Genomic DNA, 288,358 nt, shown 5'->3' with positions numbered 1-288,358 from the left:
GGAAGGGGGCTCCTACCCAAAGTGTGTGGCACAGGGTCTGGGCTGCGCTCACAAGGGGGGGCAATCAGTGGAAGACTACTTCACAGCCACTAGAGGGCTCCTGTCCACGGGCGATAATCCGGCCACGAGTAACGCAGTGCACACTGGCCATAGCGTTACTATGGAAAGTAATGATTGGTTCTCAAGTGCCGCAGCTCAGCCAATCAGAGACATGGCTTTCTGGAGGTGGGACTTACAAACCCAGTTACCAGGAAGCGAAGTGCCGTCAGCTGCTGAGAACTGCAAGCAAGCTCCGTGAGGGATCCGGACTGCTTTTTTTAACGTAGTGTAGCTAGGGCTTATTTTGGGGGGAAAATGGTAGTAATAATAGTGGTGGTAGGAGTACTAGTAGTAGGCGCAGTGGTGGCAGTAATAGTACTAGCAGTGCAGTATTGGTGGTAGTAAGTAGGATTACTAGTAGTAACCATTGAAGTAGTGGTGGTAGTAGTAACAGTAGGAGTACTAAGAGTAGGGGGTAGTAATAGTAGGAGTAGTGGCGGTAGTACTAGTAAGGGTCCTAGGAGTAGCGGTGGTACTAGAAAGCCGTCTAGGAGTAGCGGTGGTACTACTAGTAGGAAGACTAGGAGCATCGGTGGTAGTAATAGGAGGAGTACTAGTAGTGCAGGATTGATGGTGGCAAGTAGGAGTACTAGTAATAACAGTAGGAGTACTAGGAGTAATGGTGGTAGTAGTAATAGGACAACTAGTGGTGGTAGTACTAGTAGGAGGACTAGGAGTAGTGGTGATAGAAATAGTAGTACTGGTGGTAGTAATAGTAGGAGTACTAGTGGTGGTAGTAATAGTAGGAGTACTAGTAGAAGCTGTGGAAGTAGTAGGAGTACTAGTGGTAGTAATAGTAAGTACTAGGAGTTGTAGTGGTAGTAATAGGAGTACAAGTAGTACTGGTGGTAGTAAAAGGAGTACTAGTGGTAGAAGTACTAGGAGTAGTAGTGGTGTTAGTAGTAATAGGAGTACAAGGAGTAGTGGTGGTAGTAATAGAAGTAGCAGTGATAGCAATAGTAGGAGTAGTAGTAATAGTAGGAGCACTAGGAGTAGTGGTGGTAGTAATAGAAGTAGTAGTGATAGCAATAGGAGTACAAGGAGTAGTGGTGGTAGTAATAGAAGTAGTAGTGATAGCAATAGTAGAAGTAGTAGTAATAGTAGGAGCACTAGGAGTAGTGGTGGTAGTGATAGAAGTACTACTGATAGGAATGGTAGGAGTACTAGGAGTAGTAGTGGTGGTGGTAGTAGTAGACGTACTAGTGGTAGTAAAAGTAGGAGTACTAGTAGTAGTAATATGAGTAGTAGAGGTAGGAGTAATAGTAGAAGTACTAGGAGTAGTGGTGGTAGCAATAGAAGTACAAGGAGTAGTGGTGGTAGTGATAGAAGTACTACTGATAGGAATGGTAGGAGTACTAGGAGTAGTAGTGGTGGTGGTAGTAGTAGACGTACTAGTGGTAGTAAAAGTAGGAGTACTAGTAGTAGTAATATGAGTAGTAGAGGTAGGAGTAATAGTAGAAGTACTAGGAGTAGTGGTGGTAGCAATAGAAGTACTAGTGATAGCAATAGTAGGAGTACTAGTAGTAGTAGTAGTGGTGGTGGTAGTAGACGTACTAGTGGTAGTAAAAGTAGGAGTACTAGGAATAGTAGAGGTAGTAGTACTAGGAGTAATAGTAGGAGTGCTAGTGGTGATGGTAGTAATAGAAATACTAGTAGTGGTGGTAGTAGTAATAGTAGAAGTACTAGTAGTGGTAGTAGTAATAGGAGTACTAGTGGTGGTGGTACTAATAGTAGAAGTACTAGTAGTGGTGGTAGTAGTAATAGTAGAAGTACTAGTAGTGGTAGTAGTAGGCGTACTAGTGGTGGTGGTAGTAGTAGTAATAGTAGAAGTACTAGTAGTGGTAGTAGTAATAGGAGTACTAGTGGTAGAAGTACTAGTGGTGGTGGTGGTGGTAGTAGTAGTAGGCGTACTAGTAGTGGAGGTAGTAATAGAAGTACTAGTGGTAGTAATAGTAGAAGTACTAGTAGTGGTGGTAGTAATAGGAGTACTAGTGGTAGTAGTGGTGGTAATAGGAGTAGTAGTAGGTGTACTAGTAGTGGTGGTAGTAATAGAAGTACTAGGAGTACTAGTGGTAGAAGTACTAGTGGTGGTAGTAGTAATAGGAGTAGTAGTGGTAGAAGTACTAGTAGTAGTGGTGGTAGTAGTAATAGGAGTAGTAGTAGGTGTACTAGTAGTGGTTGTAGTAATAGTAGAAGTACTAGTAGTGGTAGTAATAGTAGAAGTACTAGTAGTGGTAGTAATAGTAATAGTATAAGTACTAGTAGTGGTAGTAGTAATAGGAGTACTAGTGGTAGAAGTACTAGTAGTAGTGGTGGTAGTAGTAGTAATAGGAGTAGTAGTAGGCGTACTAGTAGTGGTGGTAGTAATAGAAGTACTAGTGGTAGTAACAGTAGAAGTACTAGTAGTGGTAGTAGTAATAGTAGAAGTACTAGTGGTAGAAGTACTAGTAGTAGGCGTACTAGTAGTGGTGGTAGTAATAGAAGTACTAGTGGTAGTAATAGTAGAAGTACTAGTAGTAGTAATAGGAGTACTAGTGGTAGAAGTACTAGTAGTAGTGGTGGTAGTAGTAGTAATAGGAGTAGTAGTAGGCGTACTAGTAGTGGTGGTAGTAATAGAAGTACTAGTGGTAGTAATACTAGACGTACTAGTAGTAGTAATAGGAGTACTAGTGGTAGAAGTACTTGTAGTAGTGGTGGTAGTAGTAATAGGAGTAGTAGTAGGCGTACTAGTAGTGGTGTTAGTAATAGAAGTACTAGTAGAAGTACTAGTGGTAGTAATAGTAGACGTACTAGTAGTAGTAATAGGAGTACTAGTGGTAGAAGTACTAGTAGTAGGCGTACTAGTAGTGGTGGTAGTAATAGAAGTACTAGTAGAAGTACTAGTAATAGGAGTACTAGTGGTAGGCGTACTAGTAGAAGTACTAGGAGTACTAGTGGTAGTAATAGTAGAAGTACTAGTAGTAGTGGTGGTGGTAGTAGTAGTAATAGGAGGAGTAGTAGGCGTACTAGTAGTGGTGGTAGTAATAGAAGTACTAGTGGTAGTAATACTAGACGTACTAGTAGTAGTAATAGGAGTACTAGTGGTAGAAGTACTTGTAGTAGTAGTGGTGGTAGTAGTAATAGGAGTAGTAGTAGGCGTACTAGTAGTGGTGGTAGTAATAGAAGTACTAGTAGAAGTACTAGTGGTAGTAATAGTAGACGTACTAGTAGTAGTAATAGGAGTACTAGTGGTAGAAGTACTAGTAGTAGGCGTACTAGTAGTGGTGGTAGTAATAGAAGTACTAGTAGAAGTACTAGTAATAGGAGTACTAGTGGTAGGCGTACTAGTGGTAGGCGTACTAGTAGAAGTACTAGGAGTACTAGTGGTAGTAATAGTAGAAGTACTAGAAGTACTAGTAGTAGTGGTGGTAGTAGTAGTAATAGGAGTAGTAGTAGGCGTACTAGTAGTGGTGGTAGTAATAGAAGTACTAGTGGTAGTAATAGTAGAAGTACTAGTAGTAGTAATAGGAGTACTAGTGGTAGAAGTACTAGTAGTAGTGGTGGTAGTAGTAGTAGGCGTACTAGTAGTGGTGGTAGTAATAGAAGTACTAGTAGAAGTAATAGGAGTACTAGTGGTAGAAGTACTAGTAGTAGTGGTGGTAGTAGTAGTAATAGGCGTACTAGTAGTGGTGGTAGTAATAGTAGAAGTACTAGTGGTAGTAATAGTAGCAGCTGGCCGGCACGCAGGCCTCGCTAACACCATACGGTACAGTAACCTTTGGGAGGTGGGTGGTCGCAGCCTGACGGCACTGGGAGCTGCCCGCTGACGTGTACATACCGGAGCCGCAGCACACGGTCGGGGGGCTTCCTACCGTCATGGGGCGCCGGCAGCATCCGGCCGGTCAGTTGTGCAGGCGGAGGCCTCTCCCTCACAGATACAGCTGTTTGCCTGCACCCACTGGGGGCGCCCTACAGGGGGCCACACAGAGTACTGGTACCCGCCTGCTCCCGCTAGTACCACCGCCGTGCCCCCCCAGTGCACTCACCAGCACCCTCGGTACCCCCGAGTCCCCTCTTGCCCGCCGTGCCCCTCGGCCCCCCTCAATAACCCCGGCTGCCCTCTTACCCGCTGCTCTTTCTCGGAGGAGAAACTTGGGATGTGAGCGTGGGGCGGAGCCTCCACCCGAGGGGGCACCTGATTGGCCGCAATCCAGGGAGAGTCGGCAAACTTCCAATCTCGTCATACTGCAGAGCGCTCATAGCCTTCATAGGGAGCGTCTACAAACATGCAGAGATTAGGGACCGTGTGCAAGTGATCGCCAGCTGTAGTCAGCGCACACAACTGCTAAGGGGACGTCTAAAAGTTCCCTCCGCGCGGCTCGGCGTGTATTGTAGCACTACCAGAGTGAGGGGTCGTGTGACAACTGCAGGACTGTGTGGAAAGTGGCGGAGGCACTACGGGACGTGTGCGGGGACAATGTCAGGAAGGAAAACATCTAGAAGGCGTGAGGAGACTTACCCATGATCCTCTGAGAAATATATGCAAATAAGGGAGCTGGAACAATAGCTCTGCAGCGCCATCTATTGGAAGGCAGCATTCCTGCAAGCCAAAGTCAGACTTTTAGACAAGCTTTAGGCCTCCTTCCCACGAACGGATTTACACCGCGTAATTCGCGGCAAAAATCTGCTGCGTTGCCCCCTGCTATTAGGTTCTATTGAACCTAATAGCACAATGCTCACGGTGCGGAATTCCACCGCGGAATTCCGTACCGTGAAATCTCCCGTCCTCACCCGCGGGTGTACGCGCTGACGGCTTCCATTGCAGTCAATGGAAGCCGTCCGTTCACGCTATCTCCCGCTGCAACCAGCTGCGCTGATCTGTCCAAGCATCATAGATATTTCTAGCGACTCTGCTCGCATTACATGGCAAAAATGCATGAGCCCGAGCCCGGCCACCTTGCCCTCCGGTGAGCCCGAGCCCGGTCACCTTGCCCTCCGGTGAGCCCGAGCCCGGCCACCTTGCCCTCCGGTGAGCCCGAGCCCGGCCACCTTGCCCTCCGGTGAGCCCGAGCCCGGCCACCTTGCCCTCTGGTGAGCCCAAGCCCGGTCACCTTGCCCTCTGGTGAGCCCGAGCCCGGCCACCTTGCCCTCCGGTGAGCCCGAGCCCGGTCACCTTGCCCTCCGGTGAGCCCGAGTCCGGTCACCTTGCCCTCCAGTGAGCCCGAGTCCGGTGACATGCATGTAGCAGAGCTGCGTGTGTGTGAGACGTGCATGTAGCAGAGCTGTGTGTGACACGCATATAGCAGAGCTGTGTGTGTATGGCGTGCATGTAACAGAGCTGTGAGTCTGTGACGTGCATGTAGCAGAGCTGTGTGTGACGTGCATGTAGTAAAGCTGTGTGTGTGACATGCATGTAGCAGAGCTGTGTGGCACCTTGCACCACTAGAAACACTGGTACTACAATTTCCTAATAATTATGTTGCGGCTGTTCTGAGATCTTCGCCTTGCTTTCAGGCCGGACCAGGTTTTAGCAATATCACTGTCTTTCCTGGGGCTGAGGTGCGTGGTGTCAGGTGAGTGATGTCAGTTCTCACCTGTTTCTAGTTGCCCGGCTCTATTTAGTCCAACTTAGAATTGATGTTAGTGCGGGTCAATTCAGTTTACTCCTGGATTACTGGTGAGGAGCATCGCCAGTCTCTGGAGCTCCATTCCCTTGCTACAGACTACTACACCTAAGTACCACAGTTCGTTACCGTGTACTGTTCTTTGTGTGTTTAGAGCTCCCTTGGCCAAAGCACGAGTGTGGGCCCGCACCTATCAGAGCGGTTGGCCTGCCGATTAGGCAGCGGTCTCTCCCACGGTAGGGGTTTTCAGGGAAAGGTTTTCCCTCAGTTTCATTTTGCCTTTACGTGGCACGGTCATGCACAGTTGGGCCTATTCTTTTGTTTGTGTTCGCCGCACGTCCAGTTAGGACGCAACAAATTACTAGTCTTACATATCAGCTGCTTCAGACCGGCTTCTGTTTCTGCAAGCAGAGTTGTTTCATCTACATAACAGAGATTGTTGATGTTTCTGCCATCAGTTTTCATCCCGACTTCCAATTTGTCTAGATCCATTTTCTGCAAAATCAGGTTAGACAAGAAGGTTGAGAGGGTGCAGCCTGTCAGACACCTTTACTGATCCCAAACCGATCTGTGTCCCCATACTGTGTTCTCACAGGCGCTTCTTGTTTGGTATAAAGTGATTTTATTAGCTTGACTAGATGTGCCAATATGCCCGGCTCTTGTAGGGGGCGCCAAGCTTGTCATGGTCGACGCAGTCAAAGGCCTTGATGTAGTTAAAGGGGTTGTCCCGTGAAACAAAGTGGGGGTATACACTTCTGTATGGCCATATTAATGCACTTTGTAATGTACATTGTGCATTAATTATGAGCCATACAGAAGTTATTCACTTACCTGTTCCGTTGCTGGCGTCCCCGTCTCCATGGTGCCGTCTAATTTTCAGCGGCTAATCGCCCGATTAGACGCGCTTGCGCAGTCCGGTCTTCTTCTTTTCTGAATGGGGCCGCTCGTGCCGGAGAGCGGCTCCTCGTAGCTCCGCCCCGTCACGTGTGCCGATTCCAGCCAATCAGGAGGCTGGAATCGGCAATGGACCGCACAGAAGAGCTGCGGTCCACCGAGGGTGAAGATCCCGGCGGCCATATTCACAAGGTAAGTAAGAAGTCACCGGAGCGCGGGGATTCAGGTAAGCACTATCCGTTTTTTTTTTTAACCCCTGCATCGGGTTTGTCTCGCGCCGAACGGGGGGGGCTATTGAAAAAAAAAAAAACCCGTTTCGGCGCGGGACAACCCCTTTAATGAAACACCTGTAATTATTCCACAGAATCCCTCCACAGACAGCTGTTTGGGGGTTTTTGCTCCTCATCAGGCTGCAGTAAGTAGATGCGGGTCAGAAAGGATATTGTTTCTCTCTAGGGAGAGCACCTAGAAGGTGAGAGACTAATAAGGTCATGCAAGCTCCTTTTGGGAAATATGCAGATAGGAAGATGGAACAATACTTCTGCAGCACCACCTATTGGATGACAGCATTCCTGCAAGTCTTGACCCACGTCACAAGCCTCTCACCAGCCAAGCCAGATACCTACTGTATCCTGATAAAGGGCAAAACGCCCGAAACAGCTGTCTGTGCATGGTTATTCCGGCTTAGCTTAGAACTGCTAGCAATTGTTAGAAGGCACTTTTTAAGTCTGACATTGACTTGCAGGAATGCTGCCCACCACTAGTTTGTGCTGAAGAGGCATTGTTCCATCTTCACTTTGCATATTTCCTAGAGAAGCATGCATGGCCTTATAAATCTCCTCACTCACCTTCTAGTTGCTGTCCTTAAGGGGGCTGTCACACTTGCGATTGCGATATCGCTGCGTTTTTTTGGGGTTTTTTTACGCAAATGTCATTAGGACTTTTGCAATGTTAAAACCGCATCGCACAAAAATTGCAAGTTTGTGCTTTGCGATTTTTGTGTGATGCGTTTTTATAGTAGGGAGCAGCGAGCACGCACGGATAAAGCAGTTACTCGAATGAGCATCGCTCTTCTCAAGTAATTGCTTACTGGTCCGAGCATGCTCGGGGGTGGCGGGGGTGAGCCGTGGGGGGAGAGAGAGATCTCTCTCACTCTCCCCCCCCTGCCGCCCGCCCCTGCCCCCCCCCCCCCCCGGACCAGTAAGCAGTTACTCAAAAAGAGCGATGCTCGCTCATCTCTAGTTTTTTTTTTTGATGATATTTTGTATTTATAATGTGATGGTATTCTTTTAGGCCTCATGTCAACGGGGAAAATCAGGCCCGCTATGGATTCTCCATGGAGAATCCGTAGCGGGTCCCTCCTGCCCCGCGGACATGATCCTAAAAAATCAGAATAAACTTACCCGCAGCAGTCCGTGCGTGTCTTCCTTCCATCGCGGCCGGATCTTGTTTCTTCGGCCCGGCGGATGCGCCGGGCACATCCGCCGGGCCGAAGAAAGAAGTTTCCGGCTGCGAAGGAAGAAAGACCTGCATCGCCTGGAGCAGGTGAGTTTAATTCAGGCACGGGTCTCCCGCGGATCCGGACAGCTTTCATAGGCTTCAATAGAAGCCTGCGGGAGCCGTCCCCGCGGGAGACCCGTGCCTGAATGGAGCATGCTCTGATTTTTTCCTGCACGCGGGACCTGCGCCTGCAGGGAAAAATGACATCCGCAGGTATTTAACTACCTGCGGGTGTCCAATACATCCCTATGGGGCGCGGATCCGCGTGCGGGAAAAACCCTGCGGATTTAAAATCCGAATTTGCCCGTGGACATGAGGCCTTAGAGTGTTGAGTTTATCGTGTGAGAATTGACAAATGGGTTTTAAAAAGGTGTATTTTTATAATATTTGATGATCTTTTGAGGGGTTTTAATATTTTGAATTTAGAATGTCATTGGTGAGTCAAGTATTCCGAGGAAAAGTATAAGGTATTTATTATATTATCATATATGTTTTTTTTCAGTAGGTGTTTTGATTTGTGGTAACCTTTGGGTCACATTCTGTAAAATATTAGCAGTGGCACAGTAAAAATAAATTTTTTTTATCCCTAAGGCCTCATGTCCACGGGCAAAATAAGAATTAAAATCCGCAGCGGATTTTAACTCTTCTCCTGCCCGCGGATCCGCACCCCATAGGGATGCATTGACCACCCGCGGGGTAGATAAATACCCACGGATGGTCAATAAAAGGGATTTTAAAAAAAATGGAGCATGAAAAAATCTGGACCATGCTCCATTTTCGTGCGGGTGTCCCGCTGGGACGGCTCCCGCGGGCGTCTATTGAAGCCTATGGAAGCCGTCCGGATCCGCGGGAGACCTAAAATAGGAATTTAAAAGAATTTACCCATCCGGAGCGGACCGGGAAGGTCTTCTCTTCCTCATGGCCGCATCTTTCTTGCTTCGGCTCGGCGGATGTGCCCGGCGCATGCGCGCGGCACGTCAGCGACGTGCCGGCGACGTGCCGCAGCCGTGACGAGTTCATCCGCCGGCCGAAAAAGAAGATCCCGCCGTGAGGAAGAGAAGACTTTCCCCGCCCGCTACGGATGGGTAAATTCTTTTAAATTCCTATTTTCAGCGCTCATGTCCGCGGGGCAGGAGGGACCCGCTGCAGATTCTCCATGTAGAATCCGTAGCGGGCCTGATTTTCCCCGTGGACATGAGGCCTAAGGGCTGGAACGCCTCTCAGGATTTCAATAAAGATTGTTGAAATGACAGGCGCACCGCGTCATCACGCTGCCACGTGATGTGCTCCTCGCTTTACAGGAGCGCACCTCATAGGAATCTCACTAGACGCCAATAGACTACGTCATCGTGTCATTACGGGGTACGTAGTGTGGAACGCTACGTGCGTTCCAGACGGCACTGGTTGATGCTATGAGGGGACAGACGTCATCAATCGGTGTCGAAATGGGCATTTCAGACTGGCGGAACATGGAAGATCTCCCTCTCTGATTTGGACACATGGTATGCTATGTATAGCAACTATTGTAATGTATATGTATGCTTGATAAAGGCGTATTTATATGCCGAAACGCGTGGCATATTTTTTTTTTTCTCTTTTAAAATGTTGTTTTAACTAAAGAGGTTACATTAGCTCTGTGTTTCTTATGGGATTAAAGGGGTTGTCCCGCGCCGAAACGGGTTTTTTTTTTTTCAACCCCCCCCCCCCCCCCGTTCGGCGCGAGACAAACCCAATGCACTGGTTAAAAATAAAAACCGCACAGTGCTTACCTGAATCCCCGCGCTCCGGTGACTTCTTACTTACCTGCTGAAGATGGCCGCCGGGATCTTCTCCCTCGGTGGACCGCAGCTCTTCTGTGCGGTCCATTGCCGATTCCAGCCTCCTGATTGGCTGGAATCGGCACGTGACGGGGCGGAGCTACACGGAGCCGCTCTCTGGCACGAGCGGCCCCATTGAGAAAAGCAGAAGACCTGGACTGCGCAAGCGCGTCTAATCTGGAGATTAGACGCCGAAAATTAGACGGCACCATGGAGACGAGGACGCTAGCAACGGAGCAGGTAAGTGAATAACTTCTGTATGGCTCATAATTAATGCACAATGTACATTACAAAGTGCATTAATATGGCCATACAGAAGTGTATACCCCACTTGCTTTCCCGGGACAACCCCTTTAACTTCTTTGCGGATCAAACCAAATGGTGGCCACTTTTTGAGGTTACTCCACCATAAGCGCAGCAAAGGATTTTTTTTCTCTCTATTTTGCTTGTGATCCGTTTTCTTTTTGAAAAACCGGAGAAATCCTGGACTGCAGCTTTCCAGACATCTGGATCTTGGGGGAACCTCTATAAAGATACCACTATAGGAGCGCCTGGATCTTTGGTGCAGGCATGTGACCACGGTGCCACGCCTAGCACCCGGTGAGTTAAACTTCACCTCTCCTTTCCTTATTCAAAAAGTGCGCAAGGCGCTCCCCCGGATTTCTGCATCTTTACCTTTTTTAGGAACTATAACGTTTTTTATTTTTCCAATGACATACCCGGATGAGGATTGTTCTTTGCGGGCTGAGTTGTAGTTTTTGATACTACCACTTTGGTTGGCTTCAGACAGGCATACTTGTGTGCATATTTGCACACACAATATGCGATAATACAGCTTATTGATTGAATGGTAGATCATTGGCATAATGAAACATCTGGATGGGATATATATATATATATATATATATATATATATATATATATATATATATATACTAGCGTACCCGTCGCGCGTTGCTGCGAAGACAGACATACATACATACTACGTTTTTATATATCTAGATGACGGCAGCAGCGACCACTGAGGTTTTGTAGGCCGCTGCTTCCCCCTTGCAGGCTGAATAAAATAGCCGTTGTGTGGAACATCCAATTTATCCGGCTGCTGTGGCTTCTTGGGAAGATAGCCTAGTACATGTTTGCCCACTTCCAACTCCAATGGAGACTGACTGTAAATGGCTGGCGTGCTCTAGTATTTATGGTTTCAAGCTGTACGTGTCATTGCATACAGTCTATCTATCTATCTATCTATCAGGGTTATTGCATACAGTCTATCTATCTATCTATCTATGACATCAGGAAATGAGAGAATTAGATTCCGTACGTAAAATTTGAACGCTAATTCTTTGGCGCTTTGAATTGAATAATCGAGTTGGGACCCATTAACTTTTCCTATTTATGACATAATCAATGCTCGTGCCAAATTTTAAGTTTCTATGACATTGGGAAGTGAGAGAATTAAGTTGGGATGAGACATAAGGCCTTGCCCATAAGCATTCCCCAACCTCCAAGAACTGAACCTACCTACCTGAATGAGATTTTGTAGGCCGCTGCTTCCCCCTTGCGGGCTGAATAAAATAGCCGTTGGGTGGAACATACAATTTATCCGGCTGCTGTGGCTTCTTGGGAAGATAGCCTAGTACATGTTTGCCCACTTCCAACTCCAATGGAGACTGACTGTAAATGGCTGGCGTGCTCTAGTATTTATGGTTTCAAGCTGTACGTGTCATTGCATACAGTCTATCTATCAATCAATCTATCTATCTATCTATCTGGGTTATTGCATACAGTCTATCTATCTATCTATCTATCTATCTGGGTTATTGCATACAGTCTATCTATCTATCTATCTATCTATCTATCTATCTATCTATCTATCTATCTATCTATCTATCTATCTATCAGGGTTATTGCATACAGTCTATCTATCTATCTATCTATCTATCAGGGTTATTGCATACAGTCTATCTATCTATCTATCTATCTATCTATCTATCTATCTATCTATCTATCTGGGTTATTGCATACAGTCTATCTATCTATCTATCTGGGTTATTGCATACAGTCTATCTATCTATCTATCTGGGTTATTGCATACAGTCTATCTATCTATCTATCTATCTATCTATCTATCTATCTATCTATCTATCTATCTATCTATCTATCTATCAGGGTTATTGCATACAGTCTATCTATCTATGACATCAGGAAATGAGAGAATTAGATTTTGTAGGCCGCTGCTTCCCCCTTGCGGGCTGAATAAAATAGCCGTTGGGTGGAACATACAATTTATCCGGCTGCTGTGGCTTCTTAGGAAGATATCCTAGTACTTGTTTACCCACTTCCAACTCCAATGGTAATTGGCTGGCGTGCTCTAGTGGTTCCAAGCTGTACGTGTCATAATACAGCCTTAATGACATCACAATGCAGCTTATGAGAACATGTTGGGGCATGTTCGCGCGTTGCTGCGAAGACAGACATACATACATACTACGTTTTTATATATCTAGATGACGGCAGCAGCGACCACTGAGGTTTACCGCTGGGGTATGTCACTCTTATTACTAATGGGGGGAGTGTCACTATTATTACTGCTGTGGGATGTCACTATTATCGCTGGGGTGAAGGTGTCACTATTACCGCTGGGGTATGTGTACATGTGGCAGAAATGGGCAGGGCTCTTTCAGAATAGACCGGGTGCAGATTTTGACTGCTTTTTAGATGCGGAAATGCTGCAGAATTCTCCACAGAAATCTCCGCTGAGGACATTCTGCAGTATTTCCGCGTCCAAAAAGCAGTCAGAATCTGCACCCGGTCTATTCTGAAACAGCCTTGTCCTTTTTAGATCGACGGGGGTAAAATCATACGTTGTGATAAGCCCCGCCCCCTGACGTGTTGGCACTTTGCGATACATAAGTGGGTTTTGGGTTGTAGTTTGGGCACTCGGTCCCTAAAAGGTTCGCCATCACTGGCCTAGTACATGTTTGCCCACTTCCAACTTCAATGGAGACTGACTGTAAATGGCTGGCGTGCTCTAGTATTTATGGTTTCAAGCTGTACGTGTCATTGCATACAGTCTATCTATCTATCTATCTATCTATCTATCAGGGTCATTGCATACAGTCTATCTATCTATCTATCTATCTATCTATCTATCTATCTATCTATCTATCTATCTATCTATCTATCTATGACATCAGGAAATGAGAGAATTAGATTTTGTAGGCCGCTGCTTCCCCCTTGCGGGCTGAATAAAATAGCCGTTGGGTGGAACATACAATTTATCCGGCTGCTGTGGCTTCTTAGGAAGATATCCTAGTACTTGTTTACCCACTTCCAACTCCAATGGTAATTGGCTGGCGTGCTCTAGTGGTTCCAAGCTGTACGTGTCATAATAGAGCCTTAATGACATCACAATGCAGCTTTATAGAACATGTTGGGGCATGTTCAAGGGCGTCCGATGTTGATGACATCAGTGATGACATCACAATAGCAGGTGGCTTACTTATTCGATCTACGTGGGGGGGGGGGCGTAACTTTCGACGAAGCTCGCGCGCCATTTATCGTAGGATATTTGTACTATGCCTATAATCTTCCCAGGAGTGTACTCAACAACTTCCCAAAGTTTCATGGCGATCGGATGAATGGTGTAGTAGCGCATAAAGGACAAACACGCACGCACGCACACACGCACGCACGCACGCACGCAGACAGACATACATTCAATTTTATATATATAGATATATATATATATATATACACATATATATATACACATATATATATATATACACATATATATATACACACACACACACACACACACAAATGTACACACATGAAAAGACACAGATATTGGAGACTGATTTATACTTAAAACAATGCCAGAAAAGATAGGCAGAGAAGTAAATACTTAATCAGTCCACTGGCAAGAAATGTGACACTTTTATGATCTGTACATTGGTGCTAGGATGTGACAAACCTGTGTTATCTTTACTTCAGATTTGCACATAAGGAAGAAGAAACAATACCTCTGCAGCGCCACCTATTCAATGGCAGCATTCATCCAATGTATGAATTTTTGTGAAGTCTTCAAAACCAATGATTGGGAGAAGCACCCCTTATGGTTCTTCCCCCCCCCTGGGGAAGAGATGATGCCATCACCAACCCAACCATCCCCCCAGGCGTCCCCACACTCTCCCAGGCGCCCTCCCCAAGGACACCCCTCTTGACCTCCTTCAACCTTTGATATTCTCCACTGATGCAAGAACCCCGCTCCAAGGTTTATTCCATTCTTGAGGGTATCAAAAGTTTATGACCATTTCCTCATAGGACATGATTTGCAGACCGCTCACCATCTTGGTAACGCTCCTCTGAACTTGCTCCAGTTTGTCTATGCCTTTTTTTTTTCAAAATAATTTTTATTTGCTTTTTACCAGACATAAACATAAGCAATACATTGTTGTATACTTCTTATAATCACAAAATAAAGGATGACCAGACATTAATCATAAAATCACATAAAGAAAGATTTGGTTGAACCAAACAATGTACCAAAATCACATAAATGATATTCCATATTGATCTTAACACTTATAACGGACTATATTAAACTGTTTCTGAGTTATATCTATTATTGCATAGATTATGAATTTATCTAGACTCTATGCTTCTCTTAATACATCCCAGAAGTGTGTTTGCCTTTTTGGCTGCTGCATCACATTGTTGACTCATGTTCAGTCTATGATCTATTAGTATACCCAAGTCTTTGTCACATGTGCTGCTGCTTAGCCCCATTCCTCCCATTCTGTATGTGCTTTTTTTATTTTTCTTGCCCAGATGAAGGACTTTGTGCTTTTCTCCTTGTTAAATACCATTCTGTTAGTCGTTGCTCACTGTTCAAGCTTTTCTAGATCTTTTTGAATACTCTCTCTCTCTCTCTTTCCTAGTGTTAGCTATCCCTCCTAGCTTTGTATCGTCAGATAGTTTCCTATCAATTCCCTCCTCCATATCATTTATGAAAATGTTAAACAACAATGGGCCTAGGACAGAGCTTTGTGGTTCCCTACTTGATACATTCTTCCATTTGGATATGCAGCCATTTTTGACCACTCCTGGAGTACGATCACTCAGCCAGTTGTGAATCCACCTAACAGTTGCCTTGGCAATCCCATATTTGGTCATTTTTTCAATAAGTATCATATGAGATACTTTGTCAAATGCTTTACTACAATCAAGATATACTATATCCACCGCATTTTCCTGATCAACCCAGTCGGTAATTCTGTCATAGAAGGAAATTAGTTTCGTCTAGCATGACTAGTTTGTTACAAACACTTGCTGGTTCTGGTTAATTACTCCATTTTCATCCAAGTACTTGCATACATGCTGTTTAACCCCTTAACGACGGCCCCATCGGGAAACTACGTCCTCAGAAAGTGGGCCTTAATCCTAGAGGACGTAGTTTTATGCATCCTCTTTGGATTGATGCCCACTGGCCTGAGGACGTGACAGCTCCATGCTGTCGGTGCCCGCAGGTAGCCGACAGCATGGAGCTGTCATCCCAGGATGCGGGCAGTCCCCCCCGGCTTTGCGATCGGCGCTATAAAATGAATAGCGCCGATCGCAAAAAAGTAAACAAAACAGTGTAAAAAAGTAGTAATTCAGCTGCTATGATGGATCGGATCCATCACGGCAGCTGAAAATACTCACACGGCTTGTCGGCGGTGTCCCCCGGAGATCTGGTCCTCCCGGACCCGCCGGCGGCCTTCTGCGCATGCGCGCCTGACGATGACGTCACGCGCACGCGCAGAAGCCCGGGTGTCCCCGGCAGATTTAAAATCTCCTGGCTCCCGGCTCCTGAAGGTAGCCGGGAACCAGGAGGTGTTACCGGGGACCACTGTGAGCGGTCCCCGGGCCCGCGATCACCGCTATCCATTGCGATAGCGGTGATCGCGAAAAAGTTTAAAAAGTAAAACAAAAGTAAAGTTTCACCTCCCCTCATGGATCGGATCCATGAGGGGAGGTGAAGATACTCACCCCCGGTCCTCTGCGATGTCCCGGGACCCGAAATCCCCGTCTGCGCATGCGCGCCCGATGATTGACATCGGGCGCGTGCACAGAGGGGCTCGAGCCCCGGGAAATTCAAAATTGCTCTGCTCCTGGCTGCCATGTGTAGCCAAGAGCAGAGGGATGTCGCTGGGGACATGATCACTGTCATCCAATGGATGACAGTGATCATGTAAAGTAAAAAAAAAGTGCAAAAAGTAAAAAAAAAAAAAAAAAAAAGGGGTAAAAGGTAAAAAAAAAAAAAGTGCAAAAAGTAAAAAAAAAAGTTTTAAGAAGTTAAAAAAAGCTTGCGTTTCATCTCCCCCCACGGATCATATCCGTGAGGGAGGATGAAATGACGTACCTAAGGCCTGCGGATTTATCCGCGGACCTCAACCCAGCTTCTGCGCACGCGCCCGTCGCCAAAGTGGCAGGCGCATGCGCAAAAGCCGTGGTTTTTTAAAATCTCCCTGCTCCTGGCTACAAAACTTAGCCGAGAGCCTGGAGATTTCACGGAGAGCCGCGGTGAGCGGTTCCTGATCACGTGTTCGCCGTTATCCAAAGAATAATGGCGATCACGTAAAAGTTAAAAAAAGGTGAAGCTTCATCTCCCCTCACTGATGCGATCGGTGAGAGGAGATAAAATTTTTTACCGGAGGCCTCCATATTTGCACCCCGACGCGATCTTCTTCCGTGAACTTTCCCGTATTCTGCGCATGCGACCGCCGGCAAAACACCGGACACATGCGCAGGAGTCGGGGAGCCCAGGAAACTTAATATCTCCTTGCTCTCGGCGACCGTTGGTCGCCGAGAGCCTGGAGCAGTGACGGGTGGCCTCGTTGAGCGGTCCCCGGTCACGTGAAAAAATGGTAGCGATCTACCTTTGGCCGGTCTCACATGACCGGATAGGAATTACGGATTCCGCATGCGTTTGATTAGCGGTAATACGCAGATCAATCGCATTGGATTACACAATTCCGCTCACAGTAGCGGGTTGGAATTGCGTAATCCACTCGCAGAAAAGAGAACGCAGCAGGTTCTATTTTACCGCGGATATCCGCAACATAGAGCCCATTGTGCTCCATGGTCGTGGATATACCCGCTGCCCATACGCTACTACGTTGTATACGGGCTGCGGGTACCCGCGTCATCGCTAAGCGACGGTGCGGGAAATACAAACAACAAAAAAAAAAGTGTACTGCGCATGACCGCCCGTGTAAGTACGCAGTTATGCGCAGTACATTACGCGGCCGTACGCAGGGTCACAGCCGGGCTCACAGCTGGGATCCACCTACGGCTGTGTGAGCCCGGCGTTATTCAGACCGCTACCTGTAATACGCAATTTACAAGAAGCCCCGGGAATGCTCGCCTTCCTGGAGTTCCAGGAGCAGCTTGTTGAGCGCCTTCTGTGTGAGACCGCCGCACCTCATCAAGCTTACGGAGACTCACAGAGCGCCACTTTTTACACCCCATCCCCGCCACTGAGGTCAAAAAATGACTCCCAAAAAGCATGAGAGGAGGGGGGATACCCGATTTTATTGCCCTATGTGCCCATCCCAACCAGCCTCCATAATTACCCGTCTTTGGAAATACTACACAGTTCACATTATTACTTTTATCTAAGATTTGGGGAACGCCGAAAAGGGCGTGGAGGGGGGGGGGGATTTTAGGGAGTCAATTTTTATTCCGTACAAATGAGCAATGGGGCCTGGAATTTATTCAGTTATGCCCTGCAATCCAACTGGTGTTCCCTCCATTACAGGCCTTGCCATGTTTCCTGTAAGTAGATTAGGGCCACAATGGGTATGTTTTTGAACACGGGACAAACGGGGGTATCCATTTGGGGGTGAACGTCTTCATTCCTATGTAAACTGTACAAAAAAAAAAGTTTTTAAATTGACAAAATTGCCAAAAAAATGAAAATTGTAATTTTTTTCTTCTGCTTTGCTGAAATTTATTCAAATACTGTGTGGTCAAAATACGCAGTACACCCCTAGATGAATTCCTTACGGGGTCTAGTTTTTAAAATGGGGATATTTGTGGGGGTCTTTATAGTTTTGGACGCTCAATGACTCTATAAGTGGGCAATGGGGCCTGGAATTTATTCCGTTGTACCCTAAAATCCAACGGGTGCTCCTTCCATTATAGGCCTAGCCATGCGTCCTTTAAGTAGATTAGGGTCACAAGGGGTATGGTTCTGAACACGGGACAAACAGGGGTATCCATTTTGGGGTGAAAGTCTTCATCCCTATGTGTGCTGTACAAAAAAAACAGTTTTTAAATTGATACAACTGCCAAAAAAATGAAAATTGTAATTTTTTTCCTACTGCTTTGCTTAGATTTATTCAAACATTGTAGGGTAAAAATACACAGTACACCCCGAGATGAATTCGTTAGGGGGTCTAGTTTTCAAAATGGGATCATTTGTGGGGGTTCTATGTTGTTTTGGCCGCTCAAGGGCTCTACAAGTGGGCAATGGGGCCTAAATCACCTTCATGCTAAATTTCTGTTCTGAAAGCCACCGACTACTCCTTTCATTTTGGGCCCCGTTGTGCATCCAGACAAAAGATTAGGGCCACAATGGGTATGTCTCTGAACACGGGACAAACAGGGGTATCCACTTTGGGGTGCAAGTCTTCATTCATGTGTGTGCTGTACCAAAAAAGCAGTTTTTAAAACGACAGAATTGCCAAAAAAACGAAAATCACAATTGTTTCCTTTTGTTTTGCTTCAATTCATTCAAAAACTGTGGGATCAAAATGGGCAGTACACCCCTAGATAAATTCATTAAGGGGTCTAGTTTTCAAAATGGGGTCACTTGTGGGGGTTCTCTTTGATTTTGGCCGCTCAAGAGCTCTACAAAAGTGCTATGGGCCTAAAACTCCTTCAAGGAAAATCTATGTTCTTAAAGCCACCGACTACTCCTTTCGTTTTGGGCCCCATTGTGCATCCAGACATAAGATTAGGGCCACAATGGGTATGTCTCTGAACACGGGAGAAACAGGGGTATCCATTTTGGGATGAAAGGCTTCATTCATGCGTGTGCTGTACAAAAAAAGCTGTTTTTAAAATGACAGAATTGACAAAAAAATGAAAATCACAATTTTTTCCTTTTGCTTGGCTTGAATTCATTCAAAAACTGTGGGGTCAAAATGGTCAGTACACGCCTAGATAAATTCGTTAAGGGGTCTAGTTTTCAAAATGGGGTCACTTGTGGGGGTTCTCTTTGGTTTTGGCCACTCAAGAGCTCTACAAATGTGCTATGGGGCCTAAAACGCCTTCAAGCAAAATTTATGTTCTGAAAGACACCGACTACTCCTTTCATTTTGGCTCCCGTTATGCATCCAGACATAAGATTAGGGCCACAATGGGTATGTTTCTGAACACGGGAGAAACGGGGGTATCCATTTTGGTGTGTAAATCCTCATTTTCATGGGCTCTATAGGAAAAAAATATGTCTTTAAAATGACATATTTGCAAAAATATGAAATTTTATTTTTTGTCCCCTAAATTGAACTAATTCCTGAAAAAAACTGGTGGGGTCAAAATACTCATGACACCCCTCAGTGAATACACTAAGGGGTGTAGTTTTTAAAATGGGGTCATTTGTGGGTGTATCTATTATTCTGACACTTATGAGCCTCTGCAAACTTGGCTTGGTGCAGGAAAACAAAGTGCTCCTCAAAATGCTAAAAAGTAATGTTAAATTTGTACGTCCTCTAAATGGTTAAAAAAAACACAAAAGTTTTTCAATTGTGCATTCAGAATAAAGTAAACAGATGGAAATACATATCTTATCAAAAATTTGTACAGTATGTTTGGACATATTTGAGATATTACGGTTGAAAATGTGAAAAAATGACAATTTTTTCAAAATTTTTCCAATATTGGTACTTTTAATAAATATACACAAATTATATCGGTCTCTTTTTACAATCTAAATGAAGTACAACATGTGGCGAAAAAACAATGTCAGAATCACTGGGATATGTAAAGCCTTTACGGAGTTATGCCACGTTGAACGACGCATGTCAGATTTCCAAAATTTGGCTCCGTCACTAAGGCGCAAACAGGCTTCGTCACTAAGGGGTTAATAATTGTATTCAAAGATATTTCCCGGTATAGAAGTCAGGCTCACAGGCCTGTAGTTTCCTGGATCCACCTTCTTCCCTTTTTTGAAGATGGGGACATCATTTGCCCTTTTCCAATCTTCTGGCACTTCTGTTCTCCAGGAATTTTCAAAGATTATGGCAAGTGGTTCAGCAATTACCTCCACTGCTTCCTTTAGTATCCTAGGATGTAATTCATCTGGACCTTGAGACTTGAATTCATGTAAGTTAGCTAAGTGTTCCCTCACCGTCCCTCTGCTTATAGATAGCCTGCATTCTTTTATTCCCCCAATAGCACAGGGAAGATCAGTTGATGTGACATCTATTTGTTTGAGAGAAAATAGATATAAAATAGGAATTTAAAAGCTCGACCTTCTCAACAACATTCTTAACCAATTCACCATTTTCTTCTTGTAAGCATCGAATAGCATTTTTGACTTTTCTTTTGCTTTTGACCCCCCAAAATCCTTTTTATTGCTTTTGGCCTCTGTTGCAAGCCTCAATTCATAATCAGCTTTAGCTTTTCTGACACTTGCCCTACAGTTTCTGCAGACCGCATTACATTCTTCTTTAGATATTCCCCGTTCTTTCCATTTGATAAACATATTTTTCTTTGTTTTTAACATGTGTACAAGTTCTGTGTTCATCCATCCTGGTCTCTTTAAATGCTTCCTATTCTTCCTTCTTTTCGGGATTGGTAATAGAGATGAGCGAACGTACTCGTCCGAGCTTGATGCTCGTTCGAGTATTAACGTGTTCGAGATGCTCGTTACTAGAGGCGAGCACCACGCGATGTTCGAGTTACTTTCACTTTCATCTCTGAGACGTTAGCGCGCTTTTCTGGCCAATAGAAAGACAGGGAAGGCATTACAACCTCCCCCTGCGACGTTCAAGCCCTATACCACCCCCCTGCAGTGAGTGGCTGGCGAGATCAGGTGTCACCCGAGTATATAAATCGGCCCCTCCCGCGGCTCGCCACAGATGCATTCTGACAGAGATCAGGGAAAGTGCTGCTGATGCCAGAGCTGCTATAGGGAGAGCGTTAGGAGTGATTTTAGGCTTCAAGAGCCCCAACGGTCCTTCTTAGGGCCACATCTGACCGTGTGCAGTACTGTTGAGGCTGCTTTTAGCAGTGTTGCACAATTTTTTTTTTTTGTATATCGGGCATGCAGAGCATTGCGTCCGCAGTCTGCAGTCATTGTACAGAGTATAGGGCCAGTACTGGTGAGGCAGGGAAAGAGATATCCAGGCTATATAGGCAGTGGGCTTTTTCAAAAAAATTGGGGAAAAATACTATTTTTGGGCTGCCTGTGACCGTCTTCAGTTTACTGCGTGTCTGCTGGGGGTAGTAGTCCTAATTAATACGCAGCTAAGTGCTACAGCAGGCTTGCGCAAAATTGTTTCCTGGGTCTGCTGTCTCTGTTACATCACCGCCGTCATCCCGCCAGAGGGAAACAGTATACATAATATTATACGCTGCGTACAGTATCTGCTGGGGGTAGTAGTCCTAGTTAATACGCAGCCAAGCGTTACAGCAGGCTTGCGCAAAATTGTTTCCTGGGTCTGCTGTCTCTGTTACATCACCGCCGTCATCCCGCCAGAGGGAAACAGTATACATAATATTATACGCTGCCTAAAGTATCTGTCTGCTGGGGGTAGTAGTCCTAATTAATACGCAGCTAAGCGTTTCAGCAGGCTTGCGCAAAATTGTTTCCTGGGTCTGCTGTCTCTGTTACATCACCGCCGTCATCCCGCCAGAGGGAAACAGTATACATAATATTATACGCTGCCTACAGTATCTGTCTGCTGGGGGTAGTAGTCCTAATTAATACGCAGCTAAGCGTTACAGCAGGCTTGCGCAAAATTGTTTCCTGGGTCTGCTGTCTCTGTTACATCACCGCCGTCATCCCGCAAGAGGGAAACAGTATACATAATATTATACGCTGCCTACAGTATCTGTCTGCTGTATCAGCTCAGCATTTTAAAAAAATAGAAGCAAAATACTGAAGGCCTACTACTGGCCTTTGGCCACTTGACTGCTTCTGCGCTGTGAATTCCACTAGCTCAGTCATACGCACCTACGTCTCACTACAGACGTGCGCAAAATTGTTTCCTGGCTCTGCTGTGCGTTCTGTAAGGGAAGTCAGCCTCCAACCACAGGCCAATAAGCGGCACATTTAATTACAGCGTTCTGTTTCTGCACTACTGGTAATACAGCATGCTGAGGGGTAGGGGTAGGCCTAGAGGACGTGGACGCGGGCGAGGACGCGGAGGCCCAAGTCAGGGTGTGGGCACAGGCCGAGCTCCTGATCCAGGTGTATCGCAGCCGACTGCTGCGGGATTAGGAGAGAGGCACGTTTCTGGCATCCCCACATTCATCTCACAATTAATGGGTCCACGCGGTAGACCTTTATTAGAAAATGAGCAGTGTGAGCAGGTCCTGTCGTGGATGGCAGAAAGTGCATCCAGCAATCTATCGACCACCCAGAATTCTGCGCCGTCCACTGCTGCAACTCTGAATCCTCTGGCTGCTGCTCCTCCTTCCTCCCAGCCTCCTCACTCCATTACAATGACACATTCTGAGGAGCAGGCAGACTCCCAGGAACTGTTCCCGGGCCCCTGCCCAGAATGGGCAGCAATGGTTCCTCTCCCACCGGAGGAGTTTGTCGTGACCAATGCCGAACCTTTGGAAAGTTCCCGGGGTCTGGGGGATGAGGCTGGGGACTTCCAGCAACTGTCTCAAGAGCTTTCAGTGGGTGAGGAGGATGATGACGATGAGACACAGTTGTCTATCACTCAGGTAGCAGTAATTGGAGTAAGTCCGAGGGAGGAGCGCACAGAGGATTCGGAGGAAGAGCACCAGGACGATGAGGTGACTGACCCCACCTGGTTTGCTACGCCTACTGAGGACAGGTCTTCAGAGGGGGAGGCAAGTACAGCAGTAGGGCAGGTTGGAAGAGGCAGTGTGGTGGCCAGGGGTAGAGGCAGGGCCAGACCGAATAATCCAACAACTGTTTCCCAAAGCGCCCCCTCGCGCCATGCCACCCTGCAGAGGCCGAGGTGCTCAAAAGTCCGGCAGTTTTTCACTGAGAGTGCAGACGACCGACGAGCAGTGGTGTGCAACCTTTGTCGCGCCAAGATCAGCCGGGGAGCCACCACCACCAGCATGCGCAGACATATGATGGCCAAGCACCCCACAAGGTGGGACGAAGGCCGTTCAACACCTCCGGTTTGCACCGCTGCCTCTCCCCCTGTCCCCCAACCTGCCACTGAGATCCAATCCCCCTCTCAGGACACAGGCACTACCGTCTCCTGGCCTGCACCCACACCGTCAACTCCGCTGACCTCGGCCCCATCCACCAATCTCTCTCAGCGCACCGTCCAGCCGTCGCTAGCGCAAGTGTTGGAGTGCAAGCGCAAGTACGCCGTCACGCACCCGCACGCTCAAGCGTTAAACGTGCACATAGCCAAATTTATCAGCCTGGAGATGCTACCGTATAGGGTTGTGGAAACAGAGGCTTTCAAACGTATGATGGCGGCCGCGGCCCCACGCTACTCAGTTCCCAGTCGCCACTACTTTTCCCGATGTGCCGTCCCAGCCCTGCACGACCACGTCTCCCGCAACATTGTACGCGCCCTCATCAACGTGGTTACTGCCAAGGTCCACTTAACAACGGACACGTGGACAAGCACAGGTGGGCAGGGCCACTAAATCTCCCTGACGGCACATTGGGTGAATTTAGTGGAGGCTGGGACAGAGTCAGAGCCTGGGACCGCTCACGTCCTACCCACCCCCAGAATTGCGGGCCCCAGCTCGGGGGTGGTATCTGCGGCGTTGTATGCTTCCTCCACTAAACCACCCTTCTTCTCCTCCTACGCAACCTCTGTCTCGCAATCAAGATGTGTCAGCAGCAGCACGTCGCCAGCAGTCGGTGTCGCGCGGCACGGCAGCCCAGCGGTGGGCAAGCGTCAGCAGGCCGTGCTGAAACTACTCAGCTTAGGAGAGAAGAGGCACATGGTCCACGAACTGCTGCAGGGTCTGACAGAGCAGACCGACCGCTGGCTTGCGCCACTGAGCCTCCAACCGGGCATGGTCGTGTGTGACAACGGCCGTAAGCTATGCAGCCTCACGCACGTGCCATGCCTGGTCCACGTCTTTAATTTGGTGGTTCAGCGCTTTCTGAAAAGCTACCCACGCTTGTCAGACCTGCTCGGAAAGGTGCGCCGACCCTGCGCAAATTTCCGCAAGTCCCACACGGACGCTGCCACCCTGCGCACCCCGCAACATCGGTTTAATCTGCCAGTGCACCGACTGCTGTGCGACGTGCCCACACGGTGGAACTCTACGCTCCACATGTTGGCCAGGCTCTATGAGCAGCGTAGAGCTATAGTGGAATACCAACTCCAACATGGGCGGCGCAGTGGGAGTCAGCCTCCTCAATTCTTTACAGAAGAGTGGGCCTGGTTGGTAGACATCTGCCAGGTCCTTGGAAACTTTGAGGAGTCTACCCAGATGGTGAGCGGCGATGCTGCAATCATTAGCGTCACCATTCCTCTGCTATGCCTCTTGAGAAGTTCCCTGCAAAGCATAAAGGCAGACGCTTTGCGCTCGGAAACAGAGGCGGGGGAAGACAGTATGTCGCTGGATAGTCAGAGCACCCTCCTGTCTATATCTCAGCGCGTTGAGGAGGAGGAGGAGGATGAGGAGGAGGGGGAAGAGACAGCTTGGCCCACTGCTGAGGGTACCCATGCTGCTTGCCTGTCATCCTTTCAGCGTGTATGGCCTGAGGAGGAGGAGGATCCTGAAAGTGGTCTTCCTAGTGAGGACAGCCATGTGTTGCGTACAGGTACCCTGGCACACATGGCTGACTTCATGTTAGGATGCCTTTCTCGTGACCCTCGCGTTACACGCATTCTGGCCACTACAGATTACTGGGTGTACACACTGCTCGACCCACGGTATAAGGAAAACCTTTCCACTCTCATACCCGAAGAGGAAAGGGGTTCGAGAGTGATGCTATACCACTGGACCCTGGCGGACAAGCTGATGGTAAAATTCCCATCCGACAGCGCTAGTGGCAGAAGGCGCATTTCCGAGGTCCAGGTAGCAGGGGAGGCGCGGAGATCAGGCAGCATGTACAGCACAGGCAGGGGAACACTCTCTAAGGCCTTTGACAGCTTTCTGGCTCCCCAGCAGGACTATGTCACTGCTCCCCAGTCAAGGCTGAGTCGGCGGGAGCACTGTAAAAGGATGGTGAGGGAGTACGTAGCCGATCGCATGACCGTCCTCCGTTACGCCTCTGCCCCCTACAACTACTGGGTGTCGAAGCTGGACACGTGGCCTGAACTCGCGCTGTATGCCCTGGAGGTGCTTGCTTGTCCTGCGGCTAGCGTCTTGTCAGAGAGGGTGTTTAGTGCGGCTGGGGGAATCATCACAGATAAGCGTACCCGCCTGTCAACCGACAGTGCCGACAGGCTTACACTCATCAAGATGAACAAAGCCTGGATTTCCTCAGACTTTTCTTCTCCACCAGCGGACAGCCGCGATACCTAAACAATACGTAGGCTGCACCAGCGGACAGCAGCGGTACCTAAACAATACGTAGGCTGCACCCGCGGATGGAAGCATCGTTCTCTATCACCATCAAGAACGGGGACCTTTTAGCTTCATCAATCTGTGTATTATATTCATCCTCCTCCTCCTGCTCCTCCTCCTGAAACCTCACGTAATAACGCCGAACGGGCAATTTTTCTTAGGCCCACAAGGCTCAGTCATATAATTTTTGTAAACAATTTTTATATGTTTCAATGCTCATTAAAGCGTTGAAACTTGCGCCTGAACCAATTTTTATTTTAACTGGGCCGCCTACAGGCCTAGTTACAAATTAAGCCACATTAACCGAAGCGATTAATGGGTTTCACCTGCCCTCTTGGTTGGGCATGGGCAATTTTTTTGAGGTACATTAGTACTGTTGGTACACCAATTTTTTGGGGCCCTCACCTACAGTGTAATCTAATTAATTTTTTGTCCACCTGCATTAAAGCTGACGTTACATCAGCTGTGCTGGGCACTGCAATGGGATATATTTATGTACCGCCGGTGGGTTCCAGGGAGCCACCCATGCTGTGGGTCCACAGGGAGTTGTAACTGCATGTGTCTACTTCTAAAGAACCCCAGTCTGACTGGGGCATGCAGTGTGGGCCGAAGCCCACCTGAATTAAACATGACACTACCTCAGCTGTGCTGGGCACTGCAATGGGATATATTTATGTACCGCTGGTGGCTTCCTGGCACCCACCCATGCTGTCGGTCCACACGGAGTTGTAACTGCATGTGTCCACTTCTAAAGAACCCCAGTCTGACTGGGGCATGCAGTGTGGGCCGAAGCCCACCTGCATTAAACATGACATTACCTCAGCTGTGATGGGCAATGCAATGGGATATATTTATGTACCGCCGGTGCCTTCCTGGCACCCACCCATGCTGTCGGTCCACAGGGACTTCACAATAGGGAGTTGTACCTGCCTGTGTCTATGAATTAAAAACCCCGGTCTGGTTGGGGCATGCAGTGTGGGCCGAAGCCCACCTGCATTTAATCGGACGTTAGCTCTGCTGTCCAGGGCACTGCAATGGGATACATTTATGTACAGCCGGTGGGTTCCAGGGAGCCACCCATGCTGTAGGTGCACACGGAATTCCCATTGCGGAGTTGTACCTGCCTGTGACTATTTATAAAAAAACCGCGGTCTGACTGGGGCATGCGGACACCTTGACAGAATGAATAGTGTGTGGCACATGGGTTCCCCATTGCTATGCCCACGTGTGCAGCTCCTGATGGAGGTGACACAGGATTGGATTTCTCATTGCTTCTGTACAGCATTGTGGGCTATCGCCCCGCCCCTTTTAAAGAGGGTCGCTGCCTAGCCGTGCCAACCCTCTGCAGTGTGTGCCTGCGGTTCCTCCTCATGGCAGACGCACTTATAAATAGACATGAGGGTGGTGTGGCATGAGGGCAGCTGAAGGCTGAGCAGGGACACTTTGGTGTGCGCTGTGGACACTGGGTCGTGCGTGGGGGGGGGGGGGTTGGGCAGCATGTAACCCAGAAGAAGTGGCAGCGGAGTGTCATGCAGGCAGTGATTGTGCTTTGTTGGAGGTAGTGTGGTGCTTAGCTAAGGTATGCATTGCTAATGAGGGCTTTTCAGATGTAAAAATTGTTGGGAGGGGGGGGCCCACTCTTGCCGCTATTGTGGGTTAATAGTGGGACCTGGGAACTTGAGATGCAGCCCAACATGTAGCCCCTCGCCTGCCCTATCCGTTGCTGTGTCGTTCCCATCACTTTCTTGAATTGCCCAGATTTTCACAAATGGAAACCTTAGCGAGCATCGGCGATATACAAAAATGCTCGGGTCGCCCATTGACTTCAATGGGGTTCGTTACTCGAAACGAACCCTCGAGCATCGCGAAAATTTCATCCCGAGTAACAAACACCCGAGCATTTTGGTGCTCGCTCATCTCGAATTGGTAACGATTGTGCTTTGAGAATCTCCTTTCCCAATATTTCCCAACCTTCTTGTACATATTTCTCCTTCAGAACATCCAGTCATTGGATTCTTCCTCTTTCTGAGTTCATTAAAATCTGCATTTCTGAAATCCAACCTTGAGGTCTGAGGTCTCTCTGGTTTTCTTCCCCTGCGGTGCTGACAGCATGTGCCTGCTCCGTCGATTGGTCGTGGTCTTGAGCTCTGGACCCCGGACAATCAACTATTGATGACCTATCCTGATGACAGGTCATTAACAGTATTTCACTGGAAAACCCCTTTAAGTTTCAAAATCCTGCTTTATCAGGTTCTCCTCTCTCTCAGCCAGTAGAGTCGTATCATCAGCATATCTCAAGTTGTTTGTGAATTTTTTTTTTTTCGTTTTTCAATAAGTCAATGAAATACAAGAACATTTACATAGTAACAACAAATTGCATAATTTTACATATTGATCACACAGGATCATTTGCATGAAAAGTAACATCTTACTTGAACAAATGTCAATGATAATTCTTACAGTATCTTCCTGCCATAAACATTTTGTTTTTTACTTAGTTTCTACATTCTTTCTTGGAAATCGAGGCATTAGCATCTTATCCTCCTTATCGTGTGGTCGTTTCAGAACAATCTTGACTCATAATGCCCTTCACCCACTCCTGGGGTCCAGTGAGAGGGGAGGGTGGGTATGCATAAGGGAGGGTTGGGTAGAGGGTAAGTGACGTAAATATGACTACTACATACAGCAGACCAAGAGTCGTTTTGGTTGGGGTTCCCTGTCCCTTATTAGCTCTTCACTCACTGCTAGCCTGCCCAGCATTCTGCTTAATTCCTCCACTAAGTACCATTCTGTATATCTAAAGCCATTTATTATAGTGGATTTTTCAGCCTCTGAGAAGTGGGAAGTGAGAAATCCCTACCATTTTGAAGTGTTGTTTTGCACCCCTTTCCTTGTGCCTCTCTACTTCAATTCTTTCCATAGTCATTATGGGAGTGAGTTAGGCTACCACTTCTGCTACCTTGGGGAGTGTCAGAGCCAGTGTTTTAGGATTGTATGTTTGGCCACTAGGAGCAGTATATGTACAAAGGGTGGGATGGTTGGTTGTTCGGTCCTGTCTGTTGCGGCTCGGCATGGAAAAGTAAGGAGAGCCCGTTTACTCCCTGTGTGATGTGTAGCTGGGATTTCTTTATGTCTGTTAGGAGGGTTACATAAGCTGTATGCAGGCAAGCGACTATGTCCCAAGGTGCAGCTAAGTTGGACTCAATTTCTCTGCAGGAGTATGCGCCAGTCGTATTTATCCAATATACTATGTGGCAAGCCATGTTGTAGCTTCTTATTTTTAGAAAATGTATTCCTCCCTCCCCTTTGTCCAGGCATTAGCTGTTTGAGTGAGATGCAGGGTTTTCTACCTGCCCAAATAAATTTAGTGAATTCTGATTTTAAGAGGGTCACATCTCAGTGTTTGAGCAGAAGGGGGATCGTCTGCATTGGATATAATAGTTTTTAGAAGCTCATCATTTTTGTGAGTTGGCATTGCCCCAATAAGCATAGTGGCAAATGTAGCCATTGCTTTAGTTCTCTCTTTATTCTATCAAATAGCAGTGGGTAGTTTAGTGTGTACATTGAGCTTGGCGTCTTTCCTATCTTGATGCCTAAAAATGTGATAGAGTTTTACTATGGTGGTCGGCCAACCTAGTGACGTCCACAACTTAGTAGGACAAGATGAGCCTAGTTCTAGTATCTCACTTTTCAGGGGTTTTTATTTATAGCCCCGTATTCAGGTATTATTTTTAACAGTGATTTCAGATGCATTTCCGGGTGTTCTAGAAATATTAGAATGTCGTCCATGAATAAGGTAATCTTCAATTCGTGGGAACCTATATTTATGCCTTTGTACACCTCTGAATCAGTCAGTCTTTTGACTAGTGGCTCTAGTGCCAGGTCAAATAGTAGGAGTAATAGTGGATAGCCCTGTCTTATGTCTTTGAGGAGTTCAAATGGGGTTGACTAAAAGCCTGGCATATGTATTCTGGCTCTGGGGTTGTGGTATAGGCTGTCAATGTAAGTCCTAAAGGCTCCTTCAATGTTCCTTTGTTCAGCACCTTCTTCAGCCAGTCCCAGTTTACATTATCAAATGCTTTTTCTGCATCCAATGCTAATAGAATTGGGCTGTGCTTCTTAGATTGGGGCGAATGATTCAGGCGCACTTGTTGTATGGCATCGACTATTGCCAGGACTTTGGGGATGTTTGTGACTGCTGAGCTGCTTTTCCTAAACCCACCTGTACTGGGGCTGCCAGCAAGGTCATGTGTTTGCTGAGTTTGTCAGCCATGATTTTAGACAATAATTTGATATCCTGGTTGATACGTGATATTATTCTAGGAGTTGCATGTCTTTGGTTTAAGGATTCGTTTTATGTGTGCTAGGTTGGCTTGGTCAGACTGCTTTCCAGTTTGCAGTATTTGGTTGAAGAGGTTTGTTAGTGTGGGAGATATCATGGTTTTGAGGGACTTATAAAATTCCCCAGGGTATCCATCTGGGGCTGGTGCTTTACCATTGGATAATAATGTTATAGCCTGTTGGACCTCATCCTCTTTTTTTTTCAAAATAATTTTTATTTGCTTTTTACATTGTTGTATACTTCTTTACAACTATATGCAATCACAAAATAAAGGATGACCAGACAATCATAAATCACATAAAGAAAGATTTGGTTGAACCAAACAATGTACAAAAAAAAAACCAAAAAAAAAAAAAACCACATAAATGATATTCCGCATTTATCTTAAAGGGGTTGTCCCGCGAAAGCAAGTGGGGGTATACACTTCTGTATGGCCATATTAATGCACTTTGTAATGTACATTGTGCATTAATTATGAGCCATACAGAAGTTATTCACTTACCTGTTCCGTTGCTGGCGTCCCCGTCTCCATGGTGCCGTCTAATTTTCAGCGTCTAATCGCCCGATTAGACGCGCTTGCGCAGTCCGGTCTTCTTCGTGTTGAATGGGGCTGCTCGTGCTGGAGAGCTGCTCCTCGTAGCTCCGCCCCGTCACGTGTGCCGATTCCAGCCAATCAGGAGGCTGGAATCGGCAATGGACCGCACAGAAGACCTGCGGTCCACCGAGGGTGAAGATCCCGGCGGCCATCTTCGCAAGGTAGGTAAGAAGTCACCGGAGCGCGGGGATTCGGGTAAGCACTATCCGTTTTTTTTTTTTTCCAAACACATGCATCGGGTTTGTCTCGCACCGAACGGGGGGGGGGGGGGCTATTGAAAAAAAAAACCCGTTTCGGCGCGGGACAACCCCTTTAACCCTTATAACGGACTATATTAAACTGTTTCTGTTATATCTATTATTGCATAGATCAATTTTTTTTAAAGAACAAATTTAAATCAACATATAGCAGTATATCCAACTGATCCCTTATATTGCCACCAAGGATTCCACATGGAATTAAAACTTTTCAGGCTGTTGTTGGAACCTGCATATACTTTTTCATACGTGTAGTGGTCAGCCAACAACATGTCGAGTAAATCTTTAATATAGCGGGGAGAACATAATTTCCATTTTTTATATATAGTAAGCGTCGCCTTTAGTAGGAAATGGCATATCCATTTTCAATGTTGTCCAGGAGTGCAATCGCTTTCCAGCAACAAGAGTGCGAGCTGTGGGCTACTCCTCATGTAGACCCGGGTTATTTTTCGAATGTGACTAAACACATCTCTCCAGAGTATCTGAACTTGAGAGCATTTCCAGAAATTGTGGTATATTGTGCCTACTTGACTACACTTTTTCCAGCACTCTTTGCTCATTGTAGGGAAGTTTCTTGCTAGCTTGGCGGGAGTGTAATACCAACTCGTTAGAACTTTGTAGTGAGTCTGTAAAATACTCGCAGACAAAGTAGATTTATTAGCCCACTCAAAGGATTTCAGCCACTGTGATGAAAAAAATTTTTCTCTTCAGATCATTTCACCAAATGTACCTTTTTTGAGTCCCATGTCTCCCTAAAGAACATTATAGAGGGTCATTGTGAGGGAAATTTGTGTAGAGGAACATCTGGAGAAAAAGGACTTCAAACTCTCCAGAAAGGCGAAATCCTCTGTGCAAGATCCATCTATGAGGGATTTTATCTGGTAGGAGAAAAAAAAAAATTGTTAGCATTTACATTGAACTATTTCCTAAGCCTGCTGACTGGAAGTAATTTCTTCTCTTCCAGAAGATCAGATATAAATCGAATTCCCTGATTGCCGCAACTTCTAATACCCAAGTTTTGAATAAAATATGTAAGAGCCTCCAGAGGCAAATCAAAGGGTTGCTTTCCCAGGAGTCTTTAAGCTTGTATATGCATAAATTCCAGACTTGGAGGGTTGCAAGCATAGGAGGTGACAATTCTTGAACATTTAAGAGTGGGGGCATCCCTGGGTAAAGAATGCCAATCATTAAAGCTTTGAGGAGGGTGCTCAGCGACCTATTTTTATTGAGAACTTTCTCCACCAGGCCCCATGTTGATATCTGAGAGTCTTTCAACCAAGAAGTAGATTGGTTCAAATTAGTTGCCTGATAGTATGAGTGTAAATTTTGGAACTCCCAGCCCATCCTGTCTTTGATGCCGGTATAGAATTTGGGCTGCTACACTAGGTTTTTTATTATTCCAAATATAACACATTAGTTGTTTCTGAAAGCCTGCTATAATTGATTGTGGGATTGAATAGGTTAAGGTGCCGAAGAAGTATAGAATTTTTGGTAGATTTGCCATCTTATACAAAACAATTCTCCCAAACCAAGAGTGTGCCATTCTCTCCATATTCTCCATTTCTTTTCAAACAGCAGGAAGTAGGTCACCCAAGTTTACCGATATTATGCTTGATAGTGGATAGCATAATTTTATACCTAGATATGGGATTTAGTCTTGCCATTGGAAGGAAAACCCTCTCTGAATGTCTGCTTTGAACTGTACATCCACATTAATCCCTAATATTTGCGATTTAGCTACAAGTTATAATATGAGACCTTACTAAATAACAAGACATTCTCTTACTTTTTCAAGGAATTTAGTGGGCCAGTCATAGACAAAAGCACATCAGCAAAAAGTCGAATTTTGTGTTGTCTAAATCCAAAAGGGAGTCCTTTGATCTCTGGGGTAATTATAATTGATGCCACCAGAGGTTCCATAATCATTATAAACAATAATGTAGAAAGAGTGCACCCATGGCGAGTTCCGTTTGTTACGGTAAAGGGAGAAGATAAGACTCCATCCACTAAAACATTAGTGGATGGCAAAGAGCACAAGGCTCGAATCGCCTGGAGAAAATTATCCCCCATTCCAAATTTTTTTAGGGTGGCAAATGCAAACCCCCAATCGAGCCTATCGAACACCTGCTCTGCATCCATGGTAAGGAGGAGAGAAGGCTTTAATGCGTTTGTCTTGTGAGGTTTGCCATTAATTTTGAGGGTTTATCCATGTATGAGTGGTAATTAACCTGCAAATAGATGGTATTTTTGTTATAGTCATCTAGCAGAATTGATCTTGGGGTACCCCTTAGCGCCATTAAGTCTGAATAATGTTTGTTCAGAGGGGAATTTTGTACATCTTTTTCTTGTTTCTTAATTTTATCAAGAAGTTCATCTACGTGTTTTCTTTTGTTCTTATATTGTGCACTAAGTTTTATCAATACCCCTCTAATAACCACTTTATGTGCATTCCACAGGGCAAACTTATTTACCTCTGAGTCTGAGTTTATATCAAAGTATTCTTCTATAGATTCGTTAAATCACCGGAAAACCAAAAACTGATTAAGTAGGATTATATTGTTCCACCAGATTGTGGCTGCGTTATGAGGGGCTCTTAAATTAAAATTTTAATTATATGGGTGAATTATCAGACCATGTAGTTGAGCCTATATCCGTTGACTGGGTAATTGGTAAAGTCCATCTGTATACCAGGAAAAGGTCTATATGGGAAAATTTTGTGACGTGGAGAATACTATGTATATTCTTTGAAGAATTAAGAAACCTAAAAGTATCATATACGGTTTCTTTGTGGAGCCAGGGATTCAGTATGGGTGAAGTTCTAAGACTAGCTGTAGAGTCAATAGATTTGTCTAGGATAATGTTAAAATCTCCACATATAATCAACTCTCCTTTTTGAATTTTCCTGACTTTCTTTGTAATTTGGTTCAAAAGGAGATTTTTGCACTATTTTGCAACTTATGTTTACTAGGGTTACTAAGTTTTCATTAAAGGTGCCTACCAGGATGAGATATCTACCCTTCAAATCTATTAGTTACCCTGTTAGAACAAAACCTAGATTTTCTCTAAAAGCAATTAGGACTCCTGCTTTTTTTTTTTGCGCAGGACATGTACATTTGGGGATATTGTTTACTGGAGAACTTCACACTAGCTGTTGCTGCAAAATGTGTCTCCTGTAAACACATTACATCTACGCCAGGTTCCTTTGCACCCCTCCAGATCATCGGTCTCCTGAAAGGGAAGTTCAGCCCCTTAGTATTTAGTGATATCATTTTACTCAACATAATGTATGTTAAAAGAGAGTTGCATCAGTAAATGGAGATTTGGCGGCATATATATTAAACATAACAAACATCAAATACCAGATAAGAGGCCTCTTATTCATTGCCTTTCTAGCTGGAAAAATTTGGCAGTCCTGCCTGTAAACCTGAAACATAAAAAACAAGAACCAAACAGTTAGCAGATCAGGTATTAACTGAATACTCTTGGGGTGGGGGGGGGGGGGGGAGAGAAAAGTTCGCCTGAGAATTTTCAGCCTCCTTAATTAGCTGCAGTGAAAGAGCATCACCAGTCAAGCGGCATCTGCCCTGCGTACAGACGTTGGGCTGCCTTATTTCAAGTAGAAGGAACACAAGACCAGGATCCATGTCTACAAGCATCATTTGGGCTGAATGAACCAAGTATTGGCAATCCTGAAGCAATTCTACTAACAAAATGGCACCAAAAGATTCCCAGCTTCATCGCTTCCACCCAACCCAAACTTGTCTACAATCCCCGCATCTTCTCCTTCACCTACGTTTGCATTGAAATCACCTATAATGTACAGAAGGTCCTTTGGTATTTCATTCAGCTTGGACTTCGCTGTAAAATTGTTCAAACTCACTTTCACTTGCCTCTTAAATTGGTGCATAGACTTGTATTAAGGTAATGTTAAGTGGTTTGCTGCGTGTTTGGATGGATATTACCCAATCACTGTATGCTGTGATTTTTGATGCATCTACAATAAAAGCGACTCCCTTCCTTCGGATGTCATTTCCAGAAAAGTAAATCCCAAAATCAGATTGAAAGTGACCATTTGCAGTCCAGTGTAGTATGCTAATGCCAAGGATATCAGTGTCAGTTCTCATCATTCCCTTGACACTCCATGTTCCAACTCAGTGATACTTTGTGCAACGCAGGCTACTCCTTTAGTCATAGACCACCAGCCATTAGGCTTCCCATAATGGGGTTTCCCCAATTGTATCATACAATCCCTGACTATTAGGAAATCTCCCTTGCTCTTGCACAGTTGCTTGTAGGCTAGCGGCCCACCTGGAGGCTCCACTGTCTGTATCCATATTTGAAACACATTGAAGTTTTGCCATAAAGTTTTCTGGTGAGATTATTGAAGGGTAGTTCACCATTGCTTTCCCCAACCCTCCCCATTTGCCCAGGCTTCGGACAAGCATCTAGTTAATGAATCAACTACATGGCTGGGTTAATGTACTATATAGGGGAGCCAGCAATCAAAGTGTTGGATGCATGCACTGAAGCTGGGGCTTGCCCGTCAAGTTTATAATGTCCCAGCTACAAATTTGTTGAAAAAGTAAAAAAAAAAAAAGAAAAGTTAGTTTCATTTCCCCTCAGATTCAACTCGTGAGGGAAGATGAAACTACTTTCTTAAGGCCTCCGATGATGTCCCACAATCTTCATCCATGGACCTTTCCCTGGCTTCTGTGCATGCGCCCGCCTGCAAAGTTGCAAACGCATGTGCAGAAGCCAGGGAGGGCTTGGGAAATTTAAAGGGGTTGTCCCGCGCCGAAACGGGTTTTTTTTTTTTTCAACCCCCCCCCGTTCGGCGCGAGACAACCCCGATGCAGGGAAGTAAAGAAAGTTTACCGGAGCGCTTACCTTAATCCCCGCGCTCCGGTGACTTCAATACTTACCGCTGAAGATGGCCGCCGGGATCCTCTGTCTCCGTGGACCGCAGCTCTTCTGTGCGGTCCATTGCCGATTCCAGCCTCCTGATTGGCTGGAATCGGCACGTGACGGGGCGGAGCTACACGGAGCCGCTCTCTGGCACGAGCGGCTCCATAGAAGACTGCAGAAGACCCGGACTGCGCAAGCGCGGCTAATTTGGCCATCGGAGGGCGAAAATTAGTCGGCTCCATGGGAACGAGGACGCTAGCAACGGAGCAGGTAAGTAAAAAACTTTTTATAACTTCTGTATGGCTCATAATTAATGCACAATGTATATTACAAAGTGCATTATTATGGCCATACAGAAGTGTATAGACCCACTTGCTGCCGCGGGACAACCCCTTTAAAGTCTTGCTCCTGGCTACTAAAGGTTGCCTAGATCCTGGAGCAATGACCGGAGGCCCCATTGAGTGGACCTCAATCACATGATCTATTGTTTTGGCACCTTGATGGCTCTACAAGTGAACAATGGGGCCTGCAATTTATTCAGTTGTGCCCTGAAAGCCAAAGGGTGTTCCCTCCATTATAGGCCTATCCATGTTTCCTGTAAGTAGATTAGAGCCACAATGGGTATGTTTCTGAACATAGGAGAAACAGGGGGATCCATTTTGGGGTGCAATTCTTCATTCATATGTGTGTTGTACAAAAGAAAAATTTTTAAACTTCCAAAATTGCCAAAAAAAGGAAATTGTACGTTTTTCCCCATGCTTTGCTAAGATTTATTCAAAACCAGTGGGGTAAAAATATGCAGTACACCCCTAGATAAATTCATTAAGGGGGTCTAGCTTTCAAAATAGGGTCATTTGTGGGAGTTCTCCATCATTTTGGCAGCTCAAGGGCTCTACAGTTGTGCAAAGGGGCCTGAAACACCTTCAAGCAAAACTTGTTTTGAAAGCCACCAGCTGCTCCTTTCAGTTTGGACCCCGTTGTACATAGAGACATAATATTAGGGCCACAACGGGTATTTTTCTGAACACAGGTCTAACAAAGGTATCCATTTTGGGGTTCAAATCCTCATTTTCTTGTGCACAATAGAAGAAAAAAAAAAAACTGTCTTTAAAATCACATAACGTATATTTGCAAATATATGAGATTTGGTTTCCTCTAAATTGCAATAACCTCAGAAAAACTGTGGGGTCAAAATACTCATGACATTCTGACACCTATGAGCCTTTGCAATCTTGTCTTGGAAAACAAAATGTCCCCCAAAATAACTATAGCATTAAATAACTAATGCTAAATTTGTACGTCTCCTAAATGGTTAAAAAAAATTAAGTTTTTCAAATGTGCTTCCAGAATAAAGTAAAAAAATGAAAATCTCATCAAAAATTTGTTCAGGATGTTTGTCAAGTCAGCATTATTCAGATATGCAAAACCTTTATGGATTGATTCTATGTTAAAGTGACACGTCAGATTTCCAAAATTTGGCCTGGTCATTAGGTTGCAAACAGGCTGGTCACTGTAGATTGTCCAGTTTGCTGTATCAGTGAATAAGAATGACTGAATGATCGTTGTTTAAATCCAATAATTAGTAACTAGAGATGAGCGAGCACGCTCAGATAAGGCAGTTACTCGAGCGAGCATCGCTCTTCTCGAGTGACTGCACCCTCGTCGAGCAAGCTCAGGGGGGGGGGGGGGGTAATCTGCCCCTCAATCCTAACCTCTCACCCACTTACCTGCTCATTTCTTCTGCTAGGGCCTCCACTACAACCCCCATCATACCTACTCAAGGCTCTTCACCTCAGTTTAGTAACTCTATAACACCCCATGCTGGTGCTCCAGTGCTTATTTTCCTTTTCTTTGACACTGGTGGGACAGTTACCCCAACCGCTGCCTCTCTACTCCCGATCCTGCTTGCCATTGAACCACGTTTTCCTGGGGAAGGGGCCGGCAGCATTACCCACCAATGGTTGGAACCTTTTAGGACTTTAGGGGTCAGACTATTGCTCTAGCCACCCGCTTTGCTAGCCACACTTATAGGGGTGAGCTCATCGGCTCTCTTCAGCCAATTAGGGTGTCCTTGCAGGGGTGGGGGTGCTTTCTGGAGAATCCTCCAATCACTACTCTGGGTGCCCTTTTTCTGTGCTCCCATTGGTTCCAGTGCTTCCCAGGGCTAAAGGAGGGCCTCGGGTCCTTTTTTTCCTCAGGTCTTTTTATTCTTTCCTCCTGATCTCCGTATCCACGGTCTCCTCAGCTGAGACTTGTGGTACTTTTTGTCACAGCAGCGAGGACTGGGACTACCAGCACAGAATGGGGTAAGTTCTGACTGGCGGCTAGCTCCTTTTTTTTTTTTTTTTTTTTTTTTTTTTTATCTACGCCTCTACTGCATCCCCCATAGCAGCAAGCGAAAAAAGATGCAGGCACAATGACTGACCCCAGGGCAGAATGCTACAGCCAGGCTGCATCGCTCTGTGCTGATTGCCTCCTATTGAGTCAGGCTTTCAGCGATCTGCCTACTGGCCTGCTCCCAGATCCAGCCCTGTCGATCACTGAACCGTAATGGGCGCGTTCTCTGTCTTGAGCAGTCCTGCACCTTACTAAAGCATCTAAGATGACCGTTGACATGCCAGATAGGACATCCTGTCACCTGTTCTCAACCGTGTCTGTTAAAGACTCCTTTTTCCCTGCCCCCCCCCCCCCCCCCATGGAAGAACCAGGAAGTGATCTCGACTAGGGGTCCCCGACGCCATTCCTCAGGGACCACCAACAGGTCATGTTTTCAGCATATCCTTTGGTAGGAACACCTGTGGCAATGTCTGGGGCACCGACCATAATTACATCACCTGTGCAATACTGAGGAGATCCTGAAAACGAGACCTGTTGGCGGTCCCTGAGGACTGGAGTTGGGGGAACACTGATCTAGACCATCTCACTCAGGACAATCGTCTGAGTCACCAGCCTCATTGTGATTCCCAATCCCCACTGGGATGCGATCTGAGCTTTTCCCTAGAGACGACCCTTGCTCGGAAGGCAAGGTGTCAGAGACTACTTCTAATTCAGATCTGGATGAGGATCAATTGTGGAAGCTATCCTCTTTAGCTGATAGTTTGATAACTCCGGTGAAGATCTGCAGCCAAAAGCATCCGTAAGGGAAGTCTTTCAGACGTTCACCTAAATTCTTTCCTTCCCACAAGGAATTTGAAGACATCCTGACCAGGCAATGAAATGCCCCTGACAAGCGTTTTACTAAACCAAAGCAGACGAATCTTTAGAGACGAGCGGGCAGGTACTCAAATAAGGTACTACTCGCTCGAGTAGTTTGCCTTAGCGAGTATGCTCGCTCATCTCTAGTGCCCAATAAACAGTAGAACAGGGATAGTAGTTGTCATTGGTGACGTCACACACCGGAATGACCTTTGGCAGAATAAAGGAGCTGCAGACAGATATAATGTACCTCGGGTCCTTGGGAACGGTCAGGGCCTCACAAAACTACAAGGCAAAGTAGACAATATTCCAAGTGCAGGCATTTAGACAGACTTGATTAGGAGTACTTGATTAGGACGCTTGGGCGTGAACAATTGACTGGTACTTGAAGAATAACACTCACGTTTCACTAACGCTCTCTTTGGGGCTCACTCCTTTCTCATGCTTGAACAGTCAATCCAGGAAACCTTTCTTCCTCTTCCATCCTTCACTACATGAGGGTTAAAGGTACCCTCATAGAGCTGGCACTCTATCAGGAACCCAAAAGACATGGAACTCCTTTTCCGCTCTCAAGCACTCACATTTATAGCCTCACTCATACCATGTGACATTACATAGATTGATACATTTTCAGACAATCTTCAGGCTTTGCAAACACTTAACCCCCCACATGCTGCAGCTGTGCAATACACAACAGAATGACAAGACACTTTTGCACAGCGCATCTACATATGACATTATGGAGGAGGCCAAGAAAACATGTACTGGGCCACTACACAAGAACTGCTTACTTAAGTTCATGACTTAACATTTATTAGCCTCTGATAACATGGAGTATTTTTCTGTGGATTAGACATGGAATTTGTGGTAATTGCACATCAATTTCATGGCAAATCTGCTTTAAATAAACATCCTTTTTGAATGGGAATCTGCGCTGTAGTCTATACAAAGGGAATAAGGCCTCATGTCCACGGGGAAAATCAGGCCCGCTACGGATTCTCCATGTAGAATCTGCAGCGGGTCCCTCCTGCCCCGCGGACATGAGGGCTGAAAATAAGAATAAATCAGAATAAACTCACCTCCCATCCGCTCCGTTTCTTCTCTTCGCTGCGGCGTCATCTTCTCTCTTCGCGGCCGGATCTTCTTTCTTCGGCTCGGCGGATGTGCATGATGACGTCGGTGACGTGCCCCGCGCATGCGCCGTCCCGAAGAAAAAAGATCCGGCCGCGACGGAGAGAAGATGGCGCCGCCGCGAAGAGAAGAAATGGAGCGTGTGAGTAAATTCCGAATTTTGTCTCCCGCGGTTCCGGACGGCTTCCATAGGCTTCAATAGAAGCCCGCGGGAGCCGACCCCGCGGGAGACCCGCACGAAAATGGAGCATGGTCCAGATTTTTATATGCTCCATTTTTAAAAAAATCCCTTTTATTGACGATCCGTGGGTATTTATCTACCCGCGGGTGGTCAATGCATCCCTATGGGATGCGGATCCGCGGGCAGGAGAAGAGTTAAAATCCGCTGCGGATTTTAATTCTTATTTTCCCCGTGGACATGAGGCCTAAAAGTAGCAACCAGGAGTTAGCTACAACTGTCAATCAAGGCTATGTGACAGCTCAATGGACAAAGCAGAGAGAACTTGGGGAATATGACCCACCCGAAGAGCATTTGTGGTGGCAGTGCCCAGGCTGATCAATTATTTTTCTAAGGCTGGGTTCCCACTGGGCGGATTCCGGGTGGAAATCTCGTGGTTTGGCTGCAACGAAAAAAAGCGGGAGTTTTGAAGCAGCCTCACCGCATGCTTTTCTGTTGCGGCCGGCACTTCCATAGAGGAAAGAGCAGCGGAAAAAAAATGGACATGCTGCGGATTCGCTGTCCCATGTGGACGAGATTTCTGAGAAATCTCGTCCACATGGCTGGCGAAAGATGGGATTAGCGGCCGCAGGCGGATTTACTAAATATGGCTGGGAGGTAACAGGATGACTTGGGGGATATATGGCTGGGAGGTAACAGGATGACTTGGGGGATATATGGCTGGGAGGTAACAGGATGACTTGGGGGATATATGGCTGGGAGGTAACAGGATGACTTGGGGGATATATGGCTGGGAGGTAACAGGATGACTTGGGCTACTGCCCTGCCCGGCCATGCCTTATCACTTATACAGCGATCACAGGCTATGGCAATACAGGACACCAGTGTCTTGCATCCTGTTGCCATGGCAACAGGCCAGGCTCTCTGCAATTATATCGCGAGAGCCCGGCAGCTTCACAGAGGGAGCGCGCTCCCTTTGTGAACCCCTCCCATGCCGCGATCTACATAGATGGCGGCAGAGAAGGGGTTAACAGCCGGAGGCCGGCTGTTGCAGCGGGAGGCTGGCTATGACTGACAGCCGGCTCCCGCTGCGTCATAGCGTGAGATCATAAGTGATCTCGCTCTAACCCCAGGAGTAAGTTAGTGCCCTGTTGCAGGAAGTACCCCGCTGCCAGGATGTAAATTTACGCCCTGAAGCGGGAAACAGTTAAACACTTACTCCTTTAAATCCACAAACTGGTGACCTAATTGTATGGGCTTCCCTTTGATAGCCTTGTAATTGTGCCCAGGTATGGCTTTTGACTCCTGGTCTCTAATCAATCTACCTCCATGCAGGCACTGGTGGATCGTTAGGCCTTAATATAAATTTGGCGCCTCATTTCTCTTCATTATGAGGGGGCGCTGCTGAAGGGGCCTTCTGGGTTTTGGTGGGACTTATCCCTCTCCATACAGTGCAGTGGGAAGATGAAGGTGTAGCAAGTAACAGGAAAAGATTGTAGTGAAAGAATATAGGAAGGCAGCATAACGAAGGAGAATATAGAAAGAAGGATTGTATTAGGAAAACAAGGTTATAAAGACAAGGATTATATATGCAGAAGGTTAGAGAAAGATAAATAATGACAAGGACAGCAGTAAGAGGAGATCTACTCATACAAAGACAAAAAAATATATAAATGAAAGGTGAAGAGGACAGATGTGATACCTGTAATTACTCATCTCCGGATAGAATGCAGATGTGATACCCGTAATTACATCAGGATGAAATGCAGAAGTAGAGCCTGTCTGTGTTACTAAGGAAGTCCGAGAAGTGTCCACTGTATGAATTTGATAAATTGAAGACGTCGCTCAGAAATAAATTGTCTTATTGTTCAACCTGACTCCTGGAGTTTTCCTTCCCACCACTTTACCATCAGCACTGAAGCGTACTAGTAGACGTGTGGAGGAGGTGGCAGCATAAAATGATGCAGAAAATTAGGTCATACAAAAGGAACATGTTTATTGCGTCCAAGTTAAGATAGGCAACATGTCGACCTATAATCAGGTCTTTTTCAAGCCTACAAATAACAAAAAAGTACTTAAAAAAAAACAAAAAAAACACAAAACAAATATACGTCAAAGATGCAATATAAAACAATCAGTACAGAAAGTATAAAGAAAATATATGGTTGCAAATTACATTAAGCTTGCAGGTAGGTAGTTGTGAAATACAAAATACATACCAAGGTATGAAAGTCAGTAGATAGTTATCAACTACAACAAGCAAGCAAATAGATAGTTGCAAAAACCACAATACATACCGAATACCATAAGGATCAGGATATGCAGTCCATGTTCCACTGGCTCAAAAGGAGCTAATGATAGTCTTTATATAGTAATTGGCCACAGCCAATATTGATACAAGCCCGCCCCTTGCTAGGTCATATCCTGTGGGATGAGGCTAAAAGGTTGCTAAGCAACCATATAACATGTGGTATCACAGCTATGACATGTCCAAGACCCAAAGGTCACAGGTTCGATCCCCGCATGACTTCGGCTCAAGGCCGACCCATCCCTCCGAGGCCGGCAAAATGAGCACCCAGCCTGGTAGGGAGGTAACAAGCAATAGCTACCCGAGAACACTGCGCAACAAGCTGGCGCTACACAAACGCCAAGATTTATTTTTATTATTATTTAGGTAGCCTATGTAAATTGTGTGCCTAGCAGGCATATAGCAGCATAATAGGGTATAAACCACAGTATAGTTAAATAGATGCGGACAAGGAAAAGCACCAGCTGCTGGTAAAACCGGGGGTAAACAAGGCGCAGGCGTCATGACGTTGACGCACTGTGTATCAATATGGTAGAGCTATACACAGCAGAAGCTATGAGCGGTGATCATGTGGCAGCGTCCGATCACGCGAGAAAGACGGGGTTCACGTGACCGTGCGTGTGACGTCAACGCGTCGTGTAGTACCAGTGAGTGCATAGGAACAAGTGACGCGTGAACGTTACGCGTCATCTAGAGAAGTATATAGTAAAAACATACTAATAAGGAGTAATAGATGTAATGAAAACCAGCGATATAAGCAATATATAAGTGGAATAGACCAGAAACAGTGTCAGGTGAAAAACCATACAGAAATTAACACATACGTGAAAAATATATGGTGATGCTCATGATGGACTGTGGTAAAGATGTCCATAGAGCTGGAAGATGGACCACATGAAGATCCTAAAAAAAGACAAAGAAAAAACAAAGGCAAAGTCAAAAGTTACGTAAAAAATATCATACTTAAAAACATAAAAGCATACATAAAAAGTGATGAAATAGAAGTAACTCAAATAAATGGCATAAAGTGGTACTCAATGTTCAGACCTTTAGGGGTTAATGTGTCTAGGTCATGAATCCATTTTAGTTCCTTTTTTTTTTTCAGGAGATGTTCGCGGTCACCTCCCCTAACGAGGGGTGGGACATGATCTATGACTTGAAGGCGGAGCTGGCTGATAACATGTTTATGGTCAATAAAGTGTTTGGGAATAGGAAGATTGATATTTTTATTCCGAATTGTGCTTTTGTGGCTGGTGATCCTGTTCCTAACCTCCAGTATGGTTTCCCCGACATAACCAAAGCCACAAGGGCAAGTGATGAGATAAACCACAAATTTAGTGGTGCAGGTAAAGCGCTGTTTAATTCGAAATTTGCGTCCAGTATAGGGGTGTCGGAAGGTGCAGCCACGTAACATATTACCACAGCAGCAACAGTTGTGGCACGGAAAATTGCCATTTTTTGTTGGTGCCAGGGTACTTTGCATGCCAAGGGGTCTTGGGTTAAATAAGGGTCTAAGCAGCTTATCCCTCAAGTTAGGCATGCGTCTGTATGCCATCAGGGGCCTTTCCTTAAAGGCCGCTATTTTATCACAACCATTTGTTAGTAAATGCCAATGTTTATTCACAATGCCCGAGATCTTTTTAGCCTTAACCCCAAACGTAGAGACGAAAGGGATTCTCTCCATGCGGGATTTGGTTTTAGGTACCAATAGTGTGTCACATTCAATCATTTTGACTTTGGTCTAAGTAGCCTCCATTGTGTCAGGTGGGTAGCCCCTAGTTTTAAACCTATCGCGACATCTCTGTTAGCCTTGAGTCCAGATGTATGTCATCAGTTATGCGGGGTACACGCAACATCTGGCTTAGTGGTAAGGAAGCCAACATTCTAGTGGGATGGAAACTGTTGAAATGTAGGATACTATTTCGATCGGTCTCTTTTATGTAGAGATCCGTAGAGATTTTGTTGGAATTCTTCTCTACCATCACGTCAAGGAACTGCAGACGCTCAGTAGAAGACACGGCTGTGAATTGGAGCCTAGGGTATATTGAGTTCAAAAACCTTTGAAATTCAATGAGACGTGTAGCATTGTCATCCCAGACGAAGAAGACATTGTCAATATATCTTAACCAACACCTCACTTGAGGCCAAAATTGGGATGTATACACGGAAGCTTCCTCAAACCGTCGCATGTAGATGTTGGCGTAGGCCGTAGCGCTGAAGCGTACTACACTACCCTCCAGGGGAAGGGACTGCATCCCCCATTTTTTGTTTTATTTTTTCCCTTTTATTTATTTTTGCTCAAAACAGCTTTAGGCCTGGATACGGGCTGGCGTCATGAACAAATTAATAATTTTTACTACCATACCCTGCCCGACCAAACGGTAGCGCAAAAGAAATGCCAAACTAGAGACTTAATCTTATATTCTGTCAGTGGCTGCCGTTTGTGAGGAGAAAGCCGCAGAGCCACCACCGACTTCTCACATCCCTGGTGCACACCACACGATGACTTAGGCTTCTTTCCCATGAGCGTATATCAGCTGTCCGTTTTCACGGGCGGCCAATATGCGCTGTGATCTGATGCATTGGATTCAAATGCATCAGATCACATGGGCGTATTTCTGAGACGTAAAAACACCCGGGCATGCCAATATAGCACCGGGCGTTTTTACGTCGAGCCCAAAAGATAGCCCTGGAACTATTTTTTGGGCTGGGAATACGTCAGCCGCTACATGGGCTCCTATGGAAGCCCATGGCAGCGGCCGTAGGTGGGAGGGAGTTTAGCAGCTTGCCTGCTAAACTCCCTCCCTCTGTTCCCCCCCCCCCCGTGCAGGCTCATCTTTGGTTCCTCCCTGCTCGTTCTCTGCAGTGGGAGGGACGGGGGCAGAGCTAAGCACCTGTCCGCTCGCGCTCCTCCCATTGATGGCTATGGACAAGGGGTGGGACGTGGGCGAAGCTAAGTGCCCACCCTCTCCCCGCCCTTTGTCCATAGCCATCAATAGGAGGTGGTGGGGCGGACTGGCGCTTAGCTCCGCTCCCATCCTGCCCCCTCCCATTGCACAGAACGAGTGGGGAGGAACAAGAGGTGAGTCTGCGATGTGGAGGGAAGGAGGGGAAATGGGCGATGTCCTGGTGAGCTTGGTGCATTGGTGCCGGCCTCACCCAGCCATTTGAATGGTTGCACAAACATTTGAGTTCACCAGATTTTTCACTAGCAACATAGTATATTGGCCGGCTGTAAAAATGGCCGGCCGATATGCGCTCGTGTGAAGGAAGCCTTAGGGATATTTGGCTGTGAGGTGAAAGGATGACTTGGAAATTTTTGGCTTTAAGGTGACAGGATGACTTGGGGATATATGGATGTTAGGTGACAAGATGACTTGGGACAATCTGTCTGTGAGGTGACGGGATGACTTGGGGATATATGGATGTTAGGTGACGAGATGACTTGGGACAATCTGTCTGTGAGGTGACGGGATGACTTGGGGATATATGGATGTTAGGTGACGAGATGACTTGGGACAATCTGTCTGTGAGGTGACGGGATGACTTGGGGATATATGGATGTTAGGTGACGAGATGACTTGGGACAATCTGTCTGTGAGGTGACAGGATGACTTGGGGATATATGGATGTTAGGTGACGGGATGACTTGGGGAAGAGATTGCTTACCAGCATCACGCAATGAGACCCAATTTGGGTAGGACTGGAAATGTGCAGCAGCCACTAAGGAACTTGAACCTCTGCTCCCAAGTCAAATTCAAATGAAGCAGAGTGGCAGCATAAATAGGTGTAAGTAGTGAATAGCTTTATTCTCCCATGCCAAAACTACGTTTCGACCCTCTGGGTCTTTGTCAAGCTCAATAAACAGTGAGACAAGTGTGTTATAAATAGTAAAAAGCAATAGCCAACAGACCAATCATGTTAAAAAGGCACACCCTATTACCAACACCACTCATCAACTAAACAGGTACGACAGGTGTAATCGCTTAACAATTAGGACCTAATATAACATCATATACATACATGTCAGAAATGATCCCTTCAACTGCCATTCATACATTGTACCAGCCATCGTCCTGTGTCCACATTGCGCCTGTGTGGGATTTGCAGCTAGTATCACGATATTTTCTATGTGTAGTATCAGAGAACAGCAGCGCGCGTGCGCGTACATTCAATGTAGCATCGCGATAATTCACCGCAATGTATTCTACATCCAAATCACCATTTATAAATCGCGCAGGTGCGTTATATACATGCAGCCTCGCGATCCTGCTGCTGATTGGCCAGACAGTGCCATAGAGCATCCTCTGCTCCTAAACGTTACAAGATCGCGCAGGCGCATTAGATACACCTAGCTTCACGATCCTATTACTATTTGGTTGGGCATTACCATGGAGATTCGAGCAAACTGTGTTCTTAATAACAGTGTGGGAAATCTTCTAGTTCTCTATATACCACACACTAGTAGTATCATAAATTATGTTACCACCATAGTGATATTGATGTAATCACATGAGAATTACGGCCACCATTACATTAGAGAAAAATCTAAATAGAAAGAGGCATATTAATGAATTAAAAAATAATGTCAATACCTTCAGCCCTGCCATATTCCTGATGTTAGTAATCCCATGTATCTACCCTTCATCATATATATTAAAGGGGTTGTCCCGCGCCGAAACAGGTTTTTTTTTTTTCAACCCCCCCCCCGTTCGGCGCGAGACAAACCCGATGCAGGGACTTAAAAAAAAAAACCGCACAGCGCTTACCTGAATCCCCGCGCTCCGGTGACTTCTTACTTACCGGTTGAAGATGGCCGCCGGGATCTTCTCCCTCGGTGGACCGCAGGGCTTCTGTGCGGTCCATTGCCGATTCCAGCCTCCTGATTGGCTGGAATCGGCACGTGACGGGGCGGAGCTACACGGAGCCGGCATCCTGCACGAGCGGCCCCATTGAGAAAACAAGAAGACCCGGACTGCGCAAGCGTGGCTAATTTGGCCATTAGACGCCGAAAATTAGTCGGCTCCATGGAAACGAGGACGCCAGCAACGGAGCAGGTAAGTGAATAACTTCTGTATGGCTCATAATTAATGCACGATGTACATTACAAAGTGCATTAATATGGCCATACAGAAGTGTATAGACCCACTTGCTGCCGCGGGACAACCCCTTTAACCATTCAGTGCTAAAAAACACATAGTCCAATATACTATCCACAGTTAGGTCAATAGTTGAATTGTCCCCAAATGTGATTTAATTACAGCGGCCGAGGAGCAGGTCCTCTGCATAGGAGACAGCGGGGTAGAGTCTGGGCCTTCTCACAGGGCTCTACCATCTCCCACCCTGAGGGTAGCTCTGGGACCCATCCAAGTAGCTGAGGGATGGGCTACACACAGGGAACCCACAGTGCAATTTACCTGGGCTCTAGGTTGTCACAGGTGACGCCACCATTTCTTCCACCACAGTGAATCCGGGCACTGAAAGAACTGGTCAAAACTCACGAGCTACTTTAAATTAGCACAGCTGGGCATGGTCGGCAGTGCCACTTTACTTGAATAAACTTATTTACAGTACAAACAAGAAAACTATCCACACCAGCGGGATATTTAGTACAACTTCACAAAGTGGTGCAACAAGGAGGAAAATCACAGGTACACCAAGTAGTCTACAGTCTCAGTCATTTGTATGGCTCTGGGCGCGGCACAACTTCTTCTCTCTCAACAACTCTCTACCGGTCGGCACTCACATTAAGCACACACTCCACTCTACAATGGCGGGTCACTGTTTTCCCATTTTTTAGTACCTCAGTGGATAGAAACCACTGGCAACTCCAGTGTGTAAACGGGCCCAGGAAAAGCTAGGGTCACCTCTCTCTCTTTTCCATAACTGCTCCCCCACGGACTGAAGGTGTCTACGTGGGTCTCCCGCCACTCCACTCACTCCCACTTATATATCCAAAACATGTCAAAACAAGATACATTTTTCGACATAACCCAGACAGTTAACCAATTCAGTGCTGCAGCTATGCAATACACATCATATACAGGCAACATAAAAGACACTGACAACATGTAGGCACAAGACAATTTCATTCATGCATTATTGAGGGACCCTGTTGTTCTGGGCCAATACATAATATATAGAATGAAATGTATCAACCCTCAACGTTCATGATAGCATTAAATCACATCATACAACCAATGCTATATCCAACCAGCATATGTACTTTGACTAAATGTCAGAGTCCAAAATTTTCAATATGATGGAGCAGTTCCTATATATAGGTAAAGCTCCAAATCCCACCCATAAAAACACAACTGATCAGCCTAACCATCACGGCTGTAGGTCCCCGAGTCAACTAATCTAATACAATATATGTTATTAAATAGAGTTCAATCAATTCAATAATGACTCAATGAAGTATTAAAGGGGTTGTCCCGCGCCGAAACGTTTTTTTTTTTTCCAATAGCCCCCCCGTTTGGCGCGAGACAAACCCGATGCAGGGGTTAAAACAAAAAAACGGACAGCGCTTACCTGAATCCCCGCGCTCCGGTGACTTCTTACTTACCTTGAGAAGATGGCCGCCGGGATCCTCACCCTCGGTGGACCGCAGGTCTTCTGTGCGGTCCATTGCCGATTCCAGCCTCCTGATTGGCTGGAATCGGCACGTGACGGGGCGGAGCTACGAGGAGCCGCTCTCCGGTACGAGCGGCCCCATTCAGAAAAGAAGAAGACCGGACTGCGCAAGCGCGTCTAATCGGGTGATTAGACGCTGAAGATTACACGGCACCATGGAGACGAGGACGCCAGCAACGGAGCAGGTAAGTGAATAACTTCTGTATGGCTCATAATTAATGCACAATGTACATTACAAAGTGCATTAATATGGCCATACAGAAGTGTATACCCCCACTTTGTTTCGCGGGACAACCCCTTTAAGTACTATATAATATATGCTTGTCGATCAGGAAGGATGGCTGGGATCAGATCTGACATTACATAACCACATCCTAAAGAGAAGAAAAAAAGGGACAATATATATATTATATATATATATATATATATATACAGTATAGCATACAGAGCAAATCTCCTATATAGTATAACTGGCCTCAAGGTTATTGATCCTCTCAAAGATGGGGCATATAGTGATAATCTAAATGTATCTAGTTTGAAGATCCACTAAAGTGATAAGGGAAATTACCTTTTTTCACAGGGGCCAATGTAGATTGTATCAAACTTTTCTCATTGCTATATAGAGGACGTACAAGCCTGTCCCCAATGTTTGAACCCCTTTTGTACGCCATCATGGGAATATTTTGAAATTCTGGTACATTTTCACAACCATTGCTTAGCAATAGCCAATGTTTTATACTTACGGCTGAAACCTTATGGCTTACAGGTCCATAGGTGGAGACAAAAGGTATTCTCCCATCATTATTCTTTCGTGTCCTGCGTAGCAGCATTTCCCCCTGTGTCAATGCTCTTGCTTTATCAGTGACATTCTTCAACACATCAGGATATCTCCTTACTAGGAATTTTGCACAAATTTGTTAAAGCTTAATAGCAATATTATCATCATTTGTTATGCGTCTGACATGCAGAAGTTGACTCCAAGGGAGGGAATGTTTCATCGAAACTAGATGGTAACTATCGTATAGTAGAAAACTATTTCTGTCATTTGTTTTGTCATTTAAATCTGTTTTTATTGTTGACCCATTTTTAGATACCATAACATCTAACAATTGCGCTTTATTGCTGGAGTATGACAGGGGAACTGCACCTGTGGGTAGACATAATTCAGACTCAATTGAAATTCTAAGAGTTCTAAATCAGAACCATCCCATACTATAAAGATATCGTCTATATAGCGCCACCAACATTTGATTTTATTCTAGTAGGAAGAAGTATAGATAAAGTCCTTCACAAACTTAGGTATAAATATATGTGCGTAGGTTGGGGCTACGTTAGAACCCATCGCTGTACCCTGTCGGAAATGCATAATGTTGTTACTCAAAGACTTGTGTGTTCCAGTGGTAGTGATCTTCTTGTGGAGCAAGTCACCATGTTGTTGGCATCTCTTTTGTGTCCTTTCATGTTTCCTGCCTCCTCTCTGCTTCTTATATCTGGGTGACAGAATGACATGAGAATATCTGGCTTTGAGGTAACAGGATGACTTGGGGATATATGACTGTGAGGTGATAGGATGACTTGGGGATAAATGACTGTGAGGTGATAGGATGACTTAGGGATATATGGCTATGAGGCGACAGGATGACTTGGGTATATGACTATGAGGTGATAGAATGACTTGGGGATATATGGCTATGAGGTGACAGGATGACTTGGGGATATATGACTGTGAGGTGACAGGATGACTTGGGGATATATGGCTGTGAGGTGACGGGAGGACTTGGGGATATCTGGCTGTGAGGTGACAGGATGACTTGGGGATATCTGGCTGTGAGGTGACAGGATGACTTGGGGATATCTGGCTGTGAGTTGACAGGATGACTTGGGGATATATGACTGTGAGGTGACAGGATGACTTGGGGATATATGGCTGTGAGGTGACAGGATGACTTGGGGGTATATGGATGTGAGGTGACAGGATGACTTGGGGGTATATGGATGTGAGGTGACAGGATGACTTGGGTATATGACTGTGAGGTGATAGGATGACTTGGGGATATATGGCTATGAGGCGACAGGATGACTTGGGTATATGACTGTGAGGTGATAGGATGACTTGGGGATATCTGGCTATGAGGTGATAGGATTACTTTGGGATATCTGGCTGTGAGATGACAGGATAACTTGATGATATCTGGCTGTGAGGTAACAGAATGACTTGGGGATATATGGCTGTGAGGCGACAGGATGACTTGGGTATATGACTGTGAGGTGATAGGATGACTTGGGGATATATGGCTATGAGGTGATAGAATTACTTTCGGGTATATGGCTGTGAGGTGACAGGATGACTGCAGGATATATGACTGTGAGGTGATAGGATGACTTGGGGATATATGGCTATGAGGTGACAGGATGACTTGGGGATATATGACTGTGAGGTGACAGGATGACTTGGGGATATATGGCTGTGAGGTGACAGGATGACTTGGGGATATATGGCTGTGAGGTGACGGGATGACTTGGGGATATCTGGCTGTGAGGTGACAGGATGACTTGGGGATATCTGGCTGTGAGTTAACAGGATGGCTTGGGGATATATGACTGAGGTGACAGGATGACTTCGGGATATATGGCTGTGAGGTGACAGGATGACTTGGGGTATATGGATGTGAGGTGACAAGATGACTTGGGGATATATGGCTATGAGGCGACAGGATGACTTGGGTATATGACTGTGAGGTGATAGGATGACTTGGGGATATCTGGCCATGAGGTGATAGAATTATTTTCGGGTATATGGCTGTGAGGTGACAGGATGACTTGAGGATATATGACTGTGAGGTGATAGGATGACTTGGGGATATATGGCTATGAGGCGACAGGATGACTTGGGGATATGACTGTGAGGTGACAGGATGACCTGGGGATATATGGCTGTGAGGTGACAGGATGACTTGGGAATATCTGGCTGTGAGGTGACAGGATGACTTGGGGATATATGGCTATGAGGCGACTGGATGACTTGGTAATATGACTGTGAGGTGATAGGATGACTTGGGGATATCTGGCTATGAGGTGATAGAATTACTTTGGGGTATATGGCTGTGAGATCACAGGATAACTTGGGGATATCTGGCTGTGAGGTGACAGGATGACTTGGGGATATATGGCTGTGAGGTGACCGGATGGCGTAGGCATATATAGCTCTGAGGGGACAGGATGACTTGGGGACATCTGGCTATGAGATGACAGGATGACTTTGGGTATATGACTGTGAGGTGATAGAATGACTTGGGGGTATATGACTGTGAGGCAACAGGATGACTTGAGGATATATGACTGTGAGGTGATAGGATGACTTGGGGATATATGGCTATGAGGCGACAGGATGACTTGGGGATATGACTGTGAGGTGACAGGATGACTTGGGGATATCTGGCTGTGAGGTTACAGGATGACTTGAGGATATCTGGCTGTGGGGTAACAGGTGATGGGATGACTTAGAGATATATAGCTGTGAAGTGACAGGATGACTTGGAGATATATGGCTGTGAGGCGACGGGATGACCTGGGGATATATGGCTGTGAGGTGATAGGATGACTTAGGGATATCTGGCTGTGAGGTGACAGGATGACTTGGGGATATATGGCTGTGATGTGACAGCTATATATGAGGCCTTCAACACAGGCAACTCCTCCCTTTCTCGGAATCACAAACCTGGCCCTGTTCTGGGTCTCCTTTTATTTCAGTGGCTAAACATTTAGTGTCTCCCACACACAGTTCTCATCCAGGAATTGGTGGGCCATTCAGGGTATAGTCCATGTGCCTTCTTTTCCCGTAAATTCAGTAGCGCAGAGCGCAACTACAATGTTGGGAACAGTGAACTGTTGGCAATAAAACGGGCATTTGAGGAATGGCGTCATCTTCTGGAGGGGGCTTGACACCAGGTGACAGTCTTCATTGATCACAAGAACTTTGTGTATCTTGAGAATGCTAAGTGTCTTAATGCGCGGAAAGCCAGGTGGGCGCTTTTCTTCTCAAGATTCAATTTTACTGTCACGTACCTTCCGGGAGATAAAAATGTGAAAGCTGAAGCCCTCTCCCACAGTTTCGGGACTCTGGAGGTTAAGGACTCTTCTCCGGAAGGCATCCTCCCACCTGGTGTCGTGTTGGCAGCCCTGACACGGAACCTTCCGGATCAGCTTCAGGAATATCAACAAGAAGGCTTAGAGGGGGTTCCGGCAGGGAAGTTATTTGTACCAATGTCTCTGCGGTTGTTGGTTCTGGAAGAGTCTCATTCCTCCGTTTTTGCAGGGCACCCGGGGGTCCAGGGGCCTCTTGAACTATGTTCCCGATTCTACTGATGGCCCGGCATGGCACGGGAGGTCCGTGAATTCGTAAATCTGTGTTCAGCTTGTGCACATGGTAAGAGTCGCCAGAAGAACCCTGAGGGACCGTTAATGCCGCTGTCAGTACCTGGTAGTCCACGGTCGCACGTGTCCATGGATTTTGTCACTGACCTGCCTCTGTCACAAGGTTGTTCCACCATTTTGGTAGTTGTTGACAGGATCTTGAAAATGGCCCATTTTGTTGCTTTGGACAAATTACCGTCTGCCGCTGAATTAGTAAAGATTTTCATTAGAGAGATTATAAGATTGCACGGAATACCTGTCAATATAGTTTCGGATCGTGGGGTGCAATTCGTGGCCCAATATTGGAGGCCCTTCTGTAAAAACTTGGGAACATCTCTGTCTTTCTCATCAGCGTTTCATCCGCAGACGAATGGGCAAACGAAACTTAAAAATCAAGACCTAGTACAATACTTGCATCTTTTTGTGGGCGAGAGGGTCAGTCGGTGGGTAGAGTTTTTACCTTTGACCGAATTTGCCATAAATAATCGTATCAGTTCTGCGACGGGGTGTCACCTTTCTTCTGTGTGTTCGGTCGGCATCCCTGATTCCTGACTTCCATTCCAGTACCTACAGCTTGTCCCGCTGTTGATGTTGTTACTAGTGAGTTGCGGGAGGTCTGGAATGATGTGCACAAGAATCTGGAGGAAGCAAGTGGTCGTATGCAACTACGTAGTTGTAAAAGGTCCACTGTGCCTGAGCCATTTGAGGTCGGTCAGAAGGTCTATCTGTCCACGAAGAATTTAAAATTGAAGCTCCCCTCGGTAAAGCTTGCGCCGCGTTTTATCGGTCCCTTTGCCATAACGGGAGTCATTAATCCTCAAGCTTATGAGTAGGATTTACCGAGTTGTTGGAGGGTGCATGGGGTGTTTCATAAATCCCTTTTGAATATAGTCTGGCAGCTGCTGATAGCAGTTGCCAGTTATTGGTTCCGTTCCCTGTGTGTCTGACTTCGGTCCTGCTCCAGTGGAAGTTACCTTGTCTCGATCCAGCTCTGCCTGTGTTCTGTGGTTTTCCTGTCGTGTTGGTCTATTCTATCGGCCTAGCCTGTCGGTATTACTAAGTTGTCATCTGCATAGGTACAGCGGTTCCTTCCTGTCCTGCCACTAGGCAGCGTAGGGTTAGTGTTGGCGGCCTGGACCTGTACACCTTTGGGGCTACCTCCAGGAAGGGACATTGGCGTGGGTGAGGGTCAGAGAGTTCTGCGTACCTGTGCACCCTACTAGTACTGTAACAAATACCACTTGTTGATGACCCTTAAATCTACCCCTCATCACTCTTTCTCCATCTCATTCAACACCCCTATCAGACTTGCCAATAACAATCAGTGGATTCCTAACTAGTCCAACAAGTCTGCTGTCTCCTTGAAACCATCCAAGCCCAGCCAACTCCTGTTATCTCCAACTCAATACAATCTCTTAGATTTGATCTATCCTTAACCTCTAGTCAGCAAAATGCTAGTGCATGCCCTCATCATCTCCCATCTAGACTACTGCAACATCTTTCTCTGCAGTCTCCCGTCAAATGTTCTTGCTCCCCTCCAATCCATCCTCTACTCTGCTGCCCGGCTGCTTAACCTCTCCCCCTTTACTCTCCTGCCTGCCCCCATCCCAATCCCTTCACTAGCTCCAGAGAATCCAATTCAAGATATTATCAGTGACATACAAGGCCACCCGCAACCTGTCCCTTCCATACATCTCCAACCTAATCTCCTGATACCGCCTGATACAAGTAATCTCCGGCCTCACAAGACCTTCTCTGCTCTCTTCTGATTTGCTCCTCACATAACCATCCCCAGGATTTCACCTACACTTAGAACTCCCTACCCCAACACATCGGACTCTCCATCACCTTGGAATACTTCAAAAAGAACCTGCAGATTTACTTCTTCTGTAAGACCTAAAATCTACAGTATCCCTGCTGCGACCACTATATGAGCAGCTTCTCCCTCACCTACTGTCCCCTTACCCTCCCTTGCAGAGTGTAAGCCCTCACAAACTGGATTCTCTCTTCCCCTGGAATTAACAGAACTTTAAAGTAAATAGTAGTAATAATGCTAATTAAAAAATACAAATTGAACAACATATTGCAGAAGTCTGTTGCTTAGACATGTATGTACATCATTGATGATGACAGTAGAACAGCAGCTCCCTCAGCTGGATTTATATAGTACTGACTGTGACTTTGTGCTGCATAATAAAGTGGCTGGAGATTGGCAGCGCCACCTATTGGAAGAAAGCTACTCTATGAGTCAATAGCATTGTACCAGCTGACAGTTACATACCAAATTCCCAGAGCAGCATCACATAGCCTTCAAGTTTTATCTCTCTCCATTCATACTATATTAAAGGGGTTGTCCCGCGCCGAAACGTTATTTTTTTTTTTCAATAGCCCCCCCGTTCTGCGCGAGACAAACCCGATGCAGGGGTTAAAAAAAAAACAAATGGATAGTGCTTACCTGAATCCCCGCGCTCCGGTGACTTCTTACTTACCTTCTGAAGATGGCCGCCGGGATCTTCACCCTCGGTGGACCGCAGGTCTTCTGTGCGGTCCATTGCCGATTCCAGCCTCCTGATTGGCTGGAATCGGCACACGTGACGGGGCGGAGCTACGAGGAGCAGCTCTCCGGCACGAGCGGCCCCATTCAGAAAAGAAGAAGACCGGACTGCGCAAGCGCGTCTAATCGGGCGATTAGACGCTGAAAATTAGACGGCACCATGGAGACGAGGACGCCAGCAACGGAGCAGGTAAGTGAATAACTTCTGTATGGCTCATAATTAATGCACAATGTACATTACAAAGTGCATTAATATGGCCATACAGAAGTGTATAGACCCACTTTGTTTCGCGGGACAACCCCTTTAAGGCTGCCTGCACATTGGCATATTTGCATTGTGGAATCCGAAATGGGCACCCCCTTCGAAATTCCACAGCAAATATCACGCATAGCATGTTGTTTCCGGAAATCAGTTGCCATTTTCCGTTTGCGGAGGATAGAATTGCAGCATGCTCTATTTTCGTCAGTGTCTGCACGGACTGCTTCCATTGAAGTCAATTGTCATTGTTGACAGCCTGCGGATTCTGCGTCATCGCCTCGCGACGGTGCTGGTAAATCTGTACTGCACATATCCAACAGCGAGCTGTCCGGACCATCCACTGTACAGAAAAAGAAGACAGGTACGCTGGGTGAGCGGCTGGGCACAGGGTTGGATTCCGCTGCGGGATCCCACATAAAGAATCTGACCCAGTCATGTGCAGCCGGCCCAAATCGCTTGCAATACGAGAAGCAGGTTGGTGGATGTCCTTGGTAATAAATTTGATGGCAGCACCCTAAACAGTAGCGGTGTTATATGTTGCGTGGCTAAATGAAAGGTGTTTTCCGATATGGGACTTTTATGATGTTCTGCAGCAGCTTAGGTGTTTTTATGAGGTCAGTTTTGTGATTAATTGGGTATTCTGGGATTCTCCTAACTTTCTTTATTAACAACTGGCTGATCAGCTGATTCCTGATGCTGCTATGGCTATGGTCAGTGGAGGAAACCACATACACTGACCAGAGCACAGTAGTCTGGGTTAGGATTGCTGGAACAGCTGCAATACCAACCCGGACCACTGTGCTATACTCCGCGCATTCTGCTTCCTCTGCTGACCATAGTGACAGCGATACCGGGAATCAGTTGATTGGAGGGAAACCGAGTGGTTATCAATAGAAAAAGTTAGCAGAGTCCTGATGGGTTTTTCATCTTCAGACAAGAGGGAGGGGCTAATATGGGGTCATTGAAATAAAGGACACAACTTCAAAAAGTGACAGTTGGTAAGAAAACAAACATCTGTCAAAAAGAGGACTGCATAGGAGCTGAAATAAAGAGTGCGATAAACAAGGACATGGAATCTCACTAAACCTGAAATAACTCAGACCACTTCTGGGGATTTACCGACCGCGCCATTTATTTACAAACGGGTTTACCAATTAAATAACTCCATAAATTGTATAAACTGAATAGTTTTAGTCGTACGAACCCAGACTATCACCATCAAATATAAACTCAACAGCTGATGTCCACCAGCCAAAGGCAGGCGGCAATCCCCAACGGGCCATAGCTCTTACGACATGGCGTCCCCCAACCCTGCCAGAGCCAACTCTACTATACCTTGCAGTATCATATTAACCCCTTAATGACCAACCTATAGTGTTTTTACGTCCTGGCCTGCTGGGCTTAATTCCCAGAGGATGTAAAAACATGCTTCCTCTGGGAATGAAAGCCCTGCAGGCTCTGGACGTGACAGCTCCATGCTGCCAGGTACCAGAGGTAGCCGACAGCATGCAGCTGTCATCCCGGGCCGCGAGACCCCACTCCAGGTCACAGGATCACCGGTATGCACCGGATACCAGCGATCGCGTTAAACTCAATGGCCAGTAAAAAAAAAAAATAAAGTTACAGCTCCCCTTACTGATCGGATCTGTAAGGGGAGCTGAGAATACTCACCCCCCATCCTCCGCGATGTCTGGCGTCTTCCTAGTCATCGTCGGACCTGCTTTTGTGCACGCAGCCGTCGCCAAAATGGCGGACGCAGGCGCAAAAGCCGCAGATTGCCAGGGTAATTTAAAATCTCCCCGCACCTGGCTACTAAATGTAGCCAAGAGCCTGGAGATTTCATGGAGGGCCATAGTACGCGGTTCTGAGTCACGTGATCGCCATTATCCAATGGATAACGGCGACCATGTAAAGTTGAAAGAAAGCTAAAGTTTCACCCCCCGTTAGGGATCCGATCCATGAGGAGAGTTGAAATTGCTTGACCAAGGCCAACAACCATGCCCCCTGATGGAATCCTTATCTATGGACCTTTCGCCAGCTTTGGCACATGCGCCCATCGCCAAAATGGGGGACGCAAGCGCAGAAACTGAGGGGGGCATGAGGAAACTTAAAATCTCCTTGCTCCTGGCTACTAAAGGTAGCCAAGAGCTTGGGGATGTCACGGGGGGGGGGGGAGGTGGGAAGTGTTCCTCAGTCACATGATCGCCATTAGCCATGGATAATGGCGGTCACGTAAAAGTTAAAAAACAGTTAAAGTTTGATGCTTCATTCAGTTTGAGCCCCGTTGTGCATCCAGACTGAATATTAGGGCCACAATGGGTATGTTTCTGCACACGGGACAAACGGGGGTATCCATTTTGGGGTGAAAGTCTTCATTCATATGTCTGCTGTACAAAAAAAACCTATTTTTAAAATGACCCAATTACCAAAAAAACAAAAATCGTAATTTTTTCCTTCTGCTTTGCTTCGAATCATTCAAAAAACGTGGGGTTAAAATATGCAGTACACCCCTAGATGAATGCATTAAGGGGTCTAGTTTTCAAAATGGGGTCATTTGTGGGGGTTCTCCATAGTTTTGGCCGCTCAAGGGCTCTACAAGTGTCCAATGGGGCTTACAACACATTCAAGCTAAATGTCTGTTCTGAAAACCACCCGCTGCTCCAATCGGTTAGGGCCCCGTTGTGCATACGGACAGACAATTAGGGCCATGATGGGTATGTTTCTGAACACAAGGGTGGATCCATTTTAGGGTGCAAATCCAGATTTTCATATGCACTATAGAAAAAAATCCTGTCTTTAAAATTACATATTTGCAAAAATATGAAATTTTATTTTTCTCTAAATTGCATTAATTCCTGAAAAAGAAACAGTGGGGTCTAAATACCCCTGACCCCCCTCAGTGAATACATTAAGGGGTCATTTTTTGAGGTATCTATCATTCTGACACCCATGAGCCTTTGCAATTTTGGCTTGGTGCAGGAAAATAAAGTGTTCCTCAAAATGTTAATAGTTAATGTGAAATTTGTACGTCTCCTAAATAGTTAAAAAAAAACAAAAGTTTTTCCAATGTGCACCCAAAATAAAGTAAACAGATGGAAATATATATCTTATCAAAAATTTGTATATTATGTTTGCACATATTTGACATATTGCAGTTGGAAATGTGAAAAAATGATGACTTTTTTCAAAATTTTCCCAATTTCGGCGCTTTAAAAAAAATACACACATATTCTATCGGTCTATTTTTACCACCTAAATGAAGTACAACATGTGCCGAAAAAATAATGTCAGAATCACTTAAATATGCAAAACCTTTACGGTGTTTTTCCATGTTAAAGTGAGACATGTCAGATTTCCAAAATTTGGCCTGGTCATTAAAGCGCAACCAGGCTTGGTAACTAAGGGGTTAGGAATGTCCAGGCGCACTTCCGATAAATGGACTCTGTCTGGTCTATATAATCCCTTTGTAAAAACTTCTAAATCTACATGCCGTACTGACAACCCCCCTATAGACTGAGCCCATCTGACTATCGATCTATTTAGCCTCTTCCGGATTTTTTGCATAAAGAAAAACTTGGGAACAGACCAAATCAACCTTGGGATTATTTCAGAAATAACTATAAGTGTCCGGAAAACTCTCCCTTACCCACCACAACTCATTGTGAATGTCCCCCAAAAGGTCAAATGATCTCTTCTTTCCAATTCATTACCCCCACGGTGCATCAGAAGGATGAGAGGCTCCGGCAAAGACCTTTTTTTTCCTGCAATAGTGTTGACAGCGAAAGCCAGCGCATCCCCCTGATCCCGCACCAGAATACCTCAAAGCCGTCATTGTCCAACCCCAGATGAATAACATCTGTCCTTTGCTCTCTGTTGGGCCCAGAAGATAAAAGAATGGCCCACAATCCAAACCACCTTCCTCAGCGCATCTGTAAGAAAGCATCAGACAACAACATTAGCAGGTCCTATGTACAATTTAAAACGACCGAACGTCCATCTACCTAAGCTTTGATCCTATCCTCACTCATCCTTAACCTCGCCGCCCCCGTGGCGGCGCCGATATGGAAAGAGTGAGAAGTGATTTTCTGAGAACCACAATCAATCCTAATTAAACATCTCTTCAGTACCCCCCAAAATTGGAATCTGGATAATGACCAGCTGTTTGAATGACACAAAAGCAAACCCAACATATTTGGACATATCTCCAAGAACTCCTGTAATGCCTGAAGAGGGCATTACTGACAGTAATCTCCCTAGTAAACTGAATGAGATCTATGCCCTCTGGTCCTTAGCAAAACTTATAGATTTAAAGCCTGGCAACAGAAGTTTAACCCCTTTCCGCTCCATGACGTACCGGTACGTCATGGAGCAGCGGGGTATGTATGAAGAGAGGTTGCGTGGCAACATCTCTTTATACAGTGCGGGCGTCAGCTGTTTATAACAGCTGACACCCGCGGCTATTAACCATTTAAATGCCGCTGTCAATTCTGACAGCGGCATTTAAATCCCATGGCAGCCAGCGGCCTAATGAAAGGCCCCAGGGCTGCCTTACCAGACTGCCTATCAAGCCATCCTCGTGGGGTGGCTTGATAGACTGCCTGTTAAATTGCAGTATGACGTAATGCTATAGCATTGCATCATACTGCAGGAGCGATCAAAGCATCGCATGTTAAAGTCCCCCAGGGGGACTTTAAAGTAAAGTTAAAAAAAAAACAATAAAGTTTTTTTAATTGTAAAAAAAAAAAAGTTTCTAAAAGTTTAAATCACCCCCCTTTTGCCATATTTATTATTAAAAAATCTAAATTATAAAGTAAAAATATGTATTTGATATCGCCACGTCCGTAAAAGTCTGATCTATTTTTCCCGCACGGTGAGCGTCGTCCGAAAAAAAAAAAATAAATAAAGAACGCCAGAAATGCACTTTTTTAGTTACCCTGTCTCCCAGAAAAAAACGATCAAAAAGTCATATGTACTCCAAATTGATACTATCGGAAACTACAGGACATCCCGCAAAAAATGAGCCCTTGCTCAACTACGTCAACGGGAAAATAAAAAAGTTATTGTGCGCACAAAATGACCGCAGAAAATAATTGAAAAAAATGAAATGTCTTTGAAAAAAAAAGAGGAGTATAGTAAGAAAAAACCTCTACAAGTTTGGTATCGTAGTAATCGTACCGACCCATAGAATAAAGCTATCATGTCGTGTTTGTTGCCGTTTGTGCGCCGTAGAAACAAGACGCACTAAAAGATGGCGAAATGCCGCTTTTTTTTTCATTTTACTCCACTTAGAATTTTTAAAAAGTTTTTCAGTACATTATATGGTACTTTAAATAGCACTATTAAAAAATACAACTCGTCCCGCAAAAAACAAGCCCTCATACAGCGACGTCGATGGATAAATAAAGAAGTGATCCAAAACTCACCGCAAAGCTTGTGGCAGATGAATGCCAGCGCAGCTGCAAATCCTTGACATTACAAAACTGACTGCCACGCCGACTGATCGCTAAAATCCGATAAAAACTGTAACCAAACAGAAAAATCTCACAATCTCTCCGTGACTATTACCTGTGATGTGTGAGATACCAGGCCTCGCATTGCTGAGAAAATGCTTCTTAGAAAGATGTGCCCCACAGGGATAACCCTGCACGCAAACGCCAAGCGGGCAGCGCCTATTAAAAGGAAATCGTCTACATAGTGCAACATTCCGCTGCCTGTAAAACTTCTCTGAATTACCGAAAACGATGAAAACAATTCAAAATGATAACAGGATAATCTGAAACCCATTGGCAGTGCCATGGCGTAGAAAAAAACACCTATCAAATTGAAAGCCTAGTGAATTGAAACCACTAGGACAGACGGGCAATAATCTGAACGCAGCTTCGATATCCGTTTTTGCCATCAACGCATTCCTTCCGAATCGCCTCAAAAAGACAAAAGCAACATCAGAAGAGGCATACCTCACCGTCACTTCTCCCAAGGACACTTCATCATTTAATGAACTACCTGGGGGAAATGACAAGTGATGTATCATTCTGAAGGAATCAGTTTCTTTCTTGGCCACTAAGCCTAAAAGAGACAAACGAAAATTCCGGAATGGGGGAACACAAAAAGGCCCAGCGACTCGGCCTTCCTGTATCTCCTTCCAGATCTTGTCCCGTACAACCTCCTGATGCTGCATAGATGACCTCAAATTCTTCACCCATGAACACCCCGACCCTGTAAACGCCCGGATAAAAAACCCTTGAAACCTTTCTTAACGTGTTGGTCTGTGGTCTTGGCTCTTAGTATAAAAGTCTCTTGCACCAGCTTGAGGAGCAGACGCTGCCGCCTTACGAAAACACTTGCTAGCGGTGTGTAAGCCCCCGCAGAACGAGCATTCGTGCCTATATTTACAATTTTGCATCCAACAACATTGAGATTCATTGAATGCGAAATATTGACCCCTCCTCAAGCCAGTATCACTGCTAACAGCCGGCCTTGGACTATAATGCTGCCTAGCCGGGACCATCAGAGACAACCATAGACCCACGTCCTCACCCCGCATTTTAAATTGGGGTAAATCGCCATCTTTTGGCGGAACATCTTGTTATATTGGTACCAGGCACCACAGTTAAAACTGCGGTATGCCTCCAATACTATGTCAATGTGCTGCAAGATCCCCGCAGTGCTGACCTGTGAGCGTTCGGACAACACTGCGGCGAAAATTAAAAAACACTTGCAGCCAAGAGTAAAACTCCTAGGATGTTTCTTCTCCTCTTCCTCTGCTTTCGTAGACTCCTTGCCTAATGTAAGCAGTGGGAAGAGCTCTACAAACTTTCCCGGCCAGATCTTTTCCTTCGTGGCAGCTGACAGATGAAATCCCAGTGGGGAAAGTTCACATGTCAGCGCTTCCTTGCAGCATAGGTTACTCACACCGGCCCTGTTCTTAAGAACAAGAGGATGCTGCTGGGCTGTCATTAGATCCAGCTGCAGAGCCTGACCCTGTCCTCAGCTTCTGAGACCCCACTGACCCCTTGTCCAGCCTAAACCCAAAGGGTTAAAAGAACCCCTTCCAGCTCAGCCATAGGCACAGCTGGTGCTGCATAGTTGCCAGAGGGCAAGCAGCAAACCTGCCTTCCAGAAATCTCACCGCCGCTGGAACCTGGTACCGCCGGCTGCTCCATTGTGGACCCTCTCGCTAGCAGCTGCTTCTCCACAACGCACAGGTCTGCGTCGCAGTGGTCAAGTGGACGCCTGTTGTTCTTCCGTACTCGTTTTCCTCCCGGCCGGGTACTTGTCCCCTCCTCTTCCAGTCAAGTTTCCTCCTGGTCGCACATGCCCAGAACAGCTCTGTCCCGCCGGCCTGGCTCATGATCTTCCTTCTGCAGGGGGAATCCCAATAGCACCGCTCCATGACTGTCACCACCCTGGTGATGGATCACAGACCTTCTCCACCTCGCTTGCCTCAGAGTCCTCCATCTTTAATCCACCGCCGCCATGCAGGAAACTCTCTTCAGCCGATGCAACCCTGACAGGAAAAGCCATGCAGCTCCTAAGCCATTGTTCACCGCCGGCTCCCTCAGCCCTCAAGATCAATTGCCTCAACAAATCCTCCATGACCGACGACGGCAATGTGCTTCCTGACAACTTGGTTTTCTGCTCAGACTGAAGGTCCGGTCCAGCTGTCACCCCTTTATAATACCTCCTCTTCTTTTTATCACACACATCCCTGGCCAATACCGTCCTGTCTCCAGGACATCACTCAGCTTCCAGCTGTTCCTTCCGAAAATCCATTGTCCAATCAACGCTGGTCACCAGGGCTCAGTAAAACTTCACAAGCATTCTGGCACAAACCATAACTCCTGTAGTTAACCCTTTAGATACCATTAAAACCTGCCTAACCTAACTAACTACCTCTTCCAAATTCAATGCGGCCCTAGGACCTTTATGTCCTATGGTTGTACAGGAGCGGTATCGCCTTATTCCTTGATAAAAAGGTAGGATTCAAAAAAAGAGATCGGCCATATTTACAGGAACAGCTTGGATTCCGCATGCAGGAGCCAACAGTGGAATCCGGCCATGTGACCGGCCGGCGTCTGCGCGTATCTTTGAATATCTGTACTGCGAATAGCTGTGGTAAGCCACCATCTGACAGGCACTGTACAGATTTAAAGAAACATATTTCTTTTTCTGCTCCGTTGCTAGGAGATGATCTATCTGCAATGTCAATTGCGGATGGGCCGTAGGTCAGATGGCTTTCATTGCCATCTGTGCGGAATCTGCAGCGATTTTATTTCTGTGAGTGGACATGCGAATGTTCTACTGTTTGAAGGTCTGCGGATTATTCATGCGGGCGACGATCACTGATTCCACAATTCAAACCCCGTCGTGCGAGATCGGCCATAGCAGTAACTCCTGTGGCCGCGCTCTCCAGTAGTGAGTGCATCATAATCTTCTCCTGAGACTGAATTGAAAAACCTTTCCAGGAGACTAAAAGAAAAGGATTGTTCATCTTGTTTTATTAATTGTTCAAGAAACATTGCATATTCTAAAGAAGAAAAAAAAAAGATCTTTACTAGTATACAATCAGGGTTATATGCATTGCACAGTGAACTCTGTTTCTGCTGCCCCTGAGTTATGGAAATAGCGTAGATCACTTTGCTCCACTGTTTCTGTAATTCCCATTTACTTCTATGCAGCAGAAGACAAAAAATTCAGAAGGCAAGTAGAGGAGCAAGAGACCCCGATCACAAACTAAAATGCTTTTATACAAATGCACAGAGCATGGGAAACAAGCAAGGAGAATTGGAGCTCCTAACGCAGGAAGAGAAATATGATGTCATAGGCATCACGGAAACTTGGTGGGATGATAGACATAATTGGAATACCAGGGTTGAAGAATACTACTTAAGAAGCATACCTAATAAAAAAGGAGGAGGCATTGTGTTGTATGTTAGGAAAACATTAATTTCCACAGAGATTCAAGCTTAAGAGCTGGGAGTTCTGTAGAAACTGTTTGGGTAAGAATACATAAAGAGAACAACAGAAAGGACACCATTGTAGGCATTTACTATAGAGCGCCTGGACAAGCAGAAGATATGGATGAACTCTCTCTAGATCAGATGGCCAAGCTCTAAAAACAGCCCAACATAGTGATCATGGGAGATTTTACCCATTGTGAGACAGTGACTGGCAAAGTGCTGGAGGGCAGATATATTTCGCCTAGGATGTTCTCATATGAGGCTTTAGGGAGCACCTGGGCAGATACGTGCCACCGAGCAGCCTGGGGTCGGTGGATTAAGCCAGCATTTGTGTGTCAGTAACACTAAGTTACTGACACGTTGTAGTGTGTAAGTGGCTCCAAGCCGCATAATCCGGGCCGGCATTTCCTGGAGTGGTCAAAGTGAAGGGTGGGATGGCCACTCCCACATACCAGGTGAGGCTGGTACCAGGTGTTATAAAGCCTGGGCCTGCCGGTCCTAGGAGAGGTGTGCTGAGACCTCTGCAGGTCTGAGGACCAGACTGGCTGTGCGCAGCAAGCGGTGTTTTTAAGTGAGTAGTCAGGGCTGGTCTATGTATAGTGAGTGCTCAGACGAGCAGGAGTTACTTTCTGTTGGCCTGGAGTTAAGGCCTGTTTTGCTTTATTTGTGCTGAAATAAACCCAGACGAAGCCTGGACTAAGAACTTTATTCCGTGTGTCGCTGTCTCTGGCTGTTGATGCCCAGGTTGCTACCTATCCTAACGCTTAGCCCTCACACCATCCAGACATTTGTTGGGAATCTCTCAGGTAAAAGTAATGGATCCAACAAATTCTTATCCGCTCCTGCTGACAGCTTTATCTTCCAAAAGGTAGAAGAGAAAACAAGGGGATCTGCTATCTTGGACCTAATTCTTACCAACAGGGAGGAAATGGTTGAGGAATTAAAGGGGTGGTCTCGCGAAACAAAGTGGGGTTATACACTTCCGTATGGCCATATTAATGCACTTTGTAATATACATCGTGCATTAAATATGAGCCATACAGAAGTTATTCCACTTACCTGCTCCGTTGCTAGCGTCCTCGTCTCCATGGTTCCGTCTAAATTCGCTGGCAGCTTGCTTTTTTAGACGCGCTTGCGCAGTCCGGTCTTCTCCATTCAGCACGAGCAGCTTCAGTGTGCTCCCCGCTACAGCTCTTCTGCGCATGCGCAGACGAGCTGTCACTGCTCGGGAGCGCGCTGGAGCGGCCATTCTGTACCATCCTCTGTTAGAGGAAGGTGCAGAGCTGCCGAGCTGTCCGGAGAAGCCGCCCAGCTGTCCGGAGAAGCCGCCCAGCTGTCCGGAGAAGCCGCCCAGCTGTCCGGAGAAGCCGCCCAGCTGTCCGGAGAAGCCGCCCAGCTGTCCCGCCGTCCAGCTGTCCTGGTAAGTGATGGGCCGGGGGGGCTGCCGCTGCGCCGGGCTGCGCCGGGGGGGGGCTGCCGCTAGGCCGGGGGGGGCTGCCGCTGCGATGGGGGGGCTGTCGCTAGGCCGGGGGGCTGCCGCTGCGATGGGGGAGGCTGTCGCTAGGCCGGGGGGGCTGCCGCTAGGCCGGGGGGGCTGCTGCTGCGCCGGGGGAACTAGCGCTGGGCCGGGGGGGCTGCCGCTGTGATGGGGGAACTAGCGCTGGGGGGGGGGGGCTGTCGCTGGGCCGGGGGGGCTGTAATGGGGGGGGGGGACTGCGCCGGTTACCTTGTGCCTGGCGGTGGGTGACAGGTCGGCGGTGTTCACTCCAGGGGTCCGGTTGGCGGCTGCGGGGCGTCTGGTTGCCATGGAGACACAGCTGGTAGCGTCTCGGGAGCGCGCACGTCGGGCTACAGCAAGCGATGCGAAAAGAGCTGGCGGCCATCTTGGGAAAAAGTTTTATAAGTTGCTGAAACGCTGGAACGGTAAGTAGAAACCAGCTAGGAAAGTAATTTACAGGGGTAATTAGTAATGTATGTTTAATTAGGGGGACTGGGCAAAAAAAAAAATTCACTGCTTCCTCGAGACATCTCCTTTAAGGGTGGCTGGGACATTAGGAGGCAGTTATCATAATATCCTTGGATGTTGGATAAAAAGGGGAGGAAGACCTGAGAAAACTCAGACCTCAAAGTTGGATTTCATAAAGGCAGATTTTAATGAACTCAGAAAGAGGATAGGAAGGATCGAATATCTGGATGTTCTTAAGGAGACTATAGTGTTTTTATGTCCTGCCCAAGCAGGCTTTAATTCCCGAGGACATAAAAACATGCTTCCTGCAGGGATTAAAGCCACGTGGGCTATGGACATTTTTAAAAAGTTAAAGATTCAGTTTCCCCCTTAAGGATCAGATCTATGGGGGCAGCTGAGATTACTCACCTCGGTCCTCCATGCTGTCCCACGTGGTCTGGTCCTCCGGGAGCACGCGGCGGCCTTTTGCACATGCGCAGAAGGCCCGAAGCTGCGGCAAATTTAAAATCTCATAGCTCCCAGCTCCTGAAGGTAGGGGAGAGGCAGGAACTGTCACCAGGGACCGTGGTGACCAGTTCCTGAGCTCGTGATCGACGTTATCCAATGGATAACGGTGATCCTGGAAAGGTGAAAAAAAGTTAAAGCTTCGCATCCATGAGGGGAGGTGAAAACACTCCCTCCGGTCCTCCATGATCACCGCTGATGTGGCGCGCATTCACAGAAGGCCGGGGAGCCTGGGAAATTTAAAATTCCCCTGCACCCGGCTATCAAGGATAGCCGAGTGCAAGGAGACGTCAGCGGGAACCGCTGTATGTGGTTCCCGGTCACATGATCACCGTTATCCATCGGAGATGAAACTACATAACTAAGGTCCCCCGATTGGTCCTCCCTAGAATCTTTATCTGCGGATCTTACCTCGGCTTTGGCGCATGCGCCCTTCAGCATAATGGCAGATGCATGCGCAAAAGTCAAGGATTGCCCGGGAAATTTAAAGTCTTCCTGCTCCTGGCAACCAAAGGTAGATGAGAGTCTGGTAATGTCACGGGGGGCCGCGGTGAGCGGTTTCTGGTCACATGATCACCGTTATCCAATGGATAATGGCGATCGCATAAAAGTTTTAAAAAAAGGAAGTTTCATTTCTCTACACCGATGCAATCAGTGAGAAGAGATGAAATGTCTTACCAGAGGCCTCCGTATTTGAACCCTGACGCAATCATCCTATGTGGACTATTCCGGCTTCTGCGCATGCGCCCATCAGCAAAATGCCTCACACATGCGCATGAGCTGGGGAATCCAGGAAATGTAAAATCTCCTTGCTCCCGGCGACCAATGGTGAGCAAGAGCCTGGAGCAGGGATCTGTGGCCTCGTTGAGCGGTCCCTGGTCACATGATAAAAAGGCAGGGATCTACCATTAGGCCGGTCTCACATGACCGGAGAGAAATTGCAGAACCCGCATGTGTTTGAACAGCGGTAATACGCAGATCAATCAATCGCACTGGATTACACAATTCTGCTCACATTAGCGGGTTGGAATTATGTAATCACTCGCAGAAAACAGAACGCAGCAGGTTCTATTTTACCGCAGATATCCGTAACATAGAGCCCATTGTACTCTATAGTCATGGATATACCTGCAGCTTATATGCAACTACATCGTGTACGGGCTCATCGCTAAGATACGGCGGGGAAATATAAACAAGAAAAGGTGTACTGCGCATGACTGCCCGTGTGAGTACGCAGTTATGTGCAGTACAGTACACGGCCGTACGCAGCGCCACGGCCGGGCTCACAGCTGGGATCTGCTGTGGGACTCCACAAGTGGATTCCACATCCGGCCGTGTGAGCCCGGCGTTATTCAGACCGCTACCTGTAATCCGTAATTTACAAGAAGCCCCAGGAACACTCACCTTCCTGCAGTTCCAGGAGCAGCTTGTTGAGCGCCTTCTGTGTGAGACCGCCGCACCTCCGCAAGATTACAAAGCCTCACAGAGCGCCACTTTCTACACCCCATCCCTGCCGCTGGGATCAAGAAATACCCCCCAAAAAAGCTAGGGCGGAGGAGGGCTGCACTATTTTATTGCCCCATGTGCCCATCCCAACCAGCGCCCGTAATTACCCCTGTCTTCGGGCATACCACACAGTTTACATTATTACTTTAATGTAAGATAAAGGGAACGCCAAAAAGGGCGCGTAGGGGGGGAGGGATTATTTTTAGGGAGTCAATTTTTTTTTCTGGACAAGTCGGCAATGGGGCTGGGAATTTATTCAGTTGTGCCCTGAAATCCAAAGGGTGTTCCCTCCATTATACGACTAGCCATGTGTCCTGTAAGTAGATTAGGGCCACATTGCGTATGTTTCTGAACAGGGGACAAACAGGGAGATTTATTTTGGGGTGAACGTCTTCATTTCTATGTACACTGTACACAAAATGTGTTTTTAAAATGACACAATTGCCAAAAAAATTTGAATTGTAATTATTTCCTTCTGCTTTGCTTAGAGTCATTCGAAAACTGTGGGGTCAAAATAGGAAGTACACCCCAAGATGACTTCGTTAAGGGGTCTAGTTTTCAAAATGGGGTAATTTGAATGCATCGGTTATGCGCACAAATATTTGCGCCTAAAACGCTCTTGTGACTGAGCCCTCAAGCAGGAAAAACTGAGAAGCACTCCAAATTTTCTAGCACTACTTCTGTGTTCAGTAATACCCCATTGTAGCCCCAATCTACTTACAGGACACATGGCTAGGCCTATAATGGAGGGAACACCCATTGGCTATCAGGGCACAACTGTATAAATTTCAGGCCCATCCCAACCGGGCCTCCATAATTGCACCTCACACAGTTTACATTATTACTTTTATCTAAGAGGTAGGGAACGCCGAAAACGGAGTGATGGGGGAGAATATTTTTAGGGTGTCAACTTTTTCTGCAAAAGTGAGCAATGGGGCCTGGAATTTATTCAGTTGAGCCCAGAAATCCAATGGGTGTTCCCTCCATTACAGGCCTAGTCATGTGTCCTGTAAGTAGATTGGGGCTACAATGTGTATGTTTTTAAACACGGCAAAAACGGGTATTAATTTTAGGGTACAAGTCTTCATTGCTATGTATGTGTCATTTTAAAAACTATTTTTTTTGTACAATTACCAAAAAAAATGAAAATCCAATTTTTTCCTTCTGGTTTGCTTAAATTCGAAAACTGTGAGATCAAAATACGCAACACACCCCTAGATAAATTCGTTAAAGGGTCTAGTTTTCAAAATGGGGTCATTTGTGGGCATTCTCTGTCGTTTTGGCGGCTCCAGGGCTCTACAATTGTGCAATGGAACCTAAAACACCTTCAAGCTAAATTTCTGTGTAAGAAGCCACCGGCTGCTCCTTTCGGTTTGGGCCCCTTTACGGAGGTATTCTATGTTAAAGTGACACAGATTTCCAAAATTTGGCTCTGTCAGTAAGGCGCAAACAGACTTGGTCACTAAGCTGTTAAGGCAGTGCAGCATCCCGTAGGGTGACCCCAGACACATGGGGTCCAGCCACTGATTTTCACCATTTCCGGGAGCGGCCTGGCCGATTGTAGTCCTCTTACTCCCCTCCAATGCACAACAGCGTTCTTGAGTCCCAACTTTTCTCCTATAGGCCTCAGTTTCGCCCTCTTCTCTGCCCAGTAGATGTAAGAGTGGCCGATGATCCATACGTTCCAGGGCTGGATGACTGTGAAAAAATATAAAAACCACCAACAACATGTTCTCCTAATTTTGAAAAACACAAAACCCCCATACAATCTAAATTACACCACCCGCAGATCAGGGTGAACATATGCCTTATAGGCCTCCGATCTCCATCTGCCCAGCCGTTTTACCTCTTCTGCCAATATCCCGCATGTGTCTGCTGTTGTCGCTGCCCCGATACGAAACGAATGCGTTCCGAATTCCTTTGGGTCCAAACCCAACAGTTTTATGCACGCTCGCAAAACCGCAAAAAAACTGGTAGACTGTTACCGGGAGTCCAGAAGCATGTTGGAACAAGTGGCCTGTACCTAGGTGCAGGGCCATATACTGCCGCAAAACCCCAACTGGGCACCACTTCGAACCCAGAGCTGCTATGGATACCACTTCGCCCTGCCGTAAGAGTCCGTCTTCGATCTTCTTATACAAACCTTTACAGCCTCGTCCATTATTACCAGATCTCCGAATAACAGGCCACCCTTCTTAAATTTACTGGCTGGATCTACCTCCCCGACACGCAGGACCGCGAAAAAAGCCGTAGAAAAACATGCCCGGAAAAGTAAAGTATCAGACAAAGAAGAGAAAGAGTGATGGGACGCCGCTTATCTATTGGTCTCTTTTCTTTTTTCAACACTTTTAAAATCTGATGGAAAACAAAATCCTTTGTGACGTCAGGTTTGTCATGCAATCGCAGCAAGAACGCAATTCCTGTCAAATGGTGCTTGGCCACCCCTGCGGCGACTCCCCTCCTCCTAAGTGCCAGCATTGTATTAAAAGTCTGTGTTCTGGCCTGCTCCGAATCTGGGAAAACATTACCGGCACCCTCCAGCCATGAGGTCCAAATACCATTATAACTTCTCCACGTTGTAGCTGCTATCAAAGCCTACACCAACACTAACAAATCCCTTCTATTATGCTCTACAAGAAAGGAGGGCAACATACCCCTGCGACATCCGCTTCCTGGTGCAGTTCCCTGAAGGGCATCAGCCACACAATTTTGTCTCCGGGAACATACTTTGCTCTAAATGCCATAAGAAAGCAAGTACTGGTGGTGATGAAGCCGATTGCTTGTTGATCGCCGATCCACCAACTCGTTATCCGACCAAAAGCATATAGCTTGGTCCTGCATCTTCTCACTCCATAGCTCTACCGCCACAACGATAGGGACCAGTTCCAAAAGCACCACATTATTTGGCAATCAGGACTCCACCCAACACACCGGCCATGGTGCCCTGCACCACAGATTTTTTGAAAATCACACCAAAGCCGATTGCTCCAGCCGCATCCGAAAAAAGGCTCAACTCTACGCTTGATCTCTCCTCCTTCGGGCATATCACTTGCCCATTGAACGTCTGCAGGAATATTTTCCACACGTGCAAATCAGCCCTGATAGCCATGGTGATAAGTACGAAATTATGCGGCTTTTTTATTCCCACCGTAGCTAATGAAAGGCGCCCCGAAAAAATGCGTCCCATCGATATGACTTTACATGCGAAATTAAAGAGCCCAGGCAAAACCTAAATTTTATGCAGCGCCACTTTTCGACTCGCACCGACCGACTCCACCGACTGCATCAAACGCGCCACCTTGTCCGTCGGCAAACGAAAAACCATATCTATTCTGTCGATTTCTATACCTAAAAATGTAAACAGCTCATTGGGCCTTCTGTTTTATCTTCCGCCAGGGTAAATCCGATTTTTTGAGCTATTGTTCTGAAACCTGACAACAAAATCTGACAGACCATGGAATCTTTCAGACCTACAAACAGGAAGTCGTCCAGATAGTGGATGACCGATGTGAAACCCATCTCATAAACTACCACCCACTCCAAAAAAGGGCTGAATAGCTTGACGTAGTAGCATGAGATCGAGCAACCCATCGGCAAGCACATGTCCACAAAAAATTGCTCTTTTAACCTGCAGCCCAACAAATAAAAACAGTCAGAGTGGACGGGCAACAAACGGAAAGCGGACTGAATGTCCGCCTTGGCCAGCAGGGCTCCTCTGCCTGCATGCTGAACCAAGAGAACCGCCCTGTCAAACGACGTGTAGGACGCCGCCGCCTGTTCCCTGGAAATACCAGCATTTACCGAGGAACCAACTGAAAAAGATAGATGATGAATGAGACTGAATTTCCCCAAAGGACCAATCCCAAAGGAGAGACACGCAGGTATCGTATGGGGGCTCCGAAAAAGGGCCCGCCATATGGCCCGCCCCAACTTCCTTTAACAGTTTTTCTTCGACTAACCCAATATTGTCCTGCGCCGATTTTAAATTAGAAATTAATAACATAGCTGGCTGAGGCTGATAAGGGATATAAAAACCGTATTTGAACCCGCTCTCAAGCAAGCTGTGGTATTTGTCTAACCACGATCGCAGGATGCTGCTTTTCACCGGCTTTCGATTCTGCGTTACTTGCGCCTCCTGAGGCGTTCCCGCGTAGCTTTTTGAAACAGAGCACTGCAGCGTGGTTACCCCCGTACACCGTGCACTCATGCCGAAATTTGCACGTAGCGAGAAACCTGCAGTGCCGTTCAGTGCCCTTCATTGAAAAGCCAGCAGGTACCCTTAGGTTTTGGAGCCACAGCCGCTGACTGTAGTCCACCAGCTGTGGCTCCCCTTGAAAAGGGAGTCTTCTAAGACCACTGCGCCAAAATCAACTGCAGCCACACGTCCGTCGCCTTGCTAGCCCAGCTGATCGAACTGGAACCTGCAATCCAACGTCGAAAATCTTCATTATAGTGCCACCAAGCCGCACCTCTGTGCAGCTTGTAGGCAATAAAATTGTATTTATGTAGATCAACATCTCCTGACCCTTCTGAGGCTGATGTTGACACGTTATGTTTGCAAGCAATACAAGTGCTTGCAACCAATTACCAAACGTTTTTGCAACTTTTGGTTTTCTATCATTGCCCCGTTCGGAAACACGCTCCTTATCCACTACCGCGTGGTGGACCGCCAGCAGGGACCGTATGTCGATGTAACTTCCATTACGTATTTTCTCCACTGCTTGTCTGGCACCCTCGCTCCCGAAGGAGCTACACCACAAAACATTAAATCCACCAGATGGAAACTCTCCACCATGGGTTCCATGCCCACCACTATCGGAATTTGCACCGTACCACCATGCTCTAGCATATCACTGCCTTCGGAGGATATTATCGACCCTTGTTTTTTATTATAGTGAGATACCAGCGCCCTCAGTGCACCCACAAAATCATCATCACCTGGCTTATTAGCGCCTACCGTTTCCCAGGCCTTACGGCATGATCACTCATCAGTTCAGTCCTCTGGCTGTGGACCACCCGCTGTCTCGGCTCCATCACTGCCCCTTCGATATGTCAGATGCTGATTCGATCCAGCTGCGCCTGAAGCATCCTGACAATGATGTTTGGACATCTCGGACCTGCGAGGAAAATGCTCCGCGGCACTCCGATCACTCGGCCTGTGACTCCTGCTGCCTCCTGAAGAATCCGAAAGACGACCTGACGGCTCTCCGTGACACCCAGTGAATCGCATCCTACTCTCCTGCCTGTGGGACCATCACACTTGCGTGCCTCAGGGGGATCGCTCCTTGCTTGTAGTCTCCTGTCACGCTGGCGATAGCCTTCATCAGTGGAAACAGATGAAGAAGAACCAGCAAATCTGCTCACGTATCCCTACAGCCTCCCCTGCGCTCCCTCTAACTGACCCCCCTACGACCCTGCTTCACGAACCTAAACTACCTTGGTATTAGTGTACCTTGACGCCACCGGAAGCTAGGGGTTTTAGAGGGAAAACGCCCGTCACACCCCTAGCTCCCAATTGGCACCATAGGTAAAGGTCCCGCAACCAGCACAAATGGCTCAGTGGCTGAAGCGCCTTAGCATCTAAGTGAGGCGACGTCCATCTGTGTCTTACCCGGGTCCGTGTGACTGTCCCGCAGCTGTAGCCTTCCGTCGCTCCTGGACGCACTGTGCGTTTGGCAGTCCCTGAGTACGTTGGGTACATTGTGTGCACTGTCATTGCTGGTGTGCTCCTGGATGCTAGCTGTGAAGGGGTGGCCGCTTGGGGACCGGGTCAGCATTTGCTTCAGGACTGTGCGGCCGCCGACTCTCACTGTCTCTCCTGGCGGTCATGTGGCCTCTCTGCTGTGCCGCAGATGTGAAAGGTGGGGGAGTGGTCGGCGCTTCTCGGTCGGGGCAACCCTACGTACCTGTAGTGTGCGGCCGGCGGCCTCCACTGCGTCTGCTAGCGGCCTCTTGGGAGGCAGTGGCGGCGGGGCATGAGCAGCCGCTTCTTACTCAGGGGGGTTCCGACTTCTGGGTCCCTAGCGAGGAAGCCCCTTGCAGCTGTTGCTGCGGAGCCTGCAGTATGCGCGTTTCTGCCACTTTTAGTGGCCTTTTAGGACCTACAGCCCAGCTCTTCATCCAATCAGGTACAGGGGACGACACCCCCCAGTCAATCTTGACTCCACCAGGACTTCCTGTTGGTTTCAAGATAAACTAATACCAACTACCTCCTCTGTCCCTCACTAGCTCATAGCTGCCCCTATACCTATCTGGGCTCTCGCTACCCCTACCCCTTCTGCCTCCGTCCCTACCACCTGATCCTTTCTCTGCTCCTCGCCCCGCTCTGTTACTGACATACTCCCTCTGACCTGCAAATGAGCTCTCCCTTCTACTGTGACCCCTTGCACCTTGCTCTTGTCTTATCCCTTGCACACACCTGTGTCTCTGCCCACCTGTTGCTGCCCCTTTATCCCCCCTCACAACTACACTACCCCTTCTGCCGCCCACTTGCAATTCCCTCTGCCATAGACTAACCCTACCACCTTTGCCATCACCATAACTGTTCCCCCTACCCCTGCCTATCCGCTTGCCCTGGAATCGCTGCTCGTCTCCCCACTACCCAGCGAGCCCTCCGACGACTGCCTGCTGCTGCTAGACTGCCCAGCCATGCCCCCCTCCCCCCCTGCTACCTGTTGCCCATCACTGCCATGACCCCCTCCCCCTTCTCGACCGGCTGCCGGGGAACTCCCTCCTGTGCCAGGTGCCGTAAACCCCTCTCCCTCCTCGTGCTCTCCCCCTCCACTACTCTGACTCTTCTCCTGTCCTGCACCAGCCCCCTTCCCCCCGCTCCCTCCTCGTTGATCGCCCACATGCGCCGACTCCACCCAGCCACCGGCCGCATGGGGAAACCCTCCTGCACTGTGCGCCAACTCGCGTGCTCTTCCCCCTCCTCTCCTCATCTCCCTTGCCTAGAACGTGGCTCCTGTGTTCCCACTGCACTCTGCTTGCCGGAGCTGCCCAAGGCCTGGTCCTCTTCTGCCTGCCTCCACACCCCCGCCGCGGGCCTCCTCACCAGCTCCAGGGCCGCTTCTGCTGCTCCTTTTCTTTGCCACTGGACTCGGGCTCAACCTTGCTGGGGGATTTCCTCTCTTCTGTGGCCGACCACGATCCTTTCCCCCACTCGCCATTGCTGGAACCACTGCTGCCGCCGAGGACCTGCGCTCATCCAGGAACAGTTCCAACCAGGAATGACCGTCTGCTGCTACATCTGCCTTAGTAAATCCTCCATGTTCCTCACTACCCTCACTAACCTACATCCTCACTCTCCTATTTTCTCTCTGGAACTTTCTCCTGCTTCCCTACCCTTATATACTTTTATTACTTTTACTCCTCCCCAAACTATTCAAATTCCGGTCACCCAATCCTTTGCTAATACCCGCCCCCCAGTCCCTAGGCAGCCAAATTAACCCATTCGGTTGCCTAACAATGACTGGTTGTTTTACTTAACGTCACGGGACGTTAGGAGAAACCACAGCCACAGTAGGTCCTGGCCCGGTACCACACTTCTCACACTCTCTTAATCTCCACTGGTTCAGATTCACGGATGGAAAAACGCTGCAGAACTTCTGGGGAGTAGCAGTCCCCAACATTCACGAGACCATCCTCTCGGCCTCCTCCTTTCTGTGTCTGCGGTTTGAAGGTACCCACAGACAGCTGCCTTGCACTCCTCCCTCTGACTGAACTCGACAGAACTCAGAACGGACTCTCCTCTCTCACAGCTTGCAAACACATATATCAAGCATCATCAGGTGATAGACAAAAAGATACAAAACCAGACAGTCATCCACATACCAGACACTTAACCCTTTCAGTGCTGCAGCAATGTAATGCACACCATTCTTGCAACCTGAAAGGCACTCACAGAACAATACTGAGAATACACACCATTCTTGAGGGGCCCCATTCCCTCCATTATAGGCTTAGCCATGTGTCCTATAAGCAGATTGCGGCCACAATGGGTATGTTTCTGAGCAAAGGACAAACAGGGCGAAGCATTTTGGGGTGCAAATCTTCATTTTGGGGTGCTATACAAACATGTCTGTTTTTGAAATTACAGAATTGCCACAAAAAATGAAACTCAGAATTTTTTTTCTGTGGGACGTACCATCAATGCATTAAGAATACACATCGGACAGCATAGAAACAATATAACTAAGGGTTTTCTTAACCATAGCGTATCCCGGCATTTCCTCCAACACCATGACTGTGATTTCGCTGGTTTAAAAGTAACACCTATAGAAAAAATTCATTCAAAACCATTTTCTCTTCTTAAAAGAATAGAAATGTATTGGATCTACAAAATGAAGACTCTAGCCCCATTCGGGCTTAATTAAGCTTTGGAGAAAAATATTGAATCCATTGTTTTTATACTATTGTTTTTACTGTATTGTCTTTATCTGTACTTTAATAATTTAATACTCACCTGTCACTAACACCCTCCAGTGGATAGCATTATAATTCATTTATTCTAACTTTTACTATTTATTAGGTACTAGCTTACCCGTCGCGCGTTGCTGCGAAGACAGACAGACATACATTTATTCGTTTTTATATATCTAGATAACAACCAATCACAGCGCAGCTTTCATGTTACCTTAGCAGTATAAAATATAACAACCAATCACAGCGCAGCTTTCATGTTACCTCAGCAGTAAGAGAAATAACAACCAATCACAGCGCAACTTTTATTCTGCCTCAGAAATATAAAAAATAGCAACCAATCACAGCACAGCTTTCATGTTACCTCTGCGGTATTATATATAGCAACCAATCACAGTGCAGCTTTCATGTTACCTTAGTGGTATAATATATAACAACGAATCGCAGCACAGCTTTCATGCAACCTCAGTAGTATAAGAAGTAGCCACCAATCACAGCACAGCTTTCATGTTACCTCAGCAGTGTAAGAAATAGCAACCAATCACAGCACAGCTTTCATTTTACCTCAGCATTCTCAATATCCAGCAATTGTCTTGCAAAACGTTCGGCGGATGCATCATTTTCTGGTTGAACACGCATCCCGTTGCTCGTAATGCCTTTTGCTTTCGTGCTTGAGATGGAAATCAAACAATCTGTGTCTGGGGGGGCATAACTGGCGACGATGCTCGCACGCGCGCCACCTATCGTAGGATAGTTGTACTATGCCTATAATCTTCCCAGGAGTGTACTCAACAACTTCCCAAAGTTTCATGGTGATTGGATGAATAGTGTAGTAATGCATAAAGGACAGACAGACAGACATACATTTATATATATCAGGAAGTAAGAGAATTAGATTCCGTACGTAAAATTTGGACGCTAATTCTTTTGCGCATAGAATTGAATAATCGAGTTGAGACCCATTAGCTTTTCCTATTTATGACATATTCAATGCCTGTGCAAATTTCAAGTTTCTATGACATTGGGAAGCGGGAAAATTAGATTCCGTACGTAAAATTTGGACGCTAATTCTTTGGCGCTTAGAATTGAATAATCGAGTTGGGACCTATTAGCTTTTCCTATTTATGACATAATCAATGCTCCTGCCAAATTTCATGTTTCTACAACATCGGGAAGTGAGAGAATTAGTGGCAATGATGGAAATCGAACAATCTACGTGGGGGGGGGGTCGTAACTGTCGACGACGCTCGCACGCGCGCCATTTATCATAGAATATTTGTACTATGCCTATAATCTTCCCAGGAGTGTACTCAACAACTTCCCAAAGTTTCATGGCGATCGGATGAATGGTGTAGTAGCGCATAAAGGACAAACAGACAGACACACAGACAGACACACAGACAGACATACATTCAATTTTATATATATAGATAAAACCCATGATGCAAATTGTGAGGAAACATTGGATGGTTTAGTATGTGAGCCATGTCTTCTGCAACACTCTGTAAGTATTTGTAAGTGGACCGTATCACCGCCCACATTTACCAGATAGGAATCAGTCAAGAATAAGTGTGCATGGTAACAAATAATGTGAACACCACCGATGTACAATTTAACCCTTCCCTTTTCCGGGTGTCTTAAGAATGTTCCTCTCCTACGCTGGTTAGATGGAACATATCCGTTCCTACCTGATGCAGAGCGAGCAGCTCTGCACTGACATCCAGATGGATTGCAACTGTCTCACATCTCATTATCATATAATAACATAATCAGATGGATGAAGGATTCAAAATACCTTGAAAAACATGAATCACACATTGATTGAAACTGAGAAACAGACAATTATAACTTCAAGAGGTCTCATATCCATAGCAACAAAAACCCAGACCAACACTGGTCATCATTGGTATGACATTTTTACAGGATGGTCAACCTCGGTGAAGAAAATGCTGGATTGGCGATTGCACCCTATGATAATTGTACTTCTACTTTGTGTTCTTTTAACATTGTGGAATCGTTGTCCTACATACAGGATTTGTAAGACCCCATAAGTGAAAGAAAAGCCTCCGTTTTCATCTCCAAGGAGGAAGCGCCATGATGCATATAATACTCCATGGAACTGAATAAAGTAGGGCAGCAAGTGATGACTTACTAAAATGTGCATTCTGCAGAAATCCCTAAAGGACAGCTGATCAAAGATGGACTGCGCTTGAAAATGTGCTTTATAATGTCTTAAAGGGGTTGTCCCGCGAAACAAAGTGGGGTTATACACTTCTGTATGGCCATATTAATGCACTTTGTAATGTACATTGTGCATTAATTATGAGCCATACAGAAGTTATAAGAAGTTTTATACTTACCTGCTCCGTTGCTGGCGTCCTAGTCTCCATGGTGCCGACTAATTTTCGGCCTCTAATGGCCAAATTAGCCGCGCTTGCGCAGTCCGGGTCTTCTGCTGTCTTCAACGGGGCCGCTCGTGCAGAATGCCGACTCCGTGTAGCTCCGCCCCGTCACGTGCCGATTCCAGCCAATCAGGAGGCTGGAATCGGCAATGGACCGCACAGAAGCCCTGCGGTCCACAGAGAGAGAGGATCCCGGCGGCCATCTTCAGCAGGTGAGTATGAAGACGCCGGACCGCCGGGATTCGGGTAAGTACTACCCGGTTTGTTTTTTTAACCCCTGCATCGGGGTTGTCTTGCGCCGAACGGGGAGGGGGGGTTTAAAAAAAAAAAAAACCCGTTTCGGTGCAGGACAATCCCTTTAATATTGCCGCTTAATAGAATATGCACAAGGCTTTGCACCTCTATAAAGTATTGTGTTCTGTTACTTTTGGTCTCATTGTGAATCACGCACTCTCCTTTTTCCTAACCAGGGATAATGCAGTTGCCACAGGTTCCTGCGTCGGAATACCCTACGGAGTGTTAACATGTTATGGGGGGGAGAGATGGGAACTGCGGTAAAAATACCCGAGGAGCATTCACACCCTTCTCCCAGTGCTAGGTAAGGCAACCTGCCACTGTAGAACAGAGATAGCTATTGGGAGGAGAATAGGAAGTGTGAATAGGATAATGAGACAAAGCAGAAACAGTCACAAAACGGGGGAATATATATATATATATATATATGTAACAAGGGCAACTCCATTGTTATATTCCTTTATATGATTATATTCTTTGCTGTGATCAAAATTGTATCTGTAACCTTAAGAAAATAGATATTTTACATTAAGCGATTTTTAGCCATAGGGCGTAGTCTAGCATGGTTGCTTCAGATATTTATCCAGATGACACAGCCAGAATAAACTCCCTTGATAAGAAATAATTGACGTCACAGCACATGCTCTTACGCTAAAGACAAGATGACCAAGCAGAACTAATGTTCTACAAACAGCCACACTTGTTTCTTGGCTAGGGAAATAGGCAGAGCCTTTGGTCTTAAACTATAGTATTTGCTGTATGATAAAAAGCTAAGATCCCTCCAATTACATTAAACTGAGTGTGACAGGTCAGGTCGTGATTGAACAAATGTCACGCAGCAAGGTTCCTGCTTCACAGACTTATTGCGCAAACTACTTCAGCTTCTTTCTACCCATAAAAACCACAAATGCTTAAACCATAAATAAGGGTAAAATCACAGAAGTGAGGAAAAAGAAAAAAACACAGTATTCACTGAAAAAGCCAAAAATACAATACCTGAAGGTCTGCAAAGCAGTGTTTTTTTCTTTTTCCTCACTTCTGTGATTTTATGTAATTTATTGTGAGTTAGCGTAGGTACTGACGGAAGCGGTGTGACCTCGACGCGGTCCGTCAGCCTATGCGTTTTGGCCAAAATGCAGTACCAACACCCGCATTTCATTAGTATGCATTAGTATTTTTGTATGTAGTTTGCTAGTTGGTGGGGGAGCCCAAGATGTCAGCCAGTGTGGCCCACCTTGGAGATACAGGGCAACCCGCTGTCATATCAGCCAGGGTTGATATCCTGTATGGTGGGTCACCACCCATCTATGGCTGGCATCTTTGGTATCGTTCACATGTGCAGGCTATTAGTATATGCAGTCACTCCTCCCCAATCTGGGCTGGGTTGAGTGGGTGACTGCATATTAGCCTGCCAGGAACAAGCTGCTCCTCCACACATTATTGTCTGACTGACTACATATCTTCAGGGCTTAAGGCCATTGCGCCTGCCCTACGGCGATTGTGCCGGTGGCGATTGTGCCTGCCTTATGGCGATCGTGCCTATGGCGACCGTGTCTGCTTTGCAGACCTTCAGGTATTGTATTTTTGGCTTTTTCAGTGAATAAATAAGGGTAAAATGCTTGCGGCGGCCTGTAGACGAGGACCAGACACGTTCTAGTGGTACAGTCTTACTTCTCAGCATTCCAAGCTTCCAGAATCCAACTTAGTTGATTGTTCAAGTAGTTGTTTTTTTTTTTTTAAAGTTATAAGCCCAATAGTTTAATTCCAAAAGATAATATTTCTCTGTTGGTCTCTTGGAAATCCCACTGTGTTCCCCTCTTGAATGTCAGACAGGGTAATATCGGTATCCTGTCCTACCACCCCTTGCAATCCAGTTATAGCGTGCTCAGCTCATTGACAAGTCTTTAACTATTGACATGCCATCTCTGTTAGAAAGGCTCTTCATGAATTTAATATGGCCAATATTTTGGTAGATGCTTCCAAATGAAGTCTTTGATGTCTCCTCCATTCAGTCTACTAGGTGCCAGAGGAGACAAAATGCATCTCAGTATTGGCATTAGCAGTAGCCATCCCAGTGGTGCTCACTCGTTGCTTGGCAAAGGATGGAAAGACCTTGTTAAAGGCATTACGGAAGTTGGCACCCATAAAGGCGTACACAATTGGATTAATAGAAGAATTAGTGTAGGACATGCAATGCGCCCATATCTTTACTTTGTATGTGTAATAATCACGTTTGAAGGTAGGACTAAAGGATTGAAACAGGATATAGAGCTGGATAGGGCCCCAACAGATGGTGAACAGCAAGACGATGACCGCCACCATGCGTGTAATTTTAGTGCGCATAACTTCAGAACGCTCAGCCAGGAGCTGTATCTGGAAGAAGAACAGAAATCATAAGTGGAAACACCACAAATATAGAACATCGATGATCGAAAAGAAAAACTGTGATTATTCATAACTAGAGATGAGCGAACGTGCTCGGCCCCGCCCCTTTTTCGCCCGAATACCGCGATTTCCGAGTACTTCACTACTCGGGTGAAAAGTACTCGGGTGCGCCGGGGGGCGGGGAGAGGCGTGGCGGCGTGGGGGGTAGCAGCGGGGAACAGGGGGGAGCCCTCTCTCTCTCCCTCTCCCCCCCCACTCCCACGGCGACCCCCGAATTTTTTCGCCCGAGTACGGAAGTACTCGAAAATCGCGGTATTCGGGCGAAAAAGGGGCGTGGCCGAGCACGTTCGCTCATCTCTATTCATAACGCCTGCATGTTTTTAAAAAATAAATACCTGACTGCTTAGAACCAACGATCAATACTATGCAGAATGCACCCTGCTACGTTACGTGCCCAACAGCTTGTTGATACACTGAAGAACCGCATCCCTCTTCATGTATTAGGGGCATCTCCGTGTGCCTACACAGATACATGTGCCACATTTCGCCAGGACATCAACTTCTAGTATAAATTATGCATAAATCTGTCAGTCTGGGGCAGCCATACCCTCCCAAGCCCTATCCTCTTTCCAATGTGGTGTGGCCAGTGTAAACAGTCTAAATGCCGTAGATTTTTGTGCAAAAATTTGCAACTTTTTTACACTTTAAATGGGTGTAAAAAGCTTTGTGCATCACCTCCTGTGAACCAACAAGCGCATTCACATTCATGGTTTCCATTTACATTGGACACCGGCAGCCATATCCGTGCTCCACCAGTGAGTGGTACCTACTTTTCCATCCTAGCTCAGGAATAGAATTTCTTTCTCCTCTCACTGGATATAAAAGAAAATAATCTACTTCTTCCCCCCAGCGGGACTACTTTCCTGAACTCTGAAAAATATAGCTGGGCTCCTTACTGGATGCCAGGAAGAACTGTAATAGCGACGTCTTCCCCTTCCACCAAACTCTTTGTTATCTTCTATTTTGCATAATGCCTACAATGCTGGTTGTGTTTTATAATGTCGCGGTTACCTGGTAGCTGTTATCAGCCGGCTCCACAGAGGGCCGTCCGATCTGGTAGACCATGGCAGAATAACAGATACAGATGGTGAGCAGTGGGAGCAGGTAGACCGCCAGGAAGTTGTATACGATGAAAGTCTTTTCGTGGAGAACAGATGGAAAAGATTCGATGCAGTACATCTGCGGCCCAAACCAGTAGCCTTCGATGAGCTTGTTATAGATGGGCACTGGGATAGACACAATGAAGGAACCTGTGGATGACAAACAACATAATGCAGACGCCATGGCAGGGGGGGGGGGGTGGATTGGCGTTTTCTTTTTATATGAAAGAAATATTTTTGGTTTTAGAGTTTAACTCTTTCCAATCCACTGTCTGACGTCTGAAGACATTCTGATTGAAGACTGTATAGTTCCGATGTCGGAAGACGTCCGGCAGGGTATTCTTACTGTAGATTACTGGTCACACACTGCAGTACTGGCTCTAGCCAACAGATGGTGCTATTTTATAATGGCAGAAAGAGAAAGCCCCCTAGAAAACCCTGAATCCAAAATTGGATTTCAAAGGGTTAAATAGACGAATGTGTTTTAGTCTTGTTATGCGGTGGTGAAAATCATGGCTACATAATGCGCATATACGCTCGGCGATATTAGCGCACGAACCAGTGATTTTCTTTTGATTATTTAAATTCTTCATCTTTGTGCATGATTTAAAAAAAAAAAAAAAAAAAAAAAGCAGTCCTATCCTACCTTATCTCGCATATAGAAATCCTATCTTTTCTCACATTTAGTAATATCACGCAAGAATCCACCTAGGCAAAACACAACTATTGAAATCAACAGTTTTGTTTTGTCACTTTTTGCAGCCGTGATTTTAACAGCTGCTAAAAGCTGCCAGATCACGGACGTCTGAGGAAGCCCCAAAGGAGTATGTGCATGGAAATCATGTGTAATTCTCTGGTGACCAAACGGAAACGCTCCGCTTTTAGGCTACGTGTGAATGTAGAGTGCTTTCCACTGCGGAAAATATGCTGCAGATACTGGTGCCCAGCTGCATATCCATATATAACAGGCACGCTTTGACGCGGATCTTGGTGCGGATTTCACTGCCTCATACAAAGAAGTAAAATCCGCACTGTAAATCCACAGCACAAGGGCTTCTACAGATGGCCGTATTTTCGCGTGTTGTTCACACATAAAATATACATGCACAATGTGCAAAGAATAGAACCCATTAAGGTTGATGAGTTCGCTCTCGTTAACTCATTTATCGAGCGCATTCTCAGTGAGCGCAAAAAAAAAACATATTGCACATATTTCTACGTATTGCACAGCAAAACTCCCTATAAAAAGTCTATGGGAGGTCCGCAAATGTGTACTCAATGCAAGCACAAAAGCACAATATTAGAGATGAGCGAGCGTACTCGTCCGAGCTTGATACTCGTTCGAGTATTAGCGTGTTCGAGATGCTCGTTACTAGAGGCGAGCACCACGCGATGTTCGAGTTACTTTCACTTTCATCTCTGAGACGTTAGCGCGCTTTTCTGGCCAATAGAAAGACAGGGAAGGCATTACAACTTCCCCCTGCGACGTTCAAGCCCTATACCACCCCCCTGCAGTGAGTGGCTGGGGCGATCAGATGTCACCGGAGTATTTAAATCTGCCCCTCCCGCGGCTCGCCACAGATGCATTCTGACAGAGATCAGGGACAGTGCTGCTGCTGCTGCTATAGGGAGAGCGTTTTTCCTGCGATGCTAAATTGCGTTTTTTCTGAAGAGCAATTAGCAAAGAATGTGTTCTTGTACATTTGTTGTTTTTTTTTCGTTTTGTTGCAATTTTTCACATAGGAACTGTCAGTTGCATATGTCTCCTTATTTTTCTCTTAATGCACCCATGATTGTCAATGGAAATTAACGAAAAACGCACGAAAAACGCGCAAAAAAGGCACGGAAAATGCACGAAAAACGGCAACGCCAGTGGGTAGGCGCCCTAACTCTGCTGGTTTAACGCGTCTGTTTAGCAGTTTATTTACACCATATTGATGGTATCCTCTCTGTATATGTTTGAGCAATAATTTTAAGATTGTTCTGACCGCTGATGGTGGCGGTAGACCGCTCCAACATCCCTGACCTTCTACCCCTACTGGGCCGACGTCACCATTGTGCCGTCTGATCCTGACCCTAGGCTGGGATCCTACCCTGGAAGATTGGGCTTCTGTACCCCAATTGACAGAATCCTCTGTTTCTGTTTCTCACCCTCTTCTGCTATTCTGTTTGTCCTTTTCTTTTCTTCTTTGTCCTGTCTCATGCCTCGCCTACCCCGGTGCCTCACCCCGTGAATCTTTGGCATCCTCCATGACTAACCTGTCATTTTACACGTTCAATTCTAGAGCCCTATTCAATTCTACAGGCTTGTGAAGAGAGGCCAGATTCTGGCGCATTTACATAAAAAGCGTGTCCTGATCGCTATCTTTCAAGAGATGCATTACAAACGCGATCATCTCCCCAAGGGATCCAACAAATATTATTCCAAATGGTACCATAGTGTCCATCCCTCAAAAAAGACCTGCGGGTGTCTGTGGCTATACACAGGAGCCTCCCACGCAATTTAAAGGGGTTGTCCCGCGCCGAAACGGGTTTTTTTTTTTTTCAACCCCCCCCCCGTTCGGCGCGAGACAACCCCGATGCAGGGACGTACAGACAGCTTACCGGAGCGCTTACCTTGATCCCCGCGCTCCGGTGACTTCTATACTTACCTGTGAAGATGGCCGCCGGGAACCTCTTGCTTCGTGGACCGCAGCTCTTCTGTGCGGTCCACTGCCGATTCCAGCCTCCTGATTGGCTGGAATCGGCACGTGACGGGGCGGAGCTACACGGAGCCGCTCTCTGTCACGAGCGGCTCCATAGAAGAACACAGAAGACCCGGACTGCGCAAGCGCGGCTAATTTGGCCATCGGAGGCCAAAAATTAGTCGGCTCCATGGAGACGAGGACGCTAACAACGGAGCAGGTAAGTAAAAAACTTTTTATAACTTCTGTATGGCTCATAATTAATGCACAATGTATATTACAAAGTGCATTATTATGGCCATACAGAAGTGTATAGACCCACTTGCTGCCTCGGGACAACCCCTTTAATAGCTTCAAAAGTGGATCCTAAGGGTACATACTTATTCCTTAAAATAGAACTGGGGCATCGCACTTTGACCGTGGCTAACATTTACTCTCCCAATACAGGTCAGGCCAAATTCGCATATCACCTGTTGGGAGAACTGGCACAGTTTGCTACGGGATCCAGCATCGTACTCGGAGGGGACCTCAACCTTGCCTTGGACTCAGGCCTAGATACGTCTTCGGGTAAGTCCAGTGCCTCCCTCATGGCCCCACGTAGACTGCGTAGACGACTGACTGAGCTGCAACTCATTGACCTCTGGAGGACGCACCATCCAGGGGTCAGGGACTACAGCCATCACTCCACCGCACACAACAGTTATGGAAGGTTGGATTACATATTCATGTCATGCGTTCTTCTAAGTTTGAGCCCTAAAAGCTCTATAGGCCACTTTTTGTGGTCGGACCCCGCACCTGTTTATGGAGCCTTGCTGGGACACAACCCAGCGGGAGGGATCAATTTATGGAGACCTAATGACAATTTGCTGGGTGTTTCCTATTGTTTAGGAGAGTTTGTCAGACTGTTTTTTAGACTATCTGTCAAGTGTTTTCCCACTCAGCTCAATTTGTCAAGTGTTTTTCCACTCAGCTCAGTTCTAACTAAACACAACATCCAGTCCTCCAGCGGTAAGAATGTTTTTGTTTTGTAATTGGATTTTTCTTCTGTTGTTGTCATCTATAACAATGATATAATTTTGAGGCCCATGCCATGTGATACGTAAAGATGTCAAGTGCAAAGTCTGTAAAAAAAATAAATAATAAAAATAGAGAATTGGAAAATGAGAATACACCGGACAAAAAAACTGTGTGTATGCATATATATATATATGGAGAGAGAGAGAGATCTTCCTTCTTAGTGAATAGCTAGCATATAAATGGTTAACGTGTTTCTGTTATGCACTGGTATGTATTAGATACTTGCAGATACTCCCACATATGCTTTCCTGGCTCAGGAATGTCCTGAGATAGCGGGTTCTGACCCCCTCCCTTTGCAGAGGAGCTATTGGAACAGCAAATACTGAATGAGCCTATTCTCTTTCTTAAGCTTTGCTTCATATGAATTAGGTGTTTTAGTAGCAGCATACACCTTAAGGCGTTAAAGGGGTTGTCTCGCACCGAAACGGGTTTGTTTTTTTTTCAATAGGCCCCCCGTTCGGCGCGAGACAAACCCAAGGGATGGGTTAAAAAAAAAATATATATATATATATTACTTACCCGAATCCCCGCTCTGCGCCAACTTCTTTCTTCTTTCTCCAAGATGGCCACCGGGATCTTCACCCACGATGCACCGCGGGTCTTCTCCCATGGTGCACCGTGGGCTCTGTGCGGTCCATTGTGCCGATTCCAGCCTCCTGATCGGCTGGAATCGGCACACGTGACGGGGCGGAGCTACGATGATGACGCGGGACCAGCTCTCCGGCACGAGCGGCCCCATTCACCAGGCAGAAGACCGGACTGCGCAAGTGCGTCTAAAAACGCCAGAAGACAGCGAATTTAGTCGGATCCATGGCGACGGGGACGCTAGCAACGGAGCAGGTAAGTGAATTACTTCTGTATGGCTCATAATTAATGCACGATGTATATTACAAAGTGCATTAATATGGCCATACAGAAGTGTATGACCCCACTTGCTGCCGCGAGACAACCCCTTTAATATATGTTAATCATTAGTCATTACAAGCTAAGCCAATTGTGTAGATCATAACCACCCTAACTTTTGCTTATGTAAGTGGACATATACAGTATATACATGTGCCTGCCTTATAATAAAGCAGAAGAGCTTCATTGTCGTAGGATCCTGGCTAGTGTCATATGTTAGTGATTTGTGTACACAACTTCTCACATACAATTCGGAGCAGACAATGAAACACTATGAAATCCCTTTGATGATTCCCCTAACACTCACCTCTCCACTGTGCCCCATGCCGATGCTTCTATGCTTGTTTTCAGGCTGCATTCCTGCCCGCTTTACGGAACATCACAAGTGCTGTAGCCAATAACAGAGCTCAGTGATTGAGTGATGGGCTGTGTTCTTGGCTGCAGCTCCTGTGATATCCCATAAACAGGCTGAAGCAGCCTGTAAACATGATGTCAGAGGGAAGACATGGAGAGGAGGATGCATCTATATGCACTTCTCAGTCGGTAAGTAACGGCCATTTTTCTGTGATTGTTTTTAATTCTTGATTTCCCCTTCTGTGATGCATTTATATTAGTGTAGGGACCCACTACAACGTAAGGAACCGTGAAGTGCTTAGTGGGCTCATGTATCTTGGCCAACATCCAACCAATGCCTTGCATTTATTATCTATCATTCACATGCAGTGTGGCATTAAGACTCCAGGGGGAGCCCAGGGTGGCAGTACCAATGTGATTCACTGATGGAAATGCAGGGCAACCCGCCGAATTATCATGGCGTCATTAATAGGTTGCTGGTCTGCATGGTGAACTACATATATCAGAATGGTCTGGCACCCTGTATCCACTATGTGTGGGAGTTTACACCAAGCATCCACCCCCCTCATTATCAGGAGGCAGTGTGAGTGGTTATTATCGGTGTCCTCACAGGTGTTATTGGCTCCTCCATTTGGTAGTCAGCTACCTGCATGGTGAGAGGAGGATGCATCTATATGCACTCCCCAGTCAGTAAGTAATGGCCATTTTCTGTGATTGTTTTTAATTTTTTATTTCTCCTTCTGTGATCCCTCTAAGTAAACTATTGCATTATCTGCACAAACTCAGTAGGTCATTTACAGATGAGAAAAACTATAAAAGTAATTTATTTTGTCACATTAAAATTGGAGTGTTTTCACGGCTGGCCGACATACGCTACGCATTTCAGGCATTGGTTTCCACTGCTGGCAAAGATAATGTATGCGGTGCGCATTCCGGTCAGCCATTTTTACGCCTGTTGGAAAATATAGTTCTGGAATGATCTTCCAGACGGAATACGGTGGCCTATAGACTCCTATGGGAGTTGCCGAAAAAGGGAGGTGGGCGGAAATTCTACTAAACTCCCTCCCCAACTCTGCCCCTCGCTGTCTGTTGGCAAAGGGAGTGGGCATGACGGGAGTTTAGCACACTAGCTCCCGCCCCCATTCTACCCCCTTCCATTTCAGGCAGCCAGCAAGGGGTGGAGAGGGGGTGGGAGTTTAGAAAAATATCTACCACCCCCTCCCATTGCAGACAGCTGGCAAGGGGGCGGAGAGAGGAAGGGAAGGGGGTGAGAGTTTAGCAGAGCTAAACTCTCTCTCCCCACCCAACTGTATCCAGGGCTCAGCGTATGCTCGCCGGACTCGGGCCATCCGAACGGGCGCACAGATGGGAGATGACTTGGTCACAGCTGCTTCTCATTCATGTGATTTTTGGTTGCGCTGTGGCCATGACACTGCTGGCTAAAAACCGAAGCACCCATGTGAAAGAGCCCTGAGTAGTAATTTATCTGCTTTGGCAGCTTGAAATATTCTCAAGACATCTGCAGATGGTAATTATCTTCCACTTGACTAATAATACCTTCATTTGTAATGACTAGATTTCCCTTGTACTTCATTTTTCCATACTGGAGTGGACAATGACCGTTACATTCTTCTGATTGGAGATATTTGACGCTCATTAATATCTATCGCCTGGGCAATGCTCCCACACATCTCTCTTCCATGATTCATTATTTGGCTTAAAGAATCATTGAAATCCATGAAATTTCTTTGAAAGGCTTTGCAAAACAGGATAAGGAAATAACATCTGGGGCTAGAGATACATCAATTGTTGAGAACCCAAAACAATTCAGAATAATGGGCCCTTCATAACATTTCTTCCATACATCCCTCCTTTATTTACAGTATTTGTAGCAGACACGCTTATTCCCAGGTAGGTGAAAGTCATCTTCCATATGCTGATAACGTGAAGCAGGCTATATACAAGTGGATAAAACTTGTAGCTGCTTATTCAATGCCCAACTGAAGTGGTTTTAGGTGTTCGACAAATCCCCATTCATATCATTGTGTCATATACTCCTGGAGGTTAGAAGTTCTCACACAAGAGACTTTGACATATTCAGCAGGATACATTGTACACATATAGAACTGAGTCCAACTGAAAATGATACTAATTAAAGGCTTATTTTTATAATGGACATCTAAGGCACATCCACAGAATATGTCATAAATGTCTCCTCGATGCAGATTCCACCTCTAGGAGTCCTCTTACCTCATAAAAACAGCAGATGGAGGCATTAAAGTCACAACTGTAGTCACAAGAGATCATGGCTCCCAGGGTTGCTTCCAGAGCCGAAGTCCCACATTGCTGAGCCTAGGAATAGAATTGCTAAGTGCAGCGGATTAAGTTGGCGCTACACAAATAAAGATTATTATTAGAGATGAGCGAACGTGCTCGGCCACGCCCCTTTTTCGCCAGAGTACCGCGATTTCCGAGTACTTCCGTACTCGGGCGAAAAAATTCGGGGGGCGCCGTGGCGGCACGGGGGGTAGCAGTGGGGAGTGGGGGGGAGAGGGAGAGAGAGAGGGCTCCCCCCTGTTCCCCGCTGCTACCCCCCGCACCGCCACACCTCTCCCCGCCCCCCGGCGCCCCCCGAATCTTTTCACCCGAGTACTGAAGTACTCGAAAATGGCGGTACTCGGGTGCGTAAGTACTCGAAACGAGTACGTTCGCTCATCTCTAGTTATTATGCTTATTACATGGGCTCTATAAGCTCGCAGGAAATCAATTACATTGCCTTACGCAGATCCTCTTACATTAGCATGTCGGAATTCTGTAATAAGCGAGCGCAAAATAGAACGCAGCATGTTCTATTTTGCCACTTACATACTTGAAATAAAGCCCATTGTTCTCTATTGTTGCGTATATACCCGCAGCCTATGCACAATTATATTGCGTACGGGCTGTGGGTATAGGCGTCATCGCTAAGCAACAGTGTGGGAAATATAAACAAAACTGCCATGCATGAGTACGTGGTCATGCACAGTACAATTTCACCGCTATACTCGGCGGTATGTAGGGTCATGACCGGGTTCACAGCTGAAGAAAGCTATTGGAGCTCTGCAGCGCTTTACGCTTCTGGCTGTGTGAGCCAGACCTTACAGTGAACACTGACTTGTCTTCGTCAACTGCATGGTCATCTAAACCAAACAGTGATGTTGACACAATGGATGCATTTATATCGTTTTTAGTTACAAGCTGTGTATAACTATGCACTCGTTTTTTTCTTTAAGAAATGTGTTTTTAAGAATTTTTGTAATTGGTTATTAAAAATTCCCAATTGTTTTCAATGCATTGCAAACTGGAGTACCGACATATTAGCAAAACCCCTCAGTGAGAGTAAACACAAGCATTCCTAGCAAGAACCGAGGAAGGGGTGCAACAGCCTTGAGATGTGTTTATGGATGCTGGTCTTTTAGTGAGCTTACCATCACCACATCCTCAGACAGAAAGTTCCAATGTCTCCCTGCTCTTACAGTAAGGAACCCCCTTTTATGGTGCATAGAAACCTTTTTCCTCTGATATATCTATAAGTAGCTATTAGAGCACCCCCTTGTTACAGTCCTGGGTATAATAGATGATGGGGGAGATCTCTGCACTGACCCCTGATATATTATACATAGTTATTAGAGCACACCCTTGTTACAGTGGTGGGTATAATAGATGATGGGAGAGATCTCTGTACTGACCTCTGATATATCTATACATAGTTATTAGAGCGCCCCCTTGTTACAGTTCTGGGTATAATAGATGATGGGAGTGTAGTAGACATGATAATTAGTTAGCGTAAAATGTCTATTGATTTGTACTAAACTAGAAGTATTACGCAGCTGTAGTGATTTAACTCTATAGAGGCTAATGGCTGCATAATTTCATTATGGTAATTGCTGGACAATGGCATGGTGAAAGATGTGTGTTTTATAACTTCAGCCTAATATAAAGCTCTACTGCATAAGGAAAGAGTTAAGTCACATTCCAATACTGAAGAAGTGTATCCAGCCCCTCCACCACTCTCCAACTTCTCAGACAAAGAATTGGTTTAACTGACCACATGTTGATAGAACAAAGACTGCCATGTACACTGAGACCGCATGCTGAGAGGACAAAGTCCACACTACACTGGACTTGAGAGAAGGCGGGGAATTCTATATGACCCAGCGAATAAGAATATGTATATGTTACTGATGTAATCTGTTGCACGCCCATAAAGAGCAGGTATCATGTGTTTCAATAAAACCTGGGGCTCTGTGTATTATAACCCAGAGAGAGCTGGCTGAGATTCAAGGCTGATGACTTGTGTCCGATTGGTTTCTTTCATTATGTGTGCACACTATACAATTAGGAAGCTAAAGAATACCCTGAAACCTGCTGGAGAAAAATATGATCCAGTTGAGGAGAGATCTCTGTACTGAACCCTGATACATCTATACATAGTTATTAGGGCGCCCCTTTGTTACAGTCCTGGGTATAAATAGATGATGATGTAGTGGCCCAGTACAACGGGGCCCATTCTGAAAGATGTGTATGCTCAGTCTTGTGTTGTCAGTTTTGAGAGAGGAGTGCAAGGCAGCTGTGTGGGTATCTTCAACCCACAGACACAGAATGGAGGAGGCCGAGAGGACAGTCTAGTGAGTGTGGGGATTACTACTCCCCAGCAGTTCGGCTGCGTGTCCTAATCTGTGAATGTGAACTGGTAGAGTCACAGAGAAAGAGAGAAGAAAGTGTGGTACGGGGCCAGGACCTACAGATAACTGGCGGTGGTTTCTCCTGATGGCCCGTGAGTCCTCCCTGTCACATCACTTGTCAAGTTGCTGCTGAACTGTTCTGTTTATGAAGATGAATAAAATGACCAGTCACCCATCCGTTTTCGGAGGCTGCGACTTAAAATGTTACCTGTGTGGGTGAATTTACTCCATTATTTAGGAGGAGGTATTCCAGGATAGCACCCATAATGGAAGACAGTAGTTTCCAGTACAGTTGTACCGTAAGAAGTTGCAAGTGTGACTCTGCCCCTTAACTGCAGAGGCCCACAGGGCTCCTGACATACACAGGAATGCACTGCCGGTTGCCTGATTAGTGTGGCCAGGATGTGTAGTTGTGGGAGAAGGAGAGAGGGGGAAAAGGGGAGGACGACAGTAGGAGGAGGAGAAGGAGAGAGGGGGAGGAGAGAAGGAGAGAGGGGGAGGAAAGGAGAATGGAAAGCCGACAAAGTGTATGGGGCAAAGCTGGATGATGATGACGACATCATCCTTCTGCTCCTGTTCCTGGCATCTGCATGCCCCACTCTCACACTGCAGCTATCTGCTGGAAAAGTAGGCTGTGCTGTATATATAATGCTAGTTGATATACTCGGCTTTGCCTGAGTTAATTAGGTACAGTTGTACATGAGTTAAACAGGTACCTGTTGTTCACACGTTCACCGTGTTGTTCACCTGTTGTTCACATATGTATACACATACAGGAGCATTAGATTCTACTCAGCTGCATGTACTGATATCCCTATGCAGAATGTGCCACCCCTCCCACTCTACTTACTTTTTACCTTTAAAGGTAACACCCCTTTTTATTAAAATTTATCCCCAGACTAGAGGATACAGCTCCTTTCAGCCTTAAAGGCATGTTCCATCCCGTCAGTCCATGACCGACTGCTTATGTACTTTACAGCCTTTCAGTATATACACATAGAGGTGAGGTAGATTCTCCTCAGCATATACACATAGAGGGGAGGTAGATTCCCCTCAGTATATACACACAGAGGTGAGGTGGATTCTCCTCAGCATATACACAGTGAGATGAGGTAGATTCTCCTCAGTATATACACATAGAGGTGATGTAGATTCTCCTGGGTATAAACACATAGAGGTGAGGTAGATTCTCCTCAGTATATACACATAGAGGTGAGGTAGATTCTCCTCAGTAAATACACATAGAGGTGAGGTAGATTCTCCTCAGTACATACATATAGCGGTGAAGTAGATTCTCCTCAGTATATAAACACAAAGAGGTGAGGTAGATTCTCGTCAGTATAAATGCATAGAGCTGAGGTAGATTCTCCTCAGTATATACACATAGAGGTGAGGTACATTCTCCTCACGATATACACACATAGGTGAGGTAGATTCTCTTCAGTATATACACACAGAGGTAAGGTAGATTCTCCTCAGTATATACACATAGAGGTGAGATAGATTCTCCTTAGTATATATACACATAGAGTTGAGGTCGATTCTCCTCAGTATATACACATAGAGGTGAGGTAGATTCTCCTCAGTATATACACATAGAGGTGAGGTAGATTCTCCTCAGTATATACACATAGAGGTGAGGTAGATTCTCCTCAGTATATACACATAGAGGTGAGGTAGATTCTCCTCAGTATATACACATAGAGTTGCGGTAGATTCTCCTCAGTATATACACACAGAGGTGAAGTAGATTCTCCTCAGAATATAAACACAGAGAGGTGAGGTAGATTCTCCTAAGTATATATGCATAGAGGTGAGGTAGATTCTCCTCTGTATATACACATAGATGTGAGATAGATTCTCCTTAGTATATACATATAAAGATAAGGTAGATTCTCCTCAGTATATACACATAGCGGTGAGGTAGATTCTCGTCAGTATAAATGCATAGAGCTGAGGTAGATTCTCCTCAGTATATACACATAGAGGTGAGGTACATTCTCCTCACGATATACACACATAGGTGAGGTAGATTCTCTTCAGTATATACACACAGAGGTAAGGTAGATTCTCCTCAGTATATACACATAGAGGTGAGATAGATTCTCCTTAGTATATATACACATAGAGTTGAGGTCGATTCTCCTCAGTATATACACATAGAGGTGAGGTAGATTCTCCTCAGTATATACACATAGAGGTGAGGTAGATTCTCCTCAGTATATACACATAGAGGTGAGGTAGATTCTCCTCAGTATATACACATAGAGTTGCGGTAGATTCTCCTCAGTATATACACACAGAGGTGAAGTAGATTCTCCTCAGAATATAAACACAGAGAGGTGAGGTAGATTCTCCTAAGTATATATGCATAGAGGTGAGGTAGATTCTCCTCTGTATATACACATAGATGTGAGATAGATTCTCCTTAGTATATACATATAAAGATAAGGTAGATTCTCCTCAGTATATACACATAGAGGGTAGGTAGATTCTCCTCAGTATATACACATAGAGGTGAGGTAGATTCTCCTCTGTATATACACATAGATGTGAGATAGATTCTCCTTAGTATATACATATAAAGATAAGGTAGATTCTCCTCAGTATATACACACAGAGGTGAGGTAGATTCTCCTTAGTATGTACTCATAGAGGTGAGGGGGATTCTCCTCAGCATATACACATAGAGGTGAAGTAGATTCTCCTCAGTATATACACACAAAGGTGAGGTAGATTCTCCTCAGCATATACACATAGAGGTGAGGCAGAGTCTCCTCAGTATATACACATAGAGGTGAGGTAGATTCTCCTCAGTATATACACATAGAGGTGAGGTAGCTTCTCCTCAGTATATACACATAGAGGTGAGGTAGATTCTCCTCAGTATATACACAGAGGTGAGGTAGATTCTCCTCAGTATATACACAGAGGTGAGGTAGATTCTCCTCAGTATATACACAGAGGTGAGGTAGATTCTCCTCAGTATATACACATGAAGGTGAGATAGATTCTCCTTAGTATATACACATAAAGATGATGCAGATTCTCCTCAGTATATAGACACAGAGGTGAGGTAGATTCTCCTTAGTATATACACATAGATGTGAGGTGGATTCTCCTTAGTATATACATATAAAGATAAGGTAGATTCTCCTCAGTATATACACACAGAGGTGAGGTAGATTCTCCTTAGTATGTACACATAGAGGTGAGGGGGATTCTCCTCAGCATATACACATAGAGGTGAAGTAGATTCTCCTCAGTATATACACACAAAGGTGAGGTAGATTCTCCTCAGCATATACACATAGAGGTGAAGTAGATTCTCCTCAGTATATACACATAGAGGTGAAGTAGATTCTCCTCAGTATATACACACAAAAGGTGAGGTGGATTCTCCTCAGTATATACACATAGAGGTGAGGTAGATTCTCCTCAGCATATACATATAGAGGTGAGGTAGATTCTCCTCAGTATATACACATAGAGGTGAGGTAGATTCTCCTCAGTATATACACATGAAGGTGAGATAGATTCTCCTTCGTATATTCACATAAAGATGATGCAGATTCTCCTCAGTATATACACACAGAGGTGAGGTAGATTCTCCTTAGTATATACACATAGATGTGAGGTGGATTCTCCTCAGCATATACACATAGATGTGAGGTGGATTCTCCTCAGTATATACACATAGAGGTGAGGTAGATTATCCTCAATATATACACATAGAGTTGAGGTAGATTCTCCTCAGTATATACACATAGAGGTGAAGTAGATTCTCCTCAGTATATAAACACCGAGAGGTGAGGTAGATTCTCCTCAGTATATATGCATAGAGGTGAGGTAGATTCTCCTCAGTATATACACACAGAGGTGAGGTAGATTCTCTTCAGTATATACACATAGAGGTGAGATAGATTGTCCGTAGTATATACACACAGAGGTGACGTAGATTCTCCTCAGTATATACACAAAGAGGTGAGGTAGATTCTCCTCAGTATATACACAGAGAGGTGAGGTAGATTCTCCTCAGCATATACACACAAAGGTGAGGTCGATACTCCTCAGTATATACACACAAAGGTAAGGTTGATTCTTCTCAGTATATACACATGGAGGTGAGGTAGATTCTCCTTAGTATATACACATAGAGGTGAGGTGGATTCTCCTCAGCATATACACATAGACGTGAAGTAGATTCTCCTCAGTATATTGTGAGATACTGAGGGATATAGTGGTGGATGGTCGCTACGTCGCTCCTCGGTTTCGTTATTATGCATAAGGGGACTGGAGGAGTGTCATGTCTCGCTCTCAGAGACATAAGAAATCGGGAGCGTAATGTGGTCTCCAGCAAGTAGTTGCTGGAGATCTGTTGTTTAAAAATATCCGGGCCGGTTTTTTTTTGGAATGGATGGCAGGTTGGTAGTGGGGCTGTCCATTCCACCTCCTCCACTCCAGGGTCTGGGCGAGCTCAATTAGCCCAGGTGCTGAGGCTGAGCCAAACTAAAGGTGCACATAAATAGCAGGTGCACGGACACAGAGGGAGCTAAGATGGCTGCAGGACCCTGGCAGCCTGTGTGACCGGCTTGGAGGGAGAAGCCCTGCTGTGCGCTGCACCTGCTAAGTACTTCGGACTATTGCCTGTTTACCTGATATCTGGGTTATGGACTATTATTTTTTTGCCTGAAGTTAAGCTTGGACTTTTTATGTTGCTGGCATAAAAATAAACACAGGCCACGCCTGTATTTGGACTGCATCTGCTGGTGTTCCGTCTCTGTTTAAAAAGAAACTCGCACGCCTACCGAGCTATATCCCCACAATATACACACAGAGGTGAGGTAGATTCTCCTCAGTATATACAGATAGAGACAAGGTAGATTCTCCTCAGTATATACACAGAGGTGAGGTAGATTCTCCTCAGTATATACACATAGAGACAAGGTAGATTCTCCTCAGTATATACACACAGAGGTGCGGTAGATTTTCCTCAGCATATACACATAGAGGTGAGGTAGATTCTGCTCAGTATATACACATAGAGGTGAGGTAGATTCTCCTCAGTATATACACATCAAGGTGAGGTAGATTCTCCTCAGTATATACACATAGAGTTGAGGTAGATTCTCCTCAGTATATACACATAGAGTTGAGGTAGATTCTCCTCAGTATATACACATAGAGTTGAGGTAGATTCTCCTCAGTATATACACATAGAGGTGAGGTAGATTCTCCTCAGTATATACACATAGAGGTGAAGTAGTTTCTCCTCAGTATATAAACACAGAGAGGTGAGGTAGATTCTCCTCAGTATATACACACAGAGGTGAGGTAGATTCTCCTCAGTATATACACATCAAGGTGAGGTAGATTCTCCTCAGTATATACACATAGAGTTGAGGTAGATTCTCCTCAGTATATACACATAGAGTTGAGGTAGATTCTCCTCAGAATATACACATAGAGTTGAGGTAGATTCTCCTCAGTACATACATATAGAGGTGAAGTAGTTTCTCCTCAGTATATAAACACAGAGAGGTGAGGTAGATTCTCCTCAGTATATACACATAGAGGTAAGGTAGATTCCCCTCAGTATATACACATAGAGGTGAGGTAGATTCTCCTCACTATATACACACATAGTTTGGGTAGATTCTCCTCAGTATATACACACAGAGGTGAGGTAGATTCTCCTCAGTATATACATAGAGTTGAGATAGATTCTCCTTAGTATATACACACAGAGGTGACGTAGATTCTCCTCAGTATATACACATAGAGGTGAGGTAGATTCTCCTCAGTATATACTCAGAGAGGTGAGGTAGGTTTTCCTCAGTATATAAACACAAATGTGAGGTAGATACTCCTCAGTATATTCACCCAGAGGTGAGGTAGATTCTCCTTAGTATGTACACATAGAGGTGAGAGGGAATCTCCTCAGTATATATACATAGAGGCGTAGTAGATTCTCCTTAGTATATACACACAAAGGGAGGTAGATTCTACTCAGTATATACATATAGAGGTGAGGTAGATTCTCCCCAGTATATACACATAGAGGTCAGTTAGATTCTCCTCAGTATATGCACATAGAGGTGAGATAGATTCTCCTTTGTATATACACATAGAGGTGAGATAGATTCTCCTCAGTATATACACATAGAGATGAGGTAGATTCTCCTCAGTATATACACACAGAGGCAAGGTAGATTCTCCTTAGTATATACACACAAAGGTGAGGTAGATTCTTCTCAGTATATACACATGGAGGCGAGGTAGATTCTCCTTAGTATATAGACATAGAGGTGAGGTGGATTCTCCTCAGCATATACACATAGTGCTGAAGTAGATACTCCTGAGTATATTGTGAGGTACTGAGGGGTTGGTAGTGGGGCTGTCCATTCCACCTCCTCCACTCCAGGGTCTGGGCGAGCTCAATCAGCCCAGGTGCTATGGCTGTGCCAAACTAAAGGTGCACATAAATAGCAGGTGCACGGACACAGAGGGAGCTAAGATGGCTGCTGCACCCTGGCGGCCTGTGTGACCGGCTTGGAGGGAGAAGCCCTGCTGTGCACTGCACCGGCTAAGTGCTCTGGACTATTGCCTGTTTACCTGATATCTGGGTTATGGACTATTATTTGTTTGCCTGAAGTTAAAAGGGTTGTCCCGCGAAACAAATTTGGGGTATACACTTCTGTATGGCCATATTAATGCACTTTGTAATGTACATTGTGCATTAATTATGAGCCATACAGAAGTTATTCACCTACCTGCTCCGTTGCTGGCGTCCCCGTCTCCATGGTGCCGTCTAATTTTCAGCGTCTAATCACTCGATTAGACGCGCTTGCTCAGTCCGGTCTTCTCCGTTTTGAATGGGGCTGCTCGTGCTGGAGAGCTGCCCTCGTAGCTCCGCCCCGTCACGTGTGCCGATTCCAGCCAATCAGGAGGCTGGAATCGGCAATGGACCGCACAGAAGCCCTGCGGTCCACCGAGGGTGAAGATCCCGGCGGCCATCTTCACAAGGTAAGTAAGAAGTCACCGGAGCGCGGGGATTCGGGTAAGTACTGTGCGGTTTTTTTTTTAAGCCCCTGCATCGGGTTTGTCTCGCGCCGAACGGGGGGGCTATTGAAAAAAAAAAAAACCCCTTTCGGCGCGGGACAACCCCTTTAAGCTTGGACTTTTTATGTTACTGGTATAAAAATAAACACAGGCCACGCCTGTATTTGGACTGCATCCGCTGGTGTTCCGTCCCTGTGTATCAAGAAACTCGCACGACTACCGAGCTATATCCCCACATTCTCCTCAGTATATGCACACAGAAGTGAGGTAGATTCTCCTCAGTATATACACAGATAGGCGAGGTAGATTCCCCTCAGTATATACACACAGAGGCGAGGTAGATTCTCCTCAGTATATACACAGAGAGATGAGGTAGATTCTCCTCAGTATATACACAGAGAGGTGAGGTACATTCTCCTCAGTATATACACAGAGAGGTGAGGTAGATTCTCCCCAGTATATACACATAGAGGGCAGGTAGATTCTCCTCAGTATATACACACAAAGGTGAGGTAGATTCTCCTCAGTATATACACATAGAGGCGAGGTAGACTCTCCTCAGTATATACACTAAGAGGTGAGGTAGATTCTCCTCAGTATATACACATAGAGGCGAGGTAGATTATCCTCAGTATATACACATAGAGGGGAGGTAGATTCTCCTCAGTATATACACATGTAGGTGAGGTTGATTCTCATCAGTATATACACCCAAAGGTGAGGTAGATTCCCCTCAGTATATACACACAAAGGTGAGGTAGATTCCCCTCAGTATATACACATAGATGTGAGGTAGATTCTCCTAAGTATATACACATAGATGTGAGGTAGATTCTCCTCAGTAGATACACATAGAGGTGAGGTAGATTCTCCTCAGTATATACACATAGAGGGGAGGTAGATTCTCCTTAGTATATACACACAGAGGTGAAGCAGATTCTCCTCAGAATATAAACACAGAGATGTGAGGTAGATTCTCCTCAGTATATATGCATAGAGGTGAGGTAGATTCTCCTCAGTATATACACATAGAGGGGAGGTAGATTCTCCTCAGTATATACACATGGAGGTGAGGTAGATTCTCCTCAGTATATAGACATAGAGGGGAGGTAGATTCTCCTCAGTATATACACATAGAGGTAAGGGGGATTCTCCTCAGCATATAAACATAGAGGTGAAGTAGATTCTCCTCAGTATATACACATAGAGGTAAGGGGGATTCTCCTCAGCATATACACATAGAGGTGAAGTAGATTCTCCTCAGTATATACACATAGAGGTGAGTTAGATTCTCCTCAGTATATACACATAGAGGTGAGTTAGATTCTCCTCAGTATATACACATAAAGGTGAGGTAGATTCTCCTCAGTATATACACACAGAGGTGAGGTAGATTCTCCTCAGTATATACACATAGAGGTGAGGTAGATTCTCCTCAGTATATACACATAGAGGCGAGGTAGATTCTCCTCAGTATATACACATAGAGGTGAGGTAGATTCTCCTCAGTGTATACACATAGAGGTGAGGTAGATTCTCATCAGCATATGCACATAGAGGTGTGGTAGATTCTCCTCAGTATATACATATAGAGGTGAGGTAGATTCTCCTCAGTATATACACATAGAGGTGAGGTAGATTCTCATCAGCATATGCACATAGAGGTGTGGTAGATTCTCCTCAGTATATACATATAAAGGTGAGGTAGATTCTCCTCAGTATATACACACAGAGGTGAGGTAGATTCTGCTCAGTATATACACATAGAGGTGAGGTAGATTCTCCTCAGTATATACACATAGAGGTGAGGTAGATTCTTCTCAGTATATACATATAGAGGTGAGGTAGATTCTCCTCAGTATATACATACAGAGGTGTGGTAGATTCTCCTCAGTATATACATACAGAGGTGTGGTAGATTCTCCTCAGTATATACATATAGAGGTGTGGTAGATTCTCCTCAGTATATACATACAGAGGTGTGGTAGATTCTCCTCAGTATATACATATAGAGGTGAGGTAGATTCTCCTCAGTATATACATATAGAGGTGGGGTAGATTCTTCTCAGTATACAAATCATTTCCCTTGGCTTTATGGTTTCGAAGAAAAGAATTATGTAGTGTAGCACAGATTTTCACAGTTTTCAAGCTCAAAATTGAAAATTCAAGTTGCAACCTTACTTTCCCTGTGTAGGACCTAAGGAATGCATTTGCCAAATTTCAAGTTTTTATGACACCAGGAAGTTGCATATCATAGAGCTGCGCTAACTTTTGCACTTAGCATTGAATAATCAAGTTGTGAGCGCTTTACTTTTCCTATTCAGTACCCAACGAATGGTTGTGCCAAATTTCAATTGTGTACGACATCAAGAAGTTAAAGTATTAGGTACATTACATAGGGGAGCTCTGAACAGAGTGGGGGAAAAAAAAAAAATCACACTGCGCGTGCCCGTGACGCCATATTAATGGACATGTGCTGTGCATTCTCGGCCAATTTGCAGTCTCAATGTTTTCAATGGGAAACCTTACATCGCACCGCGTGCACTTAGCAAATCTCGCAAGTTTTCTTGGCCTAAGGGGCTACAAACATTTTTTCACGTATTCCAGGAAAGCTTATGCTAAGGAGCTAGATTATGTATATAAATTCATTTTGCGGGTGTATGCAGCATGGTTTAGGTATAGGTGCAGGTACAAATGGATGGGGCCCCAAGCTGAACTTTCCACCCCCGTCCCTCAGCCTCTAGATACGCCCCTGGTTTCCAGGTTTGCTTTTTTGACCCCTTTTTGAATATTGGCAGCAAATTGACTACGAACCAATCCAGTGAAACAGGCCCCATCACTATAGAGTCCTTCTTAAATATAAGAAACAAGGGTCTGTGTACTTAGTTCCCTTAAAACCCGGGGGTGTATGCCATCGGGACCCAGTGATTAGTCTAGTTTAATCTTTTTTATAATGGCTCTGCACTTCTTGCTGAGTTAGGCTGCTGACATTTAGAGGAGTTTATTTTATCACTTTGCATCTCATCTGAAATTTAATTTTTCTTTGTAGTACACTGGAGAAGAAAACAATTTAACAGATTTGTTTTCTCCTCATCACCCTTTCAGTATTAATCCTATTACTATTAGTATAATTAATGAACAGTTTAGGGTTAGTTTTACTCTGGTGCCAATGGATCTCAGTGTTTCCGACATGCGTATGGCGGCCGGGTTTTCACGACAGACCGATATATGCTGTCCCTCTCTGCAGGGGGAGGAGGCAGGCTGGGAGCAGTGCACTGAGCTCCCGCCCCCTCTATGCCCCTCGACACTTTTTGCAATAGGAGGGGCAGGGTGGAGATAAGTTCCGCCCCCCCGCCGCCCCCCCTCCCATTGCAACTAGTGGGGAGGGGCAGAGAGAGAGTGGAGGGGGGTGGATAGAGGGTGGAGAGGGGGTGGAAGCTCAGTGCACTGCTTCCGTCCCCCTCCTCCCCCTGTGGAGAGAGACAGCATATATCGGCCGGGTGTAAAAACCCGGCCGATATACGCATGTCGGAATAAGCCCTTATAAGCCACAAATTTAGATCCAGGATCTGGGCTTCCAATTGCGCAACCCGCTTACATCTTGTACAGCAGTATGCAGCGGCTGTTCAAGGACTGCATACATGGTCCAAGATGTACGCTGGACGGCATTGTCAGTCATGGAGCATATTCTAAATCGGAATCCTACAGATAGATTAGATAACAGCAATATATGTAAAAATTAAAATAGATAGTAACATAGTACGTTAGGCTAAAGGGAGACAATGTCCATCAAGTTCAGCCTGTTTCCACCCCCCCCCCCCCCTCATTAATCCAGAGGAAGGCAAAAAAAAAACAATGAGATAAACAGTAATTAAATACAAGTGACTCTTCCAAAATCCCTGAATCCAAAGTAACTAATCCCAATTAACACACTTAATGTGGCAGCTGGGGTTTGGATAGGAAGGGGCTAATGCAAGTAAGAAGGTGGGTGTTGTATGCCTATTTTACGGAAGGAGATAATACAGCAATTGTAGGGTTAAAGAGTAGAGATGAGCGAGCACCAAAATGCTCGGGTGCTCGTTACTCGAGTCGAACTTTTCACGATGCTCGAGGGTTCGTTTCGAGTAACGAACCCCATTGAAGTCAATGGGCGACCCGAGCATTTTTGTATATCGCTGATGCTCGCTAAGGTTTTCATTTGTGAAAATCTGGGCAATTCAAGAAAGTGATGGGAACGACACAGAAACGGATAGGGCAGGCGAGGGGCTACATGTTGGGCTGCATCTCAAGCTCCCAGGTCCCACTATTCAGCCACAATAGCGGCAAGAGTGCCCCCCCCTCCCAACAATTTTTACTTCTGAAAAACCCTCATTAGCAAGGCATACCTTAGCTAAGCAGCACACTACCTCCAACAAAGCACAATCACTGCCTGCATGACACTCCATTGCCACTTCTCCTGGGTTACATGCTGCCCAACCCCCCCGCACGACCCCGTGTCCACAGCGCACACAAAAGTGTCCCTGCGCAGCCTTCAGCTGCCCTCATGCCACACGCTGGCCTCATGGCCACACCACCCTCATGTCTATTTATAAGTGCGTCTGCCATGAGGAGGAACTGCAGGCACACACTGCAGAGGGTTGGCAGGGCCAGGCAGCGACCCTCTTTAAAAGGGGCGGGGCGATAGCCCACAATGCTGTACAGAAGCAATGAGAAATCCAATCCTGTGCCACATCCATCAGGAGCTGCACACGTGGGCATAGCAATGAGGAACCCATGTGCCACACACTATTCATTCTGTCAAGGTGTCGCATAGCTCAATCCACACTGCAAGGGGAAAGCCATCTGCGCTCTGCCCCCTACCCAAGTCAGTCAGTGTCTTTGTGCCAGACAGGTCAAACACCGCAATGGGAACTAAGTTTGCACCAACAGCATAGGTGAGTCCTAGGAAACCCAAGACATGAACCAAAATTGATCTGACCGGCCAAACATGGTAGACTTGCACCGCGGCCACGACATAGGCCTCGGCCCCCCAGCTTCAGCAATCCTAGGCAGGAAGCGGACTTTCACTGCAGCCAGGACATAGGCCTCTGTACAAACCCTCAGCAATCGCGGGCCTACAGCAGACTCGAATGCTAGCATAGCTGTGCACGTCTCATTAGCGCTGTATTGCTCCTGTAGTTTGTCCCAATGCAGTGCCCCGGATAGTAGAGCTAACGTCAGATTAAATACAGGTGGGCTTCGGCCCACACTGCATGCCCCAGTCAGGCCAGGGTTTTTTATAAATAGTCGCAGGCAGGTACAACTCCGCAATGGGAATTCCGTGTGCATCGACAGCATGGGTGGCTCCCTGGAACCCACCGGCGGTACATAAACAAATCCCATTGCAGTGCCCAGCACAGCTGAGGTAACGTCAGGTTTAATGCAGGTGGGCTTCGGCCCACACTGCATGCCCCAGTCAGACTGGGGTTCTTTATAAGTAGACACATGCAGTTACAACTCCGTGTGGACCGACAGCATAGGTGGGTCCCAGGAAGCCACCGACGGTACATAAATATATCCCATTGCAGTGCCCTGGACAGCAAAGCTAACGTCAGATTAAATGCAGGTGGGCTTCGCCCCACACTGCATGCCCCAGTCAGACTGGGTTTTTTTATAAATAGTCACAGGCAGGTACAACTCCGCAATGGGAATTCCGTGTGCACCGACAGCATGGGTAGCTCCCTGGAACCCACCAGCGGTACATAAACAAATCCCATTGCAGTGCCCAGCACAGCTGAGGTAACGTCAGGTTTAATGCAGGTGGGCTTCGGCCCACACTGCATGCCCCAGTCAGACTGGGGTTTTTTATAAGTAGACACAGGCAGGTACAACTCCCTATTGTGAAGTCCGTGTGGACCGACAGCATGGGTGGCTCCCTGGAACCCACCGGCGGTACATAAACAAATCCCATTGCAGTGCCCAGCACAGCTGAGGTAACGTCAGGTTTAATGCAGGTGGGCTTCTGCCCACACTGCATGCCCCAGTCAGACTGGGGTTCTTTATAAGTAGACACATGAAGTTACAACTCCGTGTGGACCGACAGCATGGGTGGGTCCCAGGAAGCCACCGGCGGTACATGAATATATCCCATTGCATTGCCCAGCACAGCTGAGGTAACGTCTGATTAAATGCAGGTGGTCTTCGGCCCACACTGCATGCCCCAGTCTGACCGGGGTTTTTAATACATAGACACTGGCAGGTACAAATCCCTAATGTGAAGTCCCTGTGGACCCACAGCATGGGTGGCTCCCTGGAACCCATCGGTGGTACATAAATGTATCCCATTGCAGTGCTCTGCTCAGCAGAGCTAACGTCACATACAATACAGGTGGGCTTCGGCCCACAGTGCATGCCCCAGTCAGAGTGGTAATATGTACCTTAACAGTAACCGCGTTGGTGGGAATGTGGTGGCGACTGCGGACCTAGTAGCGTGGTTTTATTTAGTTGGTTTTCAGAATGTGGCCAGGATTAAGTGGGCCGTGGCGGGGGGATGGTGGGGGGGGGGCTCTCTTGTTGTGTCGGTAAAGGTGAAATTCTTGGACTGCCACCAGACGGACCAATGCAATGGTATTTGGCAAGACTGTTTTCATTGTTGGAGGAGGAGGGGGATGTTTTTGAGGCACTACGTGTCCTCTCCACGTGTCCGTGGTTATATGCACCTTCACAGTAACCGCGTTGGTGGGAAATGGCCTCGCCACCATCATGTCTTTGGGAAGCCTCCGTTTCCACACCCCAGTGACATAGCATTAGCAGCGGTATAGGCAGAGCCCAGAATTAGTAACATTTCAGCGGTAGCATTAGGGACAGGCCCCAGTAACATATCACTAGCAGCATTATAGGGGGAGCACAGTATTAGTTCCATTTCAGTAGTAGTAGCAGTCCAGACAGGCCCCAGTAACAATTCCGAAGCAGCAGTATAGGGGGAGCACAGTCTTAGTTCCATTTCAGTAGTAGTAGCAGTCAAGACAGGCCCCAGTAACAATTCCGAAGCAGCAGTATAGGGGGAGCACAGTATTAGTTCCATTTCAGTAGTAGTAGCAGTCAAGACAGGCCACAGTAACAATTCCGAAGCAGCAGTATAGGGGGAGCACAGTATTAGTTCCATTTCAGTAGTAGTAGCAGTCAAGACAGGCCACAGTAACAATTCTGAAGCAGCAGTATAGGGGGAGCACAGTATTAGTTCCATTTCAGTAGTAGTAGCAGTCAAGCCAGGCCACAGTAACAATTCCGAAGCAGCAGTATAGGGGGAGCACAGTATTAGTTCCATTTCAGTATTAGTAGCAGTCAAGACAGGCCACAGTAACAATTCCGAAGCAGCAGTATAGGGGGAGCACAGTCTTAGTTCCATTTTAGTAATAGTAGCAGTCAAGACAGGCCCCAGTAATAATTCCGAAGCAGCAGTATAGGGGAAGCACAGTATTAGTTCCATTTCAGTAGTAGTAGCAGTCAAGACAGGCCCCAGTAACAATTCCGAAGCAGCAGTATAGGGGGAGCACAGTATTAGTTCCATTTCAGTAGTAGTAGCAGTCAAGACAGGCCACAGTAACATTCCCGTTGCAGCAGTTTAGGGAGATAACAGTCTCTTTCACATTTCAGTAGTTGCAGTATAGACAAGGCCCCAGTTACATTTATGTAGCAAAAGTGTGGGCCAACCCCACACACCTTGCTGTAGCATGAGTGCAGGCGAAGCCCATAAAAATTACTAGGATTACACTGTAGGCGAGGGCCCAAAAAAATTGGTGTACCAACAGTACTAATGTACCTCAGAAAAATTGCCCATGCCCAACCAAGAGGGCAGGTGAAACCCATTCATCGCTTTGGTTAATGTGGCTTAATTTGTAACTAGGCCTGGAGGCAGCCCAGTTAAAATAAAAATTGGTTCAGGTGCAAGTTTCAACGCTTTAATAAGAATTGAAACGTATAAACATTGTTTACAAAAGTCATATGACTGAGCCTTGTGGTCCTAAGAAAAATTGCCCGTTCGGCGTGATTACGTGAGGGTTCAGGAGGAGGAGGATGAATATAATACACAGATTGATGAAGCTAAAAGGTCCCCGTTTTTTATGGTGATAGAGAACGATGCTTCCATCCGCGGGTGCAGCCTACGTATTGTTTAGGTACCGCTGCTGTCCGCTGGTGGAGAAGAGAAGTCTGGGGAAATCCAGGCTTTGTTCATCTTGATGAGTGTAAGCCTGTTGGCAATGTCGGTTGACAGGCGGGTACGCTTATCCGTGATGATTCCCCCAGCCGCACTAAACACCCTCTTTGACAAGACGCTAGCCGCAGGACAAGCAAGCACCTCCAGGGCATACAGCGCGAGTTCAGGCCACGTGTCCAGCTTCGACACCCAGTAGTTGTAGGGGGCAGAGGCGTCACGGAGGACGGTCGTGCGATCGGCTACGTACTCCCTCACCATTCTTTTACAGTGCTCCCGCCAACTCAGCCTTGACTGGGGAGCGGTAACACAGTGTTGCTGGGGAGCCATAAAGCTGGCAAAGGCCTTGGAGAATGTTCCCCTGCCTGCGCTGCACATGCTGCCTGATCTCTGCGCCTCCCCTGCTACCTGGCCCTCGGAACTGCGTCTTCTGCCACTAGCGCTGTCGGATGGGAAGTTTACCATCAGTTTGTCCAGCAGCGCCCTGTGGTATAGCATCATTCTCGAACCCCTTTCCTCTTCGGGAATGAGAGTGGAAAGGTTCTCCTTGTACCGTGGGTCGAGCAGTGTGTACACCCAGTAATCCGTAGTGGCCAGAATGCGTGTAACGCGAGGGTCACGAGAAAGGCATCCTAACATGAAGTCAGCCATGTGTGCCAGGGTACCTGTACGCAACACATGGCTGTCCTCACTAGGAAGATCACTTTCAGGATCCTCCTCCTCCTCCGGCCATACACGCTGAAAAGATGACAGGCAAGCAGCATGGGTACCCTCAGCAGTGGGCCAAGCTGTCTCTTCCCCCTCCTCCTCATGCTCCTCCCCCTCCTCCTCAATGCGCTGAGATATAGACAGAAGGGTGCTCTGACTATCCAGCGACATACTGTCTTCCCACACCTCCGTTTCCGAGTGCAAAGCGCCGCCTTTATGCTTTGCAGGGAACTTCTCAAGAGGCATAGCAGAGGAATGGTGACGCTAATGATTGCAGCATCGCCGCTCACCATCTGGGTAGACTCCTCAAAGTTTCCAAGGACCTGGCAGATGTCTGCCAACCAGGCCTACTCTTCTGTAAAGAATTGAGGAGGCTGACTCCCACTACGCCGCCCATGTTGGAGTTGGTATTCCACTATAGCTCTACGCTGCTCATAGAGCCTGGCCAACATGTGGAGCGTAGAGTTCCACCGTGTGGGCACGTCGCACAGCAGTCGGTGCACTGGCAGATTAAACCGATGTTGCAGGGTCCGCAGGGTGGCAGCGTCCGTCTTGGAGTTGCGGAAATGTGCGCTGACCCGGCGCACCTTTCCGTGCAGGTATGACAAGTGTGGGTAGCTTTTCAGAAAGCGCTGAACCACCAAATTAAAGACGTGGGCCAGGCATGGCACGTGCGTGAGGCTGCCGAGCTGCAGAGCCGCCACCAGGTTACGGCCGTTGTCACACACGACCATGCCTGGTTGGAGGCTCAGCGGCGCAAGCCAACGGTCCGTTTGCTCTGTCAGACCCTGCAGCAGTTCGTGGGCCGTGTGCCTCTTCTCTCCTAAGCTGAGTAGTTTCAGCATGGCTGCTGACGCTTGCCCACCGCTGTGCTGCCATGCCGCGCGACACAGACTGCTGGCGACGTGCTGCTGCTGACACATCTTGATTGCGAGACAGAGGTTGCGTTGGAGGAGGAGGAGGGTGGTTTAGTGGAGGAAGCATACACCGCCGCAGATACCAGCACCGAGCTGGGGCCCGCAATTCTGGGGGTGGGTAGGACGTGAGCGGTCCCAGGCTCTGACTCTGTCCCAGCCTCCACTAAATTCACCCAATGTGCCGTCAGGGAGATATAGTGGCCCTGCCCGCCTGTGCTTGTCCACGTGTCCGTTGTTAAGTGGACCTTGGCAGTAACCGCGTTGGTGAGGGCGCGTACAATGTTGCGGGAGACGTGGTCGTGCAGGGCTGGGACGGCACATCGGGAAAAGTAGTGGCAACTGGGAACCGAGTAGCGCGGGGCCGCCGCCGCCATCATGCTTTTGAAAGCCTCCGTTTCTACAAGCCTATACGGCAGCATCTCCAGGCTGATCAATTTGGCAATGTGCACGTTTAACGCTTGAGCGTGCGGGTGCGTGGCGGCGTACTTGCGCTTGCGCTCAAACAGTGGCGCTAGCGACGTCTGGACGCTGCGCTGAGAGACATTGGTGGATGGGGCCAAGGACAGCGGAGGTGAGGGTGTGGGTGCAGGCCAGGAGACGGTAGTGCCTGTGTCCTCAGAGGGGGGTTGGATCTCAGTGGCAGGTTGGGGCACAGGGGGAGAGGCAGTGGTGCAAACCGGAGGCGGTGAACGGCCTTCGTCCCACCTTGTGGGGTGCTTGGCCATCATATGCCTGCGCATGCTGGTGGTGGTGGCTTCCCAGCTGATCTTGGCGCGACAAAGGTTGCACACCACTGTTCGGCGGTCGTCAGGCGTCTCTGTGAAAAACTGCCACACCGTAGAGCACCTTGAGCTCTGCAGGGTGGCATGGCGCGAGGGGGCGCTTTGGGAAACAGTTGGTGGATTATTTGGTCTGGCCCTGCTTCTACCCCTGGCCACCGCACTGGCTCGGCCTGTGCCCACACCCTGACTTGGGCCTCCACGTCCTCGCCCGCGTCCACGTCCTATAGGCCTATCCCTACCCCTCAGCATGGTGTATTACCAGTAGTGCAGAAACAGAACGCTGTAATTAAATGTGCCGCTTATTGGCCTGTGGTTGGAGGCTCACTTCGCTTACTGAACGCACAGCAGAGCCAGGAAATCATTTTGCGCAAGCCTGCTGTAACACTTAGCTGGCTGCGTATGAATTAGGAGGACAACTACACCCAGCACAGACCCAGAACACTGAGGACAGTCACAGGCAGCCCAAATAGATTTTTTTCCCAAATGTTTTTGGAAAGGCCCACTGCCTATATTCAATAAATATATGTCTTCTGTCCCTGCCTCACAATATATGTCTTCTGTCCCTGCCTCACCACCACTACTGGCCCTGGACTATGTATAATTACTGCAGGGCGCAATGCTCTGCACGGCCGATATACAAAAAAAAAAAATGTGCAACACTGCAAAAAGCAGCCTCCACACTACTGCACACGGTTAGATGTGGCCCTAAGAAGGACCGTCGGGGTTCTTGAAGCCTAAAATACTCCTAACGCTCTCTCGATAGCAGCTCCGGCACCAACAGCACTTTCCCTCCTCTATGTCAGAATGCATCTGTGGCGAGCCGCGGGAGGGGCCGATTTATATACTCGGGTGACACCTGATCTCGCCAGCCACTCACTGCAGGGGGGTGGTATAGGGCTTGAACGTCACAGGAGGAAGTTGTAATGCCTTCCCTGTCTTTCTATTGGCCAGAAAAACGCGCTAACGTCTCAGAGATGAAAGTGAAAGTAACCCGAACATTGCGTGGTACTCGTCACGAGTAACGAGCATCTCGAACACGCTAATACTCGGACGAGTACGTTCGCTCATCTCTATTAGCAACCCAAAGGGTGATGCATATTATATATTGTTCTGTTTATTACATATGTATCTAATCCTCTTCTGTGTGATACTGGCTGCTGAGCTGTAGCTGATATCCACTGTGGAATCTGATATTAGGAATGTAGCAGCTGAAATTCACCCACTACCCCCCCTCTCCTTTGTAAAGTAAAAATATACTTTGTTGTTTGATGTAAAGATAACGTCAATCCATAGTGTTAACATATAGTGAGACAGCCTCCTATGTATATAATTCTCTGTAACCCTTCTGTAAGGGGTACAGAGAATTTAACATATATGTTTATGCATGTCCCTCTGTCCATGTCGACAGTAAAATAAAGATTCACATCCTATATATCCTGGGTGTTGCATAAGATGTTACATCATTACTACTGAGGCCACTGTGGGGGTCACTATCACTACTACAGCTAATTCAGGGGTTACTTGTACTACGGAAGACACTGTGTGCGTTACTATTACTATTGGAGCTACTGTAGGGGACACTGTTACTACTTAGGCCACTGTGGGGATCAGTATTACTACAGAGGCCACTGTGGGGATCACTATTACTACAGAGGCCACTGTGGGGATCACTTACTACAGAGGCCAATATAGGGGTCATTATTACTACTGGAGCTACTGTAGTGAACATTATTACTGTGGAGGCCAATATAGGGGTCACTATTATTACTGAGGCCACTATGGGGGTCATTATTACTACTGGGGCCAATATACGGGTCACTATTACTACTGAATCTACTGTGGGGGACACTATTACTACTGAGCCCAATACAGAGGTCAGTATTACTACTGAAGGTACTGTGGGGGTCACTACTACTACTGAGGCTACTGTGGGGTAACTATTATTACTGGAGCTACTGTGGGGGTCACTATTACTACAGAGGCCACTGTGGAGATAACTTACTACAGAGGCCACTGTGAAGATAACTATTACTACAGAGGCCACTGTGGGGATTACTATTACTACAGAGGCCACTGTGGGGATTACTATTACTACAGAGGCCACTGTGGGGATTACTATTACTACAGAGGCCACTGTGGGGATTACTATTACTACAGAGGCCACTGTGGGGATTACTATTACTACTGAGGCCACTGTGGGGGTCACTATTACTACTGGGGCCAATATAGAGGTCACTATTACTACTGGAGCTACTGTGGGGGACACTATTACTGTGGGGGTCAATATAGGGGGTCACTATTATTACTGAGGCCACTGTGGGGGTCACTACTACTACTTGGGCCAATATAGAGGTCACTATTACTACTGGAGCTACTGTGGGGGGTCACTATTACTACAGAGATCACTGTGGGGGACACTATTACTACTGAGATCACTGTAGGGGACACTATTACTACTGGGGCAAATATAGGGTCACTATTATTACTGAGGCAACTGTGGGGGTCACTATTTCTACTGGGGCTACTGTGGGAGTCACTATTACCACTAGAGCTAATGTGGGGATCACTATTACAGCTCTAACAACTGCAGGGGTCACTATTACTTCTGCGGCTTCTGTGGGGGTCACTATTACTTCTGAGGCCACTGTGGGGGTTTCTATTACTACTGAGGCCACTGTGGGAGTCACTATTACTACTAGAGCTAATGTGGGGATCACTATTACAGCTCTAACTACTGTAGCGGTTACTATTACTTCTGCGGCTTCCGTGGGGGTCACTATTACTACTGAGGCCACTGTGGGGGTTTCTATTACTACTGAGGCCACTGTGGGAGGCACTATTACCACTGAGGCCACTGTGGGAGACACTATTACCACTGAGGCCAGTATAGGGGCACTATTATTACTGAGGCCAATATAGGGGTCACTATTACTAAGATCACTGTGGGGGACATTTACTACTGGGGCCAATATAGGGGGTCACTAGTAATACTGAGATAACTGTGAAAGTCACTATTTTACTGGGACCAATATAGGAGGTCACTATTACTACCTGAGCTACTGTGTGGGTCACTAATACTACTGAAGTTACTGTGTGAGACACTATTACTACTATAGCTACTGTGGGGGTTACTATTTCTACTGGGGCTACTGTGAGGTGTCACTATTACTACTGGAGTTACTGTGGGGATCACTATTACTACTGAGGCTACTGTGGGGGACAGTATTACTACTGAAGCCAATATAGGGGCACTATTATTACTGAGGCCACTGTGGGGGTCACTATCACTACTGGAGTTACTGTGGAGGTATCACTATTATTACTGAGGCCACTGTGGGGGTCGCTATTTCTACTGAGGCCAATGTAGGGGTTATTATGACTACTGGAGCTGCTGTGCGGTTACTTAATACTAAGGCTACTGTGGGGTTCACTATTACTATGGAAGACACTGTGGGGGTCACTACTCTTGCTGCTGTGGGGTTCACTATTACTACGTGGGACAATTTAAGGGTCACTATTGTTACTGGGGATACTATTACTACTCGGGCAAATATAGAGGTCACTATTAATACTGGGGCCAATATAGGGGTCACGATTACTACTGTTTACATGTGGCGGAAATGCTGCGAAATGTTCGCAGTGGAAATTTCCGCGGCATATTCCGCAACATTTCTACATCCAAAAACTATTTTGACTGGAAATGAGCCGTGTATCCGCAGCTGATTTCATAATATGCAGCACTCCCACTCATCTCCTCTGAAGGCTTCTTGCTGTCAGCGCTCCCCGACTTGGGCTCCCCAGCGGCCTGGTCAGGTGGAGTGCCGCTGGTCAGGTGAGGCCACTGTGTACTATTAACAGGCGAGAATCCCGATAGTGAAAACACAACCATTGAAAGCAATGGTTTCGTCCTGTTATGTGTCCGTGATGATCAAAACATGCCCATCTGAAGAAGCCCTCACCGCTATAATTATGTGAGTTTTTCTAGTTACCTCTGAGCTGGTGAAAATGGAAGGACATTGTTGGTTTGCACTGGGACCCAGAAGCCGTACATTATGATGGATGGTATAATGCCAATGTGTCCAACTGCACACACAAACATCTACAGTATCTCCAAATGTTCTCCAGTTCATGATTTCTTGGTTCTCCACTTCTACAATCTCTCCATCACATAGCTGAATGTGTCTCCAGCTAAGTTAGGCTTCTTTCCTATCTGCGCTGGAACCTCCAGAAACCGAACAGACCCCCTTATAGTCAACGGGATCTGTTCGATGCTGTTCGGTTCCGTACGGACCTGTTCAGTCGGGGGATTCCCCTGCTCTCCGAATGGAGCAAGAAACCACAAGGTGTGAAAGCTGCCTTAATATTTAGCTTTTTTATCTTTTCACCCCTGATTGTTAGTGGATTTAACTTCTGTTTTTCCATTTTCTGTAAACACCGGCATTGTTGTATATTGAGTTACCTATCCAGATTCCCAGGCTTACAGCTGCAGCCAGGCGTGGGGTTCTCTGACGCAGAGAGCGCAGCGGGAACACAGTCACGTACCAGCGATCCACACTCATAGCGGTCAGGGTCACGCAGGTAGCTTGCACCGCCACCTACAAGATAAAAGGCCATATATGAGAGCGACAACCTAAAGCAATTGGCCCCCCTTGTCACAGCAGATCAGTAGACAGTATATATCATCTACCGCCACACTTCTGGAGAGCTCTTGACGGAGAGCGGCGCCAACCAGAGAGTCACGTACGGACGACTGATTTTGATAATGAAACAAGAATATTGAGAGCCTAAGAAAATGTTACACTGTTGTATTTCCATGAGAGAAGATACTCCATCACATTGTATACTGTCCAGGAGGATGGAGGAAGAGACTCGAGGTCCTACAAGGGAGCCTTCAGACGGGGCAGAAAATTCCTCCTCAGACAAATCCGCACCAAAATCCATATTTCTTACATGCCAATTTTGACACAGATTTGTTGCAGATTTCCTAATATACGGTAAAATGCGGGCTGCGTGAGAGCGGCTTTAAGGACTTTTCGCACATGTGGAATATTTCCACAAGATGCCTTTAAGAGCGGCTTCACTAGAATATGTGTAAATAAACTCACTTTAGCGCAGCGTATTTGCACACTGAACGATGTTGATGAAGTTGATTTGTACACGTTTGCTCATTGAACTGTAGTTTTAGCGCACAACACCTACCACTCTGATTAAACCCTCTCCAATCCACTGTCTGACATCTAAAGACATTATGATTTAAGGCTGTACAGCTCCGATGTTGGAAGACGTCCGTCGGGGTTCTCTTACTGTATATTGCCAGCCTCTCTGCTGTCGGAGCCTATCCAACTTGTCACCTCATGCAGTACTGGCTTTAGCCAGCAGATAGCGCCATTGTATAACAGCAGAAAAAGAGTAAGCCCCTTAGGAAAACCAGGATACAAATTGGATTGGAAAGGATTAAAAGGCTATTTAGCACATAACATAAGATGAGGACTAACCCAATATAACCTACTATATGCGTGTGCAAACTTTGCATGCACAATTATGTCCGTGTAAGCCTAACTTCACACAGGTGGGCGCGATATAAGGGCGCCCACCCACTGGCGATTTTTTTTCCTTTGCGTTTTGCGTTTTTTCTCAAGAGCAATTAGTTTTGAATGTACTCCTGTCCACTGGCGTTTTTTTTTTCAGTCCATTGCAATTTTTAACATAGGAACTGTCAGTTGCATATGTGTCCTTATTTTTCTCTTAATGCACCCATGAATGTCAATGTAAATTAACGCAAAAAGCCGCGAAAATGCCGCGAAAACGCCGCGAAAAACGCGCCGAAAACGCTGCGTTTTTCACGCACGAAAATCGCAAACGCCAGTGGGTGGGCGCCCTTAGGCCGAGAATCAGGACCCGATATCGCGCGCGCCAACATGGAATTTCCCCGCGGATGTGAGGTGTTTTTATATTTAACCTGCCTCGCATCACTTTGCAGTGTCTCTCATTGTTTTCAATAGAGAGACCCCGCATCGCATGCACTCGGATGAGCCTAGCACGCGGTGCAATGTTTCGCCATCCTCATTAACAGCAATGAGCGATGCAATACAAGGGCACGCACAAAGATAGGACGTGCTGCGATGTGATTCTCACATAGCATTATATCGCGGTACCATGTGGGGAAAAGTCACAAATGTGTATGAACCCAATTACTCCTACTTATGGATTCATCCACACCACGTCACATGTACGTAAGATAGATACATTCAGCATGCAGCCAAGCTCACAGGCAATCATTTTAATGGAGTTAACCCTTCAGACGCTGCAGCTGTGCAACACACATACAGAAAATAGACATGACAGCTTTGCACAGTGCATCCCACATAAGACAAACATGTATGACAATATGGAGGGGTCCAGAATGATGTCTGGGACACTACACTCATTGCCAGTAACGAGCGACGTGATACAAGGGCACACACAAAGATAGAACATGCTGCGATTTGTTTCTCGCATAGCACCTTATCGCGGTACCATGTTGGGAAAAATCGCTAATGTGTATGAAGCCATTAAAAAGAATGAGGTTCATATTTGTGCATCTTGTAACGCACAAATCTCACCCGATTTTCACACCAGAGTGAAGGCAGCCCAAGGCCTCGTATCCACAGCACTGAGGATCATCCGCGTGGAAAAAATCCACAACCCCACCTCCCAGCCTTTTCCTCACCTCCCTAATTGCTTTTAACCTTCAAATCCGCAAATGTATTTAAATGTATTTGCGGATGCACTGCGGATCCTAAGCTCCCATAGAGATGAATGGAGCCACATGCGAGTGTGATCCGTGGCAAAATGGTGCATGCTGCGATTTAATATCCGCTCGTGGCATCCACAAATTATTTAAAATTACATCCACAGGATTTAAATGAAGTGCAGGTGCCAGATGCTTGTCTATGGGCGGCTAGAGCTGCGGATCTCGCGCGGATTCCATAAATAAAAAACGCCCTTGGACATTGGACCTTATTGAAGGCTCGCGCTGAGCTGCAGTCACATGGTGCAGACTGTCTATTTACACCCTCCTGCTTTCTATCCCTGATCTGAAGCGATGGAGAGCAGGATGAGCATATAAATTTGAATAAAAGCAATGGTTGCCTTCTAAATGGAGCATTGGACAGACGGGAAGCAGTCTATTTAATGGGAATTACTACTCTGAGAGACAATACTAGTTTATGGGGGCACAGATGGGTCACGCTTACTTTTTGGAGACGTGCAGCAAGCTGGAGTCGACAGATGTAACTAAAGTTGTTTGTTCTAACTCAGGACTAGTCAAGGTGGTGGCTACTCTGCGTGGAACGAAGGACCGTGCAGTAGGCGGATCACACAAGGGTGGCTAGAAACCACAGTAGTAAAAGTTCCATGTGACGCCAGTGCCTCAGAGAATCAAGTAACGAGGAAATAAAGAGACCAGACTCAATGAGCTTTGGTAAAACTGGAGGCACACGGTTTACTTGACACTTGAAAGATCAAGAAACAGTTCACACTTTACAGCTGGTACAGACAACAGCAACACCTAATAGATTTACTAGTAACATGCATAACAGGTTTTGACTCCTCAACTCTCTCTCTGTTAGGAAAACTAGGCCGCCAATCTGAGTTTTGGTGGCTGCTTCAGACAGTTATTCATAGAAAAATGGAGGGAAGCCAAAAGGTCACTTTTCTAGACACGCTGGCTTCTGACCTAGCTGGAATAATATCCACTCCCAATCTCTAGGCCTGTCCTCCTTTCTGGGTCTGCGGAGTCTGCCCTGGCTTGTATCCATGATTTGTTTTTCACCCTTCTCCTTGGAGGAATCTCAATCTAAACCCAGGCTGGGCTCTACTTGAGCTTGGCTCAGACTGGCTGGTCTGAGCCTAAGCTTGGCTCCTCATGTCCTTCTGTGGCTTCCCAGTGGAGGCAAGCCAGATGTGTGGGAGACCACAGGTAAAAACAAGATGGTGGTCATGGGTACCTCTGCCATCCCTTCTCTCAATGGCTGCAAAAATGGCCTTGCTGGATCACGTGCAGTGGAAAGAGGATTTTACTCTGGGTAGTCTAATGTCTAACAGTTTTGTCACGGGTGACACCAGTACCTTAGGGCTCTGAATTTTTACAGATAGTAAAGAAAGAATTGAGACAAGTCCACAGTAATCTTGTTGCAAACTGAAGGCACACAGTTTACTAATAGAGATGAGCGAACGTACTCGGTAAGGCCGATTTCGCAATCGAGCACCGCGATTTTCGAGTACTTCACTACTCGGGTGAAAAGATTCGGGGGTCGCCGGGGGGCGGGGTGGAGCTGGGGGTAGTAGCGCAGAACAGGGGGGGGAACTCTCTCTCTCTCCCTCTCCCCCCCCCCCACTCCCCTCTGCAACCCCCCGCTCACCCACGGCGCCCCCCGAATCTTTTCACCCGAGTAGTGAAGTACTCGAAAATCGCAGTGCTCGATTGCGAAATCGGCCTTACCGAGTACGTTCGCTCATCTCTATTTACTAACAGTCCTTTTGAACAACAACTGGCCCAATCCAAAGCAATGCAGACTTTCCAATAGACAATAACGCTGAATTCAGTACATTCAAGAACATGAAAGCAGCATTTTCTTCAAGGCACTCTCTCTCGCTCTGTGTTTTAAGATTTACTTTTAACAAGACTCCCATGAGTCTAAGTTATGAGGGTTTTACATTAGTGGCTCACAATGCAGACGGTGTTTGTAATGAAGACTTGGGTGAACTGTTCTTTTTCTGACTTCAGTTTAACCTGGGCTCGTAATACTCACTGCTATGTAGGAAGATCCCAATCTGTACTCCTCAAAACTGCCCTGGGAGTTAGAACTTTGTAAGCTTGTTTCCTTCCTGCATCTTGACTGTACACTTCTCCTCCTCACCACGACCCGTCCGCTCTCCTCCACCTTTTATCTACAACTCTCCTCCTAACTGCCTTTTCTCCCTGTCTAGTTCCAGCTCAGACTGTCTAACTTCTCCCCACTTCCTGTCTTGTCTACTATCCCTTTTCACAAGCTTGTGTGACAATTTTGAGTGACAGCAACCAATCAGGAGGATCATAAAGAATGTGGGAGCATATACGGTAAGGTGTAAAAAATTCCATGATCACAAAACAGACATAACTTCAATCTCCCCAGCTTTAATAAACTTATAATGTCATAGGCATACAGGCATATAAATAACAGACAACACATAACAAGCCACCAATCTGGATTAAATATACGCCCACTAAGTGAAATAAACAAACAACAAATACATTAACCCCTTAGTGACCAAGCCTGTTTGCACCTTAATGACCAGGCCGAATTTTGCAAATCTGACACGTGTCACTTTAACATGGAAAAACACCAGAAAGGTTTTGCATATCCAAGCGACTCTGACATTGTTTTTTCGCCACATGTTGTACTTCGTTTAGGCGGGAAAAAAAAGACTGATAGAATTTGTGTTTATTTATTAAAAGCGCCAAAATTGGGAAAATTTTGGAAAAAAAATCGTCATTTTTTTCACATTTCCAACTGCAATATCTCAAATATGTGCAAACATAATATAGAAATGTTTGCTAAGATATATATTTCCATCCGTTTACTTTATTTTGGGCGCACATCGGAAAAACTTTTGTGTTTTTTTTAACCATTTAGGAGACGTACAAATTTAACATTACTTTTCAGCATTTTGAAGAACACTTTGTTTTCCTACACCAAGCCAAGATTGGAAAGGCTCATCGGAGTCAAATGATAGATACCCCCACAAATGACCCAATTTTAAAAACTACACCCCTTAACGTATTCACTGAGGGGTGACATGAGTATTTTAACCCCATATTTTTTTTTTAGGAGTCAATGCAATTTAGAGGAGAAAAACTAAAATTTCATATTTTTGCAAATATATCATTTTAAAGACAGGACTTTTTTCTATAGTACACATGAAAATGAGGATTTGCACCCCAGAATGGATACCCCTGTTTGTCCCGTGCTCAGAAACATACCCATTGTGGCCCTAGTATTATGTCTGGATGCACAATGGGGCCCAAAATGAAAGGAGCAACCGGTGGCTTTCAGAACAGAAATTTTGCTTGAAGGAGATTTAGTCCCCATTGCACACTTGTAGAGCCATTGAGTGACCAAAACGATGGAGAACCCCCACAAGTGACCCCATTTTGAAAAGTAGACCCCTTAACGAATTTATCTAGGGGTACGATGACTTTTTTGACTTCACAGTTTTTGAATGTATCTAAGTCAAGCCGAAGGAAAAAAATTATGAATTTCATTTCTTTGGTAATTCTGTCATTTCAAAAGCAGCTTTTTTTTGTACAGCACATATATGAATGAAGAATTGCACCCCAAAATGGGTACCCCTGTTTGTCCTGTGCTCAGAAACTTACCCATTGTGGCCCTAGTATTATGTCTGGATGCACAATGGGGCCCAAAATGAAAGGAGCAACCGGTGGCTTTCGGAACAGAAACTTTGCTTGAAGGACATTTAGTCCCCATTGCCCACTTGTAGAGCCATTGAGTGACCAAAACGATGGAGAACCCCCACAAGTGACCCCATTTTGAAAAGTAGACCCCTTAACGAATTTATCTAGGGGTACCATGACTTTTTTGACTTCACAGTTTTTGAATGAATCTAAGCCAAGCAGAAGGAAAAAATTATGATTTTCATTTTTTTGGCAATTGTGTCAATTTAAAAACAGTTTTTTTTGTACAGTGTACATAGGAATGAAGACGTTCACCCCAAAATGGATACACCTGTTTGTCCCGTGTTCAGAAACATACCCATTGTGGCCCTAATCTACTTAAAGGAAACATGGCTAGGCCTATAATGGAAGGAGCACCTGTTGTATTTCAGTGTACAACAGAATAAATTCCAGGCCCCATTGCCCACTTGTAGAGCAATTGAGCGGCCAAAACGATAGAGAACTCCCACAAATGACCCCATTTTGAAAACTAGACCCCTTAACAAATTCATCTAGGGGTGTACTGCGTATTTTGACCCCACAGTATTTGAATGAATCTAAGCAAAGCAGAATGAAAAAATTACGATTTTCATTTTTTTGGCAATTTTGTCAATTTAAAAACTGTTTTTTTTGTACAGTGTACATAGGAATGAAGACGGTCACCCCAAAATGGATACCCCCGTTTGTCCCGTGTTCAGAAACATACCCAATGTGGCCCTAATCTACTTACAGAACACATGGCAAGGCCTGTAATGGAGGGAATGCCTGCTGGATTTCAGGGCAGAACTGAATAAATCCCAGGCCCCATTGCCCACTTATAAGGAAAAAAAATTGACTTCCTAAAAATAATCCCCCCCCCCTCCCGCCATCCCCATTTTTTGGCATTCCCTAATTATTAGATAAAGGTAATAATATAAACTGCGTTTTATGTCCGAAGACAGGGGAAATTACGGAGGCTGGTTGGGTTAGGCACATGGGGCAAGAAAACCGGGTATCTCTCCTCCTCTCATTTTGGGGGGTATTTCGTGACCTTAGCGGTGGGGATGGGGTGTAAAAAGTGGCGTTCCGTGAGTCATCGTAAGCTTGCTGAGGTGCGGGGGTCTCACACAGAAGACGCTCAACAAGCTGCTCCTGGAACTGCAGGAAGGCAAGCGTTCCCGGGGCTTCTTGTAAAATACGTATCACAGGTAGCGGTCTGAATATTGCCGGGCTCACACTGACGTAGGTGGAATCCGCTTGCGGAGGCCCGCAGCGGATCCCAGCTGTGAGCCCGGCTGTGACCTTGCGTATGGCCGCGTAATGTACTGGGCATAACTGCCTACTCACGCAGGCGGTCATTCGCAGTACACCTTTTTTTGTTTGTATTTCCCGCACCGTCGCTTAGCAATGACGCGGGTACCCGCAGCCCGTATACAACGTAGTTGCGTATGGGCTGCGGGTATATCCGCGACCACGGAGCACAATAGGCTCTATGCTGCGGATAGCCGCGGTAAAATAGAACCTGCTGCGTTCTCTTTTCTGCGAGTGGATTATGCAATTCCAACCCGCTAACGTGAGCGGAATTGTGTAATCCAATGCGATTGATCTGCGTATTACCGCGGATCAGACGCATGCGGAATCCGTAATTCCTATCCAGTCACGTGAGACCGACCTATGTTAGAGCGCTACTTTTCTATTACGTGACCGGGGACCGCTCAACGGGGCCACCCGTCACTGCTCCATGCTCTCGTGCCCGTTGGTCGCCGAGAGCAAGGAGATTTTAAGTTTCCTGGGCTCCCCGACTCCTGTGCATGTGTCCGGTATTTTGCCCGCGGTCACATGTGCAGAATCCGGGTAAGTTCACGGATGAGGATCGCGTTGGGGTGCAAATACGGAGGCCTCCGTTAAAGTTTAATTTCCTCTCATCGATCGCATCGGTGAGGGGAGATGAAACTAACTTTTTTTTTTTACTTTTACGTGATAGCCATTATTCATTGGATGACGGCGAACACGTGACCAGGAACCGCCCCCCGTGAAATTTCCAGGCTCTTGGCTCAGTTTTGTAGCCAGGAGCAGGGAGATTTTAAGTTATCCTGGCAATCCACAGCTTTTGCGCATGCGTCCGCCGCTTTGGCGACGGCCGCGTGCGCAGAAGCTGTGGTAAGGTTCGCGGATAAATCCGGGGGCCTTAGGTACGTAATTTCATCCTCCCTCACGGATTTGATCTGTGAGGGGAGATGAAATGTAAGCGTTTTAAACTTTTTTTTACTTTTTAAATTTTTTTTTACTTTTTTACACTTTTTTTTAATTACTTTTTTACACTTTTTTTTTACTTTAAATGATCACTGCTATCCATTGGATAACAGTGATCATCTCCGCAGGGACATCACTCTGCTCCTGGTTACACATGGCAGCCAGGAGCAGAGGGATTTTAAATTTCCCGGGTCCTGAGCCTCTCTGTGCACGCGCCCGATATCAATCATCGGGCGCGCATGCGCAGAAGGGGACTCAGGTCCCGGAAGACCGGGACACCGCTGAGGACTGAGTATTTTCACCTCCCCTCATGGATCCGATCCATGAGGGGAGGTGAAATTAACCTTATTTTTACTTTTTTTAAAACTTTTTCGCGATCGCCGCTCTCCACTGGACAGCGGCGATCGCGGGCCTGGGGACCGCTCGCCGCGGTCCCCAGGGACATCCCCTGGTTCCCGGCTACCTTCAGGAGCCGGGAACCAGGAGATTGTAAACTCCCCGGGGCTCCCATTCTTCTGCGCATGCGTGTGATGTCATTCGTCTGGCACGCGTGCGCAGAAGAGCCACGCCAGGTCCCGGAGGACCCATTCTCCACGGCAGACATCGGGGATCCATCAGGGCACCTGAATCTTTAACTTTTTAATTTTTTTTTACACTTTATTGCGATCGGCGCTGTCCCCGCAGCCCAGGATGACAGCTCCATGCTGTCGGCTACCTGTGGGCACCGACAGCATGGAGCTGTCACGTCCAGAGCCCACGGGGCTTTATTCTCTGCAGTTGTTACGTCCTCAGAGAATAAAGCCCACTTGAGCAGGACGTAAAAAGACTATGGGCTGGTTGTTAAGGGGTTAAAAACAATACAATATTAATGTGGTACAATACATACCACTATATCTCCATTGTAATGGCGGGTCCATGCCCTGGGTGCCTTCACAGGTAAGAATGGATTCACTGGCATCATCTCCACTGAATGCGCATGCGTGAGGAAGTGTTTTGGTGCAACGTATACTTACAAGTGACATATGTCACACAGGGGTATTCACACATGTGCGAAAGCCCACCCGAAGACGTCATTAGGTCCATCACATGACCCCAAACATCCAAAATCACACAGGGGCATCAGCGCATGTGCAAACAACTGACGCTCTCGCAGTAACCATGACTGCAAAGCAAACAGTCTCGCAATAATATGGACGTAATAACTTCAGTGTTCCCCTCCTATGTGATGTGCGCCCCATCAATCCCAAGGCAGTGAGTGTGTATGAATACCACACGAGAATGTATCCGAACACCATTCGGTTTTAATTGTATTTTATTGTGTTTCTTAGGTGGTGCTGGAGTCCACATGCCGGATATGCCTTCTTCACTTATGTCTCTTCAGCTACTTGATGTACAATTTTTTCTTCTCCTCTGCAGTGTCCGAGGAGCCTAGGAGACAGTTGGAATTAGAGTAGGGCCTTGTCACTGTGTCACTACCGTCTCCCACCCTGAGGGTAAATGGAGAACGAGTCCCAGGGGCCGAGGGCAGGCTATTAAAGGGGGTTAGTTGCTTACTTGATCTTGCGATTGACGCCCATGACGTAATAAAGTCCACACACGGGGAGTAGTGAAAACATGCAATTGCCAGGAACGGTCGGCAAAGGGAACTTTACTTGAAAATACTTGCATCATTTACGAGACTTCAGGTGAAAATAACTGTAGAACACACACCAGTGCAGGTAGAAAACGGTGATGAGGACAGGGAGGCAGACACAGGATGACACTGGGCTTACAATCTAAGTTATCTGGGTAGCACCTGGACAAAATACTCTGTATACTCTCTACAGGTCGCTCACACAACTTGTAGTACTGGAACTCTGCATGGCTGACTTCACATTCAGGCACACTTTAGGGTAGGGGTACTAGGGAAAGACCTGTAGGCCATCTCTCCTCTTCTTCCATCTTCATCACATGTAGGTTGAAGGTAGCTGCATCCGGGCCACATTCCCATGGAATATTCCAAGCAGACTACTGCATAGAACTCCAAAAAGCTAAAAAACTGAAAAAGCTGACGGCACCCAGAGCATGGACTCGCCATTACAATGGAGATATGGTGGTATGTATTGTAGCACATTAATATTTTATTGTTTTAATGTATACGTTGTTTGTTTAATTCACTAAGGCCGCTTGTCCATGGCCACGACAGAATATCGCTAGTGATATTCGGCTGCGAGGGAGGAGAGGGAAGCAGTAAAAGGTCTCCGCGATGAGCCTATATTAATGATAGGCTCACTGCGGAGAATTGTGGCATGCCACGATTTCAATCAGTCCTTCCAACTCTACCATTCTATGACTCAAAAGAGAAATCCGTAAAATGCATGTAAGATTGCAAGTAGAGGTTCCATCCAAGGAAGCATCATCTGAGCCCCTTACATAAACATGGGCAATGACTGAACAATGGACAATAATTCGTTATTTTATCATTCATCATTCATTTTATGCAGGCATGAGAATCCTAGTTTACTTATTACCTAGCCATCATGTGTAAAAAGCGATTGCTCATTCCTTCCCATTCCCCTGCAATACCAATGATCAAGTGAATGAATACATGATGAAAACATGTAAATGACTATCTGCATGTGCAAAGAGACAGCATTTTAATACAAGGGACTCGGCCATCGTTCGCTTGTTCTACGGATTACTTGCTCCATATAAAAATACCCTAATGATATAAGCAGAGCCAGAAGAACAGACACCCGTCCGCAGACAGACGGCCCCTGTCAGTACAGAGCAGGACACTGGTTGGTTGGGTGAGAGGCATTTAACTTGGGTCTGAGGGGGTTAAAATTTCTCCCCAAGTTTGTGTAGGGAGACCTGTATAGACTGTGCAATGCTTCCTGGGAAAAAGCATATACAAATGGGGAATGGAAAAGTAGCTTTGTTAAATGGCACTGGTCCCCGGTCATCATCGATCTTGGACTGCGGCTACACGGATTAACAGGTAGGGGTCAGCAGTTAGAGCAAAACATGCAGAGTAATCCATCCGAAGTCGTAAAGAGCCTCGCTCGCCAACGCGTCTCCTAAAATGCATCGATTTACTGTATTTCATGCATAACAGCACATACAGGGAGGCGGGCGCAGTGCGGCAGAGCTACGGCAGGTATGTGTTTCTTGACGCTCTCTTAAAGGGGTTGTCCCGCGAAAGCAAGTGGGGGTATACACCTCTGTATGGCCATATTAATGCACTTTGTAATATACATCGTGCATTAATTATGAGCCATACAGAAGTTATTCACTTACCTGTTCCGTTGCTAGCGTCCCCGTCTCCATGGTGCCGTCTAATTTTCAGCGTCTAATCGCCAGATTAGACGCGCTTGCGCAGTCCGGTCTTCTTTTCTGAATGGGGCCGCTCGTGCCGGAGAGCGGCTCCTCGTAGCTCCGCCCCGTCACGTGCCGATTCCAGCCAATCAGGAGGCTGGAATCGGCAATGGACCGCACAGAAGAGCTGCGGTCCACCGAGGGAGAAGATCCCGGCGGCCATCTTCACCAGGTAAGTAAGAAGTCACCAGAGCGCGGGGATTCAGGTAAGCACTGTGCGTTTTTCTTGTTTAACCCCTGCATCGGGGTTGTCTCGCGCCGAACGGGGGGGCTATTGAAAAAAAACAAAAAACCGTTTCGGCGCGGGACAACCCCTTTAAGCCTCACACACGGTATCTACATTCTGATGTCTGCTAAATCCAGGCGCCCGACCGTCACCATGGTGACTATACAACAGCGCTACAAACATGGCAAATATTTAAGAACATCCTAGTGTCATTCGTTTCTATTCTTTAAAGTTCAGGCTCCAAGCCCGCTTGTCTTCAGAATCCATTAGCCACTTTTCTGAATAGCACTGTACATTCCACATATTCAATATCTGCACACCATAACACCTTACCATCACCTCCATGCTTATCCCTGACGCGCTCCATCCGCTGTCTGGAGCCTTCTCCGCAATTCATTTATAAAGGCAACAAATAGTTTGACCAACATAAAAAGAACCAAATAATCTAAACCACTGACTGAATGCGTTTCACCTCCTAACTAGAGATGAGCGACCGTGCTCGGCCCCGCCCCTTTTTCGCCCAAATACCGCGATTTTCGAGTACTTCACTACTCGGGTGAAAAGTACTCGGGTGCGCCGGGGGGGCGGGGAGAGGCGTGGCGGCGTGGGGGGGGGTAGCAGCGGGGAACAGGGGGGAGCCCTCTCTCTCTCTCCCCCCTCCCCCCACTCCCTGCTGCAACCCCCCGCGCCACCACGGCGACCCCCGGATTTTTTCGCCCGAGTACGGAAGTACTCGAAAATCGCGGTAGTCGGGCGAAAAAGGGGCGGGGCCGAGCACGTTCGCTCATCTCTACTCCTAACCTAATTATTTTTAATTGTGCATTTAGCATAAGTCCAACATTTAGGCCTCATTCACACCAGTGTGGTTTTAGCGCGTTATAGGCACGTGAAAACATTGCGTCTATTAGAACCAATGGTTTCCTATGGAAGCGTTCGCATGAAGGAACTTTAGACGCACAAAATACTCGCACCTAACAAAGATAGGACATGCGGGGCTACAATGCTCACATCTAAGGTCCGTGCTGTGAAAAAGGATGGACCTGACCCATCTTTGGTGCGCTGCGCAGGATTTTCCATAGACTCCTATGGGAGCTGGACAACACGCACCACGCACCTCCGATCGTGTGAACGGGCAATATTACAGCTAATTAAGCTCAAGACTTAACAACTGGAAATCACCCATCCGCACGATCTGTAGTGCAGTATAGCCTATACTGCGCAAAAACCAGGCTGGTCTGAACGAGGCCTTAAAGTTACCGAGTGGCTCTGAGTTCCTTCTACAAACCTACTCTTGTCTTTCAAGTTAATGTCACGTCTGAGTGAGACGCATGACTGCTTATTAGAAGAAAGCTGATATTTTTCAACTAACTACCAAGTGCCAATTCGGTAAAATACTACATTTTATCAGAGACGCAAGAGGACTGCATCTAAAAGAAGGTGCGCTGCTTCTGTACTCAGACCCATCTTTTCCTTCGCTGTAACAGATGCCAACGCACCAGTTACTATGTTCCTATGTTCTCACCAGCCTTTTGCCACATTTTCTGGACAACCTCTATTCAGTAAATCATTCACTCACTGGAGACATTTTTCTCATCGATAAAGTGACCATAAGGCCTCATGTCCATGGGGAAAATACGATTTAAAATCCGTAGCGTTTTCCCCGCAGCGTGATCCGCGCCCCATAGGAATGCATTGGACACCCGCAGGTAATTAAATACCTGCGGATGTCATTTTCCCTTGAGGCGCGGATTGCGTGTGCGGGAAAACACCCGCAGCATGCTCTATTTTAGTGCGGGTCTCCCGCGGGGACGGCTCCTGCAGGCTTCTATTGAAGCCTATGGAAGCCGTCCGGATCCGCGGAACACCCGTACCTGAATTTCTGCTCTCCTGCATGGTAGCGCGGGAGAGCAGGAGTTAAAAAAAAAAAAAATGGAGTGCCCGCCGCGTGCGTGCAGCACACTGCCAGCGTGCCGAGCACATCAGCCCGGCCAAGAAAGAAGATCCGGCCACAACGGAGGGAAGATCCGCAGTGTCCGGACAGGTGAGATTAATCTGGTTTTTAGCCTCATGTCCGCGGGAAAGGAGGGACCCGCTGCGGGATTCTGCATGGAGAATCCGCAGCGGGCCTGATTTTCCCCGTGGACATGAGGCCTTAGAGACAGCTTCTTCATCATCTGACTGGATGGTGTTTTCATGTGTTGCGATGCAACATGGAGGAAGGCTCCATAGGGAAACATGGACTACAAACCCTCATGGGCATATCGCCGGACCCATGATGGTTTTGTATAGCGTTGTTGCATGCTACTAAACATCGAAGAAAAGCAATGTGGAGTAAAGGGACGTATCACAGATGTATGCTTTTACTGCTTTATTCCAATAACTGTGCTTAGTGAAACAGCAAGGAAGACGCATGTCATCATTTCCTGTTCCTTTAAATAGTACACCTTACTAAAACCAATTAAACATGTTTCATTAACTCCTTATAATCATAACAAAAATGTGGATCCATCCCAAGGAAGAGATACACACATATATAAATATGTAGAAAAAAATGTAGAAAATTGCTGCAATATTATCACAAACTATTAAAGGGGTTGTCCCGCGCCGAAACGGGGTTTTTTTTGTTTTTTTTAACACCCCCCCCCCCCCCCCCGTTCAGCGCGAGACAACCCCGATGCAGGGGTTAAAAAAACAACCCGCACAGCGCTTACCTGAATCCCGGCGGTCCGGCGTCTTCATACTTACCTGCTGAAGATGGCCGCCGGGATCCTCTGTCTCCGTGGACCGCAGGGCTTCTGTGCGGTCCATTGCCGATTCCAGCCTCCTGATTGGCTGGAATCGGCACGTGACGGGGCGGAGCTACACGGAGCCAGCATTCTACAGGAGCGGCCCCATAGAAGACTGCAGAAGACCCGGACTGCGCAGGCGCGGCTAATTTGGCCATCGGAGGGCGAAAATTAGTCGGCTCCATGGGAACGAGGACGCCAGCAACGGAGCAGATAAGTATAAAACTTTTTATAACTTCTGTATGGCTCATAATTAATGCACAATGTACATTACAAAGTGCATTAATATGGCCATACAGAAGTGTATAGACCCACTTGCTGCCGCGGGACAACCCCTTTAACAATATTATTTAAATAAATAAATAACCTGTTGCAGCCGTTCTGAGGTTCCCACCTTGCTTTCAGGCCAGACCAGGGTTTAGCAGTATTCCTACCTCTCCTGGAGCTGAGGGGTGTGGTGGTTGCAAGTGAAGTCATTCCTCGCCTGGTGATGAGTAGCTCTGCTCCTATTTAAGCAGTGCTAGTATTGACCCCTGTGCTGGTCAATGCTTCAGTTGCCGCTGGACAGCTACTGAGGAACACATCCTGGCTGAAACTCCTCCGTGCTATCTAAGTTCCTATTTCTGTTTTGTTTGGTTTTCTGTTTGCCTTTCTTTTTGTTCTAGGGCTCCCTGATAGGGACTTGTTAGTGGCCCAGGCACGCGTGTGGGTCCGCACCTGTCAGAGCGATCGGCCCGCCGAGTAGGCAGGGCCCCCTCCCAGGTTAGGGGTTTATAGGGAGAGGATTTCCCGTAGTTTTATGTTTTCTTTGCACAGTTGTGCCTTTTCGTTTGTTTTGGATATTGCATGTCCGGTTGGACGCAACATAACCTATGTTGTTATTATATTAAACAGAACGCTCGGCATTAATATGGTATATATTTAATAGGAAGAAATGTATATGGATTATAGATTGTGCTACATCAAATTAAACATACAGTTATGAACATGACCAAAAATATATAACTTAACCAATGAAAATAAAACTAACATGATTAAACTTGATCATAGATATATCATAATAATACGTAATATATGTCTGAAAATAAAATATTTCTCAAAAATTTTATTACCATTAATTTTCGTTAGCGTCAAAGAATATTATAGCAATAGAAAAATTAAATAAACATAAAGCAAATCATTTTTCATGTTCATTCCTTTTGGAACTCATGTGTGTAGCGTTACAATTAGAGATGAGCGAGCACCAAAATGCTCGGGTGCTCGTTACTCGGTATGAAATTATCGCGATGCTCGAGGGTTCGTTTCGAATAACGAACCCCATTGAAGTCAATGGGCGACCCGAGCATTTTTGTATATCGCCGATGCTCGCTAAGGTTTCCATTTGTGAAAATCTGGGCAATTCAAGAAAGTGATGGGAACGACACAGCAACGGATAGGGCAGGCGAGGGGCTACATGTTGGGCTGCATCTCAAGTTCCCAGGTCCCACTATTCAGCCACAATAGCGGCAAGAGTGGCCCCCCTCCCAACAACTTTTACTGCTGAAAAGCCCTCATTAGCAATGCATACTTTAGCTAAGCACCACACTACCTCCAACAAAGCACAATCACTGCCTGCATGACACTCCGCTGCCACTTCTCCTGGGTTACATGCTGCCCAACCCCCCCCCCCCCCCCCGCACGACCCAGTATCCACAGCGCACACCAAATTGTCCCTGCGCAGTCTTCAGCTGCACTCATGCCACACCACCCTCATGTCTATTTATAAGTGCGTCTGCCATGAGGAGGAACCGCAGGCACACACTGCAGAGGGTTGGCACGGCTAGGCAGCGACCCTCTTTAAAAGTGGTGGGGCGATAGCCCACAATGCTGTACAGAAGCAATGAGAAATATAATCCTGTGCCACCGCCATCAGGAGCTGCACACATGGGCATAGCAATGGGGAACCTATGTGCCACACACTATTCATTCTGTCAAGGTGTCTGCATGCCCCAGTCAGACCGTGGTTTTTTATAAATAGTCACAGGCAGCTACTACTCCGCAATGGGAATTCCGTGTGCACCCACAGCATGGGTGGCTCCCTGGAACCCACCGGCTGTACATTAATGTATCCCATTGCATTGCCCATCACAGCTGAGGTAATGTCGTGCTTAATGCAGGTGGGCTTTGGCCCACACTGCATGCCCCAGTCAGACTGGGCTTCTTTAGAAGTGGACACATGCAGTTACAACTCCGTGTGGACCGACAGCATGGGTGGGTGCCAGGAAGCCACCGGCGGTACATAAATATATCCCATTGCAGTGCCCAGCACAGCTGATGTAACGTCAGCTGTAATGCAGGTGGGCAAAAAATTAATTGGATTACACTGTAGGCGAGGGCCCCAAAAAATTGGTGTATCAACAGTACTAATGTACGTCAGAAAAATTGCCCATGCCCAACCAAGAGGGCAGGTGAAACCCATTAATCGCTTTGGTTAATGTGGCTTAATTGGTAACTAGGCCTGGAGGCAGCCCAGTTAAAATAAAAATTGGTTCAGGTGAAAGTTTCAACGCTTTAATGAGCATTGAAACGTATAAAAATTGTTCACAAAAATTATATGACTGAGCCTTGTGGGCCTAAGAAAAATTGCCCGTTCGGCGTGATTACGTCAGGTTTCAGGAGGAGGAGGATGAATATAATACAGATTGATGAAGCTAAAAGGTCCCCGTTTTTGATGGTGATAGAGAACGATGCTTCCATCCATGGGTGCTGCCTACGTATTGCTTAGGTATCGCTGCTGTCCGCTGGTGGAGAAGAGAAGTCTGGGGAAATCCAGGCTTTGTTCATCTTGATGAGTGTAAGCCTGTCGGCACTGTCGGTTGACAGGCGGGTACGCTTATCTGTGATGAATCCCCAAGCCGCACTAAACACCCTCTCTGACAAGACGCTAGCCGCAGGACAAGCAAGCACCTCCAGGGCATACAGCGCGAGTTCAGGCCACGTGTCCAGCTTCGACACCCAGTAGTTGTAGGGGGCAGAGGCGTCACGGAGGACAGTCGTGCGATCGGCTATGTACTCCCTCACCATCCTTTTACAGTGCTCCCGCCGACTCAGCCTTGACTGGGGAGCTGTGACACAGTCTTGCTGGGGAGCCAGAAAGCTGTCAAAGGCCTTAGAGATTGTTTCCCTGCCTGTACTGTACATGCTGCCTGATATCTGCGCCTCCCCTGCTACCTGGCCCTCGGAACTGCGCCTTCGGCCACTAGCGCTGTCGGATGGGAATTTTACCATCAGTTTGTCCGCCAGGGTCCTATGGTATAGCATCACTCTCGAACCCCTTTCCTCTTTCGGTATGAGAGTGGAAAAGTTCTCCTTATAGCGTGGGTCGAGCAGTGTGTACACCCAGTAATCCGTAGTGGCCAGAATGCGTGTAACGCGAGGGTCACGAGAAAGGCATCCTAACATGAAGTCAGCCATGTGTGCCAGGGTACCTGTACGCAACACATGGCTGTCCTCACTAGGAAAATCACTTTCAGGATCCTCCTCCTCCTCAGGCCATACACGCTGAAAGGATGACAGGCAAGCAGCATGTGTACCCTCAGCAGTGGGCCAAGCTGTCTCTTCCCCCTCTTCCCCCTCCTCCTCATCCTCCTCATGCTCCTCCTCCTCCGAGGACAGCGGAGGTGAGGGTGTGGGTGCAGGCCAGGAGACGGTAGTGCCTGTGTCCTAAGAGGGGGGGTTGGATCTCAGTGGCAGGTTGGGGCACAGGGGGAGAGGCAGTGGTGCAAACCAGAGGCGGTGAACGGCCTTCGTCCCACCTTGTGGGGTGCTTGGCCATCATATGTCTGCGCATGCTGGTGGTGGTGAGGCTGGTGGTGGTGGTTTCCTGGCTAATCTTGGCGCGACAAAGGTTGCACACCACTGTTCGTCGGTCGTCTGCACTCTCAGTGAAAAACTGCCAGACCTTTGAGCACCTCGGCCTCAGCAGGGTGGCATGGCGCGAGGGGGCGCTTTGGGAAACAGCTGGTGGATTCTTCGGTCTGGCCCTGCCTCTACCCCTGGACACCGCACTGCCTCTTGCAACCTGCCCTGCTGCTGCCCTTGCCTCCCCCTCTGAAGACCTGTCCTCAGTAGGCGTAGCAAACCAGGTGGGGTCAGTCACCTCATTGTCCTGCTGCTCTTCCTCCGAATCCTCTGTGCGCTGCTCCCTCGGACTTACTGCCCTTACTACTACCTCACTGATAGACCACTGTGTCTTATCGTCATCGGCCTCCTCACCCACTGAAAGCTCTTGAGACAGTTGCCGGAAGTCCCCAGCCTCATCCCCCGGACCCCGGGAACTTTCCAAAGGTTGGGCATCAGTCACGATAAACTTCTCTGGTGGGAGAGGAACCATTGCTGCCCAATCTGAGCAGGGGCCCGAGAACAGTTCCTGGGAGTCTGCCTGCTCCTCAGAATGTGTCATTGTAATGGAGTGAGGACGCTGGGAGGAAGGAGGAGCAGCAGCCAGAGGATTCAGAGTTGCAGCAGTGGACAGCGCAGAACTCTGGGTGAACGATAGATTGCTGGATGCACTTTCTGCCATCCACGACAGGACCTGCTCACACTGCTCATTTTCTAATAAAGGTTTACCGCGTGGACCCATTATTTGTGAGATGAATGTGGGGATGCCAGAAACATGCCTGTCTCCTAATCCCGCAGCAGTCTGCTGCGATACACCTGGATCAGGAGCTCGGCCTGTGCCCACACCCTGACTTGCGCCTCCGCGTCCTCGCCCGCGTCCACGTCCTCTAGGCCTACCCCTACCCCTCAGCATGCTGTATTACCAGTAATGCAGAAACAGAACGCTGTAATTAAATGTGCCGCTTATTGGCCTGTGGTTGGAGGCTGACTTCGCTTGCGGAACGCGAGGAAATAATTTTGCGCAAGCCTGCTGTAACACTTAGCTGGCTGCGTATGAATTAGGAGGACTACTACACCCAGCACAGACCCAGAACACTGAGGACAGTCACAGGCAGCCCAAATAGTTTTTTTTCCCCAAATGTTTTTGCAAAGGCCCACTGCCTATATTCAATAATATGTCTTCTGTCCCTGCCTAACCACCACTTCTGTCCCTGGAGTATTACTGCAGGGCGCAATGCTCTGCACGGCCGATATACCAAAAAAAAAAAATGTGCAACACTGCAAAAAGCAGCCTCCACACTACTGCACACGGTTAGATGTGGCCCTAAGAAGGACCGTTGGGTTCTTGAAGCCAAAAATACTCCAAACACTCTCCCTATAGCAGCTCCGGCACCAACAGCACTTTCCCTCCTCTATGTCAGAACAAATCTGTGGCGAGCCGCGGGAGGGGCCGATTTTTATACTCGGGTGACACCTGATCTCGCCAGCCACTCACTGCAGGGGGGTGGTATAGGGCTTGAACGTCGCAGGGGGAAGTTGTAATGCCTACCCTGTCTTTCTATTGGCCAGAAAAGCGCGCTAACGTCTCAGAGATGAAAGTGAAAGTAACTCGAACATCGCGTGGTACTCGTTACGAGTAACGAGCATCCCGAACACGCTAATACGCGAACGAGTATCAAGCTCGCACGAGTACGTTCGCTCATCTCTAGTTACAATCCAATAACCCTCTCTTTTTAGAAGTTCTACCCGATCTACCTGTAATTTACGTTTATTATGAATTATGTCTATTCCATAATACACTAATTTATCTATTTTACCTTCATGTCTCTCTAAAAAATGCTTTGTGACTCCAGAATGATTCATATTTTTATTTCTTATGTTTCTCAAATGCTCTGCGATCCGGATTCTCAATTTGCGGACGGTACATCCAACGTAGTGTATATCGCATATATAAATTACATTTACAGAGTTGCAATTAATGTGTTCTTTTATATTAAATGTTCTTGTATTGCAGCTACCACTAAATTGTGTGCATTTTCTAGCATATGGACATGTGCTACATTTACTATTCCCGCATCTTGCAAATCCCTTATAAGGGTGACTACCCACTACAGTTTTTTTTCACTACGAAATTCGCAGCGTTTTTTTTTTTCTGCAGGGGTCTATGGGACTTGTAATGTTAAAATCGTGATCCCGCAAAATCGCGATTTACCACGAAATCGCGATTTTAGCTTTACAAGTCACATAGACCCCTGCAGAAAAAAAAACCAGCGAATTTCGCAATGAAAAAAACTGTAGTGGGTAGTCACCCTAAGAGAGCCATTTTTTATTCTCCTTCCTGTTGGTATCAAATAAACTAGGTGACAACATGTCCCGAAGATTCTTATTTCTCCTGGCTACTACTGTAACTAAACATCGCATGTTTGATGTAACCCGTAGGAAAGCATGGGCTTCACGTAAATGCGATGTGTAGCATTGCAGCAACGCAACAAAATTGCGCAACTTTGTCGCCTGTGTGAATAAGGCCTTAATCTGTCACATATGTGAGTGTCGTAGTACCAATCCTAATCTTGAAGGAAAAGAACTCTGCAGTGTTTCAGGCGGTCTGGCATGCCCTTCCTCAGGTTTTTAAGTAAAAAGTAGAAGCACTAAGATGCCCATGAATCATAGGAAGCTACCAAGTGTAAACAGTACACCTATTTGAGTTCCTCATTAGTTTTGAATGCATTTCCTTGACCACAATTGTTTATTTACCCATGTAAGTCAAGTCTGGGTCTCCAATTAACAAATAAAAATTTAACCCTGTAATGCCACAGGAAGTCAGTTTACATCCTGGCTGGGTGCAACTTAATGCAACAGGAAGTAAACTTACGTCCTGCTGATGGTAAGGGCTTAGAAGTGCATTACCTGTTAATCCCTTGCATGCAACGTTCAATGTAGATCGCAAAATATATAAAAGGATTCGTCAACCCTCTGCTATGTAAATTTCGAGGGCCGAAGGGTTGCATGGCAACCAGATGCCAGATAATGGCATCCAGGCTTGCCATGACTTGTGATCGCCATTGTAAGCAATAATGTATTGCAAATAGAAGTACTGCAATGCATTATCATACCAATCATAGCTTTTCTAAGTCAAGTCCTCTACAGGGACATAAAAGATGTGAAAAAAATAAAATAGTAAAAATGAAAATGTAAAAAAGTAACAAAAAACATTTTTGCGCACTTCCCCTCTTTATATGAATAAAAAAATAACAAAAACACATATTTGTTAACAAAGTATCCATTATGACCCGTACAATAAACTGAACACAGAATTTATCCCGCATGGCAAAAACTGTAAAAAAAAGTAGACTAAAAAATGTAGCCAAGATACTTATTTTGTCTTTTTCCCTCCCCAAAAAATGCAATAAAAGTAATTTAAAAAGTCGTATGTAGGGGGCGTGGCTTGGCAAGCCGAGGAAGGAGACGCATGAGGCTGAGCTCCACCACTAAATCCTGCCATTTGCAAGATTTACAAGCTTCCTTGCAGAAAAGCAGAGCCGGATTACCTGCTTGTGCCCTCTGGACACTTTGCCATCGTGGGGCTCTCTGAGGTACCTGCGGCGCTGTACTACGAGCCAGAAGATCGCGGCCTAGTCCTGCCAGCTCAGGCTTCCACAATACTGGACTGTATCAGGGAGACCCGTGCAGCTGGGATAGAGCAGCGGCAGCAGGGATCACATCAGGCTCAGCCCTCTCCCTAATTCTCACTGCCGGCGGTGGCGGCCTGCAGCTCGGCGCATACCCCCACAAGAGACTTGGCTCTGACGTCATAAGGCCCCCGGGGACCCACTCTGCAAAAGCTGCTCTCTGAATTCAGTGGCTGTGAGGGGTCAGGCGCTGAGCAATACCCCAGGTCCTGCAAAAACTCCCCCCTCCCAATAAAACAGCTGCCATTTTACAGCTCTAGAGGGGAGGCTTGCAGCTTTATCCTCATCCAGGAGGCATTGCGAGAGAAAGGGAGCCAAGGGGCTGGAATATAACTTCCTGATCCAGGAGGCAAGGAGAGGCTGCTGCAGAACCTCCTCCATCTCAGCCACATACTGCTGAGGGTTCACCTACGGGACTCAGCCAGGGAGTTAGAGTTACAAGCACCTTGCTGGAGTCCACAGTTCTGCTGCTTTTTGCCGCACAAGTCAGTAGCAGAAGTCTAACTGAAAAGGGGCCAGCAATATATTTAGTCAAGAACCTGCCAGATAAAAGGGGTACAGACTGAGCTGTCCTGAGTCATTGCAGAACATACCCAGCATCACCCACCGGCAGCATCATTTATTCTGCACTACAAACAAGCCTTATACTGAAGACATCTAACCAGTGGACAACAGAATCACATAGTGTCTGAAATCGATATTTGCAGCAATCCACAATATATTGATTCCCCACAGAGCATCTTCATAGATCTGATTTTACTTGCCAGAAAGTAAACGTCTTCACCCACAAATAAGACACAACTTCCAACCAACAACGATAAGAGTTCAACTTCCCAGCTCAATGTGTAATACATTTCGCTTTCCTATGGTCTTAGCAATTTACTAATATCAACAAACAAGATCTACCTCTCTCCCAGTGTAGTGATATCCGAAAACAGACATAATGGGGAAAAATACTAGAGTTGCCAACACAGAAACAAGCAAAAATACTAAAATACCCAACAGATCCTTGGATGGCCAAAAAGTCCTCAAAACACTCACATCTGCGGGAGGAGCTTGACCGCTGAATGTGATGGACGTCTGGGCAGAGAGCTCCGTCATAGCGGCACTTTCTAAGGACCTTTACAGTTGCTAGAAGAGAAAAATGGAGAAATTCGGCAAAGAGAGAGGTGAAGAGATGCAAGATACTTTCCGACCTAGTAGAGGACAATCAGATATGCAGAAATATCTTAAAGAACGCTGCAATTGGTTGCCGCATGCAGCTTCCAAGATGGCGCCGAGCCAGGAGATGACTACAGCCCACAGTAGGAAGAGGGAGGAGGACGCCTCTTCGGATGGAGAAGACAGTGAGCACATATCTAGGAGGGTTATGAGGGACCTGATAAGACGGGCCATGCACCCAGTGATGGTGGACCTAGCTAAAATTAAAGAGGAAGTGAAACAAGTGGGCCGTTGGGTGAAGGAGATAGAGGCTACATGAGCCTCCATTACATCTCATTGCCTAGAAATGGAACAAATGCTCAAAGACCAGCAAACCTATCTTAATAGAGCCCTTATTATGCAGGAGGAATTAGAAAAAAGAAATAGGCGATGCAATGTGCGCATTATAGGGCTGCCGGAGTCATGGTCGGTGGACTCTCTGCCAAAAGTGGCAAAAGATATCTTCCCACTACTTCTGGATGCTAACAGGGAGACTACTATATCCATTGAACAGATCTATAGGGCGCTCAGACCTCAACCCTCAGCCTCTGAACCTCCGACAGATATCATCTGTAAACTCTTCTCTCTCCCCAATACTATGGACATCTTGAGAGCTGCAAGAAACCACACAGATCTAAAATACACAGATGCCCCTTATAAATCATTCACGACTTGGCATCATCTACCCTAGTTAAGCGCAGTTTATTGTGCCCACTACTGGAGGCCTTGAGAGCTAAAGATATAAAATAAAATTGACTGTTTCCCTTCAGTCTGGGCATTACCCACGGGGGCATAGATTAAATATCCGCTCACCCAAGGATCTTCAGAACTATTGGCAACACCTAGATCTGGAGCCGATAGATATTCTGTGCCGGCTTCCACTCTCAGAGCTGGAGAACTCAGAGAGGTGGCAGCTGGCAGGAAACACCAAGTCGCCGAGAGGCAAGAAAAAGAATAGGGAAGAAGGCTTGGGAAGTGATGCTTGACTCTAAAGACATTCTGGTTCTCAGTTTTGAATCGTTATTTATGTTGTCCCATGGGGCGCTGGTTGCTGAACTTTAATCCAGTGGGTTTAGGGTCTCTGGGTGGATGCCGGCATCCAGGGTCCTACATTGGATACCTGGGATCTGGTGGGACGTCGGGCTGCTGGCTCTTCTCTCTGACTGTGGAGGTAAGATTAATATCCTCTACTATATTATGATTAGGTTCCAAGGATGACATAATTGCATTTTTCCCCGAGAAGGAACAATTTATCAATGTTTACTTTTCCTGTTATTTGGGTCGGGGACTGTGCCTGTCAGGTCAGGCTGTGTGAAATAAATAGTTAATTGCAGGCTTGCCCTACTTTCTAGAGCAGGTTCCAGTGATAGGCCTTCTGCACATGGGCGGATTTGCATTGCGAAATCCAAAGTGGGATTCCGATTCTGCAGCCAATCCAGCTCATAACATGCTATAGCAAAACGTGATTTCTTGCTGCGATTTTGTGCAGGCCACGCACGGCCCACTTCCCTTGAAGTTGATGGAAGCTGTCCGTCCCGCGACCATTCTGCAATCATCATTGCAGAATGGTTGCTGCAGCCACGTCATCGCCATAGCGACGGCGCAGCGTCCTCTGTACTGCGCATGTGCGCCGTCGGCACATCAGCAGCAGAGGAAAAGACAGCGGACTGGAAAGTGCAACACCCCAGAGGGGTAACGCTGGGCACCTGGCTAACGTGAAGAGCAGGGCTGTCATCATGGTGGCACTTACCAGGCTCTGGTCCCGGAGGGATGACACATAGCCAAGGCCAGAGTAGTATCACAGACCAGCTTTGACACCCCTAGGATAGGGAATGCCAATAAGCGGGATGGGGGGAGTTGTAGTACTAATCACTTGTGATATCACCGTTCCCACACATTGGTATGCTACACACCAGAGAAATGAACACAGAGATTTGTGTATAGTTTTTTACAGGGGTCACCAACCGGGCACCGGGTCGAACTCTGCTGCGGGAATCCCGCATGTGGGGTCCGACCTGCCCGTGTCCAGGCGGCCATAAGTGGAGCTTGCTCTAATCTTTCGTGAGATAGTTTCTATTTACCTATGTATCTAATGAATAGAAAGGATTGCGTTTTCTCTTCTCCTTATCTCCCTTTTCCTACCCCTCTTATCCCCCCCCCATCTGTAGCTATATATTTGGACTATATATTTGTCTCCTTTAGCCTCCTAACGTGCCTAGATAAATCCTGTATAGACCCAGTGACGATCTCTGACCATGCCCCACTGCATGTGGACCTACGCCACTCCAGTTGTCTCCTTGAGAATGGAGATGGCAGCTTAACGCAGCTCTTTGGCAAAGAGAACGCTCACCTGTTAAGGTTGCTCTTCTGGGACATGTGGTTCTACAGGCATCCTTGTGCACACCTTCATAGGTAGGGGTTAATTGAGCTAGCTGGGTGTGGTATTCTCCACTAGCCAATCCCCTTTGTCTGCTGCAGATAAATACCAGCAACTCTTGTGAGAGATTGCTGGTCATTTTAGTGCTTTGCTGTTGTACCCTGTGTTGAGCTGGTGTGTACATGCTTGTCTGTAGTGTCCCTCGCTTCTCCCCTGAAGACGGTCTGGACACCTGCTGTCCATCCCCTCCTTGCATTCTGGGGTGTGTACATTGTGTAGTGTGTGGTACGGTGACCACACAGGTGCAGGCGGCCTGCAGGTTTCTCCCTATCCCTGGGCACATGCATCCTCCAGACATCTGATGTCCTATGTATGTGTCAGATGGGTGATGCCTGACACTGATCCTTATGTCTGCATGGTGGCTGACTTTCTATTCCCCTGGTGTGAGGACACTTGGACTGACTATGGTCTACCATCTGTATCCATGTGTGCTCTGGGTGGGGTTCCTGTTATGTTGTATGCACAACCATGTGTGTTGGTGTGAACAGTGACGTGTGTTTTGTCTGTGCAGGTGTCCAGACATGTGCTTTATGAGCAGTCCTGTTCTGTGATCAGTGTGTGTGAACAGTGTCATGTCCTATATGTGTCTTTGGTGCATCTCTCCAGGTTCCTGATCAGGGATAGCTAGGTCCCAGATGAAGACAGTGGGGCGGACCTTATCGGGACGACTACCCAGCTTTTAGGCAGAGGTTCCCCACTTTCCCTGATTAGAAAGGGACAGGGGTCCTTCCATCTTGCCTGGAGAGGTATAGTTTGTCGCTGCAAATGCTGTATGAGTGTTTGCAGGTTTTAAATGGACACGGATGAGTTTTTCCAATTAAACACAAAAGGGGGCTCTGGGATTCTTTTGATACGAGAAGCCCATAAGGCATTTGTAAGGGGCTTGTTTATCGCCCTACGCTGCAGAACCTAAAAGCTGCTGCAAAAAGATATTGATAATAGACTTTCTCAAATAGCAAAATTAGAGCACGTGACAAAACATTCCCAAACAAAAGATAACCTTGAGAACCTAACTGCAGCAAAAAGCTACCTGCGGCAGTGCCTCCAGTTCAAATTTATTAAAAACACCTTTATCTTAAATATGTGGTCTATGCGCAGGGTAACAGGGGGAGTAAATGTATGTCCTCGTTAATAAAGAAAGCTTGTGTCAAACAGTTCATCACATCTATTAACCCCTTAACGACCAGCCCATAGTGTTTTTACGTCCTCCCGAAGTGGGCTTTATTCTCTGAGGACGTAAAAACATGCTTCCTGCAGAGAATAAAGCCCCTCGGGCTGTGGATGAGACAGCTCCATGCTGTCAGTGCCCGCAGGTAGCCAACAGCATGGAGCTGTCATCCCGGGCTGCGGGGACACCCCCCCCCCCCGGCATTGCGATCGGCGCCAATCGCAAAAAAGTAAATAAAAGTGCCCAAAAAGTTAAAGTTTCAGCTGCTCTGATGGATCGGATCCACCAGGGCAGCTGAAAATTCTTACCTGGCTTGTCGGCGGTCCCCCCCGGAGATCTGGTCCTCCCGGACCCGCCGCCGCTCTTCTGCGCATGCGCACCAGATGATGACGTCACGCGCAGAAGCCCGGGAGCCCCCGGCAAATTCAAAATCTCCTGGCTCCCGCATGTGCAAAAGCTGTGGATTGCCAGGATAATTGAAATTCTCCCTGCTCCTGGCTACAAAACTGAGCCAAGAGCCTGGAGATTTTACGGGGGGCTGCGGTGAGCGGTTCCTGATCACGTGTTTGCTGTTATCCAATGGATAATGGCGATCACGTAAAAAAGTTTTTTAAAAAATTGAAGTTTCATCTCCCCTCACCGATGCGATCGGTGAGAGGAGATGAAACTTTTTACCGGAGACCTCCGTATTTGCACCCTGACGCGATCTTCCTCCGTGAACTTTCCCGGATTCTGCATATGTGACCGCCGGCAAAATACCGGACACATGCGCAGGAGTCGGGGAGCCCAGGAAACTTAAAATCTCCTTGCTCCCAGGCGACCAACGGTTGCCGAGAGCCTGGAGCAGTGACGGGTGGCCTCGTTGAGCGGTCCCTGGTCACGTGATAAAAAGGTAGCGATCTACCTTAGGTCGGTCTCACATGACTGGATAGGAATTACGGATTACGCATGCGTCTGATCCGCGGTATTACGCAGATCAATCGCATTGGATTACACAATTCGGCTCACATTAGTGGGTTAGAATTGTGTAATCCACTCGCAGAAAAGAGAACGCAGCAGGTTCTATTTTACCGCGGATATCCGCAACATAGAGCCCATTGTGCTCCGTGGTCATGGATATACCCGCAGCCCATACGCAACTACATTGTATACGGGCTGCGGGTACCCGCGTCATCGCTAAGGGACTGTGCGGGAAATACAAACAACAAAAAAAGGTGTACTGCGCATGACCGCCTGTGTGAGTACGCAGTTATGCGCAGTACATTACCGGCCGTACGCAGGGTCACAGCCGGGATCCGCTGGGGGCCTCCGCAAGCAGATTCCGCCTACGGCTGCGTGAGCCCGGCGTTATTCAGACCTCTACCTGTAATACATATTTTACAAGAAGCCCCGGGAACGCTCGCCTTCCTGCAGTTCCAGGAGCAGCTTGTTGAGCGCCTTCTGTGCGAGACCGCTGCACCTCATCGAGCTTACGGAGACTCACAGAGCGCCACTTTTTACACCCCATACCTGCCACTAAGGTCACGAAATACCCCCAAAAAGCATGAGAGGAGGGGGGATACACAGTTTTATTGCCCCATGGGCCCACTCCAACCAGGCTTCGTAATTACCCCTGTCTTCGGAAATACCACACAGTTCACATTATTACTTTTATCTAAGATTTACCTAAGGGCGCGGAGTGTGTGGGGGAGGGGTGGGGGAATTTTTAGGGAGTCAATTTTTATTCCGTACAAATAAGCAATGGGGCCTGGGATTTATTCAGTTGTGCCCTGAAATTCAACGGGTGTTCCCTCCTTTATAGGCCTTGCCATGGGTCCTGTAAGTAAATTAGGGCCACAATGGGTATGTTTCTGAACTTGCGACAAACGGGGGTATCCATTTTGGGGTGAACGTCTTCATTCCTATGTACACTGTACAAAAAAAACTGTTTTTAAATTTAAAAAATTGCCAAAAAAATTGAAAATCGTAACTTTTTCCTTCTGCTTTGCTTAGATTCATTCAAATACTGTGGGGTCAAAATACGCAGTACACCCCTAGATGAATTTGTTAAGGGGTCTAGTTTTCAAAATGGGGTCATTTGTGGGGGTTCTTTATAGTTTTGGCCGCTCAATGGCTCTATAAGTGGGCGATGGGGCCTGGAATTTATTCAGTTGTACCCTGAAATCCAACGGGTATTCGTTTCATTGTAGGCCTAGCCATGTGTCCTGTAAGTCTATTAGGGCCACAATGGGTATGTTTCTGAACACGGGACAAATAGGGGTATCCATTTTGGGGTGAAAGTCTTCATTTATATGTGTGCTGTACAAAAAAAACAGTTTTTAAATTGACGCAATAGCCCAAAAAATGAAAATCGTAATTTTTTTCTTACTGCTTCGCTTAGATCTATTCAAAAATTGTAGGGTTAAAATACACAGTACACCCCTAGATAAATTCGTTAAGGGGTCTAGTTTTCAAATTGGGGTAATTTGTGGCGTGTGCCGATTCCAGCCAATCAGGAGGCTGGAATCGGCACACGTGATGGGGCGGAGCTACGTGATGACGCGTAGAAGGGGGCGGAGCCAGAACGCCGCTCGTGCCCGGACCGACCAGAAGGGAGAAGACCCTTCTGCGCAAGTGCGTCTAATTGGGCGATTAGACGCTAAAATTAGACGGCACCATGGAGACGGGGACGCCAGCGCAGGGAAGGTGAGTATATACCTTCTGTATGGCTCATATTTAATGCACGATGTATATTACAAAGTGCATTAATATGGCCATACAGAAGTGTATAACCCCACTTGCTTTTGCGAGACAACCCCTTTAACTGAGCTCTTCAATGCTCTACTACAGGGGAAGCCTTGCTGAAGGAGTCCCAGACAACACATATTACACCAATTCAGACAGAAAATAAAGATCCAGAGATGTGTGGCAGCTATAGGCCTATCTCCCTGATTAACTTTCATGTTAAATTGCCCTCATCCACTCCCGGCTGGATTATTGCAACTCGGTGCTGATCGGCCTCCCCTACACCAGACTCTACCCTCTCCAACCCATCCTGAATGCGGCAGCCAGTCTCATATTCCTGTCCAGCCGCTACTCGGACGCCTCTGCCCTGTGTCGGTCACTATACTGGCTGCCCGTTAAATACAGAATTCAATTTAAACTTACTACCTTCATCCACAAAGCCCTCCACAGTGCAGCGCCACCCTATACTGCCTCCCTCATGTCAATCCATCACCCAGCCCGGGCTCTCCACTCTGCTAACAAAACTAGACTGCACACCCCTCTAATTCGAACTTCTCATTCCCGCCTCCAAGACTTCTCCAGAGCAGCACAAGTCCTCTGGAACGCACTACCAAAGGATACCCGGGCAATCCAGGGCGCCAAAACTTCAGGCGTGCTCTAAAAACGCACCTCTTCAGGGAGGCATATCGTATTCTCTAAACAAACTCCTGTATACGCCACCTGATAACATGCTCCCTGACCTACTGACTGCAATCTCTACTAGCCATCATAAGCCGCTCCTGCAGTCATACTGATCCTGCCGTCACATGGCTAAATGTCTGATCATTGTCTGTCTATAGCATCCCTCACACTCCACCTCACCATACCGTGCACATCTCCAGCCCCTTTACCTTCTGTATCACCCCATTACTTGTATGTAAGCTTGTTGGAGCAGGACCCTCACCCCTATTGTTTCCATCAACTGATTACGATTGTAACCGTGGTTCTGTAATTTTTTTGTCTTTCTGTATCCCCCTGTCTATGTAAGCGCTGCGGAATATGTTAGCGCTATACAAATAAAGATTATTATTATTAGATGTGGGCCAAACGTCTGGCCAAAAGACTTGTAGATTATATACCTACCCTGATAAATGGAGAGCAGGCAGGTTTTGTAAAGGGGAGAGAGGGTAGAGACAATTGTCTTAGATTGCTTCATGCTGCCCGATACGCTCAGACTCATAATATACCCGTAGCCTTGGTGGCAACAGATGCCGAAAAGGCTTTTGACAGGGTCGATTGGCGTTATATGGAAAAAGTCTTGCTTCATTTCAATATTCCTGCCGCCTTTGTTTCCGCTATCTTTTCCCTATATGCTAAGCCCCACACTCGGACATTGTGTCCTGATAACGGACCCCAAAGGGGATTCCCTAAGCTTGTGCTGCTTCTGGGGGAGTTTGGGTTCATTTCCAATTTCAAACTTAATTTTGGATAATCCACAGTCCTTAATGTTTCCATTCCTGCAGCCGGCTGAAGAGCTCTGAAGGATAGTTCCCCTTTCTCTTGGTCAGAGACGTCATTGGACTACCTGGGAGTCCGGCTAACCAAGAAAGCAGAAGATTTATTCACATCTAACTCCAAGACCTTATTAGCTCAGGTAAAGAGCCTCCTGCGGCTGTATGAGATGCCTTTCATATCGTGGTTTGGCAGGAAAAATATATTGAAATCATCCATGCTTCCAATAGTTCTTTAAAAATTGCAAAGCACAAACTAATGATTAAGGGGGGCTCAGAGGTGAGCATCGACCTCCCTTATATCTACGATTACTACAGGGCCACCCAGATTGGCTATTGGATAGACCTGGCCCTACTGGTCAGGGATACGTTGTTGCATCCATTGGCTGTGGGTTCACACGGGCAGACCCTGATACACGACCTTTGGTTTCCTTCAAAAAACAAATACTGATATAAGGGCTTCAATCCCTTGATCAGGGGCCCCTGGGAGACCTGGGACAGACTAAAAGAGGTGCTTTCATTGTGTTTTGTACCTTTGTGACAGTTCTGCTGATGCTGTTTGCTTTGAAAGGACTCCCCAAATTCCTACTTATGGCTGACCTCTATCTAGCCTCAGTCAATGTAAAGGGTTTGAACATACTGCAAAAAGGGTCTTAAATATTGCATTATCTAGAAAAACAAGGTGTTGATATCTTTTTTCAAGAAACGCATAACCGCCCCCCCCCTCCCCCTTCTCCAAGCATAAATACTTCACCCAATGGTTCAATGCCTCTCTGCCACTGAAAAAGCATAGAGGGGTAGTGATAGCCTTACAAAAGAAAAGTGTATTTTTAAATGATAAACACTAGAGATGAGCGAGCACCAAAATGCTCGGGTGCTCGTTACTCGAGACAAACTTTTTGCGATGCTCGAGGGTTCGTTTCGAATAACGAACCCCATTGAAGTCAATGGGCGACTTGAGCATTTTTGTATATCGCCGATGCTCGCTAAGGTTTCCATTTGTGAAAATCTGGGCAATTCAAGAAAGTGATGGGAACGACACAGCAACAGATAGGGCAGGCGAGGGGCTACATGTTGGGCTGCATCTCAGGATCCCAGGTCCCACTATTAAGCCACAATAGCGGCAAGAGTGCCCCCCCCCCCTCCCAACAACTTTTACTTCTGAAAAGCCCTCAATAGCATGGCATACCTTAGCTAAGCACCACACTACCTCCAACAAAGCACAATCACTGCCTGCATGACACTCCGCTGCCACTTCTCCTGGGTTACATGCTGCCCAACCCCCCCCCCCACGACCCAGTGTCCACAGCGCACACCAAACTGTCCCTGCCCAGCCTTCACCTGCCCTCATGCCACGCCACCCTCATGTCTATTTATAAGTGCGTCTGCCAGAGGAACCGCAGGCACACACTGCAGAGGGTTGGCATGGCTAGGCAGTGACCCTCTTTAAAAGGGGCGGGGCGATAGTCCACAATGCTGTACATAAGCAATGAGAAATCCAATCCTGTGCCACCTCCATCTGGAGCTGCAGACGTGGGCATAGCAATGGGGAACCTATGTGCCACACACTATTCATTCTGTCAAGGTGTCTGCATGCCCCAGTCAGACCGCATTTTTTTATAAATAGTCACAGGCAGGTACAACTCCGCAATGGGAATTCCGTGTGCACCCACAGCATGGGTGGCTCCCTGGAACCCACCGGCTGTACATAAATGTATCCCATTACAGTGCCCTGGATAGCAGAGCTAACGTCAGATTAAATGCAGGTGGGCTTCGGCCCACACTGCATGCCCCAACCTGACCGGGGTTTTTAATTCATAGACACAGGCAGGTACAACTCCCTATTGTGAAGTCCCTGTGGACTGGCAGCATGGGTGGGTGCCAGGAAGCCACCGGCGGTACATAAATATATCCCATTGCATTGCCCATCACAGCTGAGGTAATGTCATGTTTAATGCAGGTGGGCTTCGGCCCACACTGCATGCCCCAGTCAGACTGGGGTTCTTTAGAAGTGGACACATGCAGTTGCAACTCCCTGTGGACCCACAGCATGGGTGGGTGCCAGGAAGCCACCGGCGGTACATAAATATATCCCATTGCATTGCCCATCACAGCAGAGGTAATGTCATGTTTAATGCAGGTGGGCTTCGGCCCACACTGCATGCCCCGGTCAGACTGGGGTTCTTTAGAAGTGGACACATGCAGTTACAACTCCCTGTGGACCCACAGCATGGGTGGCTCCCTGGAACCCACCGGCGGTACATAAATATATCCCATTGCAGTGCCCAACACAGCTGATGTTACGTCAGCTGTAATGCAAGTGGGCAAAAAATTAATTGGATTACACTGTAGGCGAGGGCCCCAAAAAATTGGTGTACCAACAGTACTAATGTAACTGAGAAAAATTGCCCATGCCCAACCAAGAGGGCAGGTGAAACCCATTAATCGCTTTGGTTAATGTGGCTTAATTGGTAACTAGGCCTGGAGGCAGCCCAGTAAAAATAAAAATTGGTTGAGGTGAAAGTTTCAACGCTTTAATGAGCATTGAAACGTATAAAAATTGTTTAGAAAAATTATATGACTGAGCCTTGTGGGCCTAAGAAAAATTGCCCGTTCGGCGTGATTATGTGAGGTTTCAGGAGGAGGAGCAGGCGGAGGAGGAGGAGGAATATTATACACAGATTGATGAAGCAGAAATGTCCCCGTTTTTGATGGTGATAGAGAACGATGCTTCCATCCGCGGGTGCAGCCTACGTATTGCTTAGGTATCGCTGCTGTCCGCTGGTGGAGAAGAGAAGTCTGGGGAAATCCAGGCTTTGTTCATCTTGATGAGTGTAAGCCTCTCGGCACTGTCGGTTGACAGGCGGGTACGCTTATCCGTGATGATTCCCCCAGCCACACTAAACACACTCTCTGACAAGACGCTAGCCGCAGGACAAGCAAGCACCTCCAGGGCATACAGCGCGAGTTCAGGCCACGTGTCCAGCTTCGACACCCAGTAGTTGTAGGGGGCAGAGGCGTCACCGAGGACGGTCGTGCGATCGGCTACGTACTCCCTCACCATCCTTTTACAGTGCTCCCGCCAACTCAGCCTTGACTGGGGCGCGGTGACACAGTCTTGCTGGGGAGCCATAAAGCTGGCAAAGGCCTTGGATAATGTTCCCCTGCCTGCGCTGTACATGCTGGCTGATCTCTGCGCCTCCCCTGCCACCTGGGCCGCGGAAATGCGCCTTCGGCCACTAGCGCTTTCGGATGGGAACTTTACCATCAGTTTGTCCACCAGCGCCCTGTGGTATAGCATCATTCTCGAACCCCTTTCCTCTTCGGGAATGAGAGTGGAAAGGCTCTCCTTATACCGTGGGTCGAGCAGTGTGTACACCCAGTAATCCGTAGTGGCCAGAATGCGTGTAACACGAGGGTCACGAGAAAGGCATCCTAACATGAAGTCAGCCATGTGTGCCAGGGTACCTGTACGCAACACATGGCTGTCCTCACTAGGAAGATCACTTTCAGGATCCTCCTCCTCCTCTGGTCATACACGCTGAAAGGATGACAGGCAAGCTGCATCTGTACCCTTAGCAGTGGGCCAAGCTGTCTCTTCCCCCTCCTCCTCATGCTCCTCCCCCTCCTCCTCCTCCTCCTCAACGCGCTGAGATATAGACAGGAGGGTGCTCTGACTATCCAGCGACATACTGTCTTCCCCCGCCTCTGCTTCCGAGCGCAAAGCGTCTGCCTTTATGCCAAGGACCTGGCAGATGGCTGCCAACCAGGCCCACTCTTCTGTAAATAATTGAGGAGGCTGACTCCCACTACGCCGCCCATGTTGGAGTTGGTATTCCGCAATAGCTCTACGCTGCTCATAGAGCCTGGCCAACATGTGGAGCGTAGAGTTCCACTGTGTGGGCACGTCGCACAGCAGTCGGTGCACTGGCAGATTAAACCGATGTTGCAGTGTCCGCAGGGTGGCAGCGTGTGTGTGGGACTTGCGGAGATGTGCGCAGAGCTGGCGCACCTTTCTGAGCAGGTATGACAAGTGTGGGTAGCTTTTCAGAAAGCGCTGAACCACCAAATTAAAGACATGGGCCAGGCATGGCACGTGCGTGAGGCTGCCGAGCTGCAGAGCCGCCACCAGGTTACGGCCGTTGTCACACACGACCATGCTCGGTTGGAGGCTCAGCGGCGCAAGCCAGCGGTCGGTCTGCTCTGTCAGACCCTGCAGCAGTTTGTGGGCCGTGTGCCTCTTCTCTCCTAAGCTGAGTAGTTTCAGCATGGCCTGCTGACGCTTGCCCACCGCTGTGCTGCCACCCCGCGTGACACTGACTGCTGGCGACGTGCTGCTGCTGACACATCTTGATTGCGAGACAGAGGAGGAGGAGGGTGGTTTAGTGGAGGAAGCACCGAGCTGGGGCCCGCAATTCTGGGGGTGGGTAGGACGTGAGCGGTCCCAGGCTCTGACTCTGTCCCAGCCTCCACTAAATTCACCCAATGTGCCGTCAAGGAGATATAGTGGCCCTGCCCGCCTGTGCTTGTCCGCGTGTCTGTTGTTAAGTGGACCTTGGCAGTAACCGCGTTGGTGAGGGCGAGTACAATGTTGCCGGAGATGTGGTCGTGCAGGCCTGGGACGGCACATCGGGAAAAGTAGTGGCGACTGGGAACCGAGTAGCGCGGGGCCGCCGCCGCCATCATGCTTTTGAAAGCCTCCGTTTCCACAAGCCTATACGGCAGCATCTCCAGGCTGATCAATTTGGCAATGTGCACGTTTAACGCTTGAGCATGCGGGTGCGTGGCGGCGTACTTGCGCTTGCGCTCAAACAGTGGCGCTAGTGACGTCTGGACGCTGCGCTGAGAGACATTGCTGGATGGGGCCGAGGACAGCGGAGGTGAGGGTGTGGGTGCAGGCCAGGAGACGGTAGTGCCTGTGTCCTCAGAGGGGGGTTGGATCTCAATGGTAGGTTGGGGCACAGGGGGAGAGGCAGTGGTGCAAACGGGAGGCGGTGAACGGGCATCGTCCCACCTTGTGTGGTGCTTGGCCATCATATGCCTGCGCATGCTGGTGGTGGTGCCTCCCCAGCTGATCTTGGCGCGACAAAGGTTGCACACCATTGTTCGTCGGTCGTCGGGCGTCTCTGTGAAAAACTGCCACACCGTAGAGCACCTTGACCTCTGCAGGGTGGCATGGCGCGAGGGGGCGCTTTGGGAACCAGTTGGTGGATTATTCGGTCTGGCCCTGCCTCTACCCCTGGCCACCGCACTGGTTCGGCCTGTGCCCAAACCCTGACTTGGGCCTCCGCGTCCTCGCCCGCGTCCACGTCCTCTAGGCCTACCCCTACCCCTCAGCATGGTGTATTACCAGTAGTGCAGAAACAGAACACTGTAATTAAATGTGCCGCTTATTGGCCTGTGGTTGGAGGCTGACTTCGTTTACGGAACGCCAGGAAATAATTTGGCGCAAGCCTGCTGTAACACTTAGCTGGCTGTGTAAGATTTTGTAGAACTACTACCCCCAGCACACACAGACCCAGAACACTGAGCACAGTGACAGGCAGGCCAAATAGATTTTTTGCCCAAATTTTTTTAGCAAAGGCCCACTGCCTATATTCAATGAATATGTCTTCTGTCCCTGCCTCCACACTTCTGTCCCTGGACTATTACTGCAGGGCGCAATGCTCTGCACGGCCGATATACCAAAAAAAAAAATTGTGCAACACTGCAAAAAGCAGCCTCCACACTACTGCACACGGTTAGATGTGGCCCTAAGAAGGACCGTTGGGGTTCTTGAAGCCTACAATAGGCGGAAATGCGCCTTCGGCCACTAGCGCTTTCGGATGGGAACTTTACCATCAGTTTGTCCACCAGCGCCCTGTGGTATAGCATCATTCTCGAACCCCTTTCCTCTTCGGGAATGAGACTGGGAAGGTTCTCCTTATAGCGTGGGTCGAGCAGTGTGTACACCCAGTAATCCGTAGTGGCCAGAATGCGTGCAACACGAGGGTCACGAGAAAGGCATCCTAACATGAAGTCAGCCATGTGTGCCAGGGTACCTGTACGCAACACATAGCTGTCCTCACTAGGAAGATCACTTTCAGGATCCTCCTCCTCCTCCTCCTCATCCTCCTCAGGCCATACACGCTGAAAGGATGACAGGCAAGCAGCAGGGGCACCGTCAGCAGTGGGCCAAGCTGTCTCTTCCCCCTCCTCCTCATCCTCCTCATGCTCCTCCTCCTCCTCCTCCTGAATGCGCTGAGATATAGACAGGAGGGTGCTCTGACTATCCAGCGACATGCTATCTTCCCCCGCCTCCGTTTCCGAGCGCAAAGCGGCTGCCTTTATGGTTTGCAGGGAACTTCTCAAGATGCATAGCAGAGGAATGGTGACGCTAATGATTGCAGCATCGCCGCTCACCACCTGGGTAGACTGCTCAAAGTTTCCAAGGACCTGGCAGATGTCTGCCAACCAGGCCCACTCTTCTGAAAATAATTAAGGAGGCTGACTCCCACTGCGCCGCCCATGTTGGAGTTGGTATTCCACGATAGCTCTACGCTGCTCATAGAGCCTGGCCAACATGTGGAGCGTAGAGTTCCACCGTGTGGGCACGTCGCACAGCAGTCAGTGCACTGGCAGATTAAAGCGATGTTGCAGGGTGCGCAGGGTGGCAGCGTCCGTGTGGGACTTGCGGAAATGTGCGCAGAGCCGGCGCACCTTTACGAGCAGGTCTGACAAGTGTGGGTAGCTTTTCAGAAAGCGCTGAACCACCAAATTAAAGACGTGGGCCAGGCCGCCTCCGCCATCATAGCTTTGAAAGCCTCCGTTTCCACAACCCTATACGGCAGCATCTCAAGGCTGATAAATTTGGCTATGTTGACGATTAACGATTGAGCGTGCGGGTGCGTGGCGGCGAACTTTCGCTTGCGCTCCAACACTTGCGCTAGCGACGGCTGGACTGTGCGGTGCGAGACATTGGTGGATGGGGCCGAGGACAGCAGAGGTGAGGGTGTGGGTGCAGGCCATGAGACGGTAGTGCCTGTGTCCTGATAGGGGGTTGGATCTCAGTGGCAGGTTGGGGCACAGGGGGAGAGGCAGCGGTGCAAACCGGAGGCGGTGAACGGCCTTCGTCCCACCTTGTGGGGTGCTTGGCCATCATATATCTGCGCATGCTGGTGGTGGTGAGGCTGTTGGTGGTGGCTCCCCAGCTGATCTTGGCGCGACAAAGGTTGCACACCACTGTTCGTCGGTCGTCAGGCGTCTCGGTGAAAAACTGCCAGACCTTAGAGCACCTCGGCCTCTGCAGGGTGGCATGGCGCGAGGGTGCGCTTTGGGAAACAGTTGGTGGATTATTCGGTCTGGCCCTGCCTCTACCCCTGGCCACCGCACTGCCTCTTGCAACCTGCCCTGCTGCTGCCCGTGCCTCCCCCTCTGAAGTCCTGTCCTGTGTAGGCGTTGCACACCAGGTGGGGTCAGTCACCTCATCGTCCTGCTGCTCTTCCTCCGAATCCTCTGTGCGCTCCTCCCTCTGACTTACTGCCCGTACTACTACCTCACTGCAAGACAACTGTGTCTCATCGTCATCGTCCTCCTCACCCACAGAAAGTTCTTGAGACAGTTGGCGGAAGTCCCCAGCCTCATCCCCCGGACCCCGGGAACTTTCCAATGGTTGTGCATCAGTGACGATAAACTCCTCTGGTGGGAGAGGAACCACTGCTGCCCAATCTGAGCAGGGGCCCGAGAACAGTTCCTGGGAGTGTTCCCGCTCCTGAGCATGTGTCATTGTAGTGGAGTGAGGAGGCTGGGAGGAAGGAGGAGCAGCAGACAGAGGATTCGGATTTGCAGCAGTGGACGGCGCAGAACTGTGGCTGGACGATAGGTTGCTCAAAGCACTTTCTGCCATCCAGGACAGGACCTGCTCACACTGCTCATTTTCTAATAAACGTCTCCCGCGTGGACCCATTAATTGGGCGATGAATGTGGGGACGCCAGAAACGTGCCTCTCTCCTAATCGCGCAGCAGTCGGCTGCGACACACCTGGATCAGGAGCTCGGCCTGTGCCCACACCCTCACTTGGGCCTACGCGTCCTCGGCCGCGTCCACGTCCTCTAGGCCTACCCCTCAGCATGCTGTATTACCAGTGATTTGATTTCACAGGCAGGAAAGAAATTTGCGCAAGCCTGCAGGCCAAATATAATTTTTTAACTTTTTTTAAAAAGGAAAGGCCCACTGCCTCTAGTGAATGAATAATAAGTTTAATAACTGTGTTGCGGCCCTGCAAAAGTGTCACAGAACTTTACTGTTGCAGAGTTATTAACTGTGGCAGAGCAGGTATTTCCCAGGCAGGAAAGAAATTGGCGCAAGGCTGCACTCAACCGTAGCTGGTTGCGTCTGATTTTTTTAGGTTCTCCACGCAGCACACACGTACCCAGAGCCCTTAGGACTGACAGAGGCAGGGCAAATATACTTTTTTCCCTTTTGTTAAAAAAGAAAAGGCCCACTGCGTCTATTCAATGACTAATATAACTGTGTTGCGGCCCTGCAAAAGTGTCACAGAACTTTACTGTTGCAGAGTTATTAACTGTGGCAGAGCAGGTATTTCCCAGGCAGGAAAGAAATTGGCGCAAGGCTGCACTCAACCGTAGCTGGTTGCGTCTGATTTTTTTAGGTTCTCCACGCAGCACACACGTACCCAGAGCCCTTAGGACTGACAGAGGCAGGGCAAATATACTTTTTTCCCTTTTGTTAAAAAAGAAAAGGCCCACTGCGTCTATTCAATGACTAATAACTGTGTTGTGGCCCTGCCTACACAATTCTGTGCCTGTAGTATCAATGCAGGGTGCAATGCTCTGCACTGCCGATTTTGAGAAAAAAAAAAAAAAGCAACACAGCTAACAGCAGCCTGCACAGTACTCCACACAGTTAAATGTGGCCCTAGAAAGGACCGTTGAGGTTTTTGAAGGCTACACTCACTCCTAACACTCTCCCTGCCTAAGCACCACTTCTGTCCCTAATACCGGGTGCAATGCTCTGCACTGCCGATTTTGAGGAAAAAAAAAAAATTCTCCACTGCTAACAGCAGCCTGCACACACGTAGATGTGGCCCTAAGAAGGACCGTTGGGGTTCTTGAAGCCTACACTCACTACAAATACTCTCCCTACAGCAACTCCAATAGAACAGCACTTTCCCTCACTAACTCACAAGACATCTGAGGCGAGCCGCGGGAGGGGCCGACTTTTATACTCGGGTGACACCTGATCTCGCCAGCCACTCACAGCAGGGGGGTGGTATAGGGCTTGAACGTCACAGGGGGAAGTTGTAATGCCTTCCCTGTCTTTCAATTGGCCAGAAAAGCGCGCTAACGTCTCAGAGAGGAAACTGAAATTAACCGGAACACCGCGTGGTACTCGTTACGAGTAACGAGCATCCCGAACACCCTAATATTCGCCCGAGCATCAAGCTCGGACGAGTACGTTCGCTCATCTCTAGTAGTTTACTAAAAAACAAGGAGGACATTGAATATGTACACAAAGGCCTTTAGCATTATTTCAGGGAGAACACTCTGGTGCCTTACAGCCCCACAAGGCTGTAATAAAAAGACAGAGAGGTAACTTCACTCATTGAGCAGATTTAGTTCATAGAATCTTGTAATAAGAAAACGGTCCCACTGCAGCATGAAAAACATCTGTTTAACGCATCAAATTAAAGGAGCTCCTCAACCAAAATTCAGAAAAGTACCTTTTCTTTGCAAAATATATACATTATGTCCTCTCAAAAAAAAGGTAAAAAAAGGTCAAAAAAGTTAAATCTCTTAAAATCAGAATTGCTAAATATAAACATAGGGTCCAGTTCATGGACAGAAATGTTTAAAATCTCACCATTTAAAAACACAATTAAACATATTACTTATCTAGGGACAAGAATATCCCAGAGTCTCAAGGATCTACACAATTTAAAATTTGTGCCTACTTGGGAAAATTGAAAAGGAACTCACCTCCTGGAGCTCCCTGCCAGTCTCACGGTTTGGCAGGAAGAATCTAATGAAAATGGTAAGCTTACCAAAAGCACTATATGTACTCCAAACCTTACCAATAGATGGCCCACAGGTTTTCTTTGCCAAATTGAAAAATCTTGTAGCAAAATTCATCTGGCAGGGAAAGGGACACAGAGTTAAGCATGCAACTCTTATAAAAACAAAGAGAGGTGGTGACATAATCAGAGACTTAGACTATGGTCCGCTACAAAAAAATAAACTCAGAGTTCCAAAACCCCTTCACCCAACTAACCTGTAATATTTGGCAGAAACCCAATAAAAAGCACCAACTTGTACCTCGGGTCAGCGGTTTCACCCCACTCCTTTTACTAATCCCAAACAAATTTTGAGCTCTTAAACAAAAAATTATGAGAGACACCAGTTTGTCCTCAATACAATCCGGCCTTCTCGTGATGGATGACTCTGTACCCCAGGGTTTTAAGTTCTTGATGGGGGCTGGGGGATACCATATTCAAAGAAAAACACATTATCAGGGATACAATTATGTCCCACTCTCCAGATATCATCGATACACACCTGAATCTGTTATTTCACAGATTATTCTGGAGCCCCCAGGCTGTCAAGAACTCGATTTCCAAAATATACAGGGCTCTGACACGAAGCGAGCACCAACCCTCCTTATGGAGGATGGGAAACAGAGTTAGATACAACTTTCACAGCTGATGAAGTAAAGAAAATCTTAAGCAATTCCAGGTTCCAGGAATTAATTACTAAATTCTATGTAGATGGTATAAAACCTAGCATTACTCAACAAAGTAGATCCAGATTACCCCCCCCCCCCCCTATGCTAGAGATGCTCGAAAGATATTAGTTCGTACAAGCATATCTGGTTCTCATATACCTTTTTCCAAAGAATAACCTGTCTTATCCTCAAAACTAATATTACACTCTCCCCTGACACCATCCTCCTAAACCTGGACGGGCCAGGCCTTACAAATAGAAACAAATCTATTTTCCCGTTTCTCATAAATGCAGCCAAGATCCCCAGATATTGGATATAACACAATCCCTTCTGGAGTGGTATAAGGAGGTGAACACTATCTGCTCATTTGAAAAGACCCAATCCAGATGAGATGGAGACTTGGAGAAGTTCATTAACTTATGGAGCGACTGGTTCATCTTCTCATCCAGAGACCCTGGCACACCGCCCCAAACCTTTACTGCCCCCTAGACTTTGGATTGCTGTCATCTCTGCTCTTGATTTTACTGTTTGCCTCTTTGTTTTCTGATGTTTTCCAATGCATAACTCAACAGAGCTGTCATTATTCTGTGTTGTTTACTTGATGTACCGTATATACCGGCGTATAAGACGACTTTTGAACCCCGAAAAATCTGCTCTGAAGTCGGGGGTCGTCTTATACGCCGGTAATACAAAAAAAAAAGTGTAAAAAAAAAAAATCATTACTCACCTCCCCCGGCGTTCTGTCGCGCTCCGGCAGGATGTCGCTCGCTCTTCGTCCCCGGCGCAGCATTGCTTTCTGAATGCGGGGCTTGAAATCCCCGCCTCCAGAAAGCTAATACACACGCCGTCAGCCAGTTACAGCCATTCAATGACAGCATTGAATGGCTGTGATTGGCTGAAGGCGCATGTGTGTTAGCAATCACACCCATTCAATGATGTCATTGAATAGTGTGATTGGCTGAAGCCATGTGTGTTTTAGCCAATCACAGCCATTCAATGATGTCATTGAATGGCTGTAACTGGCTGACGGCGTGTGTATTAGCTTTCTGGAGGCGGGGATTTCAAGCCCCGCATTCAGAAAGCAATGCTGCGCCGGGGACGAGGAGCGAGCGACATCCTGCCGGAGCGCGACAGAACGCCGGGGGAGGTGAGTAATGATTTTTTTTTTCTCCACTGTATTACCGGCGTATAAGGTGAAAGTTGGGGGGTCGTCTTATACGCCCCTTCGCCTTATACGCCGGTATATACGGTATTGATTTACCTTGTGATTTACCTACTTTGATTCCACCTCTGTTGTAATCCCCTCCCTTACCCTAATGAAAAATAATTCATACAACAGCAAAAAAGTGGGATGTGACCTAATATGGTACCAGTACGTAAAAAACAAGCCCTCGCACACCTCCATCAATGGAAAAATAGAAAGGTTATGGGACTTTGAATATAGCCATGCCAAAAAAAAAAATCCAAGAAAAAGGTTTTTATTGTGCAAGAGTGGAAAAAAAACCTGTAAAATTTTTTGCAACATTGCAACCAACCCAAAGAAAAAAATGTATCACATCATTTATGCTGTATAACTAACACTGTAAAAATGGATGAATCGATGTGTTGTTTCTCTCTGGCCTCCTTCATACGGGCGACAAAGTCGCACGATTTTCACGCATTGCAACAATGCTGTGAATCGCATGTATGTGAAGCCCATGCTTTCCCGTGGGTTCCTTCACATTTGTGAGGTTTTGTAGCATGTGACATTGTGAGTTAAAAACCTAGAAGGTTTTACGATATGCACGCGACTTGCGAGGGTCTGTCGCCCATGTTTCCCTATGGAGCCTCTTTGTTGCATCGCATCACATGAAAATACGGTTTTAATGCCATGCGGTGCGACTTTGACACTAGAAAATCCTATTGTAAGAGCCCTAAAAAAAGCCCTAGTTGCAGAAAAAAATACGAATACATCACCTCCGGCACTATCATGTCCGGCACGCATCTTCCCTGAAGCTCCCCAGCACTTGCTTGAAGTCTTCTGACAACCATTCCTGGATTGAAGGCTCAAAATCCCCACCCCCAGGAAGGGCTGGCTGTGATTGGTTGACAAGCTCCGTGGCTTAGCCAATCAGAGCCAGTTCTCGTTGAACCAATCACAGCCATTGGTGATTGGTTCATCGAGCGCCGGCAATGACAGCTCTCCTTTGGTGATGTATTATATTTGCTTCTGCAGCTAGGGCTTATTTTGGGGGTAGCGCAAAAAACATGCTGCAGCCGGGGAATCCACGCCGCAGTTCCGGCTTCTGCCGGCTTTGCCGCAACGGATTGGCTGTCTCATCTGGACGAGATTTCTGACAAATCTTGTCCACATGGATGGTGAATCCCGGGATTAGCGTCCGCAGGCGGATTTGCCGCAGCTAACTTCCGCACGGATTTTCCATGGCAAATCCACCCTGTGTGAACCCAGCCTAATTAAGATGAAGACGACATTGCGACTATTCTTTATTTTTGTGATTTTTAGCCACGATCGGCCGAGTGTAAAAGCGCGTACGGCCATGTGAAAGAGGCCTTACAGCACAAATTCACGGTGCACTCATTAGTAGGAGGAAAGGCTATAAAATGTAATTGGCCTATTTCATTATTATCTAGCAGACATTGGGATAATATCAGAATGCTCTTGCGTGGCGCACATAGCACAAATAATTTTATAAAGTGACGTATCGTAAGTGAGACCTGAAGGTCCTTCACAAAAGAGCAGAAGAATACAAATCCTTATTTTCAGCACTTACCTGTTGGATATAGTTAACAAACTTGCACATGAATTCCCCAAATATCCACCCGGGAAGAGGATACAGTGCAGCAGTAATAGGCACGCAGCAGACTAGAAATATTATATCAGTGGTTGCCAGGTTAGCTGTGAAGTAAAGAGGGAAATGTTAGCCATTGTGTTCAATCGCATTAAGGGCTTATTCACATGACCATATATATGCAGGCATTTAGCTGCATTAAAAAGCCTGCACTTGTAAAAATAGGACAATCGCCGTGTGAAGAGAGAGGTCTTGCCCTATCTTTTGGCGAAATACGCAGGAAGCTCCCATTGACTTCTATGATAAAAAGGAGGGAGTTTCCCTGCGTACAGTGCTGGGAGAAGAAGACGGCTCGCCCCAATTAAGCATTTATTGACATTCCGAGCATTTTATAGCGATTGTTGCTTGCCATTGCTTCAGCGTGTTTTTTAATATTTACGTAGCAGCGTCCGGTGTGAAGGACATGAAATACGCGAATAAAGATCAGGCCTTGATCAGGTCAAATATTCATCCATGCGATAAAATGCTGCGTACGAGTGAACGTAAAAATGGATACAATCGTGTGAAGGAGGCCTCAGGTCAGAAGCGGCATCGTGTCATAGGCCCGTCACAGATTAAGCCAGAACCCTACTCCACACTGATGAGGGGCAAGCACCCCGAAACAGTCTGCTTGTGCATGGCTACTGGCTTGGTTTAATACTCCCAATCATTGAGGACTTGTTATAAGGTCCCTTTGAATTGAAGGAATGCTGCCATCCAATAGATCTCGCTGTAGGGACGCTCCTTATTTGCAGGGACGCCCCGGCACACGTTGGGCGCCAGTAAATGAATTCCAGTGGATTTGGGATATTAAAATGTCTCATTTTGTCTCATCTTAGATGGGCCCTTTCAGCTGGGAGACCCCTGGCAAACAGATGATTTAGCTGTACCTGGCCAGACATTTCCCCTGCAGTGGCCATGTAATAAGTGGAGTATAACATGGCAGCCATACAAATGAACAGCTGTTCATGTAATAGAGATGAAGATACTTGAGCTCTGTGACCAGTCCGTGTTTTGCAGACCACAATACGGCGCTAATGTAGATCTATGCGTCTATTCACATGGACATATTTTTCACAGCTGTTTTATCATGGAGGTTTGGGGTTTGTATGGGGGTTATTGGGCTGATCCCACTCCATTCAATGCGGGTGTCGGCTGTTTCTTATAGCTGACACCCACCCGCAACAGCTGCAATCCGCACTATCTGATTGTAGCTGTTAATCTTATAAATGCCGCTATAAATTCAGACAGCAGCATTTAAATGCACCGATTGGAGTTCAGGGGGGCCCAAAGGGCCCCACAATGACATTGGAGGGTGACGTTCAGTTGCCATAGTAGCCTGGGGCCTTCTGAAAGCTTCAATGGCTGCTACTGCAGATTGTCTATCAAACTGGGCTTAATAGACTATCTGTAAGATTGCAGTTTACTCAGCTCTGCTACAGGCAGCTATATACACTCAACTCTGCTACAGGCAGCTATATACACTCAACTCTGCTACACGCAGCTATATACACTCAACTCTGCTACACGTAGCTATATACACTCAGCTCTGCTACAGGCAGCTATATACACTCAACTCTGCTACAGGCACCTATATACACTCAACTCTGCTACAGGCAGCTATATACACTCAACTCTGCTACACGCAGCTATATACACTCAGCTCTGCTACACGCAGCTATATACACTCAGCTGTGCTACAGCCAGCTATATACACTCAGCTGTGCTACAGCCAGCTATATACACTCAGCTCTGCTCTACGCAGCTATATACACTCAGCTCTGCTCTACGCAGCTATATACACTCAGCTCTGCTCCACGCAGCTATATACACTCAGCTCTGCTACAGGCAGCTATATACACTCAGCTCTGCTACATGCAGCTATATGCACTCAGCTCTGCTACACACAGCTACATGCATTCAGCTCTGCTACATGCAGCTATATACACTCGGCTCTGCTACACACTGGAGAGTCCCAGTTTTGGTGATCTCCTCTGGCCGCCATTAACCTAGTCACTGGTATGGACAGGGGTTGCTGGTAGTTTCAGGGACTTCCAGTTACTTGGGCCCCAGCTCCCTGATAGATACACTGGCCCACAAAGGGTCAGACTATTATATCCCACTGGCTACGTTAACCCCTTCCATGGAGACTGTGTCGGCCTTGGTAAACCAGGTCCAGGTCCTGACGAACCTGGTTCAGGATTTGACTACTGGTTTGCAGCAACAGGAACAGGTGTTGTCTATGGCTTAGATTCAGCCTCCCTCTGTTCCGGTGACAGTTTCTGAGCCTCAGGCTACGCTGCTTGATTTCTTTGCTGGGGAGAGGAAACTGTTTATTGCCTTCCGGGAAGGCTGCAAGCTGTATTTTGATCTGCGACCCCACTCGTCTGGCACAGAATACCAGAAGGTAGGCATTGTGATCTCCCGACTAAGAGAAGACCCTCAAAACTGGGTTTTCTCTTTATCCTCTGACTCTCCCACATGACAGTCTTTTCTGCTCTGGGTCAAATCTATGATAAGCCCGACCATGCTGCCTACTCCGTCTCTCAACTGTTGTCCTTTCGTCGGGGTCGGATAGTGGCGGAGGATTACTGCTCCCAATTCAGACAGCTTTGCACTGAGTCTAGGAAGAACGACTCAGCCCTCAAGGACTTGTTCTTGGCCGGCCTATCCGAAGGCCTCAAGCATCTGCTGGTTGCTCATCCTGAGCCTAATACCCTGGAGCAAGCAATGTCGTTAGTTATCCGAGTTGATCGTCGACTAAGGGCAGGATGATCTGTGAGGACCAGTCTGGTCCACCCGATCAGCTCCTCTGTTAATCAGACAACTTCACCTCCCTCTGCTGAACCCATGGAATTGGGAATTATGTCACTTAAACAGCGAAGGAAAAGCTGATTTAAGAAGAACCTTTGTTTCTATTGTGGAGAGTCTGGTCATCAGATCGCTACCTGCGGGAAGAAGCCTCGGCAGGAAGAACTTCCGCTACTAGTCAGTTGTCGGGAGGACTGTCTAGGAGCTAAGGTACTCCCAGTTGTGTCTAAGATGTTCTTGCCCTGCGCCTTAGATTTCCTTTCTTTCTCTCATGCAGGGCAAGCCTTTTTTGATTCCGGGCCACAGCAAATTTTGTTAATTTTGATTTCGTGGCTCAAATTTCTGGTTCCATGGTAGACCCTCCGATTCAGGTTTCTGGGGTAGACTCCACTTCATTGCGTTCTGGCCTCATCAATCTAGTGACACCAGAGTTAAAATTTACTGTAGGAGCCATGCATACTGAGTCTTGCACTTTCCTCGTCATGAAAGACTTGTCTGTGGACTAGTCTTAGGGCTACCTTGGTTAAGGGAACACAATCCCATTATTAATTGGGACACGCTGGATCTGGTCAAGTGCGGTCTCCGGTGCACCAATCACATGTGTCCTGTGAACTTAGATACCTCTGTTTTTGAGGGTGCTGAGTTACCAGACTATATCTCTGAGTTTGCTGACGTTTTCTCCAGTTATCTGAAGTATTGCCTCCCCGTAGAGATTTTGACTGTAAGACTGATCTGTTCCTAGGTCCCAAACTCCCTAAGGGGCAGATCTATAACATAACTGTCCCTGAGAGGGAGTCCATCAAGGACTACATTCAGAACAGTTTGGGCAAGGGACATATTCGAACATCAGAGTCTCCTGTGGGTGCTGGGTTTTACTTCGTTGAGGTCTCAGACCCTGTATTGATTACAGGGAGCTCAATAAGATAACCGTCAGAAACCAATATGCTTTTCCTCTCATCCCCAACCTCCTTAATTAGGTTTCCAGGGCCACGTGGTTTTCCAAGCTCGACCTGAGGGGAGCTTATAATCTAATCCGTATATGGGAAGGGGATGAGTGGAAAACAGTCTTTAATACACCTCTTGGCCACGTTCAATACCTCGTTATGCCTTTTGCGTTATGTAATGCCCCAGATATTTTCTAAAAATATATGAATTCTATTTTCCTGGATATCATGGGTGTGTTTGTTGTGGTATACCTGGATGACATCCTGATTGGGAGATACACTGTGTCCAGGTACGAACTGTGCTGACTCGCCTCAGGGCTAACCAATTGTTCGCTAAGTTGGAGAAATGTGTTTTCGGTGTCCAGAAAATATCTTTCTTGGGGTATATCATTACACCATGCGATATTCAAATGGATCCGGTAAAGGTAAAAGCGATCACGGAATGGGCTCAGCCAGTCACCTTAAAGGCTCTTCAGCGCTTCCTTGGGTTTGCTAACTACTATCATAAATTCATTAAGAACTTCTCCGTGGTGGCTAAGCCTTTAACTGATCTCACCAGAAAAGGAGCGAATGTGAGTACCTGGTTTTTAGATGCTCTTGCGGCTTTCTCTACCCTGAAGGCTGCCTTCTCTTCAGTGCCCGAACTCATCCAACCTGACCTATCCAGTCCGTTTGTGGTGGAGGTTGACACTTCCAAGTTTGGAGTTGGAGCGGTAACTGTCTCAAGGTCTCTCCACACTTTTCCAAGAAGTTCTCGTCCTCTGAACGAAATTACAACATAGGCAACCCGGGAATTACTAGCTACCGTGTTTCCCCGAAAATAAGACAGTGCCTTATATTAATTTTTGTTCAAAAAGGTTTAACTTTTTTACATGTATAGCTGCCTGGACACTATTTAAATTGACTTTTTAAATTAACTGTTAGCAGGGCTTAATTTTGGAGTATGGCTTATATTTCTAGCATTCTCAAAAAACCTGAAAAATCATTTTGCATCCTCAAAAATCCTGGAAAATCATGCTATGTCTTATTTTCACGGTATGTCTTATTTTCAGGGAGACAGGCTATTAAGTGGGCATTTGGGGAATGAAGCCATTTCCCAGAAGGAGTACTCCATCAAATCACTGTACTCACAGACCATAAAAACCTCATTTATCTGGACTCTGCTAAAAGGTTGAATGTTCGGTAAGCCCGCTGGGCCTTGTTCTTTTCACAGTTCAACCTTGTAGTGTCTTACAGACCAGTTTCAAGAAAATGTTAAGGCGGATGCCTTGTCTAGGAGTTTTGGTACCCTGGAACTTGCAGAGTCTGAGCCTGAGAGTATTCTCTCCTCCGGGGTGGTTCTCGCTGCTGTCTCCTCCGACCCTTCATCTCTTATACACGCTGCTCAACAATCGGCCCCTAAAGCCCTTCCGGAAGGCAAACTTTTTGTCCAGTTGTCATTTAAGTTGAAGGTGTTCGAGGAGACGCATGCTTCAGTCCAGGGGTACTCAGGAATTACTATCTAGGATTTATTGGTGGCCTCATATCGCCAGGGATATCCGGTCATTTGTGTCAGCATGCCCAGTTTACGCCAGGGGAAGAGTCTCAGGAGACGTCCTGAGGGTCCTCCCCACCCTGTGTCCTTCCCATCTAGGCCATGTTCTCACCTGTCCATGGACTTTATAACTGATCTGGCATTCTCGCATGAAAACATGATCATTTGGGTAATAGTTGATCTTTTTCCAAAATAGCACATTTCGTTCCTCCATGCAAATTACCTGACGCCAAGCAACTATCTGAACTGTTTATCAGGGAGGCTGTTAGGCTACATGGTATTCCGGAGGATATTATCTCGGATAGAGGAGTACAGTTTGTTGTTCGTGTCTGGCGGGCTTTCTGCATTCCATCCTGAGTCTAACGGACAAACTGAACGCATGAATCAAGAATTAATCCAGTACCTTTGACGTTTTGTATCTGATAATCAGTTTCAGTGGTCAAATTATTGACCTCTTGTCGAATTTGCCATTAATAACCATGTTAATTTGTCTTACCGTTTTTCTGTAATTATTGGTTCCATCCCCGATTAACATTCTCAACTCCTTCGGTTTCTGATACTCCGTCTGCTAATAAATCTTCTGATGAACTGTGAACAGTTTGGGCCCAGGTTTGTAAGGATCTTCAGGGTTCCCAGGAGAAACTTCTTAGACAGTCGAATAAAAGATACACGATCTCTGCACCTTTTGTGGTTGGGGAGCAGGTGTTACTGTCTTCTAAGAATTGGAGACTTAAGGTTCTGTTATTAAAACTTGCTCCTTGCTTTGTTGGTCCATTTACAATCTCTCAGGTTATTAACCCGGTGGCATATAAATTATCCCTTCCAGGGTCTTGGAAGGTTCATAACGTCTTCCATAAAGGTTTGCTAAAGAGACTTGTAACTCTGATTCTGCCCACCCATGACCCGCCTTCTCCTACGCTAGTGCAAGGAGAATAAGAGTATTAAGTGAAGAAAATTGTTGACCCAGACAGATTCGGGGCTCGATTCACTACCTGGTCCACTGGAGGGTTTGGCCCTGAGGATAGGACGCGGGTTCCGGCCAGGGATACACTCGCGCCACGTCTGGTCAGACTTTTCCACAGGGCCTTCTATTTCAAGTATGATACTGGTTGTGGGGGTCCAGTGTCCACCTGTAGAAGAGGGGGTACTGTCAGGACCGGTGTCTCTCGGGGTCTCCGTGCCTGCACCGCTGAACCTGTCACTGAGGCTGCGGGGGTTGCGGCGTAGGCGATCTGCGGTTTTGGTGACCTCTCCTGGCTGCCGTTATTCTTGTGCCAGCTCCGGGCGCATGCTCCCGTGTTCAGGGGGCGGGCGCCCAGGTAGCCGTTTTTTTGGGGACGCGGCGGGTGTCGTTCCGCATCGCATCCCTATTGCCATGACACCTAGCCGTGCTACTCCACTTCTGCTTGTCCAGCAGACACAGGGGTCTGGTTCTTCCAGCATCTCTGATTAGGTCCTGCTGCTGTCAAGCTCCCCACCCCAATCAGCTGCTGGGGCGGGAATTCTGACAGCATTTAAACTGCTCAGTTTCCCCAGTCCCTTGCCAGAGTATGTTTGGTCTCCAGCTATACCCGCGTACCTTTGGATTGATGTCCTGTTTTGACTTTGCTTGCTTTTGGACCTGACTTCGCCTTCATATCACCCCTTGTACCGTGTTCTCTCCTGCTGCCGACCCGGATTGCCTGACTTGCTGTGTGTTTGTTTGTTTCCGTTTTTTGTCTGTAGTCTGACTCCCTCCAGTATTTGTTGCTTAGTCAACTCCCTGCCCCGCATTACTGGTCAGCCCAGGGACTGTAGCCCAGTTGTCACCCTGGGGCCTAGCCCAGGAGGGCAAGTGGGTAGGGACAGGTGTTGCGAGTAGTTTCAGGGACCTCCAGTTACGCAGACCCCAGCTTCCTGACACTGAGAAGAATCTCTTTATGTGCGTATACTGAGGAGAATCTACCTCACCTCTATGTGTATATACTGAGGAGAATCTACCTCACCTCTATGTGTATATACTGAGGAGAATCTACCTCACCTCTCTGTGTATATACTGAGGAGAATCTACCTCACCTCTATGTGTATATACTGAGGAGAATCTACCTCACCTCTATGTGTATATACTGAGGAGAATCTACCTCACCTCTATGTGTATATACTGAGGAGAATCTACCTCACCTCTATGTGTATATACTGAGGAGAATCTACTTTCCCTCTATGTGTATATACTAAGGAGAATCTACCTCACCTCTATGTGTATATACTGAGGAGAATCTACCTCACCTCTATGTGTATATACTGAGGAGAATCTACTTTCCCTCTATGTGTATATACTAAGGAGAATCTACCTCACCTCTATGTGTATATACTGAGGAGAATCTACCTCACCTCTATGTGTATATACTGAGGAGAATCTACCTCACCTCTATGTGTATATACTGAGGAGAATCTACTTTCCCTCTATGTGTATATACTAAGGAGAATCTACCTCACCTCTATGTGTATATACTGAGGAGAGTCTACTTCACCTCTATGTGTATATACTGAGGAGAATCTACCTCACCTCTATGTGTATATACTAAGGAGAATCTACCTCACCTCTATGTGTATATACTGTGGAGAATCTACTTTCCCTCTATGTGTATATACTGAGAAAAATCTACCTCACCTCTATATGTATATACTGAGGAGAATCTACCTCATCTTTATGTGAATATACTGTGGAGAATCTACTTTCCCCCTATGTGTATATACTGAGGAGAATCTACCTCCCCTCTATGTGTATATACTGAGGAGAATCTACCTCACCTCTATGTGTATATACTGAGGAGAATCTACCTCACCTCTCTCTGTATATACTGTGAAGAATCTACCTCACCTCTATGTGTATATACTGAGGAGAATCTACCTCACATCTATGTGTATATACTGCGAAGAATCTACCTCACCTCTATGTGTATATACTGAGGAGAATCTACTTTCCCTCTATGTGTATATACTGAGAAGAATCTACCTCACCTCTTTGTGCATATACTGAGGAGAATCTACTTCCCTCTATCTGTATATACTGAGGAGAATCTACTTCCCTCTATGTGTATATACTGAGGAGAATCTACTTCCCTCTATGTGTATATACTGAGGAGAATATACTTTCCCTCCATGTGTATATACTAAGGAAAATCTACCTCACCTCTCTCTGTATATACTGAGGAGAATCTACCTCACCTCTATGTGTATATACTGAGGAGAATCTACCTCACCTCTATGTGTATATACTGAGGAGAGTCTACTTCACCTCTATGTGTATATACTGTGGAGAATCTACCTCACCTCTACATGTATACACTAAGGGAAATCTACCTCACCTCTATGTGTATATACTGAGGAATATCTACCTCTCTACTATGTGTATATACTGAGGAGAGTCTACTTCACCTCTGTGTCTATACTGAGGAGAATCTACCTCCTCTCTATCTGTATATACTGAGGAGAATCTACCTCCTCTCTATCTGTATATACTGAGGAGAATCTACCTCCCCTCTATGTGTATATACTGAGGAGAATCTACCTCCTCTCTATCTGTATATACTGAGGAGAATCTACCTCCCCTCTATGTGTATATACTGAGGAGAATCTACCTCCTCTCTGTCTGTATATACTGAGGAGAATCTACCTCCTCTCTATCTGTATATACTGAGGAGAATCTACCTCCTCTCTGTGTATATACTGAGGAGAATCTACCTCCGCTCTATGTGTATATACTTAGGAGAAGTGTATATACTTAGGAGAATATGTCTCCGCTCTATGTGTATATACTGAAGAGAATCTACCTCACCTCTATGTGTATATACTGAGGTGAATCTACCTCCCCTCTGTGTATATACTGGGGAGAATCTACCTCCTCTCTATGTGTATATACTAAGGAGAGTCTACCTCCCCACTATGTGTATATACTGAGGAGAGTCTACTTCACCTCTATGTGTATATACTGAGGAGAATCTAACTTACCTCTATGTGTATATACTGAGGAGAATCTAACTTACCTTTATGTGTATATATTGAGGAGAATCTAACTTACCTCTAGGTGTATATACTGAGGAGACTCTACCTCACCTTTGTGTGTATATACTGAGGAGTATCTACCTCACCTATATGTGTATATACTGAGGAGAATCTACCTCCCCTATATGTGTATAAACTTAGGAGAGTCTAACTGGCTTCTATGAGTATATACTGAGGAGAACCTAACTGAGCTCTGCAAGTGTATACTGAGGAGAATCTAACTAACTTCTCTGTGTATATACTAAAAGGCTGTAAAGTACATAAGGAAGTGGCCATGGCCTGCAGGGATGGAGCCTTTAATTCTAAGAAGGGGCTGCAATCTCCAGTCTGGGGTTAAATTTTAATTAAAAGGGTGCTACCTTTAAGGGTAAAAAGTGAGGATAATGGGAGGGGTGGTACATTATGCAGAGGGACATTGGTACTTGCAGCCTGAGGAGAATCTCATGCTCCTCTATGTATATACATATTTTGTTCCTCGGTTCCACTGAAGTAACTACAACTTTATAACATTTTCTGTGTGAACAACTGGTACACACCTGTACCAAATTAACTTGGGCAAAGCTGGATATATCAGCTAGTAAGTAATATGGTTTATGTGTACCACTGGACAACTGGGCAGAGACTGAGAGAGACATGCCCAAACACATAGCCAGACCACAAGGGATGGAACTAGGTGATGTAAGGTGAGGAAATAAAAATGGGTAGGACTTCTTCTAACAAAGACAACCTAGGAGAGGAGAAGTGTATCTCCAGTTGAGTGGAATGTAATGACACAATTGTGTACTTGATGAGCCTGAGAAGTATATTAGAAAGAAAATCAAATTAACCCCTTCCCTCCCCATGACGTAAGGGTACGTCATGGGAGCGGGGTACTTCCCGCAAAATGACGTCCCCCTATGTCATGGGGATAGCGCGAGATCATGACTGATCTTGCGCTATCCCACAGCGGGAAATGGCTGTCAGTCATAGGAGATGCGCCCCCTGCTGCTAACCCCTTCCCTTCCACGATCTATATAGATCGCGGCATGGGAAGGGTTCACAGAGGGAGCGCGCTCCCTCTGTGAAGTTGCCAGGCTCTCGCGATATAATGGCGTCCTGTGTTGCCAGTGCCTGGGATCGCTGTATAAGCGATAAGGTATGCCTTATCCCAGCGATCATCAGTGCTGTGCTTTAAGTCCCTCAGAGGGACATACATGGTGTAAAAAAAAATGTACAAAAAAGAAAAATGTAAAAAAAAACCTTTTTTGTGCTTTTTCTCATATTAGCATAAAAAAAGTAAAAATAATTAAAATGGCACATGTTTGGTATTGACGCATCCGTAACGATGTGTACAAAAAGTTGAACACACTTTTTATTTTGTACGGCAAAAAGCATTAAAAAATCTGCTAAAAACAGAGGCAAAATGCTAATTTTTAGCATTTTGCCTCACAAAAAATGCAATAAAAGTGATCAAAAAAGCCGTATGTTCCCTTAAATGGCACCAATAAAACTAAAGCTCGTCTCGCAAAAAATAAGCCCTCAAGGAGCTCTTTCCATTGTAAAATAAAAAAGCTATAGGACTTTGAATGCAGCGATATAGGGGAAAATTTTTTTCCAAAAAAAGGGTTTTTATTGCAGAAAAGTGGAAAAACCTAAAAAAAATATAAGAATTTTGGTATCATTGCAATCATACCCACCCGCAGAAAAAATATATTGTGTCATTTATGCTGCATGATTAAGGGCGAGCACCCACTGGCGTTTTTTTACCTGCGTTTTGCGTTTTGCGTTTTTCCTGCACAGGCATAGAGATAACATGTGTTCCTGTCCACTGGCGTTTTTTTTGCGTTGCGTTTGCGTTTTTAACATAGGAACTGTCAGTTGCATATGTGTCCCTATTTTTCTCCTAATGCACCCATGAATGTCAATGGAAAGTAATGGAAAACGCCGCGAAAAACGCGCGGAAAAAACCGCGAGAAACGCGGCGAAAACGCTGCGTTTTTTTCCCGCGGAGAACGCAAACGCCAGTGGGTGCTCGCCCTAACAGTGTAAAAAAATCAATGTCAGAATTGATGCGTTTTCTCTTCTTGTTTATCATAAAAAAATTATAAAAGTTTTACAATATAGTCTATATACCCAAAAATGGCACAATCGAAAACTAGAGTTCGCCATGCAAAAAACAAGCCCTTATATGGCTGCGTCGACAGAAAAATAAAAAAGTTATGGCTTTTAAAAAATGGAGATGAAAATCCTCCAAAAATCGTTGCGTCCTTAATAGAGATGAGCGAGCACCAAAATGCTCGGGTGCTCGTTACTCAAGACGAAATTATCACGATGCTCGAGGGTTCGTTTCGAGTAACGAACCCCATTGAAGTCAATTGGCGACCCGAGCATTTTTGTATATCGCCGATGCTCGCTAAGGTTTCCATTTGTGAAAATCTGGGCAATTCAAGAAAATGATGGGAACGACACAGCAACGGATAGGGCAGGCGAGGGACTACATGTTGGGCTGCATCTCAAGTTCACAGGTCCCACTATTAAGCCACAATAGCGGCAAGAGTGCCCCCCCCCAACAACTTTTACTTCTGAAAAGCCCTCATTAGCAATGCATACCTTAGCTAAGCACCACACTACCTCCAACAAAGCACAATCACTGCCTGCATGACACTCCGCTGCCACTTCTCCTTGGTTACATGCTGCCCCCCCCCCCCCCCCCGCACGACCCAGTGTCCACAGCGCACACCAAATTGTCCCTGCGCAGCCTTCAGCTGCCCTCATGCCACGCCACACTCATGTCTATTTATAAGTGCGTCTGCCATGAGGAGGAACCGCAGGCACACACTGCAGAGGGTTGGCACGGCTAGGCAGCGACCCTCTTTAAAAGGGGTGGGGCGATAGCCCACAATGCTGTACAGAAGCAATGAGAAATATAATCCTGTGCCACCGCCATCAGGAGCTGCACACGTGGGCATAGCAATGGGGAACCTATGTGCCACACACTATTCATTCTGTCAAGGTGTCTGCATGCCCCAGTCAGACCGCGGTTTTTTATAAATAGTCACAGGCAGGTACAACTGGGAATCCCCAACTCCGCAATGGGAATTCCGTGTGCACCCACAGCATGGGTGGCTCCCTGGAACCCACCCGCTGTACATAAATGTATCCCATTGCAGTGCCCTGGACAGCAGAGCTAACGTCAGAATAAATGCAGGTAGGCTTCGGCCCACACTGCATGCCCCAACCTGATCGGGGTTTTTAATTCATAGACACAGGCAGGTACAACTCCCTATTGTGAAGTCCCTGTGGACCGACAGCATGGGTGGGTGTCAGGAAGCCACCGGCGGCACATAAATATATCCCATTGCATTGCCCATCACAGCTGAGGTAATGTCATGTTTAATGCAAGTGGGCTTCGGCCCACACTGCATGCCCTAGTCAGACTGGGGTTCTTTAGAAGTGGACACATGCAGTTACAACTCCATGTGGACCGACAGCATGGGTGGGTGCCAGGAAGCCACCGGCAGTACATAAATATATCCCATTGCATTGCCCATCACAGCTGAGGTAATGTCCTGTTTAATGCAGGTGGGCTTCGGCCCACACTGCATGCCCCAGTCAGACTGGGGTTCTTTAGAAGTGGACACATGCAGTTACAACTCTGTGTGGACCGACAGCATGGGTGGGTGCCAGGAAGCCACCGGCGGTACATAAATATATCCCATTGCAGTGCCCAGCACAGCTGAGGTAATGTCATGTTTAATGCAGGTGGGCTTCGGCCCACACTGCATGCCCCAGTCAGACTGGGGTTCTTTAGAAGTGGACACATGTAGTTACAACTCTGTGTGGACCGACAGCATGGGTGGCTCCCTGGAACCCACCGGCGGTACATAAATATATCCCATTGCCGTGCCCAGCACAGCTGATGTAACGTCAGCTGTAATGCAGGTGGGCAAAAAATTAATTGGATTACACTGTAGGCGAGGGCCCCAAAAAATTGGTGTACCAACAGTACTAATGTACGTCAGAAAAATTGCCCATGCCCAACCAAGATGGCAGGTGAAACCCATTAATCGCTTTGGTTAATGTGGCTTAATTGGTAACTAGGCCTGGAGGCAGCCCAGTTAAAATAAAAATTGGTTCAGGTGAAAGTTTCAACGCTTTAATGAGCATTGAAACGTATAAAAATTGTTTACAAAAATGATATGACTGAGCCTTGTGGGCCTAAGAAAAATTGCCCGTTCGGCGTGATTACGTCAGGTTTCAGGTGGAGGAGCAGGAGGAGGAGGAGGAATATTATACACAGATTGATGAAGCAGAAATGTCCCCGTTTTGGATGGTGAGAGAGAACAATGCTTCCATCCGCGGGTGCAGCGTACGTATTGTTTAGGTATCGCTGCTGTCCGCTGGTGGAGAAGAGAAGTCTGGTGAAATCCAGGCTTTGTTCATCTTGATGAGTGTAAGCCTGTCGGCACTGTCGGTTGACAGGCGGGTACGCTTATCTGTGATGATTCTCCCAGCCGCACTAAACACCCTCTCTGACAAGACGCTAGCCGCAGGACAAGCAAGCACCTCCAGGGCATACAGCGTGAGTTCAGGCCACGTGTCCAGCTTCAACACCCAGTAGTTGTAGGGGGCAGAGGCGTCACGGAGGACGGTCGTGCGATCGGCTACGTACTCCCTCACCATCCTTTTACAGTGCTCCCGCCGACTCAGCCTTGACTGGGGAGCGGTGACACAGTCTTGCTGGGGAGCCAGAAAGCTGTCAAAGGCCTTAGAGAGTGTTCCCCTGCCAGTGCTGTACATGCTGCCTGATCTCTGCGCCTCCCCTGCTACCTGGCCCTTGGAACTGCGCCTTCGGCCACTAGCGTTGTCGGATGGGAATTTTACCATCAGTTTGTCCACCAGGGTCCTGTGGTATAGCATCACTCTCGAACCCCTTTCCTCTTCGGGTATGAGAGTGGAAAGGTTCTCCTTATACCGTGGGTCGAGCAGTGTGTACACCCAGTAATCCGTACTGGCCAGAATGCGTGTAACGCGAGGGTCACGAGAAAGGCATGCTAACATGAAGTCAGCCATGTGTGCCAGGGTACCTGTGCGCAACACATGGCTGATCTCACTAGGAAGATCACTTTCAGGATCCTCCTCCTCCTCCTCCTCCTCAGGCCATACACGCTGAAAGGATGACAGGCAAGCAGCATGGGTACCCTCAGCAGTGGGCCAAGCTGTCTCTTCCCCCTCCTCCTCATCCTCCTCATGCTCCTCCTCCTCCTTCTCAACGCGCTGAGATATAGACAGGAGGGTGCTCTGACTATCCAGCGACATACTGTCTTCCCCCGGCTCTGTTTCCGAGCGCAAAGCGTCTGCCTTTATGCTTTGCAGGGAACTTCTCAAGAGGCATAGCAGAGGAATGGTGACGCTAATGATTGCAGCATCGCCGCTCACCATCTGGGTAGACTCCTCAAAGTTTCCAAGGACCTGGCAGATGTCTGCCAACCAGGCCCACTCTTCTGTTAAGAATTGAGGAGGCTGACTCCCACTGCGCCGCCCATGTTGGAGTTGGTATTCCACTATAGCTCTACGCTGCTCATAGAGCCTGGCCAACATGTGGAGCGTAGAGTTCCACCATGTGGGCACGTCGCACAGCAGTCGGTGCACTGGCAGATCAAATCGATGTTGCAGGGTGCGCAGGGTGGCAGCGTCCGTGTGGGACTTGCGGAAATGTGCGCAGAGCCGGCGCACCTTTCCGAGCAGGTCTGACAAGCGTGGGTAACTTTTCAGAAAGCGCTGAACCACCAAATTAAAGACGTGGGCCAGGCATGGCACGTGCGTGAGGCTGCCGAGCTGCAGAGCCGCCACCAGGTTACGGCCGTTGTCACACACGACCATGCCCGGTTGGAGGCTCAGCGGCGCAAGCCAGTGGTCGGTCTGCTCTGTCAGACCCTGCAGCAGTTCGTGGGCCATGTGCCTCTTTTCTCCTAAGCTGAGTAGTTTCACCACGGCCTGCTGACGCTTGCCCACCGCTGTGCTGCCGTGCCGCGCGACACCGACTGCTGGCGACGTGCTGCTGCTGACACATCTTGATTGCGAGACAGAGGTTGCGTAGGAGGAGGGTGTTTTAGTGGAGGAAGCATACACCGCCGCAGATACCACCACCGAGCTGGGGCCCGCAATTCTGGGGGTGGGTAGGACGTGAGCGGTCCCAGGCTCTGACTCTGTCCCAGCCTCCACTAAATTCACCCAATGTGCCGTCAGGGAGATATAGTGGCCCTGCCCGCCTGTGCTTGTCCACGTGTCTGTTGTTAAGTGGACCTTGGCAGTAACCGCGTTGGTGAGGGCGCGTACAATGTTGCGGGAGACGTGGTCGTGCAGGGCTGGGACAGCACATCGGGAAAAGTAGTGGCGACTGGGAACTGAGTAGCGCGGGGCCGCCGCCGCCATCATACTTTTGAAAGCCTCCGTTTCCACAACCCTATACGGCAACATCTCCAGGCTGATAAATTTGGCTATGTGCACGTTTAACGCTTGAGTGTGCGGGTGCGTGGCGGCGTACTTGCACTTGCGCTCCAACAATTGCGCTAGCGACGGCTGGACGGTGCGCTGACAGACATTGGTGGATGGGGCCGAGGACAGCGGAGGTGAGGGTGTGGGTGCAGGCCAGGAGACGGTAGTGCCTGTGCCCTGAGAGGGGGGTTGGATCTCAGTGGCAGGTTGGGGCACAGGGGGAGAGGCAGCGGTGCAAACCCGGAGGTGGTGAACGGCCTTCGTCCCACCTTGTGGGGTGCTTGGCCATCATATGTCTGCGCATGCTGGTGGTGGTGAGGCTGGTGGTGGTGGCTCCCCGGCTGATCTTGGCGCGACACAGGTTGCACACCCCTGTTCATCGGTCGTCTGCACTCTCAGTGAAAAACTGCCAGACCTTTGAGCACCTCGACCTCTGCAGGGTGGCATGGCGCGAGGGGGCACTTTGGGAAACAGTTGGTGGATTATTCGGTCTGGTCCTGCCTCTACCCCTGGCCACCGCACTGCCTCTTGAAACCTGCCCTGCTGCTGCCCTTGCCTCCCCCTCTGAAGACCTGTCCTCAGTAGGCTTAGCAAACCAGGTGGGGTCAGTCACCTCATCGTCCTGCTGCTCTTCCTCCGAATCCTCTGTGCGCTCCTCCCTCGGACTTACTCCAATTACTACTACCTGAGTGATAGACAACTGTGTCTCATCGTCATCGTCCTCCTCACCCACTGAAAGGTCTTGAGACAGTTGCCGGAAGTCCCCAGCCTCATCCCCCGGACCCCGGGAACTTTCAAAAGGTTGGGCATCGGTCACGACAAACTCCTCCGGTGGGAGAGGAACCATTGCTGCCCATTCTGGGCAGGGGCCTGGGAACAGTTCCTGGGAGTCTGCCTGCTCCTCAGAATGTGTCATTGTAATGGAGTGAGGAGGCTGGGAAGAAGGAGGAGCAGCAGCCAGAGGATTCAGAGTTGCAGCAGTGGACGGCGCAGAACTCTGGGTGGACGATAGATTGCTGGATGCACTTTCTGCCATCCACGACAGGACCTGCTCACACTGCTCATTTTCTAATAAAGGTCTACCGCGTGGACCCATTAATTGTGAGATGAATGTGGGGACGCCAGAAACGTGCCTCTCTCCTACTCCCACAGCAGTCGGCTGCGATACACCTGGATCAGGAGCTCGGCCTGTGCCCACACCCTGACTTGGGCCTCAGCGTCCTCGCCCGCGTCCACGTCCTCTAGGCCTACCCCTACCCCTCAGCATGGTGTATTACCAGGAATGCAGAAACAGAACGCTGTAATTAAATGTGCCGCTTATTGGCCTGTGGTTGGAGGCTGACTTCGCTTACAGAACGCACAGCAGAGCCAGGAAATAATTTTGCGCAAGCTGCTGTAACACTTAGCTGGCTGCGTATGAATTAGGAGGACAACTACACCCAGCACAGACCCAGTACACTGAGGACAGTCACAGGCAGCCTAAATAGATTTTTTTCCCCAAATGTTTTTGGAAAGGCCCACTGCCTATATTCAATAAATATATGTCTTCTGTGCCTGCCTCACCACTACTGGCCCTGGAGTATGTAAAATAACTGCAGACTGTTGCACTGTGGACTGGAATACAGCGGTGATGTAACAGCCAACACAGAGCCAGGAAATAATTTTGCGCAAGCCTGCTGTAACACTTAGCTGGCTGTGTATGAATTAGGAGGACAACTACACCCAGCACAGACCCAGTACACTGAGGACAGTCACAGGCAGCCCAAATAGATTTTTTTTCCCAAATGTTTTTGGAAAGGCCCACTGCCTATATTCAATAAATATTTGTCTTCTGTCCCTGCCTCACCACTACTGGCCCTGGAGTATGTATAATTACTGCCGGGCGCAATGCTCTGCTTGGCCTATATACAAAAAAAAAAAAAAAGTGCAACACTGCAAAAAGCAGCCTCCACAGTACTGCACACGGTTAGATGTGGCCCTAAGAAGGACCGTTGGGGTTCTTGAAGCCTAAAATACTCCTAACACTCTCCCTATAGCAGCTCCGGCACCAGCAGCACTGTCCCTGAACTATGTCAGAACGCATCTGTGGCGAGCCACGGGAGGGGCCGATTTATATAGTCGGGTGACACCTGATCTCGCCAGCCACTCACTGCAGGGGGGTGGTATAGGGCTTGAATGTCGGAGGGGCAAGTTGTAATGCCTTCCCTGTTTTTCTATTGGCCAGAAAAGCGCGCTAACGTCTCAGAGATGAAAGTGAAAGTAACTCGAACATCGCGTGGTACTCGTTACGAGTAACGAGCATCCCGAACACCCTAATACTCGAACGAGTATCAAGCTCGGACGAGTACCTTCGCTCATCTCTAGTCCTTAAGCCCAAAATAGGCCGCGTCTTTATGGGGTTAATAACAAAAGTTTACTTAAAGTATATTATATTTTCAATCTGGGTAATAAACATAATCCAAATAATACCTTGCATTTATTATGTATTATTCACATGCAGTGTGGCTTTTAAACGCCGGGGCAGCCCAGGGTAGCAGTACTAATGTAGTTCACTTATTGAGGTGCTAAGCAACCCACCGAAATATTGTTGCATCATTAATAGGTTGCTGGTCTGCATGGTGCACTACATGTATCAGGATGGTCTGGCACTTTGTATCTACTCTGTGTAGAAGTATACACCAAGCAGCTACTTCCCTCTATATTAGGAGGCTGTGTGAGTGGCTGTCTCATTGGTGTCCCTCACAGATGTAATTAGCTCCCTCATTTGACAGTTTGCTACCTGCATGCTGAGGTGGTCCACATGTTTGCCCTCCTGAGTCAGTATGTATATGGCAGTTTTCAGTGATTGTTTGTTTGTTGTCATATTTCCCCTTCTGTGACGTATGGGTAATAATAAACATAAATGTAATACACGCCGAGAAGGTTATTTATATATACTGCACTTCACATTAATGGAGTTCATAAATTCTTCATCATACACGCAGAAACGCACAAGTGCCTTTCTGCCACTATGCTCACTAAATACAAGGGTGCTCTCCTAACCCCATTTCATCTCACCAATAGGAGATGTTCCGCAATGAACCCAGCTATATCCAAAAGGGATTGAAGGGAAGACAAGAATAAGCAAAAAGACTACAACTGTCTTTAACTCTTGAGATCATAAAATTAAGAAATGTTAAGGAGAATTCCATTGCTAATGTAGTTTTAAGGGTTTTTTGTGGCTTCAGATATGACAGACAGGTTTGCAAGACAGGATATGCGTTGTATATGCAACATGAAGTATTACTACTACCACCTAGGATGTTCGCCAAGGAGGTGGAGCTGACGGCACTCACTGACGCATGTAAGATGGCTGGAGGTAAATGTAAGCTCCACACAACGTCCAGGTACATTTAGAGCATCGCCCGCAATTGGGCCCATTGGCGTAGTAGAAACTTTGAGGGCTCCTTTAGCAGCCAATCAGAAATGCCGAAGCTGTATCAAACTTGTTGTGGGCACTAAGTCTACCCAAATAAGTTGCAATCATCAAAGTCCAGGCTCATACTAAGAAGACAACTCCTGAGGCCCTAGGGAACTGGAGAGCTGACGCCGCAGCAAAAGCAGCAGTCCAACTCTCCTTCAATGAGTTAGTGTCTGTTAACCTGGTTGTAGCTGACCTGGGTGAGGATATCTCTCTGTAGTTTATTTTCCAAGAACAGGCCTCAAAGGAAAAAAAAGAGGACTGGCATGAGAAGGGTGCATCTGGAAGAATAATGGGACAAGGACCAAGGCATATATTAGAATGATAAGATGAGAAAACATAGTAATATAGTATGTGAGGCCAAAAAAGACACATGTCCATCCAGTTCAGCCTATTATCCCCCCAATATTGATCCATAGGAAGGCAAAAAAAGCCAGTGAGGTAGAAGCCAATTCTGCCCATTTAAGGGGAAAAATTCCACCCTGACTCCAATCTGGCAACTGGAATAATCCCCGGACCACCGACCCCTCTGAAGTTATTAATCATTGTAACATATAATATTATAATGCTCAAGAAAGACATCCAGGCCCCTCTTGGACTCTTTTCTTGAATTTGCCACCACCACATCCACAGGCAGACAGTTCCGTAGTCTCGCTGATCTTGTACACTTGGGTTTTTCTTACACATTTTTTCATGCAATATTGCTGTGTTTTTTTTAACACGAGTGTCAATGGGAATTCCTAATGTTAAAAACGCATTGCATAAAAATCGCAAGTTTGTGTTTTGCGATTTTTGCGCAATGCGTTTTTAACAATAGAAAGTCTCTATGATATTCGTGTAAAAAACCGCAGCGATATTGCATGAAAAAACACACAAGAAAACCACAAGTGTGCAAGAGCCCTCACTGCTCTTACAGTAAAGAACCTCCTATGTCGGTGTAGAAAACGTCTTTCCTCTTACCATAGAGAGTGCCCCCCTTGTTACAGTCACAGTCCTGGGTATAATAGATCATGGGAGAGATTTCTGTACTGACCCCTGACATATCTATACATAGTTATTAGAGCGCCCCTTGTTACAGTCCTGGGTATAATAGATGATGGCAGAGATCTCTGTACTGACCCCTGATATATCTATACATAGTTATTAGAGCATCCCCTTGTTACAGTCCTCGGTATAATAGATGATGGGGAAGATCTCTGTACGGACCCCTGATATATCTATACATAATTATTAGAACGCCCCCCTTGTTACAGTCCTGGGTATAATAGATGATGGGAGAGATCTCTGTACTGACCCCTGATATATCTATACATAGTTATTAGAGCATCCCCTTGTTACAGTCCTGGGTATAATAGATGATGGGAGAGATCTCTGTACTGACCCCTGATATATCTATACATAGTTATTAGAGTGCCCCCTTGTTACAGTCCTGGGTATAATAGATGATGGGGGAGATCTCTGTACTGACCCCTGATATATTATACATAGTTTTTAGAGCGCCCCCTTGTTACAGTCCTGTGTATAATAGATGATGGGAGAGATTTCTGTACTGACCCCTGATATATCTATACATAGTTATTAGAGCGCCCCCTTGTTACAGTCCTGGGTATAATAGATCATGGGAGAGATCTCTGTACTGACCCCTGATATATCTATGCATAGTTATTAGAGCGCCCCCTTGTTACAGTCCTGTGTATAATAGATGATAGGAGAGATCTCTTTGCTGACCCCTGATATATCTATACATAGTTATTAGAGCGCCCCCTTGTTACAGTCCTGGGTATAAATAGATGATGGAAGAGATCTCTGTACTGACCCCTAATATATCTATACATAGTTATTAGAGCGCCCCCTTGTTACAGTCCTGGGTATAAATAGATGATGGAAGAGATCTCTGTACTGACCCCTAATATATCTATACATAGTTATTAGAGCGCCCCCTTGTTACAGTCCTGTGTATAATAGATGATGGGAGAGATTTCTGTACTGACCCCTGATATATCTATACATAGTTATTAGAGCGCCCCCTTGTTACAGTCCTGGGTATAATAGATCATGGGAGAGATCTCTGTACTGACCCCTGATATATCTATACATAGTTATTAGAGCGCCCCCTTGTTACAGTCCTGTGTATAATAGATGATAGGAGAGATCTCTTTGCTGACCCCTGATATATCTATACATAGTTATTAGAGCGCCCCCTTGTTACAGTCCTGTGTATAATAGATCATGGGAGAGATCTCTGTACTGACCCCTGATATATCTATACATAGTTATTAGAGCATGCCCTTGTTACAGTCCTGGGTATAATAGATGATGGGGGAGATCTCTTTGCTGACCCCTGATATATCTATACATAGTTATTAGAGCGCCCCCTTGTTACAGTCCTGGGTATAATAGATGATGGGAGAGATCTCTGTACTGACCCCTGATATATCTATACATAGTTATTAGAGCGCCCCCTTGTTACAGTCCTGGGTATAATAGATGATGGGAGAGATCTCTGTACTGACCTCTGATATATCTATATATAGTTATTAGAGCGCCCCCTTGTTACAGTTCTGTGTATAATAGATGATGGTAGAGATCTCTGTACTGACCTCTGATATATCTATACATAGTTATTAGAGCGCCCCTTGTTACAGTCCTGGGTATAATAGATGATGGGAGAGATCTCTGTACTGTCCCCTGATATATCTATATATAGTTATTAGAGCGCCCCCTTGTTACAGTCCTGGGTATAATAGATGATGGGAGAGATCTCTGTACTGACCCCTGATATATCTATACATAGTTTTTAGAGCGCCCCCTTGTTACAGTCCTGTGTATAATAGATCATGGGAGAGATCTCTGTACTGACCACTGATATATTATACATAGTTATTAGAGCATCCCCTTGTTACAGTCCTGGGTATAATAGATGATGGGAGAGATCTCTGTACTGTCCCCTGATATATCTATATATAGTTTTTAGAGTGCCCCCTTGTTACAGTCCTGTGTATAATAGATGATGGGAGGGATCTCTGTACTGACCCCTGATATATCTATACATAATTATTAGAACGCCCCCCTTGTTACAGTCCTGGGTATAATAGATCATGGGAGAGATCTCTGTACTGACCCCTGATATATTATACATAGTTATTAGAGCGCTCCCTTGTTACAGTCCTGGGTATAATAGATCATGGGAGAGATCTCTGTACTGACCCCCGATATATCTATAGATACTTATTAAGTCACCCTAGGGCCATCTGTTTTCTACACTAAATAACCCTAGTTGTGATCACCTCTCTGGGTATTGTAGGCCAGTCCAGGCCACCCATTCCATTAACTACTTTAGTTGCACCCTTTGTACTGGCTCAAGCTCTGACTTTAAATATCTTTTGCTTGTATCCTATATTTGATTCTAAATTCTGTCCAATGCTTATGCAAATTCCAGATTTATTCTGTGTTGGGTCTAGTTCAAGTTTTATTCCAAATATTATTGCTGTGCTTAGCTATTTATGTTGCCTCATTTGCTCATAATGTTAAAGAAACAAACTGAAGTCTCTCCTATGGGACTAGCTAATGGGATATACCTAGTTTGGGAATGAAAGTGTAATTGTAGTGGCCAGGAGGTCCTACAGGACTGGTGACTGTATGACTACCGTGTAACACCTATGTGCTCCTAGGAGATACTGAAGGTGAGGTACGTTTGAAAACCCATGCTTTCCCCTTTTTTCTCAAGCTTCAGCTAAACTGCTTGGCATCAGCTGGCCTCTAATTGGCTGCTTGTCATGCAAACCCTAATTGGTAGAGGGGGATGGTGAGAGCCAAGAATGGGAAAAATAGCTGCAGAGCGAGACAGGATGTGGGAGTGGTTAGAGTGCGAGAATCAGACAGGCAGAGAAGGCAGTTGGAGGGAGGAGGTCATAGTGAGCAGTCGGAGGAGGTTAAAGGAGGTGCAGTAGCGTGGAGTAAATCTAATGAGCTCCAGTGGAGAAAGCAAGGACTGTAGAACGAGCTTCAGTTAGGAAGATAAACTGTGGGATCTAACAACACAACAGTGAGTTGCACGAGTTCCTTGTTAACAAGCTAGGGAAGTGTAAAGTGGCCCATAGTTAAACCTATCTTCACTAGCTGCGTAGTCACTGAAGCGGAAAGGCCCCAGGAGGGGAATTAGGTAATCACTGGGTGGAACCCCTAAAACGTAACCTTTATTGATTTATTTAATGATTAAAAGGTCCTATATTTGGGACCAACATGAAAAGACCACAAACAAATATACTTCTCCAATTTAGGCTACAGGCCAGTATTGAAGAAATGTCCAGAAATACCCAATGGACCCGCCCAGGGCAGAGCGGTCCTGTGTATTGGATTAGTATTAGAGTGATAAACGTGTGTCAATGTAAGTCACTATAGAGCGTGAGCGGACTAATACCCATCAGTGATAGTTCTCTATCTATGATGCTGCGATAGAAATATGCCGGTTGCCACATAGATAGAGTTCTGGTATTCCGGTAAAATTGTGTATACTCTTAGCACAACGGCTGTTGTACACGTAGCTCTGTCCTGTGAATATATTGTTTTATATAACAAGTTCTACGCGTTTCGTCATGTATAACTCATCAGGAACCAAAACTGGTTCCAGAAACAGAACTGGGCATGAGAAATGGACACCAAAAATGGCTCAATATAGCCTATGAGATGCCGACACGGCACCTCTACTGCTCTGTACTATGGCTAGCTATCTAGGTATAGGTGGGGTTAATCTCTGATAGTTGCCCCAGGTGCTAAAATAGCTACCAACCTAACCTGTAGCTAGCTATGTAAGTTTAGATGTAAATGTATTAAAGTGATTATGTTTGTCACTCATGGGTTAGTAAGTCTGAAACTCTTAAAACAGCACAGATCTGACTGAGCTATTTTTGGCCATGGGGGATTTGGACATTCCTTAGAGACCATATTTAGACAATTTATCAGCATTCCTATAAACCGTTAAATATAATGTACTTGTGTTAGAATTTTGTAGGATTCGACACTTTTTACAACAATAAGGTGTAACTTAGGGGGATTGGACATTATACTTTCCTTTGTCCAGCTTTTAGTAGTAATAAAGCTAATACTGGGCTAGCCCCTAAGAAAGAGCACAGTGGTGACTTCACACAGTCATTGTCTCTTGTTCTTTCTGATATGATCATCGCCAATTAATTTAGACACATGAGAGAACTCAGAGTAGCCTTATTACCAATTTTGAATTTAAATGAGTACTCGAACAACTGACTCATGACATCATATCCCCAACAGTAGGGGCAAGTCTGTCCCATTTTGTCCTTGTATGGTCACTGTCCTCATCAAATGAATGTGTGTGTTCTGTAGTGGGGAGGAGCTATACCCACTTCTTATTTACTTTTCCTCCCAACAGACTTTTCTTCAGTTTCTTGCCAAATCCATTAGTTCCACACCTGCTGCAAGAATTTCTGATTAAATGGGTCTGTGGATCCAGTATTAGTATGGAAACTATAAGATTGATGATCACTGTTGTCACAGAAGCGGATTTTGGGGTGACTATTGACCTAAAGACTGCCTATATATTCCAATCCTTCAATCTCACATACAATTCCTCCTCCTAGCTCTTCTTCAAGATAATATCTTTTCCATCTTCATTTCGCCTGTCGTCCCTTTGGGCTAAATTGAGTCCCAAAGTGTATATACATTATTCCCCATTTACACATCTGCCTAGTTAAGGCCCACTTGGAGGCTCTCCTCTACTCTCACCTAGAAATAACCTTACAAATCTTGGAAGATCCCGATTAAGGGTGCCTACGCACTTGCGATTTTGCGCGATCGCGATTTTAACATTACAAGTCCCATAGACCCCTGCAGAAAAAAAATGCTGCGAATTTCGCAGGGAAAAAAAAACGTCAGTGGGTGGGCGCCCTTAGGGCACCTACCCACTTGCGTTGCCGATTTTCACGCATGAAAAACGCGGCGTTTTCCGCGCATTTTTTGCGGCGTTTTTTGCGCGATTTTCGCGGTGTTTTTTGCAGCCCTCCATTGACAATCATGGGTGCATTAAGAGAAAAATAAGGAGACATATGCAACTGACAGTTCCTATGTGAAAAAAACCCACAAAACGGAAAAAAAAACCCAGATGGACAAGAACACATTCTATACTAATTGCTCTTGAGAAAAAACGCAAAACATCACAGGAAAAAAAATCGCAAGTGGGTAGGCACCCTTAGGGGGAATCTGCCACCTAATTTATCCCTATGAGCTAAGCTTATGGGTTCAACGTAGGTGACCCGTGGAGTCTGGGGATGGATGTTGTATATTTACCTTCCCTGTTGCTCCCCTGGCGCCATAAAAAGGCATAACATGCACAGGTTTTCACATGGCCGAGAAAATCATGCAAGGTTTGTGTGTTGCAAGATGCACGAATATCAACCCTATTCTTTTCAATGGGTCATACACACGAACAATGCCATGGGGGAAACAAATCAGGGCACGTTCTATCTTTGGGCACACCATTGTATCGCCTATTGTTTTCAATGGAGCCGGCAGCAGCGACACACCATGTGCTACCTGCACGAGGTTCAATACGATGCAAGGTTTCCCCATTGAAAACAATGGGCTGTCCGCCACAACGGAGGATTGCTATTGCACCGAAGTGATACGAGGCAGTTCTGAGATAAAATCGCCTCCCATCCGTGGGGAAATCAAGGACCAATATTGCACTTGTCTGTGTGAAGGTAGCCTTAGTCATCATCATAAAAAGGCATATGGGTGGGCACCAAGGGGTGAAGTTACAACATTAGCTGTAAGTTGTAGTAATTCAAAAAAGATTTTTATTTACTCCTATACACTATCCACTCTTAGGCCGGGCTCACATGAGCGTAAATGACCACGTATTATGTGTGCGCGATACATTATGAATGGAATTGATGAAAGTAGATTGATTTTCATTGATCCACCCACAGTTGCAAACATTTATTGCATGTCACATGCACACAAAAAAAGAATCCAGCATTTTACGCTCACTAGAGCCCTATTGTTCTGTGTGGCTGCATCAATGAGATTCAAAGGCAATTACAGTAAGGACGGCATCTGTACTTGCAGTTATGACACTAAAGAGCAGGAAATGTAACCCTTTCCAATCCAATTTGTATCCTGGTTTTCCTAGGGGGCTTACTCTTTTTCTGTCGTTATACAACAGCGCTATCTGCTGGCTAATGCCAGTACTGCATGAGGTGACACATTAGATAGGCTCTGACAGCAGAGAGGCTGGCAATATACAGTAAGAGAACCCCGACGGACGTCTTCCAACATCAGAGCTGTAGAGCCTTAAATCATAATGTCTTCAGAGGTCAGACAGTGGTTTTGAAAGGGTTAAACAAAAAAAATGAACAAGTCAGATTGCACATGACAGCACGTGGGAGATACTGACAGAGGGTGTAAAATACTGGCAGCGGGTGAGAGATTCTGACAGCACAAGGGAAATTCTGACCATGTGCGGGAGACACTGACAGCATGCAGGAGATACTGACAGCGTAAGGCCTCAGTCACATGGGTGCCGATTAGCCCGTGTTTCTGCACGATGAGACGTCTGCACCGTGTGCAGAAGACTCTCTGCGTGACCGGTTCCATTGCTGGCCATGTGTTCTTTCCTCCGGACGGACCAGAAAGTCGTCTGTACCTGCTGTGCAGCGGTCTTATCGTGCAGAAACACGGTCGGATCGGCGTCCGTGTGACTGAGCCCTAAGGGAGATACTGACAGCATGCGGGAGATACTCTCAGTGGGTGGGAGATACTGACAGCCTAAGGGAAATACTGACAGCGGGACATATAGACAGTGGGTGTGAGATACTGACAGCATGCGGGAGATACTGACAGCGTGTGGGAGATACTCTCAGTGGGTGGGAGATACTGACAGCCTAAGGGAAATACTGACAGCGGGACATATAGACAGTGGGTGTGAGATACTGACAGCATGCAGGAGATACTCTCAGTGGGTGGGAGATACTGACAGCCTAAGGGAAATACTGACAGCGGGACATATAGACAGTGGGTGTGAGATACTGACAGCGTGTGGGAGATACTATTAGTGGGTGGGATAAACTGACAGCAGAGGGAGCTTTTGACTGTACACAGGAGATACTGACAGCATAAGGTTGCCTGCAGGCGGCCGGGTCGGTTCCGCTGCGAGAATTATCGCAGCGAGATGCGGACACATGCACCTGCAGAGACTTGCCGCTCACCGGCTTCTGGCATCTTTCATCTCTGCTATGCGCTGGCTGCCAGCCAGTCGGCGCATGCGCAGAGCAGAGCCAGCTTGACGCACTGAGGCCCTCACAGGACAAATCGCGGCGGTGTGCATTGGATTGCATTTTCGAATTCAATCCTATGAGGGCACGGGCGGAAATTCTGCGGTAAATCCTGCCTCGAAATTTCCACCCATTTGTAGGGGGCCTAAGGGAGATACTGACAGCATGCGAGAGATACTGACAGCGTAAAGGAGATACTGACAGTGTGTGAGCTACGCTGTCATGTGCAGCAAAAAATTAAGCTTGCCGCTGGCTCCACAGTGGTAACACGCAGTGTTTTGCGCATGCGGTGGTGTGAACCGGCCTTACAGTCTCACATCTGTTTTGTACATATTATATCGATCTTTCCTTCTACATTGTGTCTGAATGTACGCCAACCGCTGACAATTCTCTTACACTGCAGTAAGGAAGGTTGCGGCACATTCATTATGATTGCTACTTTCCGAGCTATAATAGACCTTGTATTTATGTTAGCGCCGTCCTGAAAATAGGTTTGTTGTGAAGGAAAATAAAAAATGTAAGAGGCTCAAATAAGCAACATCAGGTATATTCTTCTTTGTACGGGAACTATTCTGCAGGAGCCGTGCACACTGGGGGATACTACTAAGTGCATAAGGGAGATTCTGACCGCGGGCGGGAGATACTGACACCATAAGGGAGATTTTGAAGGAGCTGGAGTCCGGGTTACTGGAAGTCCCTGAAACTACCCGCAACCCCTGTCCCTACCTACTTGCCCCTTTTACTTACAGCGTGTGTGACACTGACAGTATAAGGGAGATACTGACAGTGAGTGGGAGATACTGACAGCGAGTGGGAGATACTGACAGCGGGTGGGAGATACTGACAGTATAAGGGAGATACTGACAGCAGGTGGGAGATACTGACAGTATAAGGGAGATACTGACAGTATAAGGGAAATACTGACAGCGGGAGGGAGATACTGACAGCGGGTGGGAGATACTGACAGCGGGTGGGAGATACTGACAGCGGGTGGGAGATACTGACAGCGGGTGGGAGATACTCTGTAATGTGCAGTAAAAAATTGCTGCCATACTCAATGATAGGCTGGCTCGCCACCAGCTCCACAGTGGTAACACGCAGTGTTTTGCGCATGCGGTGGTGTGAACCGGCCTTGCAGTCTGGCATCTGTTTTGTACATATTATATCGATCTTTCCTTCTACATTGTGTCTGAATGTACGCCAACCGCTGACAATTCTCTTACACTGCAGTAAGGAAGGTTGCGGCACATTCATTATGATTACTGTTTTCCGAGCTATAATAGAGCTTGTATTTATGTTAGCGCCGTTCTGAAAATAGAAAATGTGAGAGGCTCAAATAAGCAACATCAGGTATATTCTTCTTCGTACGGGAACTATTCTGCAGGAGCCGTGCACAGTGGGGGATACTACTAAGTGCTTGTGTTTTCTCCTTATTCCCTCTGCTACACTCGCTGGTACAGAGCATTGCTGCGCCTGAACGAGGGGATTCCCTTTTCCTTCGCTGTCTTTTCAAACTCTCTGCCAGAGTGCAGTAGTTTCTAAAAACGAGGCGGGAAGATAGTGGCTGCCCGATCTGTCCCGCATGTAGTTTAACTTCAGGGCAGAACTATTTCTTCCCAGCTGCACAAATCACATCCAGGAAAAGAGGTGGTGATAATAAGACCACTAAAAATCCCACAGAGATCAGTAGTTTTACTTTGTCCCATTCTATAGCTGTGATTATGTAGTGACGCAGTACATTACCCTGGTCCCCTCCATAAATGGCATACATGTATGTCTTATGTTGATGCACTGTGTAAAGCTGACTTGTTATATCCAGTATGTGCGTTGCACAGCAGCAGCAAGTGAAGGGTTAAGTTCTTGCAGAGTTTGGAGACTGCATGAAAATGTATCACTTATGTCATGTCATGTGGTATGAGAGAGGTGATAAAAAGTGAGTGCATGAAAGCGGGAAAAGGAGTTCGATCTTCATCACCACCAAAGAGAATCTAAAGCACAGAGACTCAAGGGGCACCTTCAGCCCTGGTGTGTTAAATATGGAGAAGAAAGACAGATGTGTCAATCTGGATGTGAGTTGAATACAATGAGAGTGAACCCCAATAGAGAAAGAGCATCTGTGAGTACTACGAGTGTGGTTCTTCAAGGCCAGTGCAGAGGTACTATCTATCTCTACTGTTTTTCCTTTGTGGCCGTCTGAAGTCTGGATCACTGCATAGAGGTACACCCTTTATTTGTCACACTCATGCATCTCCGAGGCTGGGTGGAGGTACTGCAAGTCTAAAATCTCTGCTCACACACATGCATCTTTAAGATTGAAATAGCCATGTGGAGGTACTAATCTCTGAAGTCAATTCATTTGCCTGCACTGTAAAGTCTATTACAATTGAACTGCCTTGTTTTGTTTATCCTTGATTCAAGTAAAGTTAATGCGGGCTCTAATCGTTTTACAGAGACCTGTGGTACTAGAGAACTATCTGTGGCTGAATTACTTATCGGCCGAAGGCCATACTGGTGTGAGTGTTGGAACAGTGGCATCACGCATGACAAATGTTTCCCTGTTCTCCCCATCTATTGGGCATCTCTATCTTAGGGGTGTCCGGGAATGTCCCAGCACTACTCTGGCCTTGACTGCGTCCCTCCAGGATGGAGCATGCCAAGTGCCACCACGGCAAGTCATCACTCTACCCTCCCAGCTCTCCACATATGTCAGGTGCCCACGGTCTCCCTATGGGGCGCTGCAATTATCAGAGGGAACAAAGCCACGCTTGTCTGAAGCCGCCCTTGAACGCAGTAGCCTGGTGCCAGCAGGAAAACAATGCTACCTACTATGCCACTAGATATTTTTCTGTGCTACATGAGCTCCTTCATTCTCATTTAGGGCTTAACCCCTTAGTGACCAGTCCATTGCCTTTTTTACGTCCTAACTGGCCTTAAACCATGAGGGCGTAAAAACATGTTTCCTGCAGGGATTAAGACCCTGCAAGCAGAGGACAAGCTCCATGCTGCCAGCTATTGGAGATAGCCGGCAACCTGGAGCTGCCAATCCGGGCTGCGGGACTCCTCCCCCGGTCACATTATCACCGGCATTTACCGAATCATATAAAGTCAATAAGTCAATAAAAAGTTAAAAAAAAGTTAAAGATTCAGCTGCCCTGATAGATCGTTTTGGGCCCCATTGTGAACACAATGGGTATGTTGCTGAAGATAGGACAAATGGGGGTATCTATTTTGGGTGCAAATCCTCATTTTCATGTGCACTATAGAAAATAAATGCCGTCTTTTAAATGGCATATTTGCAAAAAATATGAAATTTTATTTTTTCTCCTCTAAATTGCATTAATTCCTGAAAAAACAGTGGGGTAAAAATACTCATGCTGCCCCTCAGTGAATACATTAAGGGGTGTTGTTTTTAAAATGGGGTCATTTGTGGGGGGATCTATCATTCTGACACTCGTGAGCCTTTGCAATCTTGGCTTGGTGCAGGAAAACAAAATGTTCCTCAAATGTTGAGAATGTTAAATTTTTACTAGAGATGAGCAAGCATGCTTCTCCGAGCTTGATGGTCGTTCGAGCATTAGCCTACTCGATGTACTCGTTACTCGAGCCGAGCACCACGTTGTGCTCGAGAATATTTCATTTCCCTACTCGGCATGTTTAGCGCCATTTTTTAGCCAATAAGCATGCAGGGAAGGCTTTACCGCTTCCGCCTGTGACGTGCCAGCCCTGTGCACATCCATAGCAGTGAGTGGCTGGGCTGATCAGGTGACCTTCAAGTATAAACACTCTGGTCACCCACGGCTCGCCTCACACGCATGCTGCATGAGCTGAGGGATAGAGCTGCTGCTATAGGGAAAGTGTTAGTGTAGGGTACAGGTTGTGGTTAGGCTAGGATCCTTGCTCCAAGAACCCAAATAGTCCTCTCTAGGACTACTACTCCTCTTGTTGTTAGGGCAGTAAGACAGTCCTGAGGGTTTTTGTGAAGAGGGTTGGTGTCGGTGTGGGAATTTCTGCAGACACAAGTTGTCTTAGCCATTTTAACCAGATGGAGAAAGTTAATAATTCCAATCAGAGTGGACATCCCACGGAAGTCACTGGAATAAGTTGGTTATTCTGCCTTTGGACGCTATTATCCCCTTAACAGATGGGCGTGATTTTGTCCTGTTATGCAGCTTTGATCATCACGGCCATGTGACAGGACAGAATCAAACAACTGATTTCAGTGGTTTAGTTTTCATTAACAGTATTCTCGCTCCTTAACCCCTTGAGTGGCACGCCCAGAAATTTTCCGTGACGAGCTCCACTGCTCATAGCAACATAGCCCAGAAGATTTCCGGGCTATGTATCACTATGGGAGCTGCAGAGCACAATGCCACAAGCTGTGACATTGTGCTCTGCCTGCACAGTCCCACACAGAGCAGTGCAAGGGCTTTGAAAAACCAGCAGAAGATATTGCCGATATGTCGGCAACCTCCTGCTTTGTTTACAGGTTGCCATAGAGACCATCGGCTTGTCAGAAGCAAGCCGATGGTCTCTGTGGCAGGGAGAGCTGGTGCTTGGCTGTCAGAGGACAGCTAGGTACTAGCTCTTACAGCAGAGATCAGAGAAAACCTCCGATCTCTGCTGTGTTAACCCTTTACATGCTGCAGTCTATGTGACTGCAGCATGTAAAGGGCTGTCACTGCAGCATGTAAAGGGCTGTCACCATCGGACCCCCGGAATGTGATCAGGGGTCCTGATGAGTCCCTGTGGAAGTCCCCTAAAGGGACAAAAAAAAAAAATTAAAAAAAAAAGGTTAAAAATTATTTAAAAAAATAATAAAAACACTTGTCTCCCTTTACTTTGTAAAAAATCAAAAATACAATCACACATGTGGTATCCATGCGTCATAATGACCCAGAGAAGGAAGTTAATACATTATTTAACCCCTTAATGACATGGCCCCTTTTTTTCTTTTTTCCCCATTTCTTTTTTTCCTCCCCCCTGTTTAAAAAAAAATCACAACTTGTCCCGCAAAAAACAAGCCCTTATATGGCCGTGTCAATGGGAAAATGAAAAAGTCATGGCTCTTGAGACGCAACTGCAAAATTAGTTGAAATTCAATGATTAGACCATTTTTAAAAACCTGCCCTGGTGGGCACGACAGGGTGGTAGGAAACTTGCCACTCAAGGGGTTAATAGTACAAGCAAGAGAAGAGAGGAGTATTAAGTATGTGTGGGAAAGATAAGACAGGACCTATCTTCCCACTTTTTTTTCCAACTCACGCGCAGTAATGCAGAGTTTAAATTGTCCAAGAAATAGAAGAAAAAAAACTCACTTCATGCGCCTATGAGAGTATAGTTGCGCCTTCGCCATCTGAAGAAGCCCTTAGGCTATATTGATATCTCGGCCAGGTGCTAGTTCAGGTTCTTGCCTGCCATGCTGTAAATGGCACATAGATGGAACTCTAGGCTGCTCTGTAGGCACTCCTTTCTGAAAAGGGCAGCTTCCCACGGATGTATTTGCGCGCAATGTGCAGAAAATAGAACCCATTCATTTCAATGGACCCTCATCCTCGAAAAAGTGCAGCATGCTTTATTATTTGCACCCGATACCCATGTAATGTGTAATTTCACAGAAAAGGTGTAGAAGAGCGACATTCACGGTGCAAAAATGTCACAATAATTGTAGTGGCCCAGAACACCATCCTGGCCCCCTCCATAAATATCATACATGTTTTGTCTCATGGGGGTGCAATGTGCAAAGCTTGTCTTGTCATTTTCTGTATGTGTGTTGCACAGCTGCAGCGTCTGAAGGGTTAACTTTAATAAAAATCATTGCCTGCCAGCTCTGTCTGCTGAATGTATCTATTCTATTGTGTCATTTGGTACAAGTGAAGTGATAAATGTGAGTGTCTGAGAGCGGGAAAAGTTGTTGATGATCATCTATCTGCCCATGTTGGTGGAGGCCCCACAGTGATGCAGGGAGGCACCTTCAGCTTCCTTGTGTCGCAAATGGAGAAGGAGAGACTCCTGTACCACATGTGAATCACATGGCATGAGTGAGTGAGTCCCTGCAACAGAGAGAGAGAGAGACAGAGAGAGAGACAGAGAGAGAGAGAGACAGAGAGACAGACAGAGAGACAGACAGAGAGAGAGACAGACAGACAGAGACAGACAGAGAGACAGAGACAGACAGAGAGAGAGAGAGACAGACAGAGAGAGAGACAGACAGAGAGAGAGAGAGAGAGACAGAGAGACAGAGACAGAGAGACAGAGAGAGAGAGACAGAGAGACCTACTAAAGTGCCTAAAATAAGTACCCGTTCACACCACAGACTTTTCCTGTGCGGCCGTCCAATGTTAGGATCATTGCACAGAGGTACTTGATTGTGACGCCCACACGTATGCTGTGTGGGATGTATCTAGGCTAAGCCAGTTGTCATCCTAGGGCCTAGCCTAGAGGGGCAAGTAGGTAGGGACAGGGGTTACCGACAGTTTCAGGGACTTCCTGTGAAGTCCGCAAAGTAGCGAAATTATATTTACATTAATGAATCTGTTGGGTGAACTGCCTAACAATCACAAGAGTGGACAAACAGACGAATGCTAGATCAGTAAGTCAATCAGCGCCTGGGATACAGAACACATTCCATCAGCGAATAATGTGCCTCGTACAATCTAGCATTTGCAAGTGCTTGTGGTGATTATTGTATTTCCTGTATGTACCTCAAAATTCTGCGATATAACGAAAAACTAAGCAAAAACAGAATGATATATGGTCTATAAACCGGGATACACTGAAGCCGCAATCATTGAACCGTGATATAGTGAGGGATCACTGTATGCCATAATTCTGGCACAAAAAGTGGGACACATGGCATACCTAAAAATTCTGATTAGTTTTTTAGACTGGGTACAGAGCTGGCACATTCCAGCTTTTTGCGCCTTCCTCAACAGCAGAATTGTTAACAGTCCACAAATTCCTGAGCAATCTATAAAAATGGGGAACTTTGTCCCAGTGTCCATAAAAATGGATGCATCTGTGATGATTGTTTTTTTTGAAGCTGCATGATCTTGTGCAGCTCACAGAAGATACTACAAATGTGTTCATATCAGTATTCTGGGGTGTCGATATATATCACTTAAAGGGGTTGTCCCGCGCCAAAACGTTTTTTTTTTTCATTCAATAGGCCCCCCGTTCGGCGCGAGACAAACCCGATGCATGGGTTAAAAAAAAAAACGGATAGTACTTACCCGAATCCCCGCGCTGCGGCGACTTCTTCCTTACCTTGCTAAGATGGCCGCCGGGATCTTCACCCACGGTGGACCGCAGGTCTTCTCCCATGGTGCACCGTGGGCTCTGTGCGTTCCATTGCCGATTCCAGCCTCCTGATTGGCTGGAATCGGCACACGTGACGGGGCGGAGCTACGAGGAGCAGCTCTCCGGCACGAGCGGCCCCATTCACCAGGGAGAAGACCGGACTGCGCAAGCGCGTCTAATCGGGCGATTAGACGCTGAAATTAGATGGCACCATGGAGACGGGGACGCCAGCAACGGAACAGGTAAGTGAATAACTTCTGTATGGCTCATAATTAATGCACAATGTACATTACAAAGTGCATTAATATGGCCATACAGAAGTGTATACCCCCACTTGCTGCCGCGGGACAACCCCTTTAAAATCTTTAAGATTGAATATGATTTCCTAATGTGTCCATAAAAAACATTGACTGCCCATGGTTATTGGAATAACTTGTCAAGAAAAAAAAAATCAGATTGGCAACCTTGCTCAACAGTTTGAAAAATTTTATTGAAAAGGGTATGGCTTAATGAGCCAAATACATGCATTGTTGGTACACATTATTGGGTTAAGGGCTGTTTCAGATGACCGTATATCAGCCGGGTATTCATGCCGGCCGATATACGGCGTCTCTGTCTGCAGGGGGAGGAGGCTGGAAGAGCCGGGAGCAGTGCTCTGAGCTCCCACCCCCTCTCTGCCTCCTCTCCACCCCCTCTCCGCCCATCTGCACTATTTTCAATGAGGGGAGGCTGGACGGGGTGGAGCTAATTCCCGAGAACTTAGCCCCGCCCCACCTCCTCTCATTGCAAATAATGGCGAGGGGTGGAGAGAAGCCAGGTTTTTATTAATAACTCATTCTACACCATTTCTATTTTTCATCCCAGCAAATAAACAGCAAGAAACCTTACAAAAGACAGCAGGACTGATCTGTGAGGACCAGAGCCTCACGCACGGATCTATCAGACTAACAGCGGTCTGACAAGCACAGTAGCAAACATCTGCCACTTCTATCGGGACGCATGTGAATATATAACACTAGCTGATATACCCGGCTTCATCGGAGTTTGGTCCAAGTGTTTACCTGTTGCTTGCATGGAAAATGTTACGAAGTCATGGTTACTTCAGAGGAACCAGGGGATTAAAAATGTTCACCATTTTGCATGGTTCTTCCCAATGCCCATAGCAAACATGATTTATTCCTCGGTTTCTCCGAAGTAACTACAACTTAACCACATAGAGGTCAGTTATATTCTCCTCAGTATATACATATAGAGGTCAGTTATATTCTCCTCAGTATATACATATAGAGGTGAGGTAGATTCTCCTCAGTATATACATATAGAGGTGAGGTAGATTCTCCTCAGTATATACACATAGAGGTGAGGTAGATTCTCCTCAGTATATACACATAGAGTTGCGGTAGATTCTCCTCAGTATATACACACAGAGGTGAGGTAGATTCTCCTCAGTATATACACATAGAGGGGAGGTAGATTCTCCTCAGTATATACACATAGAGTTGCGGTAGATTCTCCTCAGTATATACACAGAGGGGAGGTAGATTCTCCTCAGTATATACACAGAGGGGAGGTAGATTCTCCTCAGTATATACACATAGAGGGGAGCTAGATTCTCCTCAGTATATACACATAGAGGTGAGGTAGATTCTCCTCAGTATATACACATAAAGGTGAGGTAGATTCTCCTCAGTATATACACATAGAGGTGAGGTAGATTCTCCTCAGTATAGACACATAGAGGTGAGGTAGATTCTCCTCAGTATTTACACACAGAGGTGAGGTAGATTCTCATCAGTATAGACACATAGAGGTGAGGTAGATTCTCCTCAGTATATACACAGAGGGATGAGGTAGATTCTCCTCAGTATATACACATAGAGGTGAGGTAGATTCTCCTCAGTATATACACATAGAGGTGAGGTAGATTCTCCTCAGTATATACACATAGAGGTGAGGTAGATTCTCCTCAGTATATACACATAGAGGTGAGGTAGATTCTCCTCAGTATATACACACAGAGGTGAGGTAGATTCTCCTCAGTATATACACCTAGAGGTGAGGTAGATTCTCCTCAGTATATACACATAGAGGTGAGGTAGATTCTCCTCAGTATATACACATAGAGGTGAGGTAGATTCTCCTCAGTATATACACATAGAGGTGAGGTAGATTCTCCTCAGTATATACACATAGAGGTGAGGTAGATTCTCCTCCGTATATACAGAGAGAGGTGAAGTAGATTTCCCTCAGTATATACACATAGAGGTCAGGTAGATTCTCCTCCGTATATACAGATAGAGGTGAAGTAGATTCCCCTCAGTGTATACACATAGTGGGAGGTAGATTCTCCTCAGTATATACACATAGTGGTGAGGTAGATTCTCCTCAGTATATACACAGAGTGGTGAGGTAGATTCTCCTCAATATATACACAGAGAGGTGAGGTAGATTCTCCTCAGTATATACACAGAGAGGTGAGGTACATTCTCCTCAACATATACCCATAAAGATATATATTTTGCTCCAGTTTGTCTATGTAGAGGGGAATAATTACCACACGTGATCTAGACTCTATTCTTATTTTTATACATGCCAGAATTGGGTTTGCCTTTTTGGCTGCTGCATCACATTGTTGACTCATGTTCAGTAGAGATGAGCGAGTATACTCGCTAACGGCAATTGCTCGAGCGAGCATTGCCTTTAGCGAGTACCTGCCCGCTCGAGCAATTGCCTTTAGCGAGTATACTCGCTCATCTCTAATGTTCAGTCTATGATCCATTAGTATATCCGTCTTTTTCACATGTGCTGCTGCTTAGCCCAATTCCTCCCATTCTGTCTGTGCTTTTTTATTTTTTTTGCCCAGATCTAGGACTTTGCATTTCTCCTTGTTAAATACCATTCTGTTAGTCGCCGCCCACTGTGCAAGCTTTTCTAGATCTTTTTAAATATTCTCTCTGCCCTAGTGTTAGTTATCCCTCCTAGCTTTGGGTCGTCAGCAAATTTGATCCATTTTCCATCAACTCCCTCCTCCTGATAATTTATAAAAATGTTGAACAATACCGGGGCTAGTACAGAGCCTTGTGGTACCCCGTTTATATACACAGGGGTCATTTAGCTTCTCCTCAGTATATGCACATAGAAGTTTGTTAGATTTTCCTCCAGTATATACACAGAAAGGTGCTGTAGATTCTCCTCAGTATATATACACATAGAGGTGAGGTAGATTCTCCTCAGTATATACACATAGAGGTGAGGTAGATTCTCCTCAGTATATACACATAGAGGTGAGGTAGATTCTCCTCAGTATATACACACAGAGCTGAGATAGATTCTCCTCAGTATATACACATAGAGGTGAGGTAGATTCTCCTCCAGTATATACACAGAGTGGTGAGGTAGATTCTCCTCCAGTATATACACAGAGTGGTGAGGTAGATTCTCCTCCAGTATATACACAGAGTGGTGAGGTAGATTCTCCTCCAGTATATACACAGAGTGGTGAGGTAGATTCTCCTCCAGTATATACACAGAGTGGTGAGATAGATTCTCCTCCAGTATATACACAGAGTGGTGAGGTAGATTCTCCTCCAGTATATACACAGAGTGGTGAGGTAGATTCTCCTCAGTATATACACATAGAGGTGAGGTAGATTCTCCTCAGTATATACACACAGAGCTGAGATAGATTCTCCTCAGTATATACACATAGAGGTGAGGTAGATTCTCCTCCAGTATATACACAGAGTGGTGAGGTAGATTCTCCTCCAGTATATACACAGAGTGGTGAGGTAGATTCTCCTCCAGTATATACACAGAGTGGTGAGGTAGATTCTCCTCCAGTATATACACAGAGTGGTGAGGTAGATTCTCCTCCAGTATATACACAGAGTGGTGAGGTAGATTCTCCTCCAGTATATACACAGAGTGGTGAGGTAGATTCTCCTCCAGTATATACACAGAGTGGTGAGGTAGATTCTCCTCCAGTATATACACAGAGTGGTGAGGTAGATTCTCCTCCAGTATATACACAGAGTGGTGAGGTAGATTCTCCTCAGTATATACACATAGAGGTGAGGTAGATTCTCCTCAGTATATACACATAGAGGTGAAGTAGATTCTCCTCAGTATATACACATAGAGGTGAGGTAGATTATCCTCAGTATATACACACAGAGGTGAGGTAGATTCTCCTCAGTATATACACACAGAGGTGAGGTAGATTCTTCTCAGTATATACACATAGAAGTCAGTTAGATTCTCCTCAGTATATACACATAGAGGTGAGGTAGATTCTCCTCAGTATATACACATAGAGGTGAGGTAGATTCTCCTCAGTATATACACATAGAGGTGAGGTAGATTCTCCTCAGTATATACACATAGAGGGGAGGTAGATTCTCCTCAGTATATACACATAGAGGAGAGGTAGATTCTCCTCAGTATATACACATAGAGGGGAGGTAGATTCTCCTCAGTATATACACATAGAGGTGAGGCAGATTCTCCTCAGTATATACACATAGAGGTGAGGTAGATTCTCCTCAGTATATACACAGAGAGATGAGGTAGAATCTTTTCAGTATATACACAGAGAGGTGAGATAGATTCTCCTTAGTATATACACATAGAGGTAAGGTAGATTCTACTCAGTATATACACATAGAGGTGAGGTAGATTCTCCTCAGTATATACACATAGAGGTGAGGTAGATTCTCCTCAGTATATACACATAGAGGTGAGGTAGATTCTCCTCAGTATATACACATAGAGGTGAGGTAGATTCTCCTCAGTATATACACATAGAGGTGAGGTAGATTCTCCTCAGTATATACACATAGAGGTGAGGTAGATTCTCCTCAGTATATACACAGAGAGATGAGGTAGAATCTTTTCAGTATATACACAGAGCTGAGGTAGATTCTCCTCAGTATATACACACAGAGAGGTGAGGTAGATTCTCCTCAGTATATACACACAGAGAGGTGAGGTAGATTCTCCTCAGTATATACACACAGAGAGGTGAGGCAGATTCTCCTCAGTATATACACACAGAGAGGTGAGGTAGAGTCTCCTCAGTATATACACACAGAGAGGTGAAGTAGACTCTCCCCAGTATATACACATAGAGGTGAGGTAGATTCCCCTTGGTATATACACATAGAGGTGAGGTAGATTCTCCTCTGTATATACACATAGAGGTGAGGTAGATACTCCTCAGTCTATACATACACACAGAGGTGAGGTAGATTCTCCTTAGTATATACACACAGAAAGGTGAGGTAGAGTCTCCTCAGTATATACACACAGAGAGGTGAAGTAGATTCTCCTCAGTATATACACATAGAGGTGAGGTAGATTCCCCTTGGTATATACACATGGAGATCCTCCCTGTTCAACATTTTCCTTCCCTTTGTCACCAATTGGACCTCTGTTATGTATGTGATTGTGGGGTCCTAATGAGTTGCTATGGCACCCAGAGGGTTGAGTATGCCTCTGAGTCTGCCTGTTGTTGTGAACTATGAGGCTCATCCTTTGGTTAAGCTTAATAGGCTTTATAATACACTGCTATACCGCAGTATAGCAGTGTATTATAAGAATTATAAAAGAAGGCGATATTCAAGTCCCCTAGTCAGATAAAAGTAAAAAGCTTAAAAAGTATTTAAAAATTTGAAAATGTCAAAACTCCACCTTTTCCCCTTTCCTATGTAAATAAAAATATAAAAAACATCACACATGGTATATTGCTGCATTCATAGTGACCCAGAAAAAAAGGTTAGTTAGTACCTTATTAAACCTGCAGAGTGTTCATCATGAAAATGTAATGAAAAGCGATGAAAATGTCAAATGGTGCCATTGAAAAGTATCATTCATATTGCAAAAAAAAAAAAAAAACCTTTCTTAAAGGGGTTGTCTCGAGGAAGCAGTGAAATTTTTTTTTTGCCCAGTCCCCCTTATTAAGCATACATTACTAAGCCCCCCTGTAAATGACTTTTCTAGCTGGTTTGTACTTACAGTTCCAGCGTTTCAGCAACTTATAAAACGTTTCCCCAAGATGGCCGCCGGCTCTTTTCCAGTCGCTTGCTGTAGCCTGACGTGCGTGCTCCCGAGACGCTACCAGCTGTGTCTCCCTGACAACCAGACGCCCCGCTGACGCCGACCGGACCCCGGGATTGAACGCGGCCGACCAGTCACCCACCGCCAGGCAGCAGGTAACCGGCGCTAGCCCCCGGCGCCCCAGCGGCAGGCCCCGGCGCCCCAGCGGCAGGCCCCGGGGCCACAGCGGCAGTCAGTCACGCGTCACCCCCGTCAGTCCGTCACCCATCACTTACCTGGGCGGCTGGGCTGGGCGGCTTCTCGGCTGGGCGGCTCCAGTTTCTGCACCTTCCTCTAACAGAGGATGGTAGCAGAATGGCCGCTCCAGCGCGCTCCCGAGAAGATACAGCTCGTCTGCGCATGCGCAGAAGAGCTGTAGCGGCGAGCACACTGAAGCGGCTCGTGCTCAGAGCAGAAGACCGGACTGCGCAAGCGCGTCTAAAAAAGCAAGCCGCCAGCGAATTTTGACGGAACCATGGAGACAAGGACGCTAGCAACGGAGCAGGTAAGTGAATAAATTCTGTATGGCTCATATTTAATGCACGATGTATATTACAGAGTGCATTAATATGGCCATACAGAAGTGTATAACCCCACTTGATTTCGCGAGACCACCCCTTTAAGTCATCAAAGTTATACTATGCATTAAATGTCCCCCAAAATAATGTCATTAAAAAAATACAACTTGTCTGACAAATCAAGCACTCATGTGGGTATGTTGATGGAAAAAGTAAAAGGTTATGGTTCGAGGACTGCGACGATGAAAAAGACTGAAGTATTAGTTGGTCATTAAGGTGCAAACAGGCTTTGTCACTAAGGGGTTAAAAAGGAAATCAATGCATTCTATTCTCCGCATTTATGTGCATAGCAATTTTCCACATGCGTAATGGCGGTGTATCCCATTCTTACAGATGGCTGTGAATTCATGCCTTTATGTCCGGCCCCACTGTTTTTAGTGGTGTAGTTTGCACTAGCCTGCCTTATCTTCCCACCTTTTTTTTTTAAATCTAGGGAAAAAAATAGTTTCTTCTGACTCTAGTAGCCTAGACTATTCGGATATAAACATTCCAAGATATGCAGTGACATCTCAACATACATTACACACCACACACATAACTGCACATACATGTTCCCCCCACCATACACGTGTAGGCACATCCTCTCCTACTTGTACAATAACCCCATCACTCACAGACAATGACACACGTTTGCGCTCTTCTATCATTCCTCCATGTATGACATGTAGACTTCATGGATCCACCAGACATTATTTTATGAACTCACCTATGTAGAAGTTGGTTACTGTCCTCATCTGTTTGTGCTTGGAAATGACATAAATAACCAAAGAATTTCCAATAAGCCCCACTACCATGAGCAAAGCAAAGAAGAGGGGTACAAGCCAGGCATCCACCAGCTGGGGTGGTCTAGGAGACTCGCTCAGTTCATCTGATAGGTTGGCACATGGGTACAGTAGAAGTCTCATACAAGAGTCATTAAAGAATAAAGCTGAATAGTTCTCCATCAAAGCGGCCATATAGAAGTTTTGCTTCTTTTCAAGCACTGTTGTGATGGAAATGGCAGACGTCCAGCAGGAGGTCCGATGAAGGTGGAGAGCACTTGATGGTTGCAGCCACTGTGGCTCCTGAAGTCTATTGGTGCTGCTTCTTGGTGCTGCCACCTGTATGACTGACTTGATAACGCAGGCTGATTGCAGATGGATAATGCAGGGCACAAGCTATAGTGATGTGTGAGGGATCACCGACTTCTGCACACAGGTGACTGTGATAAGCCGGGGGCAGGGAGGCACAGCCGCACGCTGGTAGTTCGGAGCTGTCCTTTCAGCACTGCAGCAATCGGCTCAGACCTGTATACTGGGGGCACAACTCCCACTCTCTCCTGCTGTAGACAGCCCTGGTACTACCACACCTGTATTTATGACAGCCTCAGTGCCAACACTGTAGCTACAATGTGATCTTATTATAACTGTACACAGTCCTTATAGCTTCATCGTTCCGACATGGAAAAGATTGCCGATGTCTATTGATTGTGTGATTGTGCAGTGTTACAATTGTTGCAGTAGCACATTCTTATATACTGGCTGTATGTCTGTCTTACCTGTCCTATAATAAATGCTAAATACCGAATTATTATTACCATGCCAATGCCAAGTACATATCGGTAGATTGCCCGCCTACCATCTCCTCAGGTGGTTCTTCTGCAATAACTGAAACAAGCATTATTAGAAGAATGGTGCTGATTAATGCAATATCAAAGTGTTATTTCCTGCATATACAGTGATATTTATAAACAATGGAATGACGATACATTTTAACAAGGCTATCAATTATCTGAATAGTCGCTGAAAATAGTTGCTAGAAGCATATCAATGGCTGGCACTTGTGAGCTTTACACATTAATTGTTATTCACTTGTTGGAGTCCCTGCAAAGTTTTTGGCTAGTAATTGGAAGATTTGGTTGGTGGTCGTGTTTATACAGAAAAACTGTGGCTCACACTTGTTCTATACAGCGAATATTTGCACTATACTTGTTTTGTGTAAAACTAGTTCTGGGAAAACCTCACAACTCATCTCAAGGTACTTATCAATAACTTTCTTGATAAAGAAAATACTAGATGATTCTATCACTCTCACATAACAAGGGAGCAGTTCTGTATTACATGTGAGATAACTCTCCCTTTTTTTTTGTTTGAAGAATTTAACATCTAGCATCTACATTTACTTTCTTCGTATGCAGTTTACCCATAGGGGTCCAGTCAAGTGGTCACCACATTCTCCTGATTTGACCCTTTTGGATTTTTATTTGTGGGGTCATGTCAAGGCACTTGTTGACTCTGAGAGGGGGAATGTTGCTCATCTCAAACACAGAATTGTTGATGCTTGTGCTAGCATTCTACCTCATTTTTGGTGACCGTTCATCAGGAATGGGTAAAAAGGATAGGGTTAACTTGTTGCTCGAGTCGAGCTTTCCGCGATGCTGGAGAGTTCGTTTCAAGTAACAAACCCCATTGAAGTCAATGGGTGACTCGAGCATTTTTGTATATGACCCATGCTCTGCTAAGGTTTTCATTTGTGAAAATCTGGAAAACCTATGAAAGTGATGGAAACAACACAGAAACGGATAGGGCAGGTGAGGGGCAACATGCAGGGCTGCATCTCAGGTTCCCAGGTCTCACTATTAAGCCACAATAGCGGCATGAGTGTGCCCCCCTAACAATTTTTACTTCAGACAAACCCTGATTAGCAAGGCACACCTTAGCTAAGCACCATACTACCTCCAAGCAAGCACAATAACTGCCTGCGGGACACACTGCTGCCTCTTCTCCTGGGTTACATGCTGCCCAACCCCCCCCCCCCCCCGCGCGCGCACACGCGACCCTGCGTCTGCAGCGCACACAAAATAGATGAAGAGGTCCTGCAGCACCACTTTTAGTACCCAATCATGGGGAAGAACTTCTGCACAGCCGATCAATAAGGGTGAACCAACCTTTATATATTGCAGTCCAAATAAATAAAGAAGATCCGCAGCAGACCAGAGGATGAAGTAAAACAAAGTTCTTTTATTCCAAATCCATAAACGGTACAAGCAGCGACGTTTCGACCGTCTCCGGTCTTTATCAAGCATCTTCAGCCTTCAGCTGCCCTCCTGCCACACGCTCGCTGCATAGCCACACCACCCTTATGTCTATTTCTAAGTGCGTCTGTGATTAGGAGGAACCGGAGGCACACACTGCAGAGGGTTGGCAGGGCCAGGTAGCGACCCTCTTTAAAAGGGGAGGGGGGGGGCGATAGCCCACAATGCTGTAGAGAATCGATGAGAAATTGACATTCGATCTTCATTCCATTCCTGTGCCATGTCCGTCAGGAGCTGCAAACATGGGCTTAAAGGGGACTCAGGTGCCAGCCCAGCACTTCTACACATCTCCACAATGCAGCAATACTCGGTGTGGGAAGTATGTGAGCGGGCCCTGTGTCAGTCTCTGTCCCAGCAAACACCTTGTGTGGCCCAAGGTGCTGCGAGTGACATAGCAATGGTGACTCCATGTGTCCACACACTATTCATTCTGTTTGGGTGTCGGATACCTCATCGACAACGCAAGGGGTAAACCATCTGCACTCTGCACCCTACCCAAGTCTGTCAGTGTTTTGGGGACAGACAGGTAAAACACCTCTATGGGAAGTCTGTGTGCACCCACAGCATGGGTGGCTCCCAGGAACCCACCGACAGTACATAAAGAAATCCCATTGCAGTGCCCCGGATAGCTGTGGTAACGTGAGAAAAAATACATGTTGGCTTCGGCACACATTCCATGCCCTAGTCAGTCTGGGTTTTTTTCATAGTGCCAGGCAGGTACAACTCCGCTATGGGAAGTCTGTGTGCACCCACAGCATGGGTTGGTACCAGGAACCCACAGACAGTACATAAATAAATCCCATGGCAGTGCCCCGGATAGCTGTGGTAACGTGAGAGAAAATACATGTTGGCTTCGGCCCACACGCCATGCCCTAGTCAGTCGGGGGGGTTGTAAAGTGCCAGGCAGGTACAACTCCACTATGGGAAGTCTGTGTGCAACCACAGCATGGGTGGGTCCCAGGAACCCAGAGGAGGTACAGAAAGAAATCCCATTGCAGTGCCCCGGATAGCTGTGGTAATGTGGGAGGAAATACATGTTGGCCTCGGCCCACACTCCATGCCCTAGTCAGTCAGTGTTTTTTTGGGGGGGCGAGATAGGTAGAACACCGTGATGGGAAACCTTAGTGCACCCATAGGATGCACAGACCCCTGTAATATTCCTGTAGCAAAGGTATAAGCTGACCTTAGTAATAGTTATGTTGCAGAAGTCTAGGGAGACCCCAGTAACATTTCTGTAGTAACAGTATAGACAGACCCCAGTAACATTTACGTAGCAGAAGTATAGGCAGACCCCAGTAACATTTACGTAGCAGAAGTATAGGCAGACCCCAGTAACATTTTAGTAGCAGAAGTATAGGCAGACCCCTGTAACATTTATGTAGCAGCAGTATTGGCAGACTCCTGTAACATTTCTGTAGCAGCAGTATAGGCAGACCCCTGTAACATTTCTGTAGCAGAAGTATAGGCAGACTCCTGTAACATTTCAGTAGCAGCAGTATAGGCAGAGCCCAGTATTAGTAACATTTCAGTGGTAACACTATAGACATACCCCAGTAACATTTCTGTAGTAACAGTATAGGCAGACCCCAGTAACATTTGTGTAGCAGCAGTATAGGCAGACGCCTCTAACATTTGTGTAGCAGCAGTATAGACAGACGCCTGTAACATTTCAGTAGCAGCAGTATAGGCAGAGCCCAGTATTAGTAACATTTCTGTAGTAACAGTATAGGCAGACCCCAGTAATATTTATGTAGCAGCAGTATAGGCAGACCCCTGCAGTTACGCTCCTCTCCTTTGGCGCAAATAAGTTTCTCAGATAACTGTGGTAACACGAGAGAAAATACATGATATACATTGCTGATCCCCTGACCCCAAGCAGGAGGAGGAGGTGGCCTTACAAGGCCAATAAACCATGTCCAGGGCCCGCTGTAGCCTGTGTGGGAAGGATGTGAGCGGGCCCTTGACCAGGCTCAGTCCCAGAAAACACCTTCTGAGACCCAAGGTGCCGCGACTGACATAGCAATGGGAAGTCCATGTGCCCACACAGTATTCATTCTGTCTAGGTGTCGGATAGCTCTATCGACACCGCAAGGGGAAAGCCATCTGCACTATGCAACCTACCCAAGTCAGTCAGTGACTTTGTGCCGGACAGGTAAATCACCGCTATGGGAAGTCTTTGTGCACCCACAGCATAGGCGAGCCGAAGGAACCCAAAGACAGTAATAAACATGAAGAAATAATAGTGCCCTAACATGCCAGACTTTCACTGTGCCGAGGACATAGGCCTCTGCACACACCCTCAGCAATCGTGGGCATAAAGTGGACGCCGATGCTAGTACAGCTGTGAAGGTCTTATCAATGCAGTAACGTTCCTCTTCTTTTTCCCAAACCAGTGTCTCAGATAACTGTGGTAACACGGGATAAAATACATGATGCCCAGTGCTGATCCCCTGACCTCAAGCAGGAGGAGGAGGTGGAATTACAAGCCCAAGACACCATGACCAGGACCCGCTATAGTCTGTGTGGGAAGCACGTTAGCGGGCCCAGGGTCAAGCTCGGTTCCAAGCCTCCACCTTTGTGACCCAAGGTGCCCTGAGTTACATAGCAATAGGAAATCCATGTGTCGCAACATAGATAGCTCAACACTGGAAGGGGCAGTCTTTGAGTTCCTTCGCCTAGCCTATGCTGTAAGTGCACAAAGATGGTATTACACCGGAAGAAATCGGACTGCCCAACCATGGGAGAGTTTCGCCCCGCCAAGCAACTTGGCTTCAGCCAGCAATTCTGCCCTAGTCAGTCACTGTATTATTTGTGCCACACAGGTAAAAAACCACGATGGAAAGACTTAGTGCACCCATAGTATAGACAGACCCCTGTAACATTCCTGTAGCAAAGGTATAAACAGACCCCAAGAACATTTCTGTAGCAGCAGTATAGGCAGACCACTGTACCATTTCTGTAGCTGTAGTATAGGCAGACCCCAGTACCATTTCTGTAGTAGAAGTATTGGCAGACCCCAGTAACATTTCCCTAGCAGCAGTATACGCAGACCCCTGTAAAATTTCTGTAGCAGCAGTATAGGCAGACCCCTGTAACATTTATGTAGAAAAAGTATAGGCAGACCCCAGTACCATTTTTGTAGCAGCAGTATAGGCAGACGGCAGTACCATTTCTGTAGTGGAAGTATAGGCAGACCCCCAGTAACATTTCTGTAGTAGCAGTATAGGCAGACCCCTGTAACATTTCTGCAGTGGAAGTATAGGCAAACCCCAGTAACATTTCTCTAGCAGCAGTATATGCAGACCCCTGTAACATTTCTGTAGCAGCAGTATCAGCAGACCCCTGTAACATTTATGTAGCAAAAGCATATGCAGACCCCAGTACCATTTTTGTAGCAGCAGTATTGGCAGACCCCTGTACCATTTCTGTAGTAGCAGTATAAGCAGACCCCTGGAACAGTTACGTGGCAGAAGTATAGGCAGACCCCAGTAACATTTTTGTAGCAGAAGTATACACAGACCCCTGTAACATTTCAGTAGTAACTGTATAGACAGTTGCCAGTAACTTTTCTGTAGCAGAAGTATAGGCAGACCCCTGTAACATTTCTGTAGCAGCAGTAGCAGCAGACCCCTGTAACATTTATGTAGCAGAAGCATATGCAGACCCCAGTACCATTTTTGTAGTAGCAGTATAAGCTGTGAGGAAGGAGGAGCAGCCAGAGGATTCAGAGTTTTAGCAGTGGACTGCGTAGAAGACTGGGTGCCCGATACATTGCTGGATGTATTTTCTGCCATCCACGACAGGACCTGCTCACACTGCTCTGTTTGCAAAAAAGGTCTACCACGTGGACCCATAAATTGTGATATGAAGCTGGGGTCCCCAGAAACTTGCCTCTCTCCTAATCCCGCAGCAGCAGTCTGGGATTCACCTGGACCAGGAACTTGGCCTGTGCCCACACCCTCACTTGGAACTCTGTGTCCTCGCCCGCATCCGCGCCTACGTCCTCGACCCCTACCCCTCAGCATGGTGGATTACGAATAGAGCAGACACAGACCGCTGTAAATAATTATGGAATTATTTGTATACACTTTCACGCAGAGAGCGGAATTGTAACGCTAACTCCAGGCAGAAAAAAATGAAAGGAAGGCCGCAAACAGGCCTAGCAGTGCAATAGTGATGCACAAAAACTCCCACCTGGCACCCAGTAAAATGCAGACGGTCAGATGTGGCCCAACGAAGGAGCTTTGTGGGGTTTTTTTGAAAAAGAAGACAGGCTATATACTGTGTATATTACTTTCCCTCTATAAGTACATGTGTTGGCCGTACGCTGAGTGTCAAATTCACTGCAAACACAGGCCGGTCTAAATAATCTTGGAATTATGTGTGTAGACTTTGTCGCTGAGAGCAGTATAGTAAGGCAAACTCCAGGCAGAAAAAAATAGTCAGGAAGGCCAAAAACAGGCCAAAGTGCAATAGTGATGGACTACAACTCCCACCAGACACCCAGTGAAATTTAAACGGTCAAAGGTAGCCCAACCAAGCAGCTTTTTGTTAACACGAGAGAAAATGCATATAGTGTATATATCACATTCCCTCTATCAGTCGCTGTGGCCGTACGCTGTGCGTCAAATTCACTGCGGACACAGACCGCTGTAAATAATTATGGAATTGTTTGCGTACACTTTGTCGCTGAGAGCGGTATTGTAAATCAAACTCCAGGGAGAAAAAAATTATACAGAAGGCTGCAAACAGGCCTAGCTGTGCAATAGTGATGGACTACAACTCCCAGCAGAACCCTGTAAAATTTAGACGGTCAGAGGTAGACCTAAGAAGGACTGTAGCGGTTCTTGGAGACAGGATCCTACACTACACTACCACTTTCCCTTTCTCAGCAGCACTTTCTCTATACTCTCTATTACAGACTGCAGCCTGAGAACGCTATAGCTGTAATGGCCTGCAGAGCCCGATATAAAAAAAAATAAATTGTGCAAAACTGCTCCCAGCAGCCGCAACAGTAATGCACATGGTCAGATGTGGCCCTAATAAGGACCGTTGGGGTTCTTGTACACAGGATCCTACACTAACACTATCCCTTAATAAGCAACAGCACTTTCCCTGATCTCTCTCAGGGTGTGTCTGAGGTGGGCCGCAGGCGGCCCCACTTTAAATGCTTGGCGGTCACTTGATCTCACCAACCACTCACTGAAGGGGGGTGGGATAGGGCTGGAACGTCACAGGAGGAAGTGGTAATACCTTCCTTGCATGTCTATTGGCCAGAAAATGGCGCTAAACATGCAGGGAAGGAAATAGAATTGACTCGAGTACCGCGTGGTGCTCGTCTCGAGTAACGAGCATCTCGAGTACCCTAATACATAATAATCTCTCATCTCTAGTCTGCATTCAAAATGGCCATCATTTTAGTGAAATTGCTTAACAGGTTTCCCCCTTCCCCTGCAGACTGTTTTATTCTATAGGGGTGTTTCTGCACTTTTGGGACACCTTGTATAAACTTATCAATTGTCCAATTAAGACGTTTACGTGGAAAGCTTTGCCTCTGATTCACTTCTTTCTCGGTAAGATATTGTAAACCAGAAATAATATTGATCAAACCTGCAACACATTTACAACAGATTTACATAATCCCTTGTAGTGAAGCTCATTTAACTCCGTTAACGCTTGGCATTTCTTTTTACAGCAGTGGATTAGTTGGGCCACTCTCACGCAGGCCCTCACATAGCAATTAAGAGAGCGTTTAAAACACCGGCTAAAAACCCTGTTCTGAGTCTCCATTGATTTCAATGGGGCTTTTCAGGCGAGTGTTTGATAAAAGCTGTGCTTTTCGAATGCTCTGTGTTCTATTCTAGGGCATTTCAATTATTAACCCTTTCCAATCCACTGTCTGACGTCTAAAGACATTATGATATAAGCATTATGATCTAAGGCTGTACAGCTTCGATGTTGGAAGACGTCCATCAGGGTTCTCTTACTGTATATTGCCAGCCTCTCTGCTGTCGGAGCCTATCCAACATGTCACCTCATGCAGTACTTTAGTCAGCATATAACGCTATTGTATAACAGCAGAAAACGAGTAAGCCCCCTAAGAAAAGCAGAATACAAATTGGATTGGAAAGTGTTAACACACCTCATCACTAGAGATGAGCGAACGTACTCGTCCGAGCTTGATACTCGTTCGAGTATTAGCGGGTTCGAGATGCTCGTTACTCGAGACGAGTACCACGCGATGTTCGAGTTACTTTCATCTCTGAGACGTTAGCGCGCTTTTCTGGCCAATAGAAAGACAGGGAAGGCATTACAACTTCCCCCTGCGACGTTCAAGCCCTATACCACCCCCCTGCAGTGAGTGGCTGGTGAGATCAGGTGTCACGCGAGTATATAAATCGGCCAATCCCGCGGCTCGCCACAGATGCATTCTGACATAGTTCAGGGACAGTGCTGCTGGTGCCGGAGCTGTTATAGGGAGAGCGTTAGGAGTTATTTTAGGCTTCAAGAACCCCAACGGTCCTTCTTAGGGCCACATCTAACCGTGTGCAGTAGTGTGGAGGCTGCTTTTTGCAGTGTTGCACATTTTTTTTTTTTTTTGTATATCGGCCGTGCAGAGCATTGCGTCCTGCAGTAATTTTACATTGTCCAGGGCCAGTAGTGGTGAGGCAGGGACAGAAGACATATTTAGTGTATATAGGCAGAGGGCCTTTCCAAAAACATTTGGGAAAAAAAATCTATTTGGGCTGCCTGTGACTGTCCTCAGTGTACTGGGTCTCTGCTGGGGGTAGTTGTCCTAATTCATACGCAGCCAGCTAAGTGTTACAGCAGGCTTGCGCAAAATTCTTTCCTGCCTCTGTGTTGCCTCTTACATCACCGCTGTATTCCTGTCCACGTGTACTGGGTCTCTGCTGGGGGTAGTTGTCCTAATTCATACGCAGCCAGCTAAGTGTTACAGCAGGCTTGTGCAAAATTCTTTCCTGCCTCTGCTGTGCGTTCCGTAAGCGAAGTCAGCCTCCAACCACAGGCCAATAAGCGGCACATTTAATTACAGCGTTCTGTTTCTGCACTACTGGTAATACACCATGCTGAGGGGTAGGGGTAGGCCTAGAGGACGTGGACGCGGGCGAGGATGTGGAGGCCCAAGTCAGGGTGTGGGCACAGGCCGAGCTCCTGATCCAGGTGTATCGCAGCCGACTGCTGCGGGATTAGGAGAGAGGCACGTTTCTGGCGTCCCCACATTCATCTCACAATTAATAGGTACACGCGGTAGACCTTTATTAGAAAATGAGCAGTGTCCTGTCGTGGATGGCAGAGAGTGCATCCAGCAATCTATAGACCACCCAGAGTTCTGCGCCGTCCACTGCTGCAACTCTGAATCCTCTGGCTGCTGCTCCTCCTTCCTCCCAGCCTCCTCACTCCATTACAATGACACATTCTGAGGAGCAGGCAGACTCCCAGGAACTGTTCCCAGGCCCCTGCCCAGAATGGCCAGCAATGGTTCCTCTCCCACCGGAGGAGTTTGTCGTGACCGATGCCCAACCATTGGAAAGTTCCCAGGGTCCGGGGGATGAGGCTGGGGACTTCCGGCAACTGTCTCAAGAGCTTTCAGTGGGTGAGGAGGACGATGACGATGAGACACAGTTGTCTATCACTCAGGTAGTAGTAATTGGAGTAAGTCCGAGGGAGGAGCGCACAGAGGATTCGGAGGAAGAGCAGTAGGACAATGAGGTGACTGACCCCACCTGGTTTGCTACGCCTACTGAGGACAGGTCTTCAGAGGCGGAGGCAAGTGCAGCAGCAGGGCAGGTTGGAAGAGGCAATGCGGTGGCCAGGGGTAGAGGCAGGGCCAGACCGAATAATCCACCAACTGTTTCCCAAAGCGTCCCCTCGCGCCATGCCACCCTGCAGAGGCCGAGGTGCTCAAAGGTCTGGCAGTTTTTCACTGAGAGTGCAGATGACCGACGAACAGTGGTGTGCAACCTTTGTCACGCCAAGATCAGCCGGGGAGCCACCACCACCAGCCTCACCACCACCAGCATGCACAGACATATGATGGCCAAGCACCCCACAAGGTGGGACGAAGGCCGTTCACCGCCTCCGCTTTGCACCGCTGCCTCTCCCCCTGTGCCCCAACCTGCCACTGATATCCAACACCCTCTCAGGACACAGGCACTACCGTCTCCTGGCCTGCACCCACACCCTCACCTCCGCTGTGCTCGGCCCCATCCACCAATGTCTCTCAGCGCACCGTCCAGTCGTCGCTAGCACAAGTGTTGGAGCGCAAGCGCAAGTACGCCGCCACGCACCCGCACGCTCAAGCGTTAAACGTGCACATAGCCAAATTTATCAGCCTGGAGATGCTGCCATATAGGGTTGTGGAAACGGAGGCTTTCAAAGGTATGATGGCGGCGGCGACCCCGCGCTACTCAGTTCCCAGTCGCCACTACTTTTCCAGATGTGCCGTCCCAGCCCTGCACGACCACGTCTCCCGCAAGATTGTACGCGCCCTCACCAACGCGGTTACTGCCAAGGTCCACTTAACAACGGACACGTGGACAAGCACAGGCGGGCAGGGCCACTATATCTTCCTGATGGCACATTGGGTGAATTTAGTGGAGGCTGGGACAGAGTCAGAGCCTGGGACCGCTCACGTCCTACCCACCCCCAGAATTGCGGGCCCCAGCTCGGTGGTGGTATGTTCGGCGGTGTATGCTTCCTCCACTAAACCACCCTCCTCCTCCTCCTACGCAACCTCTGTCTCACAATCAAGATGTGTCAGCAGCAGCACACCGCCAGCAGTCGGTGTCGCGCAGCGTGGCAGCACAGCAGTGGGCAAGCGTCAGCAGGCCGTGCTGAAACTACTCAGCTTAGGAGAGAAGAGGCACACGGCCCAAGAACTGCTGCAGGGTCTGACAGAGCAGACTGACCGCTGGCTTGCGCCGCTGAGCCTCCAACCAGGCATGGTCATGTGTGACAACGGCCGTAACCTGGTGGCGGCTCTGCAGCTCGGCAGCCTCACGCACGTGCCATGCCTGGCCCACGTCTTTAATTTGGTGGTTCAGCGCTTTCTGAAAAGCTACCCACGCTTGTCAGACTTGCTCAGAAAGGTGCGCCGGCTCTGCGCACATTTCCGCAAGTCCCACACGGACGCTGCCACCCTGCGCACCCTGTAACATCGGTTTCATCTGCCAGTGCACCGACTGCTGTGCGACGTGCCCACACGGTGGAACTCTACGCTCCACATGTTGGCCAGGCTCTATGAGCAGCGTAGAGCTATAGTGGAATACCAACTCCAACATGGGCGGCGCAGTGGGAGTCAGCCTCCTCAATTCTTTACAGAAGAGTGGGCCTGGTTGGCAGACATCTGCCAGGTCCTTGGAAACTTTGAGGAGTCTACCCAGATGGTGAGCGGCGATGCTGCAATCATTAGCGTCACCATTCCTCTGCTATGCCTCTTGAGAAGTTCCCTGCAAAGCATAAAGGCAGACGCTTTGCGCTCGGAAACAGAGGCGGGGGAAGACAGTATGTTGCTGGATAGTCAGAGCACCCTCCTGTCTATATCTCAGCGCGTTCAGGAGGAGAAGGAGGAGCATGAGGAGGATGAGGAGGAGGGGGAAGAGACAGCTTGGCCCACTGCTGAGGGTACCCATGCTGCTTGCCTGTCATCCTTTCAGCGTGTATGGCCTGAGGAGGAGGAGGAGGATCCTGAAAGTGATCTTCCTGGTGAGGACAGCCATGTGTTGCATACAGGTACCCTGGCACACATGGCTGACTTCATGTTAGGATGCCTTTCTCGTGACCCTTGCGTTACACGCATTCTGGCCACTACGGATTACTGGGTGTACACACTGCTCGACCCACGATATAAAGAGAACCTTTCCACTCTCATACCCGAAGAGGAAAGGGCTTCGAGAGTGATGCTATACCACAGGACCCTGGGGGACAAACTGATGGTAAAATTCCCATCCGACAGCGCTAGTGGCCGAAGGCACAGTTCAGAGGGCCAGGTAGCAGGGGAGGCACAGAGATCAGGCAGCATGTACAGCACAGGCAGGGGAACACTCTCTAAGGCCTTTGACAGCTTTCTGGCTCCCCAGCAAGACTGTGTCACTGCTCCCCAGTCAAGGCTGAGTCGGCGGGAGCACTGTAAAAGGATGGTGAGGGAGTACGTAGCCGATCACACGACCGTCCTCGGTGACGCCTCTGCCCCCTACAACTACTGGGTGTCGAAGCTGGACACGTGGCCTGAACTCGCGCTGTATGCCCTGGAGGTGCTTGCTTGTCCTGCGGCTAGCGTCTTGTCAGAGAGGGTGTTTAGTGCGGCTGGGGGAATCATCACAGATAAGCGTACCCGCCTGTCAACCGACAGTGCCGACAGGCTTACACTCATCAAGATGAACAAAGCCTGGATTTCTCAAGACTTCTCTTCTCCACTAGCGGACAGCAGCGATACCTAAACAATACGTAGGCTGCACCCGCGGATGGAAGCATCGTTCTCTATCCCCATCAAAAACGGGGACCTTTTAGCTTCATCAATCTGTGTATAATATTCATCCTCCTCCTCCTGCTCCTCCTCCTGAAACCTGACGTAATCACGCCGACCGGGCAATTTTTCTTAGGCCCACAAGGCTCAGTCATATAATTTTTGTAAACAATTTTTATACGTTTCAATGATCATTAAAGCGTTGAAACTTTCACCTGAACCAATTTTTATTTTAACTGGGCTGCCTCCAGGCCTAGTTACAAATTAAGCCACATTAACCAAAGCAATGGGGTTTCACCTGCCCTCTTGGTTGGGCATGGGCAATTTTTCTGACGTACATTAGTACTGTTGGTACACCAATTTTTTGGGGCCCTCGCCTACAGTGTAATCCAATTAATTTTTTGCCCACCTGCATTAAAGCTGACATTACATCAGCTGTGCTGGGCACTGCAATGGGATATATTTATGTACCGCCGGTGGGTTCCAGGGAGCCACCCATGCTGTGGGTCCACAGGGAGTTGTAACTGCATGTGTCTACTTCTAAAGAACCCCAGTCTGACTGGGGCATGCAGTGTGGGCCGAAGCCCACCTACATTTAACATTGCATTACCTCAGCTGTGATGGGCAATGCAATGGGATATATTTATGTACCGCCGGTGGCTTCCTGGCACCCACCAATGCTGTGGGTCCACAGGGAGTTATAACTGCATGTGTCCACTTCTAAAGAACCCCAGTCTGACTGGGGCATGCAGTGTGGGCCGAAGCCCACCTGCCTTTAACATGACATTACCTCAGCTGTGATGGGCACTGCAATGGGATACATTTATGTACAGCTGGTGGGTTCCAGGGAGCCAGCCATGCTGTGGGTGCACACGGAATTCCCATTGCGGAGTTGTACCTGCCTGTGACTATTTATAAAAAAACGCGGTCTGACTGGGGCATGCAGACACCTTGACAGAATGAATAGTGTGTGGCACATAGGTTCCCCATTGCTATGCCCACGTGTGCAGCTCCTGATGGCGGTGGCACAGGATTATATTTCTCATTGCTTCTGTACAGCATTGTGGGCTATCGCCCCGCCCCTTTTAAAGAGGGTCGCTGCCTAGCCGTGCCAACCCTCTGCAGTGTGTGCCTGCGGTTCCTCCTCATGGTAGACACACTTATAAATAGACATGAGGGTGGTGTAGCTATGAGGCCAGCGTGTGGCATGAGTGCAGCTGAAGGCTGCGCAGGGACATTTTGGTGTGCGCTGTGGACACTGGGTCGTGCGGGGGGGGGGGGGGGGGTTGGGCAGCATGTAGCCCAGGAGAAGTGGCAGCGGAGTGTCATGCAGGCAGTGATTGTGCTTTGTTGGAGGTAGTGTGGTGCTTAGCTAAGGTATGCATTGCTAATGAGGGCTTTTCAGAAGTAAAAGTTGTTGGGAGGGGGGGGGGCCCACTCTTGCCACTATTGTGGCTTAATAGTGGGACCTGGGAACTTGAGATGCAGCCCAACATGTAGCCCCTCGCCTACCCTAGCCGTTGCTGTGTCGTTCCCATCACTTTCTTGAATTGCCCAGATTTTCAGAAATAAAAACCTTAGCGAGCATCGGCGATATACAAAAATGCTCGGGTCGCCCATTGACTTCAATGGGGTTCGTTACTCGAAACGAACCCTCGAGCATCGCGATAATTTCGTCCCGAGTAACGAGCACCCGAGCATTTTGGTGCTCGCTCATCTCTACTCATCACCCATTGCAATGATGGAGCGCATTAAAAATGCTATTGAATGCATTTGAAAGTGCTGTAGAACACCTGCTTGAGACGTGCCTAAGGCCACTCTCGCACATCTGCTTTCACTACGATTACCATGGCTTTTTAAATGCTGCGGTAATCACGGTACAAGGCTCCCACTGATTTCAATAAGGCCTCGCAGACCTATGCTTGATCGTGGCGTTTTCTAACGAAGTGATTTTCGAGAGCAGTTGGCTTCATTTTGCTAAAATTAACGCACCTCACCTGTGTTCCTACTAATCACAGAGATGCAGCCATCTCCTTTCTGTATAATACATAACTTCTAGTGGAAGAGAAAGCTCACGGAGCAGTATAACACCCAGGACATGCCTGTCTTCTCTCATATCCTCTTGTGATCTGCTGCAGATAGTAAATGCAAACATTATGAAGAAGAGCATTTTTGACATTTCAGCTGGCTTTTGAGTGATAACCGTTGCGTCCAAATGCCTGCCCATTGTGCACTTTCTGTGCACTGTTCATTCATCGCTCTTTTTCAGTTTTCTAGAAATAAGCAATGACTTATCAGTGGAGCAGGCTGATATCTCAGTCGGCAGCACTGATAAGATTCTCTCAGCTGGTATCCCACTGGCAGTTCTGAGCGGGATACTTGGATATGCAAAAGAGCTGCTTTATTCTCATAGAGATCATGGTGGTACCCCGCTCCATCTGCATTATTTATTTAGTAGCTAATTAGCTACTTAGAATTATGCAAAGAAGATCGCTCAAAACTGTCCCTCAAACTGCTGTTTGAGCGATTTCTGAGCAATCATCTTTCAGTGTAAATGGGCCCTTATACTGCTGAGGTAAAATAAAAGCTGCGCTGTGATTGGTTGCTGTGGGCAACACAGATTTTCTTTTGGACAGCTTCCATGAGACTGCGGTGCAGGGCTCATTTTTGTGGCCCACTTTGCATATTCCGGGACTGCTAGTCAGTGTGTGTGCATATAGATATAGACACATATATATATATATATAGATTTATATGCAACGCACAGGTATATCTCTTAGTGTATGTGTGTGTATGTATGTGTGTATGTATGTATGTATATATATATATATATATATATATATATATATATATATATATATATATATATATATATATATAGTGTGTGTGTGTGTATGTATATTAGGGTGTTTCATTTTGTAAGGCAAAGAATAAAATGGAACATTTTTGCAGACTTTGCTTACGCCCCGAGTCTCAGTGATGTAAAAAATATACAAGCCAAATTTCAAGAAGATTTAGAGGTTGCACACTTTGATCTGTTTTGTAAAAGTAGCCAAAAAATACGAATTTTCAATGTTAATTACTTTTATTGGGAAAACTAGAAATGACAAACTTAAAATACTAAAACTAGACCCTAAGATTAATAGCTAGTATGATAGGCAAAACATCTGTTATATTAATAAACTGTGAACGATGCAATCCCTTCGTTTGTTCACATGGCGATGACTTTTCTGTGATGCTCGACTGCCCTCAACAAGAAGTGTTTTTGTTGTTCGTCCCTGTTCGATTCGTTAAACGTCCTTATCAGAGCGATTCCTCTTTCTGCAGTATCATTGACCACCTTAAGTGCGCTCACACGGCTTCCCTGCAGTAATCTGTCACGTCGAGGATCCCAAACAATTCAAAGAATGTCTTTGTTTAAATTAGTAATGAAATAGCCCAGGTCTTTCCCTCCAAAAACTAGGTTTTTACTCTCTAATCGTTTCTTTTCCTTTGTCTTGCAGGGTTGGTTTCTAAATTTTTAGTCCTATTTTCCTTATCAGCCTGAGTAATATGTTTGTCCAAAAAAGCCAGTCCTCCGTTTGCTTCTGACAAATACAAAGGGGTCTCTTAGCAACCATGAGAGCACTTGATTTGATGTCTGTATCTGGGTAAGTGCTCAGAAGCTGTAGTGTATCCAAATCATTCTTTGGAGCCCATCGACTTACAATTGCCTCGTGCCAAATTATAAAAGATATATGAGGCTGACAAAATGTGCAACCCCTTTCATTCCTTTCAATTCTCGTTGAGGAATATTCACCTGTTTAGTGAAGAGGACAATTCGAAGTGCATGTATTGCCTTTGCCATCCACCTTGTTTGATGCAGAGCCCCTGGGATCCTGAAACTGAAGTCGTTTTGAGACCATCCTCCTTGGTACAGGAGTGAGAGTTGCAATAGCTCTTTGTAGTCTTCTCTTGGATGACTTCCGTCTTTTGGGACATTTTCACTCGTTATTCTTCTAGAAAGCCTTGAACGGGACTTTCTTCATCCAACATTGTCGTATATGACTTCTTATTAAGTGAAGCCCCCTGGATGTCAGGACCACTTGATGGTATGCCACAACACTCCTCAAACACTCCTTTTAATATTAGTTCATGGGTGTGATGACGCCAAGCCAACCACAACAATGTTCATCTGAATTCCCCTTCAATTCTGGTACATGCCCCTTGGATGAGTCCTGTATTGGATGCTGTAGTATCAAAAGACATTCTGATGATATTGTCACTTTGCCCAAATCGGTCCACTTCCCAAATAACTACTTCAGCCATCTGCTCACCAGTGCCTTTCAGGGCAACAGGTACGCCAAGCAAATGCTCAAAATCTTTGCCAGTCACTAGAACTGCAACTCTATCTTCCAAAGTGTTGACACTCCCATGGGCAACTGAGGGCAACAGTTTACTATCCCAATGCAAGACCAAATGAGGAGAATTTTCAAAGAGTGACTCTTCGATTTTTTTTTTTTTTTTGCTATTTTACTAATATTGATCGCCCGAGCTCGGTAAACGGTAGCTGGAGATACGGAAATCTTTGAAACATCGTGGGCAAGGCTCTTTGCAGTTGCTATAAATGAAGTACTTGCTTTTCAAATAGAGAAATACATGAGAAGTCCATTAGTACAAAGCACTTCAATATTAGAAATTTCACTAGTTTGATATAAAAGTGATCAATCTTCTTGAAATTTGGCATATATATCTTTTACATCACTGAGACTCGGGACGTAAGCAAAGTCATAAGACAATCACATCTATGGAAAAATGAAACCTTCTAATATATATATTTTGTGTGTTTATTTAGTGCGTGTATGTGTATGTATATAATATGTATATATAGTGTGTGTATGTATAGTGTGCATAACTATACGTACACACACACAACACACCTGTATATCTTGTAGTCTGTGTATGTATGTGTGTATGTGTATGTATATAATATGTATATATAGTATGTGTGTATATATATATATATATAATATAGTGTGTGTGTGTGTGTGTGTGTGTGTGAGAATATATATATATAGTGTGTGTGTGTATATGTATAGTGTGCATAAATATATACAAACACACAACACATCTGTATATCTTGTAGTCTGTGTATGTATATGGATGTATGTGTATATATATAATATAGTGTGTGTGTGAGAATATATATATATATAAATATATTGTGTGTGTGTATATGTATAGTGTGCATAAATATATACACACACACAACACATCTGTATATCTTGTAGTCTGTGTATGCATATGTGTGTATATGTATATAATATGTATATATAGTATGTGTGTGTATATATGTATATATATAATATAGTGTGTTTGTGTGTTTGCGTGTGTGTGTGTGTGTGTGTATGTCCGTATATATATATATATATATATATATATATATATATATATATATATATATATATATATATATATAAATATATACATAGTGTGTGTGTATATGTATAGTGTGCATAAATATATACACACACAACACACGTGTATATCTTGTAGTCTGTGTGTGTATGTATGTATGTATGTGTGTGTGTGTATATATATATATATATATATATATATATATATATATATATATATATATATATATATATATATATATAGATGTGGTTTCACATGAGCATATGTGCAGTTGCTTGCGCATCAGCATAACGTATTTGCACTATGAATGAGTCTTTATTGTGCATGTGTCGGCGTATCTTACTGAACTTGTTACGCCCGCAGGGGATGTTTAGCTACGCTTGGCAGATAAACACATCCTGATTTAAATGACTATTTCGTCTAATGAGTTCCAGACGTGTTCCTTTTGCATTGCAATTGTGCTGTTTTTCATGCATCAGCTTGCGTATAGCGTGCGCTTTTGTGTACTCGCCTAGACTTCTACCGGGACTGTTGGAATTCAAATGCAAACAGAAGTGGAGCGTGCTGCATGTTATTTGTGCACGTGCAAGAAGCGAGCGCGAAAAGGAAATGTAAACAAACCCATCAAAACCAGTGGTTTCTATTCCCTGCGTATTGCATCCATAACTTTTATGCACGTAAGTCCACCCATGTAAAGCTGCCTTCAGTAAGTCCACCCATGTGTAGCCGCCTTCAGTAAGTCCACCCATGTGAAGCCGCCTTCAGTAAGTCCACCCATGTGAAGCCGCCTTCAGTAAGTCTACCCATGTGAAGGCGCCTTCAGTAAGTCCACCCATGTGAAGGCACCTTCAGTAAGTCCACCCATGTGAAGGCGCCTTCAGTAAGTCCACCCATGTGAAGCCGCCTTCAGTAAGTCCACCCATGTGAAGCCGCCTTCAGTAAGTCCACCCATGTGAGGGTGCCTTCAGTAAGTCCACCCATGTGAAGGCGCCTTCAGTAAGTCCACCCATGTGAAGGCGCCTTCAGTAAGTCCACCCATGTGAAGGTGCCTTCAGTAAGTCCACCCATGTGAAGGCGCCTTCAGTAAGTCCACCCATGTGAAGGCGCCTTCAGTAAGTCCACCCATGTGAAGGCGCCTTCAGTAAGTCCACCCATGTGAAGGCGCCTTCAGTAAGTCCACCAATGTGAAGGCGCTTTCAGTAAGTCCACCCATGTGAAGGCGCCTTCAGTAAGTCCACCCATGTGAAGGCGCCTTCAGTAAGTCCACCCATGTGAAGGCGCCTTCAGTAAGTCCACCCATGAGAAGGCGCCTTCAGAAAGTCCACCCATGTGAAGGCGCCTTCAGTAAGTCCACCCATGTGAAGGCGCCTTCAGTAAGTCCACCCATGTGAAGCCGCCTTCAGTAAGTCCACCCATGTGAAGGCGCCTTCAGTAAGTCCACCAATGTGAAGGCGCCTTGAGTAAGTCCACCCATGTGAAGGCGCTTTCAGTAAGTCCACCCATGTGAAGGCGCTTTCAGTAAGTCCACCCATGTGAAGCCGCCTTCAGTAAGTCCACCCATATGAAGCCGCCTTCAGTAAGTCCACCCATGTGAAGCCGCCTTCAGTAAGTCCACCCATGTGAAGGCGCCTTCAGTAAGTCCACCCATGTGAAGGCGCCTTCAGTAAGTCCACCCATGTGAAGCCGCCTTCAGTAAGTCCACCCATGTGAAGCCGCCTTCAGTCAGTCCACCCATGTGAAGCCGCCTTCAGTCAGTCCACCCATGTGAAGCCGCCTTCAGTCAGTCCATCCATGTGAAGCCGCCTTCAGTCTGTCCACCCATGTGAAGCCGCCTTCAGTCAGTCCACCCATGTGAAGCCGCCTACAGTAAGTCCACCCATGTGAAGCCGCCTTCAGTAAGTCCACCCATGTGAAGCCGCCTTCAGTAAGTCCACCCATGTGAAGGCGCCTTCAGTAAGTCCACCCATGTGAAGGCGCCTTCAGTAAGTCCACCCATGTGAAGGCGCCTTCAGTAAGTCCACCCATGTGAAGGCGCCTTCAGTAAATACACCCATGTGAAGCCGCCTTCAGTAAATACACCCATGTGAATCCGCCATCAGTAAGTTCACCCATGTGAAGCGGCCTTCAGTAAGTTCACCCATGTGAAGCGGCCTTCAGTAAGTTCACCCATGTGAAGCCGCCTTCAGTAAGTTCACCCATGTGAAGGCGCCTTCAGTAAGTCCACCCTTGAGAAGCCGCCTTCAGTAAGTTTACCCATGTGAAGCCGCCTTCAGTAAGCCCACCCATGTGAAGCCGCCTTCAGTAAGTCCACCCATGTGAAGCCGCCTTCAGTAAGTCCACCCATGTGAAGCCGCCTTCAGTAAGTCCACCCATGTGAAGCCGCCTTCAGTAAGTCCACCCATGTGAAGCCGCCTTCAGTAAGTCCACCCATGTGAAGGCGCCTTCAGTAAGTCCACCCATGTGAAGGCGCCTTCAGTAAGTCCACCCATGTGAAGGCGCCTTCAGTAAGTCCACCCATGTGAAGGCGCCTTCAGTAAGTCCACCCATGTGAAGGCGCCTTCAGTAAGTCCACCCATGGGAAGGCGCCTTCAGTAAATACACCCATGTGAAGCCGCCTTCAGTAAATACACCCATGTGAAGCCGCCATCAGTAAGTTCACCCATGTGAAGCCGCCTTCAGTAAGTTCACCCATGTGAAGCCGCCTTCAGTAAGTTCACCCATGTGAAGCCGCCTTCAGTAAGTTCACCCATGTGAAGGCGCCTTCAGTAAATACACCCATGTGAAGCCGCCTTCAGTAAATACACCCATGTGAAGCCGCCATCAGTAAGTTCACCCATGTGAAGCCGCCATCAGTAAGTTCACCCATGTGAAGCCGCCTTCAGTAAGTTCACCCATGTGAAGCCGCCTTCAGTAAGTTCACCCATGTGAAGCCGCCTTCAGTAAATACACCCATGTGAAGCCGCCATCAGTAAGTTCACCCATGTGAAGCCGCCATCAGTAAGTTCACCCATGTGAAGCCGCCTTCAGTAAGTTCACCCATGTGAAGGCGCCTTCAGTAAATACACCCATGTGAAGGCGCCTTCAGTAAGTCCACCCATGTGAAGGCGCCTTCAGTAAATACACCCATGTGAAGCCGCCTTCAGTAAATACACCCTTGTGAAGCCGCCATCAGTAAGTTCACCCATGTGAAGCCGCCTTCAGTAAGTTCACCCATGTGAAGCCGCCTTCAGTAAGTTCATCCATGTGAAGGCGCCTTCAGTAAGTTCATCCATGTGAAGGCGCCTTCACTAAATACACCCATGTGAAGGCGCCTTCAGTAAATATACCCATGTGAAGGCGCCTTCAGTAAGTCCACCCATGTGAAGCCGCCTTCAGTAAGTCCACTCATGTGAAGCCGCCTTCAGTAAGTCCACTCATGTGAAGCCGCCTTCAGTAAGTCCACTCACGTGAAGCCGCCTTCAGTAAGTCCGCTCACGTGAAGCCGCCTTCAGTAAGTCCGCTCACGTGAAGCCGCCTTCAGTAAGTCCACTCATGTGAAGCCGCCTTCAGTAAGTCCACTCATGTGAAGCCGCCTTCAGTAAGTCCACTCATGTGAAGCCGCCTTCAGTAAGTCCACTCATGTGAAGCCGCCTTCAGTAAGTCCACTCATGTGAAGCCGCCTTCAGTAAGTCCACTCATGTGAAGCCGCCTTCAGTAAGTCCACCCATGTGAAGCCGCCTTCAGTAAGTCACCCATGTGAAGCCGCCTTCAGTAAGTCCACCCATGTGAAGCCGCCTTCAGTAAGTCCACCCATGTGAAGCCGCCTTCAGTAAGTCCACCCATGTGAAGCCGCCTTCAGTAAGTCCACCCATGTGAAGCCGAATTCAGTAAGTCCACCCATGTGAAGGCGCCTTCAGTAAGTCCACCCATGTGAAGCCGCCTACAGTAAGTCCACCCATGTGAAGCCGCCTACAGTAAGTCCACCCATGTGAAGCCGCCTACAGTAAGTCCACCCATGTGAAGCCGCCTACAGTAAGTCCACCCATGTGAAGCCGCCTACAGTAAGTCCACCCATGTGAAGGCGCCTACAGTAAGTCCACCCATGTGAAGGCGCCTTCAGTAAGTCCACCCATGTGACGGCGCCTTCAGTAAGTCCACCCATGTGAAGCCGCCTTCAGTAAGTCCACCCATGTGAAGCCGCCTTCAGTAAGTCCACCCATGTGAAGCCGCCTTCAGTAAATACACCCATGTGAAGCCAAATTCAGTAAGTCCACCCATGTGAAGCCGAATTCAGTAAGTCCACCCATGTGAAGCCGAATTCAGTAAGTCCACCCATGTGAAGCCGCCTTCAGTAAGTCCACCCATGTGAAGCCGAATTCAGTAAGTCCACCCATGTGAAGCCGAATTCAGTAAGTCCACCCATGTGAAGCCGAATTCAGTAAGTCCACCCATGTGAAGCCGAATTCAGTAAGTCCACCCATGTGAAGCCGAATTCAGTAAGTCCACCCATGTGAAGCCGAATTCAGTAAGTCCACCCATGTGAAGCCGAATTCAGTAAGTCCACCCATGTGAAGCCGAATTCAGTAAGTCCACCCATGTGAAGCCGAATTCAGTAAGTCCACCCATGTGAAGCCGAATTCAGTAAGTCCACCCATGTGAAGGCGCCTTCAGTAAGTCCACCCATGTGAAGGCGCCTTCAGTAAGTCCACCCATGTGAAGGCGCCTTCAGTAAGTCCACCCATGTGAAGGCGCCTTCAGTAAGTCCACCCATGTGAAGGCGCCTTCAGTAAGTCCACCCATGTGAAGGCGCCTTCAGTAAGTCCACCCATGTGAAGGCACCTACAGTAAGTCCACCCATGTGAAGGCGCCTTCAGTAAGTCCACCCATGTGAAGGCGCCTTCAGTAAGTCCACCCATGTGAAGGCGCCTTCAGTAAGTCCACCCATGTGAAGGCGCCTTCAGTAAGTCCACCCATGTGAAGGCGCCTTCAGTAAATACACCCATGTGAAGGCGCCTTCAGTAAGTCCACCCATGTGAAGGCGCCTTCAGTAAGTCCACCCATGTGAAGGCGCCTTCAGTAAGTCCACCCATGTGAAGGCGCCTTCAGTAAGTCCACCCATGTGAAGGCGCCTTCAGTAAGTCCACCCATGTGAAGGCGCCTTCAGTAAGTCCACCCATGTGAAGGCGCCTTCAGTAAGTTTACCCATGTGAAGGCGCCTTCAGTAAGTCCACCCATGTGAAGGCGCCTTCAGTAAGTCCACCCATGTGAAGGCGCCTTCAGTAAGTCCACCCATGTGAAGCCGCCTTCAGTAAGTCCACCCATGTGAAGGCGCCTTCAGTAAGTCCACCCATGTGAAGGCGCCTTCAGTAAATACACCCATGTGAAGGCGCCTTCAGTAAATACACCCATGTGAAGGCGCCTTCAGTAAATACACCCATGTGAAGGCGCCTTCAGTAAGTCCACCCATGTGAAGCCGCCTTCAGTAAGTCCACCCATGTGAAGCCGCCTTCAGTAAGTCCACTCATGTGAAGCCGCCTTCAGTAAGTCCACTCATGTGAAGCCGCCTTCAGTAAGTCCACTCATGTGAAGCCGCCTTCAGTAAGTCCACTCATGTGAAGCCGCCTTCAGTAAGTCCACTCATGTGAAGCCGCCTTCAGTAAGTCCACTCATGTGAAGCCGCCTTCAGTAAGTCCACTCATGTGAAGCCGCCTTCAGTAAGTCCACTCATGTGAAGCCGCCTTCAGTAAGTCCACTCATGTGAAGCCGCCTTCAGTAAGTCCACTCATGTGAAGCCGCCTTCAGTTAGTCCACCCATGTGAAGCCGCCTTCAGTAAGTCCACCCATGTGAAGCCGCCTTCAGTAAGTCCACCCATGTGAAGCCGCCTTCAGTAAGTCCACCCATGTGAAGCCGCCTTCAGTAAGTCCACCCATGTGAAGCCGCCTTCAGTAAGTCCACCCATGTGAAGCCGCCTTCAGTAAGTCCACCCATGTGAAGCCGCCTTCAGTAAGTCCACCCATGTGAAGGCGCCTTCAGTAAGTCCACCCATGTGAAGCCGCCTACAGTAAGTCCACCCATGTGAAGCCGCCTACAGTAAGTCCACCCATGTGAAGCCGCCTACCGTAAGTCCACCCATGTGAAGCCGCCTACCGTAAGTCCACCCATGTGAAGCCGCCTACAGTAAGTCCACCCATGTGAAGCCGCCTACAGTAAGTCCACCCATGTGAAGCCGCCTATAGTAAGTCCACCCATGTGAAGCCGCCTACAGTAAGTCCACCCATGTGACGGCGCCTTCAGTAAGTCCACCCATGTGACGGCGCCTTCAGTATGTCCACCCATGTGAAGCCGCCTTCAGTAAGTCCACCCATGTGAAGCCGCCTTCAGTAAGTCCACCCATGTGAAGCCGCCTTCAGTAAGTCCACCCATGTGAAGCCGCCTTCAGTAAGTCCACCCATGTGAAGCCGCCTTCAGTAAATACACCCATGTGAAGCCGCCTTCAGTAAATACACCCATGTGAAGCCGCCTTCAGTAAATACACCCATGTGAAGCCGCCTTCAGTAAATACACCCATGTGAAGCCGCCTTCAGTAAATACACCCATGTGAAGCCGCCTTCAGTAAATACACCCATGTGAAGCCGCCTTCAGTAAATACACCCATGTGAAGCCGCCTTCAGTAAATACACCCATGTGAAGCAGCCTTCAGTCTTTTACAATGCGACATTTATACTAAACATTTCCTCCGAGAATCGTGCTGGAGAGAAGATAAGAAACAGGATGACAAACATCATTTCCCATCATCCACCATGACTGCATAGAGCTACATGGGGGGGACTTTGCTGCTTCTCTTTGTAAAGCATGATCTCGAAAAAGTAATAATGGGTAGCGCTCCAGACAATGGAATAAAGAATATAATATCAAACAAAATTTGTGTATAAAGAACACTGTGAAAAAAAGGACTCACCCGTGACGCTGGGCCCCTTAAGATGGGCTTTGGTACGTCAAGGTCCAAGATTGCGTAGCAGATCCCAAAGCGTGAATTGAATTTTCTTGCACTGGTCATTGGAGACATCTCATGAAGAGCATCATGGTAGGTCCCAGAAGTGAAAAGCGGACACCATGGGATAGACAAAGCAAGTAGATATAGTACAAAAAATACCAGCGCTCCAGTGTTTGAAAAGAAACAGTCAAAGAATATGGGGATGTATTATAGCACCCAGTTATATAGCATATGTCACTTACTTCTCAGGGGTGCTTATTGAAAAGCACCCCTGGGTCCGGGAAAGCAGGCAGAATCCAAATAATAGATAAGAAAATCTTTATTGTGCGACGCGTTTCGGCCGAGCTGTCGGCCTTTCTCAAGCATAAAGCATGATCTCGGGAAGAAACATCATCTTACCTGTGTGAAGCCTTGATGTAAAACCTGAACAATGCAATCATTTTTGAGATGAAGAATTTACTTGAGAGGCCCACATTGTATCCTGGTATTCAGCGTTAAAGGGGTTGTCCCGCGAAAGCAAGTTGGGGTATACACTTCTGTATGGCCATATTAATGCACTTTGTAATATACATTGTGCATTAATTATGAGCCATACAGAAGTTATTCACTTACCTGCTCCGTTGCTAGCGTCCCCGTCTCCATGGTGCCGTCTAATTTTCAGCGTCTAATCGCCCGATTAGACGCGCTTGCGCAGTCCGGTCTTCTTCTCTTCTGAATGGGGCCGCTCGTGCCGGAGAGCGGCTCCGTGTAGCTCCGCCCCGTCACGTGCCGATTCCAGCCAATCAGGAGGCTGGAATCGGCAATGGACCGCACAGAAGCCCTGCGGTCCACCGAGGGAGAAGATCCCGGCGGCCATCTTCACCGGGTAAGTAAAAAGTCACCGGAGCGCGGGGATTCAGGTAAGTACTATTCGTATTTCTTTTTTAACCAGTGCATCGGGTTTGTCTCGCGCCGAACGGGGGGGGCTGTTGAAAAAAAAAAACCCGTTTTGGCGCGGGACAACCCCTTTAAACAAGGAGGTGCTGAAACCAACTTTCATTTTGCAAGTGAATTCAACAAATTTTCTCTTTCTATGGGGAATTAATTGCTTCATTTATAGTTGCATCAGTATTTCATAGAGTAAAACACTCAACACCAATTAACATCCCTAACGAGCACATAGTGTGATTAGTTGTAAAAGCATATTATTACGTTCACACTCATTTTTAGCCAGCAGCAGCGGACAAGGAATTAAAACGGAATTAGACATTCCTGCTTTTTTTCCATTTGATTGTAATGTGTGTTTTTGTTTTGTTTTTTAAATGTCATACCTTCTGGCTGCTTCTGTTCCATTGCTTCAGTTTTTTTAACCCCTTAGTGACCGAGCCTGTTTGCACCTTAATGACCAGACCAAATTTTGGAAATCTGACATGTGTCACTTTAACATAGAATAACTCTGTAAAGGTTTTGCATATCCAAGTGATTCTGACACATATTGTACTTCATTTAGGTGGTAAAAATAGTCCAATAGAATTTGTGTATATTTATTAAAAGTGCGAAATTGGGAACATTCTGAAAAAATTGTAATTTTTCCACATTTTCAACTGCAATATCTCAAATATGTGCAAACATACTGTACAAACTTTTGATAAGATATATATTTCCATCTGTTTACTTTATTCTCGAAGCACATTTAAAAAACTTTTGTGTTTTTTTTTAACCATTTAGGAGACGTACACATTTAACATTGATTATCAACATTTTGAGGAACACTTTGTTTTCCTGCACCAAGCCAAGACTGCAAAGGCTCATAGGTGTCAGAATGATAGATACCCCCACAAATGACCCCATTTTAAAAACTACACCCCTTAATGTTTTCACTGAAAGCTCACTTATGTCACCTCAAGGCTATCTGAAGCATTGGATTCTAATGTATTCATTCAGATGAACAATATTTAGACGTGTATAAAAATTGTGCCAGGAAAATTCTATAGCAAGTTAGGGGAGACAGATTTTGCCACAATAAAGCTTGTTAGCACTCAAGTAGAACGTAGATCAACACAAATATTTAAAAGACAGTTTACACACAGCAAACAAACACCTACCCTAAAGACACCCCAACTGTGGGCCACTACATTCCCCCACTACTTAAAGAAAGCTGATCCCACTGTCCTCTGAAAACCGAGGGAAAAGTCCAGAAAGAGGATTCCCAAGTGTACTAGCCCATTATCTTAGGCTTCTAACCACCCAGTGAAGAGAGTATCTACTGCCTTTAATAAAGAGTAGGCTGAAGACTATAACCATCACTAACCCAGACTGGTGCCAATATGGCTGAACCACAAATGATCTCTCTCTTTGGTTAAGACCAAGCTTAAACCCACCCATGGTTTTCTGGGATCTCACTTCCAGTGTCAGTCTTTATTTATGACAGCATGTATTGAAATGAGGGCTGGCCAGTCTTTTTTTTTTAACAATGCTGAGCTGGACTGACCCCGGATACTTCAGCAATTGCTATGGAGACCATACATTATTCTTCTCCCTAAAGCCTAAAACCTTATTACACACTGATGCCAACACTAAGACAGAAAAGGTCTGGTTAGGCATAATATGGATAGAAATGGTATGACATTTCCTCCCCCCTCCTTGTACTAGGCTGCGAAAACATTACCAACGCCCCCAGTCGAGACTAAAATTACACTTGCAGACAGAAACGGGGATGTGCTCCTGACACTCTAATCTCTTAAGGAGACACTAGCTGACAATGCGTCTCGAACTGATAACCTCTTAAATGAAATGTATCTTCTGGTTGACTAACATACTTCACTTTCTAGACATTTAACCACATTAGACTTAATTACCAGAGATGAGCGAACGTACTCGTCCGAGCTTGATGCTCGTTCGAGTATTAGCGTGTTCGAGATGCTCGTTACTCGAGACGAGCACCACGTGATGTTCGAGTTACTTTCAGTTTCCTCTCTGAGACGTTAGCGCGCTTTTCTGGCCAATAGAAAGACAGGGAAGGCATTACAACTTCCCCCTGCGACATTCAAGCCCTATACCACCCCCCTGCTGTGAGTGGCTGGGGAGATCAGGTGTCACCCGAGTATATAAATCGGCCCCTCCCACGGCTCGCCTCAGATGCATTCTGACAGAGATCAGGGAAAGTGCTGCTGATGCCGGAGCTGCTATAGGGAGAGTGTTAGGAGTAATTTTAGGCTTCAAGAACCCCAACGGTCCTTCTTAGGGCCACATCTGACCGTGTGCAGTACTGTTGAAGCTGCTTTTTGCAGTGTCGCACCTTTTTTTTTTTTTTTTTTCTATATCGGCCGTGCAGAGCATTGCATCCTCAGTCTGCAGTAATTTTACATAGTATAGGGCCAGTAGTGCTGAGGCAGGGACAGTGAAAAACGTGAAAGACATATACTGTCTATATAGGCAGTGGGCTTTTCCAAAAAAATTTGGGACAAAAAAATCTATTTGGGCTGCCTGTGACCGTCCTGACTGTACTACGCCTCTGCTGGGGGTAGTAGTCCTAATTAATACGCAGCCAGCTAAGTGTTACAGCAGGCTTGCGCAATATTCTTTCCTGGCTCAGCGTTGCCCGTTACATCATTGTTGTCATCCTGTCCAGAGGGAAACAGTCTGCACTGCAGTAATTTTATATAGTATAGGGCCAGTAGTGCTGAGGCAGGGACAGTGAAAAACATGAAAGACATATACTGTCTATATAGGCAGTGGGCTTTTCCAAAAAATTTGGGCTAAAAAAATATATTTGGGCTGCCTGTGACCGTCCTGACTGTACTGTATCTCTGCTGGGGGTAGAAGTCCTAATTAATACGCAGCCAGCTAAGTGTTACAGCGAGCTTGCGCAAAATTCTTTCCTGGCTCTGCTGTGCGTTCCGTAAGCCAACTCAGCTTCCAACCACAGGCCAATAAGCGGCACATTTAATTACAGCGTTCTGTTTCTGCACTACTGGTAATACACCATGCTGAGGGGTAGGGGTAGGCCTAGAGGACGTGGACGCGGGCGAGGACGCGGAGGCCCAAGTCAGGGTGTGGGCACAGGCCGAGCTCCTGATCCAGGTGTATCGCAGCCGACTGCTGCGGGATTAGAACGTAAGCAGGAAAAAAGAACACCGCGCTCCTTAAGGAAAATATCCTCTGGTATCAAAGAATCGATATAGCACCCGTTTATTCCGTACAACGCGTTTCGTCACTTGGACTTTATCAAGTACATACAAATTGACTGCACAAACACTTTATATAGTATAAGTAATCATGTATTACCTTCCCTGATGGAAATCCATAGCTGCCTCCGTATCTCCGGCGCCTTCAGACGTCCGCCCTGCGTCCCGCGTCATGACGTTACGCTGGGGAGCGCAGCACGATGACGTCATCACGCTAGACGCTTCCCCTTATGCGGGGAGGAGTCTGGAGCCGGCCGGATCGTATCCTGCACTATTGTGCCCATATATTGTGCTCCATAGTGTGTTTCTAGCCTGTGTTTTTTAGGCTAGAAAGGCCAAAGGCCGTTCACCGCCTCCGGTTTGCACCACTGCCTCTCCCCCTGTGCCCCAACCTGCCACTGAGATCCAACCCCCCTTTCAGGACACAGGCACTACCGTCTCCTGGCCTGCACCCACACCCTCACCTCCGCTGTCCTTGGCCCCATCCACCAATGTCTCTCAGCGCACCGTCCAGCCGTCGCTAGCGCAAGTGTTTGAGCGCAAGCGCAAGTACGCCGCCACGCACCCGCGCGCTCAAGCGTTAAACGTGCACATAACCAAATTGATCAGCCTGGAGATGCTGCCGTATAGGCTTGTGGAAACAGAGGCTTTCAAAAGCATGATGGCGGCGGCGGCCCCACGCTACTCGGTTCCCAGTCGCCACTACTTTTCCCGATGTGCCGTCCCAGCCCTGCACGACCACGTCTCCCGCAACATTGTACGTGCCCTCACCAACGCGGTTACTGCCAAGGTCCACTTAACAACGGACACGTGGACAAGCACAGGCGGGTAGGGCCACTATATCTCCCTGACGGCACATTGGGTGAATTTAGTGGAGGCTGGGACAGAGTCAGAGCCTGGAACCGCTCACGTCCTACCCACCCCCAGAATTGCGGGCCCCAGCTCGGTGCTGGTATCTGCGGCGGTGTATGCTTCCTCCACTAAACCACCCTTCTCCTCGCAGCACGTCGCCAGCAGTCGGTGTCGCGCGGCGTGGCAGCACAGCGGTGGGCAAGCATCAGCAGGCCGTGCTGAAACTACTCAGCTTAGGAGAGAAGAGGCACACGGCCCACGAACTGCTGCAGGGTCTGACAGAGCAGACCGACCGCTGGCTTGCGCCGCTGAGCCTCCAACCGGGCATGGTCGTGTGTGACAACGGCCGTAACCTGGTGGCGGCTCTGCAGCTCGGCAGCCTCACGCACGTGCCATGCCTGGCCCACGTCTTTAATTTGGTGGTTCAGCGCTTTCTGAAAAGCTACCCACGCTTGTCAGACCTGCTCGGAAAGGTGCACCGGCTCTGCGCACATTTCCGCAAGTCCCACACGGACGCTGCCACCCTGCGCACCCCGCAACATCGGTTTAATCTGCCAGTGCACCGACTGTTGTGCGACGTGCCCACGCGGTGGAACTCTATGCTCCACATGTTGGCCAGGCTCTATGAGCAGCGTAGAGCTATAGTGGAATACCAACTCCAACATGGGCGGCGCAGTGGGAGTCAGCCTCCTCAATTCTTTACAGAAGAGTGGGCCTGGTTGGCAGACATCTGCCAGGTCCTTGGAAACTTCGAGGAGTCTACCCAGGTGGTGAGCGGCGATGCTGCAATCATTAGCGTCACCATTCCTCTGCTATGCCTCTTGAGAAGTTCCCTGCAAAGCATAAAGGCAGACGGTTTGCGCTCGGAAACAGAGGCGGGGGAAGACAGTATGTCACTGGATAGTCAGAGCACCCTCCTGTCTATATCTCAGCGCGTTGAGGAGGAGGAGGTGGAGGAGCATGAGGAGGAGGGGGAAGAGACAGCTTGGCCCACTGCTGAGGGTACCCATGCTGCTTGCCTGTCATCCTTTCAATGTCTATGGCCTGAGGAGGAGTAGGAGGAGGAGGAGGAGGAGGAGGAGGATCCTGAAAGTGATCTTCCTAGTGAGGACAGCCATGTGTTGCGTACAGGTACCCTGGCACACATGGCTGACTTCATGTTAGGATGCCTTTCTCGTGACCCTCGCGTTACACGCATTCTGGCCACTACGGATTACTGGGTGTACACACTGCTCGACCCACGGTATAAGGAGAACCTTTCCACTCTCATACCCGAAGAGGAAAGGGGTTCGAGAGTGATGCTATACCACAGGACCCTGGCGGAAAAGCTGATGGTAAAATTCCCATCCGACAGCGCTAATGGCAGAAGGCGCAGTTCCGAGGGCCAGGTAGCAGGGGAGGCACAGAGATCAGACGGCATGTACAGCACAGGCAGGGGAACACTCTCTAAGGCCTTTGACAGCTTTCTGGCTCCCAAGCAAAACTGTGTCACCGCTACCCAGTCAAGGCTGAGTTGGCGGGAGCACTGTAAAAGGATGGTGAGGGAGTACGTAGCCGATCGCACGACCGTCCTCCGTGACGCCTCTGCCCCCTACAACTACTGGGTGTCGAAGCTGGACACGTGGCCTGAACTCGCGCTCTATGCCCTGGAGGTGTTTGCTTGTCCTGTGGCTAGCATCTTGTCAGAGAGGGTGTTTAGTGCGGCTGGGGGAAAAATCATCACGGATAAGCGTACCCGCCTGTCAACCGACAGTGCCGACAGGCTTACACTCATAAAGATGAACAAAGCCTGGATTTCCCCAGAGTTCTCTTCTCCACCAGCGGACAGCAGCGATACCTAAACAATACATAGGCTGCACCCGCGGATGGAAGCATCGTTCTCTATCACCATCAAAAACGGGGACCTTTTAGCTTCATCAATCTGTGTATTATATTCATCCTCCTCCTCCTGCTCCTCCTCCTGAAACCTCACGTAATCACGCCGAACGGGCAATTTTCTTAGGCCCACAAGGCTCAGTCATATAACTTTTCTAAACAATGTTTATACGTTTCAATTCTCAATTAAATAAAGCATTGAAACTTGCACCTGAACCAATTTTTATTTTCACTGGGCTGCCTACAGGCCTAGTTACAAATTAAGCCACATTAACCAAAGCGATTAATGGGTTTCACCTGCCCTCTTGGTTGGGCATGGGCTATTTTTCTGAAGTACATTTGTACTGTTGGTACACCAAGTTTTTGGGGCCCTCGCCTACATTGTAATCCTAGTAATTTTTAGCCCACCTGCATTAAAGCTGATGTTACCTCAGCTGTGCTGGGCACTGCAATGGGATATATTTATGTACCTCCGGTGGGTTCCAGGGAGCCACCCATGCTGTGTCTCCACAGGGACTTCACATTAGGGATTTGTACCTGCCAGTGTCTATGTATTAAAAACCCCGGTCAGACTGGGGCATGCAGTGTGGGCCGAAGACCACCTGCATTTAATCGGACGTTACCTCAGCTGTGATGGGCAATGCAATGGGATATATTTATGTACCACCGGTGGGTTCCAGGGAGCCACCCATGCTGTGGGTGCACACGGAATTCCCATTGCGGAGTTGTACCTGCCTGTGACTATTTATAAAAAACCGCGGTCTGACTGGGGCATGCAGACACCTTGACAGAATGAATAGTGTGTGGCACATAGGTTCCCCATTGCTATGCCCACGTGTGCAGCTCCAGATGGAGGTGGCACAGGGTTCGATTTATCATTGCTTCTGTACAGCATTGTGGGCTATCGCCCTGCCCCTTTTAAAGAGGGTCGCTGCCTAGCCATACCAACCCTCTGCAGTGTGTGCCTGCGGTTCCTCCTCATGGCAGACGCACTTATAAATAGACATGAGGGTGGCGTGGCATGAGGGCAGCTGAAGGCTGCGCAGGGACAATTTGGTGTGCGCTGTGGACACTGGGTCGTGCGGGGGGGGGGGGGGGGTTGGGCAGCATGTAACCCAGGAGAAGTGGCAGCGGAGTGTCATGCAGGCAGTGATTGTGTTTTGTTGGAGGTAGTGTGGTGCTTAGCTAAGGTATGCATTGCTAATGAGGACTTTTCAGAAGTAAAAATAGTTGGGAGGGGGGGGGCACTCTTGCCGCTATTGTGGCTTACTAGTGGGACCTGGGAGCTTGAGATGCAGCCCAACATGTAGCCCCTCGCCTGCCCTATCCGTTTCTGTGTCGTTCCCATCACTTTCTTGAATTGCCCAGATTTTCACAAATGGAAACCTTAGCGAGCATCGGCGATATACAAAAATGCTCGGGTCGCTCATTGACTTCAATGGGGTTCGTTACTCAAAACGAACCCTCGAGCCTCGTGAAAATTTCGTCCCGAGTAACGAGCACCCGAGCATTTTGGTGCTCGCTCATCTCTATTAATTACCTTAGAAAATTATCTCAGCTCTTTACTATAACACTCTCCTAACTTTACTCTTGTGCTTTTGAACTGGGGTCCGGGAAACTGGGAGTCCCTGAAATACCAGCAACCCCTGTCCTGACCTACTTGCCCCCCTGGGCTAGGCCCTAAGTCTACAACTGGGCGACAGTCCCTAGCCTCGCTAGAGATGAGGGGCAGAAGTCAGACTTACAGACAAAACAAGGTACACACAAACACAAAGACAAATCAGGCAATCCAGGTCGGCAACTGGAGAATACACAGAACAAAGGGGTCAGGCAAGGCAAAATGAGGTCAGAAGCAAGAGGGTCAAAAGCCGGGAATGCAATCCAATAATGCGGGTGTGGCCTGGAGACAAACATACACTGGCATTTGCTGGAGGAAACTGAGGACTTTAAAAGCTGTCAGAACTCCTGCCCCCACAGCTAATTGGGGCGGAGAGCCTTACATCAGCAGGTAGCAATAACAGGCTGCAGGAAGGAAGCACACCAAGGCACCTGCAACAACAGGCAGAGATAGATCAGTGCACCCCGGTGTTATGGCAATGGGACGCGGCACAGGACCCGCCACGTCCCTGACAACCCGGCTAGCAAGTGGAGCCCACGGCCGGAGTTAGCGGCCAGAGAAGGTTACCAAGACCGGAGCTACCCTCTGCTGCACCCCCGCCACCTGAATAATAGGACTGGTCGTGTGTGCACAGAGACCCCGAGAGCCGCTGGTCCCAACAGTAATGTTACTAAAATTTCTCTCATACGCTTTCATTCAGAGTATCCATGACACACTCCCCAAACTTCAGCATAAAGATTATAGCAAATAGTATACAAATTAAACAGGTAATGCAAAGAAAAATGTATCTACACGGCTACATACTTTTCATGTGGAGTTTAACTTTAAAGTCCCACATCACCACGCAGCAAAGAAAAATCAGGAGAAGCATTTATATATTATTTTCTTAAAGGTCAAAAGAAAAATCTTCATTCTACCTACTAACTTAGAAGTTCAATAGTAGCAGAAAATAAAAAAAAGAAGGGAAAAACACAAATATCCAAGTCTTTCTCTCTGCTTTTTCCTCCAAACCATGAGGTCTCCAAGGGTACTTGGACTCCTCCGCTTCAGAGTCTGTAGAGAAACCTGTGGGAGTTGAGATACTTTCCCAGGACCGTTGTTCCATTGAGGAGCACACAGACTGACCAGGACTCCAACAACCCTGAACTTCTTGGTCCTCCTCAGCATTCTCTTCCTCCCTAGTCCGAACGTAGCAGAATACAAAAGCAAAGTTACCAGAAATTGGTAAAACTAGCCTATGGGGCTGTGGGTGTTACTTGTGGCACAGGGGTCTAACTGAAAACAAAAGAAGGCTCATATAAAAGGTCTCCTAGATCAAAAATTGCACCAAAGGAGACAGCAAGTGTGCTGCTTTTTTTAAAAGCAATGTCATAAATGTTGCAAGGACAATTTCTACCAAGTGAACAGAACAGCCAAGCCCGGGCCTTCTACAAGGAAAAGCTGTAGAGCTACAGATGTTTGTTTCTTGTAATTTAGAACATTTTTGTTTTGGGAGAAGGAGGAGGAAACATGGTGGAAGCAGGAAAGTACAGCCTAACCACCAGCAGCAGAGTGGAAACATGAGTCCTGTAGTTCTGTATTTTCTTATTGACATATTTTTCACTTTTGGGGAGAAGTGTAGGGGGAAACAGTGGAATCTGGAGAAGGAGAAAAGCAATAGCACCTTGAGGGCACAGTATGGCCTTTGATATAAATCTATGTTCCTCGTATGTGAATAAAACTTGTCAGCATGCCAACTAATCAGTGGAATCTGCCATAAAGAGCAGAAGTCAGATACAATCCACACAGGGTTCATTTTTATAGAGAAAAATAACGGGATGGCGCTCTGACAGTGTACGTATACTAAAGGGCCCATTTAGACACAACGCTTATTGCTCAAAATTCGCTCAAAAGACGTCTTTTGAACGATAACCGTTTCGTCTAAATACGCGGCCATTGTGCACTGTTTATTCATCACCCATTTCTAGCCAGCTAGAAATTGGCAATGAGCCTTATCAGTGCCGCCAGCAGATATCTCAGCGGGCGGTACTGATAGTATTCTTTTAGCTGGTATCCCGCTGGCAGTTCTTCGCGGGACACCAGCTGAAAGTGCAGAGAACATAGCAGCTGTTTGTATATACAAAACAGCTGCATTGTTCTCAGAGCTATCACAGCGGTATCCACGTTCATAACTCTTAAGTAGCTAATTAGCTACTTAGAGTTATGCAAAGATGAGCACTGAAAACTGTCACTCAAACTGTCATTTGAGCAAATTTTGAGCGATCATCGTTCTGTGCTGGTATCGGACCACACTTGTACCGATCTGATGACCTCGTTATCAGGTGCCAAATTGGTACATATGGAAGCCCATGATGAGAAGATTTTGCTAGTAAATATCAATCAATAGCATGAAATCACTCCATGTTATGTCAAGACACTTCTTCATGAGAACTCAATAAATTCTGTTTAAATAAGAACATTGCCAACTCTTACACAGAAAGAAAAGGGCGTTATCATACAAAGGTTACTGTTATATAGGTAACAAAGATTGTTGATCGGAAGGCCTATTGACATCTACCAAATAGTCTCAAAGCTCTTAAGGCTCATCTAGACATGGAAATCATTGCAGTCAGGGTATTGTTATCGCAATATACACTATTTCTGCTAGTTTTGTGTGTCTTCTAAGTTAAAGGGGTTGTCCCGCGGCAGCAAGTGGGTCTATACACTTCTGTATGGCCATATTAATGCACTTTGTAATGTACATTGTGCATTAATTATGAGCCATACAGAAGTTATAAGAAGTTATTCACTTACCTGTTCCGTTGCTGGCGTCCTCGTCTCCATGGAGCCGCCTAATTTTCGGCGTCTAATGGCCAAATTAGACGCGCTTGCGCAGTCCGGGTCTTCTTCTTTTCTCAATGGGGCCGCTCGTGCTGGATGCCGGCTCCGTGTAGCTCCGCCCCGTCACGTGCCGATTCCAGCCAATCAGGAGGCTGGAATCGGCAATGGACCGCACAGAAGCCCTGCGGTCCACCGAGGGAGAAGATCCCGACGGCCATCTTCAGCAGGTAAGTAAGAAGTCACCGGAGCGCGGGGATTCAGGTAAGCGCTGTGCGGTTTTTTTTTTAAGTCCCTGCATCGGGGTTGTCTCGCGCCGAACGGGGGGGGGTTGAAAAAAAAAAAAAACCGTTTCGGCGCGGGACAACCCCTTTAACACAGCTCAACCTTATTTAACTTTTCTGTTGACTCCTTATCTTAGAATCCTAGTTACTGGCACTACAAAGCATAGGATTTAGTCTTCTATTTAAGAGCCCATAGTCCAATACAAGATAAGAAACATACACTTATTACATTCTGAAACGTAAGAGTTTATATGCCATGTCAATGGGCCTAATGCCCATCATGTCAATATGCCATATCAATGGGCCTTTTAAAGTGTATCACTTTAAAAGGTGGGAGTCACTTCGCATTTGCGGTTTAAACCCTAATTAAAGAGTTAACCACAAATTATCATAGCGTCCCATAGGTCGTAAAATTGACACTGTGCTTCAGATCCTAGTGCTTCTTACATCCACCTGAGGCGAAGAGCAAACAAACCTAATAACACCAGACAGCGCAGGTGCCGATCCAGAAACAAACACAATGAAAGGTAAAAAAATTGGTCAGGTTCTCACAGGATATAGCGCAATAAGAAATAGCACTTACTATTGGAGGAGATCTCTCTCCAGGAGAACTCCCTGAAACAACTTCTTGCCAAAAAGAGAAATATTCTTGTCCAGAGACTTCAGTTTAAGGTTTTAATCCTCCAATGTTTAGACAAACAGTTAAAAGGTATAACCATAGAATACAATTGCAATGCATTTTGGGGCTACTCCGGGCCCCCTTCTAAAGCATATACATGTTTAAAAAGAGTGTACCTTTATAGTGAATCACTTGCTGATTGATAATTGGAGCGTGTTGGCGTTCATAATAGGAACACCCACCTGAATGACGTCACCCCAAAGATAGATGGTCAGGTCCTGATTTAAAATGTATAGTACAGGGTTGGGACGCCAGCTGTCGAGTTTATTTACTCGGGCGGCATACTTAATGCAGTGTATATATGATTAAAGATACTATTTCTACCGTGGAATGTCCCTCTTGCGGGATGATGTCACCAAGCGTAATGTTGCGTGTCAGACGGGCGTTTTTTCGTGCGATTTGCGCATGCGCATGCGTCCAGCGATTTTATAAAACCATTGCTTTGCAATGGTATCGGACACATGAGCGCTTTTTATGCGCTCGTCCGATAAATTATAGAACAGAAATGGCAGATCGCACCTATCTGCGATTCCTGTTCTCTTCTCTATATGCGCTCAATGGGGCCGGCGGCAGCAGCGCGGATCCCATTGAGAACATATAGTAGACAAATCATTCTCCTCTGCCACAGCTGTAACAGCTGTGGCAGAGAAGAACGATGTTTGCCCATTGAATTCAATGGAGCCGGCAATACAGCCGGCTCCATTGAAAGCAATGGGCTGCCGGCGAGCGCGGGATGAATTGTCGGGAAGGGCTTAAATATATAAGTCCTTCCCTGCAATTCATCCAGAAATGTGTAAAAATAAAAAATATATATATACTCACCCGGTCCCGGCAGACGGAGTTCAGCCGCGGCCGGCGGCAGTTCTCTGAACTGCTCTCTGTAGTATTCAGCAGCCGGGGATCTAAAATCCCCGCCTGCTGAATGAGCTGCCTCTGATTGGTCACAGCCTGACCAATCAGAGGCAGCTCTCACTCACACCCATTCATGAATGGGTGTGAGTGAGAGCTGCCTCTGATTGGCTTAGCGCAGGGACCAATCAGGGGCAGCTCTCACTCACACCCATTCATGAATTCATGAATGGGTGTGAGTGAGAGCTGCCTCTGATTGGTCAGCTTTGACCAATCAAAGGCAGCTCATTCAGCAGGCGGGGATTTTAGATCCCCGGCTGCTGAATACTACAGAGAGCAGTTCAGAGAACTGCCGCCGGCCGCGCTGAACTCTGTCTGCCGGGACAAGGTGAGTATATATACTTTTTTATATTTTTACACATTTCTGGATGAATTGCAGGGAAGGGCTTATATATTTAATCCCTTCCCGACAATTCATCGTGAGATCGCCCGCAGCGCATTGCTTTCAATGGAGCCGGCTGTATTGCCGGCTCCATTGAATTCAATGCGCTGGACAGCTCCGGCCCGTTTCTATTGAAACGCGGCTAGGAGCAGTTTTTTCGGGCGATTTTTTTTTTTGGCCCCGGTCACGTGATTTGCGGATGCGCATCTGTCATGCGATCCGCAAATCATGGCAAAAAACGCCCGTGTGACTAAGGCCTCACTCTGCGTTTCATTGGTTAAATAGAGTTGATATATGGGATGCTTTCTGACAGAAAGCTCCCAAAGACATGCTGACATCATTAGAGAGTGACATTGCATTTCAATATGCATTTCATATGTCGAGGAACTGAGGAATTCACTGGTGTATTGTCTATGCTGCATGCAGAAGGGGTCAAAATCCTCTGGGTGGCCCCATGGAAGCTCTCAGATCTCCTCTTTCCCAATTTGAACGACTTTGTATATCTCCCACGCCAGTTAAATCCGGGGTCTCAGTAATATACCATCTTCTTGTGTCAGCAGAGACTCACAATGACGTTGTCGGGTACGTAGGGAAATGGGAGAGAGAGCTTTTACAGGCGAAGAGTGGCTCAAGTCCTTTGCTTTAACTCACACCCTAACAATATCGTCCAAGCACCAAGAAACTAATTACAAGCTACTCTCGCAATGGTACAGAACACCCGCAATTCTGGCCAGGATATATCCCCAGACCCCAGATACCTGCTGGCGTTGTTCCCGGGAAAGAGGCAGCCTCCTCCATATTTGGTGGGAGTGCCCCTTGGTCTCCCCCCTCTGGAGTGATCTAATAAACCTCTATAATGCAATCTTTAGGGACTCGGTAGACCTCACACCAGAAGCGGCACTACTTTCTATACTCCCTGGCTCCATAGCTAAAAACAAAAAAAGCCCATTTAGATTCTTCCTAATAGCTATGAGACAAATAATTCCGAGGCTCTGGAAATCCTCCTCACCTCCCTCGAGAATCCAATGGCTGGAAGCTGTGGACCATATAGCCCAAATGGAGGAAATAACGGCTCACGACGAGAACAAAAGGGAGAGGTACTATTCAACCTGGTCAGCATGGATACTATTCCGCAACTCCAAGGCCCTGAAGATCTGGCTCCAATCGGGAGTTGTCCCAACTTGACTCCGCTATTCCCACGGTTCATTTTGCTCAAATACAAGATACCCTGGTGGGACCACTAGTACTCCCAACCCCCCTCCCCCACCCTGTCCCACCGACCCCTTCTATCTGCTCTCTATTCTATCCTAAACTCTCTACCTTTTGCTCTCTCTTATCTCTACTAGTCGTCACAAAGTTAACTCTATTATTTCACTCCGTACTTTCTTTCTTTAAAAATTTCATACGAATTTTTTTTTGTTATTTTTTTGAACGACATTTTATGAGAAAATGTTCAAGAACATATGAAGCGATATATATGTCAAGTTACACTCTTGTAAACCCAATAAAAATATTTTGAACAACAAAATCCTCTGGGTGCCATATTATATAAAGATCTAAGTAATATCTAATGATAACTATTTAAAAGAGATATTCTAATATCCTTGGTGATATAAAGTAGGCTCAGGAGAAACTAATAAGGCATTAAAATTAGTAGTATAGAAATGTGTCAAATTTGCTGTGTATGCGCAAATTGTGTCTAATAGTAAAATTAACCATTAAATGATGGTCTAAGGTAAAAGTGGAACTGTGGTATTGATATGATCAAGTATTAGGAGCACAGGACAAACACACACAAAACACATCACAAAGACATTTCAGGAGACAAACACAAAAGGAAAAGAGGGGGAACCGATTAAAACATCGTAATTAGAGATGAGCGAGTATACTCGCTAAGGCACTACTCGCTCGAGTAATGTGCCTTAGCCGAGTATCTCCCCGCTCGTCCCGAAAGATTCGGGGGCCGCCGCAGCTGACAGGTGAGTTGCGGCGGGGAGCGGGGCAGAGCGGGCGGGAGAGAGGGAGAGAAAGATCTCCCCTCCGTTCCTCCCTGCTCTCCCCCGCAGCTCCCCGCCCCGTGGCGGCACCCGAATCTTTCGGGACGAGCGGGGAGATACTCGGCTAAGGCACATTACTCGAGCGAGTAGTGCCTTAGCGAGTATACTCGCTCATCTCTAATCGTAATAAAACATACACCAATATCAGAGATTTTTCAGCACTTCTCTCAGACCATTGGGTACCAGACAATTCAAAGAGAAGATCCGGAACATCTCTTTCTCTTTTCATCTGGAGCATTTACCTTGTTCATTATTTTCCACCGGTGTGATTCTCAGCAGTCTAAGATCCCTGTTAGGGTAATTCAAAAAATGTTTTAGACTGCTTTCATGTTCATTTCCTGATATGTTTGAGTACATCCACGAAGGAGCTGACATACTCCTGGACCATCATGGATAAGTGCTGCTTGTGACTGTGTCCTACCCTGTGCTACGAAAGGCAAAAAAACTGTTACACCTCTGTGAGACTTCCCATGTCCCATGGTGCTGCTATCGAGGTGGCTTCCTGCTCATCCATCATGAGCCACTATGCTGCGATCTATTGCAGAGACACCCCCATGGCCATGGTGAAATGCTCTGCTCAAGCTGCTTAACAGTCTGTCCTGATAGTGATGTGTTTTGCAATCCCTCTCCACTGCCGAAACAGGATTTGCTATTTTGGCCGTGCAGCAGGTGTCATTATCCCCGCGGCCTGTTCCAGCAGGCGGACAACAGGGATGGTCATACTGATCGGTGCGCCATCACAACTGACCATTTTGGTTGCTTCCTAAAACTGCACACGTCTTTGATCTGCAGCCACTCCACAGGCATGAAGTGACCATCCTCCATACAGCGCAATTAACAACATACACCATCTGGTACTCCATGATCGCTCTCAGCTACTGGTTTAGCTTCTGCAACATATGCAACATGGAGTTCCACCATGTATGCACATCACAGATGAGATGCATGGGTGGTACTGTTGATACACCTTCTCCAGACAAGAGTCAGCTGTGTGTGGATGCCCAAAGTGCAAGCAGTTTCCTGGCATTTGCCAGCACTGGATGTAAACCTGGGTAATTGTTTAGGAAGCACAGCACTACCAGCTTCATCACATGGGCCAGGCAAGGTATGTGTGAGATTGCCGAGGTGAAGAGTTGCCAGTAGCTTGGCCACATTGTCGCACGTAACCTTGCCTTCAGCTCTTCAGCCAGCGGGCTGTGTTCCCCTGGACATATAAGTTTTAGGACAACATGTTGGTGGTTACCACGTGTAGCAATGTTTGTCACATATGAATATCTATGCTGATATGGAAGGTGTTGAAAGGTAGTATGAAGAGGTAAAGGAAATGAAGGAGGAGGGGAGTAAAGAGGGAACAGGCAAGGATGAATGTCCCACAACTCTTGAGAGTACCATGAAATATGGACCACCACTTTCGGCTTCATGTTCCACCTGTAGAACATTAACCCAGTGGGCTGTTAAGAATATGTAACGCGCCTGGCCATCTTTTCTGGACCATTTGTCTGTGGTCAAGTGCACCCTGCTACTAACTGTATTTTTCAACACCAGGAACATGTTTTTACTCACATGGCAATGCAGAGCGGCTGGGCAACTGGCACTGTGGGTTAGCATGGAGCATCATGTTGCAGTAGGCATCTGTGTCCACTAGCCTGAAGAGCAGCATTTCCATTGCAAATTTCTGTGCAATAAATGTGTTCAGGCTCTGTGCTCATGGATGGTTGGAATGCTATCTTTTGTTCCCATAGCTGGGGAATAAAAGGCTGGCTGCTACTTCATCCTCTTCTACCTCCTCTTCCTCTTTGTCGTCCTTCTCCTCCTGAGTGGACTCCATGTCACAGTGAGCACCGGGAGCTGGCACCTCCGTTTCCACATTCCCCTGAGTACACATTGCCTATGGAGGGCCTTTTAGGACGATCGCCCAGCTTGTAGACAGCACTCCTGGGGTAAGTTGCTTTGCTAGAGTAGGGACTAACGAGACAATGAGGATCCTTGTCGTGGGCTCGTAAGCTTAAGTATTATGGCCAAAATACGAACCAATATCTCGTACATACTTTAGCTATTCCATCTGCTTATGCACATTGGTACTCTAGATCAGTGGTTCTCAACTTTTTTCAGCCCAGCGCCCCATTTAAGTATTGTGATTGTGGCCAGTGCCCCCCAAGCCTTACTAGTTCATACCAAGTCAAAGTTTACCTTGTTTACACAGTTAAAAGTACAAATTAAAATACCGAAAACATTTTTTGGAAAGTTTCATAGTGTTTAATAGATTAGCATTAATTGTGAAAACATGTCTCTAAAAATTACCAAAGAAGCATTTTAGTCAGCTGCTTAAATGTAGGTGCTAAATATTCAAAAACAGGATAATTGTAGATACAATAATAAATAGGTTTTATTGCAGAAGATAATATTTGGGAGGAAGCAAGCAATAACACCATCTTTAATTATTTGATAGAAACGTACAACGTATAAAGGAAATTTAAGATACACCTTAATCCTTAATGGTCAGAAGACTAATTAAAATGCAAGAACAATGAAATTAGACTAATAATAATAATAATGTTTGCCACAATCAATCTGTGTCATTAATAGCTGCCTTGGGCCTGATAAGCGGACGCCAATTTCACGATATCTGGTTCTATTTTCATCGACCGCCGTCTCAAGTCGCCCCCTACACATATCTGAAGTTTGCTTCTCACTTTTGTCAGGAGCTGCTGAACCATTCTGAAGCCCCTCTCCACTAAGTACATAGATGGAAAAGATAACACGAGCAACTTAACTTCCTGCCACAGGATAGGAATCCTTTACTTTCACTCAAAAACATTCAAAGCCACATTGTTGGAAAAGTGCTTGGCCTTCACTATCGTGTTTTAAGTTGATCAACTGCTTCTGTAATCTGGGATGAAATTTACCTGCGTTTGCTGAAAATAGATTGAGTATCCACATTGGTATTTCAAGAGTATATAGATCATGAACCTTTGTTTGCATGTTTTCTTTGGCTTGTTTGAGGTGTGAGCAAAAAAACGTGTAAGTCTCCATCTTGAAGTTTGTCTCTGTCTTCACGTTCAATTTTCCGAAGACTCGGAAACTGACAAAACTCGTGTCAACTCAGGTTATTGGTATGAAGGTCCAGTTTGGCAATGAAGGAAGAAATTATATCTTTAGCCTTAATGAAATTCATTTTGTCTCTTTGTAGGTTTGTGTTGACCTCGTTGAGTCAAATATGACTGTGAGATAGGCGACGTCAAGACGTCGTAGTTAGATGGCATCACAAAGGCCTGGGTCAATCAGCCGAGGAAACTGGACTACTGTGTCAAAAAGTTCGTAGAAGCGACGTAAGCATTTTCCTCATGACAGCCACCTCACTTTAGTGTGTTGGAGTAGACGTTCAAATTCCTCATCTTGGTCTAGACAGATTGCAATAATGCAATCTGTTACATAAATGTTTAGCAACAAGGTGCTGCCGATGGATCACACAGTGGACTGCCATTATGCCAGGTATAGCAGATTTTAAATGGGCTATAAATCCACGATATTGACCAATCATGGACGCAGCTCCGTCGGTTGCACAAGCAAGGACATTTGATAAAGATGTTTTTTTTCTTGGAAACATTCTTCCACTCTTTTTAATATAGAGGAGCCTTTTGTGTACATGGTTGAATTTCTGGTAAAAAAACAGTTCCTCCACTACCTCTTCATTCCGATTAATGAAATGAATGTACCCTATCAGCAATGCTTCATTGTCTCTAACCGTTGATTCATCAATTTGCATTACAAATTGTGTGTTCTTTAACATGTCCAAAAGCGTTTCTTCCACATCAGCAGCCATCTTGTCAATTCTTTTTGAAATAGTGTCATTACTCAAAGGGATCGATTTCACCATGACAAGCACAAAACGCCCTCCCCCCCCCCCCCCTGCCCCATTTTGTTCCACCGACCCCTTGGGAAGTAAAAACGCCCCCCATGGGCAATGACGCCCACATTGAGAACCACTGAGCTAGATTAGTGTTTTGGCGTTTGTCAGTCGTTGTCAGATGTCTGCTTGCTTGTCCCGTTTGATATTCGCTTTGTCCTGGTGTGGTATGCATTATGTTCAGGACGAATGTGACAAACCCCATGCCAAAGCATATCATGTCTCTCTGCTTTGCTGCTATATACATTGACAGCAGCAGAAATATATCCTCTACCAATGTATAGGCATAGAAATGTGATTCAGCTTATTTCTCTGCCATCACCAAAAGAACTGCGTTAAAAGGGTGGGATACAAGCTTTCAGACCAGCAGCAATGCATCCTCTGCAGAATACCTGACCCTTTTACGACTTCTTTAAACGTCCGCATTCGCAAATACACTCGCAGCTATGGAGCCTATTAGTGCATTAACCTGTCAAAAGTCTTTTTTTCTGACAGGTCAAACTTCCTACTATTACGCACAAGCAAAAAAAGGCAGGTAGATAGGCCTTGCCTTATCTTTTGTCGCACGTACATGCAAGCTTCCAATGAGACTGCTGTCCATATGCCCGATGGAGGATACATTTGGTGACAAGCAAGGTGCTGATTAGCTGTACACTGACCTCCACAGCAGGCATTCTGGGAAATTCAATTTCTCTCTGTGATTTTCAGAAAAGATTGTTTTTGACAAACCTAATTCAATTTTACGAAAAATCAAGATTATTTTATCACCCAGCTGATAAAGATGAGCAACACGAATCCGGAGTCATGCCGCTCTGACATGTCAAAAGTTTGTAAAAAATGCAGTAGCTCTTTTTACCTCATACACTAAATTACAACAGCCAATTACCACCTGGCATAATGAATAGAGAAACCGATTGGAGGGTTCTACAAACCGCGGAAATAACCATTGTGCCGGCTTAATGCGGCCGAGAAAACTGCAAGAGATTTTTACGTTGCAATACACATAAATCTCCCACAAATATGAATTCCATTCTTTTGAACAAATTGATCACAGGGGCAGAATTGTCTAATAATCAACTAGAAAGCCCTTCACAGTTTAGACAAAAGTATAAATAAAATCAATAAACTTTAATAGATATATTTAAAACCATATAACACAAATAGGGCACTACACAAAAAACCTCTATATATCAAGAGGTGTACAGGTCTCTATCAGAAGAGACTATCACCACTTCTTTTTAGTACCAGGGGTCCCTAGTGTGGGTACAAGTACTGGTAGAGTGGTAAAAAGAAAAAACGCAGGAACTAGTAGATAGAAAATTCCTTTCTTGATTAGCTTTCCCCGTCCTTATATATTTCTTTTGAACATATTCATATAGTGTGGAAGTATTTCATTGGGATGAGTTGAATGTCATCATCACCCCAATATTTCTTCTAGTACGGAGGAAAGAGAAGACTCCAATATCCAATCACGTCTGGGAATTACATGAGGGCAATGAATATTGCCTTAAATTTCAAGGGATCGAACTGATAAGGAAAGACATAAGAGGGGAAGATCTTGAAACGCTACTCCTCCAAAAAGAAACAAGGCGGATCTATAAGATGGAAACAGTACAACCAAATGGGCTAAATGAACAACTTACATTTAACTGTTTTATTTGAGAACTAATAGAGAATATCTAAGTGACTAATCTGTTTAAAAATATCAGCTTCGGCTGATAAATATCCGGCTATAACTGAGAACGGGAACTATAAACTATTAAAAAGAATGCATAAAATGGATTCTTTCAATACCGCATAAATGAATAATGAATGAATAAAAAACAACAACTGTTGTCCTGTCATACTTTGTAAATTGCAGTCATCCGTCATGACTTACTTGGATTCATTTCCATCAGGATCTATACTGTGATCGTTGATATACATATTATATATGCATACCATATACTGCTATGCTGTATAATAACTTATATTGGAGTATTAATACATCTATCCGATCTATCTAGGTAAATACCCAATTAGATATATTATGAAAAATAACATGAGGATGATGACAACATTGTCTTTCAAGTACATCTTTAATACATCACTATATGCATCAAAATCCTCCATATATCATTGGCGCTACGTTGTACCTCCCTTTTTAGCTGTATTGAGCGATCTATAGGCTACCTCTATGCCGCACCTCCCTTCTAGTTCACACTGAGTACCTCTGACCAATCAGAGTTAAGCTACGCCATTATGCGTTCCACCCTATATCTTTATTTAATGCTGCTACAATGCAGAACATCGTGGATGAGAACGCGATGACGTCTGGGTGACGCGATGACGTCAGCACGTCAGTCCGCGTCACCTAGTCACGTGACAATAAGGTCCCGGCCGTGTCTATGTTAGGCGACGCGCACTAGACGCGTCATATGACGCACCGCACTCTCAAGCGGGGCCGGGCTCTAATATCCAACACACGAATGTGGGGAGGAGCCGTGACGCCGCGGCGTTAGCGTGGTGCATCAGAGGCAGCGCCCCCTCAATCCAGCCTATGGGAGGGTTGGAAACTCGGCATAGCCCAATATGGGGATTCATATGCACACAATACAAAGTATGATCAAAGCATTACATGCAATCTAAACAAGGACAAAACGATCAATGTCCATATTCTTCCTCCCTAATGACCAAGTAAACAAGAAGGGCAATTACAAAGTGGTATTATAAAAGCATACTATGAATAAACATAATAGTTTAAAAAGATTCCCGCCCACTTGCATGATCATTGGCCGAGACCTGGGATACCTCCCTTTGAGGAGGGGATAAGTTAGCTTTATAAAGCTCAACACATGAACACCACACAGATAGCCCTGACCTACCATCAAGGCCAGAGGCGCTACCTCTTTGATCCTAAGTATATGGAGACTCCTATAGCATAGCAGAAAAAGACTAACTAAGGGTGCATTCACACGAACGTATATCGGCTCGGTTTTCACGCCGAGCCGATATACGTTGTCCTCGGGTGCAGGGGGGAGGATGGAAGAGCCAAGTGCAGGAACTGAGCTCCCGCCCCCCTCTCTGCCTCCTCTCCGCCCCTCTGCACTATTTGCAATGAGAGGAGGCGGGATGGGGCGGGGCTAAAGTCCGTTAATTAGCCTCGCCCCCGTCCCGCCTCTCCCCATTGCAAATAGTGCAGAGGGGCGGAGAGGAGGCAGAGAGGGGGGCGGGAGCTCAGTTCCTGGCCCTGGCTCTTCAATCCTCCCCCCCCCTGCACCCGAGGACAACGTATATCGGCTCGGCGTGAAAACCGAGCCGATATACGTTCGTGTGAATGCAGCCTAAATCCTAGCAAAGAAAACTGCATCTTTACCTAGAATGCTAACTTAATTATGTTAGCTCTTGACTCTGTTTTTTCCCTAGCATACTGTGATCTCTGCATACACTTTGCAGTCCCACAGTACAATGGATGCTGATGTACTAAGGAGATGATAATAAGATATGGGTCATACTCCTTTTATGGTATATCAACCGCATCTATTGCAAGGCTTCTGTACCTTTGCTAGCTAGGTGTAAAACAAAGAGATACATATGCTCAATATTATCATAGCATATGAATACTCTCTTGCTGGGTAATAGAGCAACCTGTGAGCTATAAAAAAGAAAGCTAAAATAATATCACCTGCACAAGTGCATCTTTACCTAGAACGCTAACTTATTTATGTTAGCTCTTTACTCTGTCTGTCCCCTAGCATACTGTGATTTCTACATTTACTTTGCAGTCCCACAGTATAATGGATGCTGTTGATGCGATAAGGAGATGCCAATGAGATACGGGTCAGACTCCTTCTATGGTATATCAATTGCATCTATTGCATCTATTGCAAGGCCTTTGTACCTTTGCTAGCTAGGTGTAAAATAAAGAGATACATATGCTCAACATCATCATAGCATATGAACACTCTCCTGCTGGGTAATAGAGCACACCTGTGAGCTACAAAAAAGAAAACTAAAAGAATATCACGTGCACAAAAGCATAAATCCTCATTAAAGTGCACCAGATAAAATGCTCTTTAAGCTTACTGAGGATACTCTGACAAGCTAAGATATCATTTATGTATTAGGTGCTCATTTACCTAACAGTCAAACAGTACATTGAAAATACCTGCTAGTGAGTCTTTCTGCCTTTTCAAATCGAAAGGCTATAGGAGTGAGATATAATATATGTGCTACTGTTCTAAAAAACGCTGGAGCAGATATAACTACACAGATGGTACTAACTGATAAGATCTCCTGATGATCCGTTCTACGAACGGGGAAACGCGTTGAGACTGAGATTATACATAGTACTATTAGCTGATATTGAATTTTGAGTTGTTTGAATAAAGTGGAATCACCATCAGAAAACACAAAGTGGTCGCCCCAAGATTAATTTCTCTAAAAGAGGGCTACCATCTGTACCTTTCTCTTCTTATATTATGAGAACATAGAAGGTGGCAGTACTGAGACAATTGGATATTGTTTAACATCAATATTACATACCAATGGTCCATATTATGCTATCACCTGTGTAACTCCATAATCCCAAAGCAAAGGGAAGATAAACTTATTCCCATACTATATCTTTCTAGAACACGTACTAGAAGAAATATTGGGGTGATGATGACATTCAACTCATCCCAATGAAATACTTCCACACTATATGAATATGTTCAAAAGAAAGATATAAGGACGGGGAAAGCTAATCAAGAAAGGAATTTTTTATCTACTAGTTCCTGCGTTTTTTCTCTTTACCACTCTACCAGTACTTGTACCCACACTAGGGACCCCTGGTACTAAAAAGAAGTGGTGATAGTCTCTTCTGATAGAGACCTGTATACCTCTTGATATATAGAGGTTTTTTGTGTAGTGCCCTATTTGTGTTATATGGTTTTAAATATATCTATTAAAGTTTATTGATTTTATTTACATTCTTTTGAAGAGGTTCATTCACATGATGCGTTCCTGCATGGCGCTGCGATGTGATGTTCTATCTGGCTGCGGGACCTCACACAGCAGCCCTATAGTTCTCAATGGGGCAGCGGCAGGAGAACAGCCCATGCGATGCTATTGTCACATCCTGCCCTGATATCACTCTTGCCATCCACTAAGCTTTCACATGAATGTGAGTGAGATCTGGGGGAAGGATTTATGGCCCCATATCACACTCGCCTGTGTGAAGCTAGCCGAAAAGATTAACCCCTTCAAGTAAAAAGAATATCTAAACATGTTATGGAAATGGACAAATAATATGCATTTGGTATGTTTTCTTTGCACATTTTGTATGCATTTTAATGTGCTTAAATTAACATTTTGTGTTTATCAGCCATATTAAACATCATATACAAATAAGGACATTTTCATCAGTATACTCTTCCAAATCATTCATAAAGATTTTGTAATAGACTGAATGCAGTAATGAATGACAACACTGCAGAGCTGAGCCTGCTTACTGGCAATATATTATTTTGTATCCCTTTAAGAACCTTGGGACTACATTATGTCACATCTACTCTCAGGATGCTCTCAGGTTACTCTCAGGATGCTCTCTCCTTCTCCTTTTTTTTCCGCTTACAGGAGGATCAGGTCTCCACAAAAGGGAGAGGAGAAATATTTTCTAACATTTTGCTTTCGGACAAAAAAGCTGGGAGTGCAGATTGCTGGATGTGATGTGCGATGAGCTGTGGCCCTCTGTATCCTGCATATAACACTCGTCTTTAAGCTGTCCCTCAGAAATCTAATGTTAGTGAAATAATCTTCAACTTCCCTGCTTCTCCTCCAACTAATCACTGGCAAAGGATCACTTAAAATCAGCAATCAGAAATCCATCCAGACAGGTAATTGCTTAGAATTACATTACATATATTTCAGCTTTTATTATAAAAGTATTTAAAAATTGTGTTTTTTTATTTTTTTATGCAGCTATCCATGTTCAAAAATCTTGCAATATTACAGTTCCTACACTAAACACTGGAGCAGCTGCAAGAAACTAAGATTTCATGTTCTCTGTAGCTTGTTAACGTTAGGCCTCCTCCACACGGGCGACACGATATGGATGCGAGAAAATGGCAGCGATATCGCATTGGTGGTCCGTGCGATATCACTGCAATTTCTCGCAGTGATGCCATGATTTTGTGGCGCTACAAAGTCGCAAGTGGTGCGACAAAGTTGCTCGACTTTGTAGCGCCACTTGCAAGGATTTTCGGGGAGAGGGTGGGGGCATGAAATATTAGCCCTACCCCAAAAATAGCCGCAGGGAAAAAAAAGAATACATCACCTAAGAAGCACTGTCTGGCTCCGCTGCGTCTTCTTCCTGGCCCTCGGCACTGGTCTTCAGCATATCTTCTGGCAGGGGATTGGAAAATCCCCACATCCGGGAAGCGCTGCCTCTAATTGGCTGAGTGCTGCGATGCTCAGCCAATCATAGCCAACACTCGATAAATCAATCACACTCATTCATCCTCAGTGAGTGATTCATCGAGCGCTGGCTCTGATTGGCTGAGTCGTTGCCCTGAGCCAATCAGAGGCAGAGCTTACTAGAGGTGGGGATTTTCTAATCCCCTGCCAGAAGATATGCAGTAGATAACTGCTAGGGACCAGGAAGAAGATGCAGCGGAGCCGGACAGTGCTTCTTAGGTGATGCATTATTTTTTGTGTGGTTTTTTTCTGCACATAGGGCTTATTTTCAGGGTAGGGCTTATATTTCAAGTCCCCCTCCCCCAAAATTCCTTGCATAGGGTGCAACAAAGTCACGTGACTTTGTAGCACCACAAAATCACCGTATCGCAGCAAGAAAAAGCAGCGATATCGCATGGACCACCGATGACTGGGAATTACAAGCAAAGCCAGATTCCATGTACATACAGCTGTTTCAGGGTTTTTGCCCTTCATCAGTGTACAGTAGGAGTATGGCTTTGCTAGTGAGAGGCTTGAGATGGGGGGTCATAAACGCTATCTTTTCTCCTTAGGGAGCGCAACTATAAACTAAGTAAGGAAACTCCTACTGTACACTGATGAAGGGCAAAAACCCTGAAACAGCTGTCTGTACATGGAGTCTGGCTTTGCTTTTAATTTCCGGTCATTGTAACAAGGCTTGTATAAAAAGTCTGACTTTGACTTGAAGGAATGCTGCCTTTCAATAGGTGGCACTGTGGAGGTTTTATTCCATCTCCTTTATTTGCATATTACCCAGAGGAGCGTGCGTGGCCATTTGAGTCGTTATACTTGATTCCACAGATTTTAATTGTAATTTTATATTAGAAATCCACAAGAGTTCTGCAAGACATCCTTGACTCCACAGCAGAAAGATTTTCTGCAGCGGAATTGAATCTTTTCCAGCCCAGGTGTTGGATCCATTGGGATAACATTATGACGCAGAAATGTCCGTGTGAAGTAATTCCATTCTGTGTGAATTGTTCCTAATGGATCCTCAGAAAAGTTGATATGTATAGTAAATCAACAAAAAGTGTATCTTTTAAAGGCCACAATCACACAAGTGCGTGCTGGTGCGTACATAGGTGCGCACAAAACCGGCGCAAACATGTACATGTACAAACACGTATGAATGCAGGTCCATGCACCATTGCTATCAATGGGGCCACGTCTGCTGCCTGCAGCCCCATTGAAGGCAATGGGCTGCCGACAACCGCTGCAGCGATTTTCAGGTAAGAGCTTTAAATATAAGCCCTTCCCTTAAAATCATCACTAGCTGGTGTAAAAAAATAAAATAATAATTTTTAAATACTCACCTCTTTGGCGCTGTCGGGGCTCAGTGCGTCTTCTCTGCTCTGTCCACAGCAGTGTAATGAGGTTCTTTCAACAGGCAGAGATTTAAAATCATTGAAATTCATTGAATGGCTGAGCGCTGCCTGTGATTGGCTGAGCGCTGTGACCAATCACAGGCAGCGCTTAGCTATCATTCAATGTATAGTTGAGCGTTCAGCCAATCAGATACAGCTATTTCAGCAGGTGGGGATTTTAAATCCCTGTCTGCTGAAAGAAGTTCATTACAGTAACGGGACCCAAGTTGCTAGACACGCCTGAGCCCTGGCAGCGGGGAGATGTAAGTATAGATTTTATTTTTTACTACAACTAGGAATGATTTTCAGGGAAGGGCTTATATTTAAAGCCTTTTCCCAAAAATTGCTGCGGGGGTGCCGTCATCCTATTGCTTTCAATAGGGCAGCTTGCAGCAGCATCCCCATTGAAAGCAATGATAGAGCTTTGCGATCCTCTGCCACAGCTGTCACAGTGTTCAGTGACAAGGGGACTCCATGCGGGGAATATTGACATGTACCACGGACCTATGGTGCACGCATGTCTTATGTTTTGCAGGTGTATGCATATGCACGCATGTAAAAAGACATGTAAACACACCATAGGGAACCAATGGTTCTAAAGATGCGCGGTTTTGTGCGGACGTATGTACGCACATAAACACCCTCGTCTGAATGAGGCCTGAAGTAGTGGCTCCAAATCTATATATATAAAATTGAATGTATGTCTGTCTGCGTGCGTGCGTGTCTGCGTGCGTGTCTGTTTGTCCTTTATGCGCTACTACACCATTCATCCGATCGCCATGAAACTTTGGGAAGTTGTTAAGTACACTCCTGGGAAGATTATAGGCATAGTACAACTATCCTACGATAAATGGCGCGCGAGCGTCGTCGAAAGTTACGCCCCCCCCCCCACGTAGATCGAATAAGTAAGCCACCTGCTATTGTGATGTCATCACTGATGTCATCAACATCGGACGCCCTTGAACATGCCCCAACATGTTCTATAAAGCTGCATTGTGATGTCATTAAGGCTCTATTATGACACGTACAGCTTGGAACCACTAGAGCACGCCAGCCAATTACCATTGGAGTTGGAAGTGGGTAAACAAGTACTAGGATATCTTCCTAAGAAGCCACAGCAGCCGGATAAATTGTATGTTCCACCCAATGGCTATTTTATTTAGCCCGCAAGGGGGAAGCAGCGGCCTACAAAATCTCATTCAGGTAGGTAGGTTCAGTTCTTGGAGGTTGGGGAATGCTTATGGGCAAGGCCTTATGTCTCATCCCAACTCGATTATTCAATTCTAAGCGCAAAAGAATTAGCGTCCAAATTTTACGTACGGAATTTAATTCTCTCACTTCCCAATGTCATAGAAACTTGAAATTTGCACGAGCATTGATTATGTCATAAATAGGAAAAGTTAATGGGTCCCAACTCGATTATTCAATTCAAAGCGCCAAAGAATTAGCGTTCAAATTTTACGTACGGAATCTAATTCTCTCATTTCCTGATGTCATAGATAGATAGATAAATAGATAGATAGATAGATAGACTGTACGCAATAACCCAGATAGATAGATAGATAGATAGATAGACTGTATGCAATAACCCTGATAGATAGATAGATAGATAGATAGATAGATAGATAGATAGATAGATAGATAGACTGTATGCAATAACCCTGATAGATAGATAGATAGATAGATAGATAGATAGATAGATAGACTGTATGCAATAACCCAGATAGATAGATAGATAGATAGATAGATAGATAGATAGATAGATAGACTGTATGCAATGACACGTACAGCTTGAAACCATAAATACTAGAGCACGCCAGCCATTTACAGTCAGTCTCCATTGGAGTTGGAAGTGGGCAAACATGTACTAGGCTATCTTCCCAAGAAGCCACAGCAGCCGGATAAATTGGATGTTCCACACAACGGCTATTTTATTCAGCCTGCAAGGGGGAAGCAGCGGCCTACAAAACCTCAGTGGTCGCTGCTGCCGTCATCTAGATATATAAAAACGAATGTATGTATGTATGTCTGTCTTCGCAGCAACGCGCGACGGGTACGCTAGTGAGATATAAATGTACTAATATTAAAGGGGTTGTCCCGCGAAAGCAAGTGGGTCTATACACTTCTGTATGGCCATATTAATGCACTTTGTAATGTACATTGTGCATTAATTATGAGCCATACAGAAGTTATAAGAAATTTTTCACTTACCTGTTCCGTTGCTAGCATCCTCGTTTCCATGGAGCCGTCTAATTTTCAGCGTCTAATCGCCGGATTAGACGCGCTTGCGCAGTCCGGTCTTCTTTTCTCAATGGGGCCGCTCGTGCCGGAGAGCGAATCCGTGTAGCTCCGCCCCGTCACGTGCCGATTCCAGCCAATCAGGAGGCTGGAATCGGCAATGGACCGCACAGAAGCCCTGCGGTCCACCGAGAGAGAAGATCCTGGCGGCCATCTTCAGCAGGTAAGTAAGAAGTCACCGGAGCGCGGGGATTCAGGTAAGCGCTGTCCGGTGTTCTTGTTTAACCCCTGCATCGGGTTTGTCTCGCGCCGAACGGGGGGGGCTGTTGAAAAAAAACAAAAACGTTTCGGCGCGGGACAACCCCTTTAATGTGTAACACAATTTCATAGCAAGAAAATAAAACGCTCTGAGTCTTCATGAGGAACAAAAAGTCCCATTGTAACTTATTGTCTGAAAATGGCAATTTAAAAAGCAACTAACGAATATCATGAACTGCTTTCGTATGAGTTTGTAAGTTACCCCTTAAGTCGTGAAGACAAGGGACATGCTGCATTAAGAGGGGACCTTTAGCGAGTTTAGCCATTAATTTACCTGCTTTATTACTGAATTTAAATAAGTGGGCTTCACCAGAGGATTGATTCAATTTTTCCCTTTTAGCTAGCCACGACTCATAAGCCTAGTTAGTTTCTTGCTACAACTGTTTGATTTGTGGGTTGGGAGAAGATTGGAATGAGGTTATGCCACTTGTAATTGTGCAGTATAGTGTTTTATCTTCTTTTTAATAGTTTTTTTTTTAAGATTGTTCAGATATGCCATTATTTTTTCCCCAAATGACTACCCTTGCAGGGTCTCATAATAACCGAGAGTCATTTAGATGTTGGTCATTGTCAGCAATAGATTCTAACCACCAACCTTGAAGTAAAGTTTAGAAGTTTTCATCAGTATCTAGGTGTGATGGAAATCTCCATAAATAGTAATTTCCTTTAGGAACCCTATCTTGTAAGTCAATAACCATCGGGGCATTGTCAGGATGTGCTGCTGGGATCTGTTGTACTAAGTACTCTTAGCAGCACAGCTACAGGTGGTTGAGGGTTAATTGAGCTGGCTGGGTGTAGTACTTCCTGCTAGCTAATCTCCTGGATCTGTGCTTACATATAAACCCAGATCCTGGTCAGTGTCTGGCTGGGTCCCAAGGTGAGCACTCATGTTACTTCTGTGTTCTGTAACTTGTTATCAGTCATGTTCAGCTTGTTCCCACTTTGATCTGTGTTTGCAAGTAGGTCTGTTGTCTCTCTGCTTCCAGTGTGTCAGTTGGTGGATCCCAGACACAGCCCCCTATGTCAGTTCTGTGGCTGACTGTCTATCCCTCCTGGTATGATGACACATAGACGTGCTGTGAGTTTCATCTGCGTTCATGTGAGCTCTGGGTAGAGTCCGTGCCGGTAGAGTCCGTGCCCTGGTTATCTGTCCTGTTGCAAGCTTGCTGTGTCATCTGTAACCTGCTAGTTCATGTCCGTTTGTACGTTTATTTCCTGGCAGTTTTCTGTCAGCTTGCTGTGTGCGCTGTTCTCTGTCCTGTTCCTTATGCAAGCTTGCTGTGTGATCTGTTTCTTGCTGGTTCATGTCCATTTGTACGTTTAAATTCTGTCAGTTTTGTGTTAGCTTGCTGTATGACCTGCAATCTGTGTCCTGTTCTGTCGCAGCATTCTGTGTGAACTCTGTCCGGTTCTGCAGGACTCCTGGTTAGTGTAGGGACTAGCAGTATAACCAGGAGCCGTGAAGTTGGCCTGCTAGCTTTCACGTTTTGTACAAAATGTCAACTAATACCTGGTATTTACAATATTTTATTATCATTGTTGGGGCCATAAACGTTATATATACTAAATTCTTCTGTGGAGTTTTTCAAATGTACATGTAGGATTCTACCATTATTATCCTACCACTGGCCACTACCTAACGGCTCAGGCCTTTCTTGAGAAGAAGCATGACGTCAGCTTTTGAATTACTGGCCGGTGATCCATATACTTCTCCCACCCACAATTTTTGCATATGGAAAAAGTCAGCATCAGTCATATGTGTCTCCTGGAGAAGGGCTATATCAGCCTGTATACATTTTAAATGCGTTTTTTTGCGTTAATTTGAGCCCTTTTACATTCCACAATATTATTTGGACTTAGATAAAAGTGTTTATGAGTGTGAGGTACTCACTAGTGTGTTCAAGGAGAGAGAGAAGGTACGAGTCCCGGTCCACAGAAAAAAGTATCTTGCAAAACCCATAAAATAACAACATTAAACATAAAAGAATTCTATGTTGTATTCTTGAATATGTGAACAGTGTCCCCGCCATAAGTTCCCCAATGTATAGGAATGTCAATTGTCATTAAGGGAAAACTATGTGCAGCGTCCCATAGGGTGACCCCGGACACATGGCATGCGCTGAGGAGCTGGAGGGCAAGATGCTGGCTTGTCACGGCGGCACTTATCACGATCTCTCCCGGAGAGATGCACACTGCCAAGGCTAGGGCAGCGCTGGGCTTCTTCCGGACAACCCTAGGATAGGGATGCCCAATAGATGGTAGGACAGTGATTGCGGTTGTCACGGGTGACGCCACCATTCTGGTATTCACCGGCATGAACCTCAACAGAGAATAAATGAGCCGCAGACAGGAATAGAGTACCTCAGGTCCCTGGGAACGGTCAGGACCTTGAATAACTTTACTGAGTAACAACTCCAACGATACAAGGCAATAGACAGTATTCCAAGTGCAAGTAGAATTATGGATATATACAAACAGAATACCTCCACACAGTGATCCCAGATTTCAGGATGACTGTGTGTGTGACAATTGTAGACATGTACCTCCACCCAGCGATCCCAGACTTCAGGACGCTTGAGCGTGAACAATTGAAGAAAAGAAAGAGTACCTCTGCCCAGGGCCTTGAGTAAGAAAACTTACGACTAGTTCACACTCTCTCTTACTGGGGTAGGCTCACTCGCTGTTCATGGGGATCCTTGCGCTCGTGAAATCTCTCCTCCTCTTCCATCTTTAACACATGAGGGCTGAAGGTGCCCCTATGTGCCTCTTTGCTTTAATCTCTCAGATAGAAATCAAGATGGAAGACCTTTTCCCGCTCTCAAACATTTACATTCATAACCTCACTCATATCACAGGACAGTATATTAATTGATACATTTACAGACAGTCAGCTCACACTTTGCAGACATTAACCTCTCATTTTCTGCAGCTGTGCAATAAACATAACAGAAAGGCAAGACAGTTTTGCACAGAGCATCTACATAAGACATATATGTATGACATTTATGTAGGGGGCCAGGAAACCATGTACTGGGCCACTACATATCCATCATATCCAATACCATAATATTACTATGAGATGTGGTTCGTCAGGTTACTCATGAAAGTCACTACCATGTCAAGTAGGGAACCAGCATTTAGACTGCTCTCTCTGTTCTTTAGGCACTGCGAGTGTAGGGGCGTCATCACTTTGTTGTCTTCACCTGTCCAGTGAGTCTCCATGGAGGTCTTGCTGCTGCTGAGGAAGCCAAGGGGAAAAATAAAGCAACAGTTAAGTGTAGGTCTAACGCCGCCTTCTCAGGGTCTTGGTAGGTAAAATAGGAGCCATCTTGAATGTAGACCTTTAAAGTTGTAGGATATATGAGCGCAAATTTTATTACTGAAGTGGCCACTGTGGGACCTAATTAGAGTGCTATCAAGCAGTCCATGTAACAGTCTATGAAGTGGGTTCTCTGCTTTGCAGCTTGCAAATTAGGTTAATTATGCTCTACCTGAGAGTGCTCTTGAAGATAAGGATGAGTCTCTCAGCCCTAGCTCTAACCCAGAACTACAGCGACTATGACAACAAAGAAAGAGACTGTTATGTGGAAATTCTGTCAATCCTGTTACCGGTCACAGAGTGCAACAAATATTGATTCCCCAGCGCAGATGCAAGTATGATCGTAACAACTTACCATGACCAACCAGGACACTTTGGTGTACAAAAGACTGAAGCAACTATTTGTAGATGTTTCTATTGGATTGGCATGAGAGTTGACCGAGAAATGGTGGCAGGAATGTACAGTGTGCGAAACCAGAAGTTGAGTCAAAGTAAACCAAAGAGCTCCTCTACATCCTATCGAACACACATGACCCCTTGAGATTCTTGCCATCGACCATCCAAATATTGAGCCCAGCACAACCAGCTACAGCTATGTTCTCAGGATGATTGATTAGTGCATGAAAATCACTATTGCCATTCCCGTGAAAGACTTGACTGCAAAAACCACGGCTAGTTTGGAAGTATTTATTAATTCCTTACAGATGTCTAGAAAATATCCTATCTGATACAGGTGCCGCTTTTAAATCGCAAATGTTTAAAGGGTTGTGCCAATTGTACCATTGCAAGAAACTAAGAACTACTGCCTACCATCCTCAATGAAATGGACTTTCTGAGAATGCCAATCAAACTATTCTTGGATTGCTGAGAACAATTCCTGCCAATTAAAGAGCTGATTGGCCAACACTCCTATCAGAACTGATATTTACTTACAACAACATGTGTTACATATTTTTTACACTAGCTTTAGGGATAGCTCAACTATTCAAAAAATTATTATAGATAGCTAGACATTGAGGAAATATTTTGTGGTTTGACAGAGACCTCTCTGGCATCTCCAGCCTCTGTGACAAATGTGATTGATGCATAATCGGCATAGCAGTTTATTGGAAGTTTACAATTCAGCTGCTTATATAGTGTAGTGACCTGGAGTCGCACTACAGTATAAAAATACTTAAAGGGGTTGTCCCGCGCCGAAACGGGTTTTTTTTTTTTTTCAACAGCCCCCCCGTTCGGCGCGAGACAAACCCGATGCAGGGACTTTAAAAAAAAACCGCACAGCGCTTACCTGAATCCCCGCGCTCCGGTGACTTCTTACTTACCCGGTGAAGATGGCCGCCGGGATCTTCTCCCTCGGTGGACCGCAGGTCTTCTGTGCGGTCCATTGCCGATTCCAGCCTCCTGATTGGCTGGAATCGGCACGTGACGGGGCGGAGCTACACGGAGCCGCTCTCCGGCACGAGTGGCCCCATTGAGAAAAGAAGAAGACCGGACTGCGCAAGCGCGTCTAATCAGGCGATTAGACGCTGAAAATTAGACGGCACCATGGAGACGAGGACGCTAGCAACGGAACAGGTAAGTGAATAACTTCTGTATGGCTCATAATGAATGCACAATGTACATTACAAAGTGCATTAATATGGCCATACAGAAGTGTATAGACCCACTTGCTTTCGCGGGACAACCCCTTGAACTGAAAGTCAAGAGCAACTGTCCTAGCTACAGCTCATTAGGCAAAGGGTAATGATGCTGGATTCAGGATAGGATAAGTTGGAGTCAGGATGGGGAACTAAATAGTTAATGTATCTTAGGAATTTCACTGCAATACAATCATGGTTGAAGGACCTGGGATGATGTTATAGATCATCTGACCCATCAGGAAAAAGAAGCTCCCTTATTGGTTGACGGAAGGAGCTAACCGAAACCCAGCTATAATCGAAGCCTTGAGTAAAGGAAAGTGGAGTTGTTTCCTCTCCCCAGATCTGTGGCGCACTAGGAAAATCTAAAAGAGTTGAGAGGGGGAGAGAAGCAGTTCAGTCAAAGTAGAGCGAGACAGAGTCGGAAGCAGGGCGGAATAATGCCTGCAGCCAGTTGAAGCTCTGACACTGGCTTACCTTTCCCCCTGTTCTGTAATTAAAAAAGCTTTGTCCAACTTCCAGACACCCAGTGTGCAGCTGATCAATCATCCATGATGCTGAGAAAATCCAGAGTCTGTCTTCAAGACCTGAAAATCTTTCAAGCCGTGTGTTTCATTCCATGCTTTCACCAAAACAGCCAACACACACAAGCTTCAGACAGCAAAGAATCTCCATAGGACCACCGAGTGAGTACTGGAGAAAATTTAGTGCGTTTCAGGTTGGCAAATACTGTTAGTGGAGTTAATAAGGGGTTTTGTCAGTTCTCGTCAGTCTCTCTATAGATCCCCATATCTCAGGTGCTGCCTTCCCAGGACTTGTTTATCCGTCTATCAATATTTAAACTGTGTATATGCAAGTTTTACAGTTTAAAATGTTTGTAAACTTCCATGGTAAATAGTAAATGGTGTGCCTGCAGTTTACTCAAATATGTGTGTTAGTCTAATTTCTCCATGAACTTCTTTGAAGTCAGGCACTGGCATCATGTTCACCTAATTCCCTTAGTCGTCCATATCCTGTTGTTTACCTTTATCTAAGCGTGAGATTACATAGAGCATGTTACACTTATACCCATTGTGACACGGCTCCTCAGCTACCTCTTAAAAACCGCTCGGAAAGTGCAGGCCTCTTCCCACTTGTCGCACATTGCAATAGCACCTCTAGTAACTGACGCCTGTGCATCCCATTATTGGTTTCAGCAGTTATGTAATATCCCCAAACACTGCATGCTGTGTGACTATATTAGTTGCAAAAGACAATTGTTCTCACAGCCTGCCTGTAAGATATAGTTCATTTATGAACTCAGTAAAGATTTAGTTCAGCCACCTATTCCTCAATTTTAAAGTGTCTTTGTGTGTTTTGAGTGCATATATGTCAATAACATATACAATTTTATATAATTCTCTTTTGGGAGGGTATAACCACTAGGCTATTATTTTGCCTTTGCCAATTTTTTGGAAATTAGGCCTCCTTGGGATTCAATGGAGGCGTCCAACCCACAGCCCCTATGCAATTAACATTAACATTGGGTACAGGCTCTGGGTACCCACGTCTTTGCTAAGCGACGGTATGGGAAATAAAAAACAAAAGCAAAAAAAATCTGTACTGTGCATGACTGCCTGCAAGCCTATGGCATAACTATAGGGGATGCAGGGGTTACTGTTGCATCTGGGCCCAGGAGCCTTAGGGGGCCCTTAAGGCCTCTCTTTGCTGTAGAGGTACCCCAGTACTATGAATAAAGCACTATAGTTATGGGCCCTATTACAGACCTTGCATTGGGGCCCAGCAGCTTCAAGTTATGCCTCTGTAGACCGCCATACGCAATTCAGTTTAGTGCCGTACGCAGGGTTACCGGCCGGGCTTACAGCCGAAATCCGCTGTTGGCCTGCCACATATGGAATCTGATCCGATCTTGTGAGCCTGGCCTTAATCTTTGATCAGATCTATTACACATTTATTAATATTTATTAATACAGTATTAAAAAGGACTATTAAAAGTCATTAATATTAATAGGTTATTATTTTGAGATGTCTAATCACATTTTTGGCATGAGCAGGGTTTATTTTGTCCATCTAGGTCTACTGAATAACAGGGAACAGGAATCTGATTGATGCTTTTAACCATTTTTTTCTGTGGCTTATTATGTGTGAGGACCTTTTGTCCTTGACCCTGGATTTAGATTTGAGATCATACCAATAAAGCTCAGATTTAGAGATGAGCGAACGTACTCGTCCGAGCTTGATGCTCGGGCGAATATTAGCGTGTTCGGGATGCTCGTTACTCGTAATGAGTACCACGCGGTGTTCCGGTTACTTTCACTTTCCTCTCTGAGACGTTAGCGCGATTTTCTGGCCAATTGAAAGACAGGGAAGGCATTACAACTTCCCCCTGCGACGTTCAAGCCCTATACCACCCCCCTGCAGTGAGTGGCTGGGGAGATCTGATGTCACCCGAGTATAAAAATCGGCCCCTCCCGCGGCTCGGCTCAGATGCCTTGTGAGTTAGCTGAGGGACAGTGCTGCTGGTGCCGGAGCTGCTGTAGGGAGAGCGTTAGGAGTATTTTAGGCTTCAAGAACCCCAACGGTCCTTCTCAGGGCCACATCTAATAGTGTGCAGTACTGTGTTAGCACTGTATTTTATTTTTTTTTTCAAAATTGGATCTGCAGAGCATTGCGCCCTGCAATAGGGACAGAAGTGGTGGTTAGGCAGGGAGAGTGTTAGTAGTGAGTGTAGGCTTCAAGAACCCCAACGGTCCTTTCTAGGGCCACATCTATCCATGTGCAGTACTGTCCAGGCTGCTGTTAGCAGTGTCGCATATTTTTTTTTTTTTCTCAAAACCGGCTGTGCAGACCATTGCACCCGGCATTAATACTACAGGGATAGAATTGTGTAGGCAGGGCCAGAAGACATACATTATTCATTGAATAGACGCAGTGTGGCTTTTCCTTTGAAAAACAAGGGAAAAAATTCTATTTCGCCTGCCTCTGACAGTCCTCAGGGCTCTGGGTACGTGTGTGCTGCGTGCAGAACGTTAAAAAAAATCAGACGCAGCCAGCTACGTTTTACTGCAGGCTTGCGCCAATTTTTTTCCTGCATGGGAAATCCCTGATCTGCTGTAGCGAATAACTTTGCATCACTGCAGTTCTCTGACACATTTGCAGGGCCACAACACAGTTATTACACTTATTAGTATTCATTGAATACACGCAGTGTGGCTTGTCCTTTGAAAAACAAGGGAAAAAATTCTATTTCGCCTGCCTCTGACAGTCCTCAGGGCTCTGGGTACGTGTGTGCTGCGTGCAGAACGTTAAAAAAAATCAGACGCAGCCAGCTACGTTTTACTGCAGGCTTGCGCCAATTTTTTTTCTGCATGGGAAATCCCTGATCTGCTGTAGCGAATAACTTTGCATCACTGCAGTTCTCTGACACATTTGCAGGGCCACAACACAGTTATTACACTTAGTAGTATTCATTGAATACACGCAGTGTGGCTTGTCCTTTGAAAAACAAGGGAAAAAATTCTATTTTGGCTGCAGGCTTGCGCCACTTTCTTTCCTGCCTGGGAAATCAAATCACTGGTAATACACCATGCTGAGGGGTAGGGGTAGGCCTATAGGACGTGGACGCGGGCGAGGACGCGGAGGCCCAAGTCAGGGTGTGGGCACAGGCCGAGCCAGTGCGGTGGCCAGGGGTAGAGGCAGGGCCAGACCGAATAATCCACCAACTGTTTCCCAAAGCGCCCCCTCGCGCCATGCCACTCTGCACAGGTCAAGGTGCTCTACGGTGTGGCAGTTTTTCACAGAGACGCCTGACGACCGACGAACAGTGGTGTGCAACCTTTGTCGCGCCAAGATCAGCTGGGGAGGCACCACCAACAGCATGCGCAGGCATATGATGGCCAAGCACCCCACAAGGTGGGACGATGCCCGTTCACCGCCTCCGGTTTGCACCACTGCCTCTCCCCCTGTGCCCCAACCTGCCACTGAGATCCAACCCCCCTCTGAGGACACAGGCACTACCGTCTCCTGGCCTGCACCCACACCCTCACCTCCGCTGTCCTCGGCCCCATCCAGCAATGTCTCTCAGCGTAGTGTCCAGCCGTCGCTAGCGCCACAGTTTGAGCGCAAGCGCAAGTACGACGCCACGCACACGCACGCTCAAGCGTTAAACGTGCACATTGAAAAATTGATCAGCCTAGAGATGCGGCCGTATAGGCTTGTGGAAACGGAGGCTTTCAAAAGCATGATGGCGGCGGCTGCCCCGCGCTACTCGGTTCCCAGTCGCCACTACTTTTCCCGATGTGCCGTCCCAGCCCTGCACGACCACGTCTCCCGCAACATTGTACGCGCCCTCACCAACGCGGTTACTGCCAAGGTCCACTTAACAACAGACACGTGGACAAGCACAGGCGGGCAGGGCCACTATATCTCCCTGACAGCACATTGGGTGAATTTAGTGGAGGCTGGGACAGAGTCAGAGCCTGGGACCGCTCACGTCCTACCCACCCCCAGAATTGCGGGCCACAGCTCGGTGGTGGTATCTGCGGCGGTGTATGCTTCCTCCACTAAAGCACCTTCCTCCTCCTCCTCCTCCAACGCAACCTCTGTCTCGCAATCAAGATGTGTCAGCAGCAGCACGTCGCCAGCAGTCGGTGTCACGCGGCGTGGCAGCACAGCGGTGGGCAAGCGTCAGCAGGCCGTGCTGAAACTACTCAGCTTAGGAGAGAAGAGGCGCACGGCCCACGAACTGCTGCAGGGTCTGACAGAGCAGACCGACCGCTGGCTTGCGCCGCTGAGCCTCCAACCGGGCATGGTCGTGTGTGACAACGGCCGTAAGCTGGTGGCGGCTCTGCAGCTCGGCGGCCTCACGCACGTGCCATGCCTGGCCCATGTCTTTAATTTGGTGGTTCAGCGCTTTCTGAAAAGCTACCCCCACTTGTCATACCTGCTCGGAAAGGTGCGCAGCGTAGAGCAATAGTGGAATACCAACTCCAACTTGCGCGGCGCAGTGGGAGTCAGCCTCCTCAATTATTTACAGAAGAGTGGCCCTGGTTGGCAGCCATCTGCCAGGTCCTTGGAAAATTTGAGGAGTCTACCCAGGTGGTGAGCGGCGATGCTGCAATCATTAGCGTCACCATTCCTCTGCTATGCATCTTGAGAAGTTCCCTGCAAAGCATAAAGGCAGAAGCTTTGCGCTCGGAAACAGAGCCGGGGGAAGACAGTATGTCGCTGGATAGTCAGAGCACCCTCCTGTCTATATCTCAGCGCGTTCAGGAGGAGGAGGAGGAGCATGAGGAGGATGAGGAGGAGGGGGAAGAGACAGCTTGGCCCACTGCTGACGGTACCCATGCTGCTTGCCTGTCATCCTTTCAGCGTGTATGGCCTGAGGAGGAGGAAGAGGAGGAGGAGGAGGATCCTGAAAGTGATCTTCCTAGTGAAGACAGCCATGTGTTGCGTACAGGTACCCTGGCACACATGGCTGACTTCATGCTAGGATGCCTTTCTCGTGACCCTCGCGTTACACGCATTCTGGCCACTACGGATTACTGGGTGTACACACTGCTCGACCCACGGTATAAGGAGAGCCTTTGCACTCTCATTCCCGAAGAGGAAAGGGGTTCGAGAATGATGCTATACCACAGGGCGCTGGTGGACAAACTGATGGTAAACTTCCCATCCGACAGCGCTAGTGGCAGAAGGCGCAGTTCCGAGGGCCAGGTAGTAGGGGAGGCGCAGAGATCATGCAGCATGTACAGCGCAGGCAGGGGAACATTCTCCAAGGCCTTTGCCAGCTTTATGGCTCCCCAGCAAGACTGTGTCACCGCTCCCCAGTCAAGGCTGAGTCTGGGGGAGCACTGTAAAAGGATGGTGAGGGAGTACGTAGCCGATCGCACAAGCGTCCTCCGTGACGCCTCTGCCCCCTACAACTACTGGGTGTCGAAGCTGGACACGTGGCCTGAACTCGCGCTGTATGCCCTGGAGGTGCTTGCTTGTCCTGCGGCTAGCGTCTTGTCAGAGAGTGTGTTTAATGTGGCTGGGGGAATCATCACGGATAAGCGTACCCACCTGTCAACCCACAATGCCGACAGGCTTACACTCATCAAGATGAACAAAGCCTGGATTTCCCCAGACTTCTCTTCTCCACCAGCGGACAGCAGCGATACCTAAGCAATACATATTATGCACCCGCGGATGGAAGCATCGTTCTCTCTCACCATCCAAAACGGGGACATTTCTGCTTCATCAATCTGTGTAAAATATTCCTCCTCCTCCTCCTGCTCCTCCTCCTGAAACCTCACGTAATCACGCCGAACGGGCAATTTTTCTTAGGGCCACAAGGCTCACTCATATAATTTTTCTAAACAATTTTTATATGTTTCAATGCTCTTAAAAGCGTTGAAACTTTAACTTGAACCAATTTTTCGTTAAACTGGGCTGCCTCCAGGCCTAGTTACCACTTAAGCCACATTAACCAAAGCGATTAATAGGTTTCACCTGCCCTCTTGGTTGGGCATGGCCAATTTTTTGGATGTACATTAGTACTGTTGATACAGCAATTTTTGTGGCCCCACGCCTACAGTGTAATCATAGCAATTTCTATGTTCTTCGCCTGCACTCATGGTACAGAAAGGTGTGTGGGGTTGGCCTACACTTTAGCTACATAAATGTAACTTGTGCCTTGTCTATACTGCAGCTACTGAAATGGAACGAATACTGCGCTCCCACTATACTGCTGCTTCGGAATTGTTACTGGGGCCTGTCTTGAGTGCTACTATTACTGAAATGGGACGCATACTGTGCTCCCCCTATAATGCTGCTAGTGATATGTTAGTGGGGCCTGTCCTAATGCTACGGCTGAAATGTTAGTAATTATGGGCTCTGCCTATACCGCTGCTAATGGTATGTCTCTGGGGTGTGGAAACAGAGGCTTCCCAAAGACATGATGGCGGCGAGGCCATTTCCCACCAACGCTGTTACTGTTAAGGTGCATATAACCACGGACACGTGGAGAGGACACGTAGTGCCTCAAAAACATCCCCTGCCACAGGCCACTTAATCCTGGCCACATTCCGAAAACCAACAAAATAAAACCGCGCTACTAGGTCCGCAGTCACCACCACATTACCACCAACGCGGTTACTGTTAAGGTAGATATTACCAGTCTGACTGGGGCATGCAGTGTGGGCCGAAGCCCACCTGCATTAAGCACGACATTACTACCTCAGCTGTGTTGGGCAATGCAATGGGATATTTTTATGTACCGCCGGTGGGTTCCAGGGAGCCACCCATGCTGTAGGTGCACACGGAGTTTAACCTACATGTGTCCACTTGTAAAGAACCCCAGTCTGACTGGGGCATGCAGTGTGGGCCGAAGCCCACCTGCATTAAGCACGACATTACTACCTCAGCTGTGTTGGGCAATGCAATGGGATATTTTTATGTACCGCCGGTGGCTTCCTGGCACCCACCCATGCTGTCGGTCCACAGGGACTTGTAAATGCATCTGTTTCCACTTGTAAAGAACCCCAGTCTGACTGGGGCATGCAGTGTGGGCCGAAGCCCACCTGCATTAAGCACAACATTACTACCTCAGCTGTGTTGGGCAATGCAATGGGATATTTTTATGTACCGCCGGTGGGTTCCAGGGAGCCACCCATGCTGTGGGTGCACACGGAATTCCCATTGCTGAGTTGTACCTGCCTGTGACTATTTATAAAAAACTGCGGTCTGACTGGGGCATGCAGACACCTTGACAGAATGAATAGTGTGTGGCACATAGGTTCCCCATTGCTATGCCCACGTGTGCAGCTCCTGATGGCGGTGGCACAGGATTATATTTCTCATTTTTTATGTACAGCATTGTGGGCTATCGCCCGGCCCCTTTTAAAGAGGGTCGCTGCCTAGCCGTGCCAACCCTCTGCAGTGTGTGCCTGCGGTTCCTCGTCATGGCAGACGCACTTGTAAATAGACATGAGGGTGGTGTGGCATGAGGGCAGCTGAAGGCTGCGCAGGGACACTTTGGTGTGCGCTGTGGGGGGGGGGGGGGGTTGGTCAGCATGTAACCCAGGAGAAGTGGCAGCGGAGTGTCATGCAGGCAGTGATTGTGCTTTGTTGGAGGTAGTGTGGTGCTTAGCAAAGGTATGCCATGCTAATGAGGGCTTTTCAGAAGTAAAAGTTTTTGGGAGGGGGGGGGGCCCACTCTTGCCGCTATTGTGGCTTAATAGTGGGACCTGTGAACTTGAGATGCAGCCCAACATGTAGCCCCTCGCCTGCCCTATCCGTTGCTGTGTCGTTCCCATCACTTTCTTGAATTGCCCAGATTTTCACACATGGAAACCTTAGCGAGCATCGGCGAAATACAAAAATGCTCGGGTCGCCCATTGACTTCAATGGGGTTCGTTACTCGAAACGAACCCTCGAGCATCGCGATAATTTCGTCCCGAGTAACGAGCACCCGAGCATTTTGGTGCTCGCTCATCTCTACTCAGATTCTATTTTGAACATGCAAGTGCTGGATTTTCTTCTAGTTTTGCTGAAGCAGTATTCTTCATAAAATATTGGATTAAAGGGAGAAGTGGAGATCCACTGTACTCCAGCTCACTACTTTGTTACCCAGGGTTTAGGGTTATGAGTTCCCTTCCCTGTGAGTGAAGTCATCCCAGCACTACTGATGAAGAGGTTTACCCCGAAATGCGTATATTAGCTGGATTTTAAGTTTAATATTCTAAATAAAACAAGAAGCTGGATATTCATCCAATTGTCCTGGTACCTTTACTGGAACCTCTGGAGAGCTGCGCCTGCACAGCAGATTTTTCTTTTAGCATATACTGTATACAGATTGAGCTTTTATCAAGGCCCATTTCGACACAATGATTATCGCTCAAAAGCCATCTTTTGAGCAATAATCGTTGCGTGTAAATGTGCCCATCTTTCAGTTTTATGCCGAACAACGGACCTCAGTTCGGCTTGAAATCCATCCTTCAGCACAATAGCTGATAAAATGGACCGCACGCTGTGCTCTGCCCGAGGAGCGCTGATAACAGCTGATTACATTGTCTAAGCTGTAATCAGCATGGCAGAACAAAGAGAATTTATTCAGAGAACAGCGGGTGGTCCTCGAAATAAATTCAGGAGCCCTCATCCACCAACTCCTCCATGTACATTAATTTTGAACCAATATAATAGCTACAATAAGCCTTGCTACTATATATGCCTTGGCTGTTCAGTCTTTGCGCTCACATACTACCTACCTCTGCTGTATCTCCCTCATATGTAGTTACTATCAAGTACTCTTCAGTTTCCTGTACCGATACAGAGCTATGACACTGTGCTAAGTGAGCTTACCTCCGGAGTTCTCTACATTCTTAGAATAAATATTGCCTCCTGAAATACCTCCCGCACTTTCTCTGTGCTAATCCCCACTCCTTCTCTCTCCCTATCGCTGGTTGTTATAACTATTAAGTCCCTGAAGCATATTAGCACTTTCTGCTTAGTTTAAGCAGCGCTGTTGATTAGAGCCACCTGATTGGCTCTTCGGCACCACGTGACTACACAGCGTGCACGCGGATTGCCTTCAGCAGCCGTGTGCACTACACACTACAGTTAAGCAGACCTGCACAACACACTACACTTAAGCAGCACGCGGTTAGGGTTTAGGGTTAGCTGTAGGGTTAGTTTTAGGGTTAGGTTTAGGGTTGGGGTTAGGGTTTAGGTAACCCTAACCCTAAAACTAACCCCGTGCTGCTTAAGTGTAGTGTGTAGTGCACGGCTGCTGAAGGCAACGCGCGTGCACGCTGTGTAGTCACGTGGTGCCGAAGAGCCAATCAGGTGGCTCTAATCAGCAGCTCTGCTTAAAGGGGTTGTCTCGCGAAAGCAAGTGGGGTTCAGCACTTCAGTATGGCCATATTAATGCACTTTGTAATATACATCATGCATTAAATATGAGCCATACAGAAGTTATTCACTTCCCTTCCCTGCGCTGGCGTCCCCGTCTCCATGGCTCCGTCTAACTTCAGCGTCTAATCGCCCGATTAGACGCGCTTGCGCAGAAGGGTCTTCTGCCTTCGGCTCGGCAGCAGCGGTGTTCTGGCTCCGCCCCCTTCTACACGTCATCGCGTAGCTCCGCCCCATGACGTGTGCCGATTCCAGCCTCCTGATTGGCTAGAATCGGCACACGTCGTGGGGCGGAGCTACGCGATGACGCGCAGAAAGGGGCGGAGCCAGAACGCCGCTGACGAGCCGAAGGCAGAAGACCCTTCTGCGCAAGTGCATCTAATCGGGCGATTAGACGCTGAAGTTAGACGGAGCCATGGAGACGGGGACGCCAGCGCAGGGAAGGGAAGTGAATAACTTCTGTATGGCTCATATTTAATGCACGATGTATATTACAAAGTGCATTAATATGGCCATACAGAAGTGCTTAACCCCACTTGCTTTCGCGAGACAACCCCTTTAAGCTAAGCAGAAAGTGCTAATATGCTTCCAGGGCCTTTGATGATGACATGTCATGTGATACCCAGTGTGGGAGGAGTCAGGGATCACATGACCACGGGGGCTAAGTAAATGTAGGATTCTGCAGAGGTGTGTGTGTCAGAGTATCAGTGTCAGGATGTAGTGGAGCTGTGTGTGTTGGAGCTGTGGGGTTCTGGATTGATTGAGTGAGTGGAGCTGTGTGTGGGGGTCAGGATTGATGTAGTGAAGCTGTGTGTGATGTGTGTGGGGGTCAGGATTGATGTAGTGAAGCTGTGTGTGATGTGTGTGAGGGTCAGGATTGATGTAGTGGAGCTGTGTGTGGGGTTCAGGATTGATGTAGTGGAGCTGTGTGTGTGATGTGTGTGAAAGTATGGATGTAGCAGAGCTGTGTGTGTAATGTGTGGGGATCAGGATGGATGTACTAGAGCTATGTGTGTGATATCTGGGGATCAGGATGAATGTAGCTGAGCTGTGTGTGTGATGTCTAGGGATCAGGATGGATGTAGTAGAGCTGTGTGTGTGATGTCTGGTGATCAGGATGGATGTAGTAGAGCTGTGTGTGTGATGTCTGGGGATCAGGATTGATGTAGTAGAGCTGTGTGTGATGTCTGGGGATCAGGATTGATGTAGTAGAGCTGTGTGTGATGTCTGGGGATCAGGATGGATGTAGCAGAGCTGTGTTTGTGATGTCTGGGGATCAGGATGGATGTAGTAGAGCTGTGTTTGTGATGTCTGGGGATCAGGATTGATGTAGTAGAGCTGTGTGTGATGTCTGGGGATCAGGATGGATGTAGTAGAGCTGTGTGTGATGTCTGGGGATCAGGATGGATGTAGTAGAGCTGTGTGTGATGTCTGGGGATCAGGGTAGATGTAGTAGAGCTGTGTGTGTGATGTCTGGGGATCAGGATGGATGTAGCAGAGCTGTGTGTGTGATGTCTGGGGATCAGGATGGATGTAGCAGAGCTATGTGTGTGATGTCTGGGGATCAGAATGGATGTAGTGGAGTTGTGTGTGTGATGTGTAGGGGTCAGGATGGATGTCCGGCTAGCGCTGCAGTGTTGGGACCTGAGGATGAGAGCGAAGGAGCAGTACATTCGGTACGAGGTATGCACCATGTACTGCATGTAATCTTGTATGTTTAGGTGGTATACATTATACCAGCTGTACGTATAATTATGTACAGGACATAAGCAGGTACGATCAGCATCACTATATAGAGGGGATGTATATCTCCTGTATATAGTGATATGGAGCATGCTGGGGGAACCTGGGTATCTCATGTATATAATTATATATGTGTAGATTGTATGTGAGTGTCTGCAGCGTGTACTCGCGAGTAGATGATGTATGATTCACACTAAACGTCATCTACTCGCGAGAACACGCTGGATGGGATCCACACATGCGCACAGCCGCTGAACGGGATCCAGGAGATAAAGGAGGAAAAAAATGCTGTGATAAGCCACGCCCACAAGTCACACCTCGACACGCCCCCTTTTTTTTACCATGGTCGGTATTTATTCGTGACAAAGGTGGCAACCCTAGTCACAGTCCATACACACAGGTTCCCCTCGGTACAAAACACACAGCACACTGCCCTGTCTTACCTGTCTCTATGCCATCCCTGGATACAGAAGGTGCTGTCTGTGGGAGAGACCCTGTGTCTCCCCCTTCTGCTCTAAGCAATGAGCCAATCCCTGATGTCAGCTGGCTACTGATTGGCTGACAGTCAGGTTTAATCTTACTGGTGCAGAGCCTAAGGGCCAGGAATCAGCTCTATTAGTCCCTATGCAGGAGGAGGAGTTTAAAAAGTGCAGAAAGGAAAGAGAGAGGTGATAAATAGAAGAAAAGAGAACAATTAGTCAGTCGTCAGAGTCAGAAAGGAGGAGGACGTCAGACAGTGAGAGCAAGGAGTGCAGCGCGGTTTGTCCCCAGACCGGATGGGGTCTACATCCATCCCCCGGGCATCCTCCAGCAGAGGAAGAGAAGCATCTCTCCGAGATCAACTTCTACAAAACTAGTGAGTAGAGATGAGCGAGCGTACTCGGAAAAGCACTACTCGCTCGAGTAATTTGCTTTATCCGAGTATCACTGTGCTCGTCCCTGAAGATTCGGGTGCCGCTGCGGCTGACAGGTGAGTCGCAGCGGGGAGCAGGGGAGAGCGGGCGGGAGAGAGGGAGAGAAAGATCTGCAGCATATCATCTGGAGAGTCCAATTAGTGTGTGGCGTCACCGTGACAAGGACTAGGCCTCCGGCCATACGGACAGTAAGGCCTTATGTCCACGGGCTTTAAATCCGCAGGGTTTTTCCCGCACGCGGATCTGCACCCCATAGGGATGGATTAGACACCCGCAGGTAATTAAATACCTGCGGATGTCATTTTTCCCGTCAGGCGCGGATCTGCGTGCGGGAAAAAAATGGACATACTCCATTTTAGTGCGGGTCTCCCGCGGGGACGGCTTCCGCAGGCTTCTATTGAAGCCTATGGAAGCCGTCCGGATCCGTGGGAGACCCGTACCAGAATTAAACTCGCCTGCTCCGGGCGATGACTTCGCGGCTGGATCTTCTTTCTACGGCCCGGCGGATGTGCCCGGCGCGTGCGCACAGAACACTGCCGGCGTGCCAAGCACATCCACCGAGCCAAAGCAAGAAGTGTTAAGGACCGTTACACATGACCGGTCACATTAACCTTTCAAGCCTTGGGTTCCAAATTAGTTCATACCTGGATGCATCAGAGAGGCCAAAAACTATATGATTTATAGTAATTAGCTCTCACAGATATGTAGAGATGAGCCGCGGCAGGTATATACAGCCCACTCTGCTTCAGGCGCGTACACACTGAATCTTTATTAACTTTTCATAGCATTTCTCAATACAGGAAAGGAATACGTCATTAGTCACGGCTTTAATCTCATTGGGTTAGAAAAACATCAAGAATTGTGCTTTGTTGAACAATCAGCGCAGTGAGAATAAATATGTGAAATGTCCTTCAAATGATTATTCTCTCTTGTGAGTTTGGATGATCACAGCGTCTTATCAGCACGATTTGCTCTTTTCCAAAGCTCAGGACATGGGGGAGGTTTTTCTGATAGCGGCTGTACCAGGCAAATGTTCTCGGATGAATAGAAAGAAAAAAAAAACAAATCATTAGACAATGCACCGAATACCCTGCTGTAAAGTTATTTTTGCAAATTTATTGTTTCACTACACACAAGCTTATTTACATCTTATAATGCTCCATTTTGTATCTAGCGGCCATTTTGAGACAGATTCTTCCATTTTATGGACCTGTACCTTCTCAAATCCCCCTAGAAACTGTCTCAAAATAAACAATACCTTTATTACTTCTACTGGGCGGGGTAAGGTTTGCTTTCCCTATCTCTAGCTCATGATCTATGCCCTACCTATCATTGTTGGTCAGCTGTCCAAGGGCTAATCCCTTCCCCGACAACTAATCCTAACTAACTAAACACGAAGACCTAGTAGACACAGAAGGGATCTACAACACACATGCTACTCTATTCTAATGGCTGGGAGACTAGAGTGGTCACCCCTGCTTCTGCTGAGACAGATCCATAAGGGGACAAATCGCTCTATTGTATTATAGGCATATAGCCTGGGGTCTCTACATTTACGTATACGGGGGCGACAGGTACCATCTGATCTGTAAGCTTAGCACAGGAGCGTTTTATGCAGGGCACAATACAGACAGAAAGTAGCAGGAGTATGATAAGAGTAACCAGAATCCCTATACCTATCTGCATCAAGAATTGTTTCCATTGTCCGGTCCATACAAACCACTCATCCCAGGGGTTAGTTATCCCAGAATTACGCTTCAGCTCTTCTGACAATGTGGCCAATTTCTTTATTGCGATAGTCACTTTACCTGTGGGCCCTGTGTTATCTGGAATATACGTACAGCAAGTTTCACCAATCATTTTACAAACACCACCTTTCTCGGCTAGTATCATATCCAGAGCCACTCGGTTCCGGAAAGCCATGGTGGCCGTGGGGCCCAACTGATCAGCAAGCCCCTAAAGTGCATCTCTTGTATAGCTCACGAACCCCTGCTGGTTGTAATATATATACAAACATTCTTATTGATGGTTACTATTCCAAACAGGGACTCAAATCAGGCCTTAACTTGATCCCTGGCTTTAAACTCATCTGGCACCCCCCCTTGGCACTCTGATTGCATCTATATATATACACATGTGGATCAAACCTGCCACCTGGTTTCAGATTGTGACGCTCGTCTGTAGGACCTGAGAGAGAAGCAGAGACTACAGAATGCGTTATTGACAATTCCTTGGAGAGACCTATGACAAAATTAACAAGAGAATCATTTCCCAAACTTGGCTACTGTGGTATGTATCCTCCGGAGAAAAAGAAAAACTAATGGAAGACACTCAATTCAAGATTTACCCGTTTCCTTCATTGCCCATGGATCTACTTTCCCACTACTCCGTGGACGGTAGGGTGTGTGAAAAGCCTGGAATATACCCAAAGCAGACATGATGTGTTGCATTATTTCACCTGTGACATTTGTACCTTTGTTAGACTCAATTACTTCCGGTGCCCCATATCTGCGGATTACCTCATTCATGAGCTTCTGTACGGTTACCTGCTTATTTACTTTGGTAACAGGGTAGGTCTCCAACCTGAAAAGAAATCAACAACAAGCACATATTCATGCTTCCCAACAAGTGGGAGCTGAATGTAGCCAATTTGCAATCCCTGAAATGGGTAGAGTGGTCTAGGCAAGCGTTATGTGGCAAATTTACTTCTGCCCTGTTGCTTACGGCAAAGATCATGCAAAATTGGACAAATGATACAGCAGCTACAGAAAACCCAGGAACCACCCATCCTTGCTCAAGCGTTGACATCATTGCTGTCTGGCCTTCCATGTTAGGCCGTAATCATGAGCTATGCCAAATGCATACTGGGAGTCAGTGTAAATGTTTGCCGTCTTACCTTCTACCACTCTACACGCCTCAGTGAGGACCTGTAATTCCGCTTCCTGTCCTGGGACATGCGGAGGCATTCTGCTTTTAGGACATCTTGTTGCGTGACCACTGCATATCCAGTGTGGAGTCGTCAATTACCCTGGTACCATCTACAAAAACAACTCAGAATATGCATTATTAACAAGGGCTTTCAGTTAACATAAAGAAGAGACAGTGTCTGCAATTGCATCTTCCTGGACATGTGCCAGGGGGTACTGACGGACCAAGGGGCTAAGAGCTTGGTCCTCTGCGTACGTAAGAGTGAGGACGGGTAGAGGTGTCGCTTGGTCTGCTGCCATCCGACAGAAGGTCGGGTGACTTTCAGACCCGGGGTGTATACGAGCCTCACCGGACGGGTGAAGTTTGATACAACATCCCAAGGGTCCCATCACGCAATTCTCAATATGCTTTCAGGACCTTCCAGCATAAGGAAGCGAGTGAGGTATCGTGACCCTTTAAACATTACCTCAAGCGGTTCAGTTTCTGCCAGCTGAATTGGCACTTCTGAAGCCCCTTTCACAAATTACCGCTAAACAATCAGATTGGTTTTCTATTTCAAATAGATCATAACCTTATTGTAAAAAGGAAAAAGAAAAAATTAAAAATTTAAAAATAGCTGACCTGCAATACCTAGATCACCTATATCTTCTCTCCCCCCCCCCCCCCCTTTGAACTAGGGTACTTAATTGGGAGAGTAACCGAGTTCAAGGTAGTAGCAACAGTGAGAAGAATGACAAGAGCACATTGTAGCTGGATTTGACGGGCCAGAAATAAGTGCTTGGGTTGCACTTGCGTAAGAATGCTCCGAATGACATGAGGGGTGAGGACCACTAAGGAATGGGGGGGGGGGGAGGGGTATAGTCCAATGCCAACTCAGAAGGTTTGTCAACCATTGCCTGTACTGCTGCCACCGCACAAACACATGAGGGAGCTCCTCGAGCCACTGGATCCACCCTTATTGAGTAGTATCCAAGTGGCCGTGGTTGTCCTCCGTGCTTTTGTGTCAACACTGCCGTCGCATGGCCAGAAAGTTCAGTACAGAAAAGAGTAAAGGGTAAAGAGTAGTTGGGAATACCTAAGACTAGAGAGCTACTTCAGAGGTGAGAGAGAAAAGAATAATTGGAAGACAGTCATAGAGTGGTTGCATAAGAGAGGAAACCGAGTGGATTCATGGGCAGCAGTATGAAACAAGGCCCAGAAAGGTGCGGAGTTTGGCAACACATATAGGTACAGGTATGGCCTGGAGAACAGCCTTTTGTTCCTCTGTCAGATGTCCAGTTCCTTGGCCTAAACAATGACCCAGGAGAACAACCTTTATTTTGCAGGACTGGAGTTTGTCATTTCTGCAAGAAAAATTAACAGTGAAATTGTGGCTTGTTGGCAGGCTTCCAGATCATCAGCACACAGCACCTACACCACACAGCGCCGACAGCACACAGCGCCTACATGTGGTAGGTGGCTGACTGACACCTCATCAGCACACAGTGCCTACATCACACAGCGCCGACAGCACACAGCGCCTACATGCGGTAGGTGCCTGGCTGACCCTTCAGCGTCTTTTCTGGACTGGAAAAAGAGGGGTGTTTGTTGGAGCAGTTAGTTTACAAAACTCTTCTGAACCGGCACCTGAGGTCTCAACCCGTACTGATCCATCTGGTGAGAATTTGATGGATGCAGATAAGGCCTGTAAGATATCAGCGCCAATAACAGAGACATAAATTACATCAGGGCAGAATATTCTACAAACATCTATCCACATTGAAAATTTACAGTCTGCATATGCAGCGGGGGGGAGGGGAAATTGTATCCCCAGTCAATATCTGCATCGTCTGAACACGGGTCATTAACTCTCATCCATCCATGCAGTCAAGTCTGCCTCTCTCATTCAAATGCCTATGATTCACCACACACACAATGTTTGTGCCGTTAGAGTTCAGGAAATTGTGGATACATTGCACTAGGATGCACACCGTTCACACCAGGAGATAACGCGTATGATGCAACTGTCCTCATCTTGCAAACAATGCATTCAATCACTACCACCTCTCCCTGGAATCAGTCAAACTTTAACTGTCTGTAATACTAGAGATGTACAACAGATCCCACAACACTAATATTTCCCACAAAAGGAGCACACATCTAGCAATTATGCACACGTCCTACCAAAGCAAACTTCTCTAATCTTTGGCCTTGAGAGTTAGATGAAGAAAACCAAAGGGAAGGGGGGGGGGGGGGGGGAATTGGAGACAAGGGGGAGGACCTGCTCCGGTCTAGCTGCGGCTTCTAATAGATCAAGCATTAACCCTCTATGTACTCCTATATATTTATATATCTATATATATTATCACATATTGACCCTCCCCTTCCGACCTTTCTTCTCAGCAGTATCTGACTTATGAGGAATGGACAACACGTACAGCAATGACACAATGTTATGACATTAAAACATACAGGACAGACAGCACGGTGGTTAATTGTCACATAATTGTCTGCAGACTCTGCATGAACTTGCTTCATGTCATAGGGGGACACAGACTAGAGGATTCCCCTTTCTCCTCCATTTTTCCCCCTTGCAAAGTGGAAAAGATTTTTCCAGCAACAACTACATTCATGGGAAATTTTAAGCACAAACCTACTTGGGATGGGGGTGCTAAACACAGACTGCAGAACAGATAATCGGGAGAAGGCTGTTTGCAGACGGGATGAGGGGACTTGAATGTTTCTATGCAAAATTCAGAAAAGGCACTCGTCATTGCAGTTCAAAGAATTGGCATGCCAGGTAAAAACATACATAGATGGGAGGTCAGAGGCCAGCTCATTTCTGCTGCGGAGCTAAGATGACGTCTGAGCGGCAGCTGAAGGTATTGTTACAACATATGCTAAAATGGCCGCTGGGCTATGGCTGGCACTGAAATGGCCACCGAAGGCGTGGCCTGACTGGGCGATGGTGACGGGAGGGTCCAGGAATACTACATACTAGACACGTATCAAGATATATCGACTGGTATTGGCCCCAATAACAACACGGCCATCTAGGGGCAGGGCAAAGGGAGAAAAACATCATGGTGAAGGGCTGCCTTCCTTTGTCTTCAACTCAAAGCATATGAATAATCGCCATCTTGAATCTGCAACTTTCTTACTTCAACCTTACGTTACTTACTGAAACATCTTTCTCTGCAAACTTGAGCAAATGTCTATTAACTACAATTCCTTCATTATCAGCTAACACACTTTCCAAGCCTTCTCTGACAGCCCCCACCTTTGTAAAACGGCTGTCCGCTCTCTGTGAATATGAACTATTCCCTGCATTTAACTCATAGATAAACACATATGCTGGGTTTTGAATTCCACACCTTGTGCACATCCAATGTGGAACATCATCAGTGTTATCAGAGCCCTCGTATGGAGGCGGTCTGACAGGCTTACGGTACTTGTAAGACTTTACATGTTCTTCAATCCATTCAACTTCCTCATAACCTTCAGCTTTCAACTGTACAGAAACTTTACGCCACATTTCAGCGTCTTTCAATAAACCAGCATCATTCAGTGACTCTCTACACTTAATCAACATTTCTGACCACAATCCAGGTTGCAGCCTGCCACCAGACGGCATACCCACTATCTCACATAACTTCTTAACCTTCTTCACATACTCCTCTCCTCTACATGACACCAAGTGGACAGAATCCAGGAGACCCTGATCAGTAGTCTTCTTAAAGAACTTCAACATGTTTCTAATATCCGAGCCCTTTTTCCACTGGAGGTCTGACGCCCTATGCTCAATCACGTGATGTTCAAAGACTTTCACGTCTGATGCCCTATGCTCAATCACCCCCTGGAACCTATACTCATGGATATCTTTAAATACACCTAATATCCGAGCCCTTTTTCCAATGGAGGTCAGAATCGCCCCCTGGAACCTATACTCATGGATATCTTTAAATACACAATAAATTTGCAACAACAACTTAGGTACCTATATCTATCGATTCTGTCCCTTGGTGTCACTTAAGATTACCCAAGACCTGAGGTAACAATGTCTATTGATGACAGCTTAACAATTGTACATTGAAATAACGACTGACCGCAGGACAGACTACAATCAAACGTGCCAAAACAGACCACGGTAGACATCATATATATGTATATATGTGACTTACCGCGCTGTATGGGGTTGATCAGTCCCCGGCCTTTGGCACGGCTGATATCATCAATCCAGGTCTGTGTCGCAGTCCAATGGTTATCATCAGCGTCAATCAATAATCCTGCCGACTACGCCAGTTGTTAAGGACCGCTACACATGACCGGTCACATTAACCTTTCAAGCCTTGGGTTCCAAATTAGTTCATACCTGGATGCATCAGAGAGGCCAAAAACTATATGATTTATAGTAATTAGCTCTCACAGATATGTAGAGATGAGCCGCGGCAGGTATATACAGCCCACTCTGCTTAAGGCGCGTACACACTGAATCTTTATTAACTTTTCATAGCATTTCTCAATACAGGAAAGGAATACGTCATTAGTCACGGCTTTAATCTCATTGGGTTAGAAAAACATCAAGAATTGTGCTTTGTTGAACAATCAGCGCAGTGAGAATAAATATGTGAAATGTCCTTCAAATGATTATTCTCTCTTGTGAGTTTGGATGATCACAGCGTCTTATCAGCACGATTTGCTCTTTTCCAAAGCTCAGGACATGGGGGAGGTTTTTCTGATAGCGGCTGTACCAGGCAAATGTTCTCGGATGAATAGAAAGAAAAAAAAAACAAATCATTAGACAATGCACCGAATAACCTGCTGTAAAGTTATTTTTGCAAATTTATTGTTTCACTACACACAAGCTTATTTACATCTTATAATGCTCCATTTTGTATCTAGCGGCCATTTTGAGACAGATTCTTCCATTTTATGGACCTGTACCTTCTCAAGAAGATCCAGCCGTGAGGAAGAGAAGAGGTGCCCGGTCCGCTGCGGGTAAGTTATTCTTATTTTAGGTCTCCCGCGGATCCAGACGGCTTCCATAGGCTGACCCGCACGAAAATGGAGCATGTCTTGTTTTTTTTTCATGCTCCATTTTTAAAAAATCCCTTTTATAGACCATCCGCCGGTATTTATCTACCCGCGGGTGGTCAATGCATCCCTATGGGATGCGGATCCACGGCGGGAGAAGAGTTAAAATCCGCTGCAGATTTTAATTCTTCATTTGCCCGTGGACATGAGGCCTTATAGTTTGGCTTTGGCTTGTCTGCAGTGCTGGTCAATTTAGTATCCTCCTGGGGTTGCTGAGGTGCACAGCCGGTTGCTGGAGCTCTTGTTTGTTCCTGTGGACTGCTGTGATGCTAAGTACCACCATTGCTATTCTTTGCTACTGTTCTTATTTCGCTCGATGTACCCTGGTAGGGACTTCTTAGTGGCCAAGGTACGCCTGCAGGTCCGTTCTTTATCAGAGTGATCGGCCTGCCAATTAGTTAGTGCCCCCTCCTGGGTACAGGGTTTTGTTTAGGAATAGATTTTCCCTTTTGCTTTAGTTACACACGGTGGTGCTTTGGTTTGGTTACGTTAGTTATGCACGGTCGTGCTTCATTGTGTTTGTTTGCACTGTGCATCCAGTTTGGATGTAGCAATTATCATGTAGGACAGTGTACATCAGTACTGAGCAGTGGAAATGTGAATAAACAGCAGCGAATCAGTCACCATTAGCTCTAAAAGCACATCTGTATATGACTAGCTCTCCCTCTTCCTCTTCCCTTCTGCTCTCATAGATTTCAATGAGCATGATAACTCATTACCCTCCTCCATTACCAGATATTATTTCACTAGACAACAGGCAGTGAATAGCAATTAATAGGAAGGGAGGCCCCGAGTGGTCAGCACTTTATGGTTACTTTACAGCGCAAAAACATTATTTTCAGTAAATTACGCTTTAGCTCGTTATCACACTGGCCACATATAAACATAAGATGGTTGAAAGTTAGTCACTATTTAAGCTTTTCTGCCTTAATAAATGACAAATTGATCTGCATGCACTTCTATCAGACAAACGTTATTGAAGTAGCATTAAATATGTGGACAGCACAGACGCAGTCCGGCTTCACCGATCCATCACATTAACGTTGCTTACCTCCTGCATGGGCACAAAATTGGAGAAGATGATGTCTTCAGTCTAGTTCATTAGTGGCTAATTCTTGGATATGACCATAGTGCAGGCAGACCGCTTAGAGTCAGTATTGCATGAAATAGTCATAGAATTCTGTCTGTCAGGAGCGCTAAGCACTTACTCACCGAGCGCACTGTGCGTGCCTTGTGCAGAGAACAGAACTCATTGTTTTCAATGGGGCCAGTCTCACGTTAGCTTTTTGTACGCACATTTCACACACAGAGAAATAAAAGTGACACGTTGACGCACATTTTGATGCACGTTTGCAAACCAAAGGCACCCTAGGAGTCTATAGAAGGGCTCGCTGATCCCAGCTAAATTGCGCAATGAACTGTGCAATTTCACGGGAACCTGAAAACATAGAGTACTTTTTAGGCTGCACAGCCTTTTAAATGACGGCGTCACTGTGTTCTGTGATGATGTGACGGTCCCCAGCAGAAAGAGCAATTAAAGGCATGCATGCGATAGGGTGACCTTGACAGAACAGAAAGTCACATTATCGCGAGCGTTTCTGCACTTTCGCTCGTCTGAAGGAGCCCTAACACTTCTGTTACACTGTCGTTTTAGTGTCTTTTACAAAAGAAAATGTGGCAAAAAATGGCAGGAGAAATGCCACCAAAAAACAGCATTTTTTTCCAGAAAACTTCACAAACATTTTTGTGAAAAAATGGATTTGAAAGGTATAGTGCATATAAAGAAAGGACTTGCACATTCACTCGAGCAAGTGCAATGACCGTTCAGTGAAAAACTGACCGATTCCACTTTGCGTGTACGCGCTTTACAGCCGTTTTTTGCATTTTCATGAACATAAAACAACAAAGTTGGCCCAATTGATGAAATTTAAAACTCCCATGAAAGTGAAAGGGTGCGTGAAAAAAACAAAGGAGCGAACACGCATGCCATGCAAGTGCATTCCGATTTTGTTTAATGCACCCATTGAATTGAATAAGTAATTCTGTTCTGAGAATCACACCAAATGCTATTCTTTTTTGCTCTGACCATCGGTCCATAAAAAAAAAAAAAAATTGCACATGTGGATGCGCACGTGGACTTTAAAGGGTCTTGTTTAAACTCAGACAGAACTCAGATGTTAAAATCGCCCGTGTGAATAAGCCCTTCTATTTTTCCTTCATGCTGGATCCACTTCTAGCTTTGCCTCAAAACATTGCATCGAAAGCTGCCATGAAAACCTGGGTTTAAACCCACCGTGTGCCCCATTCATACAGCCGACTCTATCGACAGATAGTACTTACCCGAATCCCCGCGGTCCGGCGTCTTCATACTTACCTTGTGAAGATGGCCGCCGGGATCTTCACCCTCGGTGGACCGCAGGGCTTCTGTGCGGTCCATTGCTGATTCCAGCCTCCTGATTGGCTGGAATCGGCACACGTGACGGGGCGGAGCTACGAGGAGCCGCTCTCCGGCACGAGCGGCCCCATTCAGCAAAGGAGAAGACCGGACTGCGCAAGCGCGTCTAATCGGGCGATTAGACGCTGAAGATTAGACGGCACCATGGAGACGAGGACGCTAGCAACGGAGCAGGTAAGTGATTAACTTCTGTATGGCTCATAATTAATGCACAATGTACATTACAAAGTGCATTAATATGGCCATACAGAAGTGTATACCCCACTGTGTTTCGCGGGACAACCCCTTTAACAGAACACCAAGGCTCAGATGGGAATTGAGTGCCATTACCCCACATCTCCCAATGAGTGGTGGGAAAGCGATTGTAGATTCACACACGGGTTTTAAAGAAAGAAGCTTTTGGTTTTCATGCAGTATTTTCAGCCAAAACCAAAAGTGGATTTATTAGGCCCAGCTGATATACCCGGCTTCGCCCGAGTTGATTTGGTACTGGTGTTGGCCTGTTGTTCACATTGGAAATTTTATGAAGTTGCGGTTACTTCAGAGGAACCGAGGAATAAAATATGTATATACATAGAGCAGTGTTAGGTTCTCAGCATGATGCATGTACCAGTGTCCCTCTTCAGAATGTGCCACCCCTCAAACTCTTTATACCCAGTCCATTACTGCTTCCTTGTGTACTTTAACTCTTTCCAATCCACTGTCTGACGTCTGAAGACATTCTGATTGAAGGATGTACAGCTCCCATATCGGAAGATGTCCGGCAGGGTATTCTTACTGTATATGACTGGCCGCTCTGTTGTCGGGGGCCTCTTCTGCATGTCCCATACCACAGTACTGGCTCTAGCCAGCAGACGGCGCCATTCTATAATGGCAGAAAGAGAAAGCCCCCTAGAAATTGCTGAATCCAAAATTGGATTGCAAAGTATCAAATCCCAGCCTGTCAGTATATACACATAGAGGTGAGGTAGATTCTTCTCAGTATATACACATAGAGGTGAGGTAGATTCTTCTCAGTATATACACATAGAGGTGAGGTAGATTCTCCTCAGTATATACACATAGAGATGAGGTAGATTCTCCTCAGTATATACACATAGAGGTGAGGTAGATTCTCCTCAGTATATACACATAGAGATGAGGTAGAGTCTCCTCAGTATATACACATAGAGGTGAGGTAGATTCTCCTCAGTATATACACATAGAGGTGAGGTAGATTCTCCTCAGTATATACACATAGAGGTGAGGTAGATTCTCCTCAGTATATACACATAGAGGTGAGGTAGATTCTGCTCAGTATATACAAATAGAGGGGAAGTAGATTCTCCTCAGTATATACACATAAAGGTGAGGTAGATTCTCCTCAGTATATACACATAGAGGTGAGGTAGATTCTCCTCAGTATATACACATAGAGGTCAGGTAGATTCTCCTCAGTATATACACATAGAGGTGAGGTAGATTCTCCTCCGTATATACAGAGAGAGGTGAAGTAGATTCCCCTCAGTATATAAACACAGAGGTGAGGTAGATTCCCCTCAGTATATAAACACAGAGGTGAAGTAGATTCTCCTCAGTATATACACACAAAGGTGAGGTAGATTCCCCTCAGTATATACACATAGAGGTGAGGTAGATTCTCCTCAGTATATACACATAGAGGTGAGGTAGATTCTGCTCAGTATATACACATAAAGGTGAGGTAGATTCTCCTCAGTATATACACATAGAGGTGAGGTAGATTCTCCTCAGTATATACACATAAAGGTGAGGTAGATTCTCCTCAGTATATACACACACAGAGGTGAGGTAGATTCTCCTCAGTATATACACACAGAGGTGAGGTAAAATTCTCCTTAGTATAGACACATAGAGGTGAGGTAGATTCTCCTCAGTATATACACACAGAGGTGAGGTAGATTCTCCTTAGTATAGACACATAGAGGTGAGGTAGATTCTCCTCAGTATATACACACAGAGGTGAGGTAGATTCTCCACAGTATATACACATAGAGGTGAGGTAGATTCTCCTCAGTATATACACATAGAGGTGAGGTAGATTCTCCTCAGTATATGCACATAGAGGCGAGGTAGATTCTCCTCAGTATATACACAAAGAGGGGAGGTAGATTCTCCTCAGTATATACACATAAAGGTGAGGTAGATTCTTCTCAGTATATACACGTAGAGCTCAGTTACATTCTCCTCAGTATATACACATAGAGGTGAGGTAGATTCTCCTCAGTATAGACACATAGAGATGAGGTAGATTCTCCTCAGTATATACACACACAGAGGTGAGGTAGATTCTCCTCAGTATATACACACAGAGGTGAGGTAGATTCTCCTTAGTATAGA

At 46.6% G+C, this 288,358-nt stretch overlaps 3 protein-coding genes across 3 annotated transcripts in view; all 3 read right to left on the bottom strand.

Moving 5' to 3' along the window:
- Window positions 1-4,377, bottom strand: part of LOC136628973 (AT-rich interactive domain-containing protein 3A-like) — an 8,326-nt gene extending 3,949 nt beyond the window's left edge. The window contains exon 1 of the mRNA XM_066605047.1: window positions 4,205-4,377. The gene's annotated coding sequence lies outside the window, so the exon portion shown is untranslated. The remainder of the gene's footprint in view (window positions 1-4,204) is intronic.
- The window catches only part of LOC136628972 (salivary glue protein Sgs-3-like), a 7,036-nt gene extending 1,721 nt beyond the window's left edge, over window positions 1-5,315 (bottom strand). The window contains exons 1-3 of the mRNA XM_066605045.1: window positions 5,066-5,315; window positions 4,598-4,607; window positions 2,782-3,353 (exon numbers count right to left, since the gene is read on the bottom strand). Coding sequence (XP_066461142.1) covers window positions 2,782-3,353; window positions 4,598-4,607; window positions 5,066-5,315 — 832 coding nt within the window. The remainder of the gene's footprint in view (window positions 1-2,781; window positions 3,354-4,597; window positions 4,608-5,065) is intronic.
- A 76,901-nt stretch (window positions 5,316-82,216) lies between these two features.
- On the bottom strand, window positions 82,217-203,132 carry KISS1R (KISS1 receptor). Its single transcript, XM_066602060.1, has 5 exons — window positions 202,895-203,132; window positions 160,592-160,716; window positions 115,899-116,034; window positions 83,946-84,184; window positions 82,217-82,862 (listed from the first exon to the last, which is right to left on the bottom strand). The coding sequence occupies exons 1-5, from the start codon at window positions 203,130-203,132 to the stop codon at window positions 82,506-82,508; spliced, it is 1,095 nt and encodes a 364-aa protein (XP_066458157.1). The 3' UTR covers window positions 82,217-82,505.
- Between the last annotated feature and the right edge of the window lie 85,226 nt (window positions 203,133-288,358).

This window comes from Eleutherodactylus coqui, chromosome 5 (assembly GCF_035609145.1).
Source record: "Eleutherodactylus coqui strain aEleCoq1 chromosome 5, aEleCoq1.hap1, whole genome shotgun sequence".
Taxonomy (NCBI): domain Eukaryota; kingdom Metazoa; phylum Chordata; class Amphibia; order Anura; family Eleutherodactylidae; genus Eleutherodactylus; species Eleutherodactylus coqui.
Note: the sequence above shows the minus strand (reverse complement) of the source record. Positions and strands in the feature narration are given on the sequence as shown.

Bases quoted from the DNA above. Each gene is read 5' to 3' on its own strand.
- KISS1R (XM_066602060.1), bottom strand. From the start codon at position 203,132: ATGGAGAACTATTCAGCTTTATTCTTTAATGACTCTTGTATGAGACTT. The intron at 84,185-115,898 runs GTAACTCAATAT...TGTCATCCACAG, and splicing joins AAGCCTGGGAATCTGGATAG to GTTCCTTCATTGTGTCTATC. The intron at 82,863-83,945 runs GTAACCGCGACA...TTCTTCTTCCAG, and splicing joins CGGCTGATAACAGCTACCAG to ATACAGCTCCTGGCTGAGCG.